This window comes from Neopsephotus bourkii, unplaced genomic scaffold (genome assembly GCF_033783945.1).
Source record: "Neopsephotus bourkii isolate Nb327-2 ecotype Australia unplaced genomic scaffold, CSIRO-AGI_Nbou_v1 NB_1132, whole genome shotgun sequence".
In the NCBI taxonomy this organism is placed as follows: Eukaryota; Metazoa; Chordata; class Aves; order Psittaciformes; family Psittacidae; genus Neopsephotus; species Neopsephotus bourkii.
The window spans coordinates 3783-292140 of record NW_026901618.1 but is presented as its reverse complement, the minus strand read 5'-3'; the positions used below and the strand labels follow the sequence as shown (position 1 = coordinate 292140).

Sequence of the window (288358 nt, the reverse complement as noted above, 5' to 3'; positions counted from 1 at the left end):
ACAAGAAAGTGGAGGTTGAAAATGGGTGGGAGTTCAACAAGAAAGCAGTGGCCAAAAAGAAAGGCTGAAAAGAAAGTGGAGGCCAATAATAAAGTGTGGGATAAAAAGAGAGTGGAGGCTGAAAAGAAAATGAAGGCAAAAAAGAAAGAGGAGGCCAAAAATGGGTAGAAGACCAAGAAGTATGTAGGGGCCCAAAAGAAAGTGGTGACAAAAACCAGGTGGAAGGCCAACAAGAATGTATAGGATAAGAAGAAAGTGGAAGGGCAACAAGAAAGCGGAGGCCAAAAGGAGTGGGAGACCAATAAGAATGAAGAGAACGAGAAGAATGTTGAGGCCAAAACCAAAGTGGAAGCTGAAAATAAATTGGAGGCCCAAAAGAAAGTGAAGATCAAAATGGAAGAGGGTGAAAATGGGTGGGAGGCCAACAAGATATTGGAAGCTGAAAGAAAGTGGAGGTCAACAAGAAAACGGAGGCTGAGAAGACAGTTGAGGCTGAAAATGGGTGGGAGGGCAACAAGAAATTAAGAGGTCAAAAATAATGTACAGGCTGAAAAGAAAGTGAAGGATGAAAAGACATGCCAAAAAGAAAGGTCAACAAGAAAGTAGAGGCTGAAAATGAGTGCAAGTTCAACAAGAAAGTAGTGGCTAAAAAGAGAGGCTGAAAAGAAAGTGGAGGCCAACAAGAATGTGGAGGCTGAAAATGGCTGGAAGACTAAAAAGAAATTGGAGGCAAAAAATAAAGTAGAGGCCAAAAACGAGTGGGAGTATAACAAGAATATAGAGGCCAAGAAGGAAGTTGAGGCCAAAAAGAAAGTGGAGGCCAAGAAGGTGTGGCAATGCAACAAGAATGTAGTAACTGAAAATAAAGTGAAGGCCAACAAGAAAGTAGAAGCCATAAAGAACGTGGAGGCCAAAACTGAAGTGGAAATTAAAAATGGGTGGGAGGCAAACAAGATATTGGAGGCTGAAAGGAAAGTGGAAGCCAAAAATGGGTGGGTTGGCCAACAAGAAAGCACAGGCCAAATAGAAAGTGAAGAGCAAAATTAACTGGGAGGCCAGCAATAAAGTGGAGGTCAAAAAGAAAGTGGGGGTGGACAAAAATGGGTGGCAGACCAACAATAAAGTGGAGGCTGAAAAGAGAGGCCAAAGAAAAAGTAAGGGCTGAACATGGGTGGAAGGCCAAGAAGAAATTAGAGGCCATAAAGAAAGTAGATGCCAAAAACTGGTGCATAGGCCAACATGAAAGTATAGGCTGAAAAGAAATTAGAGGCAAAAAAGGGGTGAGAGGCTGAAAAGTGGTGGGAGGCCACCAAGAAAAGTAGAGACTTAAAAATTTTGGGACACCAAAAAGGTACAGGAAGCCAAAAGGAAACTAGAGCCTGAAAACTGTGGGAGGCACACAAGAAAATAGAGGCTAAAAATGGGTAGGAGTCCAAAAAAGAAATTAGGCGCTGAAAAGTGAAGGGAGGCCAAAAAGAAACTAGAGGCTGAAACTGAGTGGGAGTCCTACAAGAAAAGTAAAGGCAGAAAATGTTTGGGAGGCTGAACAAAAGCAGAAGTTGAAAACTGGTGGGAGGCCAGCAAGAAAGTAGAATCTGAAAAGGCATGCGGAGGCCAACAAAAGTAGAGGCTAAAAAGTGGTGGGAGATTGAAAAGTGAGGATGATCAGGGAGCTGGAACACCTCCCATATGAAGACAGGTTGGGAAAGTTAGGGCTGTTCAGCCTGGCAAAGAGAAACTGCGTGGAGACCTCATAGCAGCCTTTCAGTATCTGAAGGGGGCATATAGGGATGCAGGGGAGGGACTCTTCATTAGGGACTGTAGTGATAGGACAAGGGGTAACGGGTTAAAACTTAAACAGGGGAAGTTCAGGTTAGATATAAGGAAGAAGTTCTTTACTGTGAGGGTGGTGAGGCACTGGAATGGGTTGCCCAGGGAAGTTGTGAATGCTCCATCCCTCGCAGCGTTCAAGGCCAGGTTGGACAGAGCCCTGGGAGACATGGTCTAGTGTGAGGTGTCCCTACCCATAGATAAAGCACAGTTGTTATGAACAAAAATGAGAGGAACTGACAGAATTAGAAGAACTAACTTATGCAAGAGTATTTACCAAGTGACTCAGTAAAACACTGAAAGCAAATGCTCACAACAGTCCTCCAGCTAGCAAAGTTTAAACAATCTGAAGGATGCTCTCCACCTCATGAAACTGATTCACCTCAGCCCAAAGAGGGGGCAGCAGCACACCTGCCTCTGGGGATACCTGACCTAAGAGGATCTCCAGGGTTGTCTTGGGCCAAGACAATGCAGTCCAAACCAGTACTAATACCCCACTCTTCTAAACTGTTATCAACTGCTGCTCCAGTGAGCAGCTAAAATGGAAGTAAAAATAATCCCATTTCTGTAACTTTGTAGTCTTCTACACATTAATAATCACTCTTTCACAGAGACAATAAATATCTAAACTTCTTCACAAAGGTCTAATTATCACATAGGGTTTGACATGTGAGTTCAGTCCATCCTGACCTGAATCACAATCATAGGAAATGCACTTTGAAACTCACTGAATTTGTATTAATTCTGATAAGCACAAAAATAAGCAGGACTACTCACAGGAGGTTCAGAAAGTGTAGAACAGGCTTCATTATCTGTTACAGCTATTGTAAAACATTAAATAAATAAATGCAAACATTCTTCCTAGATAAAAAAGAACTCTAAAATTCATCACTTCCTCTTCTAGTACTGTCATGGCACTGGTGTCACAAATTTGGTTTCTCTGGTCATACAGGATTATCTCCTTGCCAGAGATGAAAGACATATTGATACTGAAACAGCTTTAAAAAAAAAGCTCTATACATGAACTTGCATTTATGAAAACAGCAAAAATACCTAGTTGACATAAATTTTGTGAAATAATAATACATTTTCTGCTTTCAGACTTAAACCTACATTTAACCGCTGCTCACAAGGGCACCTAATGTAAAGAACACATTAGCCTCATTTCTATATAAAGCAGGTGGTTTCTTCCACCTTCCCTCTGAAACATCTGGTGCTGGCTATGTTCAGAGACAAGTTTGTAGTGTAGATTGATATGAAGTCTAATTTGGCATGGCAAATCCTGTAGGCCAAATTCCTCCACAATGTGCAGATGTACCAGGACTCTGAAGTCAACAACACTGCATCATTTACATCATCATTGATTTGTGCCAGATTTGTTGGGTCTGGGTTTTGTGGTTTTGTTGCTGTCCTTTTTCTCCTTTTTAAGTAGAACTTTATTGGATTTTAACAAATAAACATACACAAAATTGTGTCTTCTTTAGCATACTGACTCCTGGATATAGTGATGGATTTTCTGGAAGGCTACTTAATTCAAACAGGCTAAAAATCCCTTATTTCATGAGACAGTCACAAGTCATGTCAAGGAGTATGATGTAGCATGATGGGCAGTAATTTTGTATATGCAGGTGCGTATCCTCTGGATGTAACAGCATGGTTGTTGCTTCTTTGTCAAGCATGCTGCCAGGTCCTACAAAAACTGATAATATTGTCTCCAGCTGTATTACTCAACATAAGGAACACTTCATCAACAGGATTGCTTTTGAGCACCTGCGGCCTGCCCTGGCAGTCAGTTTTTTCCGTTCCTTCATAAATGCATACAGTATTTAATTTAAATCAGAAGCAGTGATTTTTACCTGGATATTATTTGAGAGCTCGTGACCTGTGCATATAGGAAACCCACAGATGGTCCAGTAGGTGCTGGGAATAAAGGGAGAAATGTGAGGAATGAATAGCCTTGTCCTCATCCTTCTGTTCTCTGTCTTTTGGGAAGACACCTGTAGACTATTTGATTTCTTTCTCAATGAGAAGTGATTAATTTTTACTTATTTGCTGCTAGAAAAGATTCAGTTCCTGTTAAAATTAGCAAATACTTTTTACCTCCATGGGCACAACAATACTGCTTCTCACATTGCATTAAATACTCTTTCTTACAGAACTGAACAAAGCACTAAGTCATAAAGCCATTCCCTCTGTAGAGCTTTGATTATATTTACATCAGGCAATGATAACACTACAAAAAGGCTGTTATACAATGGTAAACAATGAGTTTGCATAGTCAAGCTGGTGACAGACCTCTTATACCTCTTAGCAAGTTTCTATGAATATAACTGCAAGCTGTAGATACAATCAACCTACATTTTACTTTATTTCAGGACTTAAAATGGATTCCTTCATGCATCCTGAATACAGCAAACACAAAGTATTCATTACAATCAATAGAGTGTATTATATTGTGACCTCTCAGCTGTAGCAAGATCTTTCACCCAGCAGAAATCATTCTATGTGAAGGGCCCTTGAGCAAAAATTAAATGAAAGTAGACTGCAATCGAAGGAAATTATAGTCATAACTGCCATAAAAATGAAGTCAACTCTTTCTCTGTAAGATCACAGCAAACAGCGCAGATGCTCTCTGTTATCAGCATTGATGCAGGTGCCAAAACTCCTACCTGCTACAAGTTTTATTAAAATGCCTTCATCCTTAAGGGATGTGTCACAGTATTACACAAAAACAAAGACAGAAACAAGCTTTAAAATACAATAGGACCCAAGAACAAATATGATCTACTAGTGCCATTATAACACATAGAATTATAGGATCACAGACTAATTTGGGTTGGAAGGGACCTTCAAAGTTCATCTAGTCCAACCCCCCTGCACCAAACAGAGACATCTTCAACCAGATCAGGTTGCCCAGAACACATCTAGCCTGGCCTTAAATATCTCCAGGGATGGCACACCCACCACCTCTCTGGGCAACCTGTTTACCACCCTCAGTGTAAATAATTTATTCCTCACATCTGGACTGAATCTCCTCTCTTTTAGTTTAAAATCATTACCCTTCATCCTATCACAATAGGCCCTGCTAAAATGTCTTTCTTATAGGCCCCTTTTAAGTACTGAAATGAAAACTACAAATTAATAAATATAAAATAAAAGAAATACAAATTAGTGTCTAATGACAGACACTGCACTTCAGGTATGAGTAAGAATCCATACATTAGCTAACTGAAGTGCATGGAGTGCTATAAAACATACCTAAAGGTCTCCTGCCCCAAGAAGTTTGACAGAATCACACACACACACAAAACATATTTATTTAGAAAATTGAATGTTTTCTTCTTCCTTCCAACTGCTTCTTCAGCATAGATTTTACAGTATATTTACAGTATAGATTGGGGAACGACCTGTTAGAGAGCAGTGTAGGGGAGAGGGACCTGGGGGTCCTGGTGGACGACAGGGTGACCATGAGCTGACACTGTGCCCTTGTGGCCAAGAAGGCCAATGGCATCCTGGGGTGTATTAGAAGGGGGGTGGTTAGTAGGTCGAGAGAGGTCCTCCTTCCCCTCTACTCTGCCCTGGTGAGACCTCATCTGGAATATTGTGTCCAGTTCTGGGCCCCTCAGTTTAAGAAGGACAGGGACCTGCTGGAGAGAGTCCAGCACAGGGCAACTAAGATGATTAAGGGAGTGGAGCATCTCCCTTATGAGGAAAGACTGAGGGAGCTGGGTCTCTATAGTTTGGAGAAGAGGAGATTGAGGGGTGACCTTATTAGTGTATATAAATATATAAAGGGGGAGTGTCAGGAGGATGGAGCCAAGCTCTTCTCAGTGGCAAACAATGAAAGGACAAGGGGAAATGGGTACAAACTGGAACACAAGAGGTTCCACTTAAACTTGAGAAGAAACTTCTTCTCAGTGAAGGTAACGGAACACTGGAACAGGCTGCCCAGGGAGGTTGTGGAGTCTCCTTCTCTGGAGACATTCAAAACCTGCCTGGACACGTTCCTGTGTAACCTTATGTAGGTGTTCCTGCTCCGGCAGGGGGATTGGACTAGATGATCTTTTGAGGTCCCTTCCAATCTCTAACATACTGTGATACTGTGATACTGTGATACTGTGATATAATTTTTTTTCTCTGTAAAGCTTATGAAAGCTAGTGATAGATCCTACAAAGCAGTAAATCACCAGAATCCAAGCTAGTATGACATAGGCAAAAAGCTAAGAACATTTAATGGAATCTGCTTGCCAACAGCCGCCAACTGAAATACAAAATATTACTACTTATGACCATATTTATCAGAGAACTCACTCACTTGTGTAATGTACTACAGTCAATAAAGGATCATAGAAAGGGCAGAGATACCGTTCTTCTGAACAGAGACATGAACTTCAGAGCTATAAGCCTTTGAGCAGAAGATTGGGTTTAGTGAAGGTTTTGAGCTCTCTACAAGAATAACAGGCCTTTCATAAAAGTAGAAATATCTAAGTTTCCTTAAAAAATGAATGCAAAATGCACAATTCTCTTTTAGAACTTGAAAACCTTACATGTGGATTACTGATGGAGCAACAGGCCACTTTATTTCAAAGACACCAGGAAATAAGGAAACAAACAAACAAGAGAAACTTTAGGAAATTATAATCAAAACCTTTTTAAGGATACTTCCTTTTTAAAAATGTGCTTCACAAACGTGAACTAAATGAAACCTTAAAGGCTAACTAACATGCTAAAGATTAATTTACAGTGCTGACTTCTCTAAGAGAAAAATGCAAATAAAACCAAAACTTTTGTCTTCATTGAACTGCTTGCAGGAAACATACCCATTTCCATCAATAGCAGACAGTATGCTCTGGGGACCAGGAGAGATGGCTGACAGGCAAATGAAGTCTGAACTTCAGTAACATCACTTTAGGATTCCTTTGTCTTTCCATTCTGAAACTGTTGGAAGAGAGAAGTGGGGGGAATATCAAAGGAAATATCTCTTTTCTCCATTAAAAAAAACCAATATGCACAAGCATACTATCTTTTTTATTTATGGCCTCAGCTCTTCATTGATACAGAAAATATTTGGTTTGGGTTTTGGTTTTTTTTTTTTTTTTTCCCTCACATTAAACATTTTAGAAAAATGTAAATGTAAAGTCAAATTACTATTTATCATAGTCCTGGCTGAATCCCTTTCATTGGCCATCACTGGTCTGCTGTAACTGGACCCAACAGCTGCATCCCACACATTTCCAAGCCAGCTGGATTTGGCAAGATTCCAGATACAGTCTTTACTCTGTCTCTCTCCAGCAAATTCCTGTATACAGAAATCCTGTATGAAGCCCTCTTCAAGGGATCTGTTAGTCCAGCTGCTTAGGACACAGGACCAGTGGTAAAACGCTGCTGAAATCTGCTGTTAGTCACATTCTCCCACAATTACACCTACCTGTAGCTGTTCTGGCTCATGGTAAAAAAGCCAAACAAAACAGATATTCAAAGGAATCTCCTACACACATGGACTTCAATTTTAGATAGTGTGAGAACATTGCAGTGTTTATAAAAAATAAAATTAACACAAATACTTGAAAAACATCTCCCTTTTGAGCATTTGCATTTGGTCTGCGTCCTTGAGGAAGGACAACACTCCAATTGCTCCCCAGCTACTTCAGCTGTCTTCTTTTCCCAGAAGTAGGTTGGACATACCTACTCTTCTTTCACAGATGCATCTCTTTCACAGTAGTGGAACACTATTCTTTTTCTCTTTCCTCGACTTGAAGTTTTCCCATGTCTGCCCCTTGCCTCCCTTTCTTTGTCAGAAGCTGAGCAGGGAACATGTGCAAATTGGTGATTCTGCTAGTAGAAACCCTTCTATTCTGCCACAATGGAAACATTTGCTGAGACCTTGAATGGCTTCTTTCTGCTTTGCAGATGCATTCAACATTACCATAAAAAGGATATTCTTCTCTACATTGAAGATTACAATCATAAATGATGCTCATAAAACAAAGAAAAAATCTTAATCTGACAGGGGCATATTCCCCACACTGTCACACTATTGCTCCTATCTTTATGTACCAGAGAATCTGTTGAAGGAGAGCTACCGTAGCAGACTATAAACAGCCTCCCCCAGCAGAGTTCAGGCTATGTGTCATACTAACATGGCTAGGCTGCCTCAAATCCCCATCTTAGCTACCTGTGGTACACTTGTGTGATGCTACCCTACTAACTTCTGACCGTCAAACTACTGGTCTTCTTTGCTTTTGCTAACTGGCATTTATGGGAGCAGAAAGAAGCATCCGTACCTATGGACATGCAATTTAAAACAATCATTTTGTGCTAATGTTTTCTTACACAGAGCACTGTCACATATAATAATTTATCAGCACAAAAATATAAACATGAAATTAAGGCATAAAGAGCCTCTCTAATGTAATGGCCCATGAAACAGATAACTTCACAAGATATCATTAAGGGTTTTCAGGCTAGAGAACACAGATACTCTAAAACCAGGAATTCAATACTTACCCCTAGGCTCTTCATTTGTCAGTTTTCCTTCAGAAATCCCTTTGCAGCTACAACTGTGGTCCAGTCTAATTTTGAAACATCATGTAAACCAAACCTTGTCTCAAGCTGAGCTGTCCAAATCAGATAGAGAGGTCAGCTCATTGAACATGCAAGCCCCCAGATACACAATCAATCATGAAGTCAGGATTTCAGGCTGTGTGTATTTTAAAGTGCATTTTAAATAAAATAACACTGAAACTCTCTTAGCCACCTGACCTGTTGGTCCTAATAAATAGGTCTACTTAGCCAAACTTACTGGCACAAAAAGATGCATTTAAATTAAAATAACCCTTTCTTCCTCTTTTCATCAGTTACCACCTAATAGATCAGTTTATAAGACATAAACCAAAGAGAAAATCAGAAACAACTATGGAAGATTGTGTGCATGCTTGGAGGTGGCCACACTTGAGATCCGAGAATAACATTCTGAAAGATTTATTGTGCCACAACTCAGAAAACCTGTAATCTTCACATAATTTCTTTTCCCTCCCTACTAACACATCAATGTCTTAAAATTAGGAATTATATGAGTTTATTATATGTAACTTTATGAGTTACACAGAAGATTTTTGCTCCCTCCATGTGTTATATTCGGAGCCTTAGCTTCTTTCAGATTGCTCAATGTTTGCACTGATTGCCTCCATTCCTTGCCGCTGACTCTCATAACACTTGCCATTAATTTGCTGCCCAAAGAAATCGTTCTGGAAACCTTCTGAAATAACTCGCTTGGTGCATAAAATTAGGTACTTCTACAATAAAGGACGCAGCTTCATCAAACAGCCAAGTTCTAAACAGAATTACTTGAGTCTTGATTTGATGCCTTTAGGCATTACACTGTCATGTAAAGGAATCATTAATAAAGCAAGTATAATTTTTATACCTAGAACAATTCATTCTTCAGTTGGGAAAAAAAGCATACCAAATCATTTGAGCTAAATTCCCAAGAATCCCTGGGAAGAGGGCCAAGTAGCAAAAAAACCATTTCAGCAGAAGACCAAAGAAAGCAAAGTAGAACAGGGTTTTGATGTTATCCTCTAGACAGCTGTTGACCTACAGCAAAGCAAATTATAACCACTTCTAACTATTCAGATTGCTGCCTTTCAGCCTTACTTTTTCTTTATATATGCAGATATAAGGAGTCCATGGAATACTGTATTCTTTACTACGGTGACCTAATCCCACAAGTTCAGAAAGAGTGAGACAGCATTATTTTCATATACAACCAACAAAGCAATATTATCTAGGGATAAACATTCTTCACCTTTGGACAGGAGGAATCTCACACTACCTTCTCCATACCAGAAGTAGTAAATGATTTCATCATCTGAGAAGCTCTGCAGCTGACTGCCAAAGTGCAGTTTGCAATTTGCTTAATCGGTTTCCTTTATTTTATCTATAGTGCTAACAGGCTACCAAGTCAGTGCACTAATATGTCAAGTACTTCAGTCTGGAGTATGTGGTATAGGAGGTATTAGAGAGAGAAATACATAATTTACATATTATTATATTTTCATCTCAAGAAGCTGTTGAAAGATCATGTTACTATGTCAACATTTTGACTTGGAACAAGTCTCTGCCTCATCTCTCTCCTGAAGCACGGGGTTAGTTCTGGGGAATAAGAAGAACAGACCTATAAAATTCTTCCCAGGCTGAGCAGCAAAAACAGCAGCCGGAAGAGGTTTGAGTAGCTTTTTGGCAAAACGGCATCCTGTCATGCATCAGACCCACATTCATTAGTATTACTGAGCATTGCTGCAGTAAGAATTAACTATTATGCACAGGACTCAAGAATAATTTCACCCCAAACAATGAGAAAGCATATGTATTTTAACATTAGAAGCAATGGTGGCATCCACTCAGCTGCACTCTTAATTCCTTTGAAAAGAATGAAAAACTAGCCCCATGCAGAATACCGTCCTGTTAGGCTAATTGAAGACTTCCAAAATATTAAATAGAAAATATAAGACAGTCATGAAATAGAACAAAATAAAAAACTGATGTGGAAAAAAATAAAACTAAATAAAAAGCAGCATTACTTGGACCTACTTTTGCACAGTATGGAGTGCATGCTGAATATTAACCATTAACAATTATTAAGTCTTAAGAGCTTTCATTACTATTCACACAGCATCTAACAGAATCAGCCCTTTTCCAAGGAGAAAGCTACAGAAAGGGTCATAGCAGCATTTTACATCAGTATGTCTCAAAGCACCATATGAAAGAAGCGGGTCTCGTTATGCACATTTTACAGATAAGGAAATTGAGGCAAAAAGCTGTGAAGTACCTTCATCAAGACGTGACAAGCTACTATTAGAGATAAAAATAGAATCCAGTTCTCTTATATCCAGCTTCCCAGGGAAAAAATGGACACAGTTGTTCTTGGACAATGATAAAGACCTGACTTTTCAGAGGTGCAGCCAGCAAGGGAGACAGACACTTGAAGCCTACAGAAAAAAAGCACGTATTTTTTCCCTTCTTATAGCCGGCACAGTCACCAGATCAATAAGCAGTCTGAACTGCTATAACTGTATTCCTTGGCCTGGTTTCAAATGGCCAGAAAGACAAATCCTGCTGCCACCAAAGGGCTGATCTGAACAGAGTGGGATTCCCTTAAGGCAGAAAAGTCGCACGCACAGGACATGTTATAGGATCAAGATATGATACCGTGCTGCATTATTAATTTTAAAATGTTTAAAATTGCAACATCCCTTTAAGTATAAACTATTCCCTACACAATCTTGACAGTACTCTCATTAAATGCTAATAGATGATTCTGTAATAAACAGAAGCTTGAAAATGAGTCACATTTATATACCTTGGGATGTCATGAGTAACAGTGTTTTGCAACTTAGGAGTGCAGATAATAATTTTTTATGATGCACTGACATCTCCTTCTGGGGTTGAACAACACTTCATAATATCTGACATTATAATTTTACTTCTTTTGTACCAAAATTTGTAGTTGTTCTATAAATTTCAAACTTTAATTGTATAATTGTCCTTTATGAGGATACAAGAAAGTCTCCTCAGATACACCTTTTTTTATGCATGCAGAGCAATCGCTCCCTTGTGTGCCGTAACAATGACAAACCAGAAGTATTTTTTCTTCTGAGCTAAAGGTGATATACCACTCCTCTCATTAGAAATGTAAATATTTGGGCTGAAGAACTGTAACCAAGCAGTGTTTTCCGAAGGTCACATTTCTCGTGACCTACTGTCTAATCCTTCTCTAGATGGATTCCAAGCAACGCTGCTAGTAACACTGAGGTAACATTTAATTAAATATGTTGTTCTAAGACACTTTGAAATCCTTCAGTCAAAGGCACCAAGCAATTTCAAATATTAATACATCCAACAATCACTGTTATTAGCTATTGTAACAATATAAATTACGTTAACACAGGCTGCAGGCCCATCAATGGAAGCAAACTTGAATTTCAGGGGAGTCCTAAAATATGATTCTGGTGTTGAGACAAAGGCAGGTGACTCAACCGTTAAAAATGTGGCATTGTCTCGGCTTCTTTTTTTGGAGCCATATATGGGTACATCTCAATTCTGACACACACACACACACACACACACACACACAAAAAAAAAAAAAGCAAAGAAGCCAACAACTGTTTATCACTGCTATTCACATGGTTTCAAGCTCACCAGAGCTACCTGCAAAGGAAACTACATGATGTCTGCATATCTGTGGTATTCAAGCTGGAAATAATAGCAGGGCTAAATAAAAGGTTTTACATTACTTTTATATTTGGAAATGCTAAGGGAAAGAAAACAAAATGAGAATGTAGCTATTTACTTAGGTACAAAGGGATGTCTATAGAGATCCATTTTTAGCAATAAGTTACTAACATTAGTTGTATAAAAAAGCAAGACAAGCTACCATGCAAGCTCTGCAGTTTAGTGGCAATGTTGGTTTTAATAAAACACTTATTAATTACCTGATTTAATTATTAGTAGTTGCCTTGAATACAGGGCTACAGAACAAACATGAACCAGGAGACTTAATTTCCACTTCACATTTACAGGCTCTAATTCTGTCTACTGTGGGGTTTTACAGAATGATGACACAAGCATTATTATTACTAGTCATGCCAATACCAGGATCAAATTACTTTATTTATTTGCTCATGTAGCTTTAAAAAAATGGCAAAGCACAAGTTTAATAGTAACTATCAGACTAGTTACATCGGTACAAACTCCTAGAGGTATGGGCATACACGCAACTTAGTGTGATGTAAAGCAAAGTATAATATACTCATAGATTAAAACATTGTAGCTGAATTTGGATATCTGAATTTTGATAGAAGAAAACAGCTTCTGTTTAATTTAGGCTAACACTTTAAAGGGATTTACTCAGATACACAAAATAAGCTGTGTGGAAATGCTCAGAAATTGCCACACAGACAAATTACAGTAAGGTAACAGTGTGTCAGGTGATCCCTGGCCACAGTCCATGCCAGTTTTCTTAGCCTGTAACAGTGAGGTAACCAAAGTTACCTTAGTCATCTTCCCATAAGACCTCAACTAATTCAAATAATTTCTCATCTGTCTCAGACAGATGCACAGTCACAATTGATCAGCTAATATATGATATCTTGCCAAGGCACTGCATCGGATGAGGAATGCAAGAACAGAGTAAAATAGGTTTGACTTCTGCACCAGAAAAATAACCAAATGACCAAAGAGGGATAAACTGCATTTTGTTCCGTTTGTTGTGTTTTTCAGGGACCTATGTCAGTCTCAACTGGTATCTATGTCAGTTTTCTTTACCTAGATGGAAACCTACAGAGCCGTCTATAAAATACAGCACTAGCTCAACTCAGTGGGCATTTAAAATGACTAAATGTAACTCAGTTTAAACCACTAGGTTTATTTTAATTTGCCTTAAAGTGATCACAAATGGTTTTAAATTAAACTAACGCATTCTTAAATCAGAATGCTTTATAAGAATAACACAACTATACAGACATTTTCACCCATAAAGTTGTTTAAAAATACTCTCTAACCTTCTCAGACAGACAAAAATTAATAGTAGTAAAGGTAGTAGAAGGTCCAATTAAGAACTCCATTTGTTGCCAGGAAGTTCTCAATTGTGGTAGTCTTTTGTATCTGCAAAGGTGGAAATAACTGTGCACACAAGGTTATTATAAATATCTAATTACTCTTGTCTGAAATTCAATCGTACCTGAGGAAATAGTGTCAGGCAACCCAGAAAGAGTTAAGTATTATCCTTGGAAGAAATTATATATTTCTACAGCTTTACCAAACCAAATTAAAAATGTAAAAACTTTTGCTCCTCAGACTCAAAGACTACAGATAATTAGACTGAATTATAATGCTCCTTTAAAACCAATACATATTAAAAGGATAGTATTTAAAAGACTAGAAAAAAAACAACATAAAGAAAAATGAAATTCATAAATTCTTCATGATTCTGAAAATCAGTATCAAAGAGTTTACTGTCATCCTCTTTTAGCATCAAACTGTATAAAAGGTAATTTCTCTATGTGTTTTGAAGCAGGAACATCTCAAAAGAGATTTACCTGGTATATTGCTTTGGTTGAAAGTGTCAAAATATACAGAAAAAATATTAATGTCCAAGATGTCCAAGCTGATTTCTAAATAAAAGAAGTAATAGCCTGAGTTTCATCCATTACAGGAATCCCTATGTTTTGGGAATCACTTGCACTAATACAACAAAGCAAAATATCTCAGCACACACAGGAATAAACAAGGCCTTGATTGACAAAAATTGCTCCTTGCTGACACTATTTGAGATCAATTAGACTCAGGATTGCCATGGGACATGGTTTATTCAGAACATTTTGCAACACTGAGGCCAAAAATCTAAAAAAAGCAGAAATTCCTGTCACTACAACAGAAAGCCCCTTCTGCATTTGTTTTCAGTTTTCCATTTTTGTTGTTCCTTCTATATCTTATTGTAAGATAATATAAATAATACCTTCTAGGAATGAGAATGAGGAACTGCTGGACTTGCTGCTCACAAACCAAGAAAACTTTTGTAGTATCTCTGTTAGCAATAGCATTGGCTGCATTGAGCACAATGTTGTGGAGTTTCAGATCCAGCTGAGCACACTGAAGGTTAATATAAAGACAAAGGTTTTAGAGCAAACATTAACTCGCTCAGAGCTCAGCTGGGAGGGACTCCATGGGAAGCTTCCATAAAGGATAAAGGAGCTAGCACGTGCTGGGTGATGTTTTCAAGACTGTTCTCCTGGGAGCACAAAACCAGTTCATTCCCTTTAAAGGGAAGGGAAAGCAAAACAAGAAACCTCCTTGGTTTAACTGTGAGCTTCTGAGTCTGCTCAAAACCAAAAGAGAAGTGTACCAGCAATGAAAAAGTGGACAAATACCCATTGAGAGCTACAAAGGCATTGCCAGGGTTTGCAGAGACAGAAAAGCAAAAGCTCAATTCAAACTGAAATTGACCAAAGACATCAAAAACTACAAGAAAGGGTTCTGCAGGTGCATAAATAACAAGCAGAAACAGAAGGAAAACATTGGGCTGCTGCTAAGCAGGAGAGGGGAACTGGTCACCAATAACACTAAAAAGACAGAGGTTCTCAACACTTTCTTCACCTCTGTCTTTACCAGCAGTCAAGCCCTTGGCATTCAGGAGCAAAAATCCAGGTTGATGTAAACACAGCCCTGTCACCAGCTAAGGAAGAGTCAGTATGCATTGTTAGTTATCCTCTTTATTGATGTGACAACTTTTGTTCCTCTGTTATGGAGACTCAGTCTCCTGCAGACCTGCGAAGTGGCTCTGGGTGGGGACATTAGAGAAGACCCCTTGCTTTTATTTTCCCTCTTCTTCTCGCTTTTGATTTTTTTCTTGACAAGTTTCCAACCCCCTGGATTAATGCCGTCCCTCTTTTCCATGTGTGTTAGGGGTACGCTCGTGTCTCCTGCACAGTTTGGGCCTGAGGCAAGCAGTCCAGCTCTCTCTTAGCTTCCCAAACATCTTTTAGCTCCCGCAGTGTCCCGCAGCTCAGCCCCTGCTGCAGGAGGACCTCCACCAGGGCGCACCAAGTGCAGCCCTGCCTGTTGTGCACCCTCCCCTCAAGAGACCAGTGCAGGCACTCTCTACAACCCGAGCTCTGCCTGAGTAGCGACACTGACTACCACCACGTTAACCAGCTCAGCGCTCCCAAACTGGACCACAGCAATCACCTTACCTGCCGCATCGCCCCGTGGGCGGTGTTTTACCCACTGAGGCAGTGCCATCCCTCTTGGCACCTCCAGTTAAGAGCCAGCAGCTTGGCCAGCAGAGCTGCAGGCTCCTGGGGCAGGCCTAGCAAGCACCTGGGGCTCCCTTCGTGCAGCACAGGCTTGGGTCCACCCAGCTGGGGAGCTGCTCTGTGGATAAGGGTCCTACAGGACAAGCAGCTCAGTATGAGTGAACAGTGCGCAGCTGCTGCAAAGCAAGCCAACAGAATGCTGGGCTATATCAACACTGGCATCACCAGCAGAGAGAAACAAGCTGTGGTTCCACTTGGCGCTTGTCATGCCATACCTGGAATCCTGTGTTCAGTTTAGGTCCCTGCTCCACAAAAAAAAAAAAAGTGGGCAGGCTGGAGAGGGTTGAGAGAAGGGCACAAAGGTGATCAAAGGACTAGGAAGCCTGCCCTGTGAGGAAAGGCTGAGAGAGCTGGGTTTGTTCAGCCTAGAGTAAGTAAGGCTCCGGGAAGACTGTATCACCATGTGCCAGCCAGTATTTAAAGGGTGGCTACACTGGATATGGAGATTCCCTTTTTACAAGGATTCACATGGAAAATATGAGGAGTACAAGAACAGAGAGATTCTAGTTGGATACAAGAGGAAAATTTTCCACAATGAGAAGAATCAGCCGTTGTAATAGTCTCCCCAGGGAAGTGTGAATTCTACAACATTGGGTACTTTAAAAATTTAACTGGACAGGGTACTGGGACATCTGTCTGGACTATGCTTTTACCAGAAAGGTTGGACCAGATGATCCTTGAGGTTTCTTCCAACCTGGTATTCTATGATTAGAAAGGCCAAGGTTGATTTTATTCTTAACATTTTAATAAGTGAAAAGGGATATTATAATAATAATAAAAAATCCCACAATTTAAATAAATAATTTCACAAGTACTACTAATATTCAGTGATGACCTCATAGGTAGCCAAATCATTTCTAAAGGGCTAAGAAATTTTATGAGGAACCACTCCCCAAAAGCCAGCCCACAGTTTCCTATTCTCTTCTAGAGGGAAACTTCCAGATGTCTTTTATTTTCATTAAAAATTTTCTCAGCTCACCCCTGTGGGTATAGGTGGTGTGAACCAGTGGTTATGGAGTAAGGTCATTCTGAGCTGTTGTAATTCAAGTGCTGGCACTGGTTTAAAACAAAACAACATTCTCAATGCCATGAAAAAGGCTGATCCTCCAACAGTCATGGTTTAGCTGCTAGTGAAACTATTGCTGATGTACAGTGGTATTCTCAGCAATTCATACTAACCTTGGAAAATTTGCAGAGAAAACTGAGAAATGCCACTCTACTTAAAAATGCATGGTGTATATAAAGTTTCAATCATTAGCTTAATAAGACTTCATTTAGTGTTAAAAATAAAAAACCTGATTCACCATAGAGCTTGTATGCTCTTCCTACTTTCACTGCATTAACTAAAATGCAAAAGGCAACACTTATCCCAGGAGGGAATAGCACAAATATTTCTTGGCTTTGTTTCAAATCAAAGGAGACCATCAGATCATCCCATCACTTCAGGTATTTCATAACCTATTATGTTTCATCTAGTCACCGCTGCACCGAGCCTCCTATAAAACTTGTGTTTGTTGAATGCCCGTCAATCAAAGTAGCCACCTGCAGTTTTTGCTTGAGTCGTTAATGGTTAAACTGTGGTCTCTGTGGCCCCTGCTGCAGCTGCAAATTAATCATGAGCAAAAAACCAGCAGAGTTTTGTGTCACTCTCTGCCAGGGCATTTCAAACACACTGCAACTCCTCGTGTTTACATGTGAAGACAAGGCTGACGTAAGGATGCTCAGCTCCTTCACAGTTCATGGCACTTGAGGGCTCTGACAGTAGGAGGGGCAGGTATGTCATAGTGTAATGACAGAATTCGAAAACACAGTTATCCTGATAATGCTGGTGCAGAAGACATTGTGAGTGACCACCAGACCCCTTCCTGAAAGACAGCTGTTGAGGTGTTCCAGGACTATCCAAAATGGCTGGATAGCATATGATCAGGCAGGAATAACTGTAAAACAGTGTTTTTTACAGAAACCAGAGGGTTCCTTCACTTTGTACCTATGTAGATCTTTGAAACTAGGACACTTGTAAAAACATCTATCTGTAACATACTATCTGTGTAACAGTTCCAGTGCAAAGGAGACTAGCAGTTGGCTTCAGGTGAACATAGGAAATACTTTACTATCTCCTGTTCTCCGTCATTTGACCCATAACTTTGATAGTGCATATCCTTCAGTTTGAACTTTCCTGCATCACTGACACAACTGGAGACTGAATTAGGGTGTATAATAACATACTTGAAGACCTTTGGAGACAGCTGCTACCTTTTCGCAATCTGTTTAGTGACTGATGTAATCATGACCAGCATGACAACCCAGATAGGCCCATGCAGAGGAGTATGTTCACCAAAAGTAAGTGAAAATGCATCAATATGATCATATGATTGTATGATTCTATGGCTGTCAAAAAAAAAAAAAAAAGTCATTCAAAGGATTTCTGAAGAATTTGGAAGGAATTTAATAAATGTAGCCACTCCATCTTTATATTCTTGAATGAGAACATGAGGAGGCACAGCAGGGCCATATTTGTCAAGTGTGAAAGAACTGAATCTCCCATAGGGCCCAAGGGATAGAGAAACCCTGATGCTGAATTAAGAAGAGAGGGAAAAGCACAGATGTCTGGATGAAGAGTCCCACATGATTCCTAAGTACAGTCAACTTTTGCTTTGCCACAGAGGAAAAGGAGAACTGTTGTTAAATCTTTCAATAGTGAGACAGAAAAAAAACAGTAAAGAATAACCACCTGTTTCCTTACAGTTTTGCTTTGTAGTTCTGATCTTCAACGCTGTGAATGCATTGCCTGCAAACACAAGGGAACCTCGCTTGCCCTTTTTTTTATCCTGTAGTCAGTCATATCTGCCTTTCCCCAAGGTGCTACTGAATTCTGAAACTCAAGGAAGAATTTAGTCAGTGAGCAGGTAGGTGTGCAAAAAAAAAAGGGGGGGAAGAGAAGGCAAATAAGCAGGTAAATGTCAAAACAAACAAGCAAAAGGAATCTGTAGCACCAATATCAAAGCAGCAAAAGGCACAATGGCTGAGAACCTGAGGCTGACATGACTTACTTTCATGCCTTAGGACATTCAGTTCCATAAAATCCACTGTCAAAGTCAATTATGAATATTATACTATCTGCCACTGGAACTGATCCAATTCATTCAGAAGAAAACATCAAATGCTGCCTGTAAGGTACATGAGCACTTAATGACAAGGATTAATACCAAGATACAATCAAAATGAACAAGCTGTACAAAAGAGTAAACCAAAGCTAGGTTGCTAGTGTCTCTGTTTTTAATATCTGCACTTGATTTCTCAAGGGATTATTTAAAACTAACTTTCTTCAAACATAACAGCATTAGGAAACAAGGGACCAAGGATTTTTTTTTTACACTGTCCCATAAAGTTACTTTCCTAAGTCTCTGCTAATACATAGAAATAGACATAATTATTAGATTTTTAAGGCACCCAGAGCCTCTGCTAAAATCAGTAACACCATGTACCTCTCACTACATGACTTTACCACTACTGAGAGGATGATCCACTCTTGAATGTGATGAGGTAGTACTATCTGAAGAAGGAAACTGCTGGTAGGCATAGGGAGGTGCTTTTAAGAGTCTGAGATCAAAGTACAGTCTCTTTTTACACAGGCAGAACTGTTTATTTAGAACTGGAACTGCTGCTTGGATCTTATCCCAGTTTTAGTGTGGATGGGTGAGATTTTGGCTATTGACTGCTTGGATAAGAAGCACCAGAATATTCTGGCAAAAGAGAACCTCAACCACATTTACACCTGCCTTTGCCCTTTTTTGATTTGTGTACAATAGCCATGTACTTCAACACAGAGTGTCTAACACTTTAGAAATTCCAGCTGGCACACAGCAGAGCTCAGAAACACATGCTGCTGTGAGCGCATCAAATCTATTCTCCTCACTAAAAAGTGGCTTCTCAACAGGCAACAAATGAAGTCCTAGTTCTAACAGATGGCAGGGTGTCCAGAAGATCAACAAAACCTCCAAAATGAACATCATGATCAACCTAATCCCATGGCCCAAGCCTTCACTATGGTAACAATCCAAACCTCACCACACAAGTACAGAACAGAACAGAACGAAACCTCTGAAGTGATATTCCAAGTCACTTTGGATATCCTTTATGGAAGAAAATTGTGCTGCTTCTGTTCCTCTTGAAAGCAGACACAAGATTTGTTTTCAGACCTATTAATTTGACTTATTCCTATATTTCTCACTTTTTTTAAATAGGAAGAACTCCACTGAAAATTGTGGATAGCACTGGAGACTAGCTTTAGTCCACATTTTTAGCATAGTAAAAATCTTTCTACAATATATAATTTCAGTTGCTATAATGAATCATAAAGGCAGCTGAAGTGCAAGACAGATATTTTAAGAACCTTCAAAGAGAAATATATGTAAAGGTATGTACCTAATTGTATATCAAAGAATACTTTAGGAATAAATTGTGTTATCTGCAATGTTAGATTTTTTTTTTAGTGCTTTAATTTAGTAATAATATAAGAACAGTGCTGCTTGAATTAACCATTGTGCATACCTGTGTTCAGGTACTGGGGGGTCCAAATGTACTTTTACATGTCCACTCTATTCTTATCATTAGAGATTCTCATTTCATATTTCTCACAGAAACATCCAGATCTTCCTGTAGAAATACTTCCACTGCGGTCCTTTTTAATAACTTCAGTCTTGTCACAGTTCAGCATAATATTTTATAAAGCTTCTTTTTAGGTTAAAGGGCATGAATTTCCAATAATACCAATAATGTATATTGCATTTGTATTTCAGTTTTCAATTATTTTCACATTTCTATTACCACTTTCTCCACAAAAATGTTTATATGGGGACAATCTCAGTTTACACTCAAGAATTCATCTAATTCTGACATCCATCTGGTAGGCTGTCTGGAAACCTTTTTTTATTATATTTGTCACAGCATATTTAGAGGTAAACTTACTCTGTGACATTTCAAGATATAACAGTATTTTCTCATGCATAATAACAAAAATCCTAAAAATCTCCTATCCTATATAAAAAAATTGCCCCAAGTCATAGACAGGGCAAGGTACTTTGAATCTGCATGTGATTTTATACCTGAAAACACTTAAATCAAAGTTGACTGGAGTTGAGGTTGGAAGTCACCCCTGGAAGTCATCTTGTTCAACCCCCAGCACAAGCCAGATCACCTAGAGCCTGTTGCCCAGGATCATGTCCAGATGGCTTTTAAACATCTCCAAGATGGAAGATTCCACAACCTCCTTGGGCAGCCTGTGCCAGTGCTCTGACTGCTCTGTCACCCTCACACTGAAAAAGTGCTTCCTGATGTTCAGATGGAACCTCCTGTGTTTCAGTTGGTGTCCATTGCCTTTGGTCCTGTCACTGGGCACCACTGAAAAGAGCCTGGATCTGTCATCTTTGCACCCTCCCTTTAGGTATTTACATACATTGGTAAGACCCCGCTCAAACCCTTTTCTTCTCCAGGCTGAACAGTCCCAGCTCTCTCATTCTTTCTTCATAGGAGAGATGCTCCAGTCCCTTAATAGTTTCTCATTGCCCTTCATTGCACTCTCTCCAGTATGTTCATGACTCTCATGCATTGGGGAGCCCATAGCTGAACACATACTCCAGGTGTGGCCCCACCAATGCTGAGAAGGTTCATGTAATGCCTTAGGTTCAACGTAAGTCAGCAATGTGTCCTTGCAGCAAAAAAGGCAAATAGCACCCTGGGCTGAATTAGGAAGAGTGTGGCCAGTAGGTCAAGGGAGATTCATAAATAGCTGAAGAGAGGGTATCAGATCCAGTAATGGTCGCTGGTGTCCATCACTTGTTATTGGCCTCCAACTAAACTTTATGCCACTGACCACAACAGTCCGGGCTCAGCTGTTCACTCAGTCATCAGTCCGCCTCACTGCCAGCTCATCTAGCCCATACTTCAGCTTCTCTGTGAACATCTTTTGGGCAGCAGTGGTGAACGCCTCACTGAAGTGAAAGTACACAATATCAACTGTTCTTAAGTTTACCAGAGCCATTTTTTTTATTGTTCATATATATATATCAATATTCTTGATGTGCAATTGTTAACATTTTAAAAAGAGAGAAGGTGAGATATTCAGCATTTACCAAACGGTTCATTGTTCCTGAAATCAGTGATACAATACTGCTTCTCCATTAGATCAAGAATCAGCCGTTAATACTGGGAAGAGAGAGCAAGAAAAACAGAGGATCAACCAAGTTCATGTTTTCTTCTTCTTTTTTTTAATCATTTTTTCTTTATAAATTCACTTCTTTGGGGAATCCTTGAGGATGTCTGTATGAGGTGTCTGAAAGAATAGAGAATGACGGGCTGGTAATTGGGATGGAAGAATGTCCTATACCTATCAGTCCCTAAAAAAAACAAAAAAAAAACCAAAAACCAACAACAACAACAAAAAAAAAGAAACAGGAAAATGGGACTTGAAAAGCTGGGATCACTGATAGAACAAAAGAAGGAGTGGTGACACAATAAAAGACTGCTCAGAGACAACAGACTCCACTGATCCTCAGCTTTGAATAAACTGCAGATCAGGCTTATCTTGTGTATTGAATGAACCAAGGGGTCCTTTGGAAAAAAGTGGGAAAGCCTTGGTGGCACAGAACTAGTTAAAACCAATGGAAAACATACCCAATGAGAAATTATTAAGAACAACTTAAAGCTATAGATTCCTTACATATTTTACACCAGTGCAGATTTTTTCTTTCCAATAAACGTCATATGCAAATTTGATGTTTCCAAATTGTTCACCTTTTTACATGCAATCAAAGGTCTTTTAAATAATCTTCATTAAAAATAAGAGTAAACCCCTTTTTTTTTTTTAATGTTAACTCTCACAGCAGAGGTGTCATAGGAGACAATTATGAAATTTCAAAGTAAAATCCATCTTTCAAAGGGTAAAAAGTAGTACAGTTACATAGTTAATAACGTAGAGTAATATAAAAATAACATTGGCAAATTCTTTCCAAAAGTCTTGGAAAGCTGTGAAAGTATTGATGTAGATGTAAACATTGTAATTCATCTGGAAATTAAGAAATAGTTTTGGTTTCATTTCAGAGATAAACAAAGGCCCACAAAGGTTAACTAATTAGCTCAGGGTCTCTCATGGAATTAAAAAGGCAGATGCAGAACAGCTGTGCTTAGCCACTGTTTCAAGAATATAACTGAAAACTACTCCAAGTCACATGCCTTCCTAGATTGCATTCCATTCAGGAGTACTATATATCCAGAAAATAGATGACTTTGTGCCTTACATTGGCAAACAAAAGAAGTTACAAATCTGCCAATACAGTACCTCAGTAATGAAACACATATCAACAAACAGTATCAAACAAATGAAAAGCCAAAATTCTGAAGATGTTTTGTCACTTCCTTACATGCTTTTATTACTGCAGATAAATGAGAGCAGGCTTGTATGGACAGACTGAATGATTAGAAGAAATGCAAATAAGATCACACAGATAAAGTATAAAACGTGTGACTAATATAGTATAGGATAAAAATATATTAAAATGTATATATAAATATATATATTACATATATATTATATATATATAAAAATGTGACTAATAATGAAGTGGGAGGAAGAAGGTGTGTGCTTATATGCCCTTATTTTTTGTCAGTGAAGGACTGAATCTATTCTACTGCATTTCCTACCAAATAATCACATTCTATCCCACATCTATTTCCTCTAAAAATGTAACATATACACCGGGCAATACTGCAACACAATCAGCAACATCCTAGACTGGCTTCCCTAAAGGGGACACATAGTAAGTGTAATTCAGTGGCATCATACTCAGATATTTCTAATAGAGACACAAGAGAAATAAAATAGAAAATTAAAAGTGAAACTCTTCCTTGATATGGTATTAGTAACTGTCTTTATCTTTAAAATAAGTGATAAGGGATGAGGCATACCTAATGTTGGTTAATATCGTGGTTGTTACCATTATACCAAATTTAGCAGTCTATTTAATAGTCAAAGATTTTTACTCTCATTTGAATGTGACTCATAAACCTAACATGGCACTTGTATGAGTCAAACCTCTTGTTGAAGAAGCACTGTTTGTTGAGGTAACATTTGTGTGGAAGTAGCTTTAAGTTTACTATTCTGTTATTTCCAACATATCATGTTACTTCTAATGAACAAGAGTAGCAGCTCCACGTGATTGTGCAACTACCCAATTACAAGACCAAAACACAATGGGAAAGATAAAAGATGCTCGGAACAACCTGAACATTGAATAACCCTGGACAATTCAAATCCTTTAATATCAGTGTGTTCTTTCTAGCCTTATATATCAAGCATCCCGGTTGCTATTTTATACTGCAATAGGTCTAGAAAATATCAAAAAGATTCAAGGGAAAATGTTCTTATTTTTTTAATGGCAAAGTAGTTTTGGCAGAACTCATGCACCAAAGGTAAAAGGGTTGGTATTTTTAAAACCTGTATCAAATTTTCACTTGCAGTAGTGTCAGTCTGTTAATAAGCAACACACAAGAAGATTACCACACCCACATACATTCCTTTTCTATCAGTTTAGCCATTCACTTAACCAAAAGACAGATCCTGGAGTGTGCTGTAGCTGGAATCTTATGGATCTTAGCAGATCTAGAAGCACATTTTGATGGCCAGGTAATAAGGATTTAGGAAACAGAGCTATAAAGGCTATCTGTGTAGAAACCGGCAAACGGGGAGGTTCCTATTTCCTCTTTATTCCTCATTTCTTCTTTATTCCCCAGCAGAACACTGTCAAGGCCAATCTTATCAAGGCACCTCCAAAGAAATACTGACCAGGTATATCCAGAATAGGTTAATAAATTGTATCATTTTATTTATATTGGGCAGTGGTGGCTTTTTCATGCTTTGCACATATAATTGCAATTTATTTTAAAAAATCCGACAGCTTTCTCTCTTGTAGCAGCAAAGTTTCTCATCTTTTGAGTAAAACCTTCAAAGGCTATCTCACTGTGTTCCTTTTTATTAGCAGTACATAATGCTAAAACAAGAATATCCTCATTTCATTACAAATGAAAAATAATTTGCATCATCTTGGACAAAAAAAAATCTACTGAAGAAAAGTCACGAGAAAATGGAAAATAGGAAATAATTTGTGATCATACAAGGAGCTAAAATTGGTGATCTTTAGAAACATGAACAAATCAGGTGTTTTACTTAACATCTCATGGAATCAAATTTATTTTCTGAGCAACTTAGAAGATTGTTAATCTACACAATATTCACAAGCCAGAATTCTGAAAGAGAAGAATTCAAGAGCAAGCACCTCCCAGTCATATATTATCCACCATCTCTAAGACTTGTCTGTAAATGGAGAATTGGGAGCAGTACTTCATTGGACCATCTGCAGCTCCAAAACAGAGCTCTCAGTTTTCTGAGTAGGCAGCACAAAGAAACAGGTATGGGAGTCCTGGACAGTGTACACTGAATCTGTCATCATTTTCTCATTGTTAGAGGTCCACAATATCCCTGCAAATCCTTTTTTTTTTTTTTTTTTTGGCACCTAATCAGAATGACTAAGACTGTAACTTTAATAATAGAGTCCAGAGAGTGCTCTTTGGCCTAAGGCCATGTGGCAAATGCACACCACATAGCATTTGACCCTGTGTCTCTCTAGACTCCATGAATTGTCCCTCTGACCACAATACATAATTATTTTTACTGTGTTTTATTTTCAGTTCAACCTGCCTGAAATAACATGAGAGCTATTCATAGAGCTCCTCCAGTTTTTCTTTGTCTGCAGAACTTTAAATCTAAAAATAGGACTTAGATATTCCTTCCATAATGATATGTCACACTGAAACAGCAGGCAAAAAAAATTAGTATTACCATATACTACTGTTGTGGCTGGTAGCTGTGCTGTAATTAAAAATTGTTAATGGTTCTATTCCAAGTGTCTAATTCATAGGTTTTATCATTTCGCCTTAAAAGATAATGGCTTCATTTTACTTCATTTACGTGAGTGAGTAATTCTGACTTGGGAAAGGAGTCTTGTTAATGAGTCACATCAATAAATATGCAGAATTGGACCCAAACTGAAAACAACATTTACAGTAAAAGCCACATTTCTTTCTTTCCACCCCTCTACCTATAAAAGCAAAAGAACAGCTCCATCTGAACCAAAATGAAAACATGTAGACACTCTTAGCTGACACTGGATTTGTTTTCAGACTAACAAGGAAATTCATCAGGTGAGCAGTCATTGCAGGGTTATGATTTCTTTTGGAAAGAAAATCACTGGAATGTAGTTCATGTGTTTATCTTTGCTCGTGTTCAGTGGTCAGTGCTCTTCTAAACCAAAATCCAAAAGATCTTATTGCGAAGTTTACATGTGATGCTGTGTTTAAACTCACTTTATATTTCACAACCCCAAATTCACATCAAATACAGTAGTTACTGGTCAGATCCAACAGAAATGTTTGTTTCTGGATAATGCTACATATCATACATATCATGATTTTTCATTGGCAAATATGAGGCTCTTCCTATGTTAAGGATGTCCATTTGACCATTTAAGGCCCGGTCTTTTTCATGCTTATCAGTCTATCACTGCACAGAACAAATTCAGTCATTTCGGTGGCGATCTTACCTGCATTTTTGTGCAGAGCCTCTACTGTGTGATATCCCAGAGCCCCAAGGTACCCCCTGCACTTCACATTCCACACTCTGTAGCACTGTAACTTTTTCCTGGAACATTGTTATTTTAGACACTACATTAAATGATGTGCCAGTGCATCAACAGAGATCTTGTCTCAGCGTACCAATGCATAGAAGTGCTAAATCACAGTGAAGAATACTGTTTATTTGAGGGACATGAATTCCAGGCTACCGAGGCCAGTAAGACAATCCAGTTTATTCTGCTAAGATGAACAAGGAATGTGAGTGTATATCACAGAAGCTAGGAAGAAGTCTGTGCATTGAAACTGGTGACAGAAGGGTGCAACATTCAGGGCACCAACAGTGCTGGAGAGCTAACGCAAAGAAGGACAGCCAACCCAGTGATGATTCTGAGGATTTACCTTACTTTGGGCTGCTTATTTTAATAGGGATATTGAACTCATAAAACTAGATCAGGGTTTGTAGAGGAAAAGTTTGACCCTGATGAGTTAAAATCCTGGCAAGATAAGCCAGTCCCCCAGCTCAGTCCTTTAAGCAATATAGTAAGTTGCTTTTATCAGCATATCAGTTGCAGACCACAGAGAACTTTCAAGACAGAAACTAAGCATTAAAAAGGCACAACAAACCACAGGTAACACCTCAGCATGGAGGAAAGTTTGACTTAGAGCTCAGAGGAAGCAGCCAAAAGCAGGATGAGCAAAAGTGCTTAGGTGTGCTAACAGCTAAAAACCTAGCTCAAGACAGCAGCCACTGAAAGAAAAGCTAGGATAGGCATGTCTTTGAAAAGCTTACCTACAATTTAAATTCCAGTGATAACAGGTGATAAAGAAAACGATCAGGAGGCCTCAGGCTGAAACTTACTGGAATCAAGGATTTCATTTTATTTACATATGTATAAACATATCTCTGCCCTGAGCACTTAACAGGCTTTGACAAAAAGCTAAAGCAGTGTTGCTAGGATAATTTGAAATTATTGGAATTATAGAATAATTGGAAATTATTTTGGGGGCAAGGATTTTCTTCCAGGTCTTCAGTTACAAAGGAACTGGCTGAAATGCTCTCAGAGCTATGAGATTTTGAGAGCATGCACCAGTGGGGTGGACCCTTTGGAACAATCTCAAAAGTTTCAGCAGTTAGCAGTTCTCCTAATTTGTGTTAAAGTGTGAAAAACAAGATGAATAGGTGACAAATTAAATTAATACTTCATCAAGCTACAGAAAGGGCAATGATTTTGACATGGGGACAAAGAAAAGCTGGACGCTGGGAATAAAAGTGTGAGATGGTGCTGACCACAGAGGAGGTAGAAATAAGACTCAGGAGGCTTCATGAACTATAGGGTATCTGACATTTTCCAAGCTGGTTTTCAAATGATTTAGCACATGCATTCACATGAATATACTTTTGATAATGTCTCAAGCTGTCATATAAATAGATAGCAGCAATTATGGAATTTGTGTTTACATGAAGCAGTGGGGACAGAAAAAATGATTCAGTTACAGCACTATTTGGACCTCAGTGGAACACAGCACTTTCAAACAGATGATGCTGGTAGACAGAAATAAATACAAAATGGATTCAAAGGCAGCTAAGTCCAGACTAAACTTGACAGAGTTCTTTTAAAAAGAAAGCTGGCTTTAAAAGAAAATCTTTAGATGCACTTTGTCCAGACTTCAGTACAATAGCTGACAAGGGCTAGGTGGGAAATTAATAAGTAATGATAGAGAAGAAAGAGATAAAAGAGGAACTCTTAGAGGGGTTGCTAAAGGAAAAATGGAAATAGAGTGTTGGATAGTTGACAGTGTTTAAAGGAGCAGTTTGACACTGGAGGGAACTTAGTGGTAGTTACCTGAGGATCAGTTCTGGGACCAGTTATTTTTAAGTTTCCTTTCATGATCATGGCATAAAAATGAGTAGTATGATGACACAAAGCAACGAAGCATTGCCAATAGAAAACAAAATCAAGTCACTGCAGAGACAAATTGTAATGATCTAAGACAGGACTAATGGAAAAAAGACTGTGGACTGCAATGCTATTTACTTGATGACCTAATTGCAAATCTTTCTGCAGTAAGTGTAGGAAATCCCTAGTGGTAAATGACTGAAGAAAAGAACCTATCTTGGCTATGAGGCACAGATTTACCAGGAAACTAAAATATGCTACTTCTCTTGCACCACCATTTATCTGACAGTGCCTATAGCACACATACTCCCACTGCATGTGAAGCAATTTCAGTTGTTCAGCTACCTAGACCCCCAGTCAGATCACAGATGTAACAAGAATGAAGACAAAACCATGATGTATTATTTTTTGAGGTGTTTTCAGTGGACACAGAGAACCATGTGTTCCGTGATAGAAGGCCCTGGTAATTCCAGTTTCAGCCACCTATTCAAAAACAAGGAAGACACAAACAAGAACAGGTGGGGAAAGGCTATTAGGAAAAGCAGGAGTTATGGCTGATGTAATAGCAGAGCTCTAGAGTTCAAGTTGCAGAAGGTCTTGGCCAGTTCTTTTTTCTTCGGTTGAAATTGGCAGTGTTTGTTAGCCTGCCTCTATTGGAAGTGACAGTCCTGAACTAGAAGTAAAAAATTCTGTTGTTGGTTGTGTGTTGATGTTTGCTTTCTGTTTGTTTGTTTTTTTAATCTCACAACAGCCAGGTATCTTAGCAGGATGTTTTAGCAAAGCTTTACATTTACAGCTTAATGCAGATCCAAAATGACAAAGATAGAAGAGATATTAAAAAAATAACAACCTTGTTTGCATGGTTTATCTTTCATGCCATTGTAGAAGAGTGCATTGTATACTCAACGAAGAGTCAGTAACTCAACCAGAGAGTGATATATTTACTGTGTGCTGCAGGAAGGGCAATTATCATCACATCATAATACAGGAAAAAATATATGCATTTGTGTAACATCGTTTTGTAACCATGATTAGCAAACAGACGGACCAAATAGTAAAGCCTGGGGTTTCATTCGTTCCTCCAAATAGCCTCCAAATAGCTCGCTGTTGCATTTTTACTGGTTTATATCTCTACTTTTGAATTTTTGCAATTAAAGTAATAGTCTTTTCAATCTGTTACCCTGTCTTACACAGTAGCCACAGGCAGGTAATTTATGCAACAGTTAAAACTTTCTTCCTTGATAAGGAACTGTTTGGTATCATATTGATTCATAAAATTCCTTCCTCACCTCTGGCAGGTAGCAGTTAGATTACATCCTGAAAAATTATGTCCCGGATGATAGCCTTTCCTTTGAATATTTCTAATACAAATCAGCATTACTGTTGTGGTCCTGTGAAGTGGGAAGGCCGATCTAGAAACATGGGCCATATATAACTTGTCAAAACAGTTGATCAAGTCTGGCTGCTCTTTTCTCTTACTGTTCCTGAGGCAAGGAGGTAGCTGCCAGTCACCTGAATAGTTCTAAGTCCAGTCTTCTTTTCCAGCAGCCCAGTATGTGGCAGTCACAGAAAAATGGGGAAATGGCAGTGAAGGGCTCTTGTGAAAGAAAGCAGCAGGGATTGGGACAAATCAATGATTCTGGAGGTGGCAGATAAATATGGACAGACAAATGCTGCATCATGCATCAGCAATATTTCCGTTGCTTCAGGGAAGCGTCAGATCTAGCAAGCATACTCAATTTCATTGATTTGGGCATGTTTAGTAAACCCAGTGCCATAAGGATTAATCTCATCTACTGTGCAAGTGCAAATCCTTTGGTCAGTCCATTGCGTGCTGGCCACCTAACCATGGAAGAGCCATGACCCAAATGCTTTTATAAGAAATTGTGTGACCAGCTGTATCAGAAAGACTATGCATTACCAACATAAATAAATAATGGCAAAAAAGATTGTCCACCTATCCACCAATCTACCATTCAGGTCTATAAAAATCAGTTTTGCTCTACAAAAGATACTGTCTGTGGTCCAGGGCAAAGTACCTACTGTTCCCTCAGTGTCAATCCTGTTCACTAGATTATGGGCATTTTCCTGCTTTAGAAGCCTGTTGCAAGCATCAATACATTAAGGATTCTTAAATATGCAGATCATGTGTTATTGGATGATTACCCAAAACAGCAAGAAATGTCAGACCCTTTTATTAATCCCATGTTGTTCACTACCTCAAATCTTGAGGCAGTGGGGCCACATTTACATAAAAAGGACTTCCTGCTGTCATTTTAAAACTGAAAGGCTATGATTTCATTGTGAACCCATTGTTCTTATACTCTGGGACAGTTAAATTGGTGCACCTTCTTGACCTTCTCTAAATCATTACTGATTTATACACCTCTTTTATTTCACCTTTTATTCATCTCTGCTATTACGTAAATACCCTAATCTTTTTAATCTCTGCATATATGGAACTCTTTCCATACCTCTAATCATTCTCATTACTATTCTCTATTTCCTACTTGCTTACACAATTAAGTGACCAAACTGAATGTATATTCAAAATCAAAGGTTACTGTTTCTTTATGCACAATGTTTATATTATATTTGATTTCCTTCTGAACTTCAGGATCCTCTTTTGTTTTGTTGGGCTTTTTTCCTTGTGTGTGTAGATGTTTTCAATTAAGAGGTCCACAGTAACAACATAGTCTTTCCTTTGAATACAGCTGCTGTTCATTTAGGTCTTCTTACAGTGAGCAAACAATTCTAGTAATTTTTTTCAATGTCCATTACTTTTTTCTCAATGTATCAGCTGCTGTTGGAGTACAGACTTCCAAGTAGTAACTCCCTGCATTCTGCATTCTGGTGTTGTCTCTGGTTTGCTCGTAGTTAATTTCTTCTGTCTCTCCTGTGTCAGCACAGCATTGCATACTATCTTCGAATTCATCACCGTTACATGCATAACCTCAGTTAGATGTTTGTCTCCTTTCTTAGAGATCATAGTGATGTCCGTAATTTCAAAACAAGATGTTGTCCATTTCATACCAGCTTCTAAGATTATGACTTAATTCTGTATAAACAAAATGTCTCAACCACACAGCTCACCCCTTATCTCATATAAGAGATAGCTTCATGTGGTACTTAGTCCTCACAATCTCGTCAATGCCAGATTGCAAACTTTTTCACTCTCACTAATCGCTACTTCCAGTACACTGTTGCACTGAGAGAGCACATATGCATCTCAAGAAAGGAAGCAAATATAATACTGTAGTACATTGCTGGAATCCATCTCACATAGATGCATGCACTGTGTTCAGGAAAGCCAGTTCAGTATCTGCTACTAATAGTGACTCCTGCTTCATGCTGTAGTTCTGGAGTCTTCACAACGTTCAGTCATTTGAGTGTACTCAGAATACAGCTTTTGAGACTGCTCACAGCACTGGTACCTAGACATGAGCTGGTAAAAATATTGGTTTGCAAAAAGCTCAGTCTGTGACTCTTTCTAATAGACATTTTTTGTGTCTCTTGATGCTTTCTAACAAATTCTGCAAGATGCTGCCTTAGCAGTCACAACATCCTTGGTTTCCAGCAGGACAAATACTTCAGGCAAATACTTCAGCTATAGTATTTGAAGAATATAGCATTCTTCAAATGCCTGTTCCTGGACTCATGACGTCTTCTTACGCTGTATCACTGTGTTAAAACCTGCTTCAATAGCTATTTGTAAGAGCATGCAGTATCTAGGAAGAGTTGCTCGTCCTTATTGGTTCCCCTCATATACATCAGTCTTACATATTCTTAATAGCATGTCAAGGCCTGATCCTTATTTCCTAGAAGTCTATACAGTTCAGTTCCTCTCTGCTTCTTCTTGCCCATGTTTTCAGTAATAGACTCTTCACAGTACTTGCTTATAAATTGTTGCAACTTCATATTATGGACCTGCATTGCTTGAGTCTTGATGCCTCATTTACCTTCAAGAACATCATCAGTACTCCTCCTAGGACTTCTTTCTAGTGGGTGTTTCAATTAACATTAGAACTCCATTGAAGATGGACAGATACTTAAAGCTACTCATAGCCAGCAGTGCCAGCCCAATAATACAAGTAAATGTAGTTGTACCGCCTTATTATACCAAAACTTATACTTGACTTCATCTAAAAGGGTATTTTTATCCTAAAGCAGATCTCAGTCATCCTCAGACATCCCCAGTCTCTGGATAAGGCTAATGACTTTTTCCAGTGTGACTTCAGTACATGTTCTGATGTTAGCTGAAGAGTCACTCATTTCTTGTGGAGCTAGATTACCTCTGTAGCCTGCTGTAAATTATTACAGTACACAGTATGGCAGTTCATCAGTATGTTTGCCAGTTCCTTTTTTACAGGGAGCTCAGAAACACTTCACTGTCTCACACAGTAAACACGGGAATGTACTTCTAAAATAGCCCAGCGCTGTAGGTGTCTTTTTTTTTTTTTTTTTTAATGTATTATCAGTCTCCAATTTGGATGCTGCTAGACAGTTTTCATTTCTCTTTTCCATGGACTTCATTGCTGTTCAACAGTGGGAGGTACACTTGCATTTGCACTACAGGAAATTCTAACAAATAACATCATTTGGGGAGGAGGAGTTCTTAGGGACAGAATGTACTCACTCCATTGACTTGAAAAGGTTTTACTGTGCTTCAGGACTTGGTAGACACCCTTCTAGATCTAATCATTTATCAGCTGGGATTTAATTGGTTGCCAGTCCAATAACATAGCTTCAAACATTGTTTGACATGAATATACACATATGCTTTTGGGGATCGCTCACACATAACAAACCTCTCCTGTAGGCTTCCTTCATTATCCATACTGGTGCTTACTGCTCCTATGGTAGTTTCAGTTTTGGGATAAGAAGTATCTTTAGTCCTCCTCTCTGCCAACAAACTGGGCTTTTTATTTTTTTCTGCTTTTCATAGTTTTCTGATGTCTGCCCTAGATCACACTATCAGCCGCGATTTCTCCTACTTTCTGTTTCTCTTTAATTTGAGCCACTACATTGGTTTGTTGGGTTTTTTTCCTTGTATCCACTACTGATTTGATAGCTTCCCTGGACAGTGCAACAGTCTTGGTTATTGGAAGCTATGCTGTGTTATTGGAAGCTATGCTGTTGCACTGGATATATGTCTCTTGACAGTCTACCCTGTGAGAAACTTGTCTGGCACATACAAACCTGTCATTAACAAGGAATTTTTAATGTTTCCAGAGTTTCATGAGGATTAAAGAGTTCTCAGCTCTTGGTATAATTATTTCCTCTCCTGCTTGTCTTTAAGTAGAAAAATCCCAAAACATCCCAACAGCCTCTTGTCCGAAAGGGTTGCCCAAGGAAGCTGTGAATGCTCCATCCCTGGCAGTGTTGAAGGCCAGGTTGGACAGAGCCTCGGGTGAGATGGTTTAGTGTGAGGTGGCCCTGCCCATGGCAGGGGATTGGAACTAGATGATCTTAAGGTCCTTTCCAACCCAAACCGTTCTATGATTCTATGATCTCCTCCTGTGGGATCACATGACTTATTAAGTACTTTCATCAGTCTTTCCAGTATTTTAGACACAACAGCATCTTATTTGCTTCTCTACCATCTTTTCCCAAAAAGGACAGTAAAAAAAAAACCTGTCATTTTCTGATCTTTATTCCTTTGTGCATACACTCACTTTTTTACCACTTCCTTTTTTGTGTAGGTTATTTTGCCTAGAAATACACCAGCACCTTTTTTAAAGCCCCTCCAAGACATCTGTTTACTCCTAGCTTTATTTTCTAGTTAATAATATTTGAAACGGAAGGTGTGCCTCTCTGGAATTATTGCTGCTGACATGTTTCTCCGTCAGGTACTGGACAATAACACAAGCAGACTCCATGTTTATGACACTAACATGGCATTTTAATAAACAAACTATTTACACAGATGCTGAGACTGCAATTACACCAAAGCCACATGCATGCAGATTAGCATACATGTGGTCTTCAGATCTCCCTGCAAACTGCGTTCTTCTCCCTGGTTTCACACAGATTGCTGTACTCAGTTGCCTTTATTTATTTTCTCAGCCTAAGGAATCATATGTGATTTAACAGCAGCTAGAAGTCAGATACTGAGAACTTACCAGTAGTGGTGGCAGCTGTTACCCCAAAAAATCTGCCTTTTCCAGCTTAGCTTTATATTTAGGTACTCACTTCAGCAAGACTGAATCTATGTTAAACAGAATTCCCCTCAAAAAAAAAAGTATTTTATAACTTTATGTATTTACTAGGAGAGCAAGTTATCAAAACTTTGTGCTCATGTTGCACATACAATACAGGCATATGAAAATAAAATTACCAATTATGAGAACTGATGAGCTTTTCTTAAATCCATCCACTGGGCTTGTACACCTTATCTCACTTGGACTGTGTCACTCATATAGGATGTGCAAAAATTCTGTGCCTTATAAAGCAGTGTATCATGATGACAGAAAAACATTTAACATACTCAAATTTACTCTTTGATCATAGACCATTAAGGTATTGCCAAGATAAGGATAAAAGGCTCATTTAAAATTACTTTCACTTAAATATTTAAACGTTACTATTTCTAAATTCAAATTTATATAGAGGTCTTCTAAAACATATGACCTACTAAAAATAATCACTAAGCTCTTGCTATAGTCTTTGACTTCAGCAGCTAAACATGGTAAAATGTATCAGAATAATTTGATAGGACATTAAAACATGACCATTAAAATGTAGTATCTACTGTGGGGGGCTCTTCAGTCAATAATTCCTGTGTTTATCTGGAAACAACTGTAGTAATTCAGGCAAATCTGAGAAAGAAATGGCAGTTCAGACATTATGCTTAAAGCATCATGCTCTTTAGTGTAAACCAGCAATCAAAGATTCACTTCACATTTAAAAATTAAACAAACAGCTAGAAATACAAGATTCAGCACCAACTACAAAATGAAGAGTGTATTGCCTTTAAGAAAATCTGGTTAATTTCCATTCATCCAAATTAATACATACTTAGAGGCATATTGCATTTTCCCAGGAAAAGAGAGACATAGTATGTTTTCTTCCTTCACACTGCAGTAAAGCGGCCACATCTGCTCACCTCAGAAAGCAGATGGATGTGCAAACACTGTATCAAAGTTTATTTCAAGGAGAAAATTTAACTGCCTGGGTGTCACAGTTTAATTCAATATAGCTGAAGCAGGAAGATTAGAATTTTAAAAGATTTCCTGAGTTAATTGATTGATGAATAACAGCTTCCAAGAGCAGCCCTTTATTCATCTCATTCCATATACCCCAATCTGAAATTCATGCAGATTACCTCAGGTCATATAAAAATGATAACTAAGGTCACACTGAAGTGTGCACTCCACACTCGCAGTTTCTATTTTCTAGCATTTTTCTGGGGTTTTAATTTACTGGAGATACATGCCCAGAATATCTATTTATATAAAACTACTGTAGAGCTCAAGTCAAGAAATATTAAGAGCAAATATTTCCCCAAAGTATTTCTGTGAAGAGCAATAATGACCTGGTGCCATTTCCCTCTCTGAGGAGAAATTTTTTACAACTCTCGACTCCTAGACAAATGGGAAAGCTTTTCAGCTCCAGTAATAAACATTTTTATAAAGATGGTTATTGATGCAGGTATTTCCATGTTTTCTGCCAGAACAGCTTTCCTGCCCAATAGCTTATACAATTGAAGAGGTGTTTGCTAAAATGATAGCCATAGAGGTACAAACAACTTAACAATGAAAGAACACCAGCACAAAGCCTGGAATGTGAAATCTATACATAAGTTATTATGGATTTATCTCATTTTATCACTGCTGAGTGGTTTTAAAATGTTGGATTCCTTTGACTTGTGCATTCCCAGCAAGCATATAAATGTCAACTCTTTCAATTATAGATACCTAATAGCAGGCAGCCAAATTGTGTAAATAGTAAAAGGGAAATTTAAGAGATTTAGATTTTGAGATAGCAAGAGCCAATTAGAAACATAATAAAAGGCATAGAGCTTTGGAACACATTTCAGATTGTATCTTCTTAAAGAATGACCTACATCGTATTCAGCAGCTCCATAGCTTGCAGTACACCTTGTCTGAACTGGGTACAGCACTGTACAGAACATACATGTTTTTCATAGGGACACACATGTGCCACACTGAATAGGCATGTCACACACAGACTGTATTTAGCCCTCCACTGGACAGTGAATAGAAGATAGGGGAAAATACCTCCTTCGTTACCAAGACTGAGTGAATAAACAAACATTCAATCTGTGAATAACTGAAGGAAAAAATAAAATTCATGGAGAACTTGGAGTTGTTTGTTTAGTATAATTTGAAAATGTGTGCTGTTCACAGAAATTTATATTAAAAAATTAATACTTGTTCTTCAAAATAAGTAAGTGCTTTGCTACAGAACTCTATAATCTCTGATGCTGATCATAGTGGTTTTCTTTTGTCATGAGAGTGATGGAGTATGACCAGTTTTAAGCAGGCCATATAATGTAATTATTATCAACATCCACATATATTCAATTGGACAGGTAATTTTTTTTCCTCACTGATACTGGCTTCCATAAGCTATATGGACAGACATTCTTCTCGTCTTCTGGAATGTTCATAGTACCATTGGGAAATTGATTTCTAAATTATAAATGAAGCACAGTCATTTATAATAAACAGTGGGTTTTAAAAGATCAGGTTTTTGCAAGTCAGTTTCTAACATTAATATGAACTGCCATTGCAAAGTATCTGTTGAGCACAGCTACAGCAAACAGGATGAGCAAAGTACAGAACAACAGCATCATAGAAGAGGACATTATTGAACATAACAGGACAAATAGGATGCCAAAAATATATAGTGTGAGGAAGGTTTAAGAAACTATGAACTTTAAAATTATTGTTTCACTTCTAGCTTGGTGCTGATAATGTTATCAACTAACTGGTATCATCTAAACAAGTAGCTAGCTAAATTTACTACCTGTAGATAGGCAACTGTGTAGAAATAACCTAAAGCCGAGGCTCAAGCTGAAATTTTTCACTTCCCCACAGTGCTTTCCTGCAAAAGCCTATTCAAGGGTCAGCTCTACAGCAACCCAACTAGCACACCTTGTAGAGAAATACCACGTACTTTTGAAAGCACATTAGGTTATGCTTACTTGCTACATGGATGCACTGCAGGATATCGTGATTGATTTGCCCTTAGGATGGCATCATGTCATGGACCAAAATGAGACGGCAGGAAGGTTCCACTGAGTCCTACTGTAAAGCCAAATGGTTTGTGAGGGCTCAAACTCCAGCTGAAGAAAAACTGCTCATAACAGAAATGTACAATTTCAAGGTTTCAAAGAATTGTGGGGCCACAAAGCTCACACACAATGTGTAGGTATGGCTGGAGGCTATTAACAGCTGTGATGTCTTTGTATCTGCCAGAGAAACTATATAAATAACTAGTAGGTTGCACGGCCAAACATCACTCTACATGTTCCCATCACTGTTACCCACATATTTGTCCTTCCTTAGACTGTTGGGTTTCTTCATTTAGGCCCCAGTTCTGCAGAGTTTCAGGGCTTTATCGTAAGAATGCCCAAAACTTTACATTCAAATCTGCTTTGAAAAGAAACTGTCTTGTGATATAGGTCTGTATAATTGTCCTGGGTTTAGCAGTAGCAGTCATTTTTTCTCCTTCTTGGTAGCTGGTGCAGTGCTGTGTTTTGACTTTCAGGCTGGGAACAAAGTTGATAAAAATTATGTTTTGGTTTTGCCAAGGACTTTGTGAGCCTCATGCTCTGCCAGGGAGGAGGGGAAGCTGGGAGGAAGCAGAGACAGGACACCTGACCCAAACTGACCAAAGAGGTATTCCATACCACAGCACGTCATGCCCAGGAGGCAACTGGGAGTTACCCGGAAGGGCTAGAGTGGACTGCAGGGTTGGAGGAGGTATTGGTCGGTGCTTGGTCGGGCTGGGGGGGCGAATTATCGGTCGCCTGGTGATGAGGTGTTGTATTCTCTTCCCTTGTTATTTCCTTTATCATTACTATTATTGGTGGTAGCAGTAGTGATTTGTGTTATACCTTAGTTACTAAACTGTTCTTATATCAACCTGTGAGAGTTGCATTCTTTCTGATTCTCCTCTCCGACCCTCCAGGAGTAGGGGGAGGGCAAGAAGGAAGGGGGAGTAAGTTAACAAGCTGTCTGGTTGGGGTTAAACCACGACAATAATGCTCACAGTTTCAGGGTATTTGAGTTTGCTGTAGTTAAAAAGAAAAACAAAACCTTCACACACCCCACACACAACACAAACTCCCTCAAACACGTAACAAAACAACACAACTAGTAGAACTAGTAGAAGGTTCTATTCTCTACAGATTTCTTCCACACCTTAAACTATTGGTTTACTTGGAATTGGCTGGTCCATAGAAAATAATCCTATGGCCTCATTCTTCTCCTTTTTTCTGTCTTCTTTGGAGTTAGGAAGTTACCCAGAAATGGGCTCTTGCCCACTTTAATTACATCTTCACTTCAGAATCAACCAACAAAGTCACCACTATAGGTAAATAAAAGAATGTAACATTTCAGGAGACAATAGTCTTGGAAATTCTCCATCTCATTTCCATTTCTTGTTTGCATTCTGGAAACAATACTTTAATGTTGGCACTCGATCCTTGCAACAATTATAATCTTCAGGTGTCTATTTTTGTAAACTAATGGATTTTTATTCATAAATAAAAGTGGGATTGAATAAATAATGCTGACAAAACTAGCAAAAGTCTTTGAAGCAAAAGCATTCATTATTGTGAGAGACCATATGAAAGGCTTTCTCCTATATTCATCTTAACACTATAAAAAAAGAGGTAGAACTGCTTCCAGAGAACAGTGGAATGAAGGTGCCACAATATTAGCAGTATCACAGCAAGTTACAGACTCTGATATGACAGAATAATAACAGAAAATAGTAATAGAAAATGTACTGATTTGTAGTCAAGTCCACACAGTGGAGACATACTGAAGAGGGTAGGATATTAGCTGTCTGAGTCTCTTTCCTGAATCAACCAAGTGCATTACAGAAGAACAAGTGCTATCTTTGCGAAAGGGTGGTTAACTATTTCTACTAACTTGGCTTTTCATATAGTTTTCCATCTCACAGTACTTTGTGGAAGTTGTGTTTTATAGTTCCTTTCAGCCTGGGAATAAAAAGCAAAGCATTGTCAAAGTGGGGAGGCCTTTTAGGAAACACCAAGGGAAGGAAAAATAGGGCCAAACCGTTTCTGTGGCTGCCAATAACATTCATCTCCTGTGCCCTCATCCTTGCAAGATCAACCTGGAGGGAGCTTCACAAGAGTTACAGAGGGAAGGTAAAGGTAAGCAAGCTGACTGGAAGGAAGCAGAGAGGGGAAAATAAGGACCAGGAAAACTCTAGAGGAAGTACAGCTGATAAAACAAAATGTGGAAAGCTTACACAGACAGGAGGTCCAAGACCCAGAGGTAGAGATGGTTCATTAATATTTATACAGACAGTCAACCACCTTAGGAACTAGACCACAGATATGAAAACCCTGCACTGACTACAAAGTTAGTTCTAGTGGGGAATATGCCATCTGTTGCACAGTGAGTAACATTTCACCACAATCTAGGGGACAAAACCAAAGCATCTAACTGAAGCTACTAGGAAATTTAGAAGACAGCAGGTAATTCTCCACAGTACAGAGTGGGGTTTGTTTTTCCCACAACTGTTAAATGAGAAAAGGCTCTGCTTAGCTCCCAGCCAGTAGAAGACAACTGAGGTCCACCTGTCTATATTAAGAAGTGTATTTATTTCCCTTATGTCATTATTCTTTTATGGAGGTCAAGGAACACAAGAAAAACTCTCTGCTGTACAATTCACTAGTGGAGAATACAGAGTTCCTCTTTCAGAATCCTTTAAGCAACACTTTTGCTTTGTATCTATTGCTAGTAGAATCTAATTTACCATATGGATCTCACAGTAGACATGGCATTGGCTCCATTCCAGCAATTAGCTGAAAAACACTGCTTCAGCCACTAAATCTACAGTTTTAATCAATTTACAAAACCAAATCATTCTTAGCAGTAAGCCAGTGGACTCCTCACTGTCTAAGCCTCATGGAAACAGTTACTGCATCTGTCACCCCAAATGCAATAACCTCAAAGACCTGCTCTCAGAGAGCTCTTCACCATCCCTAGAGTCAGACTCCACACTTAAAATTAATCCCTCTGAATTTAGGAAAGATTTTAAATATGGAACAGTGCCCCAGTTGTTGCTATTTGGAACAGAATTCCTATGAATCATAAATTACAGGGTTTGAGACAGAACTGTTAATGAATACTTATCTGTATCACCTGATTCCTAGTTTGACCACAGAATTCCATACTGCTATTATGATATGTTTTATGGGAGACCTTCCAATATAACTGAATTTCTTGGCTACCATTTCCTTCACACGAAAAGGCAGGGAGAGAAGGAAAAAGCTGAAAAAAACCCCCGGCAGGGACCTCATTAGTGCAATTTCCAGATAATCCAGCTGTTTAAATGAATAATGCAAAAAAAAATATTTCTAGAATATTTAATTCTAACCATTCTTGAGCCTTGCAAAATCAATTGCACAACAGAAAGCAAAATTCAGTAGATCAGTTCATCTTTCCTATAGTAGGTCTCTATTATGTGCAATGCTCTCACCTGTTTAGTCATGTGGGAACAGCTGCAATTTTCTCTTATATCAATCCCAAGGAACACAAGTCCCTGCTAAGAGATGCAAGTCTCTGGTAAAAAAAAACCTGTAACAAATATGACCTTTAGAGAAAACAGTGTACAAGAGGCTTGAAGTGTTTAGCTATTATCTAGCTGTGTAGAGCACAGCAAATGAAACTGAAGACAAACACCTTTCCACCAGACATTAATTCTATCACTTCATATTAATGCTATCACCAGACATTTAACTGTCTGGCCTGTGTCTTACCCCAGGGTAGTTACTTACACTTATTCTCATTTGAAATAAAGAGTAGGTAAGGTGGCCATCCAGTACTGCCAGGACATACAACATTCTCTTTTTAATAGCACAAGCACAATTTTAAAAAATATCCAGATTCTTAAATATTGATATGCTACCACAAGGACAAATTGCTTAAAAAGTATAGCCAAAAACCTACTTAGAGACAAATATATTTGTCCTAGCAACCTGTAGATTTAATCTGGAAGAAGTCTAAAGCACATTGCTAAAGATAATCTTTCCAGAACAGACTTCAAACATTCAAGTAAATTTCTGTTTATTTTTACTGTTGTTTAATCACTGTTGTCACAGACCATAAAATCACATCACCTTAAGCTGCTGAAAAATTAATATTTACTATGCAATTGAGTTTACTTGTACATTGTTAAAGGTAATTGTCTTCAGTTAAAAGGCTTCAGGGCAGAAAATTGAATACTTGATGTCATCAAAAGTAACATAAATGTCTGGTGTCTGCCCCATCATACAGTGTAAATCACTGTCGTACTTGAGCAGTTAACAATACCATGAAGAAAACTGCATTTGCCATAGAATTTTGCTTTGTATCCCGTATCTTCACTTACTGTCTTGCTTGCACAATTTTGTTGCCTTGTACAAATACATAGTATCTACATCTTCGTTTTTCTAAGGAGAATGCGTGTGGGGTTTCTGCCTTCCCATCAAGTCTGAACTGTCTTTAGTTTGTTAAAGATATATGTGGAGGGGAAAAAAAAAAAAAAGAAAAGAAAGGCTTCTACATTATCCAACAGTGTTTGACATGAATACAGTATTGGGGAAAAAAAATATCTTTGAAGTACATGTGCTATCACACTGTGACATTATATTACCAGGTGGTGATTTAACATGACACTATGTGAAAAGATGATACACCTTTGTTTATAGAGAATGCTAGCTGCTTGGGAAGAGTATCACTTGCTGTTCTGAGAAAGAAAAACTCTAAGTTATCAGGAAACTTACAGGATGGCTGTATCCAACACTAAAGAAAATTACTTGAAAATAGTTTCAACTTCACTGCCCAGAGCATCCATTAAATGCATTATCTGTATTGAGCTCTGCTTTGGCTCTAAATTTAGTGAAATGTGGTTTTCACTGAGGCTAATGAAACTGGTAATCCCTATGGAGAGTGGAATTTCAGTATTTTCTTTATTCAGTGGCTTCTCATTTTCCAATCAGGGTTGAAAAAAAAAAAAAAAAAAAGATGATACAGATAAATATTCATTAAAAATTGGTGTTGACAGAAATGATAATGATATTACTGCACTACTATCTGAACAAGGATATTAGGTACCTAGCCACTGAAATTGCCTTCTTTTGACTGAGATCTAAAATATAATCAGCAGAAACATGTTAAAAGGCCACTACTGGAGTTTGGTGGGGTTTTTTTTTTGTTGTTGTGGGGTTTTGTTTCGTTGGTTGGGATTGGTTTGTTTGTTTCCCCACAAGTGGAAATGTCTGTATTCCTATTTTAGTGGGATATGAGGCTGTAGTTCTTTGAAGAGCCAGGTCATGTCACAGTAAACCATTTTTCTGGCTTAAATGTGGGCACACAACCATAGTTCTGTTGAATTTGCTAGATGATGCAACCTGGAGCTTATATTGGCTTCACGCTTTTGTGATAACTGTATGTCACTACAGTAACACCTGCTTCACCCTAAAACTGGGCTGGCATAAAGTCAAGAAGAGCACATCTAGGCCACCAAAAATTTTCAGAGAAGTCTAACCTAGTCATATGAGTAGGTTTTTGTCCTGTTGCTAGGGTGGTTTCTGTCCAAGACTAAGAGGTTTAACACTGGATCATCATGTTATAGCTTTTACACAAATCCAAAGATCAAAAAACAAAATCGATGCTCAGTAAGAAGCTATGGGAAAGGGACTTACCTCTAAATTAAGACATCTAAACATAGGTTTCTACATGTGAGCTAGATATCCACTAACTACAGTGGATGTGTAGACATCTGATCAATATAGTTGATAGAATTCAGAAGCAATTCAGATCAAAAGTCTGCTCTGATTTTGGCAGCTTGTAAGGCCAGCATGGTTAAGAGCACTGTTTCTGTGGCTAATTTTATACATATGAATGATGCATCTGTCAAGCCACTTCATTACTTTCAGCTCCTGAACCCAAATGACCACAAGGATCCATGCATAACTAGATCAATCATGGAATTTTGTCAAAAGGCTGAAATTCACATCTCTACTACATAAGGGCCACTCTGCTTCCACAGCACCATCACTATCTGTATTTCATCTCTGTGTCTTTACTACAAAGCTCCACTTAAAAGCAAAGAAAACAGAAGCATAATAGTTAACTTTGGGTTAAGACCACAGTTCAAATGGTATAATTTTCAACCAGTATTAAGTCCTCTTGGAGAAATATATATAATGGCATAATCTACACAAAGCACCTAAAATTATCTAAATGCCTGAGGTACTGAGCTGCCTGCTGAAACATATACTGATCCTATACATCCCCTAGGCAGCCTTTGCCGACACCTAAGAAAGCCAGCATGGAATTTAAATCTCCTCCTTCACAGACTTCTCATGCTCTCTGTCCAATAATTACACCTGCGCATTACAGAAAGGTTCAAGCATCCTCTCTCACAAGTCATTTAACTGGAAATGGCTCACCCCTCAAGGAAATTTTATATGAAGATGCTAAAGTTATCTCCTGCAGATCAGCTTAAAATCTTTTCAGCTTTTTAGTTAATAGATGAGAATCTGATTGTATTAGTATCAGCTAATTTATTTGGGATACAAAAACCTACTGCCTTAAGTTTAGCCTGTTTTACAACTGCCCTGTAGTTTGCTGGTAAAGCTAAACATTCAGACAGCAGGTCTTACCAGATGCAGCAGAGACTGGAAATTGGATGTTTTCCAGCACAGTAATTGATATAGACACTATCTGGATTATGCAGTCCCTTATTTAGAAGTGTCAAGGATTAGCCAGAACTAAAAACACTTGTGGGATTAGGGATTTATTTATATGGGGACAATCAGGAAAGTGAATTAACTTAAAATGTTACTTTAAAGAGAAGCTGTAAAACTGCATTAAACTCTAACGTGGATGTTCTCCTTTAGAATTGCATTTGAATGATCTAACTTCACCATAGAAGTAAATTAAATAAGGACCACTTGAATTCTGGATAAGAAGGTCCTTGGGGGTTTTAATGACGTTTAACTGATCTATTTCTAAGTCACATCTTTAGTTGACTCACATTAATTTTCATGAATTGCTCCATGTAGATAAGTCTCAAGTTCTGAAAAGAGGAAATCCCACAAAAAGAAAAGTGACTGCTAAATTAATGGCGACAAAACATTTCTATAAATGGTTGCAACACAGCTATTCATCTGCAAACATGACAGTAAGTAATCACAATGACTGGATCTGTATATGGAAGGACAAGACTTAGTAACAGGCTCTCAGGTTTTCTTGTGACAATGCCCAAGTGATGCTCCTTCTATGCTTCACATATTGAAAACTGCTTGCTCTGTAATTGTTGTTTGGCTAAGTCTTACACCAAGATTTGATATTTTAGGAAACTCTAACCATTTTGGAAGGCACTTAGGCCAACGTAAAGATTTGTAATTAATAATTAAAGAGCTGGATACTACTGAAATGTCAAGAAAGCAGCTATCTTTTCTTTTTTTCATTCCAAGTTCGACTGCTGGAAGCAAACAGACCTCAAAACTCTATTCCCCCCCCATTTCTGTAATCTATGCAATCCATGGTTGACAGCTTCCACCTAATTTATTTCACATATGGTATAAGAAAGCCAGTGGGACAAATGGCATTACTGACCCTTCTGCTTTATGGATGCTCCATATCCTGTTTCCAGGCAGGAAGGAACTACATGGCTTTATTATTATTACTGATATTTGAGTCAAATTATGCACCAGTTAATTTAGTGTAAATTCAGCTAATTTACCATTGTCTCCCTTCTATTGTGCATCCAGTATTCCTTCTGTGCTTTCATTGTCTGTAGAACAAATGTTATTACAGATAGTCACAGTTGGGGTGTTCATAAGACTTCATTCCCTCATACAAGGTTTCCTTTTTCCTTCAGAGGTGTAATATAAGAATATGCATTTAAATTTTAATACCAACCCCATATATAGGTTTCTCCTTGCAAACAGATGGTTTCTCAAGTCCCTCTCATGGCGTGTGCAGTAACAAGCATACCAAATCACTGTAGATGGGTTATAGGTATTGTTGTATGGAGAATATCTCTACTTAAGAGATGAAAAAAAAAAGGCTGGAACCGGGCTAAAAGATGCTGAACCACTGGTTCAATTCCTTTTGTCTTCATCACTGTCACTAGCTAAGGACAAAAGCATCCATATTCTGCCTCAAAAGAAGCAAACTCAAAGATTTTCCTTGTGCACAGGACAACCTGTGGAGGCCTGACCTCTGTTGCTAACAGTAAACATACCTTTAGATCAAAATGCAGGTCTTAAAATATCCTGCTCTTGAACACATGCACCTACATGGATGTTATGTCTAATTTATGCCTTTGGAAGGCTTACTATTTTCATATCACATTTTACTGACAACTCACTACAGTTGCAGAAATAAAGCACTGTATGTTTATTTTATAACAAACATGTTAAAAAAGAAAAAAATCAAGATCGATATGGTGCTTTCTCCTCACTCAAAAGAATAAAAGAAAAAGGTACTTTGTACTAAAAACCAAAGACATTTCATAATTGTCATTAATTATGGGCTGAAAAAACATTCATGCTACCAGAGTTGTTAGAGAAACAGAAAAACTAAAAGGTTGTAGTAGTAGAGCTTAGCATCTTTATCTTTTTTCCATTATGGAATAAAGACTTCAGCATTTTGATTAATAATTCCTGATGTTTTACCCACAGCATCATCATTTTCAACAGAAACGAAACATAACTTGCATATTTCAGAGCACTGAAAAAGTGGGGAGAGAGTTCCATTTATGAACAAGGTAGAGAATGCAAACTGTCTCTGAACTTTCTGGAAAACACAAGGGGCTTAAAACCAGAGAGGTTAAGGGGAGGAAACTCTGCCAGCTTTCAAACTGAGGAGGAAGCCAGTTTAGCCTTGATTTCCTCATCGTTTGTGAAACCTGAGTATCCAAGCAGACCTTTAACTGAAAAAAGGCAACCTTGCCTCTCAATTATTCTGGGGTGACAGGTACCCCAGAACTTCATTGTTCTGCGATTCTGGCATGCTGCTGTCCATCAGAATATCCCAATTTTATTTTCCACTGGAAAACAAAAAAAATATTTGTTTCCTTTTTTGGCCCCGAACTAGTAATGGCTTAAGCACATAAATAAATCCTTCTGATTTCTAAAATACTGTATGTTTTTCAGGACTGTGATTGTCTTATTATGTGTTCGCACATATTCTTCTACAACAAATATAACAAAATTGCAAAAGCCAGCCTGGTTCAGCAAAAAAACGCACCCTGCTTTCTGCTGACTTAGAGCTGCACCAGAGCCAACTTAGTGCTTAGGTGCACTTAGAGCTGACTTAGTGGCTGAACAACTAACAGTGCCTGTAAAAACAAAAGCTGGACATGGGGACCACTGGACAAAAGTGAGGGAGGGCAGAAGTACATGAGGACAGAACAGAACTAAAAATCCTCCTTTCAGCAGTAGCAAACTACTAAATGAGCTCAGACATCTCATCCCTTTTCAGGTCTACAGACCCAAGTACGACATCTGAAGACAAGCCTTTCTGCCTTTTTCTATTCCCTTGCTTCCCAGGGGCACAGTTCTACTAAATGCATAATAAAGGATGTTAAATCTTCCAAAATTTATCAATTTTTTTTTTTAAATCTATGTTAAAATATGACTAGTAACTTTGATGCATTGAACACAGTCTTACAGGGAAAATCTTACCCTTTTAATAATAACCCTTATGCTTTCTCATGCCAGCTGAGTATTAAGTCTCCAGACAAGATACCTTCATTTGGCTTTTCAAAAAGCAGATCTCTTTGTAAAAATGGAAACAATTTATTTTCAGTTTCCATCCTCTCAAAAAAATAGCTCACGCAGTTAAAACTGAGTCCTTTTCAAATACCTTTTTTGACTACAAATCATATTCCAAGATTTAAAAAAAGAAAAGCTTTCCTTTATGAAAGCCAACAACAAAATCTTCTAACAATATTTTAAAACTTGAACTATTAAACTGCTACTGGAAGACTATATTCTCAAGATGCACTGCAAAATATTGGGGGGGACAGGTACAGAAATTGGTATGGAAATTTCTGTAAATATTTTTCAACATTCACTGACAGACTTTGCCGGAATGCACTAAAACACAGTAAAGAAAAAATGTTGCCCTTTTCTATTTATATTTAAATTACACCTTTGCTCAAAAGCCCATTTCAGATGAGATTTTTTTTTTTTTCTTAAACCAACATTGGAAAAGATCTGGGAAAAAAAAATATCCCCCAAATGAAAAAGGATTATCTAATTTTATTTTCTAGCCAGTTTTAATTAAAACTCAGTGATAAAAACCCTCATATGCTATCCTATGTAATAAATGGATATATAAGCAGCATCTGCAGAAATCTTAAAAATAAAAACATCTTTCAATGCATATTAAATATCACACACCAAACCCTTCAGCCTTCCACTGTTAAATAATACAAGTACCACAAGGTCCCACATGACAGTCTTTCATGATGCCTTTTGCTCTTTTCCTGGAACAGAAACACTCTCATGACAGGTTCTTTTACAAAATTTATTATACATAGATAAATTTAATGTCATTTTCATTTTTAATATTACTTCTACACACCCACAAATAGACCAGTCGTTTTATTTAAGCAGCTAAGTCTTACCATTGCTTGTAGAAAGTAAAACATATGCATGTTTGTGGAGGAAGTGTAAAAGTAGAAGGGAAAGAAAACAAAACCAAATGTGAACTCCTGCATACAAAAGATGGTGGTAGCAAGGGGGGCATGTAACATCATTTGCTCTGTCAGAATTTGGTCATTTATGCATCTGTTGGGGAGATAAATCAAATATTATAACTCTCATGACAGTGATGTAACTCCTGTGTCATCGTTTTTTCAGTTTGAAGCCACCAGAGACCTCTCAGACATTGCATATCTCTTTATTGCCTCCACAAATATCTGGACACACCGAGCTTTCTTCACCCTATGCAACTTCAAAAGGAGCAAAGAATATGTTGGTTTGGCACTAGAGAATGTAGCTTGGGTATACATATCCAAGCTGACTTAACTAACCTGTCTGGTGACTAGAAAAGTCCATCCCAAAGCAGGATGAAACTCAGTAAGGACTCTTAAAGCCTAATACATCAAGCAGCCTAAATGGAACTCGAGGCCCCTTGTCTGGCTACCATACGCTTGGTACCCAAGCTAACTGTTTTAAAGCCAGCTCAGGTGTATCACGAGGGGCTATAGCTGCACTGCTAGATTGCAGTGTAGATGATATTAGAGATGACCATAGATATTCATCAGCTTTAAAAATAAAAAAAAAAACATGTTAAGAGCAGGAAAGAGACAAAGACAAATTTTTAAAGGAAATAAGATTTTACTTTCTGGAAATTGCCAACTGCACACAAAGCCTGATCAATGACAATTTAGTGATGGTTTTAGCACCTAATCACAGTTGTTCAGGGTGGTTTTGGCTCCCACCAATGCTGCTTATCCAGTAATTCCTAACCAGTCAAATACATGATTCCTCAGTCATCTGCAGCTCCAGTGGGAAGATTTCTTGCAGGAAACTGATCCCAGTCCAAGAAGTTCTTCTCAGGAATGTCACACAAATTTTGAAGATTTCTATTCTTTGCTTCCTAGGCAACAATCTTGCTTATCCATCTGCTCAGCACTACTTTCTTATGGATTCATTTTACCTACTTCATGTTTTTACTTTCTTGAAGCAAAATATCCCTACAGGCATTTTACAAAAAAAAACCTAAAGTCCTTCAAAAAGAATGTAGACAAATGTCCAATCTAACTTATTTTAAAAGTCCTTAAGTACTTAAAACATTTTAACATAGGTATAAGTCCCATCAATATTTTGGGGAAGCAAGGAAGGAGAGTCTGTTTCTTAAGGTCTTTACCATTATAGAGGGAAAACATCAGAAACTTGCTCTGTGTAATTACGGGATGAAGGCCATAGGAGTTCCAAATCCCTTTTATGGTCATGAACTGATCTACAGCTATGTAGGCAATCACACTATTTCATTCAGATATAGTTCATTAAGGAACTTAAGCCTACCATATTGCAACCATGAATGATTATTATTACCAAAACTAGAAATATTGGAAGACCTTTATGTATTCAAATTCTAGCTATTCAGAAAATGAACAGCTGTTTTATTTAAAACCTTTAAAGATATATATATATAATTTTAAAATGAGAAAATAGTATTTTTAATTTTATATGAACTGCTTTATCAAGCTGTATTTTTGGGCTTATTTACTTAAACTGACCCATTTCAGTTCCATGAATTCTATTAATCATCCTCTCATTGTATACTCTTACATAACAAGTCATTGTTATCATGTCAGTTTTCCCAAAGATGTGACAAATCATTGTATTTTTGGGCAAATAGATGTGCTACAATGATGTTTTAAAGCACCAGAAATTATTTCCATTACACCTCCTAGCAGGAACACTAACAGTTTCATTAAAGGATGAAACAAAATTAAAATGAGTTTTAGCTTTTTGTGCCCCTGTAATGTGCTTATTTATTTGATCTTTAGAGACATTAAAAGAACAAGACCTGTGCAATTTGTTTCAACAACAACATTGTTAGTTCAAAATGAATGCCTATGAAGATCTGCAGTGCCCAGCAGCGAGAATTATTAAGGACAATAGCAAAGACATGTAGTCATAAATTCAAAATAAAGAGATATAACTTAAATTTCTCATTTTCCTCACTCTTTTGTTTACCTTTCACTGCAATTAGAAGTATATTAAATGGCTGTGATAAAAAGTTATGGTAACAGCAGAAGCTTTTTTTTTCTAGTTGTTAGTCCTGATGTATTTGAAAAAATTTATTATTATATCCTCTTTCATTCTTCAGTAAGGGCTCTTACTGCAATAAAATACGAAGGAAAACATAACTGCAAAACCTCATCATTTGCTAACACATTTGGGTATATATATCACTAGAATGGAAAACAGTTTAGTTTTTTTTTTCTCCTTGTCTAGCTTAGTAAGGATCAGATAACAAACTTCTGTCCTTTAAAATATATCTTTATCCACCTACCCATCTATATATTTATGCTAAATATAGAGTAAAATATAATGGAATAGTTTCAAAAAAGTTGCTCAGTACCTTCCCTAGGGAAGCAGTCAAAATCCTGTTATTTGCAGGGATATTTAAAACTGAATTGAATAAAGCACTGGAAAAGTTTATGGTAGAGAACTATTTCGCAGATGCAAGGTGATTAACTACGTAACCCAATAGGTCTTTCCTACCTCTAGATTCCATGATTCATATAGTACATGAAGATGATCTATCACTTTTTTTAAATTAACCAATAAAATTAAAGCCAGCATCTTATGAAAACACTGTCCTTCATTGTTCTGGGAAATAAGAAGGTTGAGAAGTCACACATGCCTACTGATAGTTCAAAAATTGCAACAAAATAAAAATCAATTATTTTAAGTACATTTCACAGGTACTGTATTATGCTTACACTTCTAAAACATTAAACTTTCTGACATGTTTACATTTTATCACGGTCCAATGCAACCTGTTGTGAGCCCAGACCAAAGTGAAATTGCAAACTCATACAAGTAAACAAAGGGTGCACAACAAGTATTTAAGCACTTTTTGAGCTGTAAATTTAGTAGCCAATAGATGATTGACTGAGAGCAATAAATAATTGATCACATCAGTGAGAATTCCAGAAACAACACAGTGGCCTAGAGTCTTCCCAGCCTCCCTTGGGATATGAACATTGTCACCTTGAGCTTCACCTATCGTCACTTAGGAGAAAGATGCTCTGCTTTACCATTCAGGCCACCTACAAACCAGAAGAAGAGACCAAAACAGGGACACTCAGTTACTGATCCCTGCCCCAACAGGCAGCACAGTGTGAGACACTCCTGGGAGCCCAACGAAATCCTTGCTCAGAAATATTAGCAGAAAATGCTCTGCATGACCCCAACTCCTATTACAGCAGAGAGTTACAGCTGACCCCATAGTGATATGCAGCCCCAGCTACTGCTTTCTCCTGTCCACAGGGAATAGAAGGATCATATACTGGAACCACAGAGTTTCCTATATGACAAAAAGTAACTGAGCTGTGCACTGGCTATACCTATCAGTTACTCTTTATTATACTTGTGTGAGCCTTGAGTAACTTTGGATTCTTCGCACGCTCACCCATGCATCTTCCCATCACCAAGAATAAAAATCTGAGATCCACTTCTGTGGGCTGATTCTTCCAAAAGAAATTACAAATAACTCTTACTGACATCAATGGCTTAGTCATGTTTGCAGATGGAGCACAAAGACTAGTATTATACTGGATTGGAGTAGGTGATGTCTTGCACTTCCTCTGTGCTTACGTAACAGTATGGAGCAGCACACAAATCCAGCCCTTAGGCTGTGGAAAACTACCTTATTACTGTCCAGCATTTTATAAATTCTCAGTGAAATAGTAACATCAATATACAGCATGATACACTTGCAAATGCAGCTTTGGGGAAAAGAGGAAAGGAGAAAGGGAGGGAGATTGGGAGGGGAAAGATATTTATGGCATGCTTCTTGCATCTGTGCTGCTGAACAGCAGAATTATATTCAAATTGCATTCAAGGGAAACTTACATTAAGAAGTACATCTAGAAAGCAAAAAAGATTTCCACCAAACCTGGCAACAATGCTCATATTTAGATATATTTTTCTTTGCTCACATTAAATCCTCTAGGCACTCAATTCAGCAAAACACTTCAGCATAAGATTAGCTCTATGCACATTAATTGTGCTATTCACGTGCTTATGGAGAAATACCAGCTTAAGTGCTCAACTTAAAGCTTACACATTTCAACAATTTTTGAATTACTGTCTTCAAATAAAACATGCCAAAATAGATTGCATAAAAATGGATCTTATAAAAATATTCCCAGCTTACAAGCAATTTTTCTCTCATCATCTGGAATCTGCAGGGATAGATATCCTCACCTCATTCACTGCTAGAGAGAATCCTCAAATATGTCCCTTTTGTTATATCCATACAGCGATATACCCATATCCAGTGTTAAACCCAAAGTGATACAACCAAAATACAAATGTCCAAGGCAACCTGATTTCTAAAGGGAGAACAGCAACTTACTTTTTTTAATCACACCTTTTCTAATTCTCCTAAAAATAGAAGATTTGAAGCAATATACAGAGAAAACTGTCAAAGACGTTTTCTTAACCTAATACCTAAGCCAGAGTGTGTCTGCAAGAAGTTATCATTCTGATCCTGATTAATAGTCAGCAGCATCTTCCTGGCTTGTAGGAAGGACATGAGACACAACTCTTAACACATACACATACACCTGGGTCGGAGCAATCCCAGGCACAGCTTCAGGTTGGCAAAGAAGAGATTCAGAGCAGCCCTGTGGAGAAGGATTTAGGAGTGTGGTCGATGAGAAACTTAACATAATCCAGCTTCAGTGTGTGCTTGAAGCCCAGAAAGGCAACTGTATCCTGGGCTGCATCAAAAGGAGCGTGACCAGCAGGTCAAAGGAGGTGATCCTGGCCCTCTACTCTGCTCTCGTGAGACCTCACTTGGAGTATTGTGTACAGTTCTGGTGTCCTCAACATAAAAGGGACATGGATCTGTTGGAACAAGTCCAGAGGAGGGCCATGAGAATGATCAGGGGACTGGAGCACCTCCCACATGAAGATAGGCTGAGAAAGTTGGGGCTGTTCAGCCTGGAGAAGAGAAGGCTGTGTGGAGACCTCATAGCAGCCTTCCAGTATCTGAAGGGGGCATATAAGGATGCTGGGGAGGTACTCTTCATTAGGAACTGTAGTGACAGGACAAGGGGTAATGGGTTAAAACTTAAACAGAGGAAGTTTAGATTGGATATAAGGAGGAAATTGTTTCCTGTTAGGGTGGTGAGGCACTGGAATGGGTTGCCCAAGGAAGCTGTGAATACTCCATCCCTGGCAGTGTTCAAGGCTGGGTTGGACAGTCTTGGGTAACATGGTTTAGTGTGAGGGTTTAGTGTGAGGTGTCCTTGCCCATGCAGGGGGGTTGGAACTAGATGATCTTAAGGTCCTGTCCAATCAAAACCATTCCATGATTCTATGAGTCTACATACCTCACCATATGTGTGCTCTAGCAGCACTTCTCACCTAGATGGAAACCGTCACAAGAAAATATAGATTCTTCTCCTCTCACAGTCTGAATTCTTCTGTCACAGATTTAGCCAAGTCAAAACCCAAGCAACTCCATCTTTAAAAGAATTTGAAAATTCACAGCAAGAAATGCTTAACTCCATTACTGTAGGCAAATTGCTTAGATTAACCAGGTAACTAAGTGCCAAGAATGCTCCTGCTGATTAGGATTTCATATGTGCTCCTTAAGGCACAGGCATTTTTATTTCCTCACAGTCACAGGATAAAAGTTTCAGATTTGGAATACTTTTTACATTTCTCTACAACTGAAGTAAAATCTTCTACAACTATCATCCTACTTTTCTTCCTTTCTGCTTCAGGTATCAGTACCCCTTATAACACATCTGAACTAGAAAATTTAGGACTATTTAGTGTTAGTGGTTTAACGATAGCTCATCTCCCATCAAACCAAGTGTCCTGGGCTCAGCAGTAGCAGTCATTTTTTCTCCTTGGTAGCTGGTGCAGTGCTGTGTTTTGACTTTCAGGCTGGGAACAGGGCTGATAACAGCAATGTTTTTAGTTACTGCTCAAATGTTTAGTCTGACCAAGGACTTTGTGAGCCTCATGGTCAGCCAGGGAGGAGGGAAGCCGGGAGGAAGCAGAGACAGGACACCTGACCCAAACTGACCAAAGAGATGTTCCATACCACAGCACGTCATGCCCAGGGGGTAACTGAGAGTTACCTGGAAGGGCTAGTGGACTGCGGGGTTGGACTAGGTATTGGTCAGTGCTCGGTCGGGTGGGGTGGGGTGAGTTACCAGTCGGCTGGTGCTGAGGTGTTGTATTCTCTTCCCTTGTTATTTCCCTTATCATTATTATTATTGGTGGTAGCAGTAGTGATTTGTGTTATACCTTAGTTACTAAACTGTTCGTATCTCAACCAGTGAGAGTTGCATTCTTTCGATTCTCCTTCCCATGCCTCTAGGAGCAGGGGGAGGACAAGAAGGGTGGGGAGTGAGTGAACAAGCTGTGTGGCTGGGTTTACGCCATGAAACCAAGATATGTGTCTATCTGCAGTACTCCTCTTCAGAAACCTAAAAAATTTTAGGGACAGACATTCAAAACTGAGTCTAAAAAGTAAATATCATATCCTTCCAGTCTTTTTTACTCTATGTGTAAACTCTATATGTCAGCAAACAGGACTGAGGCAGCTCCTTGCTGTAGGATACCCTGCACTTGACCAAAAGTATAAGCATTGTAACAGAACAGATGTTTTAAGTCTTTTTCAGTTTTTATACCACAAAGAGTTGCCCCATGAAGATACATGTCTCAATAATCAATTTAACATCATTAGTATTGGGCTTCCTTTTGCAAACTCCTTATAGGCCACCATGACGTGGATCCACTGACCACACTCTGGAATCTGTAAAAAACATTGTAACCAGAACTGGCCCCTGTTACTCTATTCCTCCAGAGGCAAAAAGCTCTGCCACATATAAGTTACACCTAAGAAATTGTGGTTTTCCAAAAATTCAGAGTTGATTAGATACGTGGCTAAAAACACATGTTGTTTGTTTCTCGTGACATATACACTGATGGGCTTGCTTTGAACACTTAACATCTCAACTCAATTATTTCTAACTCCAGACCATTTCTTAAGCCTTGCAGATGCCCCAAAATAAGGACTACATAAGCTAGGAGAGGAGGCAAAGCCACTAACTGTACTAAGAGGCTCTGAAGAGCCATAATACCATTCTCACCAATTTAAGTACTCATTCTTTCCTCATTAACATAAAGTTTCTCTACATTCAATTTCTCAATTAAACAAGAGGTGAAATGGTTTACATAGCAGTGCTTTAGTGAGATGGAATCTAATTACAGTTAATCTCCCAATACACAAAAGGGTGGCTTCCCAACAGTAATAAAAAGAGATGGTTAGGAATTACGAGAGTACTGCTTTCAAAATGAACGTAAGATAAAGCACAAGAATGTGTAATTACCAGATAAAAAAAACCTGCATTGAATGGTATTCATTTCTCAAGTAAGAATGACTGGAACAAGTTAGGATTATATTCATCCCAGCATAAAGGAAAGCTTACCATGTACATTTCTTACAAACCTACCCTGCACTAGTACTTAGGAATCTGAATGCTTCTCCTTCAGTATCAAGAAACTAGGTGCCATAATATTGGTTGTATGAGTAAAAGTATAATACCATGCAGAGACAGAGGAGCTAAAAGATTTATATTTCATATTTTAGTCCTACTGGGGACCTGTCATTCTTCAGATTGTTCTAATATCCGACACACAAAACTCTTTGCTATAATAAATTAATATGACTCAGGATTGCACCTAAAAGCACTCAGGGTTTGACCTTGCGTTTCCAAATTTTTAGGAGTCTCTAGTGTACTCCAGAACATAATTGTATTAGGCTGACAGACTGTGCTTATAAAACTCTGGAGGATCTGGCTGATCTTCAGAAGCATATCTTTATCTCAACTAAAACAGAGAATTAAGTAAAGGATGGTCAGTTTCCACACTTAATATTAACAGCTTTCCTAGTTTCTAGCTGTGAGACCCAGTACTGACTGTATTAATAAAAATCTTCTATCACATTAGAAGAAAATACATAAAATTTTTACTTCAGGTCAGGACAGGGAACACTAAGCTACAGGCCACAGCAGGGGAGAGGGACTACTATGAAAAAACACTGCATATTCCCAAAGGCTGACAAAATCAACCTAATGCTGTTAAAAGAGCATTTGAACACTGTTTTCTTGTTATGTAACACAAAGAGTTAATGGAGAAAATCAGAAAATCACAGATTAATACAAGTCATGTTTCTCTCCAAAAGAAGCATAATTGTTGCAGAAATAAGGAAAGATTACGATGCCTAATAATTCAAATGCCACTCGTTAACAGCCCAACAAAAACTGCCTAGAATTTCAACACAAATCTTACCATCTGCATGCAATAAAAACCATGGAGTGTATCTGTGCTTCAAGTTGAAGTAACATGAAAGAGATGCAAGTAGAACGAATTCAGCAAATTAAAGAATCTTGCATGTCAAGATAACGAGAGTATGTTCGCTAAAAAATGCAGATTATCTTAAAAATTCCTGAATGTATTATCAATATTAACAAATAACATCCTTTCAAAGGTTGTATGACTCCATAAACATATAGAGCCTCCAAATATAATACTGAATGTGTGACGTTGCACAAACAATAATAGTATGTAATTAGAAGACCTTTGAATAAAGTATTAAATTTTTGGTAACCAGCAAAAATATCCCTTGATTCAGATAACCTGGTCACATTTCCTATCCAGCTTGACTATGTGGACTTGGAAACCTGTATTGGCTAGTATATGGCATTGTATATGTCAAGATATACTATATCGATACTATATTGTGGTAGTGGGAAGACTGCAGGGGCAGGCTCTAGTAAGAGGTCAGAGCCAGACACAAACGTTTATAGATGGCTTTGCAGTGGACCCACTGCAGGTGAAGGCTGAGCCCATCAGCCAAGCTGGTGGAACTTTTATGAAAACATATCTAAGAAAGAGAAGAAAACACCAGCTGGAGAAATGAGAGAACAAAAAGTCAGAAACAACAGAGGGAACACTAAGGTCAAAGGAGGAAGAGGAAAGGGAGGAGGTGCTCCACAAAAGATACTCCCTGCAGTCTGTGAGACACTATCTTTATACCATGCACTTGAAAGACTGCAACTACATTCACAAAATACACCTCTCTCAACTGAATGTTGATAAGCTCCTTATGACATTTTGTGTCTGCTATATGACAGAGGATGAGAGCAGGCATGGAAGCTGCCATACAGTTTGGATCCCAGCGCATACCTCCCCCTTTCCTCCACTGACAATGCCCATCTCCCACAGTAGGTTATGGAACTGAAAAAGCTCTGAGGATATATCTACAATACCACACATAACAGTCCATGCTTCAGGCATCCATACATGAACAGCTGGAAGGTTTGTTCATCTCACCAGTACAATATCAACAAGGTGGAAGAAGGGGCAAGCAGGCTACATGCCTGTGTCAGAGGAGTAGTTATTAAGTCAGCATTTGTAAGACACTGGTATCTTCATGTTAAAGACAATGCGGGGGAATCTGGCCTCTGGTCTCATTTCTGCAGCAGCTCTTCTTACATAATCAAATAAGAAAACGATCATTATTTTTGTATCAGATTTACATGGCTGCTTTCCTTTAGCAATTAGAAATTCTCTTTTAGGAAATTAATTTGAAATACTAACTAGGTTTTTAAGTCTTGGAGCACATATCAGTGACTGGCATAAAGTATCAATAGGGATTTCAGTGTTCTAAGACCTATAAAAGTGGAACAAATATTTAAAGGAGTTATGCATAAAAAGAGAGTTTGGCAGTAATGATTAATGACTGGTGTGGAGGGGGAGTTGCCTTTTATGGTAGGAATAGGCTGGAGTGTATTGAACTCACCTGGGGACAGGTGAGCAGTTAACAGAGAACTTGTGGGTTAGGGTTAAAGGGAAAACAGCGATGGGAGACATTACTGTGGGGATCTGTTATAGACCACCTGATCAAGAGGAATCTGTGGATGAAGCACTCCATAGGCAGATAGGAAAAGCCTCACGCTCACAGGCCCTCATTCTCATGGGTGACTTCAACCACCCTGACATCTGTTGGAATGACGGTACAGCCCGGCACAAGGCAATCCAGGAGGTTCCTCAGTTGTGTGGAAGACAACTTCCTTCTGCAATTAGTAGAGGAACCGACAAGCAGAGGTGCCATGCTTGACCTTGTGCTCACCAACAGGGAAGGGCTCGTTGGAAATGTGGCACTGCAGGGCAGCCTTGGATGCAGCGACCACGAGATGGTTGAATTTGAGATCCTCAGGACAGTGAGAAGAGCGTGCAGCAAGCTCACTGCCCTAGGCTTCAAAAGAGCAGACTTTGGCCTCTTCAGGAACCTGCTTAGTAAGGTTCCATGGGATATAGCCCTAGAGGGCAGGAGGGCTCAAGACTCTTGGTTGGTCTTCAAGGATCACCTACTACAAGCTCAGGAGTGTTGCATCCCAACTAGAAGAAAGTGCAGCAGGAGGGCCAGGAGACCTCCTTGGATGGATAAGGAGCTCCTGAGGAAAATTCAAATGAAAAAGGAGCTTTATAGAAAGTGGAAGCAAGGACAGGCAGCCTGGGAAGAGTACAGGGATGCTGCCCGGGAAGCTAGGGACCAGGTTAGGAAAGCTAAGGCCCAGTTAGAATTAAACCTGGCTAGGGATATTAAGGATAACAGGAAGGGATTCTACAGGTACATAGCAAACAAAAAACAGATTAGGGAGAATGTAGGCCCCCTCAGGAAGCTCTCAGGTGAACTAGCTACACAGGATTTGAAGAAGGCTTAGGTTCTGAATGACTTCTTTGCCTCGGTCTTCTCTAGCAAAGGCTCTGACTGCACCACCCAAGTCTTGGAAGGCAGACGCAGAGACTGTGAGAATGGAGACCGTGGGCCCACTGTAGGAGAGGAATTGGTTCAAGACCATCTTAAAAACCTGAACGTGCACAAGTCCATGGGACCTGATGAAATCCATCCATGGGTCCTGAAGGAGCTGGCAAATGAAGTTGCTAAGCCGCTGGCCATCATATTTGAAAAATCATGGCAGTCAGGTGAAGTTCCCAACAACTGGGAAAAGGGAAATATAACCCCCATTTTCAAGAAGGGTAAAATGGATGACCCAGGCAATTAGAAACCAATCAGTCTCACCTCTGTGCCTGGCAAAATCTTGGAGCAGATTCTCCTGGAAGGCATGCTAAGGCACATGAAAAACAACAAGGTGCTTGGTGACAGCCAGCATGGCTTCACCAAGGGGAAATCCTGCCTGACCAATTTGGTGGCCTTCTATGATGGGGCTACAGAACTGATGGACAGCGGTAGAGCAGTTGTTGTCATCTATCTGGACTTGTGCAAAGCGTTCGACACTGTCCCACACGACATCCTTGTCTCTAAATTGGAGAGACATCAATTTGATGAATGGACCACTTGGTGGATAAAGAACTGGCTGGATGGCCGCACACAAAGAGTTGTGGTCAATGGCTTCATGTCCGGCTGGAGACCAGTAATGAGTGGTGTCCCTCAGGGATCGGTGTTGGGATTGGTCTTGCTTAACATCTTTGTCACTGACATGGACAGTGGGATTGAGTGCGCCCCCAGCAAGTTTGCCGATGACACCAAGCTGTGTGGTTCGGTTGATACACTGGAGGGAAGGAATGCCATCCAGAGGGACCTCAACACGCTTGTGAGGTGGGCTGATGCCAACCTTATGAAGTTTAACCATGCCAAGTGCAAGGTCCTACACCTGGGTCGGAGCAATCCCAGACACAGCTACAGGCTGGGCAGAGAAGAGATTCAGAGCAGCCCTGCGGAGAAAGACTTGGGGGTGCTGGTCGATGAGAAAAAGAACATGAGCCAGCAGTGTGCGCTTGCAGCCCAGAAAGCCAACCGTATCCTGGGCTGCATCAAAAGGAGCGTGACCAGCAGGTCGAAGGAGGTGATCCTGCCCCTTTATTCTGCTCTCGTGAGACCTCACTTGGAGTATTGTGTACAGTTCTGGTGTCCTCAACATAAAAGGGACATGGATCTGTTGGAACAAGTCCAGAGGAGGGCCATGAGAATGATCAGGGGACTGGAGCACCTCCCACATGAAGATAGGCTGAGAAAGTTGGGGCTGTTCAGCCTGGAGAAGAGAAGGCTGTGTGGAGACCTCATAGCAGCCTTCCAGTATCTGAAGGGGGCATATAAGGATGCTGGGGAGGTACTCTTCATTAGGAACTGTAGTGACAGGACAAAGGGTAATGGGTTAAAACTTAAAACAGGGGAAGTTTATATTGGATATAAGGAGGAAATTCTTTCCTGTTAGGGTAGTGAGGCACTGGAATAGGTTGTCCAGGGAGGTTGTGAATGCTTCATCCCTGGCAGTGTTCAAGGCCAGGTTGGACGAGGCCTTGGGTAATATGGTTTAGAGCAAGGTGTCCCTGCCCATGGCAGGGGGGTTGGAACTTGATGATCTTAAGGTCCTTTCCAACCCTAACTATTCTATGATTCTGATTCTATTGTGAGATCAGTTTTCTCAGAATAAGATTTTAACTATTAAGATTCATTGTTCCAGATACATCTGCAATAAAGAAAAAAGAAAATCAAAAACATGCCAAAAATTCAACTCCATAATAATTAATCTGGGATTCAAGTGCTACAGTCATTTAAAAAAAAAAAAAAGATTCCTGTAGTAAGAACCGAAAACATACAGATTAGATAGCACAGAACACAGTGTTTCAGTTCACATGTGGACAGAAGTTGTTAAAAGCCTTTTAGGAACTTCTGATACAGTGGTCTTTCTACTTCTGAAGCCTCTAATCATCTGACGCCAATGCAGCAGCCAGAAAAATTCAAGTAATATAAAAATTACAAAGTAGTAATTGCTGAATTGTCTTCTTGACAATGACGGGAGTCCCCACTTCAGATCTGGGTGTGAGGATGGGTTGAAATTACACTATCCCAAAGCATACATAAGCTCCTGTTTTGTATTCCATCATGCATTTTGGCACAGTTCATTCCACTACAAAAATGACTTGAATTCTTCTACATTTCTGATGCAGTTATTAATGCGGCAGTTGACCAGAAGAATATCTACAAGTAGTCTAGAGAACAGCAAGGAGACAATTAGTCTGACTTGCTAGCAATATAAAAGCACTATACTTTGTAAACTTCTCTTTCCTCAAGGCTATGCACATTCAGACTACAAACCCAATTATGGAACAATACTGCACAATGCTTACAGACAAATTTTCAGGCATGGGGAATTGCTGATATTATACTACATGATCTTCAGATTTATTTTTTTCATACCGAGCTAGTTAATGCACTGAAGTATCTTTGGTATCAAATATACTGTAGAAGAACTTTCCAACTTAACTTGCTCAAATTTATCATCCAAACTAAAAATCAGAAGAGTTAAGCTTTGATGAACTAGTTCAGTGTGTGAACAACACCCTCTTCCCCTACCTTCAAGTGCTACCAGGAACGGTGTGGAATGTTCTGCTGAGGGAGGCAATGAAGAAAAATACAACTCAAGGGTGATCAAAATCCAACTAACAAAAAGGTCCCATGGATTTCAACAGGTTTTAAACAAAAACATAAAAATAATTTTCTTTCCTCTCTGTCCCTGATTTTCTGTTTCCACGTCTTACTCTGATGGCGTAACACACAGCTGGTGCTACAGGCAACAGCGAAACGCCTCTTTCCTGTATTCTGCTCTCCCCTCACTTTAGTGACAAAATTCACCTTAGCTGCAACTGAAGAGCCCATATATTTAAAATTGCTCTCTCTTTCTCCCCTCCCCAGAGGATAGCTAACCCTCCAGCTGGTTCTCTTAGCAGTTTTACTATCCCAACATAACATTTTAATAAGAACCAGTATCTACAGCTTAAGGGAACTCAGCATTTACATGCTCAACATCACTTCTCAGCTATTTGATGGGCCATTTAGCGATGTCCCTGAAGAAACGGGCCTTTTTCTACCTTTCATTTATTTTTTTGCTGATCACCCCCAAGGCAGCATATTCTTTCTTACCAGAAGGAATACAAAGATTACCTGATTGCAGCATTTGCCCAGAGAAACTAAATTTTGGTTAAGGTTCCTGCAAACACTAGAAATGACAAAATGGCACACTTCAAGAAAGGTATTTCAGAGGTCCACAGGTTTTAAATGTTGCACAGCACTTGGGTTACAATATGTAAACATGCATCTACAGTTGTGTATGATTTACCTAGTTATTATTTATTCAATGAAAGACCCAGTGTATATCTTCCTCAATTTTTCTAAAAAGAGATAGAGACTTTGCAGAGATGGTGCCCACCGGCCAGAAAAGCCCCGTTTCTTCACAAGAAGCTAAGACAAGTCTGATACAAAAGCTGCTGGTGGCAGAAGAATATGCCAGGTCTGGTTACAGAGAGCAAAAAGCATTTTGATTCTTGGCAGGCCTGTGTGTGCAAACTGGAGTGATTTTTATGACTGTGCAGGTCATGGAAAAGGGAAATGAAGCAGGATAATTAAGACAGGAGAAGCAGAGGAGGAATATCAACATGTGCTTAAATTATTGGGAATGAAGAAGGGAAATCACTAGTAGAAAGCTGTCAATACTAAGTCAAGTTTCTACTGTTACTGAATTAAATGCTAGATGAAGGCCTTGTCTAAACACAACAGTTGCAGCATTTTAACTGAAATCAATTACAACCTCATTATAGTTATACAGGTGCAAAACTCTTTGAAGACAACCAACCAGATTGGCTCACAATTGGCTTAAATGACTTACACATTCCACAAAGGGCTGCACCTGCTGAATTAAACTAATTTAAAAATTATTTTAAACTCACGTCACTTTCTCTATATGGAGACGATAGTTGGGTTTTTTTTTAATGCAATAAACTGCAGTTTCTCAAGGATAATTATGTGCAATATTATTATCTTTTCTCTCATTTAAACACTGTCATACATTTTTAAACAACAATCATCTGAGAACATAGCTGAAATCAGGCACCTTCCACCACGAGTTATGCCCAACTGTGCTACTTACATTGTTATAGTCTTCAGTTTGGAAAGTACTGTATTGTTAATTTCTAAAGCCACCCTCAAAAAATCTTAAACCAAACTTAACTTGTTCATCTGCAGGACCACACAGTTGGAAGGAGTGTTTAAGAAACTTCTTTACTCACCTTAAACCTCAACTGCCCTTCAAATGGCTTTCTAAACTGCTAACAAACACTGCCGAATTGTTGCCAATAAAGTTTGGAGAAAAGTATGAATTGACCCCTGCAACCATGACTATGTACTTATGATTAGTAATTTATTACCTGGATATGTCCATGTGCAGTTTTTTTCTGCAAAAATTTTGTTTGCATTCTTTCAGTAGCAGACTTAACATCAGTGACACATGGTAGCTGTGTTGAGGAATGAGAAGCTGTCATCTGACATTTTCTTGCATGCAGCTCCACAATTTTCAAGATGCTCTTGTTTGTAGAACCATAACATGAATTTTGCACGTGGCATTATCCCCTGAATTATTCCATTATAAGGAACCTTGGAAATAAGATTTTTTTTGTTTTCCCCTTAAGGCATCTGGCTATGATTTTATATGCTCAGAACAGGAAACTGATTTTCTATATGCAAAATAGTTCATAATCACTACACAACCCCTCAGTTACTAATGAGGATATTTTGGTGGGGTTTTTCCTATTCAAAGAAAACACCACCACACACAGCGCATGGAACAAATCAAAACAAATTACCTTAAAACAAATGACAGAACACAAGAGGATGGTGGAAGATGGGGAGGAAGGAGGGGGAGGAGAGAAGAGACATAAAAACCCTCTTTCCCCATCAAGCTATTAATAGGGGTTGGAGTTTTCAGGAGACATGTTTTGCATTTCCTCTACAGAAATGTGCTTTCCATGGCTGTCCTGGCAGTATAGTATCAAAATCATTGAATCCTTCCATCTTGCATTAACAATAGGAGTCTATGAATTTCCAGTTTTGTGCATTTCATCAATTTTACTGTAAGACCACTAAACCTTATTTCACACAGAATTCAAACAATATATTTACAGAAACATTAATAAAATGTTTTACTAGACCTGTGCTTTCACTGCCACTAAATTCCACTGCCCAGGCTCTAAGGTATTCATAGAATCATAGAAATCATATTCAACAGTACAGACTTTTGAACAGTTTGAAAATGAATAGGCAACAATTTTGTTTGTTACCAACAACAAAGAAACACTTCACCACTAGTCAGCATTAAAATAAATCACACTGTCTGGGCTTGTCTATGCTCAAAAAATTGTGTGATATATCTGTCAGTACAGTCAGAATGGATATTGCCTACCTGTTGTAAAAGTCATAGCACTGAAATGGAAAGTAGACACCATATAACCTTATCCACAATAACAGTGGTAAAATACTGGCACAGGTTGCCAAGCGAGGTGGTGGATGCACCCTCCTGGAGATATTCAAGGCCAGGCTGGATGTGGTTCTGGCCAATCTGATCTAGTTGAAGGTATCCCTGCTCACTGCAGAGGGGTGGGACTAGATGACCTTTGAAGGTCCCTTCCAACCCATACTATTCTGTGATTCTGTGATCTGCAATAATTGTGCAGTAAACCAGATTCCCAATCAAGCAAAGTTAACGATACTAACTTTTACATTAAAGTAAGTTCTGATATATATATTTTTTTTTCCCCAGCTGTTACGCATCATCAGTCCTTCCTAGCTCCTTAACAGCTAGAAAAATGGCAGGTGGGAGTGTGAAGGGAGGAGAGAAGCCAAAGGTATTCCAAGTACAACACTACCACTTAAAGCAGCTCCTCTACTGCATCATTAAGCTTGAACTGCTGATACCAAAAGACATGATCTCAACAGTGGGAATGGAAATACTGCATTGTCGTTTTGGAAAAGCAGACCAGGACAAAGCCTTTCGTAAAATTAGTCGATTCCTGTTAGAAAATCTTTAATAGTTGCAAACTAGTCACGTTTGCTCTTTGCTCGTGATCCAATTAGAAAAAACAAATCCACCCTTGAAATGCCACTTGGTCAGCTCATTAAAAAGGCCTCTCTGACAACACTCAAAAAGGGGCAAATGTCAGACTTAGTCTTGAACACAGTATTGACCTATTTAAACAAGAATAATAAAGAACATAGTATTAAAACCAAACAAACAACAACAAAAAAAGCCATTTAATAGTCAGATTAAGCAAAACCAAACCTCAAAGTCTTCTGGAAGTTTTCCTAACCCTTATTCTAAAAGGATAAGTAAAATGGAGTCCTTTATGAGCAAAGTTTATCTAAGTGCTCATCTTAAAACATACACACACAATGCAATAACTGCTTTCAAGCCGACTGACCAAGTCACAACTGTTGACTGGTGCAAGGACTGAGGAAAAATAGTCACAAATTGTTAAACTGAGCTTTCCACTGAAAGAACAATTTTCATAGAAATGCTTCTACTTTGCTTACAAGGAAGCATACTGTTTTCTTCCCCTGGTAAATAAAATAAAACCACAGACAAAAGCAAGGACTAATTAGAATTATATTAGTCAGCTAAGGCCCAGATTAGTCCCCTTTGGTATTAGTGAAATTGAACTGCAAATCTTCAGGACTTCTGAAGAGCCATGTTTGTACATCACAGGCAATGCCTGGACCTCAGACAACCAAACCCAAGTTATTTAATTTAGAAAATACAGCCCTACGTAAAAGCCACAGAATTAGTTGTTGGTGTCAAACAGTGCAAACAACCATGTATTACTACTTCATTTTGCCTGTGCTTAGTTTCAGCTTCTAAACGCAGGCAGCCTCCTGCATCTAAGGATGGTCAGCACAACCTCTGAAAAAGCACGACTACAAAACCCAAGTAGCTTTCCATTTTCTTCGCATTCTTCTAACTTCAGGTTTCATAAAATACTTGAGGAAGTTACAGGACTCCCAAGCAGCATTTCATTATGAAAGCACTTAAGAGGGAAGTCACCGTTTAAAACAAAACCGCGCCAGGTTTCCATTTGCTGGTCCCCGGCCCAGACTGAAGTGCTTCCAGCAGAGGCAAACGGCTGCACTCAGGGTGAGGGCTACAAGCTCTCCCTGATCTCAAGCCAGGCCTTGCTTCCAGCCTCTCCTCCGACCTGCCCAGGGCCAAGCTCTGGCACAACGCTTACTGCAAGCACGTGGGTAACTGAAAATCTGACCCAAACCCGCGAAAGGTGCTGGAGCCCCGGGAGCCGCAGCATCACAGAGCGACCGCACAGCGTGAATGACAAACAAAAGCAGGCTCCCCATGCCGAGACAAGTGAGCACCGCTTAACGCCAGCCTCAGGAGAGCGAGGCGACCCCGCGGGACTGCCCGGGACCACCACTGCCATACACACACCACGAGCAGCGCCACCGCGAACCCTGCCCGAGCCGTTACAACCACCACCGCAGCGCTCGGCCACGCCCACACCCCACGGAGACTACACCTCCCGGCAGACTCCACTTCGCTGCATGCCGCGTGACTCCGACACCCCCGCACAGAGCACGCCGGGATCGGTGCCGTCCCACAGGCACTGCAGGGGTGACCGCCGCTCCACGTGACTAGCGAGCCTCACTTCGATTGGGACAGCCACCAGTCACTCCTGTCCCTCCGCCACCCCAATGGCTCGGCAATGAGCGCAACCTCCCCTACGCTGCCACGCCTTCACCTCCACCGCTCCGATTGGCCGGCTGGGCTCGCCCTGCCCCTTTAAAATACCTGTCGCTCTGTGACAGGCCATCGCAGAGTTCCTGCGCGGAGGGATGCTGCGGAGGCTGGACCCTCCCCCTCCTGGCTCCTCCCGCGCGGGAGGGCAGCAGTGTCAAACCGCGCGCGAAGACCGGCTCCGCCAGCCCTTCCGCCCGTCCCCTCCCGCATGGATGTGTGCGATTCCCCCTCACCCCCCCCCCCCCGCGCGCGCGACGGGGCTCCCAGCCTCCTTGGCCGCGCGCCCGCGAGCTTCCCGCGCTCTAGTCCCCAGCCTGCCCCGCCCTCGGCTCTTCCCCCCGTCACCGGCCCCGCCCCGCCCCGCGCAGCGCCGCACTGGGATGGTGACGGCGGCGGCGGTGAGAGGCAGAGCTCGGCTGCGCGAGGAGGCGGCGGCGGCAGGGAGCCCGTGAGGAGAGCCGAGGGACCGGGCGGGCTCCGCCCCTGCCCTTCCTCCTGCTCCCTCCCCCCAACCCCTCCTCCGCCTCCTTCCCCCCCTCCCCCCCCCCCCCCCCCCCCCCCGCAAGCGCCAGGCGGAGAGGCTGTGAGCGAGCCGCGGGTACAACATGGCGGAGCACTCGGCCCCCGACAACAAGCACAAACCCGCCGCCAACTCCGTGGCGCTGCTCAACAGCCGCGCCGGGGCGAGTGGCGGCGGCTTGCCGGCGGCGACTGCCGGCGGCCCCCCGGCGGGCGGAGGCGGTCTGTCGGGGGGCCTGTCGCAGCCGGCGGGCTGGCAGTCGCTCCTCTCCTTCACCATCCTCTTCCTGGCCTGGTTGGCCGGCTTCAGCTCCCGGCTCTTCGCCGTCATCCGCTTCGAGAGCATCATCCACGAGTTCGACCCTTGGTGAGTGCCCACCGCTGCCGGACGGGACGGGGCTGGGAGGCGGGAAACCCAAACACTCACGGGCTGCGTCTCAGGTGGCGCCGCGCAATGACCCCCGGTGGTGGGGCGGTGAAGGGGGGAGTTTCCCCCTGCCGGTTTCCTCCGCCTCGGCCGCTGGAGGCCCCCGCCGCCTGCGCCCCGCGCCGCCACTTCGCGATCTTGCGCCCTGCGTATTCCCTCGGCTGCCGGGCGGAGGGAGCCGAGAGCCGCGGCCGCTTTGTGAGGCAGGGAGGGAAACGGGAGAACGGAGGCGGTGCGGAATGAACACGTCGTGGCAGGTCGGAGGGAGCCCAAGGGGTCGCGAGGCACGGGGCCAAGGCATGAGGGCCCGGCGGGAGGAAAGAGCGGCTGTGCCCGGCACTTACGTGTCTCCTTGGGGACGGGGAGGCGGCTGTACTCCGCGATCTGGAGGGCTGGACGCGGTGGAGTTGTGGCAGGAGCCTCCCCCGCCCTGCCGAGGGGGACGGGGAAAGTTACGGGGCTGGCAGAGACCTGGGTGCCGGGCAGGAATCGGGGGCTCCGGCGGGCGCCGTCCTAATGAAACAGTTGTGCCAAACCTGAGCGACGCCTATGTCCTTGTGTCGCGGTGTTAAGTCTCCAGATGTGCGGGGTGGCTTCTCGGAGTGGTCTTTCCTAGAGCCCTTGGCGGCCCGGGGGGGGGAGAAGGGTGAGGTATGCACTGCAGGAAGTAATCTTCAAAAAAGTGACTTGAGGGATTACAGTGAAATGGGTGACATTGATTTACTGCCAGGTGTTTCAAAGCTGCGTTTCTGAGCCCAAGGACTACTGCTGTTTCCCACGCATCCTAATTTTTCTAAAGATTGCTTTCCCTCTTGTATAAGCTGTCGGCTCTTTTCCCTGTTGAAGAGTACTGAAACCATTTTATGTGCAAGATCAAGAAATGCTGTTCCTTGCAGCAGGGCAAAGTCAAAGACGATGGGACTTGTGGGGCAGTTTTTTTTTAATGCGAAAACGTGACAATGAATTTTTATATTAGTGGCTACTTTATCCTAAGGATTCTGTGGGGTTTTTTAAGCCTTTAAGCCTTTTCAAGCGGCACATGACTTTAGAATAATGAATTCTCTGTTTTAATTTAAAATTCTATGTCTCGGGTCTCATTTTTAATTCCATGAAGGAAAGAGATGCTTCGTTTTGAAATGTACGGTAGATACTCTCTGTTAAACTTAATCTAAAATTGTTATTGAAATTGTAGTTACCTGCAAAGCATCCACTCTGCTTTGATAGTTTCAAAAGCACAACTTCCTCTTTTCTGGTTGTTTTTCCCCCTTTTCTGCCCTCTTCCCCCCTCCATGTAAGCCATTCAAATCATGGTTCAGAAGAGTGGATAGAGAACAAGGAATTGCTTTGTTTTTTAAATGCTGTCTGAAGTAGTACACACTTCGCGATACAAAAGCCAAATACCTCAAAATATCTTTAAAACATAAAGCAGTTTCCCATAATATGTGTTTTTCTGCAAACACAAATGAATGCAAGGAATGCAGACTTTCAATTAATAAAGTTAACAACAGGGGAAGCACTCTGAAACGCATCTGCAGTGATACTGTGAACCTCTGGTTGTATCCTGTGGAGTAGTTCTTGGGCTCTTCTAAATCTAAGCAAAAAGACATTCTATCATGGAGGAACCTTGGGGGGGTTAAGCATACAACCTACATCTTTGTACAACTTTATCTGATTTTAATAATCAAGGCTCATCCTTGTTGGTTAAATGGAAATTTTACAGTGTAGAGGTGCACAACTTCTGTTATTAAGCCTTGAAAGACATTAAAAAAGCTGCTGTGGGAGTTAAGTTCATAGCTGTGATACAGTTGTAAAGATAAACTTCTGTTTTAAGTAATGTGTAAGCTGATGCAAAGTCATCTTATGGAATACACAGACAAAAGGCATTGCTGCCTACACTGCTTTGATAATTAGATAATAGGTGAGGTTGACAAAACTCACTGATTTTAATGCAGATCTGTGAGGAGCAGTACAAGTGTCAAGAATCATGCCAGTGTCCTGTTGCTGCATGCCAGAAATAGTACAGGCAAATGCACTTAAGTTAATTAGTAGGAAAGAGGACCTAAAATGATAGAAACTGAGGAAAAACAAAGGGTTTGCTCTATTGCAGCAGCAGTGTTGTTGGAAAGGGTAACGTCATTTTTGATGTTCCTAAATACTGTTGAATCACTAGGTAGGCATGGTTTTACATAGTTGTAAGGGTCTTACAAGTCTGAATCTAATGTGGGAAAAGAGTTTATGAAAGCAGATGAGAAGCAGTGCCCTTTTACTGGCCGTTGTCCCGGCAGGGAGGAGGGATCTTTGCTGATGGAACAGTGCTGTAGTTTTCTCCATTCCTTCGGCTTTTTCTGTGGAGCTTGCACAGCTAGGATACCTTGCAATGTGTTGATAAGTTACCTCTTCTTTAGTATTTGTTTTGTGATCAGGAAAGAAGCCTAAGGTCTATTTCATAAAATGAGGAGTAGAAGGCAAATCAGTTATTCTTTTGAAGGGAAACATTGTTAGGAAGTCAGTTTTCTGGTGTGGAAGTAAGAAACTTAGGAGATCTGGGGTGGGAAGAAAGGGAGATTTGCCACTTTTTTTCCTAGCATCCCTTTCAAGCTGCATTTATGACAGTAAAGTTAGGTTTTTCATTTGGGGAAGGGGAAGTTCGCTTTTTGTAAAACAGGCCTCTGAGACTTGCTCCAGTTGGCATTTCTTCCACATATCATGCAAACGTAATATCGTAGGCCAAAGCAGTAGAGAGAGAACAGCTTTTGATCCCCATTATAATACAATGCCTGTGTGAGGAACAACAAACTGGTATTTTGATTTCACCATATAGTTACTTACAAATTTGTAACCTATGTGTCATTACTTGGGTTACTGTTGTTTTTTCCACACTTTATACCTCTTCTGTATAGCATTGCCACTTTATTTTGATTTATTTCTTATGTCTTGTTTGCTTTCCATACTTGAGCTGGTATGGAGACTTTGAAAAATGTATGTGCTTCTTGGCAGCTCCTAGATCAGGTGAGCTTATACATTAAGTCAGTCAGCATTGACTTTCAGCTGTGCTATTGAAAAGCCTCCAACATTTAACCTCTGGATTTCATTATTGGGCCAAGAAGCTGAAACACGGACAGTGATGGTACATTGGGATAGACAGGTTCTGTGGCTGAAATACAGTTTATCTGGTTTGGCAGCTGGATGGACCAGCAGCATAATTTCTGTGCTACATACACAGGAGTGCACAGTGAAAGCTTTTCATGAAAGTACAACAGCGTGATTAACTCACTTGTCGAGCAAAGTCATTCTTCCTGTCAGATATTGGCTTAAATGCCAGCATGGTTGCTGAACTAAGGCAACCAAAATTACGGAGTTCTTGGACAGAGAATGCTTTCTGTGCACTGCTTTGTCTAAAGTACAGCTCCAGCATGCCGCTGCTTTCTGTGCACTGATTTGTCTAAAGTACAGCTCCAGCATGCCCCTATACTGTTTCATTTGGCCGCTTGTATCATATCTATACAGATAACGATCTACATGTGTGTGTATAGACACATATTCATACATATAAGGTAGCTATATAGCAAGAACATTACATCCTGATACTGCTAACTGAAATTGTAACAACCACTTGTACATAGTAGTCTTCAGGGAGTGCTATCAAAATAGTAACATTCATTTTATTTGCACAGTTTTTACCATTAAAGTCACATGTGTGAGAACTGTATCTGAATCATTAATCATATCCCATGACATTAAATCAAACTTTTGTCTTTCCCTGGGAATTTTAACAATGTGTTAAGCATCAGATTAACACCGGTTACCTTAGGAGTGAAAGCTGGCTTAAGCTGGCATTCATGTCTGAGCATGAGCCCTTCACCGTACCAGTTGGCACATGCAGGATGGAGCACCAGTGCAATCTTTACCAATTGTGTTTGCCTATCTGCAACTGCCAGGAATGTTGTCTGCTACTGTCCTGACAGTTTGTGGTACTGAACAGCACTATTGCAATCTCATATACATCTTTGCCTCTCCCAAACTAACATCGTTGTTCACTCAAACCACCAGCTCGTTAGCTGTCATCAGGGTGACCATTGCTTATCATACCTCACTGAGGTAACATAACTATGCTAGTGAGAAGAATGGTTTATAGGTATGATAGCAGTCCACTTTCTCATCACTGATACCATGATCTACCATTAGTGGACTTAAGTAAATAGGGATGAACTTGTGAAAATAAACATAAGGTTGGTGTCATTGCTTGCATTTCAAAGGCAGACAGGTTACAGACAGGTAACAAAGGAAATTAGGCTTTACCTTGGGCATAGCTGAAAAGACAGGTTTTGGTAAGCTCAAATCACATTTGCTAGGTGGATTCTTGAGCTTTTATGAACTTATTTCATTAATGAAAATTCAAATTAACACCTATATAAATATGGTATGAAAGCTTCATTAAAATACAAAGCGTGACTCAAGTGGTGTTTGGAATTGATCAAACACTGGAGGTTGTGTAAATGTATTGATTTTATTTGGAGAGAGTAAGGGCGTGGGTTTGTGTTGTAGTTAGCTGTGATTCGATGGTTGCCTTTTTGGAGTAGAGTTCTGTCACCCACTGTGCAGTCTTGCTTTTTATTTTGTACTTGCTCTAAAGCAGTCATGGTGAGTTGATTCAATGAGGTGAATTGTAAAAATACCGTAGCATTTTAGTTCCCTGAGCCTGCCCACCATCAGCTAATTATACTGCAGTTTGGCTTCTTATTTGTTAGGAAGAGTATGAATGTTGGGAGGGAATGTAAATAGCAGCTGATTTTAGAGGGTAAACTGGGATTGAGTGATAGGGTGAAGACATGTATATGTGTAAAAACAGAGCCTATTAAGGCACTGGAGCAAGAGGAATGACAAAAAAAAAAAAGGGTATGTAGTAGTGAATGAGAGTACCTGAAGCTGGGAAGGGAAGAAGGAGAGGGGCAGAGGGGAATATCATGTAAAGAGGATGATAGTGTTGATAATCTCAATTAACAATAATCAATCTGTAGGCTATGGTGAGATGTCCAGATAATTCATCTGAACATTGCTTACTTGCCAGTGACTCTTGCTGGGCAGACAGGCAGCAGACTGCATAGTAAATGTGTTTCTCTTGAGGGGTGGCAGCCACTGCCATCTCCAAGCTGCTTGCTGGAGGCTTTCAATTTATCCCATAATATTGTTGAAGGTGAGTGTATGAAAGTGGATCTATTTAGGAAACATTTCCAAACTACTTTAGGATTCTTCTCCCAGACACTTCCTTTTGTTTGTAATCTTTGAAAACTCCAGACCTTGGGAAACCACTTGATTCCAAACCAGTTTGAATAGTCGCTTTAGATTGAATTTGAGATGTTGCAAATATCATGAGATTCATATCGAAAACTTACCGTAGTATCTTCATTCACAAGCTTTTAGACTCAATGAAATGAGAAGTGCTGTATTTCTATTTTATAGGACTGTACCTTAAAAGATTGTGTACTTAGTGAACAGTTGGATTAAGTATTTTGTGACTTTTTCCTGAAGGTAAGATACAGATGTATTACACTTAAATGAGTAAAGTTGTACATAATCTAGTAAAACTAATAATTTTAGTCAAATTTCAAGTAGCTAAAATTCAATTCTGCCATTTTATTGAAGTAGAAAAGATAATCTAGCACAGTCTTCAAATCCAATTTAGCAGGGCCTGGGTGTTCATGAAGGGCAAGTTTAGAGATTTTTTTTATGTTCTTGAAGAATAGTCTGCCAGATACCTTTCCCTTCCCTCTTTTTGATGAGGAAGATCCAGATTAGGCATCTCTTGATCTTTGCTTCTATTGCAATATGGTATGGGTTGAGAAACTCCGTTAGCACAGGTCAGTTTCTGGCTTTTGGGCTTTTCTAGATTATAAATTTAAAGATTTATAATTCCTGTATGTCCAGGGACTTCAACAGCCTTTGTTGTTCAGGTACTTGGAGGGTGCTGTTCTGTAAAGTAAACTTTTCTAGAAGCTTGATAATGGTGTTAACAGTCAAGATGTGCTGTCACTGTACTGAACTTTTCTACTGCTTAGGAAATAGCAGAAATAGGTAAATATTAGAAATTCAGCAGAAGGATGGCAGTTGCACAGAGTTGAAGGCATGGCAGAGACCTGAGTCTCTGCTATGGGGAAGAGTGGGGAAGACCTGAGGCTAGATTTAATCTGTTAGACTGATGCAGCTGAAAAGCAGTTCACCATGTGGCAGCGTAAAATAACATTAGTGTAAGAATCAAATCTGTGCTCCACCTCAGCTGTTGTTTTCTACCGTCTGTACTTAGCAGGTAATGTTTCTTTCCTCCCTTGCACAACTTCTAATTGGGATGAAAACCTCATGTGGGTGCAGTAACAGGGTTATGGATTAGAGGGTAGGAGGGACAGTGTTCATAAAATGTGTGTAGAGTATGGCTGAGAACAGTCCACCCTTACAGTCTTCTTTTGGAAAGCATAAGAGATGATAGTTGCAAAGTGTTGACCTTCTTATTGATTTGTTTATAGCAGAATGAAACTTGAAAATGTATTGGGACGTTTATGTAGGGTGGGTCGAACTGAATCAGCAAGTTTAGCTTTTAATGCCATTATTAGAGAAAAACCCAAACAAAACAGTATGCAGCAAATACAAACACTTGACTAGCTAGAGCAAATACTATGATGAAAATTGCTGAATGGGCTTTTCTTGGCAGGTATCCTATTATTTGAGCAGCTTAATATGTTCTGTTTTTTAAACAGAAACTTGATTTGATTTCATAGGGTTACCTTTTGCTTCCTATCATAATTCTCTCTTAATGGTCTGGTTTTGACAGCCTGTAATACTAATTGTCATGTTTTTAAATCTCTTGTGTTGAACCGGTGGGAAAAGGGAAGAAAAATTTTGCATAGTAAAGCCAGCAGGAAAATTCAAAATCCTATAGGTACTAACAGATTTCAAATGAGTTGGGGGCAGTCTGGGTTTAGGGAGGTGTCTTTGCTTTTCCACAATAGTCTCTTCTGTTTCAGTCAGTCTGTATCCCACTTAATGTCTTGTGTATGTGCTGTAGAGTTTCCGCAATTTTTGTAAAATTCCATTCTTGCAAGCCCCTTGAGGTACATTTGTACTGACATTTAGGGCTAATCTTGAGGGCTTCTTTCTACTTAGCAGAGCCATTAAAGCTGCAGCTTTCGAAGCCTGTGGAGCCTGCACCCTGTAGCAGATCATGTGCAGATGTTTTTACTCTTATTAACTCCCTTAGCAAAACTAACCATCAGTCTTACCACGTGCTTGGAGAACAAAGTGGAATTAAGACAAGTATTAGGACAAGTACTGCTATAGTATTTCTGTTTCACATCGTTAGTAAATGTCCAAAGGATAGACTTTATTTCCGGCACAGTAGCTGAGCAAAGCTTTTTATCTTTATCTGAGCTGTTGCTGAGAGTCAAGCTGAGGTATTTTTAATGTAGGTAGCTGGTAGGTCTGGACTTGAGAGGTACCATGAAATTGACCCTAATGCTTACATAAGTTGAGGCAGCCTGGGGAATGAATTTAAGAACAGATACAAACAAAATAGATGAGCTGCTCTCTTTCCCAACTTACTGCTTCTTTCCCAGGGTAAAAGCTCCTTTGGCATATGGAGAATTAAATATACTTCAGAAGTTCTTGCTATTAAGTGAGGCAATATCCCTGTGCTTTAGGAAAGGAAATGGTCTATTTTAAACAAGGAATAACTGAGTGTGCATTAGTGCTTGGAAGAGCAGGATCAGAATTTAAAATTTTTTTCTGCTGTGGGAGACCCAAGTCCAGTATCATATACTACCATTACATTAGATGGCTAGAGCCCATCTAATATAAATGACAGGAGTATGTGGACTGTATTGATCATTACTTCCAGGTATTTAAATGCTTATATAATTTTCTTTGGCAGTTGTTCTACATGGATTATGTTACTTTGCTAGGTAAAGAGCAAGTTGGAGTTCAGTTGATAATCCATGAAGACAGAATTACAGAACACCTTTTCAAAACTTCCCTCACTTAAGCAAAAAAGTCCTCTTCGGAATTACATTGCAACTGAGGATGCAAATTTGGTTTGATTATTGATATTTGGTGGTGTTCTTAGTGGGGTTGCTATTATCTTCTAGACTGTTCTACACAGTATTGTTTACATATATTTAAAAAGAGTGGCTTATTGTATGCATGGGCAGCATCTATCTTGTTTGTTGAATAGTAAATGGATTTTGCAGAAGGGAAAAATAGCATGTAGTCATGTAGTTTTAAACTGTTCTAGCACATATGGCTGGGCAGGCTACATTCTGTTGGTTCTTTGATTTATTTTTGTCAGTTTCTGTGTTCATTGTTTGCAATTGTTATACTATAAATGGTAGCCAACTTCTGTAAATTCAAAGCGTTTGACTTATTTATTTTGCTCTTCCCAGTAGATAGACATTTTAAAGAAATCTAGGTATGGAAAGTACCTGTTCGAGGATGCAGCTGACTGGGGGGAAGACCACAGGTTGAACAGCATATTTGTGTGCTATAGCCAGAAGATGTGAAAATACAACCATAAATTTTCTTGATGCAGAATCAAAACGTAACAAAACAAGCCTACTTGTACTGAATACTTCCGTTTATCCACGGGGGGGGGGGGGGAGAATGTCGCTTTTGGAGCAGGGATGGCATGTGTTTGTTTTTCTGTAGTCCATTGCTTATGTTGAGTGTGTTTCTTCCCTATTCTAAACTTATCCCAAGCAGCATTTCGAAGTTTAGTTGAAGAATTTAATAAATATTGTTAAGAAAGTGTATCTTGAAAAAGATGGTTTCATCTTCATGGCCAGAATACCTGGAGTTTCTCATTTGGGTACTAAAGGCCTTTAAAATGACTTTAATTCTTTTCTCTGGCAATAGATGAAACACCTTAAAGTTGCAATTCTGCTAATTTAGAAAGCAGAAAAGAATCAGAGCTTTGGCATTATTGTACTCATGTTAACAATGGAAGTAAATGAGCATCTCTTTGGCTCACTTTACTGTAGAAAGAGAGTCATGAAAGCCAATACAGTGTTTGAATTTTCCAAGAAGCTCTGTAATGCTGTGTTTTGACTATTTTATCTTATACATGTGACTAGAATGATTTGTCTGATGTCAAATGTCTGAAATAACATTTGAAAAACTGTTGCATATGTCTCACACTTCTTTTTACTCTGTAACAGTTCTAATCTTTCATTTGCCGAATAGAAAATGGATTTTGATGCTGGAGAAACTGCCTTAAACATGTGCAACAGTACCTTAATTTATGATGTCTTGTGTCAGCTAGTGATGACATGTAATTTTTCTCCTCTGGCTAAATATGTTCAGGAGACAAGGAATTTGAAGTGGTTCAGTTTTGTTATCTACCACTACTTCACCAGTGCTCACTCCACCCTTCCAGTTTTGCTTGAGCAGAGACTAAATGATATGTATTATGTCATGCTTGTAATTATTTGATCACTGAATTTGATTTTCTAGCTTTTAACAAGTTAACTCCAGGGTCCTTTTTTCCTTAGCTTCTGTCATACCCTTGTTTCAACACAACATTGTTACCACACCTCATGCTTTCTGATAGTATGTTCCATACTGTGTGATCTTCAGGAAATAAAAAACCCCACAGGACAGCTTTACATGTTACTTAAATGGTAATTCTACCTGAGATGTTAAGCAATGTTGTCTTATATCTCAGTATCAAATATGCTTTGCTGGAGTACCCAGGGATATCATTTGTGTGTTGGAAAACATGGAAGATGATTCCAAAGGTTTTTTCAAGAACCTCCAAGAAATTGCTGTGGATGATAAGATGGTGGTTCAGAGTGTATTGAGTAAAGTGTCTGTAATACGACACGGTGCTGCTAAGCTTGTCTTCATCAATATATATAAATTGGCATTATTTGCATCTAATCAAATGCAGCAGATCTGAATTTTCCATCACTTGTTGGGCATTTCCTGGGATAGTTTTCTGCTGTGTTAACAAGTTAAGGCAACTGACAGAAATCTTATAAGCACATGTGTCAGGATCTGCCGCTGAATGCAAGGGAGGAAAACTATTGGCACATCCTGTACCCTGGTCTGATCTCAAGTATCCATGAGTTCTCTGATCAACAGGTCATGGGTTATCAATAAGTGAACCTGTCAATGGTTTATGCTAAAGCTCTTCTACTGTACTGTTAACTGTTTACAAGTTCTGCAGAATTAAGCTTGTCATTGCTTAAATGGTTGCATGGGATGTTGGGTATCTAGAGCCAAATCCCTCTTGTAAATCAGGAAGGCTAACTTTAGTTTTGTAATTTAAATGTGTATTTGTGGAAAGAAAGTTGAGAGGGTGTATGGTCTGATGGGGATTGAAGTGTGAAAGGTCCTGGAACAGGCCAATTTAGTTCTTGTCTGGAGAGTGAGGAGGGAGAAGATTTAGGGCTACGTGACCTATGAACTATCCCTTGAGAACTTTTGCTGGGTCTTTCCCAACAGCTTTCATATATCCCCTGCAATAAAACTCTTTCAACTCCACCTGAACTGCAGCTGATCCTCCTGCTTTAGTGTTTTCATTTCCGCATTCCTTTTCATGGGCAACCAGGCATTCATTTTACGTTTCCCATTTCATGTGGCAATGGGGGAGAAGAGGAAAGCATGGTACTTCAGGTCGGTACTTGATATTTAATAAAATGGCGTTAGAAATTAAACTCACTCCATTTACTGTTCATTAATATAAAACAGAAGTCCTGTAGCTACCAAAATGTATACTAATGTAGCCACCTGGTCAAGGAGGAGATGTGTTTGGGAAAGGACATAATCCTGGACATCTGATAGATGAGGCAATGGTGGGTCTAGTCTGTGAGCTTTTACATAATAGTGTTTGTGGCAGAAAGGCATTGGAGCTTCAAAGCATATGTGTATAATATTAAGTCTAGCTCATCTTAACAGTGTTGCCCTACCTCCACATTTTTATTGTATCTACTCTTTTTTAATTTTAAAGCTCCTCTAAGGTCTAACTTTGAACAGAACAGCAGTTTGGTTTTACTAAAATGACAGAGGAGCACAGTGAAATAGTTTGACAGCTACAATATAGTAAGACTAAACAGTACTAGAAACTCCACCGAGTAATGAGAAAACAAACATGTAAATTTCATTTCACATTGTACATGGCAGGAATTTAATATTAATTATAAATACTGTCTTAAATTCTGAGCACTGTGGTCACTGCAGTACACTTAATCTTGTAGGGAAGGTAAAGATCATTTTCTGTTGTTATCTACATTCATGGTCTTTGTTCATTTTATTGGTGGCATCCTATTCCCACAGCAGTTTCCTCCAGTGTGAGAATATGCAGTTGCTCTGCAAACAGCTGGAAGTATTTCTGCCCTCAGGTGGAGGTCACCATCCCTTCTGTTGGGCTGGTATTAATACATCGTTTGGGTACTCCTAATCTGCTTCAGAGAACAATCAGGTGAAATAGTTCAGATCATCTCTAGAGTTGTTTGCTTTTTAGCTGTGATTCAAGCTAATTTGTCTGATTAGTGTAAGGAGGTAGATTAGGAGTGCTTCTGCAATCTCTTTAACCAGCAAAGGTCAGCTAAAGGATAAACTTCCACAGTTAAATTTGGGCGAGAGTATAATACAGCACAAGGCATTCTGTAGTTGTGAATCCTTCCTCCCACCTCTTGCACCCTTACCCTCTCACATGTTGGTCTTTTTCATTTTAGCTTTATTTGATAATTTGATCTGTTTCTATGTTTCTGCAAAGCCTAGGTGTATTGTTCAGTGTGTTCTGTAGGTAGTGTTATATATATATATATACATATCTATATATGTACATTCCTACAGCAGAAAATTACCTCATCCCTGCTACAAGCATGATAAATGCACTATTTATGTCTATTTTTGCCAGCTTAATGAAGGGTTAAGCAGAATTTGAGCAGGCATATTTAAGTTAGATAAAATCAGGTCTTTAACCCAGCCTCAATCACTGGGAAGAAATTGATCAAGTTACAGACTCTAGTTCTGCTCTGATGATGTGTCGTGGTTTAACCCACAGCCAGACAGCTTGTTACCCACTCCCCCCCCTTCTTGCCCTCCCCCTACTCCTGGGGGAACGGAGAGGAGAATCAAAAAGAAATGCAACTCCCACGGGTTGAGATAAGAACAGTTTAGTAACTAAGGTATAACACAAATCACTACTGCTACCACCAATAATAGTAACGATAAAGGAAATAACAAGGGAAGAGAATACAACACCCCATCACCAGGTGACCGATAACTTGCCCCCCCCAGCCCGACCAAGCACCGACTGATACCTCCTCCAACCCTGCAGTCCACTCTCTATCCCCCTTCCGGGTCACTCTCCCAGTTACATCCCGGGCATGACGTGCTGTGGTATGGAATACCTCTTTGGTCAGTTTGGGTCAGGTGTCCTGTCTCTGCTTCCTCCCGGCTTCCCCTCCTCCCTGGCAGAGCATGAGGCCCACAAAGTCCTTGGCCAAACCAAAACATCATTGTTTTTCAGCTCTGTTCCCAGCTGAAAGTCAAAACACAGCACTGCACCAGCTACCAAGGAGAAAAATGACTGCTACTGCTAAACCCAGGACATGATGCTTTGTATTATGTACAGCATATTCTAAAATAGTAGATGCATTCTCCGTCAGATATAGCAAGCCAAATTTTTATTTTTTCAGCATTAATTGTAGTGAAAGGTCAGTAAGTCAATACTGCAATAGATGGAGCTGAACAGGTATGCTATGAGAGGTCCAACTTCTTGGAATAAACATAATCTACATACAAAAGGGACAATCGAAAGAAAGCATAGTCGGAGAATTGAGGTAACAGAGCTAATGGCAGGAGGAAGAATAGCAGGTGCAGTAAGAGGTGTACTTGAAGAGCAAGGAAATATTTAAGGAATATTGAATGAAACATTACCTTAACTTGCCAGACTGATTTAGACTGCTGACATGCAACAACAACACTGTAGATTCTTTTAATTCCTGTGAGCTATCAAAAACTGACATCTGTACAGTGTTTTAATATCTCATGTCCAATTCTGGCTGGACCTACTCTTTGTTGTGTTACACGGAAGGTAAGCAACAGGCTGTTGGTTATTAAGGGGTAAACACAACAGTTTCTGCTAAAGCTCTTCTGTGGTGCTATAGCTCTTAAAATGTTCTACCAGAAATAAGGTTGTCATTACCTAACTATCATATGGAATGTTGGCGACCTAGAGCCTTTCTGAGGGCCCTGTTTACTTTTTACCATGTCTTGCATTTTACAGGGTAGAAACATCTGCCAAACCACCTTGCATCCAGATACCCCAAATTTCACTTAGTGGAAAGTGATTATGAAGTTGGTTCAACTGCATTTTGATGTGCTTCCACAGTTGCCACTGCATTGTAGCATACTCATGACTTTATGTAATAATTTATGTCATAGTTAATACTTAATAAAAAAAAACCCCACAATAAGTAAGAAATATCCTTTATTTTACTCTGTATTTCAGACTATTGCAAAAATTTGTATTTCTTTCTGGTTACGTGCTAGATATTGATATAGGATATCAGGCAGTATGTTTGAGATCGTTTGAATAAGAATCATCTTATAGTTGATTAGGTGATGCAGGTTGCTTCGTTCCATAGGAGGACCATGAAAAAAGTGGCTTAGGAGCTAGCTAGTGACAAGCTAGAAGTCACTTCTTGTAAAGCAGTCATGTTCAGCCCACTGATTTCTAGTACCACGTTTTTCACACAGAAAACAGTATTTTGCTTCTTGAAGTATATTATTCAGCTAATTGCCTTTTGAATTCCTTTCTGCCAACTAGATCCTCATGTACCACCAGCCTTTAACTTTGAAGATCCTGAAGTTAAGCTGCATCCATCACGTTAAAAACAAGTACAGCCTGAATCTGTTTCACCTGGAAAAAGCATCCCTCTTGAACGTATCCTTGAATTTAGTACAAAGCCTTCAGAGTTGCAAGATGCAAGGCTAATATGCCACAGAGTAGCCCAGTAGCACTCGGAAAGAAACAGACACAATACTACAGGGCCTTTTGAGTTTGTGGTAATTAATACTGTATTGAGAAGAGAAGTGATGCCTCTCAAGAAGTTGGTGTTGTCAAAAGATAAGGAACCAATATTGCCAGCAGTATTGATGCCTGTCATAGTGTAGTGCATAGTACAGTGAAGTATGTTCAGTAAAGAAGCAAACAAGCATTCAGGTTTTCCCTGTAGGAATTTCAAATGATTCTGTTTCTGTTTTATCATTGACACTTCTTTGCAATTTTGACTGTCTCAAGGAAAAAAAGTAGTTATCATTTACCTCTTGGGTCTGAAATGTTGATAGAAGTTACGAGTGGTGGGCTTCACTGGTGAAGTATGTCTTTCTGTGTTAATAAAACTAACACTTTTCTTAATAATTTGCCTTGAGACGTGGAATAGTTCAAAAGCAAGGCAGAAAAGTGTCATGAAAAAAAAATTATTAAGCCTAAAGGCCTAGTAGGAATTGCCTGCAACTGTGAGCAGATACATGCCCATTTCAGTGATGACGGGAAGCATATTATGGCTTCATATGAAGTTTATTGTGTGAAAAATATAAGTTGTGGTCATGGAATGCTTTAAACGTCTTGCAGCTCTTTAGCAAGAGATGCCTTGGGCTCTCTGAGGAATTTAAGAGTGACTATGCTCCCTGTAGAATTCCGTATCATTAAGCTAGTGGCAGCATGCAGTTACTGATTTCAGCACTTGCTAAGCGTGACATCTTAGTGCATGCAGTGAGAATGCTATGCTAAGTAGTAGCAGTAGGAATGCTGTAATCCTTCTTAAACACACTGGGGACATTCTGATATTCTTAATGGTTGTTCTTAATGGTTATTCTATAACTGTTCTGGTATTCTTCAGGATTTCCATTGAGCATGGTTGAATGTTGGACCTGAAAAAATACGTGCCCTTCCAGTTGTGACATCCAGCTTCTTTTTCTTTCTTTTTTTTTTCTCTCCTGTCTGGACTTTCTGCTGTTCTTCACCATCAGGGATTATTCTAATGGTATTGCAAGCAAGCGGAGGTTGGCTGTTCAGCCCTATTCCAGGAACAGCAACTTCTTTCTTTGACTCAGAATTTCCATCTTTTCTAAAGTTAGGTGGCTACATCGCTGCAGAGCTTCCTGCAGTTTTATTATGTCAGCATGCTAACTATCTTTCATATAACAGAGGAGGAGTCTTTGCCAAATTTTTCTGAGCGTGTTTGTTCAGAATTAGGAATCTGAAGTCGAAAGCAGGGTCATGACTAATTTTGAGCCTCAGGAAACTCAGAATGATAGTACTGCTGCCAATTCTGTTATCAAATGTTAGACTTCTGGTTGACAGTCAACTTTCAGGATGCGTATTTCTCTTTTCTGATGGCCCTACTTAGAACAGAACCCCTAAAGATCAGTTTGCCCTCTTTAAATATAGGGTACTCTTGGGAGCTTTTAGCAAATACTTGATATTAGGTAGAGGAATATCTCAGGATACAAAGAGTAACTTACATATCCATATATTTTGAGATAAAATCACAAAGACTAAACTGTCAAAAATTCCATATTTAACCCTTAAAACCCATCAGCAATTTAGGAGAATTAGGAGAATATTAAACTCTGCATTAGGCAAAGTTTTTTTTTTCTTTCTGGTAGACTTAATAATCATCCTTTTTTTAAATGGAAATACAGTACCCCATCAATCACATAATGAATTCAATGCACTAGAATTTAAAAACCATATGCAAAACTCGTTGTGGTAATTACTTATTTGTAGATACAAGCTTTAGAATAAGACTTCCAGGATGTTGTGCTGGTCGTAAAATACGTAGGCAAGCAGGTGTTTTAGAATTTAGTATGGAAGACTGCATATACGTTTGTTCAGTGAAAGTTGCTGAACTTTCTCATTAGATTTTCTATAAAAGTGTTGTGCTGAATAAATTGTTTTGGATGCAAAGAATATGTCGGATATGGAGTTAATATGCAACTATCTTTTTCAAGAATCTAGACTTGCCATCTCTAATTAGATGCTGTATGGCAGAATTGATTCTGTAATCTACATTTGCATTAAAAACTGACTCCCAGAATTGCTCAGATAGCTTGTAATGTTCACAGTTTGTATCATGTAATTTTTCTGAGTTGGCAGATGTGAAAATTTTCTGCATCTGCAGCTGAAGACTTTTAGAGCAGAGAAGCCTTTTATAATTGCAGGCTTTGAAAATTTTCAACTGATGCTGTTAGTAAGGAGATTACACATTCTCAGATGGCTATAAAATGCCAGCTAAAAAGTCTAGATGGTGGGGCAATAGTAGCATGAAATTTATAGGGTTTTAGACAGTCAATGTTCTGACCAGAAGCAACACTGATGTTGCGCTTTACTGTGATGGGAGGGTCAAATGGATTCTATCACTCTCAGTGTAATTTGCCTTCAATGTTGTTAAGATCTGGATGAAGTAACTGCATTGCTGCATATGTGCTCTTTTCCTGTGTGTTCTTACTTTCTAGTAGGCTTAATTTTACTTGAATGTTCATCTTAAGTAGGATGTCTCCTTTATAAATACAGCAGTAATTGTTGCTGTGAAGTGCTGGAGAATTCTGTAGCCCCTAGATAGAGTGGGTGATTGCTATGACTAGCATTACCTTGTGCCATCAAAAAATAGTTCATAGAGTTGAATAAAAATCAAACCAAAGTGTGAAAAGATAGTTAAGATTATGTATTAAGAGTACATAACATATAACTGAAAACTTTACAGGCTTCATTTCTCAAGTTGCTTCGTTAAGCTTTCTGAATTGATGTCACTACTAAAAAAAAAAATAAATGCGTCTGCCGAGTTATTATGCTGTTGCTGCTTATGCTCTATGCTGAAATTGAAATATGCTTTGAAAATGAGAACCATGTCTTTATGAAGTCATCTTCAGTTGTCTACTGAACTAGCTATAATATAGGTTATCTCCAGTAGTGCCACAAAATTAATGGTACCGTGCACACAGCACTTTTGTGATCATTCAAGCATCTCCCCAGGGGTTCAAACTACAATATCAGCCTGATTTGGTGGCTGGGACATTGAATTCTGAAATGTGCAAAGACTTAGGATTATTTGATTCCTTTAAAGCTTAGCTTGGAGGAAGAAACAGTTGAAACTACAGACCTGACAGGAAGAGGCAGGGAGAACAGCAGAGCATCACTTTTCCTTCTAGAGCATCAGCTAAAATAGGAAAGGTCAGCACTTACTGGTGTTAGTCAGGTACTTAAGAGCTCTCCTCTGATGAATTTTAGGAAGTCTGTCTTTTTCATAACATGGACTGAGAACTTGAATATTCATCTCAGTCCTTGAAGCTAAGTTCTTAATTGAGCAAGTGCTTCACACAGGGAGAATAAGAGGCAATACTGGGAGATGGGTGAACAGTTCCCATACATACCTCAGGCTCAGATGGGTGGGAGAAAACCCTTTCCTTCACTGTGGTCCTTTCGCATACTGCTGCATTCTATTCAGTCACTGTAACCAGTAGCATACCCCAGTTCCTGTGTCTGCTAGGCCAGTCAGAAGCAGGGTTGGATAAAAAGCCCTAAATACCACCTATGCTTGCTGCCGCTAGAGATGGAAGAAGTGGGGGAAGAAATGGGGAAAGCAGTGACACCCAAACCTGTAAGGCAACCCCTACCCAGCACTCGGTATTCTTGTCTCCATTCTAATTCTTCCCTCAGTTGCAGCCCCTAAATCCCCATGTTGTGGGGATTGGCAAAGGTGTCACTTTCTCTAATATTTCCCAGGGCTGTTTTATGCCCCTGTGAAACCTATAGATTGTTGCAGATGCTGTGACAATACTGCCATAGAAATACCTCTGTGCTGCTCTTCAAACAGTTCAGAAAGTACCATGACAGAAGGTTTTGCGACTATGGTTTGCGATACTGTTCATTAGTGCCTCTCTCCATTCTGGCCTAAAGGGAAACAGTTTTACAAGGCTCAGGCTTGTTCCTAAAGGATTAGAGTGCTGTGAAGTGGGCAAGCAGTACCAGAGCATGATACTGGTATCATAGGATAGCTAGACCATACTGCTCTCTGGTGCAGTGTTGCTGCCACTTTCCTGGTGCATGAAGCTGGTTTCGATATGCAGCATTGCTCATCAGCTTCTCCTTATGTATACATATATTTACATTTTAACATATTTGTGTTTGTAGGTTACCTGCTGAGGGATGAAGTGAGTTGTTTTGGGTTTTTTTCTAAATTCAAAATGAGGTGCTGTAGCTAAGCTTCTGAATACTTTTTTCTTAGGTTTATATGGTCAGAAGGTTGTTTTTATAGCTATCTGTATTATCTATCTCTATTTGTGTCTATATGTATTAGGAGAGATTACATTCTTGCCTATTAAGTGGTAGAAAAAGAATGCTGTTACATTGCATTTCAATTTTCAGTGGGAATTCATTTGTATTAAAGACTTAATGGGATCCTACCAAAGAACAAGACAGTTGTTCACATCCTTCTGAAGTCACTTATGATGCTTTATTAAAAACACAAAGAGAATGTCAATATGTATTCTTGGATATTTCATTTGTTTAACTTTTAATGCTCTAAAAGTAAGCATTAGTCATACTCTTTCTTGTAGCCTCTATGAGTTTGAGTCGTGATTTAAAAAGTTGAAAGTAATACATGTAGGTAAGAATCTTTCTTGTTTCCCTTTTAAAGTTCTAGGATAACAACATTGATTGGGTTTTCAGTGCAGTTTAGGTCTGGTCCATAGCTGGCTGTGTTGTATGTGTCCTGTGCAACATGGAACTCCTCTTTTGTCTCATATCATACTGCAGGCACTTGGCACTGAACAAATTAACACTAGACCTTGCTATATTAAGATAAGAGGCTAATTTTACAGGTACAGCTGTTCATAAATCACATTATAGTTGTCAGTTCAGAACTGGATAATTAATTAATTTTTAGAAATTTAGTCAAATGGGAATAGTTGCAGGCTTATTAGAAACCAGTGTCACATTGCTGCTTGCTACAAAGATTTCTAGGTCAGAATGACTGATGTTTGTATGAATTTTTTACATAAATATGGCTAATTACTATTGAAAGTCCACAATTTTATCAGTTACTGTATCCTACATAACTGCTTATTTAACATGTAAGAGAGTGCTTCTGAAAACTGGATTTTCTTTTTTATTTACTTATTTTTAATGTCAGTTGATTGATGCTGTGATAGTTTAGTCGGTGGAGGCATACAAGTTTGCTGACACCTGGACTTGAATTTCAATTCTTTTTGTTCTTTCACTGAGTAGATGAAGAAAACTGCTCATTACCTCTGTGTGGTTGTACTTAGATACAACACTTGTAATGATTAAACAAGGAACTTGATGTCTCTTAGTCTTGAATTACATTAGCTTTATTCTGTTGAAATAAATTAGTTCAAAGTAAACCTGTGATATTTTGGGTATACAGAAGTAGTTGATGTGCTTTCAAAATCTCTGCTGGAATTGATGCATGTTACTGATATAATTGGATACTTCCATAAAATAGACAAAAAAACACACAATCTTCTTGGGTCTTGAATACTAACTGTATTCAGAAATCTTTCATGGTGGTTTGTTCATCTAATCTGTTGGCTGTTACAGTATTCCATTTAGTCATCTGCACTTCTACTTAACTAATGTATATAATCTTTAATACTTCTTTCATGATTTGCACATTGTTACCTACATTCAAATTAGAATATCTATTAGGACGGTTGGGTTTGTGGATCCTGCTTCGTTCAGAAGTGGTATCTAACCAAACTTTTTTAAACCTAAACTTTCTTCACAGAACTTTACAGTATCGTACCTGTAGTCTTTTTAGTTTGGGTTTTAAATGATCATGAAAGAGTTGTAGTTTGACGTAGCATATACTGCAGTTCTTACAGCAGTCTCATACCTAATCTGAAGAATGGACTTTGTAATAATTAGGTTCTGCTGTCTGAAGTTTGAGAAGTTGGAAAAACTTCATGCCATGAAAGTGGAAGATTGATGCCTTGATGGCAATCCATCCATATTTTTTAATGGTATATGGACAATGTGGAAGACTGAACTGAAGTTATGCATGGGAGGGCTTTTTTTTTCTACAAGGAATTTTCTGCAGCAGAGTATGTACAAACTTTGAAGATGAACACGTAGATTTTGCATTGTGAAGAGTATTGTTGATTGAAAGAAGGGAGTATGTAATGGCCACTGGCTGTAGAAATGAAGAAGGTATAGTGGTTAGTAACTGAAAGCTTAGTAATTTATTTTAAAACTCTGTAGAGATGACTTTTGTACTTATATACTAAATGAGATGCTGAAGTTTTATTCTTTTTCTGATTTAAGTTACACTTAATCTCCCCACACACACACACCTTTTCTCATTTCTTTCTAGGTTTAACTATAGATCAACACATCATCTTGCATCCCATGGGTTTTATGAATTTTTAAATTGGTTTGATGAAAGAGCATGGTATCCATTGGGAAGAATAGTAGGTGGAACTGTAAGTATTGTAATAATAACCATAATAACTTAAAGATGACTTTGCACTTAGTTTTGGGAACTTCCAGTACAGATTTGACATTGATAAAGGAAGAATCTTAATAAAATATGCTTTTCATTTTCAAATTGCTTATTAACATTAATAACACAGCTACCTGTTACTTAATTTGTGAATGTGCATTAAAACTTCTTAATTATAGTACATACCATTTAAATGCATATAAGAAGTTTTTGTGACAATTTAGGTCACTGTTTTGGGTATCTTAGAGATACTCAACTCTTTCTGTGTAACATATATATGTTTTTTTCCATACTTGTCTTTTATGAAGTAAAAACCCGTAGGAAATAGAATTGAAATGTTGATTGCATGAATTACTTTGCAAATCACATGGAGTATTATGTTTTAATAGTTTATGTTGAAAAGCAGCTCTCAAGGATACACGCAGGAGAACATTCTGTCTGTTAATTTAATTTAGTACAACTCCCTTCTTAGCTTTTGAAAAAACTGAGGCAGATATATGCAGGGGAATATTCTGTCATCTGTTAATTTAATTCAGTACAACACCCTTCCTAGCTTTTGAAAGAAACTAAGGCAGGTGAAGTACATACTGACTTTTCTAGTACACATTGATTTTTCTAATGTTGATAACTGTGGGAGGGTAGAGTTTCTGTTAAGAATATTTTTAAGTTCTCTGGTATTCTATGATGGGTTCACTACATTTAAGTCTACACTACCTTTCTTGGAGAACATCTTAATTCAGTTTTACGAGACTCTATTATAATCCTTCATATCCAAAGATGTCTATTAATGTATTGCAAATATGTAATACTCAACTGACTGTCAGCTTTTCAGCTTGTTGATAATAAATTCTGTTGATGCACATCATCTTTCTCCATTGATAACAAGAGGTAAAAGAGTGGCATGGTATATTTATGAGGAAAACAGATAAGGCTGGAAAACATTGAGTTTCTTCTTGTTGTCTTAGTCTTTTGGGGTTTGTTTTTTACTTAAAGCCTTTTAGCTGGCTTGAAATTCTCCTTCAGACTTTAGCTTCTTCTTCCACACCTTAACAACAAATTCTTCTCATTATATGATAATATCCTCTCTTGCCTGGCATTTATCTGTATGTTGCTTATTCATTTGCAAATTTGATTATATGTAATCGTTAGCATTTGGATAAAATTTAAAGAACCTCTGGTATTCAGCAGTGTTGTCAAAACATGATTACTATTAAAATAATTCCATTAGCTTTACCTGGTCACTGTTTATATCACCTTAAGAAATGTCTATTTCATTGCAAATCATACACAAATAAACCTACCATGATAGTTTTCCACAATAACCTAGTGGGTTTTGATGTTTTGTTTTTGTTTTTTTTTCTCCTCCATTTAGGTATACCCAGGACTGATGGTGACAGCTGGCCTTATACATTGGATTTTAAATATGCTTAATGTGACAGTCCATATAAGAGATGTGTGTGTATTCTTAGCACCAGTTTTTAGCGGCCTTACAGCTATTTCTACTTTCCTGCTCACCAGAGAACTGTGGAACCAGGGAGCAGGGCTTTTAGCTGCCTGTTTTATTGCCATAGTTCCAGGTTACATATCCCGATCAGTAGCAGGATCATTTGACAATGAAGGCATAGCTATTTTTGCATTGCAGTTCACGTACTATTTATGGGTAAGTAATTGCTGACTCTTTTGCTTTGGAAAGGATTTTTGGTTCCTCCTCCAACCAAATGACTGATTTTACTTAGAATCCATGGAATTATTTTCCTCCTTCTCATCCCTCTTCCCCTTAGCTCCTTATCAGGCAAGTACTGAGAAGTCACATGATCTGAACCACTCCATAATCATGCTCTTTAGTTTGCTATGTAAAAGTACTGTTCAACTGAAGTATGTGTGTCCTATAGTAGTAGTAATCATAATAATGATGATAAGTATAAATCTAAAGCAAACAGAACGGTTGCTTCTGTTTTTCAGTTCAGAGGTACTAGCATTGCATGAGCATCAGACTTCACCTCCTTATTTAGCTGGTGAAAAGTTGTAGACTCTGAATATGAAGCACTTTGAATTGTCTTCTGAAGAAGCTTTTGACTATATAGAGAGTCTGGGCTTTGACTTAAGCATCAAAGTTAAATATCCCAAGCTGTCCAGAGCAAGATACTAATATTGCTTGCATGCTTAAAAAAGAAATAATTAAAATTGTCTGATGTCTTTTTATTAGCCTGCTTGCTAGTGCAACTTGCCGGTCACTCCTTAGTCTGTATGTAGAATTGCATCTGTAATGCAGTTTTGTATGGAGGAGTTCAGGCAAGCTGTAGCTTTTCTGGACTCTTGCATCTATTTTGGAAAAACCACAAATAATATAACTATATTGTTAACTCAGCATAGACACTGTATGGTACTTGTGCATTCCTTGAATGCCTGTACTTTTCTTTGAGTGTCTCCATATATGTGCATGGTCATTACAGCTTTTCCCATGATTTTCTCAAGAGTTCCACTTTTCATAAGTGGATGCATACTCAGCAGTTTTATTTTAGCTTTAGAATATTCAAACTTGGGGTATTGTTGGTAGGAATATAATGGAAGGGAATTCAAGTTTTTAATGATTGTTGTTGCTTAATGCAGGATTTTAAAATCTGGATTTAGAATAAACTGCAGCTGCAAAGTTGTATTGTGTTTGATAACAATAATAGAATCAGTCTTTGTTGTTGCTTTATAACAACTGAGACATCGTAGAGGTTATCTGTTCTTATGGAACTTGTTTAACTAAACTGCATAATGCAGTAATGTTTGCATGATCTCTTGTAGCATTTTGTGTGAATCAAATATAGATTAATTTTTTACAGTGAGGGTGGTAAAATATTGGAACAGGTTGTCCAGAGAGGTGGTGGATGTGCCATTCCTGGAGACATTCAAGGCCAGGCTGGATGTGGTTCTGGGCAACCTGATCTAGTTGAAGATGTCTGTGCTCATTGCAGGGGGGTAGACTAACTGACCTTTGAAGGTCCCAAACTATTCTATGATTACTTCCTAGCTTTATTTAATGTTGAGTTTTAATTCCTATTTTCCTACACCACAGTCACCACAATCAGTTTTGGACAAAATCATATCCCTGGGCCAATTCATTGGTCCTGCTAAACCTTTAATAGTGTCTGAATGCTCTCATTAACCTTGTGTGAGTTTTTCAAAATTCCAGAATAGCTCTTCTGTCTATAATTACAGAGGTGGGTCTGATACAGTTAAAGTAAGGCATGCATAGTCTACACTGACGAAGTGGTATGAAGTTTCAGAGAAAGTAGCACTGAGGTGTTGCAACTACTTTTCTACCTCAGATTATGGACTAGAGCATTGTTGCATTACATCCTGCCTGTGCTTTAACTAGAGAGATAGGTATAAGCTGTTCTGGTTGTGAATGAATTGCTCTTGTGGTTTGGTTCAGTTCAGAAGCATACAAATATGACTTCATATGTGCTAAAGTTCTCTTGACTTTTTTTTAATGATTTTTTTTTTAATATTGTCCACTATTTGATTATCATTCATAAATATTTGGTTATTTTTAAAGGTGAAGTCTGTGAAAACTGGGTCAGTCTTTTGGACTATCTGCTGCTGTCTATCCTACTTTTACATGGTAAGCCTTTTTTATATATATGTAACAGCTAAACTGTTTGAGTAGGGCTTACATAATGCATCTGTTAATGAAGAACAGGAGAAGGAGATTTTAGTCTCTGTTGGAGCCATGACAGAAAGTTGTTGGTTCATATATATAAATATATGAGTAGCCTCCGTGATTAGATGATAGAACTTTATTGCTTACCTGCGTCATTCCTGGTGGTAGCTTTCCATATATTGTATTTCCCTTTGGGAAAGAGTTTTGTTAAGATGCCATTCCAGGCATTCTGCTTAGGTAAATTTTTAGGACAAAGCATAATTGTGGTTCGTTAGATAGTATTCACTTGTGTTTTTCTGATGGAATTAGTTATGTTTTCAGTTTAAGTTGAAAATTAAATCACAATTTTGAGATAGTAAGAGTCCGTCCTTACGTGGGGGGTTTTGGGAACATCTCCTTGAAAGAGGAATGGATATTGCATGGACTGGCAGAAGTTTTTCTTGATAACTAAATCTGCTTAAATATATATATGTAAGTCATTGTGGTAATTTGACTCACAGCACTGTATTACATTTCATAAGGAGAAGGCTTTTATCCCTTGCATTTTTATTTTTAGCATTTCTTTGACTTCAGCAGCTTCTGCTTCAGATAGCTTTTTATGATGAGGAGGTAAAATAAAACAAAGCTTTACAGTGAAGCAATCCTTGTAGCAGTAATAGCATGTTTCCACTTTTTTGCCAATCTATGAAGAGATCTCAGTTTTTAAAAAAAAAAAAAGTTCCAAAGTGTATTTTCAATTCAGTATAATCTTCAGTGCTTAGATTTGGTTTAATATTTTGATAATTAGAGGTGCATTGTCTCTGGTCCGTAAGAACTGCATGCTGTCTGCTTCATTCAGGCCTTCCTCTAAATAGGACACTGTCCTCATTGGACTTTTGTTCTTACTCTAGTCTTTCTTACCTGTCTTCATTTAATATTTTCTCCCATTAAATTTGCCTGTGTAAACCATGATACTTCATGCTAGTAACACAGCAATGTATGTCATGATAATCTGAAACGAGTTTCTAGAAAATTTAAACAAATTCTATTCTGTTTGCTTCACATTGTCTGATCAGGTTACCCCAAATTTTGAAACACTGGGTTTTATGGTATTAGAATCAAAAAGAAAAAAAAAAACAACCAGTTGTAATTGGCCTCATCTTTACTTTAGAAACTGTTCTATGGAACAGAGTAATTGGATTTCTTTTTGGATTCTGGGGCTTTAAAAATATCTACATGAATCTAAACCCTGAAATACAATTGAAGTGAAAACCACATTAGCTACTGCATTCTAAGAATGGAGACCTATGGTAAGCATGATGCATACTGGAGAAGTCTATAAACTGTAGTTTGACAAGAGGATGTGTTAAAATGGTGATTGCCCTGTCAACATTAGCCCTTTTAAATACATTAGAAATTTAGATAACACATGGTAATAGTAGCTCATTAAATCTGTATCTAAACCAGCAATCAGTGATATATTATTAACTTTGTAGTATTTCAGTTCTAAGTACATCATACTAGCACTTCTTAAGTGCTGCTGTTGCTACAGGTTCACAGTATTCATCATACTGTTGTACCCCATTCCACAGTACTCAGCCCTGATTCCTTATGCATCTACCCTTTCCTTTTCTTTCCTTACACTTCCACATGCATTGACTCCTTTGCTCCAGTTGGTCTGCTCCCAGAGGTGCACCTTGCTCTCTTTCTTCTCTGTGGCTGCAGATACTGTTCCCTGTCGCCAGCAAAAAGTGCGGAGCATGGTGCTAACTTTGTATGTGAAAGGAAAATCTTGGATCCTCCGTGGGAGTCATACCACTGTCTTGTGTTGCAGACTTCACCATGGGGAAAACCCCCAGCATCACATTCTTGTTTGCTAGCATGACCAGATTAGCCTGGGAGGAGGAGGAGTAGGTACAGGAAGGATAGCCTTGAAAATCCACCAGCCCATTTCAAAAGTCTTTGCTATGTGGAGTGTTTGTTTGTGGATGGGGGGTGGGGGGGAAGGGGTAGTTTGTTGGTTTGTTTGCTGGGTTTTGGTTGTGGTTTTTTTTTTTCTTTCTTAATACATATTAAGAATGATCCCGGAGTTATTACTGGTAGTTCTGACTGGTTGTCTAGATGGGGTTTGTGTTTTCTTGTTAGACCATTAAGGTGTATAAATTCAACATTGGCTACACTAAGAATATGCAGATATTTTCAGACCTAATTTCCTGTTCCATTTCTTGTAGGTCTCTGCATGGGGTGGTTATGTTTTCATCATTAACCTTATTCCACTGCATGTATTTGTTCTGTTGCTGATGCAGAGGTACAGCAGGAGGGTCTACATCGGTAAGTTTTGTTCATTGGACTGTCCTCAGGTACTTATGAGATATGAAATTAATTATACTGATGTGTTTTGTGTCAAGTGGGAATTAAGTAATTGCACATCAGGTTGCATTTTATTAATTTGATTACTGGTTACAGACAGTTATTCTCTACAATATGGAAACAAGGAGTTAAGAAATATACTTCCAAAATTTCATATGTGTAGCTGCTAATTGATTTTTCTGCTTTGTAGTGCACTGAAAACAAAGTTAATTGGATAGCTTGGTATTTGTAGAATCCTTCTAATGTATATCATACTTATTATGCATGTGTCCATAACAGTGTTTCATATTTCTGCCTTTTCCCAGTATGTTAAACTGTCGTTACTTTTAACAAGCTGTGCAGCAGAAATGATGCAAACATATAGTATATTGTGACATATATGAGAAAAGACACAGGGAAATTTAAGCAGCCATGTATGTTTTATGTAACCTTAGTACTGTAAGAGTATCCACTCCATGTGAATCCTCAAGATTTTATTGGTAAAGGGTCAGCTTGGGGTTTCTTAGGAGACTAACTTTTTAATTGATATGCCTGACATTTAAAAGTCTGTTTTTACAGAGCCAATCAGTTGGGCATAGGGTAGTTGTGTGAATGAAATAAATAATAAGCAATTCAGGTGTTCAAAGGTTTATAAGTTAGCTAGAACATTTTTGGTTATCTAATGTGAAATCTTTCCAATAGATACTTTGTGAACGTAGTATGAATTCAGGTGTACTCTCACAGAGCATTTCATATTTGTAAATATGTTTTTATTGCCCATTTTAATGCTGTTTTATCTTTGTATTTTTAATGATGTTAATGCTTTTTTTAATGCTTGCGAGAGAAATGACTATGTTTACATATATATTGAACCAATATACTATAATAATTACTCAATTTACTCAACTTCAGTTTTATATTTTTGTTACCTAAACTATAGATATTTATTTCATGTTTCTTTGTTAAGCTATTTATGTAATTCAGAAATGGAAATTGTTAAAAAAAAAGGGGGGGGTGCACAAGCTCTAATCCATCTTTAATTTTTTATGTTAGTATTCTTCATTGACCACTTCTTCATAGCTTAAGGTGAAAATGATCTATCTTGCTTTTAAAATCATTAAATATTTTCATTGTCCAGTATCTATGATTTAGGCAAGAGAAAATGAAATATATTAATTATAAATTCCTGAAGCAAAGTGTTAAGCAAACAATAAAGAATAAGTACTCTTGCTTTCTCAGCTTTTAATGAACTAGTCTTTGAACTCATCTGGGGAAAACAGTACTGTAGGTTCATAAGAATTAAAGGTTTGGGCAGAGGTTTGTTTTGCAAATAGCTACAGTGTTTTGAGATGTTACTGCCATTCAGCTGTGAGGCAGATGTACTTCAGCAGAGTTGTCAGAATGAAAATGTGGTTGCTGCTCTGCTGTTTCATTGCAACTGCTGGCATAACTTAAGCTTTCATGAGAAGCCTTACACAGAGACCTCTGTACATCTCACGTTTGTATGTAGTTTCTAGATTTAACAGGATATTTTTGTAGAACAGGCAAGAATGTTCAGTCATTTCTGAGACATTCAAGTGTGCTTGACTTCCAAACTATTCAAACAGAGAGAATAGTTTACAAAAGCTCATAGAAATAGGGAGAATAAAGATATTTTTGGAGTTCCTATGATAACGCAATTTCAAATGTGCCTGCAGCAGTCTTATAATTATTAAACTACCAATGTGCAGCTTAAAATTCTGTAAACTACTGTCAGCTGACAGCAGCTAGTAAAATCTGCATCCGTGTTATTATCACCAAGAATTTGGGGGGTTTTAATGTCTATCAGTGCTCAATTTTACTTTAAGCTAGCATGAGCCTAGAGTTTGTTACAGATGAATGTTTAATCTAACATAATAATGTAAATGTAGAGAATAATATTTTGCAGCACCAAGTTTTTAAAAATAGTGATGGTTTCCTGGACTATTTTTCACATGGGTGTTCACACACCAAAAGGGAAGGTTGATGTGACGTGATCAGTGTAATTCACAATCATTTAATGTGTAAAAAATTACAAGAACGTAAAGTTTTTCCCAATTTAAAAATATTTTATGACTTGCAGGCAGGTTAATTTATCAGCCAGGTAGCTTCAGGCTCACTTGGCATCAAAGGTGATCATGCCACCTACATTTGAAAGCTTAAGCTGTGCTTTTTGTTTGCTTGTCTGTCTTGACAGTGGTCAGTATCTTTCATTCAGATATTACTAGTATAATAGTTCAGAACAAATCCTTGTAATTCCAGTGTATTAGCAGCACTTATATAGGAGAATAACCTCTTTATTCAGATATAGGAACCATCAATACTGTTTTCTATTATTGTATTTAGAGTTTCTCATGCAGTTTATCATATGTTTAAAAAAATAAATGGTTTTACATTTGGAAAGGTACTGATACAGATTTCAGTCATGCTTGAACGCTTGAGAAATTTGGTAGTTTCACTTCAACTTGATTTTTTTTTCCTCTACATTTAAGTTCTGTGTACTTTCTGAACATTTAATAGCAAAACACTTAGGGATCTTCCAGAATTAAAAACTTAATTTCTGTAATTCCTAGTTCTGTGTCTTGGATTTAATCATTTAAATAATGAGCATAATAATATAAAATAATATTTATATCAGCTACTTCAGCTGTAAAACTTAAGATGGTGTTTATTTCTGATGATTGCAATGCATTAATTGAAAGTATGCAGTTAAATATTTGATCGTACTCTCTGGAGAAGTTTTTCAGTTGGTTCTTCCTGTATTTGTGCAGTGTACAGCAACTAAAATTGTTTGTGAAATGAGTTTATCCACAGAAGGTCAGAATATTTTTGTTCCTGACCTAGTGCAAGTTATATCCATAGGAGAAGCTTGCAGAAATCAAAACTAACTTCTTGGTTTTGCAAAGACTGTACAACCAGTAGAACATGAAGAAACATGGAAAGTTTATGATAATGTATCACCTTGATGTATCAAAGTTCCTAGAAAAAAATTGTTACTGTGTAAATTGCCACTTTTTTCAACACCAGGCAGACAGATGTGATAGCTGTTTGAAGGAAGTGGGAGTAAGGGAAGAGGGGACACAGGGAAAGTGGTCATAGAAAATATAACAGTTGCAGGACCAGGCTTAAAAATGGTGATTTACTAGCAAATGTGAAATGTAATGATTTATGCCAATCATTGAACTTCCACAGGATGGCAGTGTTGTAACATTTTCATCGTAGAGTAAATTATTTATGTTGTAATTAATTCTTCAAAAACTGAGCTTCCTACAGTAAAAATGTATTTCAGTGACATAAGGGAGCATGTATCAGTAGGTAGGCCAAGTAATGCAATAGAGATGCTTGAAAAAATACACCAGAGAAGACAAGAAGTGGTTGGAAGTATCATCACAGTCACTTCTATGACTTTTGGAAATACAGTACCCTGGGAGCATAATCCCCCAGAGACACCACACAGGTGGTACGGAAACAATACCACTGGTAAATGGTGCACTCCCCAAACCTGTTCTCATGGAGGTTAGCAAAGGATTGTATGAGAACAGGAATCTCTTAATAGGATCAAGGCCATAACAAAGACAATGGTTTACAATTTGTAGGAGCATTTCAAAATCTGGGAGGTGGATTTTTACCATTTGCCACTGAAAGAACAAAAACTTCATTTGGACTTTTAAGGTGGCTTGTTACTTTAAATGTAATCGGACTCATGGCTGTTCAGAACTGGTATTTCTCTCTTCTTCCTCCTGGAATACTGAGAACCAAAACCCTGTCAAAAGAAAGTATATGAATCTTAGTGCATGGATAATAATAATTCATGATATTAATATTAATAGTGTTCTTCTCTACGTTTTGGAGGGTTATGCATCTCCATGGTTGATACAAATCAATTAATAAGTATGCTTAAAATTAATTTTTAATTCTAGTGCTTTTCAGTTTCTTGGCATGCATTTGCTTTCATATTAAATAAAGAAGTATACTTTCTTGCATTTTCTAAATAGGTATGGACTCTCAAGAGGTTTTGCTTCTTTGAGTTCTCCTCATATAAAATATTTCTTTAGTTACTTATTATCCGAGACCTCTTTCCCATCCATGATCCTCGAAATACGATGGGAAGAGAAAACTACTTCCAAGCTTGAACATCTTAGGTAGATGGTTTGTTTCCCTTGGAGGAGACAAAACAGTGGAATTAGGAGCAATATTTTACTGCTTCCTCTAAAATTGTGTGCAGTAGACAGGTTTCTTCTAGTCAAAGGAGGAAAAAAGGAATTAGCGTGGCTGACATATTTAGAATTATACAATTCTGTTTCAGCGTCACTGAAGTTGGTGGGAGGATGGACTGTACTATGAAACCAATGCATTTCAAAATACATGGATTCATTTTCTTCCCACTTTTGTCTTCCTCCCCTCACTGTTTTTTTTTTCCTAGCATATAGCACTTTCTACATTGTGGGGTTAATATTATCGATGCAGATACCTTTTGTGGGATTCCAGCCAATTAGAACAAGTGAACACATGGCAGCTGCAGGTAAGAAAATTCAATGCCTGCTTCCAAACAGCCTGTTGTGTGCTGTCATGCTAAGGCACAAGAAAACCTCAAGCCCACGCGGCTTTGTTTCTTTGTATTAGAAAGAACACATACTAGCAAATCAAACTGTTAAAAAGAGGTACAGTTTAGTGTCTGCAAGGAAGTTTTCTTTCCAATTCTCACATTATCCTTCTTTGTGTGAGTTAATGGAAGTAAAATGCCTCTATAATGCAGGATCAGTTACACATCCTGACAAGCACTTACTTTACACATTGGTAATCTCTGCTGTTTTGCAATATAATGTTGCCTTCAAGCACTGGAAAGCATTCCTCATTGGTAAACACAGCTTTTACTGAGCAATTTGGTTTTAGAGTTGATAGGGTTTGTATTTTTTCAAAGTAGGTTAAATATGAATGACTTCAGTTACTAATCAGGAGACTGATTTTTAAATAACTAATTTCAAACTTGATTTTTTTTTTCTTTCTTTAAGGTGATTTCTCAATAGTTGTTAATAGACATCCTGAGTTCTTGACAGCAGTAATCTCTGCTGAGACTGATAGTTTTATGTTTAACTGCATACATTGTGTGTTATAGTTGAGTTTGTTAGATTCTTCAGGTTTTTTATGTGTAGTCACTTACCAAAATGTATTTGGGACAGTAACTGGAAAATCATTAAAATTTAGCAGAAACTATTTGTAAAAATGGAGATTCCCCCTGCCCCCCCTCACCCCCCCCCCGGAATCTGAATATAATAGAAAAAGTAAAGCTTATCAAACTATTTTTTGCGTCTGAATGATTTTACATTTATTTAGTGAATAGAGTTGGTGTTTTTCTCTAGGAGTTCAGAACTAGTGAATTTCAACATTGCATACCTCAAATTTGTTGTCAAAATGAAGAAACACCGTACACTTGAGTTCTATTTTCTTTCTTCTGTCACCTACCCCTATTTAATTTGGGAACAAAGAGGTGGTGGGTATTGGAGCTCTTGATATAACAAGCAAAGTATGTTTCGGAGAGTATTTTCTCTCATTGCAAGTTTCTGTCATTGCAAGAAAGTTGGGGTTTTTTTTCAGAAAGTGATTTTATACTAGTTTTTAGATTTGAGGATGTACCTTAAGTTTAAACAAAAACTTTCCTCTCTCTTTAGGTGTTTTTGCACTGCTGCAGGCCTATGCATTTTTGCAGTATCTGAGAGACAGATTAACAAAGCAGGAATTTCAGACATTGTTCTTCTTGGGTGTCTCATTAGCTGCTGGTATTGTATTCCTGAGTGTCATCTATTTGACATACACAGGTAAATAAAACAGGTAAAAACCCCACCCAACCAACAAACAACCAACTGAAAAACACTTTGTAACATCATTCCAATATTTTGGGTTTATCAACAATCCATGTAATGATGTAAGAAGTCAGAGTAGGGGAGGAGCTATAGCCAAAGTGTATTATGAAGATACCTATAGTTAATCTATTCTGAATAATGTTGATGGTCAGAGTCAGTTTGCTTACTGAATACTTGAGTCTGATGCCTGTAGGACTACAATTAATCTGTAAAATCTACTTAATTTCTCTGGGTCATCCTCCAGTCTTTAAGCCAGTTCTACCCAATCTCAGAAGAAAAAGCTTGTCTTTGTATGGCTGCCATTCCCAAGTGACTCATTCCCACCTTCTGATTCTGTGATATGCTTCCTTGGTGGTCAAACACCATACTTCCTTCCCCTGATGGGGAAAAATAAAAAAGCAGTCTTATTTTTCTAGCTATGTGATACCCTTCTAAAATTGACTTCTCTTTGATTTAAATTGAATTATCTTAGTATTATCACAGTATCACAGTATGTTAGAGATTGGAAGGGACCTCAAAAGATCATCTAGTCCAATCCCCCTGCCGGAGCAGGAACACCTACATAAGGTTACACAGGAACGTGTCCAGGCGGGTTTTGAATGTCTCCAAAGAAGGAGATTCCACAACCTCCCTGGGCACCCTGTTCCAGTGTTCCGTCACCCTCACTGAGAAGAAGCTTCTTCTCAGGTTTAAGTGGAACCTCTTGTGTTCCAATTTGTACCCATTTCCCCTTGTCCTTTCATTGTTTGCCACTGAGAAGAGCCTGGCTCCATCCTCCTGACACTCCCCCTTTATATATTTATATACACTAATAAGGTCACCCCTCAATCTCCTCTTCTCCAAACTATAGAGACCCAGCTCCCTCAGTCTTTCCTCATAAGGGAGATGCTCCACTCCCTTAATCATCTTAGTTGCCCTGCGCTGGACTCTCTCCAGCAGGTCCCTGTCCTTCTTAAACTGGGGCCCAGAACTGGACACAATATTCCAGATGAGGTCTCACCAGGGCTGAGTAGAGGGGAAGGAGAACCTCTCTCGACCTACTAACCACCCCCCTTCTAATACACCCCAGGATGCCATTGGCCTTCTTGGCCACAAGGGCACAGTGTCGGCTCATGGTCACCCTGTCGTCCACCAGGACCCCCAGGTCCCTCTCCCCTACACTGCTCTCTAACAGGTCGTTCCCCAATCTATACTGGAACCTGGGGTTGTTCCTGCCCAGATGCAGGACTCTACACTTTCCCTTGTTATATTTCATCAAGTTATTCCCCGCCCAACTCTCCAGCCTGTCCAGGTCTCGCTGAATGGCAGCACAGCCTTCTGGCGTGTCGGCCACTCCTCCCAGCTTAGTGTCATCAGCAAACTTGCTGATAGTACACTCAATTCCCTCATCTAAATCATTGATGAATATATTAAATAATACTGGTCCCAGTACCGACCCTTGAGGCACTCCACTAGATACAGGCCTCCAACTAGACTCCGCCCCATAGACTATACCCAAATACTGTTCAGTTTTCTGAGTTTTATTTAGGAAAAAAGAATTCTTGAGGCATACTTGTTTTTATTTTAACTGACTTTTTTCTTGTACTTCTTTTTACCAGTGTTTCTGGTCTAAATTTTTTTTGTGTTAGTTGTTTTAACATTTTGGACTGTTTAATAGCAGTTTCATTTTTGTTGGTTGTGATACTATTGTTCCGAAAGTACTTAACAGATCCCATTTGTTTGCACGTTTTGCAAAGCCTGATGGTTTATGATTTGCTTTTCAATACATATGAGCAAGTCCTACTATACCTAGTAAAAGTTTTCAGACTGGCATAGCAAAACAAAATTCGGCTTCTAATCTCAGTGTGCAGCAGTGTGTTGTAGTTCTTAGGAAGTGTTGATTTCAACTTCTGAAATTCACTGAACAGTATCACTGCTTCACCAGATGGAACAAATCTTGTTAGCTTCTGGTATGTGTGTGATTTGAGATTGTGACCATATCTAATACTAAAACTTAAACAGGTGAAGTTTAGATTGGATATAAGGAGGAAATTCTTTTCTGTTAGGGTGGTGAGGCACTGGAATGGGTTGCCCCGGGAGGTTGTGAATGCTCCATCCCTGGCAGTGTTCAAGGCCAGGTTGGATGAGGCCTTGGGTGATACAGTTTAGAGCGAGGTGTCCCTGCCCATGGCAGGGGGGTTGGAACTTGATGATCTTAAGGTCTTTTCCAACCCTAACTCTTCTATGATTCAATTTTCTTAATAGAGAAGGGTGCCCACATCCAGACTCTGTATCCCAGGTGCAACACCTGGAATGAGGGTTTGAGGTTCTGGATCAAAGTCCTGTCTGCCATGAGGCATGTCAGACATTCTTTTCAATTGAGTATGTTTTACTGTTTGGGATGTTTTTACTAGCTACCAGCTGGACTCTCCTGATCCACTGAGTATTACTCTGAGGTTGTCAGGACATTCAGTATTCAGCATATCAAATGGTCTGCCTGTCCAGCCCATGCTTCTTCAACTTATAATTCAGAACTGGGGAAAAATGGTTCAAAAAGCATTTAATACTGTATTTCAGGAGGCTGTGCTCCATGATCTTTTTAGGGACTCAAGTTACTGGCCTGCTGTTTCATGTTCCTCCTTGCCTATCCTAGAGGTGTAGCATTTGTCATTTTCCAGGCCCCAGGGGCCTCCCTTATCACCCTGGTAAAGATGGTTGGTAGCTGTCCTATTGGCAAACTCTTTCAGTACTCTCAGATGAATGCTATTTAATCTCATGGTTTGGATACCTCCAGAGAAGACCGTAACTTGTAGTTCCCCATCAGCTGGCAGCTTTTTGTGCATGCTGTGGTTTGGGAGCAAGCTTCACTTCCAGAAGACTGAAGGGAAAAGTAATGTCTTGCTGTGAACATAAACCATAATATTTAAATGTCTAAACTAGATACTAAACTAAAACCTTCAGTTGGATTATACTAATTTTAAATACCAGATAGGGGGAAGACTTGCTGTGTCATGAACAAAGGTTTGCATAATCAGTAAAAGGTTTTAACTTTTTTTATTTCCACTTGTGTGTATGTCTTCAGAGGGAGCTGAAACAGCTGCAAGGGAAGTGGAAGTAAAATTTAAGATTAATCTTATTAATAACTTTTAATAGTAATTTTTATTTTCCTCCTGATAACGATACTGTTTATTTTCATCTTACGATACTCAAGTATCTGGAAGTCTTGTTTTTTTAAATAAATATGTAAATCTTACCAGCACGCCTAGTAGCAGTTTTGTATTTCATATCGCATGTATATCCACTAGTAGAAAAACAATAGGAAACCAATGTTTCATTGAGTATTAGTGTTTTGGCTATAGATCGTTCCCAGTTTCCTGCTCAGGCATTTCAGAAAAGTTAAATACTTTCTCACTGATGATGTTTTCTTATACTTCTTTACATAGTATAGGTTGCTATCTGTCATATTTCTTGAGAAGTATTTTATTTATTATTGTATTGCATTGATTTTTGAGGTGTGCGTATCTTCGTACTCAACGTGTAGAATGTAAGAGTGTGTTCCAAAACTAGCTTTGCAGTTGGTCGACTTTATAGCCTCCCTAATGCAGTAGGTCTGGTTCACATATGTTACAAGGTCAGTGAAATTTCTTTGGGTTTGTGCTGTAATTTGAGGTAGTAGTAAAAATTACTGCATTTAAGTACCTAGGCAGCAAGAGGGTTTCTTTCTCTTCTCTTTTTCAGGTTATATTGCTCCCTGGAGTGGCAGATTTTATTCACTGTGGGACACTGGGTAAGTAAGCATAAAGGATATAAGGATTTAGATATCAATAGAATTCTACTGAAAATTAGTGATATTTTGCTTTCCTCATCCTCAAATCAATTTAGTATTTCAGTCAAGGAGACTATAGCGGTCTTTAGTCAGTTATCTAAAGGGTATTTGTAGTACCTGTTTCATGATCTTTGCCACCACTTCACTAATTTGTTAGGGTTCTTGCTTCTTCGGCAGTCTTTGAATATGTACTGTATGTTTTTCTATAGAGAATTGTAGTGCTTCTCAGCATAAAATAACCAGAAGCTTTACCAGCACTTGAGGACACATTTAAAATCTATTAAGAGCCTTAAACTGAAACTATTTTCATTGCACAGCATTGCACAAAATCACAATGATGTTGCACATACCTTGCATGTTGCCTGGTTATTATGTTCAGACATTTGGTTTGTGTATACAGATGTCTACTCTGACCAATTCTGGTTTATTTATGTGGTTTCATAGGTAAAAACCCATGTTAGTTAATCTTTTGATTTAGTTAACCTTTAAAAGTCCAATGTTGGATTCTTTAGCCAGCCAGGTGATAAAACTGAATAAAACTGAAGATGTTTTTCTCAGATAAGTATATTTAAGGTGAAATTCAATGGCTAGACTTAATAATTAAAAGAAGGGATACAAACTTCTGCAGTTTTGATTTTTTTCAAAGAAAAGTCCAGCTCATGTAGGATTCTGTACCAAGTCTGTAATACATGTAGTAGAATAGATATCAGTAAAGAAGTGTCTATATATATATGCATATATATATATATATATATATAAAAGCATTAAACTTTTGAGGGCTTGTCTACATTAGAAAACCAGATTGTGTTAAAACTTACAATGCAGTTTTGAATGAGAACTAGATCTCAGTGAAGACAAGGATATATGCTCGATACCTCACCATTCCATCATGTAGCACCTCAGAATAGGTCTATATGTATGTCTTTAATATAGAACACAGTTTTGTCCTTGTCTGCACTGAGTATTTGACGTGTTGTTTAGCTGATACATGTTTGCAAGTGTAGACAAGGCCTGATTATTATTTTTTTTTTCCCAGCATCTGAAAGAATGTGGGGCTTCACACACTGTAGCTGGTCTGGTATTAAATACTGAACTTTCTGTACTAATAATATAAAGGTATTCTGTGTAGAGGAGAATTTTTGAAATACAGTATTGAAAATCTGGGATACTTCCTGGCATGGATGATTATCTCTTCAAAATGTAATGATGCAACCTCCCTACTTGCCTGTTATCATTCTGGTGAATTTGGCTTCATATTTAGCTGTAATAAACAGCCATATTTTTCACTGTCTTAAGTAGTATGGAAATAATCTTTTATATTGGTGTTTAAATAACCCTGTACACCAAATACTTCCTAAATAGAGTAAGACCTGGGGAAGTTTTATCAGATTTCTGCTGAATAGAGCACTTGCCATTTTAACTTGAAATGCTTCCTTTGGAATGATTTTCAGAATTCCTAATGTTTACAAGTTTTAATAATTTTATCTTTTCAAAATAATTTGAACTGAATTTTTTTTAAAAAAGGTATGCGAAAATTCACATCCCGATCATTGCCTCTGTGTCTGAGCATCAGCCTACAACATGGGTTTCCTTCTTTTTTGATCTGCATATTCTCGTGTGTACTTTCCCAGCAGGGCTGTGGTTCTGTATCAAAAACATCAATGATGAAAGAGTCTTTGGTAAGAGAAAATGTTTTAAAAATTGCTTTGAAAAAATCTTGCCTTCAGCTTGATTCTGTGTTGTATTTGTGCAGAGCTGGTACATGGCTTGTTCTAAGTGGTGTGCTTAAAGATGATGATTGAAAGTTATCTGCACCCAATAGTATTTAAAACCATTTATAAAAATGCTGAGATGGGTGAAATGGATGGGTGAAATGGATGAAGTGTCATCCCAGGAGGTGGGATCAAGGTATTTGTTGGTATGGTTCTGTTCTGCAGCTGGAGCTGCATGCTCTTCCACATGCTGTTCTTCAAAACGTGCATCTGGCTATGGTGCCACAGCACAGTTCAGCCAGATGAACACCTCAGTGCAAAGGGAAGGTCCCTATCCTACACAGGCTGCAAGGCAGCCAGCCCTTCCATGGGTGTCTGGCACGCATCCCTGTACAGATAATAATTCCAAATGCCTTTTCTTTCCAGATTTTTTGCTATCTTAAAGAATGGAATCACTTGCTGTGGAACAAGTGCTAGATAGGGCACAAGCCTAAGCAAGAGGTGTGGGGTCTCCCTTTGTCACTGACAGCAAATTCCTTGTTTCTACAAAGCTGTACTGTAAAACCAGACTTTTTAAGATTATGAATGAGGCTTGTAGGGATGTGATTTGGATTTGTAGCCCGTATGGAGCAGTGAAGAACACACAGGCCTTGGGCTTTTACAGGGCCAGGAGGCTCCAGACTAATACAGCTGCCTCTTAAGATTACCTAAGAGGTATGTGGGCAGTGGGAATGTTTACAGAGTTAAATCCAGTGACTGGAGCATTCTGCACTCTGTGGCTTACAATGTCTCCTTGTCAAGACTAGTGCTGGGCGACTCACTGCCAGCCTCCTACTGCTGCATCGTCCATTTAAGTCAGCATAAAGAGATCTATGAATGAGAATGGAGAGCCATACTACTTCACTATAAAGTAAAAAATATTTATGTAATGTAATCTAGTAAAAAGCAGTGTCCTTTGGTTTCCATGCCAAGTCTTTCACAAAAGTGTATTGTTAAACTGTATCAGACAAGGAATAACCACTACTATTTGAATGATACATATTCCTGACCAGTGTATACAGGTTTGCTTGTTTATTTTTTTGGGGGGGGCTTTTTTTTTCCTTCTTAAGAAAAGTGTTCTGAATGTTCTCTATTACTCTGAAAATCTTATTTGGAGGGTGAAGGGGAGCCACAGAGCAGAGATAGTATCATTCAGAATAGGGCTCACAATATTGTATTCTTTGTCTGTATGGAATTATAATGTAGACAAGCCCCCAATTTGTCCACCAATATATCTGACTTAAATTAGTATTTGATATTTACAAGAAATTCTAACACTTTCTTTTGTTTTTTGAGTTCCAATAACTTGCTTCGTCTAGAGCTACTTGACATTTTTAATCAAATGAAGCTACCTGTTCTTCCAGTAGTAATTTTGGTGTGTGCTATTAAATTTCACTAATAATGTATCTTCTGACACATTGTTAATGAATATGGAAATGGGGTTGTGTATTGTTAACAGTTCTCAAGATGAACTTCAAGAAGGATTTGAGGTTTAAAAGGGATAAACGTAAATTGAACTCTATCTGTACATTTAAAAAGCCATGAAATGCAAGATGTGTACTCAAGTCTGTACACACAGATGCTCAGCCCACTCCAGAAGTAGTTTTATGGAGAGCATGTGCGTGTGCATTGAGAGTGTTATTTTCTAAATGTCATCAGTAGATTTGTTTCTTCACAGTTGCTCTGTATGCAATCAGCGCTGTTTACTTTGCTGGTGTGATGGTTCGGCTGATGCTCACTTTGACTCCAGTGGTCTGTATGCTGTCTGCAATTGCTTTCTCCAATGTCTTTGAGAGATATTTGGGTGATGATATGAAGAGGGAAAATCCACCAATAGAGGACAGCAGTGATGAGGATGACAAAAGGAATCCTGGCAACTTGTATGATAAGGTGAGTGGATGGAACAAAAGTTAGAAGTCAGAAAACAGCTTGCTTTTTACTACTTCCCCCCCCTCCCCCCCCCCCCCGGTCTTTGGTCAGAATATTTTAAATGCCACTAAAGGTTTGAAGCACTAGCATTCAAATTCAGAGCAAGTACTGATGTTATTAAATAAGGTGTAACTAATGTCCTGAAAAAACATCTGTGTCAGTGTAGAAGTGGCTCCTCCCAGCTTGATCAGTGATGAGCTTAAAGGCGTTGTACAAGGTTGACCCAACTTCCTATAGGAGCAACGACAAGACAGTTACTCACTCTCCTTAACTAGATATAGCAGTTCTTACTCACTGAATATTTCCCTCTTGTATTTCACAGTATCACAGTATGTTAGAGATTGGAAGGGACCTCAAAAGATCATCTAGTCCAATCCCCCTGCCGGAGCAGGAACACCTACATAAGGTTACACAGGAACGTGTCCACGTGGGCTTTGAATGTCTCCAAAGAAGGAGATTCTGCAACCTCCCTGGGCACCCTGTTCCAGTGTTCCGTCACCCTCACTGAGAAGAAGCTTCTTCTCAGGTTTAAGTGGAACCTCTTGTGTTCCAATTTATACCCATTTCCCCTTGTCCTTTCATTGTTTGCCACTGAGAAGAGCCTGGCTCCATCCTCCTGACACTCCCCCTTTATATATTTATATACACTAATAAGGTCACCCCTCAATCTCCTCTTCTCCAAACTATAGAGACCCAGCTCCCTCAGTCTTTCCTCATAAGGGAGATGCTCCACTCCCTTAATCATCTTAGTTGCCCTCTGCTGGACTCTCTCCAGCAGGTCCCTGTCCTTCTTAAACTGGGGCCCAGAACTGGACACAATATTCCAGATGAGGTCTCACCAGGGCTGAGTAGAGGGGAAGGAGAACCTCTCTCGACCTACTAACCACCCCCCTTCTAATACACCCCAGGATGCCATTGGCCTTCTTGGCCACAAGGGCACAGTGTCGGCTCATGGTCATCCTGTCGTCCACCAGGACCCCCAGGTCCCTCTCCCCTACACTGCTCTCTAAGAGGTCGTTCCCCAATCTATACTGGAACCTGGGGTTGTTCCTGCCCAGATGCAGGACTCTACACTTTCCCTTGTTATATTTCATCAAGTTATTCCCCGCCCAACTCTCCAGCCTGTCCAGGTCTTGCTGGATGGCAGCACAGCCTTCTGGCGTGTCGGCCACCCCTCCCAGCTTAGTGTCATCAGCAAACTTGCTGATAGTACACTCAATTCCCTCATCTAAATCGTTGATGAATATATTAAATAATACTGGTCCCAGTACCGACCCTTGAGGCACTCCACTAGATACAGGCCTCCAACTAGACTCCGCCCCATAGACTACAACTCTCTGGCTTCTCTCCTTCAGCCAGTTCACAGTCCACCTCACTACCCGATCATCCAGACCACACTTCCTCAATTTAGCCGCAAGGATGCTGTGGGAGACCGTGTCAAACGCTTTGCTGAAGTCAAGGTAGTCCACATCCACCGCTCTGCCATCATCCATCCACCGTGTTATTTCCTCATGAAAGGCTACGAGATTGGTCAAGCATGACTTCCCCTTGGTGAAGCCATGTTGACTGCCCCTCATAACCCTCTTATCCTTGATATGCCTTAAGATGGCACCAAGGATAAGGTGTTCCATCACTTTCCCAGGAATGGAGGTGAGGCTAACCGGTCTATAGTTACCCGGGTCCTCCTTCTTGCCCTTTTTGAAGACAGGAGTGACATTTGCTTTCCTCCAGTCCTCAGGCACCTCTCCCGTTTCCCAAGACTTGGTAAAGATGATGGAGAGCGGTCTAGCAATGACCTCAGCCAGTTCCCTCAGCACCCGCGGGTGCATCCCATCTGGACCCATGGGTTTATGGATGTCCAGATTGCTCAACTGGTCGTTAACCCATTCCTCATCGACTAAGGCAGACCGCTCCGTTGACCTATCTTCATCAGAGGTCTCAGCGGTACAGGGCTCTTCAGGACTGCCTCCGGCAGAGTAGACAGAGACAAAGAAGGCATTCAGTAACTCTGCCATCTCTGTATCTTCTGTCACCAGGGCACCCGCCCCGTTCATCAGCGGGCCTACATTGCCTCTGGTGTTAGTTTTATCTGCCATGTATTTGAAAAAGCTCTTTCTGCTGTCCTTGACCCCTCTCGCCAGCTTTAATTCCAAGGAGGCCTTAGTCATCCTAGCAGCTTTCCTACATCCTCTAGCAGCAGCCTTATATTCTTCCCAAGTGGCCAGCCTTTCCTTCCATGACCTGTAAACTCTCCTCTTCCACTTGAGCATACCGAGCAATTCCCTATTTAGCCACGCAGGTCTCCTGACCCTCTTCCTTGACTTCCTACGTGTCGGGATGCTCCGATCTTGAGCTCAGAAAAAGCAGTCCTTGAACGTCAACCAACTATCTTGGGCCCCTTTACCTTCAAGCAGCCTAGCCCATGGGATTTCCCCTAGCAATCGCTTGAAGAGGCCAAAGTTTGCCCTGCTAAAGTCCAGGGTTGCGATTCTACTTGCTATTCTACTGACCCTACCACACAAGATCCTGAATTCTACCATCTCGTGGTCGCTGCAACCAAGGCAGCCCTCAACCTTCAGTCCTTCAACCAGACCCTCCTTGTTAGTGAGGATGAGATCCAGCAGCGCACCTCTCCTGGTTGGCTCATCCACCATTTGCATGAGGAAGTTATCATCCATACACTGGAGGAACCTCCTGGACTGCGGCTGGGTTGCCGAGTAGTCCTTCCAGCAAACATCAGGGAAGTTAAAATCCCCCACGACGACCACGGCCTGTGACTGTGAGGCCGTTCTCAGCTGCCTATAGAAGGCCTCGTCAACTTCCTCACCCTGATCCGGTGGCCTGTAACAGACCCCCACAACAGTATCGCCCCTGCCAGCCTGCCCCTTAATTCTCACCCACAGATTTTCTCTTAAGACATGGTGAAGTTGAAGAGTGCTGTATTTTATGAAAAAGTGTTTCTATTCATAAACTTGCATACTCTCTTCATCATGAAGAAACTGCTGTTAGCTACTGATTATTTTACCTCTTAGGCTTTGTTATACTGAGCCTGACCATGCATGAGCTTTGGGTTTCTCCTTTTTCCTCACAGTACATATCTGTGCGTTTCTGTTTTCCACCCTGCCCTGTAAAAGGGCATCAGCATACAGCCAAACCAAGGAAGTAATGCATTGACCTTCACATAATAGAGCTTTTTTCTTCTGAAAGAAGCTTTCAAGGAATTACCCATTTCTACAAGTTGCTAGCTTTCTAGTATCCTGTAGCATTTATGGGGTGCATGTGGTGAAGAAAAAGGCATAGGTTCCCCTGTCAGGGGTGATGCCAGTTACCATAACAGATGTATTTGTGTTTCTTTAGGCAGGCAAAGTGAGAAAACATGTATCTGAACAGGAAAAAACAGAAGAAGGACTGGGTCCCAATATCAAAAACATTGTTACTATGCTGATGCTGATGTTGTTGATGATGTTTGCTGTTCACTGTACCTGGGTAACTAGCAATGCATATTCCAGCCCCAGCGTTGTTCTCGCTTCCTATAACCATGATGGGTAAGTAAGGTCTACAGGTCTGCAAATAATCCTTTGCGTTAGCAATTTGCTGTGCCTTCTTCCTATTATATCATGGCAGAGTTGTCACCTGAATAAAAAATTAATACTCTAATTTTAAAAAAGATACATCTTCTGGAATATTTAATGTAAATCATAGAATTGTAGAACACTTAGGGCTGGAAAGGACCTTTTAATACATAAAAATAATCCTATCCAAAGCCAATAGAGATGATGGTTAAAAAAAGCTCAAGTCAACTGGGAAAATGTTTTTATGGCAGTAAATACATTTAGTCACATCTTCAAAAGTAGTTTAGCTTCTGGCTGCTCAGCTGTCAGTGGGTTCAAGCTTACGACTGCATGTGACTTAATTGCTCAGAAGGAGCCAGATGCATAAGAAAACCTTATTTGTGAGCCCGTATTTGTCATAGTGCAGTTAGTTTGTTGCTAGTATTTGTACTGATGTGAATAAAATTAACTGTTTTCCAGCACTCGGAATATCCTAGATGACTTCAGAGAAGCATACTACTGGTTGAGACAAAACACAGACGAGCACGCCAGAGTGATGTCATGGTGGGACTATGGCTATCAGATAGCAGGAATGGCTAACCGGACAACCTTGGTTGATAACAACACTTGGAACAACAGCCACATAGCCCTGGTAAGGGTGGCAGTTTTCTATGGAGTGAAAATACCAAACTGTTTAAATTGCAGTCAAGTATGAAATTGTAAATGTTTCTTGATAAACAGTATTACATTAAGGAAAAATTCCATAGAGTGGGAAACACAGAGGTGGAAGGAACTCTAATTTTTTTTTACATTTACTAGAACTCGAGTATAAATTTTTTCGGGGCTGGAAGGGATTGATTTTGCTTTTGGAGTTTCCATTTTGTCTACTTGTAAAGTTTTCAAGACTTCCACTTTGGTTTCTCTTCTTTCGTTGTGGGAGGATAGACAAAAGCTAATGTAACCATTCTCCTTGTGATTAGTGCTACGACAGCTTATTTGTACCACTACTTTACTGGCACTATTCAAATAGGGATCATTTCTGTTCAATAAGGTCTTTGCTGGCTGCATTTTGGAATAGTATGTGAAAGCTGGCCACGTGAAATAGAAAATTTTCAGGCATCTTGGAAGTGTTGCAGATTTGATGCCATTCTGTCTTCTCAAATTTGCAGTTAGACCCAACATCTAATTTCTTTCTCTTCTGAACAGGAAGTTTAAGCTTTGTGCATGTGCTTAAAGCAGGGTATGAGTACTGCCTATGGTTACAGGGGCACCACCTTCGGTAACTTAAACTTTTTCCAGAAACAAAAAAATGCTCTATTATTGTAGTTGGGCTGCAGTCTTTCTAGGTGGTGTGTCACTGTGACATCAGTCATCAGTGGCTGTTTCTTCCCGGTAGATTAATGGGATGCATGGGCAGAATGGTGGAAGGGCTTGAGGAATGTAGTAGGGTTGGTTTGTCTTGTGTCAGCAGCTAGTACAATAGTTAGACTGACTTGGTCTGCAGACAAGCAGCATTCCAAATCAACAAATTAATCAATCTGTGCTTGAAGAATACAAAGTCCTGGAAAAAATGTGTTGTGGAAGGGGGGATCACGTTTACATGCTTTTGTAGGGGCAGAAAACTCACATCAGCTGAAAGCAAGCTTGGTAAATTGTACTGCTGATGCTAATATTGTTAAACAAGCCTTCCTGTGTAAGGCACTTTTTTCTTATTTTGGTTGTTGACCTGACAGCATTAAGTATGTTTCGATGGAGATCCAACTCTGATAGTTCTATCTGCCTTCCTCTTCTACACATGGTAGAATTCCACATACTATATTTAAACCTACAATCTGTGGGTGTCCCTGCAGGACAAGGTGTGTGAACAGAGAAACTGGGGGAGTCATCTCTATTGCTTAGGCACAGTAACCATGCACATTGCAGCAATTAGCAGGCTTTAAAGAATTCTCTCCAGCTGGTGCTGTCAGGTTCCATTTCAGAATGAATGCTCCATAAAGCAGGGCCCAAGCAACAAACGTGTATTGTGGCAAATACGTGAACTTTTATGCTCTAAACGAGGCGTGCCCCAGAGACGTGTCCAGATAACTTCTTCCTGCACAGAAATGGAAATCTGCCAAGTAACTTCACATTGATTAGGATAATGGCCAACAACCTGAGGTTCTCACTGGCTTTGGCAGATTGCAGCCTAAATTTAGTGTTTCCTAATTATACTCATAACTAAATGTTACCAATTTGGATGGAATATTATTTATACTGTAGTTACTTCCTTTTACTACATCAGTATATTATAACACCTTAAGTACAAGAGCTTCAGTAGCAAACAGAACTACTGAACTGGAAGCCAGTTACTTATCTAAGTGAACTTTTAAGTGTGCCAAGTGACCAGTGTGGAAGAGATTCTGGATACAGCTTTGGAAAGTGTTTCAAGACTAAAACGGTATTATGCTTTTAACTTAAGGATGTCTCTATTCTGACATTTTCTGTGTGTAAATTTACCTTGAATTCAGTGCTACCATGTACCATGCTGCATGGCTGAGTTGTTAGTGAAGGATGGAGCTCAGGAAAAAATAAACAAAACAAGAAGTTACTAACATTTCACGTTTGGCTGTGTTTACAGCTTTGAAAATAATTTTTAGTTAGTTATTTTCTGCCACATTTAAGTTTGTGGCAATACAGTCATGGCTTGAAAAAGCTTGCCACAAAAGGAAAAGCCTTATTACACTTTCGACTCAAAACACTCAACAGGCAGCACTCCTCTTGCAGAGGAGAAAATATTTTCAGTTCAGGTTGGGCTTTTGAGTTTCTAAATATTCGCACTGAGTTTTCTTTCTCTAGAATGGAGATGTTGGCAAGTATGTATCCTTGGGCTGTGGTCTGTCAGGTACTGACCTGTGGATCTGTTTCATAGGCAGCTGTGCAGGTATTTAAGATATTTTTTCTGTGGTACAGGTGGGAAAGGCAATGTCGTCAAATGAGTCAGCAGCATATGAGATCATGAGGAGCCTGGATGTGGATTATGTTTTGATTATTTTTGGTGGTGTCATTGGCTACTCTGGCGATGATATTAATAAGTTCTTGTGGATGGTGAGAATAGCAGAGGGGGAACATCCCAAAGATATTCGGGTAAGTGGAGGGCAATCTCTACTACTTACTGCAGTTTTATTTGAAAAAACGTGTTATGGGTTGTTTCCCTAGAACAGTAGGAGTGCAGAGGCCTGTAGCCCAGTTTCTTTCAATATTTATGCTTTTGAAAGGTCGGTAACTTCAAAAGCATTTCACTTGGTTGTTTTTGTTGTTTTGGTTTTTTTTTTCATGTTACTAAAAAGCACAGGGTATCTTGTAATTCTTGCATGTGTGTGCCTCACTGCACCATTATACCTTAAAAAAGCAGGAGTGTTCACTGTTTACATAGTTGGCATTACAAATGTCTTCAAACTCTGTAATAGTTGACGAAGTATTAATACTGACTTAGGTAGAGTTTAAGTTATTCAGACATCTGGGAGATTGCAGAAGTCTGTGGTAATATTTTCTTAAGCCTAACAAAAACGCCTAGATATTGAGCACAGGCTTAAGGGAGTAGCCTGTGTGCACAGTTTCATCTTGTACTGAGGATAAAAATGGCAGAATTTTTGTATTTAAACACAGTGCACATACATTGCAGGCCTCCTATATTAACAATACAGTGGTTTTCACCTTTCTGAAAAATAATTGTGATTGATCAGTTTTCCAGTAACTTCTTACTGTGTAGTATTATTGTGCTGGTACCCATTTTGTCATGGATTTAGGAAGAATGGTCCATTGGGGTCTGGGTTTACAAGCAGGTAGTTTGTAACTGTTTTACTTTTAATGACCACCATCATTTTCTGTTTTAAGACCTAGCTTAAATCAGCTTTAAAACTGTAAAAGTCAGTTTAGATTCTTTATGAAGTTTTGGTTTTTTGTTGGTATGGTTGGGTTTTTTTCAGAGAAGAGAATGAAGAATGACTTTAATAGTTCAGTTTATATTGACTCTTTGTATTTTCTTTTTAAAGGAAAGCGATTACTTTACCCCTCAGGGAGAATTCCGGGTAGACAAGGCAGGTTCTCCAACCTTGCTGAACTGCCTCATGTATAAAATGTCTTATTACAGATTTGGAGAGATGCAGGTCAGTGCTACAACTTCTATTGGCTCTTAATTGAAATGTGAGAAATGTTACTTTGATATATTTTCAGTTTTCTAGATTGAGTGTTGCTTGTAGTATCAGAATCAGAGGCAAGAGTCAGCTCATCAAATTAAAACACATCTAGGCATGGTCTACTGTGTATAATGTTAAAAACGCATTTCTGCTCTTAACCTACTCGTACTTGATTTTTTGCTGTCATTGACACTGCCCCAGATGAGCATCTTAATTCTGCCATGCAGTGTGTTTCCTAAAGCATCAACTAACTGTTATGTTTTAGAGAGCTTTAGATTTGGGGTTTTGTAATAGTAGCACAGAACTGCTAATTGACTATTTAATACCTGTCAGAAACTACTGACAAGCAGTTTCTCTACATGTATTTCTGTACAAGTCATATCAGTGTATTAAACAACACTACGCTTACTTACTTAAGGGCATAATTCTCAGAGTTTTCATTCCCCTTTAGGATCATCAAGCCCATGTATAGCTAAGTCCACCATGTTTGCTTTTTTCCCCAAGTGCCCTTCATTCTGATGAGCACAAGAATCCTTTATTCAGCTAAAACTGAGGCCAGTGGATCTGATTTGTAACGTGGGGTAGAGAGTTGGGGTGTGTGTCAGATCTAACTCATAAATACGAGCTATTTCTACCTTGTATGGAAAACCATTAAAGTACAAATTATTGCACTGTCAAAGAAAGAGCAAAAAGGAGCAGGTATGCTAAAAAAGGCACTACAGGCTGCTGCATCTCAGACTTCCACCGAGTAGTTCCATCTCTGAACGCAAACATGATATTTCTTTTGACACATTAAGGACGTGTGTAGGAGTGAAAAAGAATTGGTCTCTTTCTCAGCTGTGAAAAGGAACTGACAGGTTTTATTCTGTGTAGTAATAATCAATGCAAGAGAAGGTGTTCTTTGACTAGACCAGCTGAAAGCACTCCCTTGTGGTATGACATATGGTTTGCAGGGATGGGTGGTTTAGGTTTTGTCTCATTTGAACTAATATGCAACTTTCATTTTTATAGCTGGATTTTCGGACACCCCCAGGATTTGATCGTACACGCAATGCCGAGATAGGCAACAAAGACATTAAATTTAAACATCTGGAGGAAGCCTTTACCTCAGAGCACTGGCTTGTTCGAATATACAAGGTGAAACAACTAGACAACAGAGAGACATTGGATCATAAACCTAGGGTAACCAGCATTGTACCGAAACAGAAGTATTTGTCAAAGAAGGTGGGTTCCTAGTGAAGTAACTGAAAGGGGTCAGGAGGCAGCAGTTTAACAGTGAATCACATAGCTGGTGAATTATATATTTCCACTAGCCAGAATGTTACAGATACTGTTCATGTTAGTGTCCAATATCAGACCTGCCTGCTGGTAACAGTTGTTAATTTACTGTCTGCTTAACTTGAAAGCATGTGAAGACACAAGGCTAGATTTTTTTTAGGCAGAATGCTAACTGGAAGTAGAGTGTGTCACTGGCTGTTACAACTCTTAAGTCTTCATGTAACCGGAAGTATAATCTCTGAAGTACATCAGTTCATGTTTCAGTAACTATGGCTCACTAAGTAAATAATGTGGAAGTTGCTTTCTGACTTTGTTTGAAAGTAGTGATGCCTAGAAGTTTAAAAATGGCAATTTTGTATGAAATAAATTAAATATGAAACTTTTGTTGATGGAATTTTAGTGTCTGGCTGCTTACTCTTTGAAATCATCTTCATGGTGTTTTAAAACGGTGCTAGCTGTGGTCTGCTACCTTAGCCTATTAAGATGTGTTACCAGTGGAGCTGGGAAGACTCCTAGGAGGCCAGCCCTCTCCTCCACAACATCTTTATATACTCAAATACATGTTGCAAAAGGAATTCCAGAATCTTGTCAGAACCAAATGTGTAACAAACTAAGTTAGTGCAGGCTGTAAACTTACACTGTCTTGGAAATACAGGTAAAGAATGTTAGAGGGTAAAGGTGTGTGGTTCTGTAATTTTTAGTGGAAGGTCATACAATAAGGTGTTTGGGAGTTGCCTCTGAAGCTAGGCTTGCCGTGAAAGGGAATTACAAGCTTTACTGTGCCTGTCATACACTTACCATGTAAATTTTGATCTTAAGTGACAAGCAAGGCTATATTTACTCATGACAGACACATTGACCCCACTTATGTACATGTTGGTTCTCTGTCTAAAGCCAGGATACAAGATGGTGCAAATTCTGATCTGTCACCAAGTCTTGCAGTACAAACTGGCTCTACTTCCCACTAAGAAAACTGAGAACCACCAAAGAACGGGGGGCGAATGTTTAAACTGCGACTTACATGCGTTGAGGACTCTGTAGTAGCCACAGGTTTTCAGCAATTGCTTCTTTACTGGAAATTCAGTACTGGGAATCTCCTCTCTTCCATGTTAGGAATAACAGTGTTCAAGCTCAGAGATAACTCTCATGCAATATCAGACATGTTGTATCTGTCTCACTTTATAGTAATAGTGCTGCTGTTGTTATTAAAAATAAAAGTTTTAATGAATTGACATAATAGAGCCTACTGGTAAGCACAGCCAAGTGCAGCAAGTGTGGGAGCTGCCTACCTGTCTAATGTGCACAAGGCATGTTGAATGTACAATTCCACCTGCCACAAACTAACTCTATTTATAGAACTTAGAAGTGTTACCTAACACTGACATTAATGCTTCCCCCCATTACTACCTTAATAAAATATCTAAAATATGCTGATAAAGACACATGAAAGCACTAAGTAGCCTACAGACCAGTGGCAGAGGATTAGAAACTAAAATGTCATTATTCAGTTTTCTCTTACTTTTGAAAAATGCTGCTTTGCGTAAGTATTTCTGCCTGTAATCGTGTTAAGTTCTAAGAGAATCAAATACTACAAAAGATGCAAGAAGGTTTTTCCAAACACAACTAACACTCTGCTTTTTGGGTGTATTAGAGCTTTATCGTGTTGGCTAATTATTAATTTCTGTCTCAGCACAAGCTTTGAAAACACTTCTATAGATCTGGTACACAGGGCTTGCAAAAAGCTAAGGCCGGGCATGAATTAACAATCCCCATTTTAAAAATAACAACAGGATAATATACCTAATTGAGGGTTTACCATCCAAGCTCTTTAAAATCAGTCTAAAGATCAGGCACTGAAATGCACAGCATTAAACCGTGGTCAAAACTAAATCATTAACTAATACATTTTATTCTGTTTTCTTTTTAGACCTCCAAAAGGAAGCGTGGCTACATTAAGAATAAACTAATTTTAAAGAAAGGCAAGAGACCCAACAGGAAGACAGTTTAAATACACTGTTCTGATTGCTAATACGAAGCAGTTGTCCTTGAGATAACCAGTCTTTGCCTTTAGCTCAAGTCATGTTTCACAGCAACATGAGGGTACAGAACCATCATTGGTCCAGATTATTGTACAAAATTTTCAGGCAATGTCTGATTAAAAATATTGGCTTATTGAGAACAGCTGTTTTAGATTTGTAATGTGAAGCAGACAGAGCTGCTATCCAAGGCTAGCAGCAGTTTCTTTATTGGTACATATTACCCTTCAGATCTATTGAGAATTTGGACTGACTTTACCAAAGAACCCTGTAATTTGGTCCTTGGCACATGCATACTTGTCAATCTTTTTTGGAAAACACTGTTCAGCTGAGTAGCAGCAGTACGTGAACCGGAATGGTGAAATCTAAAACTTTTCAACAATTAAGAGGAAGCAGAGCTCTCCAAAATCAGACTTTCAAAACTAGTTGCTCCGATGATTACTTTTCACTGGTTTCTTTCAATATCCTTTTACTGTTACTGCAGGCTGGGTTTGAGCTGGAGCGTGAGCAGCAAAGCTGCAGTTTTCACCAGAGCTGACAGTTGGATGCTAGTTTCAATTGGCCAGGCTGCTTTTGTTTAACGTGGGATTGCAGTATCACTGCCTTACACCATCACTTCTTAAGGTAGACAAGGCAAATCTCACACACTGTAGCTACAAGGGCTAAATTTGTATCCTTCCGAAAAATCTGAAACGACAGTAATGAATGCGATAGTGACACGCAGCTCACTGAGCACCATGTCATGGCTGGTGCTTCACAACAGAAATTAAACCTGGTCTAGGAAAATGTTTACATTGGTAAAACAAGCATAGTCTGTGTAATGGGGAAGGGAAAAGAAAGGTTGACAGGTATACAACCCCTTTTCTGTGGCATATGAGGATCTGCAGACCTCTTCCCCCTTCATTGCCTCAAGTTTTTCTGGAGATCTGTTTGAATTTTTATTTAGAGTGCTTAAATCAATTGAAGAAATTCCTGCTATAGTGCTATTTGCTTTGTCTGTCTTTTATACTGTATTTTTTTGGTTGGGGTTTTGTTTTTGTTTGTTTTTTTTAATTGGTGAAAACTGTCAGATGAAATGCACTAAATATAAATGGAGACTGAACGTGTTCACTTTCCAGCTACAGGAAAACTTTATAGAGACTTGAAATTTTTCTTTAATTAAAATGAAAGGGTTTTGCTGTTTGTTTTCCTGCCACAGATTGTAACTTTTTATAGAAACAAAACTTGCATCAGTCACTTGATGTAAAATGCAGAATAGTATGTACCTTTCATGAAGAAAATATAAATTTACAGTGTTCTGTGAGAATGTTACTGCTGACTTCTTTACCAAGGTGTAGAATATTTTTTTGATTTATGAACTCATTTTTTACTCCAGTGGTTTATACAGACCAATTCTACAGCTGGAACATTTTCACAAAGGTAATTAAATCTGGATTTCTGGCCCCCTGGCGTTTGGAGATTTCATTTTATTTTGTTGCTTTAAAGCTCAGTGCAGACCAGTTGTTGACTATAGGGGAAAATAAAGTTAATTCAAGTTTTGTGTTAAGGGTGTTGTGTCAGTTTTGTTGATTAACTTGGTAACATGTTGCTTATAGTCCTAGTTTTGAATTCAGTTGTGCAAACTCCAGAATGCAAATCTGCTGACCTCATGAAGGTGCTGTAATGCAGCCACAGCAGCTACTTAACATCCTTCCAGCTTAAATCTATTAAGCCACATATATACGGCCTCTGCTGTACAGTGGCTGTACTCCTGTGAAGAGCAGCAACCATCTCTCCCAAAAACACAGTGCTGCAGTGACTCCTTCCAGCCACCTGGAGCAGCTCAAGCTGTCTCAGTTGCTTACCCACATGAAGAAGGGAGAGGTGATGATGGGGTGCACTATTTGTCATATCTTGCCTCTTCCACACAGATCTGCATCCTGCCCTCTCACCACTGGTAAAAAATTAAGTGATCTAACATTTGGAAGAACAGCTGAAAGGCAACAGAACAGATGCTGCTGGTCAGTCTCTGGTTTGGCAGTAACTCAGCCTTGGTTTAAAAAAGGTTTAAAAATGAGGTTGCTCTCTCTCCAGTTACAAAGATGTAAAGGTATCTTTACAGTTGTGTCACATTGGTTTCCATCTTAGCTGACAGTTCTCTTTAACAGAGCAGAATTAAGTGAATCCTGTCAACTTTTATAGTGTTTTAAAACTATATGAAAGAAAAATAAGCTTAACTTAAACTAGAGGAATCTGAGCCAGCCTGGGCCTAAAGTTGCCTACCACTTACCTGAGCTTACTTAACTTCAGGACTTAGCTGACTTCTACCTCTTCTCTCCAAGAACTGGACCACACTTATTTTTCCAGCCAAGAAATCTAGCATCTTGCATTATTGGCAAACATACGGTCTGTACCAGTTCGTTTCTTTTAAGTACAGCCATCCTTTCTTTGTTTTGCTAGGTTGAATTCTGAAGATCTTGAGGCATAACTGCCACAAAACAGTAAAATTCAAAGTAAAAAAAAACAAACAAAAAAAAAATGCTTAAGCAAGGCTCTGGTCTCCAGTTGCTAAGGGACTAAAAACTGCAAGTGTCCAGAAGCCAGGATTGCATAAAGTCTGTATCAATTAATCATTACTGTTGAAAGCCATGAGGGTAGAAAGCACTATTGATAATCCCAGGGGAAACTGAATTGTGGAAGTAATTGCATAATGGAGGGGGAGAAAAGTCATTAATTATCATGACAGATACTCTTGGAAAAACAGCTGAATGCTTGACTCAGCCTTCTACACACATCAATCCTACTGTGAGTAAAAACTGAAAATAAGTTGTATTTGGCCATGACTAAAACTTAATTTAACCCAAAACATACAACCTGTTCCAAGACATGGCCTTGCAGCAAATGCAGCAAAAAACAAGGAACATGACTGGGTTGTGTTTCCTGTCCTATTTTTCAGCCAGTGGTTTGCATTAAAACAAAGTGTCCCGGCACAGTTGTTTCCAACACTGTGGATGAATGTTTAAACCAGAACTGCATTAGTTAGCACTTGAAAAATGGTGACCAGGATCCATGAAGCCTCTAAGCACATTCTTCCTCCCTGTGCAAGTGTACAATGCTGCAATTATTTAGAGTTGCATTTTAAGTAGTATCTCATCAAGACTCTTCAGGACAAAGATTAAATTAAATACAGTTTTCAGAAACAAGGGAATACCTTCATTTACTTCTTTTTTATTTGTCAAACAAAGCATATGTTGCCTAGCCTCTCCTAGAGCTGTGATGGTACCCAGCCCTGTTCTCCCTGAGCAGTGCTGTCCAATATAAACAGGAACTTACCTCTGTGGTGTCAGGTAGTATGAGCAGGGCAGAAAACCCCAACAACAAACCCAGATTCAGCTGAAACATCACTTCCACCAGAGCCACATGAACTGCTCCTGAGGCACCTGTACCACCTCACTAAGGCTTCAGTGGAAAGAGAAAGGGCATCCCACTACTAAATGAAACAAATCTTTTATTCATGAGCATTGTCACCTTAAAGTCACAAATTATGAAAGGAAGGCAAATCAGAAGAGACTTCCGGAGCATCTTGGAAATCATAAAGTTAAAAATTTTCTTTTTGAACATTCTTACTTGAGAAAGAAAAAGGTTGCATAGGCTTTCCACAGCGTGCACACACAAAACTGAAAGTACATGGAGGTTTCATTACAATTTAGAGTGTACGCTGGCTACTTGGAAAACGTTCACTTGCAAGTCCAAGACAGCTACTGGAACAACCTACGGAGTAAGGCTTATGAATATTTAATTTCAATCTCATAAAAATATACTGAACACAGAACTACCAAAAAATGACACTTGTGAACCTTGTTCTGGAATCTCTCGCTGATGGGATCTTTTCAGAGAAAAGGGCTATTTTCGTGTCTGCCTCTCCCAAGTTACTTTGGAAAAGGAACAGCAGAAACCCCAGCAGGTTCTTCAGAGCATCGGAACCAAACAAAACATTTATCAGAATGCAAGTGGAATGTTCTGAGCATGCAGAAAGAGCCAACCATGCAGACAGAAAAACTCTTCAATAGATTACAAGCATAAAATTACTCCAATTTCTCCTTTTAAAAGAACGGCTACAGTACCCTTGTAGCCTCGACAGTCCTACCACCAAATCTGAAAGAGGTTTACTCTTTCAGGAGAGCAGGCCTGCATGCCTGGTGGAGAGAGGTTTTCCATGGCTCTTTATAGTGAGTCTGTGGCTTGTTTGGTGTGCGAAAGCCAAAAGTTCTGGGAGGATGTTCCACATATTCAGTTCTGCATTTTCGATTGTTCTTTGTGATATTACAAACCATATGAATACTTCTGGTTACTTATCAGACTGACCTCTAGAGCAGGAGAGGATCCATTAGAAAGCTAATTCTTGCAGGTGATGAAGTACATGTTTTCCTGACAATACTTGTGGCAGTTCAGTGATTACTATGATGGCATCATTTTGCTTTGTTACAAAAAAAATCAACTATTCCTAAAAATATTTTTTTCCCCTTAAAAATGTTGGTTACAAAACGAAGCTCATACTGTCCACATTTCTTTTAAAAATAGGATTTACATCATTCATAACATGGATTTTCTTAATGTGCAAAAACAAGGACATACAAGCAGACAAAATAGCATTTAGGAGGAAAAAGCAGCCACAGCTGCATTAAAAGGGGATCTGAAGTTTGAACATAAAGATCTATTAACAACTGTTACGTCCAAATGAACAACTACTGGTGTGTTTCCTTGTGTATACACCTCTGAGCAGCCTCTTGAGTTGCTGAAGGGATTGTCACATCTACCAGGCAGATAATGAGGAAATGCAGGACACACAAGAACAGATCTAAGCAGTGCTTTGACTTAAAAGATATTTGTGTCACATATATAAAGCATAAGTTACTGTGTTAAGACAAAAGGCACAAAATTAATCAGTACTACGGAAAGGCCCACCACATTACTTTGCATTAGAAAACAGAGTGGTTTCTTGACAGGGCACAGCAGAAGTTAGCACATTTACATTTGCCTTTTGTTGCTGCTCCTCTCAAAAACATCTTCACTGTCAACAAACACCAACTAAAAAGCAATGAAGCCTTAACACACTTTCAGAATCCACTTCCTCAGTGTCACAGTGGTCACCTTACAAAACCAGATCAAGCTACAGGACTGTTTACTTTTTTACTTTACAAAACTATATCCCATTTTGTTTGCTTCATTAATAAAGCTTTTGTTGCTGTAACAATTAACTAGCCTGTTACTTTCGCATCAGAAAAATCATTCATCTAAGAAGGCTAGTTCTACCATTCACCCAAGTACGTCATTCAGAATCAACCAGGTCAAAAGCAGAAGCAATCCGCACGTGGTCTGCCCGGAGCCTTCGCATGAAATGAGGGGCTCTGAGCCCACCATCTCCGGTCTGACTGCCCCGAGCAATGCACTGCTCAGCTGGTGGGGAAGGCCCTCACTGATCCCAGCAGCCCAGCAGGACAGGACTCCAGCCCAGCATCATCCACCTCAGCACACAGCCGCACCTTTGAGCAGTGGTTTAACTTCAAAGGCAAGGCAGGGAATGCTCAGGTGCAGCGCCTCTTACATGGGGGCAAAAAGCTGCAGTAAGGCTGAGCTGGACACCACAGCTACAGCTGCCAGAAGGGATTTAGTGGAACGTGTAACCCCAAGCATTGGTGCAACAGTACCCAGAACACTGCACAACAAGATGAGAATCACCCAAGCAGCTGGCTCACTGGTGACCATATCTGTTCAACAGCTGGAAGTATGAACAAAGGAAAAAGAGGGGGCTCAGTGGGTTAGTGTGAACAATGCTCTTGAGAAGGTATTGCTACTTCTTACACGATGGCTGAAAATTTACACTCCTAAGTGACCAGAAACGTGCTCTTGAATCAGCATCCCAAATAGGAAGGATGCCATCAGTGTATCATTCTTAATGTCAAAGTGAGTCACTCAATGCCTGTTCAGACAGAATGACGGCCATTAAGTGACACATCACATTTTAAGTGCAAAACATTTTTGGCATAAGTGAAAAATAGAAAAACCTTAACTAATAAAAAAGTATTTTCTTATATACTAGGATAGGCCTGATCCTGCAAGCACAAAACTCAGGGAGCCCCAGCTAGGTCCAGCTGGAGGCTTGTGCCCTAACACAGGAAAAGGTCTTCAATTCACTGTTAGTGTTTAAACTTGTTTACATGTAGTGTAAATAATACACATGCAAGCACATACACACTGTGTGTATAATGTGTACATACGGACGTGTGTGCATGTGTTCGTGTACCCATACACACAACATGGCTCCTGAATAAATTGCGAATGTCGTTATTTTGAGATGCACCATTCACAATACAGTTTCTTGTTGGTATCTTCCAATAACAGGACCTACTCAATGATATCTTCAGGTTATACACTGTATCATTTTAATGCCTTAAAGGTAAAATTACGAGGCAACTGCTCTACCGCATCATTGGGTCTTCCAGAGAGGATTCAAGTATAGCCAACCATCGCCCTGCAAGAAAATTAGGGAGAGTTTGCTAACGAGATTTATACATACAGGATTGTGTAAGTTCACATAAAGCTAAAATAATTCTCATCAACACAACACTCATCAACACAAGAAACCAGCCCCTGTCATCTGAAAATTCTGTGGTTAATCAATTTACAGATAATTTGGGCAGGAGGAAAAAAATTACAAGGGGGAAGAGAAGCAATGAGAAGATGGCAACAGATGAACTGCTGGTTTAAACTTCTGGTCATAGTGGCTAATGTGACAACAGAGTCACATAGTAATTCTCTCAGTCAGTCTTAGTTCTGGTCCCCTTTCCTCTAGGAAAGGGCAAAGACAAACTTTAAAATCTGTTTCATTACAAGCAGATTAAACCCAAGACTTTCAGATGTCCATGCTTAATTGCACTGGACAAATATCTAGACCATATTCACTTTACTATGCTGAGATCAAGATTAGCAGGGGTTATGAGTACACAGCACTTGCAAATTAGGATGTGGATTTTAAGGTAAAAAACAGCTTTAAGTGCCTAACATTAGGTACCAAAAATTCAGGTTCAAATCTAACCGAATGAAAGTAAACTAGTTTACAATATGGACATGGAAAAACCCATTGCTCTTCTTTAAGGGCCAGACTCTGGTGAAAATAGAATTTACAACACTCAGTGGTAAAAACCACAGGCGAATTCGCCTGTCCCTAACATCCTCCTGTACACACAGAAACATGCTCCAGGGTCTTTGAAATAAGGTAATAGAAATACCTCTTTGGCAAAGTATTTTGGTTTCCACTGTGCTGCAAGAGCCACACGTTGCCTCTCCTCTGCTCGCTGTCTCTCTTCAAGGTGGTGCTTGTGCTCTGTGGCTGCATCAATATTGCCTTCTTTCAGAGAGTTGGTGACGTGCTGCCAGAGGTGCCTGTGTGGTGGAGAAGGAGCAAGTGACAGTGTGAGAGCACTTCTCAGTGGCCACAGTATGGTGAAAGGTGGCCTGACACAGTTCTCCATGCTGCTTCTGCAATCATATAGCTTGTGAACCATCACACTCCTGGGATGGTCGCTGCATTTGTGGAGCAGATTCTCTAATTTCCTCAACTCCCAGTGTTTTGCAAGTTAATCTTCTAATCACTTTTGTTCATGTTCCTGACTCTTCACAACCTAAGCTTTCTTCTCACAGCAGAGGGATTCATGTTTACCATTTCCTGTTTACATTCCTTACTGACGATCCACCCCCAAATGACATGTCTTTATTCTCCATTTATTTGCAGTGATATTTGTGAATTGTAAGAGAATGTCAGCCAAAAGCCAAGAGTACATTAAACTGGGACACTGACTGCTCCCACCAGGTTACTAACAGAGGAGTTGGTGCACTGATTCTAGGGAGCCTTATAGGTCTGTGCTCTCAAATCCCAGTTAATAATAATTCCCAGTACACAACCAAACTTGTTTTTCACACAACTCACAGCATTCAGGTTCAAAGCCTTCTCACACTACATCAGCCCAGAAAAATACTGAGAAGAAACCAACTGCAGCTTTCACATGCTTCCAGGGATGTTTAAATAAATGAGTTTCTATTTACAATCTGATAAACTGTATAACCTGCAGAAACACCAGGTAAGTTGTAATTTGCTTACTAGTATCCAAAAAAAACCCCAATAAATACACTGTGGAACTACTGTCTTCCTTATTTACTCCAACCTTTCTGTTCCAAAGCTACAGGGAAAGATGAGTTTGTGATAGGAAGCATGTCTAGAAAGTAGCAAAATTTTATTTGACCCTGCACACCGATTTGAGACACACCTTTGTACAATAAAGAGAATATATCTACAGGTAACAAAATGAAGCTTAACTCATGTTTTTAAATTCTCAAAAAAATATTCTGAAATGCAATAAAAATACTGATTTTTCTAAAGATAGGCATCAACAGTTACTGACAGTGATAGTAACAGTGCAAGTTTTGTTCTAATGTACCTAATCAGAGTTAGGCACATGATGTGGGTGCTGAGAGCCTTAATACACACGTGTGTGTATCTCATACTGCATCACACTTTGCATATTTTTATACATATATATAATTTAAAAGATATAAACCATGTATTTCCAGTGTAGATTATAAGATGTAACATTACTTGCATCAGACTAACTTGGCTACCATGTTGCCATCACTCAAAGCAGCAGCTGAAAACACTGCATTGCCATTTTCCAAGCGCTCATTAAAACACATACAAGCATTTTTCCCCTCCACAGAACTGATGTACATGTCACTATAATGTAACTTACGTTCCACAGAACCAGTACACAGCTTCAGCTGTTTGTGCCTAGACTAACGTGCTGCAGCAAGTGAGGTGTTTTTGAACCACACCATTTACAACTGCACTTTGCCTCCCTGTTCGCCTCCCATTGGAAGTCCAGAAGCAGAACACTAACACCTCTGGCCTTACCTGGATTCCAGTGGGCCTTGCTTTGCTATCGGCCTAATCTTTTTCCTGATAATGGGCAGTTTGTTGGTGTCGATCACTTTGGTTTCTCCGTTGCTGTAAGTAAATTCCAGCATCCCATTCCATTCTCCCTGTGCCTTGCATACAATGGTGTTAGTGGGACTGTGTTTCACTTCAGCTGTTACCCTAATTCAAGAGGGAAGAAGAAAAAAAAACCACAGAAATAACTGGTACCACTTATTATTAGCATACAAAAGCACTACCACAGCTAAGGCTACAGGCAGCTTTCTACATCTACACAGCAATTTTTCAAGCACAGTAGTGACACTGTCTCCAAAAGGAAAGACTCAACCCAAGGAAGCTTTGCTAACACAGCGCTAGACAACATTCCCCCAAAACACAGCCATAATGCAGCTTCAAACTCTGACACAGCTCTAACCCAGAGCTGTTCACCTCATCAGCCTGATAAACAACTCCTGACATTCATGTGACTTTCCCAGTCCACATGGTGTTTTAGCACCTGAGTGTAATGATGTCAGATACCAATGTCAAAGACTTCAGATACTTCTGCTTTCTTTTTTAGCTGTGCAAATTTACTTTTTAGCTGCTGAGAGGCAATGATTAAAGCCACTTCAGTGGTTCAAGAACTGGTCTGAGAGTGAGCAAAGTAGACAGGCAGGACTGGAAACCCAAAATGCAGGGAGAAGCTTCATGCGTGTATCTTATGAACATGCATATATGCTTCAGCAAGCCATGTCAAGCAATCTGTAAACTCAGTTAAGTTGTTAAATTATCACATTAATACAGCACAACATTCCCCAGTTTTCCCTCACCCTGATGGCACCAATTAGTAATATACAACTTTCAGAAAAGCCCCTGCCAAAACAGCCCATGTGGTACTTGCCTGAGCAGAGTACTAAAATTAATATATATACATATGGGGGAATAATTAGATCAACTGAAGAAAAGCAGAGGTACCCATGCAGAAGTGCAGGTTCTCATGGATACTGCTACAGCCTACAAGACAGCAAGGTCCTTTAATGACTGTACCATCAAGTTGAGCATGGAATTAAGACAGGAACTGTCTTGCACAGTGCCTCTCTGCACCCTTAATAAAGGGGAACCAAAGACATGTAAATAATATTTTCATCATCTGGAGTTTTGGTGCAGAACTAGGAATCTCCAGCAGGGAGCTACCGTTATGGGCAGCGCCACTTTTGCTTCTCTCCTCCTTAGAGGAGCTCCCTCCACATGGAACACCAGTTCATCTGCAAGAACCACACAGAAGCAGCAGCTGGTGCAGCAGAAACACTGCCTGTTCTGGTCCTGCACTTACAGCGATTTTTACAAGCAACAAAGTCTGGAAGAATACATTCACCTTGGTTTAATGAGAGAAATACAGGTAATTCAGCGAAATGATATAAAACATAACTACCATAACCTGTGCTCCAAATCTGTAAGTCATCCCAAACACTAATATGAAAAGAAATTCAGATATCTGTCTATAAAATACCCCAAGAGAAGAACTGAACAGATGCCCAAGCCTCTTGGCATTAAAATCCAGTAGCAGGTAAACATGAATAAGACAGTAATTCCAGTACCTGTGGACCTTCCCTCCATAGAACGGCTTGGTGTGGAATGTGACAGTAGCAGAATAGCCTGTTCTGGCACAAGTAATGTTGACTTTCCCTCCAAGCTCCACCCAGGGGATCGTAAGTATCGAGCGAGCATAGGCACTAGGTAGGGTGAAAACATACTCTTCTTCATGTTCCATTAAGTGAAGAACACCTATTTAGGAAGAAGGTTGAAACTGAAATTATGAGAGTTCACTGGTAAGACCTGATAGTCACTGACCAAACAATGCCATCAAAATGTACTTCCATAAAGCGCACAACATGCAAATCCCCTTTGCTGCTGAGGGAAAGTCTGTCCTCTGGAACAAACTTCTTCAAACATTTTCAGCAGCACACGGTCTGAATGTGAACCCTGCCAACTTTTGTGGTACCAAAGGGCTTAGCAGAAAATCTGTGTTAGTTATTTTGTGTTACTGACAACCGTTAAGGCTGGGAAAAAGTAACACTTGCTTACAAACCACCACAGTGAATACTCAGATGCCCACTCAGCATCATCTCATAATCTCTCTCCAGAAAAAATATGAGCACAGCTGAAGGACTCTTCAGTTCTCCATTCAATCAGACATGACCAGGTTCACTTCTTACTGGGGGGGTGTAAGAGGCTCTCCCAAGGCCTAGCCCACATAAAACTAGGAAACAAGCTTTAGGAAGCCACCTAGAAATTGCTTCTAAGTTTGCCCCTTCATTCCCAAATGCCTGGTTTCCCACACGACCTTCGCAAAAGTCTAGCATCATCAAAGTAAGGGCCACCAGGGCCCCTGCTCTGTTACCACCACGGCCACTGCTCTGTTACCACCACCACTACTGTCTCATCCAGGCAGAGAAAATGACTGGTATTTCCATTTCATTCTGCAAAGGTTCCTCCACCCTCAACATTATGGGGTCGTAACTAAAAACAACAACATGCAGCAGCAATAGCAATTTGTCAAGATTGCGCATCTGATCAGATCTTAGTGTCTCCTGGGGTTAAGGATTCAGCTCCATCCCCACCACAGCTGTAGTTTGGGCTTCAGGATAACAAAGAGCAGGACATAATACCAGGTAAAGAGCACCTTAAACCTTACACACAGAATTAAATAATGCCAAGTATCTATAGTATATTTTTGATTAGAGATTTACATTCTTTTGTGCCCCATTTAATAACTGCCTAAAGGCAAAAATTACAGCTTTGAATTTTTCATAACAGGGATTTAAAATAACCCATCACAGGAAGCACTCAGAACCCAGAACTATTTGGAAAACACCCAGACCTTGGCAAGTAATAGTATCTGTTTAGAAACAAGATGAGCTTGAGCCAATTTGCCTTCACCCTGGGGCAGGCAGGGGAAGAACACGTTAGTAGCAGTATCGACTAGTTTTTCTATGTGTTCAAGGGAATGACAACACTACTTTTGCGAAGTGATCTAGCATGCAATGATGAAGAAGCACTAAATAGGAACAAGGCACTGCTATTGCCAACATGAAAATATGCCCTTAATGCTGTATGAAAACACAAACCTAGAAAACAGTCAAAATCTTAGAGCACAGAGCTCTGAGCAGAATCATCATCTTAAATATTGGCTCCAATTAACAGCACTCAGCACAGGCACAGGAAGCTCTGCAACTCATAACTTCTGACATCTGAAACTGCGCCACAGGAAAACATCTTTTGCAAACCAGAACAGTTCTATGCAGTTATTCTCAGGACTCCCGCAACGTCAGCCTGCCAGCAACAACACAGCCAGAAAATCTACAGCAGCAAGTTTGGCACAATCAAGCCAGAGGCTGCACAAGCACAGACACAGAAGAGCAATGTCTTAAAAGGACCTGCAATCATTCTACCTCAGCAGGTTTGTTGTGTCACTTGTGCTGACCCCTCACTAGCAGGAACATCCAGGACACAGCTGGAATACACACCTTTTGCCTCCAGGCTCCTTGGCTCCATACTTGCAGGTAAAACCAAGCTGAACACACTGCAGGGAGGCTGAACTACCCAACTCACCCAGGATATGCAGCCAGGAAGAACTTTTACTTGGAAAGACAACTCCACTTAGTGAACTCATTAAATGGATAGTGCAGTAACAGTAACTTAATAAACAACAATCAAGAAGCCTTTTAACCTGGGGATGATACTTAAAAAGGATCAAAGAAAGCTCATGGGTACTGATCAAATGCAGAAAGGAAGCCTGGCAATCTGCAGGTGGGCGTTTCCTACACAGAATCACAGAATCACCTAGGTTGGAAAAGACCTTTAAGCTCATTAAGTCCAACCATTACTCCAGGACTGCCAAGTCCACCACTAAACCATGTCACTGCAGGCCACATCTACAGTTTCTGAACACTTCCAGGGACAGTGATTCCACCACTGCCCTGGGTAGCCTGTTCCAATGCCTGAGCACCCTCTCTGTGAAGAAATTTTAGACTCAATCCTGTCAGTTTCCTTTTCTCCTCCTCTTCTCATTTATTGTCCACCTTCTTCATGCCTGTCATGATCAACAGACATGCAGTAGCAACCAGCTGTAGGAAATGGTACCCACAAGGTCACATTTCCCCAGTCTTAATGGTCTAAGCACAGACACAACCCTCACACAGTCAAAAAGCATCAGCTTCCAACATGGCAGTTTTTGGAGGCTTTCATGACTGGTGATAGGTTTTTCTGTTAGACAAAAGGTCTAACCCATGCCTGGTGGGCAGGGGTGGTGCTCACTACTGGGGGGAGAACCTGACTGAAATACAGTCCACACCTTCACATGAGCTTCTCCAGAGCCTCCGACTTCCCCAGGTCCAGCCATCTGACCATCACTGTGTGTCAATGCATAAGAGGAAACTGCCACAGTAAACATAATTCCCTCTGTGTTAGTGTAGCTTTGCTTTTGTCTCTCTGATGGGATGGTCTCTGATGGGATCAATAGCTTTTTCCCCGCCATGCTCAAGTGGGAGGGACGCCAAGCTCTAATGAACACTGCCAAGCACATGGAAAAGTGAGCAGCAAATAACAGCAGTGACCTTCAATGTAAATATTTAACTACCACAGCAGGTTAGATATTAAACACTGAACCCAGCTCTTGGCAGTATTTTTAGCACCTGGGAGCATACTTTTTGAATCCTTTAAATACCTGAATAAATACATTTTTAATGAAGTGCTATTTCACTTGAAACATGATTCCAGCTCAATAATTGCAATCTAAACAAGAACAAAGGGAGTATTTTAAATATCCACAATTGATGCTATGTTTAGTATTAACCAAACTGTTAGCTTTGCATTCCATCAGTTGCACTGTCCACATGCAAAACCTCATTTAACCGAAGCACCATGAAGACTGCTGCTGCAGCACCATAACTGTGAGGCCCATGCTCTCTTAGGGAAGAGGAAGCCAGAACGACACTGAGCCATTTGTAACTGCTACCACAATTTAATTTCAAGCCCTACCCTGAAGAGGGGAGAAATTAAAGGCAGAACAAGTAAAATCTAACAGTTACTTTTAACATTTTAAGATCTGCTTTTACATATCATCACATTGGGACTGATCTTTAAAAATACACCATCTATTTTTCTTCTCTTGCTTCCCCACTGGATTTTTACCTTAAAAGTGGCTGTACGTAAATACACATGAAAAGAAGACTCTCCCATTTTCAGTCACATTCCCCCTCTCACATCAAAGAATTATTTTGGAAACTGCAAATTCCCTTAAAGAAAAAAAATCTGAAGTATTTATAGGCAGTTATTATGCATGGAAGAACGCACCAGATTAAGTACCCAGGGAGGAACAGTGGATTTTGCAATCTAGTTTAAGAGACAAAAATCCCACATAGAAGGGAGAATATTTTATAAACGTGTAGAATTTTGAAAGTCCCCCTTGAAACGTCCTCCACACCATTTGCTCCTGCTTTTAACTAAGGCAACATATTCACAGTCATGCTCCTTCCAGTGGCTCCTCAGCCTGCATTAAAAGAAGTGATGCTTGTGACATATGTTTTCCCCTATTTGATTTTTACATGTCCCTCACTAATGTTGCAGTTTTGTGCATTTATTTTCCAGTAATGCACACTGACAAAATACCCAGAGGAAGCTCTGGATCAATGAGATGCAGAAGAGGCATGTGAAATTTAATGCTTCCCACTGACTGTATGGAGATCAATCCGAACAACAAATGGCATGCGGGACACAAACAGCCTTGGGCAGTTCCCTAATTTGACAGGCTCTCCACTCCTTCTGCACTGTTCTTAACAGGGCACAAACAGGAGTAAGTTACACAGGGCATGAACCCCACACAGGTGTAAAGCATCATGTTCCAATAAGAAAACATGAGATGCCAGAACCAGGCTCTTATCATCTCACAGATATTCCAGTGAGCCGCGCTGCACTGGTCATTTTCCAAAGACTGGAGCCATTTGCCAAATTAAGTAATGAGTGTCACGCCATATGGAAACTGTTCTGAAACCAATGGGCTAAAAAATATCAGTACAAAAATTAGTGCTGGGAAAATATTTAGGTAGCTCTAGTGGCACAGAGAAGTAAATCTTTGGGACTGGTAAACTGAAAAGTCACTAATGACTCAGGAATAGAAATTAGAGACCTGTATATCTGTAAACACATATAGATACCTGAACAGAAAAACCCAAATAAAACAACATTATTGCTCTCATTTAGACCTATCCTGGGAAGAACATCCTATCAAATCTTTTCAAGGTTGATTTCAATTTAAAAGGTAATTTCTGGATGCCTACACCTCACTAGTTTTTAAAACACTTAAGACAGCAGGAGTGAAAACCCAAGACATAACCAGCCACCTGATAATACAGAGTAACTCACCTAAACCTACTCGATGTTTTCTGCAAAATTAACCCGTGAGTCAAAGGTGACACTTTCTGCTGGATTTTGTAGCTTTGGAACAAAATCCAAGAGCAGAAAAGGAACAAGCACCACCCACACTGAGGTGTGCTCACCACAGCCTTTTCCACTTACCCACTTTCCATCCTTATCCTACAATCAGGGTCTGTTTTATTCTACAACCAGTATCTAAAGATTCTTTGGACCATGTAAAAAAAACCATCAAATATTTACACTGACTTTCTCATCCCTGACTATTTTAAATCTTAATGAGATCCTATTCATTACATTGTCTTCTCCCTCACTCTCTCATTAGTACATAATTAACCAGAATTAGGGACTGTGCATGCAACATGAATTCTTTTATGCAAAATACCCTCACTTCTATTCAGGGTAGCTTTCTCACGAGGAAACTCAGTGCTGACTACTCTGAAGAACGGGAAGTTCATATACAGTGAAGAAAAAATTGAGATATTTCATTAGCAAGCCAGATTCAGACCCCTCATAACCACAGATGGAGGGCTAGCATACCAAACAGCATCCCACATGGATTTCCAGTCATGCTTTCCTACTTGTTCTGCATCTCTGCAACTGATACTTTGAATCAACAAACAAACATCAGAGATAAAGAAAAAAAACCCTAGTCACTCTGAGGTGCAACACACTGAAAATTGTACAATTGAGATACTGAGCTATATCTGTATGACAGGACCACACTGTCCTCATATCTTCATATGCTTTCAATTCTTGTAGAAGCCTTTCTACTTCTACAACATCCTACTTCAGTACAACCACTGCTGCCTCTACCAACAGTGCTATTCTAACAATGTTTTTATGCATAAAAAGCAACACGCTGTATACATCTAAGGACAGTGTGACCAGTTAAAAAAAAATACCTTTCAAAAACCACCACAGAGACATGACCAGCGTGTTCCTCACACAATACAGGTTCCAAAATTCAGTACGACTACTTTCTTGTAAAAGCCAACTGTGGTAGAAAAAGCTTCATTGAATTCCGTGAAGGGCACACACAAAACTATTCCATAGAGAGCAAAGTTTTAAACCACATCCCAGTTGTTTGTATTCAACACCAAGGCCACAACAAAATTACAGGTCAAACAAAAGTGTTCTGATCAGTATCAGAATTAGTACAAGGTGATCACTTCCTCCCACTGAATTATCCAAAGCAGTAACTGCAGCTCCCTAATCCTGTTTTTTTCACTCCATACATCAGGTAGTACTATGAATGCTCAGTATAATGAAACTCCTCTACCAACACCAGAATGATTTAAATGAAGTCTCAGAATGGACAGAGATATTTTAAAGATATCAAGGAAACTGCCTTTCAATTCATGCACAATCTAAAATCCTTATTCTAACAGAAAGCCAAAGGCACTGACGTGCATAAGTAAACTTCAGCAACAGCTGAAAAAGGGCTGAATGCTCATAATGTGGAAAAAGAAAACAGAAAGAAAGAAAATAAAGAGGGGGAAAGAACAAAAAATAATAATAACACATGATGAGTTTGGTCATGCAACCTGGAGTAGCAAATACAATCAACTCCCAGGGATTTCTATGATTCACAAACTGTCACTTTGTCTCTTACAAAAGCAGGATCAGTCATTCCTGAGAAACTTGTTTACTCCAGTTTTTAGTTTAAAATAAGATTCTACAACCTCAGCAGGCAACCTTGTTGTCAGAAACCTTCTTCTAGTAGGTAACTTTGTTTTCTACCTATCTCAACTACTTTCACATACCTTCTGACTAACAGCATAGCTTGTCTTTCCACCATCTGTGCTTTGCTAGACTAACTCACCCCATTTGAAATTCTGCAGTGCATAAAATGTCCCTAAAGAAAATTCTTCAAATTATATTTCACATTAAAAAAATATTAGGCCTGCATTATCAGATGTTGTAAATACAGACACAGGTTTTGCACACTGTAAGCCCAGTGGCTTTGGTTCACCAACCTGTTCCCCAGTGCTCATGCTGACTTCAGTCTACTACAGAATTTATACTTACGCAGCACATGAGAAAGAAATGTCTGCAGTAGATTCTGATTTCTGGACAGCTTCACAAAGCTTCACCAGCTTAATTCTGAAGACTTCCGTAAGACTTTATGTTTTCAAAACTGAAGAAAGCATCATTTTGAGTGAAGAAACCACACTGCAAAGCAAGCATTTTAAAACTGAGGCTGCCCGTTTCAGGCTGCCTGTTTCCAGATGATAGAAAAGCTTCAGCAGTACAACTTCTTCCTGCCCATTGCCAGTCCTCAACATGCAAGAGAAATGCATGGGCTGCAGTGGAGTTTCTCCATCACTTCCCAAAAACGCTGTCATCATAGAATCAACTGGGTTGGATAAGATCCTTAAGATCACCAAGTCCAGCCATTACCCCAGCACTGCCAAGGCCACCACTAAACCATGTCATGAGGGACTTATCTACATGGGTTTTGAACACTTTCAGGGACGGTGATTCCACCACTGCCATGGGCAACCATGAGGCTGCATGTCCGGCAGCACTTATATGGACAAAAAAAGACAAATGATAACTATAAATTGGTAAACACAAACTTCCTCCCAAAATTACCATCATAAAGACTGCAGTAAAGCCTGCAGCAGAAGAGTTGACCATTGCAGATGTTCCCCAAAGCCTGCCTCTACTCCTGGGATATCTCCAGGATCATGAAAAAAAAAAAGTCAGGGGAGAACTTAGTCTCAGAAACACACATTAAACTATCCTTGAGGTAGGGAAGTGCTTCATTTCTAGACTCTTTGTCTCTCAAAACTGGGACACATCAGGACTTTGAAGTCTCAAGTAATCCCCACAACAGACACCCTCAATCCCAGGGAACTGCGCTAGCAACAACGAAAATAAATTTCCCTACTCCTACATAACCATAAGTGACTTTGCATTTAATTTTATTCACATTAAATAGCTCCCTTCGCTGAGAACAACAGTAGTAGAAATTTATATATACCTGAAAAATGCAGCAAGTTAAACAGTGAGTCAGGCTGGCAGCAGTACAGTCAGAAGACAGAAAGACCAATTTCCCTTCTGACGCTCCTTTCCCAACTTCCCTAACTCCATATTAAAATCAAACCTAAGTCACAGGAAGAAGGAAACAGCCATGCTGTTATAGACTTTAGCTATCACAATACTATCAAATGCAGTAGTTAAGGAAGTTACAGGACTCTTCTGTAAAAAAGGGAATACATTGCCATCAGAAAAGAAGCTCCTGTAGCCTTTTCTACTGTTTGAATTTGTTATTTAGTTCTAGCTAGTAGAAACAGCAGAACAGATCTGTATGTTTTTACCATAATCATTTTGTTGTTATTAATGAGCAAAACCTAATCGCTCATTTCCCACTCTACTTCTTTAGTACCTTTAATATCATAGTGTTTAACACAACGATGACAAAAAGAAGCATTTACCATAAGTTGTCCTGGTCCTTCTGAGACTACAGTCTAAAAACTAGTTAAGACAAAACACCGAAAGCCACACGCAGGGAATTACCCTCAAATGGCAAAAGGGACTAAATTGCTTAGAAACATGAAGTCAATACATTAGCAGTCAGTAATGACACTGGTACAGGTGTGTTTATCAGCTAACATCACTCATGAAGAATTTGTTACAATTCCCTGTATTTCTGAATTCATGTTCAGCAATGACTTACCATAAAGCAGTCTATGCATGTATGATATAGCAAATCATGACTTATACCTTGACTGCATGACTTTCTATAAAGCATGAGATAAAACACTAACTTTGTGAACACCACAGAAACCATGATTCTTTGCAGAAACTATGAAAAAAAAAGAACATTCAGCTTGAGTAAAAATGTGGAGTTTTCCTATCTCTTTGTTCCACTTATGCAACCATCGCATACCAAACTGCAGATCATTTTAAAAGTGAGCAAGACAAATGAAACTGTTCTTACAGAATATGATGTTAGTAGCCATTTGCTACTGCAACTTAATTCTGTCTGCAGTACAGCCACATTAACAGAATCACAAAAATATAAGTACACATATGTACTGTACACATTCTGTCTGGACACAAAAGAAGTTGTATGAACCCTGCAATTTTACTTCCAAACTTCACAAAACAAATAGCCACAAAGGTCAAAGGAAGGGTGAGAGGGAGAGAAAGCAGGAAAGTATCTGGATTTCTGTTGTGTTGACACCCATGACATTAGCTCAAAAAAATGAAGTAAAAGCACATTTCTTACCTTCACCTACCATAGAAACACCTATTGACATGCCCATGAACTTGCTTTTGGTCCATACGTGAGCGTTCACACACATTTTCTTCTCTTTGCACTCACAGTAAAAGCAAGATATTGGTGGATGGTGGGACACTTGTTCAGCTACAAACCTCAGCTTGTAGCATGTGGACTGGTTCTGGCCAAACTCCTTGGTTGGTTCCTTAGAAACTGTGGAGGCACCGTTAGTTCTCAATGCTTTCACTTTATCTTTAGGCACATCCCAGGAGCAATGAAACGTTTCACCAATTATAGGGTTATAGGGCTTCTTGGCAACCGCTCCCTTTCGGCCTTCATGAAAAGCTGTTAGATAATACTCCACAAAGCTGATAATTCTTTCCTCAGGAGTGGCTCCAGCTGCAATTGACAAAAACAGGTCTGGATGGGCCATGAAATTTGCATACATCTCCAGCAGGGATCTTTTCTCCAAAATAAATGTTGGAAGCACTACCTGTATGCAAAGCAGACAAAGGCAGATATGATTTCCCCATGATCATACTACCACAGGGGAAGAGTGGGGGGAGAACAGTTAAGACAGCTGCAATTGTGGCCCTGTCAAGTTTTGGGAGAGTGTATTTTTCCTCCCCTGTACCAGCAATTTCATTTTCTTTGCAGGGTAAATAAAGAATGAAAAAAAAAGCCTTGAGAGCCATGCAGGCTGCTTTCTATTTCATTAGGATTCTCAACAGCAGCTCACACAACAGGGATGGGCTGTTCTGCTCACATGGAAAACTGCCTCTTCCTCTCCTTTCAGTTAACAAACCAACCATTGTTCTCCCTGTTTACAGGACATAAAAACCATACTTGATGTAAATTCATTTACAGCAAACATCAACAAACCCAATTCACCATAATCCTCAAGAAAGGGAGGGCACACTCCCTGAAACCACTGGGCGACAATTGTTTTATGTAAACATACACATCACCAATCTATAAGTGGTAGAGAGTACATCTGCCCATTCTGTCAAACATCTAGCTCTCAATTTCACTCTTGGGCCTTTGACCACCCACTGCATATGTATTATGTCCTTTCCAGTCTCTAACAAACCAAGCCAACTGGATCCAACCAAAACCAAGTCTCAGGTGTGTTTCCAAGGATAAAATGATGCCAAGGACCCTTCCCAAGAGGCTAGAGGCAAGCAAACTCTCCCCGCTTGACTCCCTCCACTGTACATTGTCACTATATGTGTGATGCCCTCTCCTACCTCTCTGGTCAAACCCCTTGTCACCCAGTCACCCCAGGCACATGGCACATCCCCTCAGTTATACTATACCATACTAGTGTGATGGGTCCCAGCATGACTTCACCTTATTTCAGACAAGCTGAGACAAACAAGTGCTGCAGAAGCTGTTACATAAATGTCCTGGGACTGGAGAGGCTCAAGGGGGAGCAGGAGGGGCAGAAAAAATCTGTGACTGAGCACTACGCAGTTTGCAGTGATTTGGATGCAGCCTCAAGCAGCTCACCTGGCAACGCAGATGCTGCCAAAGTCATCCACTCAGGAGTAACAGAGTTTTTCGTAAGACATCCTGGAGCGCACAGCAAGGCAGATAAGGGCCAGGGGACCGAAAATAATTTCTTTCCTTCTCCCCCATGCTCCACACCTTGTGCAGGGCTGTTCCTGGGGAGCTCAGGGGTTGCTTCTGCATGACCAACAAGGACCCTGTGGCACACACCTATCTGTTTAGAATCAAAGTGGCTCAACACTGGCAGATGCAGACCAACAGCTGTCCTCTATTAAAGCAATTCTGCTTTCCTCTTTAATTCTTCATTGCACTTATTTTCTCCCCTCAAAGATCAGGTTATCAAAGGGGCAACAGACAGCCAAACAGAAAAAACCTCCATCACTTCTGTCTAGAAATACTGATAGTGACTATCATGAGCTCACTGCAGAGACATGAAAGGGCAGAAAAATTAATCTGAATAAACAGCACTCTGCATCTTGTCATGTCCAAGTGACTCTAAGAAGTGACCTTTATTACACAAATGGAGGAGAAAACTACAGACAATAGCTATGATGGTGCTAATTTTATGCTTCAACATTAAGCCTGCTGTGGTTTCATTCTGTTGACTTGATCATATAGTCTGCATTGCTACTCGCTCAAGTACCAGCTGTGTGCTTTGCTGCTTTCATACTTAACACAGCCACAAAATGAGATGTTACAAACCACTGGACTCTTAACATTCAGTTTCAAGAATCAATTCAAAATCCAAATAACTTGAACTCCAGCTCTAATGATCTTGCTTTAAAAGCCCTACTAAAATGGAAACTACACCCTTAATTGCAGCAGGAAAGGAAGGATCACTGCAAAGGGCAGAATAATTGAGCTGTTTCCACAAAAGAAGGCAGAACTGCATGTGAGAAGAACTGAGTTTTAAAGTTTGCACAACTCCAGTATTATAAAATATTTATTGAAAATGTTGCTTTTTACTAAATAATCTCATACCCTCGAAGTCTCAAAATGCAATGCCAGCATGCACTAACATAAAAACCCCCACACCAGTTAGGGTGGTTTTTTTATTGGCCCTATCTTGATTTCTGCAGAAACAAGCAAAATACAAATAAACAAATTTGGAAGCACAACCACATTCTTCTTGCCAGCACTGGACTGTTATGCACTTGTGCTGGTACTCCAGCTCCCAAGGGAATGAGTTTTTCAGCTCTTCTGCATCCAAACAAAATACACTGTCCAGAAAAATACACTTTGAACCTATGTTCTTTATATTGGTTTTGGTCTGGATTACTAGTAGGATTTTATTTTTTTATTGCATAAGAAGTCAAAACTGCTTAATTTTTTCCCCTAAGAAAAAGCTACCATGACAACCAAGTGGACAAAAGAGTCCCCCTAGAATAAATACCAACTTACTGACATCTGAAGCAAAGAAATCTCCTGACTGCATTCTAAAATGTTAGAATAATCTGTTCTCTCTCAGGCTTCAGGTGAAAAGGAAGCAGTTTACCAGTTTCCATTTTCACTGAGGTTAAACAAAGAATACTGGTTCAAAGCTTGATCATAATCTCCTACATTTTAATTCTGCTATACTTAATTAAATCTGAATGCAACTGAGAAAAGTAAGAGCATGGGTTCTTAAGAGCAGAGATACTCATCCCTGCTACTATTTACTGTGAGGCAAAACATGTCAACACCGTTATCTGACCAAGGTACCCCATGTGTGATGTCATTCTTTCAGAGGTACAGAAGTTTTCCTACTGTCATCTGAGTCACAGCGGAAATAAATTTCATGCCACTTATATTTTAAAATTTCAATGCAAAAGTATATTGAGAGACAAATCACAAACATCATCAACACCATATTACAATGTTAATTTACAACAGGTTGATATTCTGCAATATTACTGGCAGTCCTTTTACACAGAATGGCAGCCCTTTATTTTTAGCACACATCAACTGCATAGGGAAAGTGAGGGAATGCAGGGGAGTGATCACCCATCTGTAAAACTGTTAGAATTAATTGCAATCCATTAGACGCCATTGCCAACAAATTCATGGCTCTGTCAGTAGGTTTTGGCACTATTTTTCAAAAGTCCAAAGAAAAAACAATTTAGAAACTTATTTTTTCCCCAGCAATTCTGATTTTAAATGAGGTTTAAAGTCCTAGCCCAGTCTGACTTATGACTTTTGTATTATGTCCTGCTGCTGTGAACTGCTCCCCCACCCAACTCTCTTCAGCTACTGAAGTCTATTTGGCCACCACAGAGTTCAGCCTGTTCTAGCAAATCCCCATGCAGATTTAATACTTCATTGCAAGTGTTTTCCTTCACAGTAGATTTTTACCATTTAACTCCTCATTAAAAGGCAGAGCAGCATGACACGCCTCAGAAATGAAGCACCTCTGCAACATTAAATGTGACTATCATCACTGTGGGAGATTGATGTCAGCAGGCAAGGCCAAAACTAGCATAAGCAATCACTCTGCAGGAAAAGGAAAGAATGCTGCTTCCTCTGATATGGTACATGAAGGTAATGATTATGCATCCAGAACTCAAAGCCACCAGGGGCTCAGAAAAGCTGTTTGTTCATGCATGTGTCATGTTACAATCCATAGCTCACAAAATGAACCAAAGAAACAACCTTAGCGAAGGCAGCACAGGAAAACGGGAACATGTAAAACATCCTCTGATATTAGCAACTACTGTGCCACAGCCACTTGCAGTAGAGGATGACCAGCATCAAGGCTATCTGAAATCTCACTTGCAGAGGAATCATGAATGATGAGAAGAGAGACAGCCAACAAACCAAACTGTAGTGTCACACATCTCTAGCCCCAAGGGCTTCATGTCAGTAAGAAAAAAAGTTAATGAAAAGAAGCAGCCAGCTGTCTTGTAATTTATGTTTTGTTTAATCCTCAAAACGGTCAGAAAAGTGATGTGCACATGTGGCATGTCTAGTTAATACTCATCATATGTGTATTCGTGCATCACACAGAGTAGGGATGGATCTGACTGCCATATGCCTGTTCCTCTTTTCAGACTGTGGGTATTACATACATACATTCATGCATGCCAGTATTCTGCCGTACCACAGATCTGATAAAATTCATCGCTATCCTGAAAAACTGTGCTCTTAGAACACTATGTAAGAAAGAGGTTATCATACATATTGACATTCCTATTTTTTTTTGTGTCTACACTTATTTACAGGAATTTCTCTTATTTACATTAACCCTGTGTCTTTGGGATTTTGCCTCCTCTGCCACGACAAAAAGATGACACAAGGAAGAAAAATCTTGTTCATTACCAAAGACAAAATGCTTTGAAGACAAAAGAACAACAGGTAATGAATCTTGATCTAGTTTAAACATTATGGACTCCCGCAACCTTAGCAAACCCACACAGAAAAGAGGAAGAGCTATGAAAAAAAAGGAACGTAAGAAAAACAAAAACAAAAATTAACTGTAACCCCAGACATACTAACGAGTGACAGGTATAAACTATCCACAAATAAAATGATGAAACTTCTGTTCTATTTAGAACAAAACATTAATTTCTGTGCAGTTTCAATAGCTATACATAGCAACAGATCACAGGATTGCTCAGTCTTAAAAATGTATTTAAATACTGTCAGTTGTTCCAGAGGAAGGAGAAAAGACTACATTGAGAAAGCCTTATTTAGTAAGAAAGTGATGGTAAAAATAGATTCTGATTAATATGTAAGATCAAAAGGAAAGCAGATGAACTCCTCAGAAAAGCAAAATGCCCCTGAGAAGAATCTCCTGCAAAGCTACTACATGCACAGGGGAAATTCCCTGGAGATTCCAGAATTTTTTATTTGTGGAAGGTGCATCAGAAGGAGCTCTTCTTATCTGTGGGAAGGGGATTAAAGGGGGCTTACTGGGGAGGGGTGGTAGGGGAAAGGGAGGGGGTTATGTAGAAAACTTGTGTGGAAGGAAAGGGAATTCTGTATTCCCTTTGATTCTGTATTCTCCATTTGATTACTTATTAAGCCCATGGGAAGGTATCACTGGAATACAGGATTATTCAGAAAGAGGAATTCCCTGCTTCCAGAACCTCTACCTCATTTCCAAAACTCTAAGGACTTATGAGGAATTTCTCAGACACCATAATTTCTTTGATCACATCAGTATAGAGAAGTTCTTAACAATGCTGGTTACAGGATCAGATGGATGCACAGAAGGTTAAACTGGTGAGCAGTTTAACACAGACAAAAACAGTGATACATTGAAGACTATGATTTCTTTATCATCATGTGTTTTTTTAAGCTGCCAAATAATTAAATAGGATCCTCTCCACAAAACAGTAACTTGAGCATGCACCTCCACGCATACCATTGCATTATTCTTCCTCAAACACTCAATGCACCTGGACTTATTATACATGTGAGATACGTACACGACATACGGTTGCTTTGAAAGACTTACAATAAAATCAAGGAAGAGGTTCAGGGGATTTTATTTCTTTTTTTTCTTTCTCTTCCCCCAACCCTATAAAATCTGATGTGGTCACTTTCTGTGAAACCCTGCAGGAGACAGCCCTCTATACCTGCTTGGAACCAAACCGTTATAAAAGAGGCAAACTTCCTTGTCCACAGGGGCAAAACATGGTTGCAGGAATCACGCACGTGCACACATACACAAAAACAGAAGGATGAGAGGAAAAAGAAATAATGAACAATTGTAAGAGAGAAGCAGTATCCATACCCTGGTAAGGTCCATGCCAAGTTTGAGTTGGGAGATGAGATGAAGAATTACACTACGTTGATCATCCATGACTCCTAAATCCTCCTCTTCATTGTCTTCAGTATCTGTCATTTCATCTTCAACTACGATCAACTCACAAGCTGAATGCTGAAATTAAGAGGAACATCACCATCTGGACAAAAAGATACAGTATGGTTTTCTTCCTATTATATATGTTTAAAAACAGAGCTGTCTCAAAGGAACCAAAGACAGCTTCTGTTACACCAAGAAAAGGTATAAATTCAAAAATAAAAAAATCCAGTGATGGATTCATAGAGCTTTTTGATCCCATCCGAAAAATGCGAGTGGTTAGGTATCAGATGCTGATACCTAACATTATCTTCTCACATTATATTGCAGTGATGCCAAACAAAAACCACAGCATTTTAAAGTAACAGGTCTTCTATTTATTAAACAGAAATACAGTTGTAAATGAGTCTTCAAGACATTGTTTCACAAATCTCTCCAGCAGCTATTCATACCTAAATGTTGCATGACCTGATTTCACACTATTTTTCCCCCCTTTCTTCTACTCAATATTGAAGTTAGGTATCTAAGAAAGCTAAGACTATTCTTGAAGGAGATTAAGAGGAATACTATCATTGGGAAAAAAAACCCAACAAACCCAAAGACATTAGATTTTGGGGGGGTAAAGCAATACTGTGAGTCTTTATGACATTTGTCATTTGTAACACTAGGCCGCTTCACTGCACCATAACGCCAGTAACAACCCAGTTTTCAGACACAAGCTGCAGATTAGGACATCCTCCTTTACAAGGAGACATCATGTCGTCCTCCTTTACAAGGAACTTTACAGCAGAAAGCAATAACAATTTGTGATATTTTATTTCATTTCTCCTCAGGGTTTACAATATATTATTAACAGTAATCCAACAGGTGGCAGTTATTTTGTTCAATCCATTGAAACCATTCTGCAAACCTTCCAGGTATGTATCCAGGTAATCTTTTTGTAGTATAAAAAGTTGGGTTATGTAGCTGAAAAATTTACAGCCCAGCATTTCGTTACTGCCCCAGGATTCCATGCAGTGAGACACCACTACCTGCAGAAGTTAGCATTCCTTCACGCTGAACAGCACTTCTGCAGAACCAGCTATTTCATTACATGAAATAAGAAATTTTTCATCTCACTGTGAAAGTCTTTGCAACTGAAAAGTTTCACTCAAACCAGCTTATACTCAGAATCGGGTTTCAAAGAAATATTTCTGAATAATCACATCAGAGACCCCTCAGGTGAACAGCAGCTTGTGCAAGGACAGTGTCTCTGAAATGTAGTTACTACAGATGACTCCAAGATTTCAATGAAGTATTTCCTCTTTCTCCCTTTATTTTTTGTAATTAAATAAATGTTTAGGTAGCTATTCTTTTGAGAATAGCTATTTGGTAGAAGCAAAGAACATTTGAAAGACATTTTGTATTACTTTATTTAGAAAGTAGAACACGTAGATTACATAAAACAAAATCTGGTGAGCTGCTGTCACCTCAACAGCTTGGAGCTCTTCAAAAGGACAAAAGCACACTTTCTTCCTCCCATCCCTCAGAAAATAACAGGATAGAACAATAAGCCTTTTCCTCCCAAAATGCACAGTATTATTATCCAACAGGCACCTTACTGACAAGTTCAATTAACATGAAACCTGACAACCTCATACAAAATTATCAGCCAGGGAGACATAAAGCACTGAAGCCTGGCTCAACTGTACAGGCTACAATTCATTTGGGGGGAGTGTGGAAAAAGCAGTAGCAGAACTTACAGTAGATGCTTCCACAGGAGGCTTCCCTTTGATCCAGCTTGACCTCATTGAGAGCAGTGAGCTGGTGGATAAGCACTGCTGCTTCTGTTACTGCCATGAACTGAGCTGGAGGCAAACAGGCTCCAGCAGGAATTAACAGTGCTAGGAAAAAAGCCAGGGAACCTCCCCTCCTCACTCCCACCCCCTTTTTTTTTTTTTTTTTTTGGCTATCGAGTTGGAGAGTGTGCACCAGATGTCAATCTGTTCCCTGCTTTTCCAGTCGCATGGCACCGAGATCAGTGAGCTTCACTGCACACAGCTCCAACTGGGAAATGATGCTGCTGTTTCTCCAAGGATATCCTGGTGGATCCAGGACGGGAGCAGGAGGGAGGGGGCACACGAGTGAGAGAGAGGTAGGATGCTTTCAAGTGAACATGTAACAGCTGCTAACCTCAGCTGCTCACAGCATCAGAAAATAAACAAATTGCGCATTAACAAGTTTGCAGCCTAAATCACATATTAAGAATTTTCTTTCCCCATGACAGCACATTCAGTCAGGGACAGAAATCCTTCTTTCTTTCCTGCTGTATAAGCTTTTTTCATGCCTTTCAAAGAGTTACTAACAAAACAGCAATTGCCTCTCACTGCTGCTCTACAAAACACGCAGCGGGGACAAGCAACCCTATAAACCATTTACATGCTCAGGAAAGTAGAGTTTGCATTTTTTTCAATGGAAGTGACATGGTTTAGTGGTGGCCTTGGCAGTCCTGGGGTAACGGTTGGACTTGATGACCTTAAAGGTCTTTTCCAACCTGGTTCATTCTATGATTCTATGAAAGACTTTCTGCTCATCAGGGAGGATGAGTACAATATAACATTAGGCCAGTGTTTAATGACCATCTGCAATAAGGACCGTAATTTTAATTAACTATAACCTATTTTAAGAACATGTGCTAGGGCACCAAAATTCCACAACTTCACTATTAAAGCTAGTGACATACAAGTGACCTTCAGTGCACGTAGAATGATATCAACTATCTGCATCTTCTCACATTTGCAGAAACTAAGAACTTCAGTAGAGGTTTACAATTTATGTCACAGGAACTGATCAGCAGCCCTCTTCAGTAAACAATATCCTTTCTGAACTTCCCTGTCTCATTGGCTGTTCTAAGGAATTACTGAATTGCTTTTTAAAGCAGAGAAAATAGACATTTTCAACTAACACATACTTGCTTTAAAAAACCCCAACCAGGTAAGTACAACAACAGGAGTGTGGGCAAACAGCCCTAAAAGGTGAAGCTACTGTATTTAAAAAAAAAAAAAAAAATCTTAAAGGCCCAATCAGGTTTGTAATTCTTTTTTCCTTTTTTCCTCCACAGAAATAGCATGCAGTTTAGTAGTAACCAGCGTGTAAGTATTCAGTAGAATGCAAAAGATTATGTGGAGTGATTATCCTTTAATGGCAGCTTTTCTGAATTATCAGACACAGGCATACTCTCCACCTCCCCCCAGTATAATTGCAAAGCTGAACCAGGAAAGCAGCGATTTGCTCCATTCCTGGGTGGTCAGAGCATAACGGAAAAGCTATCGAGCTGTGTGCAGCTCAGCTTTGGAATGAATAGCACAGCTAGGCTGGGGTGCTAACCCTGAGAATCAAATACTGAACCAAGTACAAATAAGCACCATAAAGAGACTTATATTTAAAATCATTTTAATCAAAATGAGTTTCCAACACTGGGCTGAAGCACCAGCATTTTTCATAAAAATCTGACTGGAAAACCACATGAACGGATTCACTTCAAAGTTTAAAACACTGAAGAGATGAAAACATATACTAGCAGAGATCTATTTTAAACAGGTCACTTCATTAGAACTGGGATTGATAAATTTAGAGAGGTCATCCGCTGGGATATGAAGCGGATGTTCTAGTCAGCAGCCTGCATCAGAAAACATGCTGATTCTAACAGATGAAACCTGTAAGGGAAAGAAATAGTTTCTGAATGGAATATTCTGCATTTAAAAGAACTGTCTTCAGGAAAAAGATGCTTTGACAAGCCTTGGATAGAACCACAGAGTTAGAAGGTATGCTCCTGTAAAAGGACAGTTTTCTATGATGGCATGGAGGATGGATCAATAAGGGGAGAGCAGTGGATGTTATCTGCCTTGACTTCAGCAAGGCTTCATCCACCTTCCAAGGGACTGAGGTGAGGCTGATCAAACTACAGTTCCCCACATGCTCCTTGCCCGTCTTGAACATAGGAGAGACATCTGCTTTCTTCTAGCCTTTGTGAACCTCTCCCAAACATCATGAATCAAGACAGTATCAAGACAGTAGACGATGGCCCTGCAATAACACTGGCCTCTTAGGTGCATCCCATCAGGCCCCATGGAGTTATGTATGGGCAGCTTTAGCTCTGCCTAACCTGTTTCTCCTCCACCAAAGCCTTCCTCCAGACTTCCCCTCTAATCTCAAAAGCCTAGGATTCCTGAAGGAGGCAACAGAAACACTAGAGTAAAGATGGCACTCTCCACTACAATAATAAGCAGAGACCATATTTATCCTGACAGGGGCACACTGAGGGCTCGAATAGGCCTCACAAAGCAATTCTTCATATAATTATACCAAAAATATTCTAAGAATTTTCATTAAAGCATTACAAAGTTTTTATGCAGTATGAAAAGAACTGTAGTCAGAAGCAAGAGGATGAATCTTAGGAACTTAAAAAACCTAGATAAAAAGACATAATTTAATAATATTCCAAGAGAAGTAGTCCACAAGTGTTTCTAGATTAAAAGAAAAAAAAAAACAAACTGAAAGAGATACTAAAAAAGGTAATACTATATGAACCATTTCTGCATTGAGAGAAAGATGGAATAAATTACTTGCAGGGCTTGTTCAGAAGCAACATTAAACAGAATTAGCATTTAAGACTAGGCAAAGATTGCCATATTTTCCACAGTCATGTAATTACAATTAGTTCTACCAGTGCACATAAAAGTCAAAGGTCTCATTTTTGATTTTCAGATTCCCTTCATTAATGATACAGGTTTGCAAGCATTATTTACAGTTGCACTTGTGAAACTTCAGCGATTGCAAACAGGTTTTCTGTGGGTGTAAGATTAAATATAATTCTGTAAGGCCAGAGAGCTTTAGCATATTTACACAATTGTGACAAATTGGCTCCACAAACTTTTTGCCAGCCTCAGTACCAAAGTTAAGAGTTCTCTTTGTAAAGCAGATACAGTAAGAATACCCCAAAAGTAGTACTATATAATGAACTGTCAGCTTCTTACACAACTTGTCACTGTATCAGAATCAACAAAACTGCACAAACTTGTGTCACTTGCCTTCTCTCTGGCAGCTATGTCATGCATGACAGAAAAACATGCAAGCCTTCAGCACCCATCCCTCATCAGCAGAGATGTAACTCTCAAATGTAGCTTGTCCAGTAAGTTGTACTTATTAAATTATTTTATATACAGACTAGCATATTAGCATGCTATTGTGGTTGCTTGTCCCTGCCTGGATGCCAGTTGTCCACCAAAGGCAATTCCCTGCTCAGCTGGACAGGAGAGAGAAAATATAATGAGAGGCTGGTGGGCTGAGCTAAGGACAAGGAGATCACTTGCCCAGTACTGTCATGGGCAAAACAGACTCAACTTGGGGAAATTTAATTTATTACCAATCAACTCAGGATAGGACAATCAGAAATTAAACCAACTTTTAAAAACACCTTTCCCCCATCCCTCCCTTCTTCCTGGGCTTAATATCATTCATGATTTCTCTACCTTCCCCCCTTCTCCCAGCAGCACAGGGAGATGAGGAATCAGGGTTGTGGTCAGTTCATCACATTGTTCCTGCCGCTCCTTCCGCCTGTCTTCCCCCTTCTCCAGGTGTTGGGTCCCTCCCACAGGAAACAGCCCACGAAGTTCTCCAGCTTGGGTCCCTTCCATGGGATGCAGCCCTCCAGGAACAGGCTGCTCCAGTGTGGGTCCCCCGTGGGGTCACAAGTCCTGCAGCAAACCTGCTCCTGTGTGGGCTCCTCTCTCCACGGGGCCATGGGTCCTGCCAGGAGCCTGCTCCAGCACAGGCTTCTCATGGGATCACAGCCTCCTTTGGGCAACCCCCTGGTCCAGTGTGGGGTACTCCATGGGCTGAGGATGGAGATCTGCTCCACTGTAGACCTCCATGAGCTGCAAGGGAACAGTCTGCCTCACCATGGGCTGCACCATGGGCTGCAGGGGCATCTCTGCTCCAGTGCCTGGAGCATCTCCCCTCCTTCTGCACTGACACTGATGTCTGCAGGGCTGTTTCTCTCACATATCCTCCTTTCCTCCAGCACTGCAGCACTGTCTCTCCCCTTCTTAAGTAAGAGGTACTACCACCATCACTGGTGGGCTCAGACTTGGCCAGCAGCTGATCCATCTTGGAGCTGGCTGCCATCTGGGCTTGGAGTGCAAGAGAGAGGGCCAAAGTTTTAATGTAATCCTGGATACATCATTCATCACAGACTGGTCAAACTATAGAAGCCATTGGTAGAAAATGAAAAACTGTCTACAAAGTGACCAGAAATTAACTTCTTACTAATTATTTGTGTTTGGTAATTCAGGTCTCCAGAAAAAATAAAATTCTTCAAACTAGGATTATCAATGATTAAAACATCTCTATTTTTTTGTGTGTGTGGATAATTTTTATATATATAAATATATATATAGTGGTTTGTTGTTTTGTTTGAGGTTTGGGGTTTTTTCATTGAATATGCTAAGCACACTGGATGTTCAGAAAATGTTTCTAGCTAGGGACAACAGCAAGGATTAAAGTGTGGCAATGTGAGCAGTCTGTCTATCACACATGATTAATTGGATGCAAGTAACAGCAGCTACCTACTGAATCAAACAATATCTAGCTCTTTTCAGGTGACCCTTTCTTCACTGTGAAGCAAGCAAAATAAAAATGTATCTTGATACCAATACTTCATATAGATGGCTGACATACAGATGATGCAAGCAAAGAAAATAATTACAAAACTTCTATCATAGGTGACAAATAGGACTATGGTCTTTTTCTTTCCCAACAAAACCAATCTGACAAGCATCTGGAGGCCAGCACATTATCCAGGTATTCACCATTCTGAGAGTTTTACTAATGCTTTTTTGTTAATGTTCTGCAGAAGTATCTCTGGGAACAGAATTCTTTTCATCCTTGAAGATACAGGTCAAAAAGGTTCCTTTTCCTACACTGCAGCTGTGTTTCACTCTGACCTGTGACCATACTTAGGGGTAAACATAATATAGCAATAATGAGAACCAGGTAACATAAGAGATTTAAGAAGAAATAGGGTTGATTTCTTGTTTAACGAAGAGGAAAAACATGTAACATGAAACAAAGGGCATCTATGTTTATGCTGCAGTATAGCCTGCATAAGCCTTCAGAAAAAATATTAGAAACTAACCATCAAAATGATTATGTTAAGAATAAAGAATCAATCAGTGACTTAACATCCTTTTAGAGGTCCTCATTTGGGTTACCCACAGCATTGTAATCCTGTAATGCACCAAATACTGTTTGTTGGACAACTTTTCCCCTACATGTTCATACCTTCTTCCTAAGACAATTCCTCTTGCAAATTTTGATTTTCATAAACCTCATGCAGTCAGTCCTGAAAAGCAGCTGAAAAGCAGCTAATTCCCAAGCACAGACTCAACAGGAAGAGACTAAGTACCAGCACCAGTCCAGACATCTTGTGAGCATCTTTCATGAAATGAGAGCTACTGAAGCACAGCACTGTTTAATCTGAATCCTGAAACACAGGAAGACTTTGCAATATTGCATAAATTCAATCAGAACTGAGAATAAAGATTTTTCATCACTGGTATCATCAGAAAGAAAAAGCAACATGAAACTACAAGAAATGCTCATGGAAAAACCCCACGGACTTGTCCTAAATTGAAGCAAAAAACCTTGAAGGCTAGCATAAATCACAACAGTAAATTTTATGCTAACCTAAACCCACAAGAAATACAGTATCACATAATAAACAATTTTAACAAAACCTAATGCAATAAAGATACTAGTGAAGGATAATTTCCTGAAAGATACTCAGTTTTGTTACATGCTTATAACTTGGAGAGCTAAAGACAAAAGACTGCACTGAGCTGCAGGTTGGTAAGGAAGACTAACATGGAGGAAAGTACAGCATAAGGCTATACTCTCTAGAGCCTTTATTAAAAGGAGTCATCTCTAGAATGAGATCCTTGCAGAACCGAAAACTAGGAACAACTTCCCCCATACTCCTGAAAAGAAGGGAAAGTCAAACACTTTTTGGTAAGGGATCTAGTAGGCAATTTTAGTTACCCACCTGACAGTACAGCACACTGATAAGGTAAGGAATCATAAACAAACATTTGCTCCCACAGATAAATTCCTTAAGAGAAACTGCAATAGTTTGTGCAGAAAGGCTGTCAGACCTCCACTGTTGGAGGTGTTCAAGACTTGACTGGACATGACCTGAGCAGCTCTGCTTTGAGCAGAGTGTTGAGCTGTAGGACCTCCAAAGGTCCCTTCCAATTGGCGTGGAGTACTCTGTGATTCCATAATGATTCTGCTTGCAAAGCCCCATAACTGAAAAGTTAGGAAGTCACAGAACTGGAATCGTTCAGACAGCTGTAATTCTCTTTTATGCCACTTAGTATGCTAGCTAAGCAAATTTGTGGTAGAAACATGCTATGATGCTAGTCAATAACATACCATTCACATACACAAACAGGGCACAAAATGATGGACAACTACAAACTCAACCTTTACAATCATCTGGTCTTGCAATACTAATCTATATGTAAATCGAGTTCTTGCAGTGCCATTTCTTGTATGCAGCATCATATGCCAGCATATTTGTAAGAGGAAAGAAATGGTAAAGACAAGTAATTAAATGCAAGTAATATCAACAATCTTTCCCCAAGACAACATGCTTATTGAACCATTCTGACTCTTCCTGCCACTGACGCATCCACTATACACAGTTACTGCTGCCACAAACACACACACATTCAATGTATGTATGAAACTAGAAGATTGTTATCTTTTATACTGATAACTTCTTGAGGCCAGTGGAATTTTCTGCTTGAAAAGCTTGTAAGATTTGTTTTCAGCCTGATGATTCACTTGGTGCATCTCAGACTGTGAAGACAACTGTCCTGTCTCTACACTACAACATAAAAAAGTCCTGTCTCTCTCTTTCCAGCTCCTCCTCTGAGACAAAGTTTTATAATGGAACACTTTCATCCCAGCTGTTTCCATATCCAGGGCTTTTCAAACAAGGAATCACTGGAATTCATCACCACAAGCAGAAAACCCTATCTTTTTCTAGCAAGAGCAGATGGAACAGCTGAAGACAGGTTGGGTACTGCCTCGCTAAGATAGATAAAGCAATTTCAACCTGAGACAAACACTCATTTTAGAAGAGTTCAGCCCAACATACTAAAATCTAGCTAAGATATTCACAGTCTTAATGAGATGGGTAAGTTTACTAATGGGCAGTACTGTCAAACCCATACATAAACATACTAAGAAATAAAACTTACAGCACAAAGCAAATCAACTGGCATACAACTAATCAAATAGTGCAGAATCCTGAAATAAAATTAACATTGGCTTAAGAGTTCATTTTCCAGAGGGCACAGGTTTTATAATGAACAGAGTAAGAAATTGATCCATTTTAACTCAATTTTTAAGCCTTACTGCACAGGAATCTGAGTTCTTTATATCTCAATGATTAGTTTTCACCAATTTTCACTAGTAATTATGGAATGCCACATGAACCAGAGCCTCATGTTTATCAAAACTGGATGTAAATTTTGTATCAAAGCTTCATATTTTTATGTTAAGGGAAATATTATTCTCATACATTATACAGATAGCAGCTGGAACACACGCATTTTGGAAATGGGAGTGAATCAGCAAAATGCAATGGCTTTGGCTGGAGCTAAATGGTTACTAATTATTTGCATAAACAGTTTCACTGGACATCATTTGCTGACACAGTAACAGGTCCAGAATGCTAGCAAAAATTAAAATCAAACTTAGCTAGATTATCTTAGTCATCGTCAGTCCTGCTGCAGCAGGCTTAGGCTCATTTCATTTTACTTTTAGTGTAATTGTCCATTTAATCCTTAAATATACCTTTCCTTGGTTACCCTTAAATATAATTTAAATTGATTACCTCATATTTCATTTTTTAGATGGCCTGCTAGTGAATGGATTAACTGGTACCACCTTTGACTAGAGATTAATTCATCTATCCAAGTCATTACAGGGCATTTACTGTGCTCTTCGGCCCAAAAAGTACTTAATCATGCAGAAGGCAAAAAGCAGAGCACATTCAGAGATCCTGGAATGTCTATGCTAAACAGTGAAAAAGGACTCTGTAACACAGCAAATGTTAACTTTCCCACCCTGATCTGTTCTCTTTCCATTACTGCACCTGCAGCTAGCACTGTATATTTATGGCTAAACTGATCTTCCAACATCAATTACACAGATTTATGTCGAGTACAAAAAAGAACTAGGAAACACTAGGAACAATTTACATTATGAAACAACCCACAGTCCTGGGCAAGTCTGCTGAGACACAGATAAATAAAGAAAAGGTAATACTGTATCTAATTTTAGTTTCTAAAATTGCAGGAGCACATATAAAATTATTTCTTAGCATCACTAACACATTCTGTGACAACTCTAAAGGCTATTACATCTTCTGCAAAGGATGAAGTATCATCATATTAGGATGTATACTAACTTACAGATAGAAAACAACTTCAGCTTGAAAGTGACTAGCACCTGAAGAGACTGGACAAAAAAAAATAATCTTTTAAAATCAAGAACTAAACAATTCAGTACTTCCTGCAAATAGTGCAATTCCTTCTTACAGTTGAAAACATCAAGGTTTCAGATCATCTTGGGTCAGATTATCTAGGAGACTGAAATACCTCCAATAACCTGGACTCAACTGCCCTTGCAGTCACCATCACAATTAAAAACTGGTTTAGCAGTTAGATAATCAGAGCTAAAACCTCAATCCTACAGAGCTAAAACTTCAATCCTATTAAAAAGACACTTCAATATGGAGCAAGTGTACAGGGAAAGCTAGAGACAGGAAAGCAGAAAGACTGCATAGATACCAGATCCACAGGATGGAAAGAATCAGCTGTCATCGCATTTTAAGGAATAAAATTTACATGAAAAGAGCTAAATCACAGATGTACCTCTAACATAATTTCTGTAATAAATCTTAACTAAATTGTTAGATCAGAAGAAAAATGATTCCTTCATTCTCAGGTCCCACATAAGAACAGCCTGTTACCCATTTATATTTAGCTGCCAGGGGAAGCATTTGGCCTGCAGTTATATTTTGTCAGCCCAGAAGGGGAATTCTGATACACAGAAAGACCATCAGTTGAACTAGAACAGTAACTCACACATGGAAATGACACACGCCTTTATTCTACTTTGGTGCCAAGTTTATTATACCTGAATTCACAACGAGACTCAGTATCTTAAAACTAATCAATTCCAGCATTTTCTGAAGATGATTTCCTTAAATGAAGGAAGCAGGGTCCTGTTGACTGCAGACTGAGCAAGTTCATGTCACAGCTCTGAAGAGGGTAACTCTGGCAAATTCAGTACCAGGTTTGTCATGTTCTGCTTAAAGGCAAAAGCACTAAGAAGTACCTTAAAATTATAACTTAGCTTATGCCAAAGAGTCCAAAGTATTTCACCAGGGGATGCGCAAAAAATAGTATTTTACATCAACTCACACTAGGTGAATAGTTTTTTTTAACTCAGCCCTTATCCCTGCTTCCACCTGATGTTTCCAGTGGACAGATCAAAAAAATCCAAAAATGGAAACTAAAACCTAGAAAGCATGAAAAATAGAAGTGCTTGATCCAGCCTTTCGTTGTCAGGGGTTACTTCTTTCAGTGATGGTAACAGGGCTTTAACTTCATACTGTCCTGTGTCACAACCCGAATAAAGAAACACAGCTGGGAAGACAAAACAGCAATATCAAAAAAGGACAATCTAAAATACGTAAAGAACACACAAGAAAATAATCTCTGCCACAAAATCTTGTACTAACTGGACAATTTTAAGCAATACCTCAAAAAAAAATTAAATCCCTGTATTTGGAAGCAAGGAACACCCTAACTAACAAAAGCAAGTAAACACCAACACATTATCCAAAGAGAAGAATCTTTAGCTGCTGTATTATTTCACCCAGGGAGAATCTCTGCATTCCTGAAACCCTGACTGTGACAGACCAAAAAGAAAAGTTTTACTTCAGTTATCGACAGCGTCAAAGCTCAACTTCTAACTCATTATATCTCTCAAGAATGCTAAAGTTTTCAAAGAAAAGGGTATCAGATGAACCTTGTTATTCCAGAGGAGAATTATAAAGATCCATGCCTCTTCATAAACGTATACAAAAAAAAAAACATGCCAAAGTCCCTGTTTTGTTAATTATGTTTGTTAATGCACTGCTGCAAAGTGTCTGCATGGTGTGCCGATAATTAACACAGTTATCATGAAAAACATTCAGCCACTTGGTCGCGTTGCCAGGAAACCACTGCCTGCCAGCCTGCTATATAGGAAAGAATCCTCAGCACTCATCTTTCCCCCTCACCAAAAATCTCCACTTTCTTTTTAAAATCACTGCTGACCTGTGTACCTAAAATTACCTTTTCCTTATAAGCCAATTCTATAATATAAGAAGCTGAGTTAGTTGTTCCTCAATAGTAGTAATTTAATAGCTTTTTCTATTTCAGATTAGAGGTCAATTCACAGTTTGGTCAGTACATCTACTGTATTATGCCAAGCATTAGCCAAAAAGCTCTCTCCTATTCCTCTGGGGTATAGCTTCTGTCCAAGAGATAGAGGTTATATCATGAAAAAGTACAGATTTTAAGAATAAAAATCTAGGCCCAGTCAAAGAAGAAACTGGAATTAATGTTGACAGCACAGAGGAAACAGCACCCTCTTCTCATAGTGTCTGTAAAAAGCAAGATTCACTTCTTTTGGCAGGAATATTTTGAAAGCTGAGCCCCATTAATATACTATCAACTTCTTCAAAAAAGAGGATCATGCAGTGCCTAGTTTGGGGTTTTTAAGAAGAAAATCATTACGAGAAATAAGCTTCAGTTGAATGACATTTGTGGATTGCACTTTTCTACATTTAAAAGGAGCTACCAGATAAATAAAAAAAATCAGGGCCTTCAATGTCAAAAAAAATTATCAAGCAATGACATCTAGATGTGTTTTCTCATTCTCTGCTGTTGCCATCACAATTATTATCAACAATGTATCTGGACCACAAGACAAGTGGTATGAAAGGATTTGCAGTTGCTTTTATATGTAATTAGACATACTGAGTAAATGAACTTGGACACAAAACAGGCCAGAATACATTTAATAATATGCTTAAAAACTGCACACAGAATTGTTAAAAGTGTAAAAGTGTGAAGTCAAACACCTTTGATAACTTTGGAGGGTGTCCAGCATCATCTCCTGGGTAGCTACCTGGCTCATCCTTAGCAGCATAACAGTTCTGTTGCTTAGAAGATTGTTCTCTTATTCAAAGCCTGCTCTCTCACCCTCCTTTCTCTAGAAACAACAAGCAGCTCCAGCTTCCTGTTCAACACTTTGCTCAGCTTTGGAGAGATGGGCAGGACCTGCAGCACACAAGAGAAACTTCAACTCCTCTCCCAGAAAAGGATCTGATAGCAGCTGAGAGGTGCAGCCTCTGTAACAGGTCATGACAACTTGTTTGATATGAAGATGAGTATCCAACAAAAGCATCAACATACGTTAGATGCAACAGTTCACCTCTTACATAATTCAGATTTTGTGCTTGAGCCTTCCAGTGGGGCACTGGCATATTGATCAAAATGATCAAATCTGAAAAATACATCAGTTACATTGAAAAGAATGCTTCAAATTGCAAGCCAAGAGACAACAATAAGCACACAGGGACTGAGTGGAAATGAAGACACAGGTTTGGAAGTAGCTTGAGGGAATGAATCCTGATTCAGGCCATTTTCCTGGGACAAAACTGATTTTCTGCGTAATAAACTGTACTATCATAAGAAATATCATACACATGAATCCAGCTGCTTCTTGTTGCTCCACCAATCCACAAACTTCCATTTACTGCTTCTGTCAAAACCACCATCTTCAGCTGATCTTTTCATAACTTAATCTTATTTATTCTCTTCCCTCATCCCCCCCCCTTAAGGATTAGTGCCTCAGGGCCTTCTTACAGTTGAAAACATCAAGGTTTCAGATCATCTTGGGTCAGACCACATGATTTCAGGAAGACTGTCCACAAAGCACTGAGGATTCTGTACTACAAACAGTGATATGCTCCCTTGATTATATCCTTCTCTTCAAGAGTACTCCTCTCTCAATAAATCATGAGTTCCACAGGCAAAGCAGTGCCTCAAGCTGTAACAGCAACTCAGTATCGCTCATCAACAAACAACGGGAAGAGACTGGACCTTAGACAAAAAATTCTCATTTAAAACAAGACGTAAATAGCTCCACTCAACTGCAAAATGATACCCTGAGATGAGTTAAATCAGTGGCTGCTCTTCATGTTCTTGCTGCAACAATCCATTTGGCTTTACCAGGCGGTTAAGAATACAAACATCTAAAAAAAACCAATGAAACTGCAGTGTATCACTGAGTAAGGTGGTAACTCCACAGACAATATTCTTAAATACCTATTTGTCTTTAAAAAGCACTATCAGAACTGCAGTTGGCTTATGCGAAAAACAAATTACACAACTCCTTAATAAAAAGCAATTACAGGTAATTTAAATCCTGTGATTAATGTGCACTAGGAATTTGAAATTATTAAGGACAGATCTGGAAGAGGACCAAAGTAACACGCAACTAAAAAAAGGTCAATCTGGTTTATCCTTGGATTTGTGGAACTATACTGAATTCAAGATACTACAAACAAACTGGAAAAACAAACAGCTTTATTAATGTCCCCAGCCATTACACATTTTGTTAAAGGCAATATAATTTAATTTAAGCCATTCCAACTGCCAAAGAGCATTCACTAGTAGCAGAAAAGTATTTCTTCAGCTCTCTCAAAAACTTCTTCCCAGTTCTCCAGGTCTCACATGCTTCAGGTGCCCTACAATCTGTGGTGTCTCAGAGTGAAGTGTTTTCCTGATGGACAGCACTGGTAATCGAAGCAGACAGTAGAAGCTGGAGAAGTTTGTCATGGTGAGAGACTTTCAGTGCATGAGATGCCTGATACGCAGCTGTGAGCTTCCTCAGAGAGTCGATGCTTCAGAACTGCCCTTTACCAAGTAAATGCCACAAAAGCATAAATCAACAGGCTGGTGCAAGATGATGTGGACAAGTTCTGCCCACAATCACTTAACAGGAAAAGGGGTCAGAAAACAATACGGTTTTACAACTCAAAGTATAGTCAACGATGCTCAAGAGACACCCAAGAGCAAACAGCAACATGGAAGAACAAGTAGCAAGCAGATGTTGTGGTCCTAATTTCTCCTCTCTTTCTCAAACCAGTATAAAAAGCTTTTTCTATCAGCAGAAGATAGAAATGTGTACTGACAGTCTGTTAACTGCTTTTACGACTAGAGACTGCATGCTTGCCACAGTCCACTGTCCAAAGTACCTCAGAGAAGCAAAGGCACACCACTATACCATCAATGTATGTTTCTAGTTTTTAAACTGCACTTTTGCATGAAACTCGGCATTTTCACAACTAATTTCTAACAAAGAGGACACTATAAAGAAAAAAAAAGTATGATAAGTAATTACTAAAAGCATCTACAATCGTACATAGAATCATAGAATCAACTAGGTTGGAAAAGACCTTTAAGATCATCAAGTCCAACATTTACGACAGGACTGCCACGTCCACCACTAAACCATGATGCATCTAACCAAAGTCAAGTCTCAGATACAACAGAAATGGCCTAGAGACCTACTGTGCTTACCTCTGTATTTGGCTGTAGTGCCGGTCCATCCTGGGCTGCAGATGGAACTATTGCCCATGTAATGCTGGCACTAGCGGTCGATAAGGAGCTGAGAGCACCATTTTTCAGTTGCTCTGTGGACTGTGACTTGGGCCCAGACCATCCCAGGATACCTTCTAAAGCAGAAAATAATCCATATCAGTTTATAACAGATAGATTACAGATCTCTTCCATTCATCTGATCATTCTACTAACATAAATCAACTGCCATCTCTTCTCTGCTTCCACACAGTTTTACTTTGGTAACAAAAATACTCCAGCATCTTCTATGCAAATTTATCTGTGATAAATATTTTAAAAATTCAATGAAAGAAGATTTTTAAGTGTTACTCTTACCAGCAGACAGGATTACACATAAAGATTATACAATCTGACACACACCATGGTAAGTAAAGCATGTATTCTCTATCACTATTTTAATAGTTATGAATTTATCCAAGTAAACCCTACATTTCTTCTGCCTGAAATCAGAGCTTTAAGTTTAGTAGCTGTATTTTATTTCTCTCTGTACTATTAAAAGCCCTTTCCAGATTAAGTGTTAAAATGCTCTCTCTGCTGGTCCCAAGACCACAGTTTAGAAGAGATCTCATAACAAAGACACACATTAAGTATGAATCAAACAAAACCAGACATCAGAACAACCCTTATTCCTGGGGACACCCAATTTCCAGGATGGGTCAGTATTTAAGGATGCCAAGACAGAAAGAATGATCAGCTAACACACAGATATTCCTCCCTTACTGCTCTAAAACATACTGTCCACATTCAAATCAGTAGCCCTGAGCATGGGGCTTAAATTTCAGCTATTAATTACAGGCTGCTATAAAATGCAGAGATATGGAAAAGAAAATCACAGCTCTTTAGTCATTACCATAATTTGTAGGCAAAAATACAATTGGTGCCAGAGGGAGGATTTCCTTCTTTTATCACTGACAACTTTTTAAGATAGTGCAATTCAAAGTACAAAAGTACATTAAAGAACATGCAGCTTCTCCTCTCCGTATCACCAGGGTTATCTGAGGTTGCCTCCTAATTAAAATAAATGGTTCGATCTGGTGAGGTATAATATATTAACACTACATTATTAAAAAATGGGCCAAAAATCCTATAGCTAACCTCTTACCAAATTCTGAAGATAATTACAGAAAACTCCTCTCATCTAAAATGGCACTAAGTTATGATGACATGACAAAACTTCAGGTCTACTTAGTGTGATTTTTGTGGCACCACCCTTTGCTGAAGAAAGCATCAGCAAATAGTTAAGTATAAAATGAAAGATCTGAGTAATCAACAGGGGAAAAAAATCCAGCTGCTTTTTTATTTTTTTTTTAATTTATATGTGTATTTCACACAATAACCCAAATTTCCCCTTGCCAAACGCAGAACATCTCTGTGGCTCTGCTGTCAGGCCTGAAACTGTAAATCTTCTAGGGTTCTAATGACTTTGAGGACTATGCCAGTAGATGTTTTAAATCCTAGTTGTTACATGAACGATGACAAAGAAACTGCAACAAAAGATCATTTTCTGGGACTGGCTTTACACATTGGTCCTACACATCAGGAAGCTAACTGCCCTCATTCCAAAGATGGAGTTATATCCACACACGGTGTTGGTATACATGGTAAGGAATGAAGAGCACAGTGACTGTAGTATTAGTGTTTTGCTTTCTCCTCAGGTCAGTAATTTGCTGCTAGAAAACAAAGGGTACCCCTAGATCCCTCAAAACAAGCTTTGATTCAGAGGATAATCTGAAGATTGTTTTGGCAGATCCAAAATGGACTCTCACTGCATGGAACAAAGGAATCATAGCCATGAGCATGAACAATAAACTAACCTGGAAATTCTCAAATATTGGCTCCTTGGAGGGAATTCACATGTCTATATACCATTTAAAAAATACATTCTTTTTGATCTTAACTAGTACAGATTTCAAAGAAAGAAAAAAAACAACCAAACAAAATGTTTAAATAAACTTGTTTTACTTTTAAACAGCCACAGAGTTTTATGGAGCACACTTATGCTCCTCACCCCTTGTGACCCTGCAGCAGCAAATCTCAATCTATTTTTCTGTTTCTCCCTGTCAAACAGCAGAATATTGTGTTACTGCTATTTTTCTATTACAGAGAGACTGAAAAAAAAATACTAAACTGACTTATCTTTATGCCAATCTTTGAAAACAAGTAATTTGATCTTTTCCTTGGGCTATCCATTTTCTCTCTGCACACACAGCCTATTTGGCCTTCACTGTAAACAACTTTTTGTTTAATCTAACTTCTGTAAATAAGCACAAGAAAAATATCCCACTTAAATAAATACCTTGCTCCAGGGGAAATTCTTAAGTGGGAACATTTACTTCACCATCACTTACATATTTTAAAACCACTATACTAGTTTTCCACTTCAATACAAACACACTGTAAAAGACTATTCCATCTTTCTCCACACATTTTAGAGACTCTGTTATAGAAATAGAAACTGTTAGAACAAGCATGTGTTTCCACCTGTCCCAAGGGCAATGGCACCCTCACAAACCAACAAATCTTGTCAGCTTGATCAATTTTTAAACAGATCTTAACAACATATTATGACCTAGCCCATACCAACAGGATGCTCAGAGTTCAGATCCAAAGGATAAAGCACATCTGTTTCCTCAACACCTCTGCATATCATAAAAACTGTTTTGTTAAATTCTGTCTGGAACTTGGCTCGTTTGCAAGACACACATACAGTAAAAGGTATTAGTCATATACCACAGAAGCCTAAACAAGCAAAAAGTCAGTTGAAAAAAAATGCCTAGCTGCAAAGTGTCACCAGGGAACCTTTGATGATCTTTAATCTACAAATCTGAGATGTCAGCATTCTCGAACCATCCCAATATAGCACCCCATCCCAATACAGCAGCCTACTTTTCAGGCAAAAGCAGAGTATGAAGACAGAACTCAACAGAAATAACCTTAAAAATCAACTGAGATCAGAAGACAATCTCTATATAAAAAGTGAAAGGTCACAACAATGTGGCTCCTTCTTTACACACATTATCAGTTGTGCATCCAAAATATTCTCATCTGCACTAGCAGAAATTACTCTTACCACAAAATAGTACAGGTAGTTGTTATCTGTCCCATATTAAATTATTTTATTGGAGTTTACTCTCCACAGACTAAGCGCCATCTATAATCGATTTGATCCACACTAATGGAGTTGCCATCTTTGCCACTTTATGGCACTCAGAATTTTCTATCACTAGATCAATTCCTGTTTTTTTAAAGACTTCAAGAAGAAAAAGAAAAAAAACTGAAAACACAAAACCTAAACATGTATCTTCAGAGTTGGACAAGAACAGGAAGAAACTGCTGTCACTATTTTGTTTCTAAATCAGTTTTTGCTCTGTTCTCAGTCATAGCCAAAGACAGCTGACAAAGGTAAATTCAATTCTTACTTTGATACATTTCATAGTTCTAAAGAAATGCTCCATAAAGGCAGTCACAAATGACAAAAAGATTCATAGTTACACAGCTACTTTACTGTTTGCTTTAAGCACAAAGCACTATAGAAAATACCCAAAATAAAGCTTCTTTCCTGTTTCATCTCAACATCGATTTCCACAGTGATGAACACAAAGCAAACAAATCCACCAAGGCACAGCAGAATGCTTCTACATAAGAAAAGTACAGCATCCAGACACAACCTATGCTCCTTTCCCTATAGCAATGCTTTAGTCCATAAAATCTCATCTATTTCAGATGGCACAACAGGCTGTTCTCCACACAAATGCTCTCAGAAGAAACGTGTCTTCCTTTCACAGGTGCACGCAGCAGAAGGGAAATTCTCCTCAAAGACAGGGTTTACAAAATATTTTTCACTTAAGCTTTGTTGATAATTTTCTTTTGTTGGTTCTCATTTCCTAGGTACCTGATGTACCTTTAAACCACATTTTTGTATAATCATTGATGCACGAAATATGTTTAACACCTACCTCAATTCTATACAAAAACGTTTCTATTTTTAAGTCCTCTGGTGTTGGTTTATAGACTAAAAAATAAACCTTATGTTTTTTCCTGGCACAGTTGTAAGCTAACATCTATTGATAAAACTCTTACAATATATACTCTATATGCTAACCCACTAACAATGCAACAGTTGACCTCAAGGAGACACCAAGATTAGATCTAGATTCCTTCTGCTGCCTGGGATAGATGAAACAGTTTAGTTTCTCTGCTGAATCCTAAAGCAGGCTGAATCAGCAACAGCAAGTGGCAGCTGCACATCTGCTTTTGGGATTAGAAAGACAATGATTTATCTGCTAATGCTATATTGGGACTAGACAATAGTATTTATCTTTAAAAGCAAAAGGAACATGTAAGGAATAATGTATTAGCGTTTAGATAGAACAGCAAATTGTTTTGGCTATTCTTGACAGAATCAAGTCTAGTGATGTGCATTTAAGGGAGACCTGACTCACCACACTGAATTTAGCAAATTACATCAGTAACAAAGAATATGTTCTCTCTCTTTTTTCCTCACTCTTCCCTGCCCAGAAGCATTTGGGGTGGAAAGAGGAAAGCAAGAAAGAAGACTCCTCTGCTCAATTTTCTCTCTTCCTGCCATCTCAGCTGCAGGAGAATCCCTAGTTGTCATTTGTCACCAAACTGAAAGCATCTAGATTTTGTCTTTCCTGTCCATTTATTTTCTCTAAAAAGGAGGCAACAGAGAATCTGCTAAAATAAAGTTCAAGTGTATCCCCCCCCAACTCCAAAATATCTTCAATCCATTTGCTGTCACGGCAGCCAAAACAAGCAGCACTTGCACATTCAAATATGCTTCAGAATATCCATAGTAAGAATGGGTTTGGGTTTTGTTTTTAAAAAAATCTTCAGGAAAAAAAAAACAAAACAGACCAAACCATTTTATTTTACAGTTTGGAAAAGTGAGCAAGTGAGAAACAGAAAAGCATAGGAGAGAATTTCTATCAAGGAGATGCTTTAAGCAGTAAATGAATGGCTAATGTTGAAACACAGACTCAAAGAACAGATTTATGTGTGCAGGCTGCTGCTACAAGATTCTTTCTGCCAAAATACTAGAAGAAAACAAAACAAAACGAAACAAAACAAAACAAAACAAAACAACCCACCCCATACTTAAAACACAATATAAGCTGGTAAAGCTACTTTAAAACACTGATGTTTGCTTTGCTCACAGTTTGGGAAAGATATTAGCCATAGCAGTCAATAGGCTCTCATACTCTTCTGCCAAAGGCCATAGAGGCAGAAAAAATAACACTAAAAGTTTCAAAGTTTTAAGTGAAGACAAAAGCTTCTTCTCCACATTTTTATTTTAAAAGGTCTGCATGCTAAAAGAACTCAAGCTTCGCACAAGGAACTTAATGCTGATTAGCAAGTGCTTTACATGCATCTAAATGGTGATATTCTTGGGCAGTAAGAAAATCTTTGACATTTTTCTCCCTTCTACAAAAAGAGCAAAATTCCTAAACTGTAAGAAGCTTGTATAGATGCAATTCCTTATCCTCAACTCAAACTACACTTAAACAATACTTTCAGCTAGTAATATCCTTCTCTGGCATATTTTTCAATGAAAGAAAAAAAGCCTAAAAATAATTTTGCCAGTGATCAATGCACATACCTTTAACAACAGCTAGAAATTGTTATTTTGACTCAACAGTAGAAACACAGACAGGATTTTGCTCCACTGACTGTTCTTGTTGATATACTTCCAAAATCAAAAATTAACAAAAAAGACAATCTCAAAAACATTTCCCTCAAGCTTTAGAATGGAAATAAAACATGTATTGACTACCCTTCAAGACACGATTGAAGATTTCGGTTTCATGTCTGCTTGTAGGCGTCAGGTCTAAGACTGTCAACTCATGAAAAACATGAAAATGAAGAGGAAAAATCATGTCATCCTTAAACTATTCCATGGCAAAGGATGCCATAAAAATATGTGAAGTCAAGAGCTACACCGTCCTAGATTCTAGATAAGATTCCACTAAACTGAATGCCAAGCTTCTTTCTTTCTGCTCACATTACTGGAAAACAAAACAATAAAAATATTTACATCAAAAGAAGCCATTTTCTCGTTCAAAGCAATAAAGGCCTGTAAATCTATTTAAAACAGCTGCTATTTACCTATAATCTTCATGAGTGCATTCCATAGGTACTAGGTCAGAAATTCACCTACTGTAAGTCTTTGCATTAGGAGCGGTAAGACTACAAAGCCTACAATGCACAAGGTCATCAGTAAACCTTGCATAATTGGCCATAAAGACTTCAAGAACACAAGCAGAGCAAAGGTAAAGAGAAAGCAAAGAAAGATCTGCATCTACTTTCCAGGCAATTCTCTCTTTATGGCATAATAGTGAGAGCTTTTGACCCTGAAGGATGGTAAACCGGAGGGTAAGTTCAAACCACCAAAGCTAAGCTGTTGATTATTTCTCACACTGCACATGAGCAGGACTGTGCTGCTTTGCTGGACTGGACTGCTTTCATGAACTGTAGGCTAGAAGCAGGAATTTGGTAACTTATTTTCTTATCTTGTCTCTTTCTACAAAATTCTGTGGATCCTACTCCATAGTTCCCCTAGCATCTTGGATACTATGCAGCAGGTAATAAGCCTAGGATGGAAACATTTAACAATTGTACAGGGCCACTGCATCTCATGGGAAATGCATTTAAGACTTCCTATCAGAGGAACATACAGCTTTTAAACTAGTAAGAGTCACTTTCACCTGACAATATTGACAGGTGACAGTAAAGGTCATCTTTTGGTTGTGCCTTCTGAGTATGAAATTAAAAAAATTCACCTGGAGGACACAGAATCCAAACTAAGTATGTCTCAAAATGAGAGTCTGCTAGAGGATTACTTAAATGCATTAGTCTGAGTAGGTATAAGTTTATGCAGCTTTGATGACTGACACGCTACCAACTCAACAGAAATGCTAAGCCTATCAAAGTATGCCTGCATAAGATTAAGTGTGTAGGAAAATCAGTAATCAAGACTTGTAGGCCAGGTTCTGTCAGGCAACTGTGTTGCATAATAAAGCCTGGGGAAAAGAAAAGGAAACAAAAAATATTATTTTCCTGCAGTCAGGGAGAAGAGCTGAAGTATTTCAGCAGCTTTTAGCTCCTTGTGTTATTCTTTCATCTTTTCATTTTTTCTTTTTTAATTATATACCAAAGAATAGGCACACACACACACACTGAAGAGATAACTGTGTGCATTCAGGTTCTCACAGTTATACCAAAGATGTGCATGTGAACCAGTACTACAGAATTTTGATTCTTAAAAGGACTGTTGTACAAGTTGTCCTCCTAGGAGGAACAAAAACACTGACTAAAGTTTATTTACAGCCATGGCTTTCCACATTATTTTTTTTTCTCCCCAAAAATATGGAATTCTCTTTCAGCAATTACTAATGCTATGCTTGCTCTTCCCTGTTCTTGTGCACAAATCCTCAAAAATCACTTTCAAATCAAGACACTGATCTAACAGAAAATTATTTTGACACAGATCCAAGGACATGTACAACTCAAGTCATTTATCTAACAGTTCACTTAGATCATATGGACATGAAAAACAAATTTCAAGGACTTAGTTTCTGAAACTAAGTTATTTTTCAGCTTTGTTCCAAACCATTCTCTTCTGAAATGAAATTATATGAAACAATTCAATTACATGCACTTCATAATTGCTATTTAGGAAAGTACAGGGGCTTTTTTGCATTTTCTGTAAGACAGAATGTAGAGAATAAAATTCATTGATTTTTTTTATATAATCCTGTATGAAATATATCAGAATCTGGATGTGGGAAAGCCACAAAATACTCCAAGTTTTTACACTTTTTCCCCAAGAACACTTGTTACATTATTTGCCTACTCCTCAGCTGACCGTCTCACATTTCTATTCTCCCCACAACAGGAATTCTTCAGCGGGCTTCCTACCTAGCTGCCTCAGCAGTCCTGAGGGCATATCCTACCAGTAGTAAACTTACTGTAAGAGGGATGTTGTTGAAGCACTTGAAGAAAACATAAAAAGCCAACCCATATTGAGAGTCCTGCTCCTGCTCTTAGACAAGGTAGTGCAGTTTGCATATGGAAACAAACTGACCCCCTTTTTAGATATTATGGACAGAGATATAATGCTGGGTGAACCAAAAAAATTGAGCTACATGGGGACAATGAGACTCATGATTGCAGAGCTCAGTGCAGAATCACACTGATATTTTAGGCTCATAAAAGTTTGCCATAGTTTTTTTTATTTTATTTTTAATGGCAGCATGGAGAACTCTTTCCAGTTTTAAAGAAAACAGCAGATTGGAATAGATCTGTCTCAGCAGCATCCTTCCATGTGGTTAAAACTAGAAATACGGTTTTTCACTTTTGCTGCATAATATTATATATCATCAAGCAAATCTGCATTGTGATTTCAATCTAAAAAGAAAAGAAAAAGATAATAAGGTGGCAAAACAAACTAACCCAGCAGGGTCATTAAAAATACAATGCTTATCTACCTGTTCCCCATGTCTCTCTTCCCCCTCCCCCATCCCCTTTTTTTTGTCTTGCTGTTTTCAGAACGTGATTTCCCTGAGAAGACTTAGGATAACCTCTTTTCCTCCTCTCTTCTGATTTCAATAAATTTTGCATCTTCTTCTATGCAAAGACAAAGATTTGTGATACTTGAGGCTGTAGAAACTTACAAGCTGCTGACCCCAACCTGCCCCTCTGAGGAATCTGTAATTTTGCCTGCTTCAGTATCATAATAAAAGAACCCAAGGCACACAGATAATACCTAAGAGAGCTTGTGCTTACCTGATGACAGTGGCCTGTTATGATTCTGGCCCACTTGATGCATGCTTTGCTGTAACAGAGTCAGGCATTCTCCAAGGCAGCTCAGGGTGGCAGCAGAGGTAGCTTTTAAAAGCAGCAAGTCCTGATCCAAGGCAGAAAGGGGCCCAGAACTTGGCAGAGCTTCAATGGCTTGTACAAGATTCTTCTGTCGTCCTTCAACTTGGCTCATGACCTGTAAAGGTTCAAAAACATCTGTGTCATATAGGTCATATCACTACTGTAGCTATTAAATTCTCATGAGTTGATGTAGTGACTAAATGTGAAGAACTACCACAAATTGATGTTAATGTTCTGATCCAAACATACCATATACTTACCTACAAAAATGAAGGGCTTGAGACTGCCAAAGGTCTGTAAAAATGTCAAGACCATGTTAGAGAAAAATCACCTCTTAAAACAGGAGATTCATAGTAGGTTTAATAGTGTGGCTGATACTTTCTGACAGTCTTTGTAAGGAAGAAGTATGAAAATGCTATTTCTTTCTCCATTATTAATTTAGGCTTAGATTTTTCTCAATAGATGTTACCTGAGGCACCCAAAGATGTTACTGTCCCTCCTTTTCCCTTCCTACATAAATTATCTAATCACAGTTTAAGAACAGATATTTTTCATTTCTCAAGCATCACTAAGGAATTGTTTTTACAAAATAAGGTAACTTGTGCGTACTTAGAGTACTTATTTACTATCGATATGAATACCACCTGCCAGAGAAAAAGTTAATTCTAGATTTGGACCATCCAGATGACAATGAAATGTGTGGTTGTATCACAGATAAAAACAACATTGTTTGAGCAGACTGTTCTTTGAAAAAAATGGCAATCATCCAAAATCCCTCCTAAAGCTGAAAGAAAAGGAAGATGTTTAAAACTTCTCACTTCATTTATACAGCCTGTAGGAAATAATACAGGCATAGGACAAGCCTCTTTTCCTACACTTTGTCATGGTTTAACCTCAGCCAGCAACTAAGTACTACACAGTCACTTACTCACCCCCTCCAGTGGGATGGGGAGAAGAGGAAAAAAGGTAAGAACCCATGGGTCATGATAAGAACAGTTTAATGACTGATACAAAGTAAAAGACAATTATAATAATCATAACAACAATAACAACAGGAAATAAAGACAGAAAAAGGAATAAACCCCAATAAATACAAGTGATGCACAGTGCAATTGCTCAGCACCTGCCGACCAATACCCAGGCCTGAACTGAGCAGTAGTAGATCCCTTCCAGGTACCTCCTCCCAGTTTATATACTGGGCATGACATGCTGTGGTATGGAATACCTCTTCGGCTACTTCACGTCAAGTGCCCTGGCTGTGTTCCCTCCTGGCTTCTTGTGCCCCTCCTCACTGGCAGAGCATGAGACTGGAAAGTCCTTGACCAGGGTAAGTGCTACTGAGTAACAACTAAAAGATCCATGTGTTATCAGCTGTTGTTCTCAGACTAAAGTCGAAAACAGGGTACTGCACCAGCCACGAGGAAGAAAACTATCCCAGACAAGACCAGGACACACCCACCTTGCCAAAAACTTACTGCAAAAAAATAGAGGTTTATACTTAAAGTACCCAAAGCTTTCAGAAAAAATATCGGAAGACTTTACAAGAAACAAAGATTCAAGCTCCATTTGTCCAAGTTACTACGCAAAAAAAAATAAATAAAAAAAAAATTAACTTAATGACTTTTTTATTATTATTAATACATTTTCAACGTATGATGTGCTTCCTAAAGGAACAGCTAGAAGAAAAGATTATCATTGCCCTGGAAGAATGCACAATATGGAAAACTGCTTCCCTGAATAAGAGTGTTAAGCTGAAAAAATGACATTCTCATGCTTCCCAGCTACAGACATGGTCTTATTTTCATTTCTGAGTGACTGGTTTTCCTACCTTCCTTCCTTTTTTTTTTTTTTTTTTTTTTTTTGTGAGAAACAGCTTACATTTCCAAAGATTTACTTGCACAGGAAATAAAATCCAAACTAACACTCTGAAAACTTCAAGCATTTCCAGTTTTCTCTCCCCTTTAATAAAGGACAACTATGTTCTTCTGCAGGTAAGAGAGGAATGTAAGATGAACTGACATGGGAGCTTACAAAACATTTCAAAAATTAACTGAATGTCTGCAGTTATCATCTAGCTCAAAGGTTACAGGCTTTCATCAAATATATTCTCCTTAGGTTAGGAGAAGTTTAAATAAAATTAATGGTAAAATTTATTCTCATTTTATCCAAAACGAGGTATTGCTCCAAAGTCCTACTATTCTCTAGCTGACCTAAAATAGTTTTAAAGAAGCCTTTCTGAGGCATCATTTCTATGCTACTCAGCTTCACATTACAATTGTGATACCAGCAACTGTTCTACACACAACACAGCAGAAGACAAGAAGAACAGCAACTTCTGCATAGGATTCAAAGTATTAGAAGTTGCTGAACAGTTACTGTTTGAGCACTGATCAAAAATACTCTGTTTAAGGTGCTGAATAAACAGATCAAAAAGGAAGAGCATCCTCTATGCCAGAGAGTCAGAGAACAACTCTGGCAAAAAAGACAGAAAATAACATATACTATTGAAATAACTTTTTTTACATGCTTGCCATTTAGTGGGGATTTTTTTTACAGTCTTCTCTCAGTGACTTAAAAGAGTTGAAATGTGGTTGCTCCGAAAACAGTATATCAAAGAGGGGCTAATACAAATACACCAAACTATGCTAGATGAAACTCATTAAACACGCTACCCTTTAACAGAACAGACATTAGGCCATGCAGCTATATCATTACCCTCTGTTTTATGTATGCGCCTGCTTTTTGCTGTCTCACAGGGAGAAGCAGCAGGATTTATCAGCACCCTAAGCTGGTTTTAAAACCAGCATGAAAAGCTTCGATTTTGAGAAAGTTAAAGTGTAGCTTTAGTTTCACAGAGTGAAATAACTTGCTTAACTTAAAATTATTTGCTCTTAATAGTAACAGGGTTATTTTAGTACCTTACAGCTCTCCATCCTCCCTATTTGCAAATACACACAGCCCAAAGGAGTAGCTCAGTAGGACATCCAAATCAGCCAATTCACAGCTTCTGTTGCTGCATGCTTCCTCTCGTCCTGGTCTGATCCTAAAATCCCATGTGATTGCTTTTTCCTACTTACCCTCACCACAGCAACCGCTAACCACTCCTTAACACCTGGAATTGCACATCCTGGATCTTCTGGTTGTGACACAGTGCCAGTCATGATGTATGGAACCAAATAGTTTCATTACAAGATCCCAAACAAATAGGGTAAGTAGAAATTACTCTATTCTCAGTGTCATCCCCCACAGTATATATGAAAAATAGGCACAAAAAGCTATGAAATACCCTAGCATTACAAGGAAATATATTTCAGGCATACTAAGAAAGAACATTCTTTCATACAGTAAATAAGCTAAAATTAGATGTTAAAAATTAATTTATGAAATAACAATGAAAAATTGAGGTGCTATTTTCTGTATAAAAGTCATAGTAATTCAATATTTTGTTAAAATACCGGATGGTATAATTAATCTTTCCCATACAGAGAAATCATCTTATGAAGCCTGAATGTCTTTTCTTCAATTTGTTTCTGAAACTACAAAGAGAGATTCCAATTATTAAGTAAAAAATAATCTCTCTGTTGAAAGGTTTTTCCTCCTATCCTAAAATAAAGATATATAGAAATTCACAGGAATAAAATTGAATAGCCACACCTGAATGGAAGAGCATATGACTGCTTTCAAAATGATTTTATTTACAGTCGAAATGCTCTTAGTGTTCAGACTTCAAGACTGCCCAGCCCAGATGTGCATTATGATAATCAGAACATCTTTCTTTCTAGAATTACTTACTAACTTTGGTGTTTCTCTCACATATTCTCACTCTTCTCTTCCAGCTGCTGTTGCATAGCTGCTTTTACCCCTTCAGAAGAAAGGGGAAACCTACTTACTTTCTAGAAATCCTACAGGATTTCACCCAACTAACACAGAGCCTCACATCAATCTAAAGCAAACATCAGATTTAAGCAATCTACAAAACTACCCAATCCAGAGCTGTCTCTGGGGCACCTACCAAGACACTGTGATTTCAAGCTCCCTGCAGCAAAGGAAGAATGACATCAGCCGTATTACCTCAAAGAGCAAAGAGACACTCTCCCTGTCATTCAGGCCATGTGGTGCTGGCCAAGAAAATTAGTAGCATCACTGATCCTGTCTTCCCAATATAATGATTTAAATACTTCAGATCATTCTACCATTCTTTTGGAAAACAAAACTCGATGAAGATTCTTCAGACCTCCCCAGCCACAATGTGATACATAAGCAATTTAAATTTTAATAGCATTTTCCTTTTTTTGGTATTTACGTTCACACATACTGAACCTTTTTATAGTAGGTATTAACATAGAGGTACCCATGCGTATGAAAGAAATCATACAAATCATTGGTTGGTTTGTTTGTGTTTTGTTGAGGGTTTTTTAGTTAAATGTTATATGAAAACACTGTATCTCTCTCTCTCTGTATCACATGCACATACATACTTCCTGGAAATATTAGTTTCTTGCTTTTAGACAAGAGGACCAAAAGAAGAATGTTTCAGACACTCAGGGAAAGGACACAAGGAGAAAACAGCTTTTCAAACCACTCTAAAATAAGTCGTGACACAAGTCAGGACCTTGGTTCTCTTTGTTAAACAAGCATAAACAACAGGGGTTTGGAGGTTTTTTATTTATTTTCTTTAATATAAAGCACTGCTTTTTTAAAATCAAAAGCAGATGAGTGACAATAAAGTCCACACACAAAAAAAGCAAAAGCTTCTAAGCCATTGTAAACCAAACGCATTGGGTTGCTATGTAAACCTAATGCAGTCATCAATTCTGACCTTGAACAACGACTCCTCTTGCAATCTTGACCTGTATTTCATCAACACCACAAACTGTCATACTGTAATAATTAAAAGTGAAAACAGACTTCCAATATATGTAAAATACACACACAGGTACCAAGCATATACAAAAATCTAAGATACAGACACCCGAAACTCCAATGTCACGAACGAAATCATACAAGTCATTAATCTTCAGCTACCAATTCAGCAAAATTAGCAATTTCCACTTAGTATTTCCATGAAACTTCCCCACTTTCAACTATTTATTCTGAAAAAGGAAACAGCATAAGCACACATGCAATAAGACTACTGTAAATATGGTTAATCACCAACCTAAAAGGTATACCTCTCCAACTGCAGTCTGACAAATGAAGGTAACTTCTAGAACTGTGGTAAAAATTATTTTTTTCCCAATTTAATGAATTTTTTGTCTGAATTAACCATCTATACCATACCTAACCACTTTAGAACAAGAGAACTTCTGCCTCGTTCTGAAAAGCGCTCTCAAACTACTCAAGGTCATTTGCTATGATTTTACTATTACTTTTGCTATCATTTTACTACTTGATGAAACAGACTTTCTGTTAAGGATTTATAGACTTCTCTCTTTTCTTCAGTAAAGTCAAGTCCATAGATCTTTTAATGGGAGTCCATTGACAGCATTCAAGCTACGAAGGTAAAATTACAGCTTAATATATAACTGAAGTGAAACAGCTATATACAGAGGTTTCGGCTAGAAGTACTCCAATATGTAACAAATCTCTTGTAACACGTACAAGACCAGATGACCACAAACATGCTCAAGTTCCACAGTAACATATATGTAGACTCTGCTTACAAGAAAACCTAAGCTTTTTGCCAAAAATAACCTCCTGGAGGTGCAAACTGAAGGGAATTCTATCCACAAAGCTTCAGTCTGGACCCATAGTAGTCTCTGTGAACATTACTATGCTAATAAGAAAAAATATTGTAAGAAAGGATCCTAGAACACCACGAGAGATATTCGAAAAGCACCCTGGAAAGATGGAATCAGATAATGACATCCATATCAACTGGCCTTTCTTGATTACTGCTTCCCTTCCATTAGAGAGACTAAGCAAGTAATTCTTCATTCTAGTCACCTCAGGATAGCAGCCACCTTGACCTCAATTATTTTAAAGAAGCAAACAATGACCAGTAAAATTGGAATGACTTGTTATATAATAGTTAGGAAGGCTTAGACATATACATCCTATCAATGAAGCTTCAAAGGAGTAAGTTAAATTTTATTTGGCATGTAATTTGCAGACAGAGATACAAAAAGTGACGGAACAAACAGAACAATGCCTCTGACAATCAGGTCAGCAGCTAATCACTAGGGCACGTTTCTTTTCAGTCCTTGCCTCAACTTTCACAATCCTATTTCTTCTCTAGAGCAGAATAAAAACAAGCTTCCCTCACCCCAATCTGCTAGTTTATTCTCTTTTCCCTAGCCAGGAATCCACACAATCTCTATTAATGGAAGAGGTGAAAAGCCAGTTGCTACATATCTTCATTGTCTCAGCTAACAATACATTATTTCCTTTGGGGTTTTGTTTGGGGATTTTTATTCAGCCTTCTGATCGCCCATTTTGCAGGGTGGTTCTTTGTAAGGAAAACCTTACAGAACAGACAGCAAATGTTATTAAGACTTGGATTTTAGAATCAGTCCAAGACAATCAGGAGAAAACAAGATCTAGAAGTGACAATCTGGCTCAACTGTTTCCTGTTTCTAATTACTTTCCAATCTGGTGCTTCCGTTAATGCTCCTGCTGTTCCACTGGTCCCCATCAGCACATCCAGGGGCTATGAGGTCTCCAGGGACCTCAGCACTGGATTTTCACTCCAGGGATCAGCAGATATTTACTGACTCCTATCATACAATTTTTTAATTCACTAGTTTGTTTATTTATATACTAGACATGATCCTATGTTCCATTCTTTACACATTCAGTTCCTATTTTATATCTTTATATGAATCAACCTTTTTTGCTGGATGAAATGTTGCTAGCCATCACATTATTAGACATATTTTAAAAGCATATTGTCAGAAATCAGAGCTGCAACCAAGAAGGAGGTAAGCAGCTGCTTAAAAACATCTGTGTAACAGACACAAAGTGTCTAACGTACTCAAAACCTGCAAGCAAAGCAGAGATGGAGATCACAGTAAGAACATGTAGCAAAAGCTGCTAGAGACAGGTCTTTGTTGAATAACTGATGAGAGCTGTGGTGTTAAGTATTCCCTTGTGTTGTAAAATCGAAATGTTTCCTGTATTTCTTAGTACAGCATGCAGCACTTTGGGTGCTATATACAAGAGTTGAAGATTATAGTAAGCCCCTCGACAAACATGAATAATAATGTAAACTGAATGGTCTGCTTAAAATATATGAGCCATTTCTACACTTACTTTCTCCTGGAGGCCATTTACACAAGTATTTTCCATACTTAATATCTGAAACTTGAATAGCCACCTAATACTACATTGTCAACTAAAGCCATTGAGAACACTCAAGAATATCTTCTACTTAATTTAATAAAATAGCATTTAAGGGTGGGCTAACAAAATAGCCCATGTCGCTTGGAAGCAGTATTTGCATTATAAACAGAGTTGCAGAAGGTTAACTGCACCTTGTCTTGCTCAGAGTTTGCTCTAAAGATCAGTGCCAGTCATGCAGAAACCCTCACTGAAAGCAGAGCCACTATACAAGCAGCTCTGAGATGCAATACTCTAATCTGAGAAGATTTATTGAAGCATGTTTTCTTTAAAGCTTGCTTTTCAAACTGCCAACTCCCAACTGAAACTACTGCAGTATGTGTGCTTTAACTGTGAGAGAAAAAAGCCTTGGAGCTTTCAAAAACATAGCTAAGTGTATGATGTGTTATGCTGGATTGTATAGACATACAAAACAGAAGAGCTGAATTCCGGCTTTTGTACAAAATTAAGTGACAAAAAAGCTGGGTACTCAATTCCCTTCAAATCTGAGTTTTCTCAAGCTCCTCTGGGAACCTACCATTTACTTAAAATTTAATGAAATATTTTAGTAACTGTAACGAGTACTCATAGCTTCTCCACATCTGCTGAAGAAAATGAATGCTGCAGCAGTCTCTGAATGTAGCTATCATACACACTATTATCCCTAATTTATAAATTACCATTTATTAAATGATTGAAAATTACCATCTTTGCACATGCTCAACTGCTACTAAACCACAGACTGAAAAAAAAAAAAAAGGTAAAATAAGCCATGTTTGCATTATTTATATTTTTTTTCAGATTTGGAGGAGGAGAAAGAATCAGAAATAGCGAACCAGGTTCAATTCACTCTTGACATAACGCACATGGACAAACAGTGTAATTCTAGTAGAACATTTGCCCTGTGATTCTCATAGCAACCTGAATTCTCCCTGCCTGGGTATCTGGAATTCAGGATGACTCAATCTTTGCATGAAGACAAGATCAAACGCACAGACCAAGGTGGAGTTTAGGAAGGTGTAACTGACAGTTAGCTCTAGCAACCTCAAAGATACTGGCAAAGGCAAGGTAGAGATTCAGAGAACACAGAGTATTCAGCTCATGTTTATGTGATTTAATAACTACTGGTTTATAGTATTAGAATAATTTCAATCTCCTCATCCCCACAGTGAGACAATTAATGCTACTTGCTGAATTATTTTTATAAGCACGTGCACATTTGCTGCTTTGTAAGGTAAATGAAATCCCAGGGATTTGAGCTTCTCATTTATGCCATGAGGAAATGTTTTTATTGATTTTTGCAGTACTAACCTGAGGTAAAATAAATAGATGTCACCTCATCACCTACAAGTCAAATTGTCTTCAAAAAAAACTGCCAGAGGAGATACCAAATAATTTAATCTGTTCAATATGCGCTCAATTCACTTTTTGTCATTGCTGAGCAGCCAGAACATTTCCGCATGCTTACACTGGTATCTTCATACTGTACAGGGAACACACGTTACTAGAATTGGTGGCAATACAATTCAGAAGAAAGTGCAATGATAACACCTGCAGCTGCCCCTTTTAGCCAGTGTTAGATTTGAAGCTGGTTTATATTGTTAAAGGTCTAATGACCCTAAACAAATTATAATGTTAAAACACAGCTGGGAGCAACACTCAGTATCAGCCAGCTCAGCTGCAACTAAGCTGGTAAATGCACCCATAATATAAAATTGTATTGCAATACTACTTAATTCAAAAAGTGCTTCTAAGCATGGTTAAATAGTAGTAGCTGTAGATTAACTTACACTAGCATCTTCTATACCAGATAAATACCAACAGCTGAATTAAGACTCATGGCTGCATTCACTTTCTATTGACTTCAGTAGACACAAAACAGACCCAAAGGTTTTCTGCTGTCTTTTCTTCACTACCACTAGCCAAGAAGAAATTGCTGCTTACTGAGAAACAACTACGGTTTTGGTTTGGGGTTTTTGCAAGCACTTTTTATTCTCTCTTTCAGAGTGCAGACATCTGTCCCTGTTTTCCACACCCTGCTAATTAAATGAAAAATTTGTGACAATGAGTTTGCAGACAAATGAAAGTGTAATACATACAATACATAAAAAGCACAGATGTAGTGGTATTAAGATGTAACCCACTGTCGTGGTTTAAACTCAGTCAGCCACACAGTCTCTCTCTCTCTCCCTCCCTTCCCCCCCCCCCCCTCTCCCCGAGGGACAGGGAGGGGAATCAAAAGAATGCAACTCCCACAGGTTGAGATAGGAACAGCCCAGTAACTAAGGTATAACACCAACCACTGCTGCTGCCACCAATAATAATAATGATAAGGGAAATAACAAGGGGAGAGAATACAACACCTCACCACCTGCCAACCGATACCCAGCCCCACAGAGCAGTGACCTAACCCTTCCGGGTAACTGCCCCCAGTTTATATAGTGGGCATGACGTGCTGTGGTATGGAATACCCCTTTGGCTAGTTTAGGTCAGGTGTCCTGTTTCTGCTTCCTCCTGGCTTCCCCTCCTCCCTGGCAGAGCATGAGACTCACAAAGTCCTTGGTCACAGTAAACATTACTGAGCAGCAACTAAAAACATTGGTGTTATCAGCACTGTTCCCACAGCACTGCACCAGCTACTAAGAAGGAGAAAAATGACTGCTGAACCCAGGACGCCAATTAAGTAACATACCCCATTTTCCAACCAGTATCCATCTATGGTTACAGATTACCTGCTTTGTACATGACTGCAATAACTGTTTGAAGATAATACTGATTAATCAAAAGGATGACCCTTTATTATGCATAGTGGAGGGTGGAAGGAAGATATTTTAAATACAAGCCCAGTTAAAAGTGAAGATCTTAAACTAACAGAAATTCCTCCTCTGTGTCCTTTCCAAAATTGCCATTCACAGTAACACCATATTGTTTCTCCAAATTAACAGAAAACAGGATACTTTGATTTGAAAAGTTAAACACTAGAAACATATCTGGTATCCATACTTCACACTGTTTATGCACAATGTCCTGTACAAGAATCCAAGCCAATTTTTTACACACGCCCTCATCACACTTCATGTCACCTCAGTGCTATGCCGAACATCAAGAGCTACAGCATTCTTTTTGCTAAAATTGGCATTGAATTGGTCTTATCCATTGATTATGTACTTCCAGAGAAACAAAAGGAGGATAAAAAAATTAAATAAAAAGCAAAACTTCACTTTTTCAAAGTTGAAAACTAAAATCTGGCATGGAACAAAAATGATCAGGTTTTCCCCTACTACCAGCTTAAACATTGATTACAAAGTTTCACCATAACCATACTCACAGCTTAGTCTGCCTTTGTGCTTTCACATACATGAAAGTCCTGCAAGTCTGAATCCTTCCCAGAGTGAATTAAGTACTGCATCTGCTTTTTTACCTACAGAACTGCTTGTGCAGTGCTATAATTCTGCAACAGGACAAACAGTTCTTCATGGACAACAGCATTCTTTTTCACTAACAGTCACAGTTCCTGATTTTGCTATCCCAATATTACAGTGACCTAAAGATGTTCACTTCTTGTTTGAAAATCCCCGAAGTGTTTTAGAATCACCTCGTTCTCTTAGTTGACCAACTGTAGACCAACAAAATTGCAGGTAAACCTCACTCCATGAAGCCCTAGGTCTATGTTTTCCTATATTGTAAGGGAGGAAGCAAAGAACTGTCATCTAGTTTCATAATTCCTGCAGGAATGAAAGAGTAATAATGTTCAGATACAGGAAAGGACATGAAAGAAGCAGTAGGACTGTCATCTTACCAAAAGCAGTCCTTTCCAAATTCTGGAACTGCCCACTGGCACATAAAACAGATGTCTTACACTGGTGGAGGCCCCATGGTATCTGGATACCACTGTTCCAGATGTTCAGAAATACATGCTCATGACTATCCCACTGCAGAGTATTCAAAGTTGTAACAAACAGCCCGTTTCAAAGGGATCAGGAATTTCTCTACCAACTTTTAAAATTGTAGGGAAAAAAAAATAAAAATCTCTAGACTTCCTTTGGTTAATAAAATTTCATTTCTCTAAACTTTGGTAAATAATTAATATAAGTTACTAAAAAATGGTCATATACTGCAATTCTTGGTTCTTTAACAACAATGGTAACTCTGGCAGAGGTTGTACAATGGTCAGATGTTCTCAGCCAAAATAAATATGATTCCAAGACGAAGTGTGCTACTATTATTTAGTTCAGTGACAGTTAGGATTTATATGAAGTGTGATAGGGTCACTTGGCTTTATGTTCCAGTTAATTTTAACTGCCTGCATTAAAGAATTCTTCAAGCATAACTCTTATCAGAAATTGCTAAGAGAACAATAATAGGCACAGTTTAAAAAACAGAATTCCATTTTAAAACCACACACACTTAGGTTACCATAAAATTACTTATTGAAAAATCAGTTGAAAGCACCGTTTTAATGATAAGTTATGGCCCAAATAAAGAGGTAGGATCTCAAATAATTCCACATAAAATGCAATACATAGTAAATCAGCTCTCCCAAATTGATGCATAGGGAGTTTTAATTTTGTTGTAACATTCCATAAACCAGTATGGACTGGACTATTAACATCAAGTTAATATCAGCAAAGAAATTATTTAAGACAACAATATTATTTTAAACAAAAAATTACACTATGATGAGAATGCTCCTGAGCTCCTTTTCAATTCAGAGCTATACAAAAGTAGCTTGCGTATTAAAAGTAAAGTTTTATAGCAGTCAAAAGCTCAATATTCATCTTCAATTTCAGCTTACCAAAATTTTGAAGAAAGGAAAAGTTGTTTCACAACACTTAAGAAACACTTAATACATGTATCATTTTGGAGACTTACACAGTTACTTTTATTACTTTTATAGAACGTTGCATGTCAGTTTGGTGCTAAATAGGTCTGTGTAAAATAAATTAATAACTCTATCAGCCAGAACAAACACCGCAAGGAAACAATGTGTTGTTTATTCTTACTACAAAAGGAAAAAAGGAGAAAAAGTACAACTCAGTATCACTAAATATCACTGCATTATGTTAAATATTGGAATACATTTTGTCCTGTTTGCAACACAGAGATACACTTCACTGTTTCTAAATAACATGGCCAAATCAAGAAAAACTGGTATAGAACTGAGCAGCTATTTCAAATTCAGCACTTCCCAGAGGCATTGTCCAAGCTAGTGAAGACCCTGTGTCCCAAGTGAAGAATGCCTCTTTTGTAGCATTGCTGTTTTTCACAGATCTCATATATAATATTGTAGTATTACCATGACATTGTTTTAAAAATTTAAAAAAACACAGGCTTCTTTTCACTTTCCAAAGGTGTATCAACTCTTTCCATTGATTCAACTGCTGTATTTTACAAGATGTAAAATTAATGTAGTCCTTCTTGTAGCACAATAAAAAAAGCTTATTTGCACATCAAAGCTTCAGTGACTTCATTCTATAAGGGGAATACTAACACAGATCTATAATCCTTTTGCTGTCTTTTCCCTTCATCCAAATCATACCAAACACTTCCAAATAAAAGGCAAAGATTTGGGTGTTGAGTACAGGATTAACTCTCTTATTGTACTTTTAGTACTTCGGATTAAAAAAAAAAAAGAAAAAAAAAGGACTATAACAGATTTAAGTGCACTTTTGAGAAGAACTCTGGACCCATCTCTTTATTCATAAATTTAACATGAGAAGCTAGATGTAACAGTCACCACTGACCTGGGGAACAATAAAATCCCCTGAAAAAAAACAGGCAGCATATAGCCAGGTCTATCACATTCACTCTTGAAAAGAAGGGAGAATGAAATGCATAGAGCATGCCATTGAAATGAAATCTGTCTGCTTCCTTAATCTGGAAAAACGGACTTATCTTCTCACAAGATGGGAACAAGATCAGTGAAGCAGGCTCCTTTTACATGAGGCTGGGAAAGAGGGAGGAGGACTGATTTTTCCACTGATAAGTTCTTATTTAAGCAGCAGCACGCCAAAAAAAGAAAAAAAAAAAAAAAAAAAGCACTACCAGAAAGGTAACATTCACATGCCTCCATATAAAACTTTCCTATGCATTGTTTATCTTAGTACCATCTTCCCTCCCTGAAAAACACTCATTTCTTTTAACCTTCTATTATTATCATATGTTCAGTGTCTAAGGTTTTTTTACTGCAGCCCTCTAAATTGCTCCCACAGGATTTGGTGCTGCAGCTGAGTTAATACTCTTCACATCAAGCACAGCAAAATAATTATCTTCTATGATTACAGATTAAAGTCCTGTAATATTTACCTTTTCGGAATCACATACATTGCAATGCAGTGTAAACAAATGAGTCTCCACCACTCAGGCATTTCTGCAGAGATGATAGGTAGCCACTCATTCTGTTTGACTAAAGGCTAGCATTATTTCCTCCTTCCCAAGTGTAGTTCTTTGCATCTGCTGACTTTTTCCCTTTCCAGCTTATTATGATCAGCCCATATACTAATTCTCTGTTTTAAATTCCTTTCAGCCCTACAGATCTTAATTTGACAAAGTTGCAACAGCTCCCACTGTTTATTTTCTCACTACTTTTAACGTGCACTCTGAATTCAAGCTACAAGAACAAATACATTTAATAAGGTAGAAACAACCTGGGGGAGATGATTGGTAGGCAAAGACAAGATATTCTAATGAAAAACAACCAGACATGTGTTTTCTATAATCTAAAGAAAACATGGGTGACATTCAGACAGCATGCTCTTCAGAGCAAGGATTGACTATAGTTAATACAATAGAGGATACAAAGGAAGTTTTCACTTTTAATGTTACTAGAATAAAATCAAGCCTTCACCATCAGGATGTGTAATTTGAGTAACCACTGTGAGCACACACTAAGAATTTATTAAAATTCTTAATATCAAAGGTGTCCATTTATAAAGCATTTAGGGAAAGTAAACTTAAAAGCAGACTGTTAAGATTGTAACTTGAGAGACTGGGGTAGATATTTTAAACCCATGTCATAAAAGAATGCTTTAAAGCAGCTAGGCTGCCAAAAGTTTCTTTGGTAGAATGGTGGGAGAGATACCTACAAAGCCACTATTAAAGAATAGCAAGAAATTCCGACAAAGTTAAAATATGGAAGAAAAGCAAGTTCTATGCAAGTCTGCCGTACTATTTAATATTAAAACTCTGTACTCTTTTTGCTCTCTGGAAGGCAGACTTAAATTGTTACACGAGTTATGCTTCTTAAATCCTGGCAAACTTGCTCTGAAAGAAACATGTTTTCTCATTTGCTTTTTATGGGTTTAATATGGACAAAGTATTCTTCCATCGCAAGGTGAACAGGAGAAACTTGACAACAAAGTTAAAACTACTGCCACACAGAAAGAAACTGCTAAGTGTGGGGAGCTGTGCCTTCTTTCACATTAATTTGTCAGACTTAATCAAAGGGGTGAGGGGTTTAGCTATATGCCAGAAAGCTAAATGCTTCAGGGCCTGCTTTCCAATCTGAAAGGTTTTGCTGCATGCAGCTTAAGAGATGTTCCCCCTACACTGCAGCATCACTGCAAAGTCTGGGAGCTGTGGTCAATCTAGTTCCTCTTTAAAGCATGTGCACACACTAATTTTATCATTGGCATAAAAAAACCTGTACAGACCAGGCTTCTAAGCTTTACCAGAATTCAAGACTGCCTTTTGCTCTGTGAGGGATCAATACAAAGCAGTCAAACGAAGTAGAAAACAAAAAACTGTTTTAACTTGTCAGACTTGACTGCTTATCCTAAAGCAAAATAAGCTGTTCAATGTTATAGCAAACCAGCACATTTTTGTCTCTTACCTCTCTAACTTCATGGAGTTGACCAGAACGTTGGCTCTTTGCTCTTCGAGCAGCTGCGGGTGATTTGTGATGTGTGATGGTTACAACAGTTGGCCCACTTTGATTCATATGTCGCTGGCCACTAGGAGATGCAGCATTAACTGTCCCAGATGGCAGCAGAGATGAGCTTCTACTTCGTGAGGATGAAATGTTCTACAACAAGCAATGGGATGCTGATATTAGCAACCTTCACACAAGTAAATAATTTACAATTCACCCTACAGATTGTGCTGTTCTACTTTACTCAAAAACCTAAATCTGGAGGTGTAACTCACAGCTGATTTAGTCCTTCTGATACATCTGCATTGCTCAGCAGGGATCTTCTTGGAAACACTGTTGCTGTCACCTTTGTTTCTTGGATTGTCTGAAACTGACCTTCACAAAAATCTTCACAAACTCTTACATATTAACATGCTGCTAAATTCTTGCAACCATGCTTTTTAGGAAAGGTTAGGAAGGATTTTGCAAACAGAGTAATAACAATACCAACACAAATACCTTTTATGAAGACACTGATCTGTAATTCACCAAACTGCTGTGAACAGCAAGAAAATGATTCTTAATGGTTTCACCTGATGAACTTCTGAAACCGTGCAGTGCTGTTTTCAGCACAACAGAAGCTGTAATTTTGGCAAGGCAAATCCACACATCACTTAAACATTAACATTTAAAATTAAATATGGCTTAAAGAGCCACAATATTTTGCAGTAAGCTTGGGATAAACCCCAGATGCAAAAAAGGACAGAAATAAATCTCCAACAGTATCCACAGCATAAATAATCTTTAACAGACAACCTATAAAATCAGACTGAAAATTCAAGAACTTTCTCTGTTCCAACTGTGTCAGTGTTGCCATCTTGGTTTGTTTGCTGCAGCCCTCAAACACAAGTTTTTTAGGACAACAATTCTCATTCAAGCTCAGCTGTGCACTAGAGCACCATGGGACATGATATACAGAAGTGCAATACAAAAGGGCTTTTCCCTTCTATTTAAACTGTTGACTGCACCTGCAAGGTTAAAACAAAACAGAAAAACTGTTGCTTCATGAAATACACACCATTTCGGAGGGTGAAGTGCTACAATTAGTAGCCCATGGGTGAAATAGCAGATCACCTCTGCTACAAGCCCTACACAAGTAATACTGGCAGGCTTCAGCATTGCTAAGACAGTTACCATCAAAGTGGGGTACTGCTCTTGAGTCTGCTGGTACGTGCAATAAAAATACTACTTGGGCACAATCTCTCCCCTTCTCTCTCACAGGTCAAACTTTGCAATTCTGTGGTTATTTCACATAAAAGACTTCCCATGCAAGGTGGACAAGTTCCAGCTAGCACTAGAATAAGTCAGACATCCTGCTACCACTATACTGCCTGTGAAAGGCAGATTATCTGGCACTGCCAAGAAGGAAGAGTGAAGTTACAAGATCCCTCTGTCACCCCCACACAAAACTAGACTTCAGACTTCCTGAGGCATTTAAAGGTTTAAAAAACAGGTATCATATTCCCAGTGTTCAAAGGGCTGCAGCACACACAGAAAGAAGCATTACTCCACTGGTCTGAACTACATTTACAAACGCTTCCAAAAATGATGGTCTGACTCTGGTATTGCAACCAATATATTCTTCACTACCATGATTAAGAAGATTATAATAATAAACATCTGTGGATTCAGACATTCAAAAATTAACCATCTTGGCTGATCATTCACAATTGCATTCAAATTCAATTTGACTCTAAGGCGAAAAAAAAGGGGGTGGAATTTGTCAGAAGGGCACAGAAAGTTGCCAGGTTTTTAATTTATCTTCCATGTGAAAGAGCATTGCTTAGACATAACTGCAATTAAAATAAGAGGCAGAGAAAAATGTATTCAGGAGAAAAAGGGGGATGACGGAGACTGAGTGTGACTGAATATCCTTTTTTAAACAGAAGTTTCACAGAAAAAAAGCTATGCATAGTATATAATAGCAGAATATACTAACTGATGTTTGGTTTTTAAACTGATTATAGCATTAGAATACTTCTAAACTAAATTTAGGCTGCAGAGGAAGAACAGGATCATTCCCCTTTTTCCAACGTAAGATCAAATTATCTTCCAGTTTAATAAAAATTATTTTGGTTTTAGAATGAAACCTGAGTATCACTGACATTCTAGTATCATGTGACCACAATATTAAAAATACACAACTGCTACCTTTATATAGCTAAACTGATCCTAAAACTCAGACAAACAGCAGCCATGTAAAACAGTGAGTTTTTCTTAAAGGAAAAAAAGCAATATTGTATGAAAAGTGCAGTTATGTTTTGATTTTCTTGGGGACGGAGTGTGGAGTTACAGATCTGCAAATAATAAAAGTAACCTAAAATACAAATAAATATGAAATATAAAAAAATCTATGTACTGTTTCTGTTTAAATACAGAATCAGAAGGAATGTCAAAAGCAAGTTAGTTTTCACAAAGAACAGCTGCCAAAATAATCTCATTTAACCTGCACATGTCAAGAGGTATGTTCACGAGTTGAAATGCACATATATTCCAAGTTAACATCGATACAATTCTTCTTATTTGGCAATTCGATGCTATTTTTCCCTAAGACAGTGTTAAAAAACTGCAGTATACTATCTGCAGCTGACCTGCAGATTACATCAGACATGTTGACTGCAGCTCACACCTCATTTTGTTATCTAACACAATGTGCCTTTCACCAAACCCCATTTACGTCATAAATTTCATAGTGAACTACTAGTACAAAAGCTGCTAGCTAGCTGCCATTTTTAAACTGGCTTTGTATCACAAGTCAGTCATGAACACATTTCCAAGAACCTGATATGTCCATTATTTTAGGAGTCGTCTTCATCCAAATTAGATTTTTTTTCCTGCAAGATTTGCTCTAGTTCACTTCATATCACAACTCACTGGGCTACATCAACTGTATTCCTAAACTGTGACTTAAGGCAAAATAAACAGTGTATGGGACCATAGTGCATTTAAGACAGGTTTTCATTAAACTTTGCGAAGGCACGTGGCAGCTTACAGCAACTGTTGGTGAACAGACATTTTTAGGGCAGTTTTTAGGGCATTTTAGGGAGTTTGTGACTCTGTGGGGGAGGAGGGAAAAATCAGGAATAACTAACTATACTTGCAGTAGCAGGTAGGGCTCAAGACAGCTGTCCTGCTGCAAGGACACTAGGTAAGCTGAAATCTGTTATGTACACAAGCACATAGCCTAGTGTGCCTGACATTCAGCTGCATGCCTTGCCCAACAACAGTGCTATGAGATCTCCAGGGAGAGACCACCTCCGCAAGTGAGCCCCTCTCCTAGAATCCTCTCCTTCTCCTCTCAGAACAAGACAGTTATGAATACTATGCAGCAGGAAGATTAGCAATCTTGAAGTAGCACATACAGCCATAGTCTATGCCAGATATCAGAGCCAAATACATTGGTTTGAACATCTTTTATAAGTCCATAAGCAAGTTTTCCTTACCTCTTTGTTTTCTGTCCCTTTACACCCTTCAACCATCTTGCGATCCAACACTTACCACTAATGTGCCAGACAACTCCACTAGCTCACGACACAAATCTATGGCAGGGTGGTTGGAACTAGATGATCTTAAGGTCCTTTCCAACCCTAACTGTTCTATGATTCTAGCATCTAGCTTGGAATTACTCTTTAGAGTATGTTTGTAACACACAAACCCTGAATGAGCCCAGCACCAGGCCCTCCAGCAACCCATGAAGCTATCCCTTAGGCAAAGCCCCATAAATATAAAAGATTACAACTTAAACTTGCAAAAGCAGTCACACACAAAGCTTGGGTGAATGTGTGCAGGAAGCAGTTTATACAATCACCGAAAACCTTTTGAAGTGGGGCTCCACACCTCAATGCCATAAAGAACAGCAGCAGTACACTGTGCCTGCTCTGCCCAAGGAGTCAAGGCGGCAGCTAATTGCTTCTGACAGCTTCTTCCTGCCACTGCCAGGAGAGGCCTCTCCAGGAACCACACACTCTGCCCCTTCAGCACATTTGAATTTTACAACACATTGTCAACAACTACATCCCAGCCAAATAATTGACCCTTCTTTTGCAGAACTTCCTCAGACTAAACACAGGGAATGACAAGCACATCTTTCACATTGGCACACAGCTGTGCAAAAACTAGTTTTCTATTTTTGTTAAAATGTTAAAGTCTATGTGATGTTTTCCACAGTCAAAAACATTCTAATCACACATCACACCATAAAAGACATTTAAGACACTCTCACAGGAAATAAAAGCAATTACAGTTATCGCTGGATCTTTATTCCTAATCCCCTGCTCCTCACCCTAGCACTGCTGGTATGACTGTCCCTCTAACTGTTAGCATATCTTGTTTTCTTTGGTCCTACTGCTCTCCGGTTTGCAAATAAATAAATACTGAAAAGTCTGATGAGAGGAAGACATTATCTCTCCAACAATTAGTAATGCATGGTGCAAATGAGTCAATAAATACACAGGCTGAAGCACTCCGAAAGGACTACAAATATTCTTTCCTGAGGCTATACTTTACCATTGCTCCAACTGTTTGCCTACTAATAAAATGAAACTAATAGAAGAATAATACAGAAGCTAATAAAAGGTTAATCTGTTACTTGCCTTCATCTTAGGTTTATGACCTAAAACCAGCCAAAATACACTTAGCTAACATAGATTATAGTTAAGATTTTTATTTTAGTAGACTGTTCACCTCCAAGATGAAAAAAGCAGTATAATGAATGCTTCCATTTAGATATCAAAAATCCTAACAACTAAAATAATGTAATTTTAGAACAGTAAGTTCCACCTCTATTAATGTTTTCATGACTCATTCTCCCTGGAGATTGCCCTTCCTGCTCACAAAGAAGCTGAAATGTTTTCCACCATTTACCAGAAGCAAGCAGATTTGTTTACCTTGGAAAGTAAATGCAATGCTGCAGAGATCAATAAACTCATTTCTGAAGCGAACTGCCATATCTGTTTATGGCTGATAATCGTATTTTCACAGGCATTGTGCCACAGATGTTTTCTACAGCATAATACATACTGAAATGATATTCCGTTACTGTGCACATATATAGCACAGAACCAATGCCAGCGTGCAGCTTTAGAGCTATGAGAAGTCATATGATTTCAGAAAGTAATTACAATTTTGAGACATCCCCATTAAGTATTTGAATTCCCATCTACTTCTTTTCCAATGCATCTTAAGTAAACAAACACTAATAAAAGAAAAATATGGACAGAGATATGTTTAATTTACACTATAATTTGCAAATATTAAAATGCAAATGACTGAATCTACATAACATCCAAATTTCAGCACTGAAAATGGATCGGCTTATGGTATACTTTGCACATTTGTGTAAAGCACCATCTACGGTACTAACTTTCCTGATAGGATATTACAGTGCTTCATCATTCTCAGTAAGGCAATACACATGTATGCTTTTAAGCAAGAGACTATGATAATCATTCCATCCTAAAAACTTTTCTTCATCAAGAATCATTTGAGCAAGCTCATGTTTTGTCCTAAATCATTTTTTTCCATTTCTATAGAAGGATTTTGAAACAGAGAACTCTTACCTTCATGCAGCTTCCAAATGGAGGAAAAAGGTATCAAACATTCATGTATCTACAGCCAGGCACTGTTTCATTCTCAGTCTCACGACTGCAAGAATTTCCAAAGCATGCTTTCATTAGAAGTACTATTCTTTAGTTAACTTCATAGGTCACGGTTGAGAAGAAGAAGCAAACAAGCGTACCAGAGGAGGAATGAGTGAACTTGCTCAGAAGGAAAAAAGGTTTCATGTGAATAAAAGAATCACGAGAACATTCACAAAGACTTGAAACTTTCACTAAGTGAATCTGCCTTTATGGAAAGAATTATCATGCAGATGTTAAAAATGCCAGTGAATAATTCATTTTAAAATGTACAATAATATTCACTTAGAATTGTCAAAAAAAACCTGCAGTCCTATCCAGACACGGATTTCTTCCAATACAGTGCAAATTTGCACTTGTGGAGGTTGAGCAATGTGCAATTAAGCAAAATGAAACTTGCATGGGAATACCAAGAACATTAAGACTATCTTACAGCATGGGAATTATTTGATAGAGAACATTATCCTTTACTGGTTTTTTATCATTAAGATGTAAAACTTAATTAAAACAACATGACAGGCGTAGCTTATGTTACATCCACTTGTTAGCTATATAGCTCACCTCCTGACCATTCATTAGGATGCAACTAAATTTAAATCACTGCTCTGCTTAATTTACTCCACTAATTCAATCCCAGCTGAAGCTTTAAAGACAGCAAGTCACACAGTAGCATTCTGAAGCAGTCAGTAACTGAAAAAGGAAGGAAACCAGTGCTGATCTGGATCCAGAGTAGGAAGGAGGAACATTCTCCTACTAGTGTTTCACAGGAATAGTGACACAAATTCAGCTTTGAAAATATTCTCCAAATCCTCATGTTTTCTCTTGAATCTCCTTCCAATAATATCTATTCAAGGTTTCAAAACCATGTTATCTCTCCAATATGAAAGACCAGTAGCTAAAAAGTGCTTCGCTGTTATTCTTGAGAATGTTCCCATTGCTTGCCTTGTCATCCTATTTTTCCCTTGTTAATCTATACCCCACTTGCATAAGATAAATCATACCCCTCACTGCGTATTTTACACTTCCCATCCCACATCATTCTCAAGTGTATGACTCCTAAAAAAACAGCTACAAATTTCTGCCTCTCATTCTTTCTGTGAAAAGGTGTAGCTTATAGGAGAAGGCGGGAGCAAGCACTCAGCCTCCAACTTTCCAGATGCCTGTTCTTAGAGCTTGGATGCTGTCCAAACTCTAGAAGCCCAAAACACATGAGTACCCATCTGCCTGTTTGTGACAGCAACTATGAGAGACAGACAAGATGTGATTATCAGTTACTACACCCATCAAAGAATGGGAAAGGAGGAGAAAAAGAGCAATCCCATCCTGCTGCCAGTAAAATAAGAAATCACATCATGACATTTCTATCACAGGTAGGGCTATTTTAACAAAATCCAGACGTACGTATTTTTGTCAAGTCCTCAACCATTCAAAAGGAAGCCAAACATGTACTTATCTCCATGTCATTACAAACCTTTCTATCTGACTCCAGTCCCTAACCCCAACACAAAAGAAACAGCAAGGCAGCTAAAATAGCAGTGTGCTATTTTATGTAAATTTAAAATACTTTTAACAGCCTGTTTCCACTTCCATGCTAATAATATTAATGTACCTTCTTCATCTACAAGAGAAAGGAAAAAACACAATCACAAAGAAATGCAGCATTTTTTGCTTCCCTTAACTCCTACCAGGCAGTGGTTTTGAAGTAAGGAACTGAGGAAAACAAAGATGTTATACAAATGCATTTCTTCCATAGCTTCTGGAATCTCTGAAGCATCGTTCCCTTGTAACCAGTATATGATACCCAAAGAGAAGCTTTAAAACTTACTTGTAGATGAATCTAAGCCCTATATGCAATGCTAAAGTCACAGAAAATCTGTCTCTTAGATAATACTCTTTGGGAAGACAGGAGGGAAAAAGGGAAAAAGATACTGAAATACAGGAGACCAATCTGATCAAAAGAAAGGTTCCCAGGAACAGGTAAGCATGACATTGTTTCAAGTACAGTACACTTCTGGTACAAGAAGCAGAGTCAAAATACAGAAGATGTAAATTCTCTATTTGCTTTGTGGCTTACAAAGCTGGAGAAGTAAAGAGTGCTTCAGTAACAAACATATCAAGTGAAAAGTGGCCCACTCTGATTTTAGATATATACTTGTAATACGGAACAAAAAAAAAAAAAAAATTTCCTTCAGCATTTTTGTTTGCTAATAAATTGATCCAAGCTAATTGAAATGTGTGACCGGCTGTAAAATGCTTCTATACTCCAGAATCCTATTCAAAGTTTCTGTAATTCATCGGTCTAAGAAAAATGCAAGAACCCTCCTCCTGCTGTTTGAAACAACCTTGCATTTGGTTCCTCAGTTATGTATGCCTATCACCCCCCTCAGTCAAGGAAATCTTTTTATTTTCTTGCACAATGAGCCTATGAAGTAGAAAAAAGCCACAGCAGTGGCAGGTCACTATGTGAGACTACAAGAAAAAGCCTGGAGAGATGCCCCCCATTCTAAGCCCTTCCTGTTTCCAAAAGTTGTGTGTTCAATCTTCTACGATAGATACTGTCTTTGTATTTAATAGCCTCCTACTCAATCAAGATTTTCTAATAACATTATTCCTTTCAAGTGTTTTTCATATCTATGTATGCTTTTGGCATCCAGAGCATCCCATAATAATCTCCAGTTTTCAATAATCTCTGTTCGTTTTTCAGTTTCTTTTCTCTGAGGATCCCCCATACTGCTATTACTATTAACAGCTAGCAAATAATTTCTATTCAGCCACTCCAGAGCACTTTTTAACACTATACTTCCCTCATTCACACTTTCCCCTCTCATCATCAATAAAGTATAGTCAATTCTACAGAATTAGTTACCAGTAGCAGGCAAAAGGAAAAAAAGATTCCAGTATTAAGAAATATAAGCAAATTAATAGAGAGTGTAAGAATAATTATGCCACTGCACCAGCCACTGACACCACCTATACTGAACAACAGTACTACTGACTGATCACAGTACACTGTAGATGCTAAACACTCACATGGGTTCAAGAAGTTATCAGAAAATCTATTGAGGAGTAAGTCATTGATGGCAGCTGAGCATAGAAAGTTACTATCTCTAGCACAGAAAGTCCCTGAGTTGCCAATCAACAGCAACTGTAAGAGTATTCTGATCAAGCAGATTTGCACCTTTCCGAATGGTACTGAGCCACAGCTATATAGAAGCCATATTTAATTGCCACACATAAGAATTGAAAAAGTACCAAAATACTGAAGTTACATATTCTCCTTCAAAAAGTGTTTTAATTATATCACAATTCCTTCCTGACATGTCCACATCATTTAAAAAGAGCAACAAAGACTGGGTTTTCTTTTACATGACACACTTCAATAAATGCCAGTCCCTCAAAACACCATTCATCTTTTCTAAGCCCAACTTCCAAAGATACTCAGGATGAACAACTCTGACTGCAGTTAACAGAAGACTGACATCCTCAGCATCCTGGGCAGGGAGGAATCCTTTCTCCTTGCAGTTACATCCATTTTATTTTTTTTTTAGTACAGCAAACCATTACTCATGAGGAAAGCAATCTTTTTCATTCTTGTAAAGGTATCAACAGAAGTGCTTAAAGAATTGAAAATAAGAGCAAGACTTTTTTTTACTGACTCAATATTAACACCAAAACCATACATAAATACAATAATAATTTATTTCTAATGGGGCTTTTTTTTTTTTTTAATAAATCCCGCTTTCAAGGTGCATTCTAAAGAGATTGATATAATTTCTGCTTGGAGACAGAAGACACCATCAACCCATCCTTTTTTTAAGTACAAACATTATTTTTTTTACCAGTCCAAATTTTTTATTTCTTTGAGGACAAAAATTCAGACATCACTTCCAAAGAGAAATAAATAATATAAACCTTCATATGACGACCTCTTCCAGACTTGGTAAAGAAGTTAAAGGCTCCTGCTAACATCTACCTAAAACTTCTACAGTAAAAGCCATTAAATTAAATTAAAATGAAATTATTTCTCATAAATAGAACAATGTTTATTAAGATTCCAATTGATTTAAACCTGCTCCAGTTAGGGAGGAATGACAACCTGCTGCTTTGATTCATAAACCTCTAAACATCAATCCACTAACTATAGCAGCCAGCCTATCATGCAAATCATGCTGTTCTTCACCTACCCACTTAAAATAGTTACTTCTCCCTTTAAATTATTTACCTTAGAATTACCTTCCTTGTGATGTTTGGCACAGGACCGAAGCTGAGTTATCCAGTATTGTTTCTCCTTTGCATCAGCAGCTACAACAGAAACAAAAAAATGTAGGGAATCACACTTAAACTGATACTGAAGAGAAGATGATGGGGGTGGGGAAGATCATTTACTGTTTAGGATGCGCTATAAATTCTAATTTACACTATTCTATGTGTAAGTTTTTAAAAACAACACACCTAAACCTCGACTTAATATGATGTGGCCAGTTGGAAGAGATAAGCTTATGAGTTTTCTTCATAGTTATCTCCTCCAAGTATTATTAAAAGCAGAATTACCTCAAGATGACCTTTTTTTATTAAACAAATGAATAAAAACCAAACAAAACCCACAACGCTTTTGTTTTACCTGTGTTCCTCTGTGAAGTGCCACACCACAGCATTTAAATCAGTAAAAGCTCTACACTAAGGTTGTCATTCAGTTATCAGGCAAGCTACTAAAGTACTTCTGTTTTAATGTAGTTTAACTAAATCTCTCTTTAAATCTGTGTTATTTGCATGCAATTTAAAGACACAATAATGAAAACCAGAATTTCCCCCATCTTTAAAAACAGCTTTAAAAAATATTGGAAAGATTGTCTGCAGCCTGTATCAGATGGCTCCTGTGTAATATTACTAAACCTACTTGGGAGAGAGGTTTCGTTTTAAACAACCACTACTACAGTAATCCTAATTAAGAACACCAATACAGAGTGGATAATTTCAGTAAATATTTTCTCTTACATCCTTTGCTATTAAGTATCTCAACGGTTATTGACTCAGCATAAAAAATATTTACTGACTTGAATAAAACTTATAGATTTCACTAAATTAAAAGCAGCATATTTTAAGTCATTTATAATCTCAAGTGCTTGGAAAAGCATCACAATGAAACCACAAGTGTTCATGATTTCTAGTTGTGCAAATGCCAAAAAAACTTTAACAAAAAATCTCCCTGGTTGTTCCTGTGTTTCAGTTCTAGGTATAAAACAGCAACACACTGTACCACATAGGAGGCGTGCATATTCTGTCCTGATAGACAGCTAATAAACTGTAGTCAGAATAGAACTAACAATTTTAAACATTTGCTACACTACATCTTTTATATATACATATATACATATATATCTGTTGGGGGTTTTTTGTAAAGTAGTTCAATACAAAAGTGTCCTGGTTAATCAATCAGACTGAAAATACCTTAAAATAAAGTTATTTCCTTGATAAAAAAAAAGAAAAAAATCATTCCAAAGTAACTCTTCCTTACATTTGGAAGCAAGGGAAGGCAAAATTTTATGTTAATGCTGCATTCAATAATTCCAAGACTCACAAGAACACAGGTTCTTAAAAAGCTTCCGAGTTGCCATTTTTACCTTGTCTGACCCATCAGCAGGTTCATTCCTGCACATTATCTGCAGCATGGTGGCAGGGGAGATGAATAACAGAAACTAAATGCTATGCAGTGGACAACAATGAAAGCAGCTTTTCCTCCCTTCAGAATGCCACAATAATAGCTCTTGATGTATCTTCCAGCCCTGAAAGTTCATATATTGTAAATTCATACGTATTTAACTCCAGACTAGTGTTCCACTGTGTTTTATAATATACTGTGTAACACTGTAGCTGTATAACCACTACTTTCTGAAAGTACAGGGAAGAAAAATGAGACATGAATGAAGAGATGCAGAAGCGGGAATAGGAGAGAAGAATGATTCTGAATCATGAAGAATGAAGCTCCCATTCAAGCAGCACTGTACCTCTTAACTTATACATCTCTCCATTAGCAGAGTAGACCACCAACATGTGTGGCACTTCATCACCATGCAGTATTATAGCTCCAGCTAAAGACAAGGTTCCTCGTGGCTTCTGGTTTTTACTTTGTTCATTCACAAAATACTGCAGAATCCCCGTCTCAAAGTCCAGCACAAAGTACCTGTTCAGAGAAATTGCAAAGGTATGGTATTTCTATTAAAGAGTCTTTTATGTATTCACTCAGAGAAGAACACAGACTGGTCTTAAATCAGGATCATAAACAAAAAAATGAGGTCAAAGTATTTTTTGTAATTACTCAATTTTATAAGATATTGTTCTTTTGATCATTAGGTTTAGTTTTTCAAGGGCATGTGTGCGCTGCTCCTTTACTCATGTTTCTTTCAGATTAATGGGATGTTCACATACAAGACAAGAAAGTAAGGAAGGGAGCTTTTAATTAGAAAGCTTCCACTGAAGAAGCACAAGACCACCTCTTTTGGGGTGGATTTGGCCCCTCCCCTTTTATTTCCATTTATAACCTTGAAAGACATGCTAATTCCCCACTACTAGTCTTTTGAAAAGTGACACTTTTTGCAGAGGGATGAACACAATTAAAGATATCATGGTGTTTTAATTTGTGATAATATTTCACATATATTTGAAAGCTGGCCAAGGGAATTGAACATTCAGTTCCCAGTAAGTACTAGGTTGGAAGTATGGACATCCACATATAAGAAAATAAATAAGAGGAGAGAGAAGTCTAAATTCCATTTGGTCATTCTGCTAACAAATTCTAACACTGCCCAGGTCAGTAAGTGTTAGAATCAATAAATAGTCAGTGAAAATCCAGTAACCACAAAGATCTAAAAAGCAGTTTTAACAAACACAAGCCATTCATAATACACCAACTGCTAGGATATGAAGTTCACACAGGCAAAAATAAACTAATTACATTATCCAAGTGCATTAAATGAAAGTGAAGATGTTTCAAACTCAGGGTCTCAGTCTCGAGAGTCAGAAACCTCCTCCGCCCCCCCCAACCCTAACTTTCATCACAGCACAGATCCAAATTTATATTTCCTTGTGGAAATCATATATGCTATTACACAGAACAATGCTTTGCCAAGAAGGGATGGACAACAACCTCCTGGCTCACATAAAGACCAGAATAACAATGCCTGTCCCAAATAATGTTAAGCCAAGGATTCGCTATACCCCTCCACTCCTGCCCTGACTCCATCTCCCACATAACCCACAAATGAAAAATGGCAAGCTGAATGCCAACTACCATAATATTTCAATAGTAGTGTTAAAAATAAGGAGGCCCTAAATGGAAATTGCCAGAATTTCAGATTACCTTACTGACTTATATTACAACAGCCCATAACCTTCCTGTTTGACTTTTAAATGGTTTTACAATACTGCTCTCCCACTTACTAAGCATTTTTTCTCTTCAGGGAAAGATGATGCAATTAACTGCAGGTGAAAACAGCACAACTGAATGCCCACAAAAAAAGAAGAAAGACTTGCACATTTCATAGTAAATTGTAATTTCACTCAGTTTTCTTTGTCCATTCTAGCAACCTCTCTTACATATTTATGAGGAAAAGCAGAGCATTACACAGAAAATATTATATAACACCTTGACCCTAGAGTTAGTGCTTCTCTCCATCTGACAAGTTTTCAGCAATCTTTAGGTTTAGCAAACATGGCTAGGTTTTATATGCTGTGATGTCCATTCTCAGCCCCTACCATACTCATTGTAATTTCACTGTCCTTGAAATCAATGAAATGATTTTTCAGGTACAAATCATTTCAGCCTTTGTTATCAGGCCATCTTTTATCGATTGCTACCTCATAAGTCATCACTGTGGGTAGCGCAGTACTGTTCTACAACTAACAAGAGGAACAGTTAAAATAAAAGGGGAGGAAGGGGACAAGAAAATCATCGTTTCTTCTCCTATCCAGAGCAAAGGATCTGGGGGGAAAAAGTTCCTCTGAGTCTATTAGAATAGAATCTATTAAGTTATATAAACACTATGAATGCTTCAACTCAGAAACCTCTGCATGCTAGACCAGCAAAGCACTCCCAGAACAACTGTAAGCTCCAGAAAGACAAGCTTTGCATTGCCATAAAGCTACCCACAGAAGCATACCAGCCATTAGAGTACAGAATACACCTTTACCAGCATAATGGCATCCAAGAGCAGTGACTTCTGTAAATCCACATATGCAGAAACAGCATCCTTCCACATCCTTGTAGTTGCAGCTATAGTAGTGTTAACTTGACCTCCTGGCCAACCATAACTATTTCACATACAGTCTCAGAAAAACAGAACATTGGCATTCACCTTGTACCTTCACAGTTTTCAGTACTTGGGATGACAGCTCAGTTGCCTGTAAAAGCACGCAACTTTATGGAGGCTGGAACTAGATGATACTTTAAGGTCCCTTCTAACCCAAACCATTCTATGTTTCCAGCACAACTCAAGCAATAAACTTGAAAAAGAAAAATATAACCTGTTCTCATACACCTCCAACATGGCCCTCTTCAAGCATCCTGCCTTCTTTCTTGTCCCCAGTGAACCGTTTCTATGTCTGCCAACTTTTAAAGTCATAAAAGAGAATTACCTACAGAAACATAAGTATCAACTACCCAACAAAAACTGGTCATGTCAACACAACAGGTTTTTGTTAACTCTGGAGATGTCATTAACTTTCAACAGGGATCTTGACCATGACACTGTTCGTATCACATGGAATCAAGTATTTGGTTTTCAAGAGTTATAGTGCAACTCCCCTCTTCACCTTTCACACAGTAGTATCACAGAAAAAGGCAGACAGGAGTAAGCTGCACAAGCAACTACACCCTCACAGAGCAGCAGGGAAATAACGCACTTTGAAACGGCTAAAATAATAAGAAAAGCCAGGAGAAGGAATAAGGAATTACATGTCAAACAAAGAAATCAAGCAGCACTTCATACAAAAGGAGACGAGGGGAGGAACAGAAAGAAGAAACAGAAGCAGCTCTCAAAAACATTTTCTTGTATCACAGACCAAGTAACGACCTAATTCAGACCATCACAAAAATGCAGAAAAAATGAAGACCAGATTTTTTCATTAACTGGGAATGGAAAAGCATTACATATACAAAGCAGAACAGAAGAGAATGATACATATTTATCCCATTTTAGAAGGCCCATGTAGCTCTATCGGAAGGGCAGGGATATCTTTTAACTTGAATTCCAAAAGCCATTTGTCCTGCACACCAGGGAAATAACAGCACTAACCTCTAGAATTGATTAATCTTGCCATCTTATCCTGTATTTCTCTACTGGCCTTGCTCACAGAGCATACATTTGCCAATGATGCTGGATTTCTGTAATTAATTTAGAGATTAACAATGAAACCTAACATACTCTTTAGAGAACATTCAGGTAGGAGGTTGCAGAATCAACCTATGTCGTACTAGACATACAAACAATTAGTGCTATACAGAAATGATGAAATGCTACTGACACAATTCTAATGACAGCTAAATCTTCTTGCTATTCCAAAATTGGAAAAAATAATCAGTTTGTGTTTTGGTTTGTTTGGTTGGGTTTTTTTTAATTAAAAGAGTCCATCTAATGGTAAGCTAGAAAAATCACTGCTTTAACACATTTCAAGCAGTTTTAACTGCTTAAGCGCTGTTCAAAGTAGACACATAACATTACAGGCAAGAAAAAGTAGGCCATTGCACAAAAGAAAAGCCCTTGCCAACGGATTTCTCTTCAAACGCAAATCTGTTTAGAGACTACAGGCTTCCTGCTCCTCTGGCCCAGGCTCCCTCAAATTCCTGAAATTCACTGGGATACTTCCTTTTGCCATTCAAACCAAACGCATTACCAACTGATAGATATTACAAGATAAAGCATTCAGCCCCACTCAGCAAACTAGAATTTTACTGCTGTTCTATCAAATTAAAAAGTCTGACATTACCAGAATTTCTTTATGCTACTGATGCATTTGTCAACATGGGCATGACATATTAGGAAGCATAAGTATGTTGCCTTCTGAATTCTTGGAGGGGAAGAGAGAGACTGAAATACTATACCAATAAACCACTTCAACTGCATTTTGCTTTCACTGTTACGATAATTTATTATAGTAATAATTATATTAACATCATAATTCTATAGTATTATAATAATTATTAGGTCCCCAAGAAGAATTTAAGAAAAAGCAATGGCTATGGTTTAAAAGTGATAAATGCTGGTAGTATAGTAGATGAAAATGGCCTGCCATCAGACCCTGTCAAAGACAACAGCAGATACACAGCTTCCAGTTTGCATTCGTTGTATGATTGACCTTTTTTATATAAAAACTTTTGCACCTGGACAATTGCAACCCTAGTCAAATCTTCAATCACAGACTTGATCTGCTATAAAACTCACCCCTTTTGGAAAGTAGTTAATAAAATATTATAGTATTAATTACTTAATTTTATTAATTACTTCCTTGGGTTCATAAACTGCATTGGAATACATGCTTCATACTTCGACCGTGTCTAATCCCAGAACCCATCTGTTTGAAACTGGCATGGATGACTAAATGCTGCACAGTAGCATTAGACAAATCTTTTGACTAAAAACAAAATCTTCCATAATCTACAAACAAGAAAACAGTTTTGGTAAGATGATGACCAGCAACTACTGGATGAAGAGGCATGCTGGGTTTCTACAGAAGGCTAGCCCTGGTTTCAGCTTTTGTAGCTTTTCCCCAGTTACTTTCTCACTACTGGACAGAAGAACTTCACTCTCTAAATATTTTAGATCTTCTACAGACACCTGTCTCCTAGACAGTCTCACAATACGTACTTCATGATCTACTTTTTATTTTGCTTTAACCATAAAAATGCAAATTGTTCAGATAAAATACATTGATTTGAAACACCACAAAGTCTTCACCCCGATTTCAAACCTTGATAGACATCACCCTCCCTATCAGAAAAGTAACAATTAATGTATTTTCCCTTCTCAGACTGATGAATTTATTATTCCAGACAATGTGTCAAAAACTCCAGCACCATATTAGCTCAAGAACAGCAGCAGCTCACCAACCTTTTCCTTGTATCACTTTGTTCTCAACATTTCTGAGTTTCTAAACATGTTTTCCTTTTTTCCCCACTCCAGTTCTCCTCCAGTGACTGCTAGGGCATGTTCTTCAGTGATTCCATAATCCTCAAAAAGAGGACACTTTGAGAATAAGGAACCAAACTATTTTATAATTCTTTTTTTAAAAAATTATTTAAAAAAAAAAAGCTAGGTGCAAATTATAGGATAGAAAGTAAATGACTGTGTCAAAGAAAAGCAAAGTTTATGGTTCCAGTAACTGAATGAGATGTCACACACAGGTATTTCATTTTTTACAAAACTGTATCTTACTAGACTGTCCTGGAGATTACATTTATGCAACTGCCTTTTTTTTTTTCCTTTTATCTTGAGCCATAAGATTAATGGAATTATTCACGCCAGTAAAGATAAAGCATGGCACACACATTTGACAGCCAAGGATTTATTATTAAAAATAATCTCTGAAGTTGTCACTTAAAGACAGTGGTTGGGAGAACATGCTTACATTACAGTAACTGTTTAACATCCTTTATGAATTGAGGTTCCCCAATTTATCATTTTCTAATATCAGAAAATGGAAGAACCACAGTATTCATTAAAAGCTTTACTGACTTTGAGTATCTCTGAACGAAAACTTGATTTATTAAACAATAATTTCTCTGCATTATTTTAATTGCTTACCAGTCAAGCTGAACTATAATTTGCTGGATGCTTTTAGAAGTGCTCCACATCTAAAATGAAGGTAAGAAATAAAGTCTTATCCACAGCTACTAGATGGACTGCCTGTTTCTGATCTTATGCCATTCGTGATTTTAACATCCACAGACCTCTCACATAAATGTTAAGAGAAATCTCCTTTCCTGTTTTGTCAGTCTCCAAGTTTACAAGCAAGCCTTTCTTATAAACCAAAACATCATTTCTTTCCCAGCATCAGCAGAAGCTACAGTTGCTGTTGACCAGCTCATCACTTCGTCGACTTCCGTTGCCACATCAATTACTTTCAACGGTCTGAAATTCTATACAGTCAGCAATAGACATAACGCTGAAATTTAAGTACAAAAAGACTATGTTAAGGAAAATATTAACATGCTTTTTAGGATTGAGGATGGAAAAACAGGCCTTGAAATAATGCAACCATCATGCTTTGAAGTCATACAGAAAAGTACATTTATCATAATATCTATGCTTTAGCACAACATGGTCACATTGAGGGGCAACAACTACAATTTAGGGGCAAGCACATAAACAAAAGGTAGGTTGAGGTAGGTACCATAAACAGCACTTACTGCTCACAACCCACTGAGATGGCTGGCTGCCTAATGCTACTTTGCGTCATTTACTGGTCCTTGCCAACTTCCTTTTCACTTGCTCTAAATTCACTAGTACTCAATAATTAAGCAGACTCAAATTTTCATATTGCAGATCAGAGGGAAGAGGCTAGCAGTGACATAACTGGGGGAATAAATGTGCTGGTGCAACCCTAATTCTGGCAAAGTCATTATGCAGCTCAACTCAGGTGACAGGTTAACAACAGAGCTTCCCGAGAGGAAAGTACATTTTCCTTCGTGAGAAAATTAAGATCTAAACCAAAACAACAGAGTGATTCCATATCATGTCTAATGAACAGCATGTAATGAAAGGAGGACATTAAACTTTAGAAGAAACACTTCTGTGTGATTCTAAAAGAAGATACAGGAGACAACTAGTTAACATGCAGTAACTCCATTTCCCATTTGATGCAAAGACAGTGCTCTGTATGACACAAGACTGCTGCTAAATTGGTTCTTGCTGAAGCCAGGCCCACAGTATAGTCATTTGGGCACCAAAATGAAGAAAGCTAGCTGGTTTATCCCCTCTCAATCCCACCTTTCCACCTTATGGAGGAGCAAGACTTTGCTCCTTTGAGAAAGTAAAATTACAGAAACCTACTTTGGAGCCTGTATGGACAACTGCTTCTCTGCAGTCTTTAAACACTTATTGGTCTGTCCCAACCAGAAAATACAAAAATAAGACCACCAATAATCAAGGCAGCTATCAAAAAAATCAGGATCTTAATTTCCTTCTGTTTTCCCGAAATCTAGCTAAAATGGGTTTACATTAAGATGTTTAGATTTCATGTGGCATCCCAAGAGAATGCAAAGGAGTAGAATGAATGTTCTTTGTTTAGCCAAGGAATATTCTAGTTGGAAGTAATTTAGGTCTATCTTAGAGAAACAACTGTTAGGATGACCTATGAGAAAAACTGACTCCTTGTTTTTCTTAGCAAACCACCTACAAAAGAGAACTAAACATGGGTGGGGGGGAATAACTAAACATTGGAAAACATCTGAGTTTCTTCCCCCAAACAAAGTGTATATATACATACATATACATATATATAAATGAGGCATTCAATTACATCTAGCTTGATATTTGAAATTCTCTCTGCTCACATTAGCAGCTGTCAAAAATGCTGCTGAGTAAACAGGTGCATCACCACAAAGTTTTAAACATCTCCCAAAACTACGCCAGCCATGCCAGGAATCTTATTGCCTATTCTTTTCTGTAACAAAAAACACACCAAATTCTAAGTGACACAGCAATATCTAACCCTCTATAAAAATATGTCACTTTTCTGCTTGATGCTTTCTGCAATGACTTCTGTAAGATCTGAGAGGTTTGGCAAGTGCACTTCACATCAGAAATTGCCTACTGCCTGGCATCAACTCATCTTCCACAAAGTACTTACAAAATATAGTGTGAAATAAATAGTTTAGAAGGTGGCCTAACATACCAAAAATACACCTCTCCAACAAACTGAGTAACAAATTCAGGAAGCCTAAAATGCTGAACCAACAGCTGTATGTCCATTAAACACACTAAGAAAATTGAAGCATCCCACAGACCTATTCTGAAGGAAAGTAATAAAGAAGGCGGTAGCACTGAAGGCAGCCACTGTGAACACAGCTGCTCAGAGTGCTAAGGAGTCAACAGTGACTGACACTATTATATACTATTCTTTCAACAGTTTACACTTTAATAAGGAAGGTGTCACTGCCCACAGCAGGAGAGTTGGAACTTGATGATCTTTAAGGTCCTTTTCAACCCAAGCCATCCTATGATTTTCAGGCAGGTCATATATGAAGACAGATCAATAATGAAGTGAGATTTGACCAAGGGCAGTGTTTTGCACAGATTTCTGTCTGCTAGTTGCCACATTCTGCAAGAAACTTCACAGACTGAAAAGGTATGACCTTAGCCTGGTCTTTCTGGTACTTGCTATTACAACATCCATAAATGAATCAAATACACCCATTTGACAGCCTGGTTCTCATACAACATAATGAGTACCAGCAAATTCAGCCACCTAACCTAATGTAACACACTCATAAGAAGCCTGGAATTGCTGAGGTTTTATCAGCACTAACATGCAACAGGTTAAAGAAAACCATATCCTACTCAATTTGTGAGAGTCAGATCTAAATCACAATTTTATCTCAAAATACTATCATCCATAATCCAAATTCTCTACAATTTGCAGTTACTGTATTTTGTCAATCCCAAACATACACACCTCTGAAAAAGGCTGCTGAACAAAACCATTTGATTGAAATACCCCCAGACCTCTCTCTACCTTCAGCAATTAGTCTTCCCTTTGAACTACATTAATAGAGGTGGATACTACTACTCGATGGACAGAATATGTAAGAAGGAAACGGTAAACCCTCACACACAATGTCTACTACACAGTATCTTCCACTGGCCCCATCCTAAACTACTGTCTCACTTCCCTCTTCTTGTGTACCAATGATGAATCAAACCATCTTTTGCAGAGTTCAAGTCGATTTGTTTCTCTGACTTGTGCCTCTCAACTCTTCCTCTATTCTCAAACAGCTTGTATTTCTCACAGGTAAAAATTAACCCTAACTCAACCCAGCACTACTGTTCTTGGATATTATGTCCTGTCTAGGGGAGACACCTTCATACATCAAACAGCTGCAGATTTTTAAAGCTCTCTTGCTGCAAAGAATTACAGACTGTATATAGAAAAGCACTCAGCTGCGAGACAAACAGGTACGACCCTGGGTTTTATGACAGACCTGATATTAGTTAGGATATCACCTGAAGATAAAATATTTTCAGGGACTGAAACATTAATGAAACAAACAACAAAGACACAGAGCGACCCTGGACAACAGCACAAACACTGATGCTGAGAAGAGACAACTGCTGGATGACAAACCAAGGGATGGCCCAAACATCTCCAAATGGGAATATCAGGAAAATAATTCAGGTAATCGGACTACAACACAGACTGCAAATAGTAGTTCAAATTACAAGACTACTGTAGCTTCAATTAGAGTAACTGTAGAGCAGTTCAGACACTTTAAGTGCTGCTTTTGGCTCAAGTTAACAATGAGAGAACGGAAATTACAAATATCATTCAAGTCATACCTTGAGCCAGTTATAGAGACAAAAGGAGTCTGTTAGTCTGAAGTATTTGAGCTGTGTTTCTCTAAGTTAAAATCCAGGGAAATTATCCATGTAGGTGAACCCTAATGAGTCTGCTCCTCACAAGTGAACACATCCCCATGCACAACAGCAACAGCCTGTAGTGGTAAATTAGGGAACTTCAGGGAGTTGACCTCCATATAAATAAAAAGGAATCAGTGTCAATGCAAGAACACTGGAGTTCTTTCCAATTCACTTATACTACTACTAGAAACCAAGACTGCTTTAAGAAAGACTGTAAAAACCCCAAAGTCAAAGGAAAGGTATTTTATGTCATGCAACCTAACTGTAAATTCTATGCTATAAAATCTGCACTATTTGGTATATAGTAATAATTGAACAAAATAGCTAAATCACTGAACCATCTTCTTTCAGTAACACTTTGCTCCTCCCTCATTTTTAATTGTAAAACATGAAATATAAAAGGTTACACAGGATTCATAAAATTTCTTAATAAAAAAGTCACCAACCTAAAAGTTTTCAATAGAAAGATGTTGCTGAAAATTAACTGGAAGTCAAATGTCATGGTTTATGGAGACAGTACCTCCATTTTATTATGACCACCCTGCTGCCAACAAGCAACGGACAAATTATAGTGGAAATGAAATGGAGGGATGAAGGAGTAGACGGAGAAGTAGGAGAAGAACAGTTTGGCAACAGCAGATGCCAAAAGGTTTTCAGTAGTAAAGGTTTTCTGAGGAAGCAGAAGTCTGAAGAATCATTTGACATTACAGTCCAAAATAAAGCACTCTACTAACTAGACTTGCAACCACCATCCAGAGCAAAACACTCTGCTGCACTGGGCTATAGGTACCATAGGTTAATTACTAGGCTAGTGAAGATTGAGTTTTTTCTTACTTCACACCACAACTAGTTCATCAACAACTTGAACATATCTTTAAAAAAGAAAATTAGTTGGGTACTCCTTCCAAGGCTTATTAAACCATATCTTATTCCAAACCTCATTACACAATACCCTCTGAGTGCTATTTTAATGACATAGCACTACACTGTATTTATTTATCAGTAGGGATTAAACTGTAAAGAATGATTCTGATGTTTCTGTTACTCTCATTATGGTCTGAGATTTGGGGGGTAATTTTTCAATTACAGAGGGATAACCATAGCACTGTTTTTTCTCATTCCTCTCATACGTATTCTTGACTTCTGTCATACCACATGCTAATATGAAAATCTATGTATATGGAAAAAGTAAACCTACAAATGAAAACACAAATCTATTATATTCTGTATGTTCAACACTCTCGGGTACGCTGTATAGAGACGGAGTTATGCTACTCCTGCTATGCTTAAACATGACCAGCAGGCAGGAAAAGCACCCTTTTTTTGTTCCTTTGTGATGTATGAGACACATCTGGGACACATCCTAGAAGAGAAAGGTACCAGAAGCATTATCACAGGATTAAAAAAAATAAAGAAAAACAAAAATTCCACCATGCAGATCAAGCAGTGAAATATTCAATAGGAATCTAAAGGAGTCTGTCAAGGCATTCCACTTTCTGTGCATGCTCTCTCAGAATATGTTGTTGCATTCATACCTTGAAAAACTTCCAACAGGTACCACTTAAAAACATTAATTTTTATTACTGGATTTATTAGTGGATAATAAATTTATTATATATGGATTTATTACTAGATACTCGCAGACTCCAAATCACACGTACCACTAACACATGTGGCAGGAGAAGCTGTTATGTCTTCCCGTCTTCTGGCCCCCTCCACTTCATTGCCAGAGGTCATCTCCCCTGCAGAGCAACAACCAACCAACCCTATGTAAGTCCTGTGCTCCGTGAAACAAACTGTTGGACTGATAGCAGATGATAGTGTCCTGCCACATTAGGAACTGATGCACTGACTCACAACCTCTACTACAAGGTTAAATGAGTGAGGAAGAAGCATAAGTTGTAAAAGAGTGATCAGAAACAGGTGTCAGTTAAGTATTAACTGGCAGACATTATCTCTTCCCCCTCCCTCAGAAACTGTGCTAGGCTTAGTGCCAAGGGTAGGTTACATTTACATATCTCACATTTTCTTCACAGGACACAGCACAGTTAAGACTGCTTTATCTCTAGAGCTCAGCTGGTTGTAAAACCTCACCCAAACTTAACGCTCACCACTGCTCCTCTTTCCTCCTTCCTACCCTGCTGCATGGTCACAACCCACCCCTTCTCTCTCTCTAGTGTTTACTAAACTCAGCAGGAACTAATTCAATTTTCTAAACCACAGAAGGAACAGACAGTTGGGAGAGGGTCTCTGCCCTTCAGGAGTAAGAAGGTGAAAAAGCAGCTCATCTTCTGGTCTTATGAAAGCAGTTGATAGACACAAGCTAACACAAAAGCAAAGCAGGTTGTTTCAGACACCATCTACCAGCTTGACTCAAACCGCAAAATGCATTCACGTTAATTCTATCAGCAAAAACTGGAATAGGCAAAATAATTTTTATCTACTAAATCATTATAAAAGCCTACAAAGAGACATAAGTCATGTTCTTTTTTTCCTCTTAACTATGCAGTAAAGCTTTTGCATTTTCTTCTCCTAATCTGCTTTTCCAACATTGTTATTTGGAAGAAAGTCAGAGGTATATAATTCCATGCAAGCTACTAATATGAGACTTTAAGAATACGGCATTCCTCTGAAACCCTTTCAAAAATTATACTTAACCTGATTTACATTTGATGTATTTCCAGGGAAGAAGCCTTAGAAAATCAGCATAGGCATTCCCTTATAATTGTTTGCATTCTATGTGAATAATTCCATTCCAGAACTACTTACTGGAGAAAATGCATAAAGTAGCCTGTTATGACTCAATACATACAATTTGTTTATGATTAATAAATTAAAAAAGAGGTTCAACATCAGGTGTAAATCAAAAGACTTTAGAGATTAAAAAAATCTCTAAATCACTTTTAGATAGAAATACAATGTCTTGCACATTTACACCACAGTCCATAGCAGTGGTGCAAAACAAAAACAGCTATTTTTCTCCAGAAATCTCAGTAATTTGTAATATCAACACAATTTGCCTAAGTGAAAAAAGCTGCCCTTAGAAAGCACATGTGAAAACCACTTGTCATTTTTCACTCTTCCTCAAGAAAGAATTGGTATTTGCACTTTAAAACCTACTTCAGCTGAACTAGCCGTCACCTATTTGGTGTCATGTCAGTACTGCTCTGTCACCTTCATTTCTTTGTGCCCAACACTGGCCAGTAGCAGTACTCAGGACTACATCCCAGAATAGCCTACGGGATAACAGGGGTTGTAGTTGGGTAAAGAATAATGCAGCCGGGGCAGTCTTGGGTAGAAGAGGAACTTTGCAGGATCATCCATTCAGCAGGAAAATGCTAACTCAATTTTCCTCTGTACATTTGTTCCACGCAGTTAACTAATAAGGTGCATCTTGCCATTAAACATAGGATCTTGTTAAACCACTGTTAAACTCTGTTAAATTCCATCAACTTATTGAACTCTATCAAATCCTTATTTTACCTCAGTAGAACATACTTCACCTTGTTCAAGAGAAGCAGCACTCCACTCATCCGCGATAAGGTCACACATGTTAGTCATCACAGATACCAGTCCTGACTTGGCAGCTTGTCCAGCACATAGAAGCTCATTTGCTGTCCCATCATCAACTTTCAACTACTCCAAAGTCCTGGAACATAAGCTTTTATGCAATGGCATGCAACAGTCTTCTCCCAGGCTCAAAACACAGCGCCTCCCATGCTAACAGCTTCTTTAATAATACAAATCTTGGACAGACAAAGAAAACAGGTAGTAAGAACAATTTGCACTACCCAGCAGAAGCAGTTCTGCCAAATTAGTTCCCACTGTACTCAGTACTTTCAGCAACTTCCATTTTAAAATATAAAAAACGGTATTTTTCAGGAGCCTCCTATATTACATATGTTTCTGTCAAATGCCTTGTTATATCTTGGTGAATTACTGAGAATAATCATACTGGCTGATCAGCTGGCAAGTAGGTACATGTAAATAAAATTTGGCATCATGCTTAATATGAAAGCAATCAGTCTGCTTTACAAAAAGGCACCTGGTAGACTGGTAACTTCTTAAAAGCTGCATTTCTATTGTCATTCCTTTTGTTACAATCATGCTAGTTGTAAAAGGAATTCAGAAATTGTTGATCTAATCCACTCTCCCACACAAATAAAAAGAGCTCCTTTTCCATAACTAACATTGTGAACTTCTGAGTTTTGAAAAACTAAGAACCAACAGCTTTGAAAGAGAAGTTTAAAATCTTCATTTTTGCAACAAACTAGTGCACAGGCATTAAAGAAATAATGCCAATAATGAAAATATAAGAACAAATTTATTTTAAACATGCTGAAATCTCGTTATCAACTGCATAAAAACCCACCACCTGTCTGCAGATGATCAAACCATGGAACAATGAATTAACTTATTCAGAAATAAAACATCTTTTGGAGTCTGCTTCCAGTTCAATTTCAGATTTTACATATTGTCTCAGGCTAGGTTTATGCTCTCCTCTTTTTGGTAAAACCAGTATTAAACATATTACAGCAAAACAGGAGGTTTATTTCCATCTGATGGGAATCAACATGAAGTTGTGAAATTTCTAGCACTATCTAGAACCCCAAATATTATTTTTAGTGCCTGAACACTTAGACTACATTACAAACATCCTCATGAACCTCCATAATCATAATAATGAAATGCTAGAGGAAGATTTGGAAGAAGAAAAGTTGCTACAGCTTCACCACTTGCTCAACTAGCAGTTATAAGCAACATATTTTCCTTCAGTTACCAGAAATATTCACTTTAAAAATCACAAGAAAGCAAAACTACTCCACTACCTTCTCTTCAGTAGTAACTTCGAATTTAACATTTTTCCTTCAAGTGCAGCTCAAAAAGCTCTTCCTTCTAGCTTTTTGCCTTGTCCCTAATTATGGTAAAAACCAGTGCTGCGTTAAGCATTTTTCTATTTAACCGCTTGTTTGTAGTTTTCTTTTAGTTTATTACCAAATGTTATCAACTGTTTGCAGAGTCCAAATAAATGCTGCTCTTTAGCTGTTAGTTTCTCTTATCTGGCACCTCAGACAACATGCCATTTGACGGCTTCAGAATATGTACCATTACTTCCCCCTTCCGCGACAAAATAACTCTTCTTATTCATTGTATCCACGACACACAAATTACAATCAGAAACACACTAGCAAAACAAGGAGGAGTACGAAGAGGGGGAGGAACCCCAAAAGAAATGTTGGTGTCACCTGAAAACTGGAACTACACAGAGCGGCATTTTTTTTAACAGCCATTTCTAAAAACCTACTATTTCTCAGACAAAAACATTGCACTTCTTCGCTTTAGGGAGCACAAACTGTAAGTCCTGTTTTCCAACAGAGATTTGACATTTGAAGGTCACTCCTGTTCTTTGGTACCCTGCTATCTACCTTCATACACTCTTCCATACTCACACTGGTCCCACACTGCAGCATTTGACAAAGCACCCTCTCTACTTTTTATTTCATTCCAAGCATCGACCAGCAGACAGTAGCATAAAATTGCGGGGGGGGGGGGGGGGGAAACAAACAAACAAAACACAAAAACCAAACAAGCACACTTGGAGGGAAAAGTCCTTACTAACAGAGTAATACCAGCAATAATAATCCCACGCTTGCTGTAAGAACTGCAATAGCCAGCTTGCCTACTCTGCAGTCCCTGAAGCAATGACAGAGCAGGAAACAATGCAGAAAAGGAATTTTAAGAAGAAATTCAGTAGCAGGGATCTCAAGAAACAGAACTTGTTACCCCTGAGGAGAAAGAGACAAGGTGGTCTTTTTTGCATTCAGCAGTATAAACATGCCACAACTTAACTGAACAACTGGACCCAGTGTTGGCAAACACATACAGAAAGGGACCAGAATAAACCAACTCGTAAGTAAAATAACTCTTTAAAACGGAGGAGACCCATCCAATTAGTCCAAGCACCTAACTGATGACAATGCTATTAGGAAAAAAGAAAAAGGAAACAAAAACTAAAAAAAATAATAAAAATAAATAAACAGTACACAGAACAAGTAGAGATAATGCATAAATAAACTGCCAGGAGAGATCCACTAGTTTTCACATTTCCAGAGCTAAGTTTCACATTTCAGAACTAAGTTTCCACATTTCCAGTTTTGTAATTCTGTTCTTTTCCTTTTAAGAAATCATGCAATTCAGCATTCTAATAATTAAATCTGGTTGAGGGAATTATTTCATGGAAGTTAAAACTCCATATGAGTGAAGTAGGTATTTTCAGTCCCTCAGGCATCTGTTCCTGATGTCCTGACACCATCCCAAATAGGCAATCTGTGAGAAACTGCACTGCATTTTTTCCTATACTGCTGCTTTCTCTGTATTGACAGTTCCATTAAGCTTTCCAGCTCCCTCAGTTGAAATACCTATTCTACACCTCTTGTGTTCAATCTGTTCAAATGTCATTTCTGAAAAATCTATTTTTAAGCTCAAGGGGAGCAAAACCCAAAAAGGCTTCATGTCATCAGCCTCCTCTCTGGAACCTGGGGTCACAGCTCATCCATCTCTGATTTTTAGTGCATGTAACATTTTCATACCAAATCTCCTTACTTTCAAATGTTTTCTTCTCTTCTTCCTTTCACACCCCTACACTTGCTGTCACAGTATCAAAACCCAAAGAAAATAAATGGGAAAGGAGAAAGATCCTTAGAACACGGAAACGAGGACAGGTGGATTCATAGCATTTATCTGATACTACAGAAAAGCTTCGTATTCAACTGCCAACCTGTTCGTTCAGCACCTGGAGGAGGAAGACTACTGCATCTGGCATCTTTTCAGCCCTTTTCCTCAAGATTTTAATTCTTTCATTTTAAAAACCAGCACAGAGAAGAGGTAAGAACCTAAGTTATAAAGCTAACAGTTTTATGCTCCTGTAACCTGCTTAGAAGGTCCAGCTATTTCCCACAACTCGTGGGACCCCTATCAGAGCCTCTGTGCCTAAAGAGCATCCATTTAAGCCTCCTATGGGTTTTCAGAGTCATCTGATGCTTCTCCAAAGGCCAATCACAAGGGAACTCTTCCGGTATTTTTCCCATATCGAAAGGTACACAGTGTGCTACAGGGGGTCCTGAGCTCTGCCTAGTTTTGAATGACCCGCCAGCATTCAGTCCAAAGTACAGCAAAAATGCAGTATGTATTAAAGGATTTATTTTGGCCAACATTTAAACCACCACACTGAATGAAATAAGGTATGCCATACGTGCAACCTATCTTCCAGCAATGGGCCCAGGGCCTGAGATCAGTTCAGTTTAGCTCCACAACTAACACCAGTATGACTGGTTTACAGTCACAGTCACTGCAGGCATCAGAAACCACCACAACAAAACACCCTGGAGTGTCCCAAAATGCAGGTATCACCCGCCTGTGCCCTGTAAGCAGCATGAAGCATGGAAGGCTGGAAAAGCACCAGAATATTGGAAAGCAGCAGAATGAAACTTGCAATTTGAACCTCTGACCACCTGGGAAAGACAGAACAGCTGAACAAGGCTGTCGTAACAGACAGATTATCAACTGCTTATTGTCCACAACCAATTCTCACCTTTATACTCACATCTGAGAGCTTTGCCTGAAGGCACTGGCTGTTCTCATAGCTCCTTATGACTATAAAATTTAAATTAGTATATTAATTAAAAAATAAGGGTAAGACTATGAGTGAAGTAATTATTTTCCCAGCATAATTACATTTTCACTAGGGTTTTTATAATCAAAATGTTAACAACTAGGGGGAAAATGAGAAGTCCTGTTAGCAACTTATTTAATGACAGAAGAAAACCAACAAATTAAAAGTTCCTGGTATTCCAGTCTCCGGCTGTCTTTTTCTCATCCAGGAGCAAAGAGATACAGCTACACAGAACCACCCCAAGATCAGGAGGGGAAAACTACCAACCCTCCCCACGCCAGTGCAACCTGGGACTTCAGAGAAGAGGATATTCTGCAATAAACTTCAAAGGCATGTTCAGATCAAAAAGCCCTCCCAGAAACAAAGCTAGAAGACAAAAAACATGGGCCACACATTTTAGCAGCAACCTCCAGATCCCTTGCACTCACTGTCTCTCCAATGATGAATTTACGTCGCACACTAAACGCATTTACAGGGTGTGGAACAATTGCAGACATACTGTATGAAGACTTGTAAGCATTAAATAAAATGCATACATAGACTGAACTGGACAGGACTTGCCTCAATTATAGCTGTAGTTTACAAACAGAATACTGAATTACAAAAATGCCTTAGGATGACCAAAAAATCTTGAACCAAACAGAATAGAGGCACTGGCAATAGAAGGGTGGACACGGAAGGGAAGTATATCATGACTGCATAGTCAGTTTAAAATAAATCCATGGAATTCTTACAGAGATCTTCTACAACAGGAAGTAACTGTATTAATAAATATTACTGTACTATGTAATTTATTTTCTCAGTAAGCATTATGTTAAGGACTGGCAAGTATTACATAGTTCATACTGTATCTTTAAAAAAATGGCAGAAAAAGTTTCAAGTATATCCAAAACTAGTCCTGGTCTATTTTTACATCAACTAGATTTCAAGTTGACATCTTTTCAATATTCAGAAGCTATTTTGATGAAGCCAATCTTTTCAGAACAAGAACGTACCAAGAGAAGGATACTGACTGTACTGCATTACAATAATGCAATCCAGTGAGGTTCAAAGCACAACCACATTCCATCAATGGATATTACAGCATAAATTTTCAATTAGCTGCCTTGAGTCAGCAATGTTTTATAGAGCTTGCATCACAGTTCACTGACTTTTTTGCCAGACCTTCATAGTTCATCCTTGTTTTGCAAGGTCTTGTCCTCAGCAAGAATCATTGCTAGAAGCCAGCAACTCTTCAGTGTTATTTTCTAGTCCACAGCTAAAAACATCAAGGAATAAGAGATCTCAAGATACAATAACCTCCCTGTAAACTGAAAGATTGATGTTTAGATTTGAAAACTACCTTGTAATCAATGAAAATCACTTGTGGATCTCAGTTTTATACCAAGAGAAGGAAAACGAAAGGCCAACACATTGCCATTATACCTGGCAGTGATTTAATAAAGCACCTCTTTCTCTAACCTCAGTAGTGTAAGCATCACGGCTGAGGTTTTTTCAAATTTTGTGAAGTACCTATGGTATTCTCAGACAAAAAATAAAACTTGGGGCTTTTTTAAACATGTTAAAAGTCTAAAAGAAAAAAAAAGAGAACAGTGGGGCTACAACTTAGTTTTAGAAAGTGTTGTACTTTTTGCTGAATAACATATTGTGATACTGATAAGGAGAAGGATATTCTTAAATATAATATAGTGTATTCAAAGTACTATTAGTATTTCTAACAAAACAGACCAGTAAAAGTCTGAAACACCTTAAACATTTGAAGTGCGCTTGTCTTCATCAGTCTAGGTCATCAGAGTTATAATGCTTCTGGACTCAAGAACCTGGCTTCTCAATTTTTTTCCCATATCTACCTCACCTACATCTATTTTTGGCTTGTGGATGTATGTACTTTATTCATATAACTTAAGTGGAAGAAGCATGTAATAACAGAACTGATCACCACCTGTGAAAGCAACACAAAAATTTTAAAGGTAATTTGAAGGTAGAGAAAGACATAGAAGGCAGCAGTCCTCAAACCAGTTCTTCATTCTCCCTTCACTCCAATCTAGTTGTTACATATTTCACTGAAGGGATGATCCCTATAGCTGTTTCAGACACAAATTATGGTGATATGTTCTAAATGAATATATGAACTACCTGATAATTTCTAGGACACAAATGCTTTCTGAACACATCTGTTTGGACAGTAATTCTTGTGCAAGTTGATTGAATAAAGCATTTGGTTTAAAATTTGTTCTGTGTTTTACTGTTTACAGCAGCTGTTATTTTCAATTTCAAAATGCAGATAATTTATCATATAGGTTCTCAAAATTGAACCACACGAATGCTGGTATTTCTTCCAGCCGCAAGTTTCATTTAAAATATTATTTCACCGACAGAACCTTTTCAACAAGTAATAGTCATTCCACTCTCACATACCAGGGGCTGTGAACCATGTTACACTAATGACATTTTTTGTGGGCAGCACAGATTTTTAATATATATTCACACAGAATAAAAACAAATGCAAGAGGCAAGTTAAAGTCTTGCTTTGAGAAGTTTTGAAGTTCTCAATTTTATGTTTTCCTTTATGCTTGTTCTTCCTAACTTGTGAATTTGTAAATTTTGGTTTTCAGTCCATATTCTAAAAGTTCCTGCTTGGAAAGAATGAACATATCCAAGACAGTGAAGGATTTTCTTTATGCATCATATGCAAAACCAAATATGATACACAAAGTACGGGTCAATAGATCAGATTGTTGCCTCATTTCCATCTCTCCACCTCAAATAGTTCACACAAAGCTTTGCAGAAACCAGATTTCTCTTACATGCTGCACCATCTTATGACAGTTGCAACTTTTCAGCTCTCTGTGCCAATATTTTGCAGTCCAATAGGGTCTGACTTGCCTTTACTCCTCAGACTATCAAGTCATTGACTGAAATGATAAGTTTAAGTTTCTGTTTGGTCTTTACCCTGACAGTTGATACGCACCCATCTTCACAACAAAGCTTCTTGTCAACACTGTTTCTCAGAAACATACGTTGAGACTCCACAGAATCTATGAGAGGGTGGTTTCACCAGTATGTTTTGAGATATGCAGTATATTAGCCATAATCCTTCTGAAGAAAGTGTATTTACATTTGCAAGCAACTTCCAAAGGTCTTTATACATTAAGCTGCAGCTTTGTAAGTATACATATTTCTAAAAACGCTGTTCTACAAAAATCCAGGTCCTCATTGTTCTGATCAAAAGTAAAGAAACGATACGTAAAACCTTTAACAGGAAGGCAGTTCCATCATCACATATGCTTGAATATGCTTGAATTCCCACATAAAGGTAAGTCTAGCATATAGCATATATAGTATATATCCAGGCAGACACTGTCAGTAGCTTGCTCAGGCTGCTATTCACATCAGTCATCCACTAGTCTGAAATGAGCTCTGCTACAGAAGGTGGATCAGGGAAGAAAGGAAAACCAGAAAAATCCTCACTGCACTATGCATTCTGCAATTTAGGAAGTACTCATTTCCTAATTCTCATGTGCCATTCTTAATGACAATATTAAAAATAATATCAGCAAAATTATCTCACTTGGGTAGCTAAGACTTCATTCTGAATTCATGTTATAAGACTTCCTGTTTTATCTTTCTAAAAAGTAACATAGGTCTACCCTGTCTTCAGTATCATACTTCTCTCCTCTGTTTCTTCCCTTTCCATCCACCAGTCCTGCAGAGGATTTAATTCCTTTTCTAAACCTCTCCCACAATTCTACATCTCTTCCTTGTTCTTCTCCTTTTTTCTATTGCAAAACGACCTTTCCTTGCACTTGCATAATACAAATAAGATAAAATTTGGCACATGAGCCCAGCAGTCACAAAATCAAAGCCTAATAACCAGGTAAGATAAAACACAGGCAATAAGAAAAAAAGGACAAAACCTACACTACACCTTACGGTGTGGAAGGCAAACCTTCCAGGTGAGAGAGAAAAAGAGAGGGAGCTTTACTCTGTTTTCAAGAGCAGCAGCTGAAGCACAAAATCAGACTCTACAACTCAAGAGAGAGTTGTAAGGCAGGTATGTTTATTACAGCTCCGGGTGCAAGGAGGATTGCTCCTCCTAACTTGCATACTGAGGGGTTAAGCAAGCAGATATTTATTACACACAAACATGCATAATCATTAGGTTCCCGAGAAAGCAGGCAGGGATATTACAATTAGTTTAGGTACTCATTATCATAAGTCTCCTCCCTGTTGGCGCTTGCACACTGCCCTCCGATGGTCATGGGCAGGGGTTTTCAAGATGAAGTAAGTAGTCTTCCTCATGTGGGCAGGGGTCTTCAAGATGAAGTAAGCAGTCTTCCTCACGGTGCACTTTTCACCTTTGTCACAGTTGGATGCCCCAGTAATCACGCTAGATGAAACCAGCCATACCTGCAAGTTTCTGATAGCTGGCAAAGATTTAGAACAGTGTGACCTTCATACAGAATTTACTGCAAGCAGAACAGGATGGGCAGACAAGGAGTATCATAAGCTAGCAGATGTTTGGGAGCCACTCTCTCCAAACTGATAATTAGAAGGATGGTAAGAAATAATTCACTCATTAGAAGGATGGAAAGAAGTAATTCACTCTTGTTAGTAAAACTAGTAAATTCTGTTATCACACCAGTCTGACTTACAACACAAATGTTGTTCTCTATCTTAGACCTAAGTTAAGTTAAAAGTATTTTAATCTTATGTTTTCCAGGCACTTGCTTTCCTTATATCAGAGCTTCTATAAAAACCCTACTGCAATAAGGCACAAAAAAAAAACATTCAAGAGAGGTTTCTGTGCCAGTGCAAAACGCCAAATGCTTGCAGCAACGAATAACACATTTTTCTCCTCCATCTTGCCTACACATCAGTACCTTTTTCATGATCAATGTCATTATCTTCCTCCTATCAACATGAGTAACCTCACACAAGTCTTCTTCAATTCCTGCCACCTCAGGAAAAAGGCAAGAAATTGGCTGTTTTCACTCTTCCCCCCACTTTTTTTATTTTATAAACTCAAGGAGCATAATAGCAGAATGCCTCATCTTGCCTGCAGTAGCTTAAACTGTTCTCCTTTTACTAGGAAGGGTTTCTCCATATTCCAGACCTAGAAAAACAAACATATCCCTCTCCTGGTGAGGGTTAAGCATACTAGTCTGACTCCAGTGTGAAGATTTTCCCACAGTGTGCATGTGTCCCTTACATAAAAGCATGACCCTATTTCAGTGAAAGATGTAGCCACCAATATAGCTCTAAGTGGCAGTGTGGTTCACAATCCTGTATATAAGGTAAACACAGAAGCTTTATCAATACAGTGCCCCTTATATTTATGCACTACTTTTAAATATCCTGTTGAATGACCTAGACAGGTTGTACCATCACAATTCTTAACTGTGCTCCAAGCCCATTCTCAAGCAAACCAAATAATGATCACTGACCTATCTTGCAAAAAATCCTGGGAACCTGACAATGCTCAACTCTTCACACTGCAACAGGTAATCTGCACAAGGCTGGGTAGCTGAAGAAAAGCCCTTTCCTAGGTCAATAAGAAATATGTACTTAATCTATGAACTTGTAGTAGTAACTTGTTCAAAATTACAAAAACTCTTAATTTAGGGATTTCAGCTTACAACCATCCAACTAATAGCCTAAGGCCTTTCCAGTCAAATACCTTAAGGCACCTGTACAGGTACACCTGGACAGTGCTCTTAAGTGGTCTAAGAGATACACAATAGCTACTTCATTTAGCCTGTAGAAGGCTCCTGAAACAAGCAGCAAGCAACTAATACTACGTATCAACATAAACCTGCCTCTTACTTTGCAGATTAGCCCTTCAAATTTTACACTGTAATTTCATCAGAAAACTACTATCAGCAGAACTGTTAGGTTTCAACAAACACACAATGAGTGATTCAAAACGCTACAGTTCATCAATACTTGGTGCATCTAGCTCCTTTCCACCAAAAACAATGGGAAAGTTCCCAAACTGAAGGAAACTACACTGTGCAAGTATTTAAGTATAAATTCAAGAGTCTAGTTAATTACATAGGCATCTCAGCCTACCCAATGCTCAATAAAATAACAGGATGGCTGATACAGTACCTTTTTTAAACAGAAGATATCTGAAGCAAGATAATTAACTAAAACGAAACTTCCTCCAGAAAAGCTGCTGGGCTTCTGATACCACAAATTTGCTTCAGAATATTAACAGCATTGAAGCAATGTCTAGTGCAGGCAGCACTGAGTTTTAGGCATAATTAAAAAAATGAACAAGACAGATTAACTGCATTGAAAAACAGAAGATGAAGCCAGCCTCAAATGAGGATCTTTGAGTGAATGTGTTTCTAATAGGGCTTTTTGGCAACCAGTTCTTGGCTTTGGAATGCTCAGCAATGACCTAAATAGGGAAAAAAATTCCACAAATATTGCTGATGACATGAAAATCAGCTATCATCAGCAAACAACATGCATTCCAATACCATCAAAATAAAATCATGCATCTAGAGACAAAAATCTCATAATTGCAAGGTAGAGGATTTACCTGGAAAAAGACTGACTCACAAAAATTTAGGGTAAGGAAAATCTACTGATTATTTTGTCCAAGTAATGCTTCCACCTAATAATCAGTTTCCACAACTACATTTTAAAAATGTGTTCTGCAAACAAATATTTAACTACTATTTCTAGCCTCTCAAGAAAGGGAATTCACATACTATAAGAAAGACCAAGAAATATCACTGGGGATACGCAAGAACATGCTGCCTGTGGAGAGAGTGCACTGCAGGGTGGCAGCTCCCACAGCACTCCTTTTTATCACCTTCCCGTCCAAAAAAAGGATAGTAAAGTGCTACTCTTAATTTTGACACTTCTGGCACTCATTTTGGCAGTACTATGTCATATGTTACTAGATATCATAGAAAACAGCATAACAAGCACCAGGGCATTGCACCACTGATGGCTTAAGCAAAGCAAGTAAGAAATAACAAAGAGTGTTGCTACAAAGATACCTATCTGGAGAACACAAGAGGCACACGGAGCAGGAGGTCCCAGTGTTGTGTGTTATCAGACTAACAGATAAACTTACGAGGCAAAATTAGCAACCTATTTTCCAAAAAAAAATAATGATGAATGCCTAACAAACTAGTATGCTTTGAACTTTCTAAGTAGGGAATACTATGTTAGAGGAAATGGGAAGTTAACACTGGGTATTTGATACCCAGTGCAAGCACAACTGAAAGCGTACACAGTTCTGGTGTCCACATGTGAAGAAAAAAACTGAAAAAACAAGTAATAATAATCAGAACTATGAGAAAATTTTTAAACAGATCTGACTTGCAGCAAGAATACTGCATGGGTCTAAATACTTCAAATACAGGCAAACTTTAACTAGCCAGCCCAAAAAGACCACACACAGAGAGGTTATCTTCAGACTATATACAACCAGCATAATGAGATTCAATGAAAAGTCAAAGTCTGACATGTATTAAGAACAACAGGCAATTTTTTTAAGTAGTGATTAAAGTCTGACAAATTTATAGAGCAGAAACCTCTGTCACTATAAGAAAAAATCTCAGATAACCAATGAGAAACACAAGTCTAGGTGGAACAGAAACCGTGACAAATTCTATGGCACATGCTACAGAACTGAGTAGTTATGGACCTATATTCTTCAAATTACCTAGTAATTGCTGTCTTGGAAAAGAGAAATGCAGTAGCATTTAGACAGTGTTTACTGATAAATTTTTAAATTAAATTAAATACTAAGCAAACTTGCCTCTCTGGATTAGGTTCCAAACAGTAACCAACCATCTCAGTAAGATATCCACAAGACTACAAGATCTAAAGCTCAATGCCAAGATAACTGAAAACAAAATTGCAGAAGTGTATTAGGACCAAAGAAACTCAGGCATTTTTAGTCGAACCAAATTCAATACTTTTTATTTCAGCATTCATAATACATATTTAACAAATATAATTTTACATTATAAATGAACAGTTACAGCATTTTTAGCATCCTTTTCACTCAGAAGGTCAGCCTTTTAGATACGTCATGAAAAAACAAAGTAAGAATATTAGGAAAAGCTAAAGCCCAAATACATTCTTCTTATTACACAGTTGTTTTTAAATATAAAATGACTCGGAAATCTTCTGAATACTTTTCTTACATACTCATTAAAAGACTCCAGCCACATTACTTAGCTTAACAACTTACTGTCACTTCTTCTACTTTAACAAAATCCATGTTCATAAACTGGTGGGTTTTTTTAAATGAGCCAGCAAGTGCACATGCGCTTCCTCTAACAGCATTTATCACCATGTTACTAAGCACAGAAATCACCATTCAAAAAGCTAGCAGCAAAATGAGCTAGTAATAACAAAACCTAGATAAGTGCCTCGGTGTTGGTGCCAACTGCCACTTCTTTTCACTGTCTGAAAGCTAAGTGTGACATCTGGGTGAAAGGAAGACCACACTATTTCGTCTGTCACTTCATTCCCTCTGGTACAAGACTGCCTCTGAGCTCTGAAGTGCACTTGCAAATTCCAAATATACTCCCTGAGTGAAAATGTCCAAGTGTCACTTGTTTTAAACAGATTTTTCCTACATTATCATAAAGAATCTTATGCATTAGATTATTAGATTATCCTCTGTATAGGCATAAGCAGCCCTGACATCATGTGACACAAGCAGCTGAGTAACAAAGAACTTTCATTACCTGCCTGGGGACAAGAGAAATGTCCATGGCAGCTCCCCAACCAGAATCCACATCTCCAGAGTGCAAACCAATTCCTTAGGCCTTTTCAATTTCAGCCTGAGATTCAAAGTTGCCTTCTTCCAAATGTTTCTTGAAAGCATCACTGAAGGGTAAGGAATGATGGATTTCTCAACCTCTCTCATCACCTTGTTACAATTCCTTCTTTGACTTCGCTGTTTGAACAGCCTTCTCCACTCTCCCAACAGAGCTGGTTTAGAGGCAACAGCAAGTGCTGTTCAAACTAAATCAACCAGTTTGTGATTAAACCAGTTAGGTTTAATCAACCACTAACTAAACAAAGGCAAAGTGCATCTTAACTGAAAGTTCTAATTTTCCTGCAAAGAAAGTAGTGATATTCACTTAAGGAGATTTCTTTTTAAAATTTGTTTTCTTTTTGTAAGTGATCATTAATGGCACTTACAGAGAGAAAGTTTCAACAGCAAAATGTAAAGGAAATCCTAGAGGGTATCACAACGCTACACAAAGCACCATGTAGATGTGCCAGAAACACACCAAGACAAAAAGATGATGTAGTGGAGGGGTTGGTGTTAATCTGATTCTAGTAAGAACAAAAAAAAAATCCTATTTCAGCAAACTTCACAAATATTGAATAAGCACCTGGTTAATTTCTCCTTCTAAAGATGCTGTCTACTGTTAGCATCCTGACAGTATGATTAATTCTATGTTAAGAAACAGTTTATTTCTCTTGGACAGACTTCTCCCCAGCATTTATATTGGTATACCTATACAACTACAGTCCAAAAGGAGCTTGGTGGTGGCCAGCCATCAGGCACAACTCATGCAGGCTGGTAACACAATACATGTCTCACCTGAAAGAGGACTATGGCAAAGTAATGCTTTAGAAAACACCTGGGCTACAAAACAACTTACAGCAGTTCAACTCAGAAAAGAATCACCACTACCATCAGCTGTTACAAAGCCAAATTTAAGCCCCAGCCCAAAGCAGATGATTCAGGGCTCATACACACTTGCAGGACAAAACTCCAGAAGTGCTAAAAACATTTTCAAGGAAAAGGGGGAGGCAGACCACAAGTGAAATTCACATTACTTTGGTCAAATGGAATTTTAAGACTTTAGAGCGCTTTACGGATCTATTAAAAAACAGTAATAATGCCATAGGCAGTAAGCTTTTCCTTAATATCAAATTAATTCATGCCAAATAGGTTTTGCGTGAGATTTTTCTACAGACATACCTGTCCATCCAACCACGCAACTCCCACTTATAATACAAGCTATTACCCTCCCACACACACAGAACAAGTAAATCCCAGCAGAAATGCTTCCTTGCAGTACTTCAATTCTGAGAACATAATTACTTGTAATTTTGTATGTGAAGACAGTCAGGTGCCCCAGTGTCTGTGACCAGACACAAGTGTTCTTATGTCAAAGGATCTGTGTTTTAGATTAAGTTCCACTCTCTGCACTCATGCCTTCGTAAATCCACAGAAAGTTACAGACTTTGGTGGGAAACTGTCTAGACGCCCAGGCCCCTCAACTCCTTTATCACCCAACAAACTGCCCCAAAATAACCAAACAAAAACCCAGCATTTCCTTCTGCTAGTTATAATGATGAAGAAACACCTCACTCATTTCCAGATCAGATTGTTCCTGACCTGCTAGAGCAGAGCAAACAGATTTCTTTAGTAACCAACAAGAAACCCTCAGAAATTCTGAAAATAGGAAGCAATAGAGCTCTCCAGATTGACTGAATTTGAGGCCTTCCAATTACTTCAGTTAATGGTTTTAAATGCAGTATTATGCTTCAGTATTCACACTCAATTGCCTCATCTAAACTATCTTTCATATACCTGTTAAAGAACAATTGATAAAAAAGTGAAATTATTATAATTCAAATAACAGTAATTTCCTTAGACTTGTGGAGCCTACTCTGCACAGTAAGTCCTGGGTAACCTAGGAAAGCCCTTCAACTTCAATACCACATAGCATAAGCTAACATTAAGTACATTTAAATTGCTCAGGTTAATGGATAAGGAACTTTAAAGAAGCACATACCAAATCCATGATTGCTTAACTCTTGTCAGTTTTTACTTTATTCTTCCATTTTACTTATATTCACACCATCTGCAAGTATTGATCATGTGGTTAAACAATCTTGTGTTTGTTCAGACGAAGTAAACTCAGAACCAGTTTGTATGATCATTCAGTAACACATACACTCTGGGTTGATTTGCAGGTGCCAGCTATGAAGTCACTCAGCAACTCTTACAGACTGAGCTCCAAATCACAGAAAACACACTCCATAACAGATACTCAGATGGTCAAGCAGACAACCACACTCAACCTACAAGATCACTACTCATTTATTGGATCTTACATAGTAAGAGCAACTTTTGTAAACCTTGTTTCAGCTGTTCTGTTTAGAACTTTTATCAGATTCCCTATCCCAAACAACAGATAAAGACATCAACAGAGCCGAGTAAATAAATAAACAAGTTAGAACTGTAGAATCATAGAATAGTTAGGGTTGGAAAGGACCTTAAATCATCAAGTTCCACCCCCCGTGCCATGGGCAGGGACACCTTGCTCTAAACCATATTACCCAAGGCTCTGTCCAACCTGGCCTTGAACACTGCCAGGGATGGAGCATTCACAACCTCCCTGGGCAACCTATTCCAGTGCCTCACCACCCTAACAGGAAACAATTTCCTCCTTATAGCAATCCAAACTTCCCCTGTTTAAGTCTGAACCCATTACCCCTTGTCCTGTCACTACAGTCCCTAATGAAGAGTCCCTCCCCATTATCCCTATATGCCCCTTCAGATACTGGAAGGCTACTATGAGGTCTCCATGCAGCCTTCTCTTCTCCAGGCTGAACAGACCCAACTTTCTCAGCCTGTCTTCATATGGGAGGTGCTCCAGTCCCCTGATCATCCTTGTGGCCCTCCTCTGGACTTGCTCCAACAGTTCCATGTCCTTTTCATGTTGAGGACACCAGAATTGCACACAATACTCCAGGTGAGGTCTTACAAGAGCAGAGCAGAGGGGCAGGATCACCTCCTTCGACCTGCTAGTCATGCTCCTCTTGATGCAGCCCGGGATACGGTTGGCTTTCTGGGCTGCAAGCACACACTGAAGCTGGCTCATGTTCATTTTCTTATCAACCAACACCCCCAAGTCCTTCTCCGCAGGGCTGCTCTGAATCTCTTCTCTGCCCAGCCTGTAGCTGTGCCTGGGATTGCTCTGACCCAGGTGTAGGATCTTGCACTTGGCATGATTAAACTTCATGAGGATGGCATCAGCCCACCTCACAAGCGTGTCAAGGTCCCTCTGGATGGCATTCCTTCCCTCCAGTGTATCAACCCAACCACACAGCTTGGTGTCATTGGCAAACTTGCTGAGGGCGCACTCAATCCCACTGTCCATGTCACCGACAAAGATGTTAAACAAGACCAGTCCCAACACTGATCCTTGAGGGACACCACTCATTACTGGTCTCCAGACGGCCATTGCGCCATTGATCCCAACTCTTTGCATGCGGCCATCCAGCCAGTTCTTATCCCCTGCGTGGTCCATCCATCAAATTGATGTCTCTCCAATTTAGAGACAAGGATGTCATGTGGGACAGTGTTGAACACTTTGCACAAGTCCAGGTAGATGACATCAACTGCTCTAAGTCATTTAGCATAAAAGCTCTGTGTCATCATAAACCACTTGCTCAGACAGATTAGCAGAAAGTAAAATTGGCAACTGACAAAGTACAATAAAGTAGCATTAGAAAAAGACTGCTAAAAATAAACAGACACAACTAAGTGACTTTTCCCTGAAAACGTAATGGAAAAAAGCTAAGTTTCTTGGACATACAGATTATACATGCTATATGTCAGCCTTATTAAATATTTAACCTGCTCCCAAATACAACTAACAGGTAATTCTAGATTCAAAGATTCACAAGCAATGACTTATTTGTAATTTCATCAGATTACATGAAAGCAACCCTTAAAATCACTCACAGTAAAGAGTCACCATTTCTACAAAAAGAGATGTAGGGTTTTTTTAATTTTTAGTCATGCATTTTAGTCCTACATTTTAGGTGTTAAGACATGTTTATTTGGTTTTTTAAGAAAACTACAGGAAGACCACATAAATCAACAGACAGGTGTAATGTGAATCTAGCACAGAACTGCAGTAACTGAATGTCAGTAAAGGGCCTTCTCTGCATCTACACTGAAGCAGTCTACTTCTATGGAGGTAAGCATGTGTCCAAACCATACCAAACATATTCATTATCACTCACAACTGGCACACCTCCAGCATATGGAGTAAGACCAGCTCCTTAAACTTTCCAGGAAGTACTGCTGTAGTACTCCTACCACTGATTTAGCCCCACACGAGTCAGCACCATAGCATCACTGGCATTTGTACAATTTAACTCTGTCACTTACAAATTCTTTACTCTCACGACACCAAGATCCCAGCCAGGCCCGTGTTCTTACTGCTTGGGATCACTTAATATAAGCAACAGCAGGTTTTGGCAGGCTTGTGTGTGTGTGTGTTTGTTTTTTAAAGGTTTGTGCAGAGGGGGTTGTAACTAGTCCTGTAAATGGTCTCTCTATAGCACTTGCTTCTCTTTCAATTTCAATAGATCTCAATACAGCATTTTTAACTGCAGAGTCTGGGCTTCAACTCCATGAACAATTTTACACCAAGATGCTAGATTCAAAACCAGGGACTTCCACAGATGCATGTCAGCATATCCACACCCAACAAATGGCAGGACCAAGGCCTGTCACCATTCTCAACATAAATTAAGACTTGTTAAACAGGTAGGATATAGCAACAGAAGGGATCTTAAGGAACACACAGGTAACTGCAATAATAATTCAGACCGTATCATTTTTTTCCCCATTTATTTTGGGAGACTCTCACCCAGTTTTTCATTCTTTAGTTATCCAAGATAACTTCACAGAAAACTAACGTGATAGAAAAGGAGCTTAAAAACGGGACGCAGCGGGGAGACTATCATATACGTCGTTAACTCTCCCCTGCCCCCGCCAGCACCGGGCTGCCCCCGCCCGGTCCTTACGCTCCTTCGGCTGGGAAGACAAACACCACAGAAGGAAGGGAAGCGGAACGGAAAGGCGCCTGGGCTCAGGCAGAGATGGCGACAAAGCCCGGCCTACCTGCCCGCGGTGGCTGGGGAAGGGGCGGCGGCTGCCCGGACACCATCTTGTGGCGGGGGGCGACTGGGGGTGAGGACCCTGGGCCCAGCGGTTTACCTGCTCTGCCAGCCCTGCAGGAGGTTGGTGTATTTGCTGAGCGTCCCTTCCAGCACCGGCTCCCGCCGCCGGGCGCCGCCGGGCGCCTGCGCGCACCCTGGACTGACCGCCGCCGAGCCGGGGCTGCTGCCGCCGCCGCCACACCCGCCGCCTCCATCCAGCCTCGCCGCCGCACGGCCCGGCAGCCCGCGGCTGGCGGAGGAGGACGAGGGGGACGAGCCCGCCGATGTGGGGCGGCTGCTGCTGCGGCTGCTGCTGTTGCTGCCGCCCTCGCTCACCGCAGCCGCCTTCTCCATGGAGCCCCGCAGCACACGCTAGAAGCCTGCCGCCCGTGCCCGGCAAAGCCCTGATTCACAGGCGGCGCGGAGAGGGGCGGTGCCCGAGGGAGAAGGGGCCGGGCCGCGGCAGGCGAGGGAAGCGCCGCGCTGCTTCCTCGCGAGTTGCTGGGGCGAGTGGGACGGCAGCCGGAGTCCTCCCGCCAGCCCGAGCCGAGGCGGGCCAGGCCGCTGCCCTAGTGGCGGCAGCCGGGCGGCACGCAGCAAAGGGGACTGCCCAGTCTGTGTAGGCGAAGGGCCAGCGGACACGGAAGGTGAGCCCGCCAGAGCGCAGAGCGTGGCACCGGAACGGGATGGGGTGCATCGCTGTCCTGGCGTTACCTCGGAGCGTGACACCAAGGCCTGGATTGCCCACGCAGCAGTGCACTGGCACTGGGCAGTGTCCGCACCGGGGACAAACCAAGAGGCCGGTGGTGTGCCCAGCAGTCAGGAGCATGGCAGTTGTGCCCAATGCACAACATATGCTGCTGCCCATAATGTATATCGACATACCATACCGTACAATCATGGGAAGAGTTGGAAAGGACTTAAAGACCAGATAGTTCCAACCTCCTGCCATGGGCAAGGAAACCTTCCACTTACAGCAGTTTCCTCTAAACCCTGTCCAACCTGGCCTTGAGCCCTGCCAGGGATAGGGCAGCCACAGATCCTGAGCAATCTGTGTCAGTCTCTGAACACTCTCACAGTAAAGAATTTCTATCTTATATCTAACCTAAATCTTCCCTGTTCCAAGTTTGAACTCATTACCCTTTGTCATGTCATTACAGTCTTTGATAAATTGTCCCTCTCCAGCATCCTTGTAGTCCTCTTCAGACAATGGAAGCTACTCTGAGGTCTCTATGCAGATCCAGGCTGAAAAGCCCAAATTTTCTCAGCCTGTCTTCATACAGGAGGTGCTCCAGTCCCCTGATTATCCTCGTGGCCCTCCTCTGGATTTGTTCCAGTAGCTCCATGTCCTTTTTATGTTGAGGACACCAGAACTGTACACAATGCTTCAAGTGAGGTCTCACGGGAGCAGAGTAGACAGGCAGAATCACCTCCTTTGACCTGCTGGTCATGCTCCTTCTGATGCAGCCCAGGATATGGTTGGCTTCCTCGGCTGCGAGTGCTTACTGCTGGCTCATGTTAGTTTCTCACTGACCAACAATCCCTATCATCAGTCCTGTCATTTACCCAGACTTTGGAAAAAACACCATTGTGGGTTAAGTCACAACTGAGAACAAGATATGCAACTTCCACATAACTGTAAAAAGCTAAGCAGGTCGTTGTAGTCAGCTCTTTACAAAGCTGTGTGCTTCAATATCCAAAAATCACTTCTAATGGCGATCCTTGCTTCATTAGCCAAGTGCCTCAGTTCTGTTACAATATGCTTCTTCACAGCATGCTAGAGATGTGTTTATTCTTGTTGTCATTTAATAATTGGAGACCTGAAATACAGAGGAGCTCAGAGAGTCTATGGCAAAATATCAGCTGCCATAAAGAAAAAGAAAAGAGACAACCAGTGTACAAAACAATGTTTCTCATGAAACAAGAACCATGGGGCAGCTGGCTTAGAACAATCACAAGAAAGTATCTCTCATGCTTTAAACCCACTGAAACTGGAAAGTTTTACAGTCTGTGTACAGTCTGTATCTTGTGTTCCCTGTGTTCTACACCTCAGAAGATACTCAAACTGTCCTAATCCACATACAGCTAGAGGTCTGTATTCCCCATATAAATCAGAATAGAGAGGAGGGCTCCTAACTTCACTTCTTCCAGTTTTCTCTCTGGAAAATCATACCATATGCGTTGTGGTTGGGTAGCTGAAATGTTGGGCAACCTGATCCTGGATTTTGATGGTTAAACTTCTCACTTTTTAGCTAATACTGAGGCAGTGCAGTCTGGAAACTTGAATTTTAATGTAGTATTTCATTGGTGGAACATTTAATGCATGTCTCTTGCAGTACAGGCAAAGATTATTAACTCGGTTATTTTTTAGAACAAAATAACTTAGAGTAACTACTTTTCCAAGTCAGAGCTGTTACTTGAGATATTCAATGGAACAGTGTTCCACTGTTAACTATGGGAAGAAACTCCATGACCACGATCTGAAAATCTTCATACTCAGGCTCAACTACACCACTTCTCATTACCACAGTTTTCAGAAGACATTGGGACAAACAAAACATAATCCTTCAGAAAGCTCAGATCCTGCTCACTAGAGATAAGGATGAGATCACTTCTCTTCGTAATCAGTTAACAATGATAGCACAGAACAGTGGGACAAAATGATTTAATGGAATAACAGTGTCATCACCCTAGCCACTGCAACACATTACCTATATACTTTCTACATTATAGGTAGTGAATGTAATTTTTTTCTGTCTTCTACAGAATTTACTGGGAGATTATTATGTCAGGAAAAGAAAGCATCTTACACAGGTATAGAGATGCCTTTCTGCATCTTCGTATACAATAAAACTCAAGTGACAGTGAGGCACTCATCAGGGAGTTTCTGAAATGAGAGGGACAATGGGCTGTAGGTATACCATGTCCCCAAAATCCCAAAACATTTTTAACTGCTGCTAGAAGGATTACTGTGGTAGGATAATATAGGAAGTCCCCTTACAGGTTATAAGCTAGTTAACAGATGGGGTAGAAAACACAGGAATAAATAGCCACCACTTCTCTGAGTTGGGATCTGTGTGACTGGGTATCTTCTTAAATCAGAATCCCTTCTCATTCACTCATAGTTAAAACTAGAATCAAGTGCAAAAAACAGCAGAAGGATCTCACAGTAGTGATTAAATCACTGATAAAATGGAAGTTGAAATTTAATGTTGCTAAAAAAATAAAGCACATGGGGAGAAAATAGCTACTACTTTGTATCCATAATGATGATCCATAAATTAGCTATAGTCTCTCAGAAAAGAAACCTTGGAGTCATTTTAAATAGTCCTCTGAAAACCCCATCTCACTGTTTAAGGGTAATCAAGCAAATAGCTGTGATGAGCTCATTAGGAAAACAGAAACAACAGCATGGTGCTGTATAAATCTATAGTACAGCCAGAGCCTGTTTATTCCGCATTTATAATATTCCTTCTTTAAGAATAGAGTAAAAAGAGAAAAGGTATGAACGCCAGCTTTTCGATGTGGAGAGAGCTAACTGAACAGGGTTTCCAGGTGGAAGAGACAACTAGTGTACAAAATGTGTTTCTCATGAAAAAAGAACCATGGGGCAGCTGGCTTACAACAAGCACAAGAAAGTACTTTTTCACACAATTTGTACTTGTAAAACTCCTTGTTGTGAGATGGTTTGGGATGCCAAACAAAGCAATTGTTTTTGAAGAATCTTTAAACAACATTGACCAAAGTGTTTTGGATATATTTGGATAAGTTCAGAAAGACCCCAAACTTCTGATTTCCGGAAGACTGTTTATTGATGAAATAATCCCTGCCCTGTTCTTGAGTCTTTCTCTGAGTACCTGTTAGTGGAAGGAATAAGTACTGGACTAGCAGACCTTTTGTTTAACCTATAGTGCAGCTTTTCACATACTAAGGATTCTTTCCCCTTGGTTAACCAGAGGTCCTTTAGAGCTAGATACTGGCACTCTATGCAGTTTTTACATGGTATTTAAGCAAAAGAGTATGTAATTCTTGTCATCCCTTTTCCCTTCCCATTATGTACATACTGTTGCAATCTGACAGAGATGGGCAACCTTTCATAGCAATCTTGCTATCAGTGAGCCCCTACCCTCATTTATTTTTAATACTTTTTTTTTTTTTTACTATTTATTTTTAATACGAGACCTGTAATTTTTTTTAGACTACCTAATGGTCTGTCCCAGTAGACCTAGACTTCAGTGTAATACACAAGAATTAATACTGCATGATTTATGCTTGGTTACAAGTATCCTCATTTAGATATTTATTAACAGCAACCTGCCTAATGAAGATTCTCACTGTTTCCAGGGTAACACAGCTGCTCCATTACAGTGATCCTTTAAAATGTTACTTTCACTCTCTGACAAAACCAGAGTTTTGCCTCTTTCATTAAGTACTCCAAAGACTCAAAATAACTTATTATTTATCTCACCTTTTAGAAAGCAAAACATCTGCTAAGATAACAAATTCAGTACTGTTTGCCCTTATTGGGAAACAGAGATGGTTCTCCATCCTTTGCTAAGCTACACAGTTTTAGCTTCTAGAACAAGGTCTGCTCATAATCATAATGCATTTGTTAATTTCTGTTTCCTGGTCATCTTGCTCTGGGTTTCTATACCTTTTTAATGCTCCCCTAACAAACAGTTTTCTCAAATTACTTTCCAATCTCTTGTTTGCACCTCCTTCTGCCACCAGATCTCCACATAACTTCTTAACATCATAATCATATGAAGGAATTTAATTATATGGTGTACACAAACAACTTCTGCGCAGTCTACATTCAAACATTGAACATACTCCATGAAAATGCCCCAAGGCTTACTCAGTTTTACTGTCTCCTTCTTCTTGCCCTACAGAATCATTCTGAGACACTGTTTAATTTCACATGAGCTTTGGAGGCTAAAGCCATTTGTCACTAAACTTCAAGCAATGCTCAGGGTAAAAACATACCACTGTGCACCTCTATCACAATGATCTATAGATGTCAGCACTGGAATGGCGCAGACATGATCCCTAAAGTTCAGTTCATGCCACAATCTCACCTGCTGTCACTAATGCTTCCCCAGCTGTAGACAACTGGGGAATGAATGCAGCATGTGGAACAGTGCACAGCAGCAGTATGTCCTCCAATCCTTCCTCAGATCCAGTTCTATAGATTCCTGGACTTGAAGGTCAGAAAGAAGCAGTGACACCTCTAATCTGGCCATTTCATAGCACAGTACAAGAATTCTAACACTGTGTTCTCTCATATAATGGTTTCACTTAGATTTAACCAGCATGTCATCCATAAGTAAAACATTTCTGACCTAAGGATTTCAAGAACATAGAGAGGCTGTCATTTAACTTTGTAGTCTGCCTGGCAACTTTAGCATTAGCTTTGCTGAATCACTGTGCATCTTTCTCTCCCTGGTGCCTGTAAGCCCACAACGTATGCTAAATACGCTTCTTTGCCACACTTCATCCTGTTGTCAGCAGCTTCTGATCCAGGCTTCTCATCCACCAGCATAACCTAAACCTCACTTAGCTTAAAGCTGGTGACAGGGAAACAGTCAAAAGAGAGACAGCATATGACAAAAGTCCCTCTGCTTCCAGAAGTAGTCAAGGCCAGGAAACAGAGACTTGCTTGCAGGATAATTTACTCTACCATGAGGCATTGCAAGTTCATTTGGACTGAGGTTTGTGCTGCCACAGCTTGACTCTCATAGCGTTTCTATTCAGCTACAGTGCACTGCTCTGTAATTTGCAGGTTAGACCAGCGAAAAAAAAAAATTGGCAAAAATGTCTGACCCTCTGCAATACAAACTTTGGAATGGTTAGCTGAAGAGAATACTAGTTTATAGAATGCATATGATGTATATTTGCATTGGATGTCATTAAGTGTGCATGAGGGAGTGATGTACAACCACCATGACAAAAGGTATTTTCTGCATAGTTAGAATCAACCCTTTGAACTACAACTGGAAACAAACAAGAAGCCAGTACAAAGAAATGAAGTGAGCATGAGCGAGTATAAGAAACTAAGTGAGCATAAATATCACTAGCACTATATATTGTCTATTTTAGCCAGTGGGAACAGCCTTATTCTGTGACAGGTAATATTTGAACAGTTGTTACAAGTAGTCACAAATACAGTTCTTTACAATAGATTCATTTATACACTGGGGTCAGAAGAAAACACTGAGATTATCTAGTATTACCTGCTAGATACAGAAACCCTTTTTGGTTTGATGTGGAATTACAGGTAAATATACACCAGCCCACTAAGTGTCAAATTCATATTCAAGATCAGGCTGAGTTTACTCAGTCAGTCATTTATCTTACCTCAAAACAATGCTCAACCTGTCATTTATACTCCCTTTTTTGAGAGCTCAGTGTTTCCAGTGGAATCTGTCACATACAACATTTATTACTCATAAGGTGTGAGGTGTATATCACTGTAAAAACAGCCACCTTAGTGTCCTTAGTTGTAAATGAAGTATCTATGCACCTGTAATCTTATGCTGAATTTGCAAGACCATTTTCACATCCTACAAGTATTGCTACAGAGCACTTACAGTGCATAGTGTATATTTATTGACAATATAATGCTAGCTTATGTCATTTGGGCTTTGATCTCATACTCCACCAACAGCAATTTGTACAGTTGTTTGATAATAGCATTCAGTATTTTACAGCTTAAGAACCAGTCTCATTCAAATATTCAAATTTGACCAGTCTCTTTATTCACCCACAGCAGAGCTGTATTTTAGTCATGTCATCTTTAAAAATCTTTTTAGGTAGTGTTAGAATCCACCACACAATGGGATGACAGTTTAAAAAAGGAAAGAACTACGCACTGGTAATTTAAAACAAAGCACAAGTATTTAAATCATTTGTCACTGAAAAAAGGAGGAAAAAAACCAGTTAATAAAACTTTCTAACAACTACTTATGCAGGAAGTACTTTAAATTACTAATTTTAGACTCCATTCTGTGAGCACTTTCATCTACAGAACCTAATTGAAATAAATGCAAGTTTCTAATGCAACAGGACTGATTTCTTTGTTTTACCTAAATATCTGCATAAAAAAATGCTGGTAGGTATTTCGATATATGTAAGTTGAAATACATAGCCATGACAAAAGACAGAGTGTGTTTGAAACACTTTCTGAAACTGTGAAACCTTGCATTAAAACAACCACAATGTTCACTCCTTTTTTCATTACAATGTTTTAGAAGCTTGGCAGATAATAGACATTTCCTAATTTTGGAGAGTGATATTAACACAAAAAGCAAGAACCTTAGAGAAAATCTTGATACCTATACTTTAACTGCTTTTTACTATCTAAAGAAATCTCTCTTAAATTCAATAGACTACTGAACTGTTTTGCCATTCAGTTCTAAATTTCAGCTCTCACCAATAAAAGCAATCAATAAGCACATAAAGGACAGTAAAAGACAGTGAAACTTTGTGGCTTATTTACAGTTTGGGGATTTACAGTTTTAGGGCTTATACTTTGATTAACTCTAGAATGTGCAATGTGTGCAATTAGCCCAAAGGATGACATTTTGTTTGTCAGGGTTCACCACTGAGTGATTTTAATTTGGCTGATAACAGATAAATTACAATAGCTCATGAAAAACACCTGAACCAAACATTTCTTACGTATCACAATAAGTAAGATTAGTTAAAAAATGAAAGGAGTGTGCTGCAGATTACCAATTCATGCAAATGCTGGCCTAAATCTTTTGTGGTCTGCAGGTTTCATGCTGATGTAACTGATCGGCAATGTTAAGTTCAGCAGGACCTCACAGCACAGAATTTGCCATTATCTTCGCTGATTCTGAAGAACAGTAGAAGCTGAGGTTTATAAAGGCCTGACAAGGTCATTTATCTAATCCCTTTATGGTTGCTGGACAGAAAAAGACAGCCATATTTTTTCCCCCCTTTTCTCCAGTGAATTTACTTGTAATGCTTGCTGTCTCGTATCACACACAGCCTTGACAGGAGTATCCAGTGGAGATAACCTCCAATATTCAAAGAGCTGAATTATGATTCTGTCTCTATGGTTTCTAAATCTCAGCTGTCAGCTTTTATCTTTGACTTTTAAGAGCCTACTCTGCAAAACTGAATGTGCATTCATATATGGCTTGACATGAGTGTATTTGCTGTGATTTCAAAGGCAAAAACAAATGTTAATTTTCTAGGGTAATCAAACTACAAGCTCAGGAAGCTGCCATTTTTCAGTGTAACTTTTCCTGACCTTGGTCTTTTTCATAGAGGATGCCTGGAACAGGCACTCCTTAACTGCAGTTTCACAAATCCAGACATTCTAAAATCTGAGCTCTGCCAGCTTCAATCAACCTTAAATTTCCCCTTACTATGGTGATACTGTGTTACAGCCTAAAAATGGAGCTATGCTTACAGACAATGAGATAGTATTAAAGTTATAAAAGTTGATAAAAGAGCTTCCAGACACTAATAATCTGAAATGACAATAAGTGGAAGAATTCAGGAGTTTGCACACAATGATTATTTTCTTCCTTCTTTATAAGATAGACAGGAGATTGGAGAAATCTGTGTTATTTTTTGCTGACATCTTGTTTGTGTGAAATGAAGAAGAAATATCTAATCTTACTATCCTATGGGGAAAAATAGGGACTAATTATGGAGGACCTTGAAATTCTGATCGGGAGAAGCCAACTCCTACCTGACAAGACAGGCACTGGATCTCTAAAACCCCAAATTTTCTCACAAACGTTTGAAAATGTCATCAGAAATAACACTTTAAACAAACATAACAAAGCCTTGAAGGGTCTCAGCAAGGACTTTCCCCATCCAAATTAGGCTTCACTTAATCTGATGTCAAATTTAAAGATTTTGTACATTCTGCACATAATTTACAAAACACTTCATGGAAAACAAATAGAAAGGACCAGAGGTTTTAGCATAAATATCAAATGAAATAGGAAAGGACTTCAAAAGGTCATGCACCTCCTTTTTTTAGAAGACTGCTTGAACAAAATAATTATCTTAAAAGCTACAAATAAATTCACACACAGCATGTGCTTCATAAACTGGAATAGGGTATTATTATGGGAAAACACAACCCATATACTAATTTAATCTGATCCCAGATTCCTTCATGTCAGAAATCAAATTCATATTGCTTTTAGTAGAGAAGGGCATAGGATTCTCTTGCTGACAGGGGAAAATGGGGGTTATAGGCAGAAACAAAGACAAACATCAGTCAGTTTGAAACAGTTTTAGGGTTTTTTTCTTCACCACCACCAATGAGGACTGTCACACTACATTTGGAGAACCAGCAAGGTTTTTGGCAGTTGCTATCCTCTTATTTTCCCAGTGAGATCTGTTCTAACCAAGTATAGACAACACTTTGATAGCAGCACAAACGGCTGGTCTACTTTAGAATTCCCAGTGGAGGTGGAGCTGCTCCAGTGTCAGCCTGGCAGTGTAATGGGGAGTTTGCCAAAAAAGGCTAGGTTAAGATGCAGTCCTTGGAGTCTGCACATAAATCACATGTGTCAAAATCCTGGCAGTTAGCTGCCAGAAAGTTTATAACCCAGGAGGAAATAGAAGACAAGTCTCCTGACATAACCACAAGATTTTCTCACTCTCATAGGGCTTCAGAAGTAAAACTGATGTTTTATTATGCAGTGCACCAGAAACAAGTCAGAGGTTGTCAGCCACAGACAGAGACAACCATGCGTTTCAGGGCAATTTGAATCTTAGGCAAACATTGCAAAAAGCTGTAAGCAAGCCAACCCAAGCCATTGCACATGAGAAGAGTTTAAGGGAACAAAAGCTTTCTCTCTATGAAAGTCAACTGATACTCTGATGCCATGTTTTTAAGATTATTTTTCTCTAGATCTGTGGTTTTGAGGGAAAATACTGCTTCTAGCTATACAACTTGCATGCATAACATTTCTGACACATCCCTTGCACTCAAGTAATTTTCTTCACAGAGGATAGGAGCTGTATTTACATATTCAGAGGTACTAATGGCCTTATTAATTTATTAATAGGGGAAGAAATATATGAAGCCATTTCTTTCCACTTTGTTTTTTCCTAATACCTCCCTAGTGTAAAATTAGCACAGCTCTCAAACGTGGAAATTCTATGAAGTTGTTCGAATGCAGTACAGGTCCTCAGGCTTAACTCTTGCTAAAAAAAAAGAATTGAATTGAGAGAAAGGTAGAAAAATATTCTTGCATCAGCCCCTTTCTCAGGAAATTTCTCCACTTTTGTTCAAGTCAAAAGAGAGCAAAGTTTACCAACTTCTTTTTCTTTGGCAAGAGCAGTTCACTTCAACCTGGACTGGGGAGGTAGAAATAAATGGCAAGCAATATACAGTCTCAGTTTACAAAAGAAGGGATGAATATCTATCTCTAACAGAAAACCAAGGCAGTACATTTTTCATTTCGAATATGTAGCACAATGCAATTGATGTTTCTTTCTTGGAGAATAAAGTTATTTTCTTCTTATTAAGGCTGCTTTTAACTACCCAGGAACACCCAGGAATACACACATGGAAGGACTGAGCAGGAAGCATGTACCTCTGGCTTCTGAACTTCTCTGACATTCTCTGTAGTGTTAGTGGCACCCTTTGTGAACAGCTGAGCCTCTGATAAATGTGTGCCACAGAGAAGATAAGAGAGAAGATCAAGAAATACAAGCCCAACTGCCATCACAGCACTTAATGTAGTTGGTCTCTGCTATGCTTCCTGTGTCCCAGAGTCTACCAAATTAAAATACATATCCTAAAGGCTCAGTCATAGCACTAACTCTCTAGAAATACAGCAGCCAATTAAGTAAGTTCAAACACTGTTATACTGCGTATACAAAAGAAATAGGTATCAGTAAAAAAAAAAAAACCTGACATTGAGAAGGTCACCTTTTTATGGTGGCTGGTGCTGAAATGCACATCTCCTGTTAGTATAGGTCAAGGGAGGCAGTGAAATTGCAGCATAAAAATGTAAGAACTACAATAGCTGTGCCATAAAAAGAAACACAAAAATGTGGTTTTATCTAGGGTACAAGATTACACCTGTGGTGAATGAAAACTGAAGAACCAAATTTGTTTTCCCGTGAAGGAAAAGACCACTGAAATCTAAGACATGATTACAAAGCTTCAGAAAACACTTAGAAGACTGGCAGATTTAGAATTAAATCTGGGCATATTGTTTACAGTTAGCTTGAGTTCTACTCAGTCCAGAACAAGGCTTCAAGCAGATGGATAGCAGTCTAATTCAGCAGGCATGACTGAAAATTCAAAATGTCAGTAAAAAGGACAACTTGGGTATGAAACTCACATCTGCAGAGTAATAAGGAATATGCATACAGAGCTGTCCGTGTACAGAGCAAAATAACACAAGAAGCCTTACATTCTGTGACAGACAGCACAATCCAGGAAAACATGTAACAAAACATAAGTGGAGAGAGAAGCAAAAAACTTAATAAATTATGTCACTTTGCAAGGGTGCCCCAGCAGAGCGCAACAACATCAAGGAGATGGTGAGGGACTCGTTAAGTATGATTAATTCTTCACAGGCGTTGTACCAGGAGATAAGTGGACTGTCTGCTAGAAAGCAAATGGGAAATGTGTTGTGCTCCAGAGTCCAGCTTAAAACTAATGTACTGACAGAACTGCAGTTTCTAATAAAATGCCACTAATAAGAGAAGATAAGCAATAGGACCTAGATCTCATAGTGGTCAGCTTTTCACACAGACATAATATATTAATTAGGCTATATTTCTATAAATTATAACAGTGTCAAAGGAAAAAAAGTCCCAACTATTGGATTTAAAGTAACTAATGTCCTTGGTCTCACTAAGGAGGCCACACTCAGAGGCAAAGGGAAAGCAAAATTATTCACGTTATTATGAAGACATCTTCCTAGAGAATATAGAAGCCCTTGCAGAGTATAGAAAAGAACTGGAGAAGTTCAAGCACTTACATTTCATGCCTTCAAGAAAGTTCCCCTTGGCCTAACACAGCATAAGAAAACCTGAATGCATTATTTTGGGAATCACAGAGCAAACAGAGGAACCAAAAGAGCAAATACATTCAAACATCTGTTGTGGTTTAAGCCCATAAGTCAGCCATGCAGCCCTCACTTTCTCCCCCCTATTCCCCCCCCCCCCCCCAGCTTCTGGAGGGATGGGAAGTAAAATCGAAAGAATGTAACTCCCACAGGTAGAGATAAGAGCAGTCCAGTAACTAAGGTATAACACAAATCACTACTGCTACCACCAATAATAATAATGATAAGGGAAATAACAAGGGAAGAGAATACAACCGCTCACCACCCGTCAATACCCAACCCGACCGAGCAGTGAACCCGCCCTTCCGGGTAAATCTCAGTTACATCCTGGGCATGACGTGCTGTGATATGGAATACCTCTTTGGTCAGTTCGGGTCAGGTGTCCTGTCTCTGCTTCCTCCCGGCTTCCCCTCCTCCCTGGCAGAGCATGAGGCTCAGAAAGTCCTTGGTCAGACTAAACATTTGAACAGTAACTAAAAACATCAGTGTTATCAGCGCTGTTCCCAGGCTGAAAGTCAAAACCACAGCACTGCACCAGCTACTAAGAAGGAGAAAAAATGACTGCTACTGCTGAACCCAGGACAACATCATGTAAAAAATACTGCACTTAGGCATGGATTCCAAAGAATTCTGCAAATATTTAAAAAGGGAACATGTTCCATTTCCTTAAAGGCAAGGAACACCCAGGGACCATGGCTGATGCCAATTTTTCTTCACTGAATGCATCCTTAGAATCCTCCAGGTGCATCTTCAATGGCCTACCCTGAAAAGCTCATTGATTTCACTTTTTCCTCTGAGAAAAGACTAACTCGGATTTTTATTTAATCCAATATTCTAACAAAAGCTCCATGGTTTGAAGATGCAAGAAAGTGCCCACTTAATGTGCTCATTAATGACTGCAAAGTCATTTTTCCATCTTATTATGATTTGGACAGCTCATACTTCAGAAGGCTTCTAACTGCAATACTGATGATGAATTTTGAATGGTCAAAGCCTGCGTGTGTTGTGCACATTCTAGTGCCTTCAAGGCCAACACGCTAAACAGTTAAAAGCTCTCAAATAAATTCTCTTGCAAATTTGAAAGCTAAGCCATAATCTACATTACTACATTCACTGTTACTACAGTAGATTAGTCATACAGTAGAGCTTATAGGTGCACAAAGAAAAACAATGCATCATCCCTACTAGCAACAAATAAGATCTAATCTCTGAGAGAATTGGTAATATTTCTTCTAAAAGATGCAGCAAGTGTTTTGGCACTTGAGAAAATAAATACAAATGAGAAGAGGCTTCATTACCCACTATGTTAACTGATTCTTTAATCCAAATGGTTTCTACACCATACTAGTATCCATTCTTACATGTTAGGTATAAACTAGAATATCAGCACAGAGGAGACATGTTTGCAGAGATGAAGATAACTACAGGGAAGATAGGGTCTTTGTGCTAAAAATTGTAAAGAATTTTCCTCTCTAACCAAATTAATTCAATTTAGAACAGTGCTAGAGCCTCTCTTCTATATAAAAAGAAAACTTTCGGGTTGTTTTTTTTTTTTTTTTGAGACAATAGTTTGTGGCATGCTGTTTGCTCACTTTCAAAATGGATTTATGTTAATAAAAGTGGATTCATCCCTTGTGCAATTCAAAATTAAAACTCTTCTACTGAGAGATATCAGCTGATATTTACTGATATCTGGTGATATCTATTGGTATCTATCTACTGATATTTACTGGGTTTGATTCTACTATCAGTAGTGACCAAAACTCAATGCTTCTTCACTCTGTTTCTTAATCAACATGATTGCATCTTATACTCCCATCATTTATGCCTGCACAACCCTATCCGTGGCAACCAAGCTGGATGAGCTTCAGGCTCTAGAACATTATTTTAGGTCTGAATGCCACATTAATACACATAAGCATTGCAAACAAGATTTTATACGCAGAAATAGAGAAAATCAAAACTGGTGATGAAATTATAACATCACCATAGTTCACCACTATTTTTCTAAACACTTGCAGGGAGTTTTGTTTTTCCTGTTGCTTCCCCACGTCCAAATAACCAACTGAAGTATCACTCAGGAATTCAGAACTCAGAGGTCTCTTGGAAATGCCTCTGCTGAGCAGGGCCCAAAGCTAGCTGCTAAAACCAGTGAAGCTATCCATAAACTACAGATTTTTAGCATTGCTGTGAAGTACATCACAGGCTTTCTTAAACATAAAGGGTAGAGATTCAAATTAAGTCCAAAATGGGAGATTAATTAAAATAATTTACTAATTTTAAGAATTGCAATAAAAATGTACATCTTAAGTGGCTGTAAACTTTCTTTTGTGCCACATCTTGTTCAGAAATGTTCCATCAAATGCCTCCTTTGTCTCCATCTTGATCTTCTGCTCAGTCAGTTTGCATACGAACTCTATAAACCAATGAAGTCCCCATACGTTTGAACTTCAGCTGCATGAGACAGGATTTATTGTTGGGAAACAGCAACTCCCCCTAGTGCCAAAGGAACTTCCTCCTTCGCAGCACACTAAATTAATCTCCAGTTAAAGTCATTCTTTGCTGATTAACATTTGTGTTCTTGTTATGAAGTTACATTCATATACCTTTTCTTCTCTTACTGGTCTTTGTTGTATCTGCTAACACAAGTGTTAACAGGTACTAAAACTTAACAGAGAAAAAAACCTTTCTGTGCTTGCAAATAAGGACACTGCTGGCATTGATATTTTTCTTTGAAGCAAATTATGTTAAGCACACTGAAAAGCTTTGGTTTACATATTCAGACCCTCTGACTGGCACTAAAACTGTCTAGCTCTTTTACATCTTTGAAAGCTGTTTCAGAACCTCCTGGTCTTCCACAGTTTATGGCAAGTATATCATTTGCAACTAAACAAAACCATTGGAATCAATCACAGTTATTCTGGATGCAAAACTTGTTCTAGGTGTCAATACTTGGGAGTTTAATATGTATAGATGCTACCAAGGAATAACAAAACAGAAAGTTGAAACACCCTCGTGGGAGTTTCTGTCCCCTGCAGATAAGAAAAATAAAGCCCTATGCCCTTGAGTTACAAATTAGCTGCAGCAGATCAGGTCCATGGAGGGCATTCCATGCCCACTTGGTAGCTGATAACAGGGTTTGAATGCTGCTTAGTACTTACCAGACTGCACATATTGTACACAAAAGTTACTGAGATTGTCACACTCGACCAGAGAGGCTTTGCACACATTAGGATTGCACAGCTTGCATTGTTTTCTGATGCATAGCAATGGAACAGAATAAATGTTAAGCGGTAAAGACAAAATCACTGGTGGTGAGACATGAGATTGCATCTCATTAAAGGTGATCAGAGGTAGATGGGAGGCTGTCCATCACAAAGTGGTGACTAGCCTGCAAGGCTAGATCTACCCTCCATTCTGAAGGTATGCTAAGTACTATGGGTGGAAAAGAACATGAAATTGGGTTTATAGAAAAGATCTCCCTAGAAACTCCTGTTACAGTGCTCTAAAACTTAGATAATGATCCGATGTCAAAAAAATATGAGGTTTTGAAGCTTTATAGGATGACTCATTTTGATCTGCTATCTAGAAAAAGGATGAATACAGGAAACAACAAGCTGCTTTGGTGTCTTGAGATCAGAAGCTGAGGCACAAACTGCCCCTCCTGTAGTGTATGCGGTGGCCACTTAAAAAGCAGACAAGCACAGGGCAATACGCATGCCAAGTGCAGATTCACAGCAGCAAAGTACGGATCTCTGTATGATGCAACATGGCAGAGTTCTTTACAGTGCGCAAGCTGAAACAGCACAAAGTCAGCATATACAGAGAATTAGGGTGTCAACACTGCGGATAGAAGGGGTGGATGACATCTCTATCCCATCACAACTACTAAGTACAGTTTGGCTTTTTGACTCCTGTAGTCGATACTTTTTCCCAACCCCTACACTCCTGCAGATAATATGGGTTTACACAAATGACACCCCACAACCTGGTCTTCATCAACAACCAGCCTGGCTGGGTACCCAGCTCAAAGTTACACAAACTTCCTTCCTATTATAAAGAACAACTTATTATGAGAACGTCACCTGTGATTTAAAAAGTAACCAGCCTGACTGCCCAGGTGGAGCCATGAGGTAAAGTTATTTTTTTAAGTCACCCAACAACTTCTTAAGGCAGTATTTCTGTCTGCTACGTGTTTTGTGGCTAATGAAACATTGGCTGCCGTAGTTGCTGGAGTTATTACATTTTGCATGAAAAGTTAGTAAACTGCTTTTACTAAATACCATATTATATTCTCGCAGCCCAGAAAGACAACTGTATCTTGAGCTGTATCAAAAGCAGTGTGACCAGTAAGTCAAAGGAGGAGATCCTGCCCCTCTACTCTGCTCTTGTGAGACCTCACTTGGAGTATTGTGTGCAGTTCAGGTGTCCTCAACATAAAAAGGACATGGAACTGTTGGAACAAGTCCAGAGGAGGGCCACGAGGATGATCAGGGGACTGGAGCACCTCCCATATGAAGGTTGGCTGAGAAAGTTGGGGCTGTTCAGCCTGGAGAAGAGAAGGCTGTGTGGAGACCTCATAGCAGCCTTCCAGTATCTGAAGGGGGGCTATAGGGATGCTGGGGAGGGACTCTTCATTAGGGACTGTAGTGATAGGACAAGGGGTAATGGGTTAAAACTTAAACAGGGGAAGTTTAGATTGATACAAGGAGGAAGTTCTTTACTGTGTGGTGGGGCACTGGGAAGGGTTGCCCAGGGAAGTTGTGAATGCTCCATCCCTGGCAGTGTTCAATGCCAGGTTGGACAGAGCCTTGGGTGAGATGGTTTAGTGTGAGGTGTCCCTGCCCATGGCAGGGGGGTTGGAAGCAGATGATCTTAAGGTTCTTTCCAACCCTAACTATTCTATGATATTAGTTTTGCTTGGCATGTAGAGTGTATTTTTATGATACATGTTAGAGATTCAGATTTTGTTTACCCTACCTGATTTATTTTTAATATGATCTCACATAATAGAGTGATTTGCTCCAATTCTACCACAAAGGAGTAAGATGGTTTAACTGCCAATCTTAAACAGTTTTGTAATCTGGAATAATTTGACCTTTGTATATACCTTGCTTGTATGAGTGAGTCATGTATTAATTGCTACTTTTCTGGTCTTAGTCCCTAATTCTACATAACTGTACTGGAATAAACTGGCTCTGCAGCTCAAATAAGTGAACTCAGATAGGCACACTGCTGGTTTTGGCTGAGATAGAGTTAATATTCTTCCTAGTAGATGGGATGGGTATGATGGCATGATGTTTTGGATCTGTGCTGCAAACAATGTTGATAGCACAGGGATTCTTTCATTGCTGCTAAGCAGTGCTTGCACAGAGTCAAGGCCTTTTCAGTTTAGCACCTCACCCCACCAGTGAGTAGGCTGGGGGTGCACAAGCAGTTGGGAGAGGACATGGCTGGGACATCTGCTCCCAGCTGACCAAAGGGATGTTCTGTATCATCTGGTGTCATGCTCAGTAACATAATCTGGGGGAACAAAAAAGCAGGGGAGATGTTGGGAGGACGATTCAACTGACATGCTCAGGGAATTTTTTACTCCTAGGTGGAGCTTGAGTGACTCTGGTCATACATTCTTTTCTTATTAATTGGTGTAAAATCCTCCCACTTCTCATTTAAAGATACAGCAAACAAAAAAGTATAAAGAACATGCTTGGTGAGGGGTGGTCGTGCCTTGGAGGCAGGAACTTTGGGATGGAAGTGTGCATTAGTATTATAATGAGATTATAATAAGCAAGGTTCACCTAAGGAAACTTTTTGCCACAGTTGTTGGCTCAACAATGGGTATCTCTTATATTTTCCATTTGACACTGCTATGTGGCTTTCAGCTTTATGGTACCAGCAAGTTCCCAATCCTACAGGGTGTACAGCAGACCATGGCTGAAGTGTCTCCACTCCATGCTCCATCGCTCCTCTGGCATAGCAGGTTGTGCTGCCTAGGGAACTATAGTGGAGTGGATTCCTTGCATACCAACTATCTGGAAAGTGGCAACTGCATTTTACCCTAAAAGGGTTTCTGTAATACTACAGCTTTTGTTATACCCCAGTTTTCTCTAATTTGCCCCCAGCAGTGATTTTCCCACACTAGGCAAGATACAAGGCCAGGCAACGCGTATGTGCAACATAGTTCAGCCAGGAAGCTGCATCAAGGCCTAAGCTGAAGTGCATCTCCCGGGCCAATAGGTGGAGCGTGCATGGATAGAAATGTGCATCCTGTCCCATCTGAGACTCCTCACAGCTCTCTTTCATTAACAGAGGGGTCTGATCGATGTTACACAGTTGCACCGCACCTTAATTGCCTGTGAACAGAGGCAGCCAATGCCTGAGAGATAGGGAAGGGTTTCCAGAGAAGGCTTACAGAAAAAGGTGGCTACAGGTTGGTCAAAGCAACTAGAGCTCACTGAGGGATGTCACAGTAGCTTAGTTAAAATGTTTTGTAAAAACCTTTTTGTTATTTATTTCCATTTTCCTTCTTCTATTTTTTACACTCCTTGCTACATCAAATGTTCATGAGCCATACACACCAAGGCTCTTATCTTGCTTAAGATGAACCAAGAGTTACTTTCTGATTTTAGTAGTTTACACTGTTTCACAATGTTTACATGATGAGAAACTTGTTCCATGGTTCTCAGTGAAGTTTCTCTTGATAGGCAAAACAAGTCACTAATTTGTTCCAAAAAAACGGCAATGACATATAATCAAATTTAAATGCAACAAACAATCAATTATGGAACTGCACACAATTTCACATAGTCTGTGCCAATAAAAGCTATTAAAAGTAACAAACTGATTTTCAGACACAACTCCTGAAAGCACCAACTAAGCATATCATTGATTTAACAGGAATTGCTGGCACAATGATTGTAAAAATATCAGTCAATACATCTTTCTGCAATAACTTTATCTGAACATTTTCTTCATACTGTGTAAGACAATATCTGAGATACAGAGAGAAATGAACATATACAAGTCTAGGTCAACATTCACTATGTTAATGGAACTGCCTTCACTGTCTCAACTCTTATTTTGGAAATCCCAAACTTCACATCTTGTTGATTCAGAGAAATCTCCAGGAACTCACCAATGAAGTTTTAAGTTGACAAGCAGGTATTCTTTATTGCGGTGCTGGGAGACATGGTGGATTGCTCCTCCAAGGGTGTCTCCCAGCACTGCAATAAAGAATACCTGCTTGTAAACTTAAAACTTCATTGGTGAGTTCCTGGAGATTTCTCTGAATCAATTTGGCACCCCAGATGGGACACACTCTGCTCAGCTGCAGGACCTGCTGAGGCCAGGGCTCCCTAGGGCCCCTGGGACAAATTTCCCCGGAGGGACCCCTGGACTCACTCGGATCGCTGTGGGAGCAGACAAACACCAGCACCGTCACTGTAAAGGTATTCTTTTGATTATTTTACTTTATGGCATTCCGTAAGGCATAGGAGACATTCTATGCAGGAATGCTGATTAACACTCCATAAGGTGTAGGAGACATCCAAAACAGGAATGTGGTTAATATTCTGTAAGGCGTATGCAGAAAGAAGAAAGCCTTCTGTAAATCATGACAGGAAAATCTCATAGGTAAAGGTGTATACCGGACTGCTAGCATCCATTTGGTATACAGGTATACATTCTGAATTGTTCCGTAAGGCATAGGAGATGTCATATGTGGGAACACAGTTGTACTTTTCTGGTGTCTAACCCAATTTCTGAAAACTGGTATTTGATGCTGTGCTTGAGTAACTAATGAATGGCAAACCTTTTTTATTTTTGCCATGCTGCTAATTAGTATTTGTGTACTTGTGTATGTTTTTGTCTTTGTTTACAGAATTGTGAGCAAGTGACTGGAATTTTTGGGATCCCGTGTGAATGTGTGTGTGTGTATAGCATGTATAAGGAAATAACAGAAAAGAGCCCTTTGGGATGTATTCTAGCTCATTGGAAAGGATTAGAAGGATTGCCCAGGGGCTTCGTAAATAAAAAAAAATCTTTAATGAAATATTGTAACCAATGGTGGCCATTATATACCTTGAAGGATCAGGAAAAATCCCCCCAAAATGGGACTTTGAATTGGAATACGTTGTTTCAATTAATGTTATTTTTAAGACAACAAGGAAAATGGGATGAAGTGATGTATGCAAATACGGTTTTCACTTTAAGAAACCACCTGGGAGTGGCAGATGGAATGTGAAATTAATATAGCTCTGACAGATCCCTAATTTTGGCTCTGGAAAAGGATGGGGAAAAACAGAGACATTGTTCAGACTTTGATATTGGGGGAATGAAGTTTAAAGTATATATTAAAAAAAAAAAAGTAATCAGAAAGATAGGTTGGGGGATTATGTATCACAGGTACCTCCGAGAGGAGCACACTCGGCATCTGCCCCATCTGTTATTGATACGAAGGAAGAGGTTGCTGTCACTGGCAACAGAGCAGAAGGACTTGAGAATGTTCAAAGAAGTGTGGAGAGTGTATAGGGATCAGGAACAGGTAGAGAAGAAAAAGCTGAGTCGTGCTATAGGCACGGCTACTGTGGCTGTTTTGGGACAAGTAGAAACTGGTGGAGGGACTAATGTGAGAGGACGAGGCAGAGGTAGAGGAGGAATGTCAGGCAGAGGTGAGAGATTGAGTTTTCCTGTGGGACGGAATCAGTGTGCATACTGTAAGGAGTTTGGACACTGGAAGTGAGACTGCCCTGGGGGGAGTGCCACGAGGTGGCTCCAGTGACTGAATTGTAACTAGACTGACAGGGGACCTAGGGAATCTACCCTAGTGGATCCAATGATTAAATTAAAACTAGGGACTAGAGGAAATAAAGTGGAACTTTTAAGTGGATACAGGAGCAACTTATTCAGCATTAAATGAGAGGGAAAAGAATTTGTTACAGACGTGGGAGCTACTGGCCACCAAGAAAAGGAAAAAAACCCAAACAAAACATTCTTTCTGAAACCTTTAGAGTATAAATTGGGAAAACAAATAGGAATGCATAAATTTTTATACATGCCAAATTCTCCAAAATCTTTATTAGGGTGAGAAGCAACATCTAAAGAAGGCAAAATGGAATTAAGAGTAAAAAATGGTCGATTATTTGCAGTTTTGAGTTTATCTTTAGTTCAACAGAAAAGCAAACAGAAGGCCCTCCCTGAAACAGAAGAAATCCTTTATCAGGTATATCTGGGAGTATGGGCATCTGAAGTTCCAGGTAACGCAAAAAAATGCTTTACCTGTTAAAGTAGAAACAAAAGGGGGGCCTGCCCAATTAGAACAGAACAATATCCCTTAAAATTGGAGGACTGAAAGGGAATCAAAGAATTTTTTTTTAAATATGGATTAATAATTGAATGTGAATCAGAATATAATACTCCTATCTTACCATTAAAGAAGTCTGATGGGAAAAGTTACAGATTAGTTCATGATCTCAGAGCAGTCAACAAAATTGTGGAGGATATTTATCCAGTAGTAGCTAATCTGTATACCTTATTGACTAACTGAATACTAATCAGAAGTGTTTTACCGTTCTGGACTTACAGGATGCATTTTTCTGTCTGCCCCTGGCCAAAAAAAGTCAAAATTTATTTGCTTTTGAATGGGAAAACCCTGAAACAGGAAGAAGGACACAGCTCACTCGGAGGGTGTTACCTCAGGAATTTAAAAACAGTCCGACTACTTTTAGACATCAATTGGCACAAGAATTAGAATCCTGGGAAGCACCTACCCAGACAGGAACTTTACTACAGTATGCTGATGACTTGTTAATTGCTACCAAAAACTGAGAAATGGACAGTTAATGGACTGTAGAATCGTTAAACTTTCTGGGGCTAAATAGATACCAGGTATCAAAACTGAAGGCTCAACTAATTTGAACTCAAGTATCTTATTTAGGATGCAAAATAACAGGAGGACAAACAGAACCTGAAGCATCTCAGAAGGAAGCAACCTGTCAAACACCATGACCATCTATGGTTAAAGATCTCTGGACGTTTCTGGGAATGACAGAATGGTGTTGACTCTGGATCCATGATTATGGTGTTCTGGTAAGACCTTTACATGAGCTGCTAAAAGAAAATCAAACCTTTCTAAAATGGACAGATCAAGCTGAAGAAGCGTTTAGAAGTTGAAAGACAGAACTCATGAGAGCTCCAGCTCTGGGGCTCCCGGACATAGCTAAACACTTTTGGCCATATTCCTATGAGAAACAGGGAATAGCCTTGGGGGTTTTGGCTCAAAGATTGGGACCTTATAAAAGAGCAGTGGCCTATTTTTCAAAACAACTGGTGGTCGTTAGGGGGTCGTGAGGATGAAGGCCTGTAGTTCCTCTTCATCACCTCAAGTAACCTCTTGCTTTCACGCAGACTCGATAGGGTTTCAGTTCCTATCCAAACCTCAGGTTCGGTACAAGCTGGTTTTATGTATCTTAAAGCAGAAACTTCTCAAGTTTTCAAATTTCATTACTCTGGCTATCTTTTGTTCCTTTTCTTTCTAAAGATACTATTTAAACAAGAATGTCTTAAATATTAAGCTATGAATCTTATCTACTATAATTCTGCCTAGCAGCTGTAACTCCTACAATTCTGCTTCACCATTCTGGTAACTTTGACTCCTACGGTTCTGCTTCACCAAGCACAGCAACTGCTTAAGCAAGCAGGCACAATGTTAACCCTTTATTTCCTGGTATCATTAGAAGCTGTACAATTACCTAATGAATTGGCTATCATATATTGTAAAGGACATCAAAAAGGTAACTCTGATCAAGAGATTGGGAATAATTTGGCTGATCGTGAGGCTAAACGGGTGGCAGAAACAAAAAGAGCTGAGGTTATGTCCTTAATTCCTGACGGTAAACTGGTAATTGAGCAAAATCAACCTAGGTACTCTAAAGAAGGTATGAAACTAATTGAAGACTTGGAGGGACAGGAAAATTAAAACAGTCAGATAAAAATACCTGATGGGTGAGTAGTGATCCCCTATAATCAATTATTGAAGCTGGTACAAGAAAAACTTAACAAAACTCATTGAGGAAATAATGCCTTGTATAAACATTTAAACAAACAGATCATAGGAAGAAATTTATATACCATAGCGCAATTCGTGACAAAACAATGTCAACTATGTCTGAAAAATAACCCTAAGACTGAAAACAGGAATCATGTAGGGACAATTGGAAAAGGGAATTATCCAGGACAGCAGTGGCAAATAGATTTTTCTGAATTACCTAGAAAAGGAGGTTATTGATATTTGTTGGTATTGACAGATACTTTTTCAGGGTGGTCAGAAGCATTCCCTTGCAGGGCAAATTATGAAAATCAAGCGATTAAGGTGCTATTAAATTAAATAATACCTCATTTTAGGGTACCAGCAACTATCTCCTCTGACTGTGATACACATTTCAGTGCAAAACTATTACAAGAAATCAGCATAAAATTGGAAATAGATTGACAATTACATATTCCATATAGGCCTCAGGCGAGTGGGCAAGTGGAAAAAATGAATCACTTAATTAAACAACAGCTTGGGAAGATTTGTCAAGAGACAAAGTTATATTCGTATCGAGCACTGCCATTGGCCTTATTGAGAATCAGAACAAAATCTCAGTCAAAAGAAGGAATTAGCCCATTTGAGATTCTATATGGAAGGCCATATCAATCTTAGTTTAAAGGAGAGAGCCTATAAGAAGTAGGAGAAGGATACTTTCAACAGTTCTTGGTAAACTTTGGAAAACAGAAGAAATAAATATCAGAGTGTTAGGGACCAGGGCCAGAGATTTAGATTATCCTGTTCATCCTTTTAAGCCTGGAGATTTGGTTTTTATTAAGAATTTTTTAGGTGATCCCCTAGAAGAGAAGTGGAGTAGACCATACCAGGTATTACTGACTACCTTTACAGCAGTGAAGATAAAGGAACAGCCTTCTTCGATACATTACTCAAGAAGGCACCAGAAAAAACACCAGAACTGAGAAAAAAGTATGGCGCATTGAGTTGTCAGGACCCACACATATGAGTGACTACATCGATCATAATTTGGACTTCTATAATAATAGGTGTAGAAGCCTGGAATCAAAATCTATATCTGAGATTGATACAAAATATTACTAATGTCTGAAACAAAAGTGATTGTTGGACCTGTACTCAGCTACCTAATTCAGGAGAAAGACTGGTTATTCCTTTAACTGGCTTCCCTATCCCATTTAAGACAAACTGGAATAGATTAGATGTGAAAATATTTCAAGAGGTGGCACAGGAAAGTGCCACCATTTCAAGTGAAATTGGAATAGATTAGATGTGAAAATATTTCAAGAGGTGGCACAGGAAAGTGCCACCATTTCAAGTGAAAATATTTCATGAGGTGGCACAGGACAACACCTCATGGGGAGCTGAGGAGATCGGGAAATTAACATCACGGGTACCCAATCTCTCCTGGTTGAGACAGTTGTTTTTTACTGTATTAGTAATAATAGGAATGGTTTTGATTATATGTATAACAGTCCAATGCTCCTTTTGGTTTTGCAATCCATGATGAACTATGATGAATGGAAGAGAAACAAAATGAAGCATCAAGTAGAAACAGGGAAATACTTGAGGAAACTTTAAGAGAGAGATTTCTCTGAATCATTGTGTTGTGGAAGCGTGGTTAGCAGACAAGTGTCACATTCCCATGGCTGAACTTGGCCAGGGACCAGTTTTGTAAAATTCAGCAAGAAACCCAGCTCAGTAAAACACCAGCTGTGCAAAAGGATAAGCTGACCTTGTAGTTAACGAGTTTCTTGAAGGGAGGAACAAGGATGTTAGAAAAAGGGATGTAACCACAGGAGTTTCCCAAGAATGTGTGTGTGTAGCAATCTAGCACTATATATACCCTAGGCTTAAGCAGAATAAACGGATCACTTTTATCAATCATATGGATTGTGCTGTGCTCCCTCCGCATTGCGATGACATACAGTATCCGACATTGTGTTACTAAAATCTCACAGTGAGAGCGTTGGGACTGTTTCCAGAAACTTTCAGTCTGGAAGTGTATCTGTGTGCCAGTTAAAATTTGCCGTAAGTGTAGTAAAAGTCACCACAGTACAGTAGAGAGAGACTGCAAGTGATCTATCCTGATTCCTTGAGCAGCACCTCAGATTCCATTATGGATGAGGAACTATTGTGGTGTATGCTGGATCTCTGCCCTGATGGCCTTAAGGGTCATGGGCCCAGCAGGCTCAAAATAATTCACCCTCCCCTTCAGCAGTCTCTGCAGCTTGTAGCTGGGGACTCCATACAGCTGCCTTCCATCTCCAATGCTTCCAAAGCACTGGAGGGGCCCAGTGGACTAGATATTTGCCCATACTGTCCCACACACCCTGCCACTCATGGCTGTCCAGCCTTGGGGGAAACCTCTTGGTCCTCCCATATCGTCGTCTAACCCCAGACAAGACCCAAACCCGACTCTGCTTAACTTTTGAGATCAGACAAAGTGGTGGTGGGTAAAACACAGTCTATGTGTGTGCCAACATGCTGATCCCCATCACAGTCAGCAGGCAGGTCCCAAGGGTACCCAAAGGCCATCCAAAACCTTCAGAACTCTCAAGTGATGCTGCTGTACTTGTCACTGGGGCTGGTGTAGCTGCTGTGCTTGCCGGCTCTCCCACCACCAGCTTCTCTTTTCCTGAGTCCAGATCTTCCTCCTCTGCCTTGCTGGGAAATGCTGCGGGGTCTCCTGCGTCCTCCTGGGGCTCGGCGGGCGGCTTCCGGGGAATGCTCTCGGCCGTCGCGGGGCTGAGCTCGGCCGCGGGGCTCGGCTCCTCTGCCGCCTTCTCCCGCTGCTCGGCAGCCGCCTCCTCCCGCTCCTCAACCACCTCGACCTCCTCCACCGGCAGCCGCTCCCTGCCTGTCTCCGGTCCCGCTCTCGCTTGGTCCCCGGGACCGCTCTCCCGGGTCGCTTCAGCAGCTGCCGTCTCCCGGGGCCACTCCCCCTCGGCTTCCCAGAGCCTCATGCAGACAGAGGAAAGCGAGGGCCAGGATGGTGAGAAGCAGCTGGACGGCCAGGTACCAGTCCATGGCCACGTCCGTCCCGCCCTGCTGCTGGAGCCTGCCCATATTACAAGTCATTGCCATAAAGTACATTGAGACAGGAACCTTAGCCCAAGCCCCACATTTGATAAACACTAACACAGCAAATACCAGCTCTAAGTAAGTTACAACATTCTGAAGCTGTGAGATCAAGAGGAACAACTCTGAGAGCCAATAAATCAGCATTGTGACGAGTGACTGTTAATCCAGTCAGATCTGTCGTTATCTCAACACCTTCGTGCCCCATGTTGGGCGCCAAAAAGAACTGTCGTGGTTTAACCCCAACCAGACAGCTTTCACTCACTCACTCCCCCCCTTTCTTGCCCTCCCCTATTCTCGGAGGGACGGAGAGGAGAATCAAAAAGAATGCAACTCTCACAGGTTGAGATAAGAACAGTTTAGTAACTAAGGTATAACACAGGTCACTACTGCTACCACCAATAATAGTAATGATAAAGGAAATAACAAGGGAAGAGAATACAACACCTCATCACCAGCCGACCGATAACTCGCCCCCCAGCCCGACCAAGCACCAACCGATACCTCCTCCAACCCTGCAGGTTCCCTAGCCCTTCCGGGTAACTCCTGGTTACATCCTGGGCATGACGTGCTGTGGTATGGAATACCTCTTTGGTCACTTTGGGTCAGGTGTCCTGTCTCTGCTTCCTCCCGCCTTCCCCTCCTCCCTGGCAGAGCATGAGGCTCACAAAGTCCTTGGTCAAACCAAAACATCGTTTTTATCAGCTCTGTTCCCAGCCTGAAAGTCAAAACACAGCACTGCACCAGCTACCAAGAAGGAGAAAAATGACTGCTGCTGCTAAACCCAGGACACAAATGAAAAAACAGTACCAGAAGGATCTGTAAGATACAGAGAGAAACTCTTCAGGAAGCTAAAATGAGACATTTATTTTCGAGATTTCATCTATTAAGCTTTACAATTTGTGCTTGACCTAGTTTCCCAGCTACGTCAAAATTGTATTTATCTTGTAAAGCCTACCAAAATGCAATATAACCTCCAAGCAAAGCTGCAAACATTCTTTCTTCTTTGAGAATGGAGAGGTGATATATTTGGAAGACTGACTTATTTTTGAAGGTGCCTGTCAACTCGCACAAGGCAGGTAGTTCTCTAAAACTAAAGTGAGTACATTTGCCTCAACATAAGAAAAAGTAAAATGGCTTTTAATGCTCAAAATACCTTCTTTTCCTTGGTAACTTTCTATCCTCAAAAATGCAGAATAGTCAGCCAAATTAGGGTGGAGTATGGAGACATGACAAAATAAGCACAGATAAGAGGTGGAAAAGCAGGTTACGTGAAGAAAGGATGAGGAGGAATAGGAAGTGGAGTTGAAGGGGAAGAAATCTGAGTGGGAGGGAAGTTAAAATGTTTGCCTCTTAACATTTCCTGGTCTTCATGTGAATTCCTGTTTTGAGGACTTTAAAGCTACCCAGCAGGCACTGGGAATAAAATAAAGCAAACCGAACAAAACACACACAAAACCCCCTAAAATCCATACCTAACTTCTTCCCATTCTGTACACCTCCAGAAAAGTCAAAGACTGTGGGACATGAAGAGCTCTTTTTACTATTCAGTTACATCTATACTTAATTTAGGCAAGACCTCATTCTCATATATGTATTTAAGATGCTTTAGAAACTCAGACGTCTTATGAAAATATTAATTGTTCTATCTTCTTCCCTTTGAGGTCATCTACTCAGAAGGGCTGAGATGTGCTACCTAATCCATATCCATAGTTAGGCTAAAGAGTTTAGACTACTAAAGAAGTCACAGTTTTGCCAGTCCCACGCTCACACAACATGATAAAAGAAATTTTTACAAAACCATCAGAATTTATTATAACTTGGGATGTGCTTCAAGCTAAACATTTTGGAATACTGTAGTTCTCCCGTATTTCCTAGTTGCTGGATGTTTCTGCTTCGTACGAGACTTCTTGCAATTGTAGATTAGCATTGACATGTCTTATTTTTTCTGGGTACTGAATTTTGAAAGGAGCTTGAAAGATTTTGATAAATGCTTGGACATCAGATAAATAGAGAACTTCTCAGAAAAAGAGGAACTAACATCCCAGCAATATCTTAACAACAGTTAAAATAGATCAACAGATTAAGCTGTAAGTGCAGTGACTGCATATATGTGGTCTAGAAGGTGCAACTAGAAAATCTGAGAACTTTGTACTGCCCTTATACATTGGTTTTGTTCTTCAGAGATGATTAATCCATGCTTTTTCATCAGCATGTGCAAAGTCAAATGAAGCACTTAATACCATGTTTAAACTTGGCTAACAGCCCTCAACTGGTCATGCAGTTTGAACTAGATGACTGCTGTAGGTGTCTTCCAGCTGAAATAATCTGTTCAAATAGGCAAGTCTGTAATTGGAATAGTATGAGTAGGCCTTCGCAATGTACTTCTGCAATGCATCCAAGGATTCTTCAAGATGAATATGTGTTTACATTATATACTGGCTGTTAACAGAGCTTGTATAAACTTGAACTGTTTAACTAGGCTGCAGTTTTTGTCTCCGTGAAGATATATATTAAAGTTCAGGTTGCAGGCTGCCAGTAAGTCAACGACAATTCTGTGTGAACACAGAAGTACACATACAACCTCATAAAATACTGCAGACTGATGAGCCATAGTCTTCTAGACGGTTGAAGAACTGCCGGTTTTATGAAAAAGCCTTTAGAAATTTTTTTTCCTGTATTTTTTTTATTTCACATTTAGCTTAATAAAGACTAGCCTTTTCAATCAGATCACAAAAATGATCCTGAAGTGCTTATGTTAAGTATGTACTTTTTGCCTCATTTTCATTCCCCTATTTCATTAAGCACTTAGATAACCCCTTTTCCAATCCTTCAAAAGCTAGGTTGGATATTATCAACCCTGGTCTCCGCATGCTTAAGGCAAGCGCAAGAAAATAGTCCCTCACAGGACCTAATAATTACGAAATGCTACAGTGGAAATGAAGGTACTGCAAGCAGACTGTATTTAAGCATGTTTTGTTTTATTTCTTTTTTCCCCCACCAACTGGTTTAGTTTAATGTGGTAGCAAACCAGCAGTGGGGTAAATGAAACTTTCACTTTTAAACAGCAAGGAGAACACCAGGTAGCAGTTCACACTGCATCAATTATGATGACCCAAAAGGCAGCCAAGCTGGTCAAACTTTTCTTCTCATTTAGCCTCTAATTGAAGCAGTACTTCAGGGAAATCTAATACCATCAGGCTCCTCGAAAGTCACTTGGAAAAGATGCAAGAGAAGTCTGACACATCTTCCTGGGTTGAAAAGCTCAGTAGGGTATTGTCTTGAGAGATGGTATATTTCAGTGAAGAGAGGCCACGATCTTTGTACAGAGACCTGTATTTGAGTGCTTCTAGGCTATTATTTAATACAGCCAAAGGCGTCAGTAGAGTCATAGAATACTAGCTTAGAAGAAACCTCAAGGATCCAACCTTTAAAAACACTTTTGATGAAAAAGGTAATCACGGATGATTCAAAACCACCTTCCACCACTAAACCAACAGCAAATCCATGTCTTCCCCTGGAGAAACATGGGGACAGAGAACATGATTTTGGCTAAAGGCTGAGAGGAAAGGAGTATTTGAAAACACTTCTATTTCTCTCCCTGCGTTATTACCTAATATGCTTGTTCCTCCACACTTCGGTGCTTCACAGACTTACTCCGAAGCTATGCACCACTGCTCCAGCACTAGATGAGAACAAAAGAGTTTTGTCATGATATACCTGAATGAAATGTGTGGTATTAGTTGAGTTGAAAACGGTGCAAATAAGGATGTGGCAGAGTGCCTGAAAGACTAGCAGTTTTCAGTGTCACGGCGAGTCATGCGCTTTTCCACAGGGCCATAGCAAGAGGGCGGGAGCTACGAGGGCGGAACTACACTTCCCGGCAGGCCGCAGGGGCGGAGAGAGGTGAGGGTGATCTGTTGACGGCGGAGGTGGGGTAGCGTGAAGGCGGTCGCTTCCCGGAGCCCGGCGCCGCGGCCATTGGCAAGGCGTGGGCGGTGCTGCCATGGCGCTGTCGGCGGCGCCCCTTAAGGTCTGCATCGTGGGCTCGGGGAACTGGTGAGTGCTGAGAGGGCTGACACCTCAGCGGCGGCCCCAGCCCACCCTTCCCCAACGCTGTGCCCGCCCGGGCCTTGCTGTCGCTTCCCGCCCCGTGCCGTCGTGCCCCTGCCCGCAGCTCGAGGATTTCGCGTCGTGGCCGCGCTCTACTCGGGGGTGGAGGTGGCCCCGGGTGCTGGTGGTGAAACGTGGTGTCTCCGGTATCTGCCAGTGGGGCTGGGTCTGTGGCTGTGACATACGGGGTGGCTTCTCCAGCCCTGGGTATCCCTCAGAGGCAGTGGAATTGCCCTGAAGTAAACGAAAGAAGAAGCGGCAGAATCGAGCGCCCTGTTTTGGCGTGCTTGTAGGCACTTGTCTGCTCATTGAAGAAGTTAGGTTGGGTTGTTTCTAGCCTGGTGTTTGTTGTGTGGTTTATGCGGTGTTAGGTGATGTAAACATTAAAGATGCTGAATGTGTTTTTAATGTCCATTTCAGCAGCTTAGTACTGTCTGTAGGGCTCTGTAGCACGTCTACTTAGCTCCAGAAGTGGTTTTCCCATCTTAGTGTTTCCCAGGGTAGCTCAAAGAAGGGTTGTAAAACTATTAAGTTATTTGAGGTATGTTTTCCTTTTCAAGTTGATTGTGCTGAGGCGCAGTGAAGGCTTTAGACATGCCTTTACTGCTGCACCCATCACTAATTTATAATTAGACTTAAATAAACTCAGTCTTGTGTTCACTGAAAGTGATGGGTTTACTAATAATCTCAGAAGTTCACACATTAACCATCATTTGTCTTGTCTTCAATTTTTATACAATTCATCGCCACTGTTTTTACCCTGCATCCCTATTTACAATGTATAAGGCAACTGCAATCTATTACATAAATGTATATTCACAGTTGGTCACTTCAAGCACTAAGCATGTGTTATTTCTGATAACGTTGTTTTTTAAGACATTAAATCTAAACTGGGGGGAATTTGGTGTAGAGCAAGGTATTGTGTTTTATTAAACCAGACTTACTAGTGTTCTGTGAGGGTGACCATGGACTTGTTGCTCACTCTCTGCTCCCTCCATCCAGTTAGCTTTTGGTGCTGTTTTGCAATTACAGCCTGGCAGCTGCTGCTATTTTTGTTTTGTGAGGGCTTGCTGAGGGAATGGCTGATGTTTTAGCGCAGCATCTCCTGCTTGCTTTGCACTAGTTTGTAAAACAAACGGGGAGATACTGTGCATTGCAGTGTGTGTCAGAAGGAAAGTACGCAATTAACCCTGTCTGGTTTTTGGGAGTAGTGTTGCTGTTCTTTCATACTCGAGATCTAGCAAAGAATTTTTACGAGAAGTTTGACTGCATTTATATTTGTTTCATTGCGAAACACACTTGCATAAGCAGAAGGATTTGTAGATATTACCTAGTAGCGATAACCACGTGCATATATATTTTGTTTTCAGCTTATTGGATCAGTTTAACTGATCCAAGAAAAGTTCAGGCCTAATGGGATGGATGTTTGGGTGGCAAAATGCCTGTATCTATGATGCTGAGAGAAAGAGATAATGCCATTATGGGGCATCATCTTTTTTCTTCTTAGGGGGATGAATGTATTCAAATAACTTATAGCTTATTTCATATGTGATAGCATTGTGGCAGGAAAGCAGAAACCAAAATAATTTGAAAAACCCTAAATTGCAAATTATTTGATGTGCAACAGCTTTCTCATCTCCTGCTCTTCCTCCCTCAAAAAATAAGTTTCTGAAAACAGTAATTATTGGAGAGGTAGGTGATTTCTTCCTCAAAGTCCAAGGGATGACAGACGCCAAACCCTGACTGCGAAGAGCACTGTGATTCGATAATACATGCAACCGTTGAACTAAATCTGTGTTGTATACCTGTGTGCATGTAAGTGCCTTTTCGAACTGGGGCCTGTGGTCTTAAAATGAAAGCATTTAAAGCTCAAAAACAGGTAAATGGAAAGAAACTGAAGCATTCATATACATCTGATCATTGATATTTTGGAGTTATGTATTTTCGAAGATTGAATTACAGAAGTGTGTGCCAGGTGCTAAATTGTGAGCATGTAAGTAGTTGAACTGGGTGGGGTTTGGCATCTTGTAGCAGTTTGGAGACCGTGGGGTTCTGTGTGAGTCCCACAAGTGCCAGTAGCTGTAGGTCTTTGCCTTCTCACAGCACTTTAACCTCTACCTGGGATGAAAAAAAACGTGAAAGGAGCTTGGCAGGATGGAAACCATTTAGAAGGGTTGAGCCAATCACCTTGGATGATAAACTCCTTCCAGTCAGACTGGTTTCGTAGGTTCGCTAGAGGGAAGGTCACCTTAACAATGAAGTTGACTTGGCAGGGGTCACTCAGCACCTGTTGGAAAATTGTGATCATGGGACAGGGATAAGACAGGTTGCTTGCAAGGCAGGGAAGAGCAGGAGCTATGCTATTTGCTGGCCTTGCCCACTTAGGGTTACTCAGCTGCTGGGTAAGTAATTGTATTGGGATTGTTAAGATAGGGGATAAAATAAGCTTTCATGAACGTGAAGAGAGCACGCCTTGGGAATATGCCTTGGAGACTCAGGATTTAGGGCAGTGCCCAGATTCAGCAAAAGCTGCCTCAGACATGTACTATAGCCCACTTTTCTGATAACTCTTCCAGGGCAAGTAAACAAAGTGTGCACAGCAGGAATTTATCCCTGTCTTTTGCTGGAACCAGTTGTTAATTAATCTGATTGCCTAACTTGAACAGAAAGAGTTTGGAATGAGAAGGGAAGCTACTGGGACACGAGTCCCTACAGCTAGAAACTTGCTGTAGAAAAATTGGAGGTAAAACTTTTACAGGGGGGAGTGGTGTAGAGCTAGAACTAATGATATTGTTTGCACTTTTATATTGTAACCTCCACTGATTCTGGTATCAGGGCAAGTTTAGGAGTTCCTGGATTCTGGGCTTTACTTTTAAAGTGATGAGGAGAAAGCAGACCAACTGAGATACACTGAAACAGTGAAGGGTGGGAGACAAAGTGAGTGGCCTTCCTCAGCGAGCATCAGATACAGTTCTTCGGAGGTGTTAAATAAATGTATGTGATTGTATTTGGGCATAGGAAAAGAACTGCTGTTGAATAGCATTAACCATCCTTCAGAGCATGTCAGGGTTAAGACTGGTGAGGGAATCTTCCACTATGGTTTTTCTTGTGTAACTGCACTGTTGCAGGCACCAGGTCTCATAGCCTAGCTCACACCTGTTCCTTTGGCTCGTGTCAGGAGTATACAAGATAGGCCATATATTCCAGTATGTTATTTCAGAGTGAACACTGAGTATTTGTGGCACTGAAGAGAATACAGGCTTGCTTGTTGAATTAACAGGTGTGGGAAGCTGGTATTTCACCTTACACAGAGCTATTTTGCACTTGGTGACAGTTGTTTCACCTTGCTTAATTCAGTTCTACAGCAGTTGTTGCAACATAACATGAAATGAAGAGCCAGATAAGCCAGTCAGGAGAATCTTCTTGAATTCAGGAACTGAAAGTAAATCTTTGCTACAATACTATGTTCACAGGCTGAAAAAAAGACAGCTTGAGGCATTCAAGTGTTAAATAGTAATGGAATTAATGTCCCTTTCAAGTAGTACACACTGCCAAACTTTATGCTGGCAAGCAGTTTCAAAATCCCAGTTGGACAGTTGCTGAATCAGTCCTATCTATCAACATTAAGCACATGGAATGTGAAGTTCAAAACTGAAGACAGTGATTTGCCAGGATCCAGACTTTGTATATAAATATGCAGTAGTAAACATGCTTTTTGTTCAAGGAACTCAAACAGCTTTCTGAGGAGCAAGTACCTGTGTTGTGTTGAATGAGATTCATACTGTTTGTGTGGATCTGAAATTTGGGGATGAGCTGGTGAGTTGTCTATCATTGCAGCGGAAACCACTCTGTGTGCATGCAGACCTAGAATAAGAGCTTGATAAGAGATGGTTGACAACTGTGGCTTCTGTATCACTTCAGAACCCAGGGGAATTTGTAGTGTGTGAAGCACTGTTAGAGAAACAAACTCCAGTCTCTTAAGACATACGGTTTTCTGGTTTAACTGAAGGTCTGCTTAAGATACATACTGTAATCATTTTCTGCCATGACTTAGAAAGTGACCTTAGGCCTGCAATAGCACACATTTTGAATACAGCACAATGAGTTGTGCCATACTAAAAGCTCCTGGAGCGGAATGAATCTGGTTGGTTTAGTTGCCAGCTACGAGTTTATTACAAGCAATATCCATAATAAATTTAGGGGAGTATGTAAGTATCACTAGATTGGAAAAGTTCAAGTGTCCTTACCTCCTAATAAAGTATGCATTTCCACAAACATACATATAAGACTTAGATTGGTGACTCTGTATTTTTATTGCATCTTTCTAAATTATTTTTGTCTGTTTAGTAGGTTATTAGTAATTATAGAGCCACCTTTTTGTCCCAGGAAAGGAAGTTAGGTTAAGAGGTTTGCTAAATGTCATCTTTTTCTTTCACACAACATTCAGGCTAGAAAGGGGATTGCTTTAGGTGCTCTGCATGTATGTAGCTTCAGTAATTCTGATTGATATCATCATTGTTTAGAAATTTGAGCAATGGAATTGATCCTTGTCCTACAGGTTTCACTGTGTGCTGTTCCTGGGGAGGAAATGGGGCTAACTTAACAGTAATGGAATTGCCTGCAAATTCAGAGGATGCTGTTGCAACAGTTAAATTCTGTGAGGCTGGCAGGATAACCATAAAGCTTATAAGTTATGCAGGATAGAAAAGCTTCTTGGCTTTTAAATGCATGTCAGTATTGCACAGCAACTGCTGAGTCAGTCACCTTAGCAAAGAAAGCTTCCAGTTCCTTAAAGGTAAAAATTAACTTCTTTTTTTTTTTTTTTTTTTTTCCCAATTACGTATGTCACTTTTACCACTGCTTTGAAGATATAATCCATTTGATTTGTGGAAACACAGGAACCCAAACTCTGACTGGATAGCCAGTAAGCAGGCAAAATAAGTAAGGATATTTTCAATAAATGTTTCAGTCCAACCTGCACTAGGTAGACTTGAGAGGGAGCAGCACATGTGAATGACTAGTGTACTTTTCCACTTGTTTTACTAGGTCAAAGTGCTGTGAGTTTCTGTTAATTTTAAAGACAATCTCTTTCTTTTAGAGCAAAATCATAACTTTATTAGAATATTTTTGTTTCCTGCAGGGGTTCTGCAGTTGCCAAAATCATAGGCAATAATGTAAAAAAACTGCAGAAGTTTGCTTCCACGGTGAAGATGTGGGTCTTCGAGGAGACTATTAATGGGAGAAAACTGACAGAGATCATAAATAATGACCATGAAAATGTAAAATACCTCCCTGGATACAAGCTTCCAGATAATGTGGTAAGGCTCAGAAGCTAAATTCTAGTTATGGAGCAGAGGGGATATTGCTCTTGCTGTGAATGGAGGTAGAAAGTTGTTTTGCTAACACCTTTAGGGATTATAATACTTGAGACTGCATGCTATTTTACTGATGAGATCAAAGATTTGAACAAGTAAAATTCTGCAATTGTGCAGGTAGGCAAATCCAATGCACTGTACTCTATATTATTATTATTATTATTTCTTATTTTTTCCCAGTATCACTATTTCATTTATTTACTTCAGCTTCTGTACAGGAAAGCAAAAGAAGCACAATAACAAGCTCTGATCGTACCTAGTACAAAAAATAAATTGGCCTTGGCACTGGAAGGGTGCTGGCTGGTCAGTGATAATTGAAGAGGATTTAAAACACTCTACAATCATTAGGGAGTATTACAGAAGGAGAACTACGAGTATTGCTCAAGCAGACTGCAAAGCATTTGCAGTTTATCTGGTTCTCAGTTGAGCTTCAGCTATGCGCAGCCATATCAGAGTGTTAGATGTGGCATTGCTGGGGCAGGACACTGGGTCTCTGCATCTATTCTTTGTTGGTGTAGCATGATGGTCAGTGGGCAGTTGGTGACTCTTGGTGTTACTGAATTGTCAGCTGCTACAGCCTTTTCCTATAGAGATTTTGGGCAGGAAAAATGCGAATTGCTGTGCACTGCAGATTTCACTTTAACAATAATGCTGAAATGCCATTTCCCAGAAGCGGTGTTTCTGCTGCCCACTTTCTGCTCATTCAGGTTTAATCTCTTTTATCAGTTTGTAGAGCTTATTGATGAATTTTAAACCTGTTATTTTAAAGTGGTCATCAAGTATTAGGAAGAGTGGAGTCTGGCAAGTGATTTCAAAGTAGGTCACCTTCTTAAAGGGTAAACAGAATCTGTGAGTGCAGAGAAAGAATATAAACTAATAGGTGTAAGAGGCCTGGAAAAGAAAGTAGAGTGTATAAGGAACTAAGTAAAGAAACTACTTTTCTGCATGCAATACTTTATTTAAAAAAAAAAAAACATGTCAAAGAGATGGCAGCTTCTTATTAATATTTTCTTACTCAAAGTATTGTTTTAAGTGTTAAGGAACATTTTGAATTTTCATGGCACTAACCATGTTGGTGGCTGTAAAGATGCTCCTTTTAAGACATAAAATAGCTTCTTTGAAAGTTTGAATTCTTTTGATTTTCTGGGAAGTTTATGTTACTGCTCATTTTCAGTGATGAAGCACAATAGTTTGTAGCATTCGGTATAAGACAAAAATGTGATTTATGTATCGGATAATACTTGTATGTAGTGTTAATTTCAAGAAGTTATGTGGCCTTTCTCTTCCATAATTACACAGGTTGCTGTCCCAAACCTTAACGAAGCTGTACAGGATGCAGACTTGCTGGTTTTTGTCATTCCTCATCAGTTCATTCATAAAGTCTGCGATGAAATCACAGGACGAGTACCCAAGAAAGCGCTTGGTATAACTCTCATAAAGGTATAATAAATACTATTTATTAATAACTGAGACCAAGTAATGGAATCTTCTAACCCAAGATGGCATGGTATTTTGAGCTGGAAAGTCCCGTTACATTATTCACGCAGTTGTTCCATTGAGCATTTCTATATGTAAGATCTGCCATTAGTGGCTTGGTTGCAGTGCTTTGTTTTTGGCTAGGCTTGCAGGAGGAGGAGAATGAGGCTGTTCGCAAGGCTTGTAAAAAGAGAGTGTATGGTTTTTTTTTTGCACGACCAAGCTTTCCAATCTTCTATTGATTGTTTCCAAATGCATCATTAGATGAAGAACAGAGCACAGGCATAATTCTTCAATTGTTAACGCACATCCCACACACTGAGTTGATCATTTTAGAATGGCTGAGAGAGTTTCAGGTGATTAAGAGGACAGTGCTTTTGCTCATGTCGAATACTATGTTGCAACAAGAGAGTCTGGTCAGCATTGCCAAAAAAGACAACTGGAGCATAGGAAATAGGAGGGGGCATAGGTGCAGGAAGTGTTTCACTGTAGTGTTTGTAGTTTTGGTGGCAGGAGAATTTTTAAATGTGGATGAGCTGCAAAGAACAAGCTATTCCCATAAGATTTGGAAAATTCTGTTTTGTTGTTGCTTTGTACTTATTTGAGAGTAGGCTGTTTTTGGAGTACACATTCCCTTGTTTACAGTCATGTCTGAAAAATTACATCAAGCTGTGCTCAAAAAGAACAAAACCCTGTATTGCTACTTACTGCAAGCTTGTCTTTTGGTTTGGTTAACTAAACCCATCAAATCCATATTGTTTGGCCACTGCTGACCTGATACATTGTTGAGATGTAGGAAAAAGTAATGCTTCCGAAGTGTGCATTTTGCAGAAAAAGCTTTTTGTATTGTAGAATAAAACAAGGAGATATTAAAAATGGAATGCATAGCATCAAACCCATACAACTGTCCTAGATGCCCTTAAGTTTCAAGTTGTTCATTTATGCTTATTTCTTTTGCAAACTCAAGGTAAACTTTCCTTAGTTTGTGAAACATGATTTATGTTCTCGTGCCCTCAGTGACAGAAATAACTGATGAATTCAGTGAAGCAAATGGGAATTTATGTCAGCATATCTGAAATCAGAGTCTGGGCCTGAATTCCTGTAGCATTACTGCTTGGGGTTTTGATTACCAGTGCAGTGTTGATAAGTGCCCATGTTTAAAAAAGGAGGGGGGGAGTGTACTTATGTTGGAAAATAAAAAAAATCCAAACCTCAAACAAACAAAAACTCCCCAACATAACAGGAAGCCCATACTTAGTTTATTGTGTGTAAAATAGCAGCACCTGCCATGCAAAGCTGAGTTGAATACCAGGCAGCTTCCCACTGGCACGTTGTGACACTGCATCAGTAAGTGGTCTTTTAAAAGAAATGATGTGAGGCCACTGCATTTTTTTTCACAGGTGAATGCAAAGTACATGTTAGCCTTTATGAAAAGGCATAACTGGGCATCATTAAAGATGTCATTTAAGAAGAAGGGGCAGAGATTTAACGCAGCAGTGAAACTAGGTAGTAGAGGCAGAAATGCATTCTTTCTTTTACTTTTGCAGGTTCTTTATACATGCTGTTTTCATCGAAGTCATATTTTAGTGGTCTCATTATGCTCAACACTAATGCTATTAAAGTGGCTTATATTAACTTTGGCAGTTAAATTGCAGTTCTGCTCTTAAAAACATCATTAGTGGGAGATCTTGTTTCTGTGCTTTCTAAATTGCTTGGCAAGTTGGTAGCGTGGCATCTCAGTCCTTTTAGTCTTTTTTTTTTTCTTTCCCCTTTTTCTGACCGTCTAATCCTCAAGCAGAGCCTAATACTTAATAATAAAACAAAGCCTTTGGGAAATAAGTTAATCTGTGTTCCTGTTGAAACTTCTGCAGCTGTGTTGCTTTACATAAGTTCTTATAATGGGTGTCTAAATAAAACAAGCTAATCATTGAGTAGATACGCGGGAATAATTGTATACAGCTTGTGGTGCAGTACATCAGTGAGCACAGGAAGCAGATTAGATGGTCATTCAAAACATTCTTCAGGCAGCCTCCACATCAGTCTCATTTTCATTTACATATACATGGGCCCCAGGGATTGCTCTCAGGCATATTAGGACGCAAGCAGTAAGATCACAGATTTGGACTGCCTGCCTTGCCTGGGGATCATTGCTGCCTAGTGGAAATTCCCAACTTGGAGCCTTATTTTTGGGGAAGGGCTCGGTGTTTGTTTTTTCTCCTGTCACTGTCATTCAGTATTGGATTTAACTCTGCAAGAAACAGGTGCAGCTCTCTGACTTTGTCAGAAATTTCATCTGTTTCATAGGGGAGCAGAATTTGGCACCTAAATCTCTGATCTCCTTTCACTTGGGTGAATAATTGTTGTGTACATAGTCACATTTTTTTTGGAGTTATTCCCAATGTATGCATGCTTTCCTGTTTATTAATTGTCTGCTTAGGAGTAGGGGCCTTGCTCCGTTTTGTGGAGATATTTTTGGCACTTCGAGGGAAAAATACAACATGTATATGTGTGCTTGTTTTCACATCCTTTCTGTATGGCTCATTACAGGTGAGAAGGCAGAGCTGTGCATTAAGTGGTACATATTGAAAAATAAGGCAGAAATGCAAGCATTAGAAATGCAGGCATTAGCCTAATTGTCTGGTTTTATACTGGCATTTCTTCATGCCTCTTGATCACTATTGTCAACATACAAATGTCTGTGGATGTGTATCTGGAAGCAGTAGAGGACCACTCTGCCTTTTTGCTTTCAAGTCACAATTTAAAATTACCAATCCTTAAAAGTACTGACTTCCCAGCATTAAAAAATAGCACTGGATAAAGGGTGGAAAAGACAGACCATTTCAGTAGCTTGTCTGGTTCTGAAAACGCAAAAGGAGCCTGCATTTAGCAAGCTAGGAGAAAAAGATTTTGTGAGAAGAAGGTGGTCTCATTTGGAATTCTTGGTGCAGCAATTCAGGGTACCAGACTTTTCATTGCAGCATTAATCTTTGGGGTGATCCTTTTCTGTTCAGGGTCCTGTTTCTGCCCCTGCTTTCGTGCTTTGCAGATTGTCCATAGATGTTGTTCTCAGCTGTTCAGCTTTCTGTGTGTCTTGTAAATAGCTGTTCCATTTGTAATAGTATTCAAAACAATTAAACTGGGTTTCTACTTGTAAACTGTTGTTGGCATTACATACAAGGGAATTCCCCTGATATTTCAATTCAGATAACTCTTCCCAAAACAAGTTATTGGGATGCCATTTTGTGAGTTCTGGTGCAGTTTCAAATCCACGTGCAGGCCTGATTCACAACTGATGGATTGGTGATGCTTCACTGGTTTTATTAAAGATACACTGATAATAAACAACTGGGATTCCGAACTAAGAAAGACGAAAATTCAGCACCTCTTAAGATGAGGTTTTAGCTATTACCATTATCTAGAGTTTAGTCCCAATTCTTAATGAAGACTGCTTGAAGGAGTCACAACAACAGCAGTTTCACTAGTAGCAAGTATGTTATCTTTAGTCTCTATCTTAGGCCTTGTACTTCTCACCCATGGACAAGACTAATTGTGATGTGCTTTCTTCTCTACTGTGTCTAATGAATGACTTCTTAGTAATTCCATTTAATCTTGGCTGCAGGGTATAGATGAAGGCCCGGAGGGACTCAAACTGATCTCTGACATTATTCGAGAGAAGATGGGAATAGACATCAGTGTGTTGATGGGAGCTAACATTGCTAATGAGGTGGCAGCAGAGAAATTCTGTGAAACCACAATAGGTACTGTTCCAAGTAATAAAAATGTTTAAAATATACTCCTGTCCTCACAGCTGCACAGCAGGTAGCTCACATGTTACTGTTTTCAACATGAGCTGGCTGTTATCAGAAACTGTTGAGTTCTTCTTATTTTAATACTGAATTTCCTGAAATGTTAACACTTCCAAAAGTACTAGTACAATACCGAAATAGAAGGAGAGAGAGGGGTGCAGTTTTACCTAGTCTCACTAGGGTTGTGACCTTAGCAAGCGAAACACTTAAGCATTCTTTTTATCACCCTCCACATAACAAACTACTTTATTTTATTACTGTGCTTAAGATTTTTCTTCTGTCTGCATGGCTTTATATGAATAAATAATTATATGTTCTGTGCTCAGGTGTTACGATCACAGATCATATAATAATAGAATAGTTACGGTTGGAAAGGATTTTAAGATCATCTAGTTCCAACCCCCTTGCCATGGGCAGGGACACCTCACACTAAACCATCTCACACAAGGCTCTGTCCAACCTGGCCTTGAACACCAGAGGGAGCATTCGCAGCTTCCTTGGGCAACCCATTCCAGTGCCTCACCACCCTTACAGTAAAGAACTGCCTCCTTATATCCAATCTAAACTTTGCCTGTTTAAGTTTTAACTCGTTACCCCTTGTCTATGAAGAATCCCTCCCCAGCATCCCTATAGCCCCCCTTCAGATGCTGGAAGTCTGTCATGAGGTCTTCACGCAGGCTTCTCTTCTCCAGGCTGAACAGCCCCAACTTTCTCAGCCTATACAGCAGGTGCTTCAGTCCCCTGATCATCCTTGTGGCCCTTCTCTGGACTTGTTCCAACAGTTCCATGTCCTTTTTATGTTGAGAACACCAGAATTGTACACAGTACTCTTAAGTGAGGTCTCACAAGAGCAGAGTAGAGGGGCAAGGTGTTTGGATTGTTTTTTTGGTTTGGTGTTTTTTGTTGTTTTTTTTTAAGGTATTTCTCAGAATAATCAGTTTCCCCAAAAGCTAGACATTGTCATAGTTCTGTATGGATGCATACTTTTGCAGCACAAGGATGTGCCTAGTCTTGGCTTTCACAGTATATAGACAGGCATATGTGTGTGTTGTGTGTATATGCTTACAGATAGTCGTACATAATAGCAAGGAGCTCATGTTATTTTTTTTAGTGTTAATTTTTACAGTTTTGTGCATTTTTAGCTTTATGACCTTTCATTAACAGCTTTTGTAGTGAACTTATTTTTGAAAGGTTGAATTATCTCTTATTGCTTAGAGACTTTTTCCAGTGATAACATGCTTAATTAATAAAACAGTCTTGACATGCCTTCATCAGCAGGTTTTTCTCTGGAATTCAGGCCTTGAAGTAATGGCTAGAATTGCATTTGCTGTATTTTTAATTCAGCTTTTCTTTGTTATTAACTGGGTTTTTTAAGGGACTGATCAAAAAAAAAAGAGTACAGATAATTAATGGAATTGTTTTTGAGAATCTGTTGCTGAGCAGACAATGAATTACAAAGTAGTCCAGAGTAACTCAGTGCAGAGCTTTGAAGTGCAATGTAAATGTATCATTAGTCACTTAAAGCAGGACTCTGTTTAGGATGAAGGTAGAAAAATCTTGTCTCTGTTTTTAAATATTTTGGCTTGCACAGGAAATGCTAAGTAGTACCCAAATAAATAATTCATTTCTTAGCCTTCTTTTCTCTCTCTCAACAGGCAGCAAAATCTTGGAAAATGGCCTTCTCTTCAAAGAACTCCTGCAGACTCCGAACTTCCGAATAACCGTAGTAGATGATGCAGATACAGTTGAGCTTTGTGGTGCTCTAAAGGTAAGATTAACAAGCTGCAGTTTGTACACAAAGGGAATGGTGATCCTTATAGAAAAGAGGGTATTTTCATTTAAAGAATTCAGTTTATTGTGCTTTATATATTACATAAAAATACTCCATAACATTTCTGGAATAACCATATGGGAAATTGGGGAGCAGCATGTTCTAAGAGTTGGCTTTTAGATGCTTGTCTTATCATCTCCCAGGTTCTCTTTCTACATCTTTTGCTTAGCTCACAGAGAGTCTTGAAACCAGTGTTGGTTTCATCAAATTAGTCAATATATTTCTGAATCCATTTTCGTTCCCTTTTTCTTTTTGCAAGTGTATTCACAAAACGAAAGGGGGAAAAAATATGTTGGTGTCCTGGGTTCAGCAGTAGCAGTCATTTTTCTCCTTCTTAGTAGCTGGTGCAATGCTGTGTTTTCGACTTTCAGCCTGGGAACAGTGCTGGTAACACTGGTGTTTTTAGTTGCTGGTCAGAATGTTTATTCTGACCAAGGACTTCGCGAGTCTCATGCTCTGCCAGGGAGGAGGGGAAGCTGGGAGGAAGCAGAGACAGGACACCTGACCCAAACTAGCCAAAGAGGTATTCCATACCACAGCACGTCATGCCCACTATATAAACTGGGGGCAGTTACCTGGAAGGGCTAGATCACTGCTCAGTGGGGCTGGGTAGCGGTCAACGGGTGGTGAGCGGTTGTATTCTCTTCCATTGTTATTTCCCTTATCGTTATTATTATTGGTGGTAGCAGCAGTGATTTGTGTTATACCTTAGTTACTGGACTGCTCTTACCTCAACCTGTGGGAGTTGCATTCTTTTGATTCCCCTCCCTGGCCCTCCGGGAGCAGAGGTGGGGGGGGGGGGGGAAGGGAGGAAGTGAGAGGGGACTGCGTGGTCTGATTTACGGCTAGGTTTAAACCACAACAGTTGGCATTAATCCTTTGTGTCCAGTGATAAACCTATTCCCTTCTTCATTGACTTACACAACGTAAGCACTCTTATGGTTTATATTTTGTGGATGTGCACTGCATAAAGTTCTTGTGGATAACCACATACAGAGATGAACTGTATGGGAAAAAAGTTATTTTGGACAGTTAGTTACTGAGGTTTTTTTGTTAACATAATTGATGCTGACAGGAAGCAGAGCTTAAACATAGTCTTCTTGCTATTTCTTCCATGTGATTTTGCAGGCCATTTGTGAAAGGAAGTCATTAGCTGCCTGGCACCCTTGCTAACAGGACTGTAGTTCACTATCTGATATCTATCATGGAAGTATTTCTGATAGGTGTAGTGGTTTAGTAGATAATTTGATTTAGTGGGGGTTATCTAAATTTTTTTTTTTTGTAATTCTTTTATATTGCTTTGTTTCTTCTTCCGTTAAAATTATGTGCAATCTACACTATTCACTTGCAAAGCTACCACAGCAATGGATAATGTCTTTAAGCTAAGGAGTTCTGATTTCTACTTAACAGGAAGTAGACTGATAGATATAATAATAACATAATTTTTGGCATACTGTTTTTCTTGGTAATTTTTTTCTTAAGCTGTCATACTGGAAGTCCTGAGGAGATCATGACTCTATGCACTGGGCTAATGTGCTACGCTTTGGTATAACATGCATACTTTAGACTTACTGTATTTATAGAAATTTCTCAGTATTGCAAAATGTGTAATTTGTCTCCAAAGCCATTACTTTAAAACAGTGATGTGGTGATTTGGGAGGTTAGCAGAAAAGAAATCCCTGTGTATAGACCCATGGAACTAGTCAGAATGTTTTACAGTTTTATTTTTCCTTGAAATCTGCTCAGCCTGATGTTACCTGGCTAGCTTCAGTTCTTGCTGGATAAAAGAGTTCTGTCCCAGGTCATTCTTTTTCCAGACAAATCTTGTGAAAGGATGCTAGAAATGAGTGTGCCCATCAAACTGGGCAGCTAGTCAGCAGACATTGAAAATTCACTGTAAAGGCTAGGCAAGATACCAGTATCTTTGAAAGTGCAGAAGAACTTGAATAAATTGTTGGGTTTGACCTGGAAAGAAACTGAGATTAAATTTGTGTGTTTTCTTTATAGTCTTGTTTAGTTCCTCCCTTCTGCTTCATTATTCATCATGCATCCTGCAGACTGAACTCTCCAGTTTCATTTCTAAAAAGCTGTGTATATTCTGTATGCTCTGGTAATTTGGCTTTGTTGCAGTATATTTTGTTCACTGAGTTGAGACTTCCAGAGAAATGGGTGATTTGAGCTCTGAACAAACAGCGAATTCAGGATAGATTAGCTTGTTTAAAAAGACTTTCTTGCCTGATTAAAAGTCAGGAATTGGCATAAAGTGGCATATATCAGCCATGCAAGCATGGGTGATGCTTTTTAAACATACAGTCCTTCCTTAATCTCAAACCCATTTTTATTAAAATTATGGTTTTAAAAGTAATTTTTTCATTTAAAACCCTTTCTAGTGTGATCCTAACCCTTGTGCTGACAGCCTGTAAATCATTTCCTGAGCTGGTCTGAACTCAAACATTGAAAATTTTATTAATGCATTGGGAGCATGTTTATGCCTTTGAAAGAAAATGTAGAAACTAAAATTGAGCAGATGGGTGTGTTTTTATTGCCTGTGCAAAGCAAAATGCAAAGCTCAGATGTGAATAATGAAATGTAAACTTGAGCTTTTGTTCTTAGTTGTTGTACATTCTTTTTCTTAAGACAATTGCTTGCTAAGGGTAGCAACAAGCACTTGGTTTTTTTGTGATTAATCTGATCATCTTTATAAAAAAAGTGAAAAATAAGCATCTTTTAATGTGATTGGTTTTAGGGGAGAATCTAAAGTGTAGCTTCTGTCAGCTAACAGTTGCTTTATTAAACTTGGAAAGTTACTTCATGAAAAAGTACTAAATATTAGCATTATTTAACTTGTTGGAAGGAGGAAATTCCTGTTTCAGAACATGACAGTGCTCTTTCTCTGGCAGTGCCAATTCAAAATGTCGCCAGCATCTCTGCAAACTACAGCTTAGAGGACAGAAGTAAGAAGCACACATGCCAGGCCAAACTGTATTTTTGGCAGTGGAAATAGTAAAAGCAATTCCTGTATTGATATTTAAAGGGTGAGAAATAGTACACTATGTGAAATAGTATATTCTCCCAGCTTGTGTTTTTTTTCTATAAATACCAGCTTGGGAAAAGCAAACTTTTGTGGTATTTCTGGCATAATACACTAGATCTTGTTAAAAGCCTACACTTGCCTTGTTCTCTATTTCTGCAAGCCTTTCTAAGCTGAGATTTTCAATGTGGATGCTTAACTAAAGGTTGGGAACAAATGTAGAAGGGTAACAGAATGTCCTCTGAGCACAGCTTTCCCTTACAATAATGATAATTTAGGTTTGAAATTTGGTTTTTGAAACATTCAAATTCCAACTGTAATAATAGGTATTGCAGGTGAGTGATCATGTAAGAACATGTACTCATTTGCTATTTATATACATATATATATTAAATATCCACTTCATTTACTGCATTTATGTTTTGTGACAATGGGCTAATGGAAATATACTTAAGTATAGAAACTGCAGTCTTGTGTCATCTTGGAGACTGGCTGAACAGGCAATGGTAGTCACTTTACAAAGCAGTGATCCTGATAATGCTGAGGAGGGAGACCTACTGTCTAAAAGAACTTGTTGGCATTCTTGGCATGTTCTTCTCTATGATGATTTTTTTTTTTCTTTTGAGGACCTGAGCACGTTTCCCATTTATTTGTTGACCTTTTCTAAGGGTTGAGGTCAGAAATTAACAAACTTCAAATTTGGATAGTTCAGTTTCAGCGTATCCAGTTGACTTCACAGGCAGTGTGATCTAAGACCACCTACAGGTTCCAGCTGTTATTTGCCATATGATGGAGTCTTCCTAGGAAGTGTTTAAAGATTATGACAGCACTGTAAGAGTAGTATGAGTAGCTGTGCATATGTACAGATATACTCCTGGGTGCTTATGGATGTGATACTGATCTCTGGATATGGCAGAATGGCCATGCTTCCACTGCCTTGTGTATGTGTTCAGATATCTGGAGAGTTAAAAACCCTCAAGTGGCAGCAACCAAGGACCAAGACAGATAACAACAGTTACTTCAGAAAGGAGAAGGAGCAGTTGATGTGGTTGCCTTTCAGGTTGCTTCAGGATCATCTCTAAATCTTATGGTTCCAGCTTAACCTTAAGCAAAGAAGTAAGAAGTAGAATGATGATTTATTATTTACCAGGTTATGTGCATTATTAGTTACAAAGATGGTCTTGCAAGGTGGTCTACGTCTGTCACTGTTGGATAGTCAGTCTAGGTACTACAGAAGCTGATTGTGGCAATTACTCTTTCCTGACATTAAGTGGAAATGAAATCCATTATTTACTTTCAAGTTTGCTGGAAGCAAGTAAGCAGTTTATGCTTAACCTCCCTGACAGTCCTGCTGATACTGTCTTTTATTTGTTGAGTCTTCATCTGACCTCTCTTAGCCATGATGTGAAGCAAATTGCTTCTCCAAGTTCATGTGTAAGCAGGCTGTGCTGAGCTGACACTACCTCAAGGAAGTCTGGACATCCCAGGTGAATTAGTATTTCTGTTACTAAAATGCTACTAATGCTATTGCATTAGAGAACTACTCTAATGATCCATTTAATTATGGAGAGGTAATGATTGCCTCAGAAATGGCCTCGGATGCTGTCTTCATGAGCACTCCACAAACCTGTAAACAGAGTAGGACTGGAAATTGGGTATTTCTGAGTATTGGCTGACTGTGTAAGAGAACATCTGTCAGCAAAATCTGCAGGTTTGTTAGCCTTGATTTCATGGTCATCTCTTGACCTTGCATTTGTGACTTCTCTCACAAATGGCATGTTTGCGTCAAGTCATGTGCAAGTGAAAGATGTTTCTCTCATTTGTTCTGACACATACTGTGAGAACTGCCTGGCATTACCATTTCTCTTCTGGAGCATAACTTCACTGTAAAATAACTGAATCAGGTCTCCCTTATATTCTAGAATAACTAGGGCTAATGCCAGCTTCTGGATACCAGATCAGCTAAAAGCTTGCCTGTTAGTGCAGAGTGTTTTAGTAGTTTAAAACCATACGGAATGTAAAATCATCCTGTGTATCTTGCCTGCTGGGTGCTCTAATATAAAAAAAAAAAAAAGCTGTTAATGCTGAGATGGAGGAAATCTGCTTGCTCAAGGGTGAGGTGGCTTTGAGAGCTCTGAATCCCTCAGGCCAAGACAAATGTTGTGTTGCAGTTCATCTTGGTGGTGTTGTGACAGTATTTTTTAGCCTTTGGAACAACCAACTTGTATGTAAGCTGAAGTTTACTTGCCTATTGGGCTCTCAGAATCCCCATGTTACACATGCAAATACAGTCAGTCTTTGAGCTCACAGAAGTGTACACAAATGTATATTTGCAGGAGCTGTTGTAACTTCAGGTATAGGCTTTGGCAGTGGCAGTGTTCAGGATCAACTGTGTCGGATACAGAACAATGTTTTCACCAGATAGATACAGATTCTCCCCCAGAGTCTGCTTCTCAGAAGATCACTACAGTGCTAGTGCCATTAGGCTCCTGTGTGTTAATTTGCTTATGTTCTAAAATGACTAGGACTAATGCCAGCTTCCGGGTACCAGATCATTATGCATCTTCCTGAAACAAACTCAACTTAGTGCCTGCAGCCAGAAATGTCAAGGACCAAGCTGCCTGGTTTGGTCTTGTTTTGGACTGAATGATGACTCAGTCTCAAGTTCTGTGAGATTTTGTGTTGGTTTATTTCTAAAAGGAGTGGCTTGTCTTTCAGTGAGGTGTAACTTTCAATGTGGTGTAGTTCAGTTCTCTGGAGCGTATTAGACACAGGAGAGTTGTCACAGATTCTTAAAGGATTTGAGTAAAACCAGGTGGTAGACCCTGTAAAATAATAGTTGTGGCCCGAGGGTTATGTAGACCACGTAAAGCAGTCTCCTAGGAGTGGGTGGGTATTCCAGAGTATAACCAGTTGTCTTTTTTTCCTCATTATTTGCAAACTAATTTTAAGACTGTACAATGGGGACATTGTACAAACAAGGAGTTTGGTGTTTCAGGGTTAGACTCGCAGCTTGTCTTTTCCCCACCCCATTTCCTCAGAAGTAACTAGTCTTGATGTGACTTGCTTAAAACAATATTCCTGTTGCTCCAAACACAAACATCGCAAAAGGTGGAAGTAGACAACAAAATACCATAGGCCAAATCATCCTGTAAAGTTATGGCCAGATAGGCTGCTTCAAAGTGGAAAGCAAAGTCAAAGCAGGCAAAATTGGAGGGAAGGGAAAGCTTTAGTATTGGAGTGTTCAAGAAGTACATGTAAAAAGTCTAGAGGTTGTTCAAAAATTGTTGGGTTTAGCTGAGCACTAAACACTCGCAGACTTTGTGTATGTGTACATTCCATTTAAATGGGTTATCCCATCTGAAAACTTCTTAAATACCTGTTTGACTTCTTCTTGCTTTGCTACCAAATGAAAATATATTGGAGGTTGCTCTGGGAGAGGCATTTGATGAAAGCATGCCCTGACTGAATCACCACAAGCAGCATTTAAGCCAGGATGATCTGAAGCACCAGCTTTAAAAGTCTTGATTTGCTGCTACATGTCTGATGTTGGGGTATCTGTCTGCAATTTTTATGGTCACCTTCAGAGCTCAGCTGGCTGCTCAAAAAGCAGTGACTTGTCCTCTGACATCATTTGATTCAGATCCATCTAGTCATGACTGGCCACACTGCAGCTACCTGCAGGTTTTGGTTCTTGCAGTCCAAAAAACAAACAAAACCGGTTGAAAGTCAGCTTGTTACTTTCATTATCAATTTCTGAGTTGCTGTTTCTTCAGGAGTAGTTACAGATGGTTTTGTTGATTGGGTTGGTGGTTTTTTTCCCTGCACTCAGTGCTGTATTAGGTGCCATAATGTTAGTTCTCCTTGAAGGTTACTGCTGCTATTGTCACATGCTGAAAGGTATTACTATATGTTTTGGTAGGGGTTGTTGGGCTTTGGGTTTGTTTTGTGGATTTGTTTTTTTGTAGGAGCAAACTAATCTTGGCTAGTCTCTCTTTTCCAGGCCAGAAAATAGCTTTTATAATCACTGAAACATATCTCAACTAATCTCTATGTTCATAAACTGAAGAAGGGTCTGCATAGCTCGTTGTTCATGAAGAAACGGCACATGCTTTGTAGAAGCTGTCACCAGGTCTGAAGAGGGGGGGAAAACCCTACATTTTTTCTTCAGAATCCTGTGTCATGAACCTTCTGAGAATCCTTGATTAACTATTGCTGATACAGGAACTCTGTATACTTAAAAGGACTGAATTCTGTTAGCTTGGCTGAATTTGGGCTCTTAGCATATCACCATAGAAATTGACAAATGATTCTGTGCTTCAGTATTACTTTAATCATAAAGAAAATATGGATGACTATGGGATGTCGGTCTAACTTTATCCCTACCTCAGGGCAGGAACAGCTCAATCTAGATAAAACTTTGTTTGGGTGTGGTAATACCTGTTTGTTCATAAAGATAGTCAATAATAATAGCTCCACAGCCTCTAGGGCAGCTTGTTCCAGAGCTTTTATTCTGCTTTTGTCCTTGAAAAACCTAGTAATATAAGACTTGCCATCTTTGTTTGTTTGTTTTTTCTTTTGTAGAGATTATCCTATAGCTATCTAAATCCCAAACCAAAACAATAAAACCAAACCCAAACCCCAATAAAACAAGGATGGAGTCTTAGAATAGTAAAGTATTTGCATTTCTTAAGGACATCTGCACTGTGTGTTTTGGTGTCTCATACAATTCTGCAAGCAATAATTAACTCATTGCCATTTGGTTTGTCTCTTCTCATTAGAATATAGTAGCGGTAGGAGCTGGGTTCTGTGATGGCCTTTGCTGCGGTGACAATACCAAAGCTGCTGTTATTCGCCTTGGCCTGATGGAGATGATTGCCTTTGCCAGAGTGTTTTGCAAAGGGCGGGTGTCTACTGCCACTTTTCTGGAGAGCTGTGGGGTTGCTGATCTCATCACAACATGTTATGGTGGCCGGAACAGACGTGTGGCAGAAGCCTTCGTTAAAACAGGAAAGGTACCTCATTCACTGTGTGAAATCCACTGTTGCAAGTACTAACACTCCTTGTTTGTTGGAGTAACAGTACAATTATCTGAGGCATGCTAGCTGTGCTGAGTGAGAACCCTTCTCTGTCCTCATGTTTTTGAGTGTAGCAAGGCTAGAATGGAAGTAAAGGTGTTAAAAAAGAGGGAAATGCAGATTTAAGGAGAATTTCTACAAACAATAACATAGGAGAATATTTTATATGCTCACTTAAGATCGTTTTTGAGAAAGGAAAAACTCAGTTTTTTTTTTTTTTTTGTCATTCAGATGATGCTGTCAGGCTTATGAAAACTTTTATCATAAATCTCCTTCTCCTCCTGTTGTTTCTTTTTCCCACTTCATGGTTTAGTCTATTGAACAATTGGAGCAAGAAATGTTAAATGGTCAGAAACTGCAAGGACCACAGACTTCTGCAGAAGTGTACCGTATCCTCAAGCAGAAAGAAATGCTGGAAAAGTAAGTAAGAACAGATAAAGCCAGTTCCACATGCCCCTTTTTTATGTCCATAATTGTTTCTGCATATTTGATATCTTCTTGAAGGTAACAGCCAAGAAGAAAATCGTTGTAGTAAGAGTAGCTTAATCCCCAGTTAAAATCACAGAGAGAAGTGAATAGATCCACAAAATAATACTACTGTAGATCAAGCTAGTTGGGTGACATTAAATTTCTGCAGAATGTATTGTTGCCTTCTGCTATCACAGAAAAGCAGAGCAAGTGTGTCTTAATATTTGAAAAGAATAAAATACATGGAAATGGAAGCTGGGCTTCCTAAAGAGACTTATGAAAACGCTCTACAGCTAATTTCATTGTAGTAAATTCATTACTTGTCTCCAAGGAGAGGCGCTTTTTTATGAAGGTTCTGTATAGGTGATCATCTGAACAGAGTGGCTGCTTCTTTCCACGTGAATTCTAGCTCAGAGAGCACAGTTCTCTTTCCTAATACGGTTTCCAGTTTGCTGTAGGATAAAACTTACCATCTGCTTGTACAGGTCGGGGGTTATTTTCTCGTATGAAATGAAGCAGGTTTTCCTGGCTTGTTCATTTGGGTTCAAGTCAGAGCATGTATGATTCCTAGAGCCACATGCACACAGTTGTCTCCATGTGAGATTAAGGGATGCGTGTATCCCTTCCTGTTTGAAGAGGATGCAAATCAGAAAATAAATGCCTGCCAGTGAGACCAAGCCTTGCTACTTTCTCTTTTCCCAAAGGAGTTTTTAAAGTATAGTTTTAATGGCTCAGCTACATTAAGTTACTTATTTTTTTACGTTTTCCTTTGGATGTAAGGTACTGAAGTCTGCCTCTGCAATGCATGAAGCTAACTGCAGAAAAAAAACCTAGTTAAACATTGGCTTCATTCTTTGCTGATAATGATGCCCTAAATGAGACAGGATGTCATGTTTGGGTTGTTTTGGGGGGGATTAGTTTAGTTGATTATTTTTTCCCTATCTTACAACAAATAGAGTGTATTATGGAAGACTTCAGGTTTTGCTTTTTCTTAATGAAAGTTATGAAAACCATTGGTATACCAATGTATATGCATCAGTTCTTTCTAAAAGGTCCTATTCAACAACACTTTCAAAAGCAACTTTCAGCGTGGTTTTCCCAGACTTTCTTGTTACTGCTTTAAAACACAAAGCACAATAAACCAGCTGTGTTTTTAAACTGCAGAGTTAAGTGTCTAGGAAGAATAAAATTTCGCACTCTCATCCTCCAGAAAGAATCTCAATGCTACACAGAAATAGGCAAAAGTCAAAGTTCAGCAGAAGAGCCTCGGTAGCAGGGTTGATGCCTGTTGGTATTTACAGTGCAATTAGTTTTTTCATTTCAACATTGTAGAACTAGCCCTCTTAATGTACTCAGACATAAGATGCATTTGGAGTTTGCTGAGCCTGCAGTCAACCTTGATTCTGAAGAATCTGACATTTCAAAATCCATGTTGTATTTTGGACCATCAAAAACTTGACCTTCAATTTCTTCTTGGGTTTCTTTATGTCATATTCTGCATTGTGTTTTCGAATTATTGCTCAGAAATAATGCACAACTGCTGTGCCAGTCATCCTTTTCAACCATGGATGAGTATTACTGTAAGATTATCAAGGAAAGATGCAAGTAGTTTTAGTTTGTTTTTAACTTTCTGGATGACTTAGTGGTTGGGCCATGCATAATGAATGCTGCAGGCCCCATTAGAGCTAGCTAGGCTTCTCAGAGTGACTGTGCATTTTAGAGATGCCTTATTGTCATTTTAGAGATGCTTGGAGGTTCTGTATTTAGCAGGTACTTTTCAACCCAGCATTAACACTCGGCAAATACTAAAAGAAACTGATCTTTCCTAACCCCACTTTATAGCTTTCATTTAAGAAAATATTACAGAATAAACTTCACTGCGTTTGCTTTCTCTACCCTGTTTCCTCAGGTTTCCATTATTCACTGCTGTGTATCAAATCTGCTATGAAGGGAAGCCTGTCAGAGAGATGATATCCTGCCTTCAGAGTCATCCAGAGCACATATAAAATCAATCAGGCATCATCCTAATGCAGGTTTCTGCCTTTCAAGTTCATATCTGAGTTCAAGTGGATGTCTCATTAACATTTGTTCAAAGCTGTTCACCAGGCAACAGTAACAATGTGAATGTCTCTGAATGGGTATTGCTTTTTGTTATACAGCCTAGTTTGACACAGCATGCCATGTTGGCTTGGTGATAGTTGTTTTACTGGCTAAAATACAACTGATTTAAGGTAGACAATGCAAAAGTTACACTACATATCCAGTGTATAAACACAAGTGTACTTTTGTGTGTGTTCCTACGCCTTAAGCAACAGTGTTTTGTTGTCTCTCATTAAGGCCTAGTCCAAAATCCACTGGACACTGAGAAGAATCCCACTGGTTTTGGTGGAGACTGAATCAAGCCTGTAACCTTGAAATGTTAGGAGTCTTTCTATTGGAACTTGTCATTGTCTATACAGAGGAAAACCAATTTAATATTTGGCATGGATATGATTGTATTAATTTAAGCAATATTAATGCAAAATAAGCAGTTGCTTGGGGGCTACAGGGGTATTTTAATGAACTCTGGTGAAGAACATTATGATTTTTGAAAGTCTAAAACTCTCAGACTATTTTGAAACCAATTTCTAAGTGAATTTAAAGATTTTAATTACACTATTTTAAAGGGAATATGCTAGAGGGGGATCGCTACCTTCCCTCCTGGTTTTAATCCTCACATTTTTGTATTTCTCTGTTTCTCCCTTGACATTCCCAGGTGTTAGGCTCTTCTAGAACTGCATTCCCAAAAACAAGTGGGAGATCCTGACTTGGGGATTCTAAACCCTGGATCCTAGGGGTCATTTCAGAGTTGCCTGTGGTCATTCTCACTGGTATTGTTTGGTGGGTGGGGAAGGATACTGTTAGGTATCCACCACCCAAAGCTGTCATGCTGTGTTTGTAGCTTAACCATCAGCTGGAAGGTGTTGCACTCCACACAGCACTCCAAGGAATGTTTGGGAAATTCCCTGGTTAGATATGCTTGAGTTGTCAATAGAGTTACTATGTGCCAGTACAATGACCATTCATTTCAGTGCCTGCCAGTGACTGACATGTCAACTGGACTGTAGTCCTGAACCAGAAACCCAGAGATGTTAAATTCTGAAGTTATTTTTTCACTGGATAAACTTTAATGGGTACCTTGATCAAGTACTTTATTGACCAGTCTCCCAGGAAGCTTCTCAAAGCCATCTCTTTTATTTCCTATCTCAACTAGGTTTTCTCAGGCACCTTTGCTTTATCAGGAAGGTTCATTTTACTATTGGAAAAGTTGTGATTTCATGGAGTTTTAGGGGTAGTGTTGGCTTGGTTATTTTTTGTTGTAAGAAGGTTTGTGCAGGATAGGTATATGAAATCTGTTTTGCTTTTCTTGTGTACTAAGGTGTGATTTTGGGGTAAAATATATCTAGGTACATAAAGAGTGGACTCATTCTTGCAGCTGGGATACAAGGATTAGCATCAGGATTTAGAGAGCTCAGAATGAATGCCCGTCACTCTGAATATCCACTCCAAACTTCTGAGCAGTATCAGAAGTGTTGGTCAGTGTTCTCAGTGATGTTTTTAAGGCCAGAAATCGTGAGCACAAACCCATAGTGAAGCTTCCAAGTTTTCATTCAAAGCTAGCTAAAACAAAGAAGGATGCCTGGGAGTAATTGTCACACTTCCTTAAGTAGCCTGGATTGCAGTGAAAGAGGTGAGGATGAAGACAGCTTTGTATAGACAGGAAGATGCTTCAGCTTAGTGCTAGCATTTCTTGTCTGGCATTCATTTTTGGAAGATCGTGTGAATGTCCTCAGATATTCAGGGGTGTAAGAAGGTATCTTGCCTTATTTCTGTAGTGCTAAATACAACAGATGGTCAGAAGTTAAGTAACATCAGATGCTTGTGGTAATGGAGGAAATAGCTGGTAGAGCTGACTTTGAATAAGCACTCTGCTTTAGCAATTAAAAGGCTGGTTTGAGACTGTAAGCACTGTGACATGCACACATGGAGCATACACTCCTCATTACTGCATAGCTTTCAGTGTGTATTCTGATGGATTCTGCTGGCTTTTTAATACCTTGCTGATTTGCTTTGGTCTGTGTGTATATATGCATAAATATGTAAACTTTTTTTTTTACATGCAGTATGTAGAACAGTAGCATTTTGTAAGATACATAAAGGGCTATATAAGCTAAATGTGGTAAATTAATATATATATTAAGTGACTTCTTTATTATTCCAATACTACTACCACTGAAACCCCAAAATCTTAATTATTCTTGTTTTGTACAGAAGCCTATTCCAAGGCAAATCCAGAGGAAAGGGTTTTATGAAATTCTTTCCTCCAGTGTGTACTTTCTTGTTCTTTTCAGACAAAAAGTGAGGTTTCAGTAACTAAAATAATTTATTTAAATTTCTATAAATACTTCACCTTTGTATTTGCTTTTCAGTGCTTGAGAACTATCAACTTGTCACTAGATACTTTCCTCCCACTAATAGTTACTGCTTACTAAAAGATTGTGATATGATCCTGGAACTGATTGGAATCGTGTTCTACAAACACTGTTTTGCCTGGTACTAGGATAGTCTTACTGACAGCGTTCACTCCTGTGTTAAGGGATCCTAAATGTGTAACTAATAATGCTTGGTTTATAAATTCTGATTACTAAGGAAGGCGTTATCTTCTAATGGTACCTACTCAGTGTGCCCTAGACGTGTATTGATTTTGTTTAAAGATTGTGACTATATACTCATTTAAACAGTTAGTACGAATAAACATTTTTGTCTTTAGAATCATTTTGGTCTCTGTCTCATTTTACATGGCTCATGGGCATTTTATTCACTTGATAGAATGTAGGTTTTTATGGATATGGTATATAATGATAGCAGATATGAGATTGCCATGCAAGAACTTGGATTTTAAAAAGAGGTATTTGACATCTAGATGTTAGCATTTTCATTTCTGTCCATTAGTGAAAATGATGGGGTCTTTGAGCTCTGGAATGGATTCTTGGCTTCAGTATTTTGAGCTGCTGCGTGAGCCACTGGAGGGCACTGGTGGGTAAGTGACCAATTCTGCGGGCTCCGCAGTTCCTTTTCAGAATTTCCTTCGGTTCCTGTATGACTGCCCCTGGCTTTCACTGTGTTCCTTGTACTTGGAGATGGTTTTAGTTCAGCACCATATGCATGTGTTGTAGATCCACTGGAAGTGATCTTTTTATAGGTTGGGTATAAAACACCCAACAACTTACTACCTTTGCTCAAGGCCCTGCCTTGCCTTTGTGTCTGTCTTAACACTACTACCTCAGCTCTGGGACAGTATGGTCTGTGAGATCTTCCAGCATCACTTGGATTCCAGTAGTGTACATCCAGAAATGCTTATTTCTGTTGCATCTTGAAAGTTGGTGGAGCCTGGAAGATGATGGGAACACATTGTGTCAGTGTTTATAACAGCAAAAGGAGTGGGAGACATCAAGTGTTTTACTAGGGAAAGGAGGATCCACTATGTAGTCATGGGGCACCATACTGTAAAAGAAGTGTGGAGTGTTTTGGTGAACAGAATAATGCACTGTCTACCTCAAAGCATTTCATAAAATGAGGGCAGTGTCTTAATTCCTCCATTTACACATAGGGGATACTGGCAGGTAAAGGCAGTTGCACAGCAAACCTGTGGCTGGATGCATTTTATTCCTAATTTTAAGCCAGGGTTTCAGCTATCAGGTCATTTCTCCTTGTACCTTTCAGCTCAAAATTGTTTTTATTTTAAGGGTGTATGAAATCAACTAGTAAAATAAATATGTAGGTATCTAAAACATACCATCATACCATTCTAGTAAGTCTGAGTCTGCAGGAAAGCAAAAATCACAAGAGAATTAGGATGGTTTCTTTCAAATGGGCATTATCTTCTGAAGGGATGATCCTTTCTCACCAGATCAGTGCTTACAGGCTGGGTGTCTCTGATTGACTGTAAATAACACTGAGACAAGGGGGGGCACGAAATTACAAAATGGGATATAGAAATCTTTAGAAGTAGCTTTAAGTAGTGTTAAGTTTGATGACTTTGTAACAGTAGCAATGGAAAATTACTGAGGTGCAGGGTACCTAGAGAAAAATATATAAAGAGAGTGCAGCTAGAGAACATCCTGAGAATTCTCACACGATAAATCGTTTTAGTTGACATAGCTTTAAGAAGAAACAGCCTAGAAAAACAGGACACAGGGATAAGGGGTATCCGGGAACTGCAGGTGTCCAGGATGGGCTACAGTTAAACTAACTGATAAGTAGGAGGATGGGAGGATTATTATGTCTCTGGTGCTAACAAACCAATTAAACTGGTATGAGCATCTACTGCGCGTGCTTCAAAGGCTGCCAGAAGTGATGAAGATTGTTGGAAAAAGTAGACGACCCTCAGAGACCACCACCACAATTCTGTACGCATGCGGGGAACTCTCTGGAAAGTGATGTAATCCATATGTAGCCTCATGAATATGTATGTATGCCCAGGGGCTATAAAAGGACGGCTTGTGGGGCAATTAGGGAGATACACGCTAGGTCCGCTGAGGACAGGGCTCCCTAGGGCCCTCGGGAATTTTTCCCGGAGGAACCCCTCAGCTCATTCGGATTGCTGCGGGAGCAGACAAGGACCATCTCCTAAAAGGTATTCTTTTCTTTTATATAGTCTGTAAGGTGCAGGGGGCACCTCGATTTGGTAAATTGGTTTGGTAAACTGGTTTGGTAAATTGGTTTGGTAAGCGTACGCATGGTTTGGAAGCCTTCCATAAATCGAGATAAGAAATCTCGTAGGTAAAGGCGTATACCCGGCTGCTAGCGTCCGTTCGGTATACACCCACAAGAAGCAGGGGGCTTCTTGTGGTTTGGGTCCTGCAAGATACAGGTGGTGTCTTGCAGAAAAGGTTTTGGATTTTACTGGAATATACCCAAAGGAAGTAGGCGGCTTCTGTGGTTTGGGTCCTGCAAGACACAGGGGGTGTCTTTCAGAAAAGGTTAAAAGGTGTTTGGTATTCAGTTTGCTTTGTGGCCTGTTATAGTGCTGATATTAGTCTTGTGATTTTGGGTATCAGTGAACTGTATTTAATTGTGGCCTGTTTGATAGAATTTTAGTCTCTGTATCTGTTTCAAGTGTTGTAACTGTGTGAGTGTGTCTGTGGGGTCCCGTGCGTGTGTGAGAGTGAGAGATTAATAATGGGAAATCAGCAGAGTGAGGAGATTATGAAAAAGAGTCCTTTAGGGTGCATTTTGGCACATTGGAAAGAACTGGGAGGGTCTCCTGGGGGCTCAGCAAATAAGAAAGCATTGATAAAATACTGTAACCAATGGTGGCCTTTGTATATTTTGGAAGATCAGGAAAAATGGCCTAAAAATGGAACTCTGAACTATAATACATTGTTACAATTAATGTTGTTTTTGAGGTGGTAGGGAAAATGTATGCAGATATGTTTTTCACGTTGTGAAATCACCCAGAATGGCAAAAAGAATGTGGAATTAATATAGCACCTTCAGATCCTTTAGTTTTAGCATTAGAAAGAGAAAGGAAGCAAGCAGGGAATAGATTGGAAAGATGTTGTTCTGGTTGTGATATTGAGGAAATTTGTTTGAAACTTAAGAAGCGAACTGAGGATAACAGGGTTGAGGATAGAATAGAGGATTACGTTTCCCCAAAAGTACCGGAGCAGAGACCACCTCGGATTGAGGAGGAATCCTCTGATTCAGATGAGGAGCAGGAACAAAGTGTAAAACCAGAACGAAGTGTAAAACCAGAACGAAGTGTAAAATCAGAACAAAGTGTAAAACCAGAACAAAGTGTAAAACCAGAACAAAGTGTAAAACCAGAACAAAGTGTAAAACCAGAACAAAGTGTAAAACCAGAACAAAGTGTAAAACCAGAACAAAGTGTAAAACCAGAACAAAGTGTAAAACCAGAACAAAGTGTAAAACCAGAACAAAGTGTAAAACCAGAACAAAGTGTAAAGCAAATTTCCTCCTCTCCTGTTGCTTCCCGGGTTCGTAGTAAAGCTAAGACTGTTCTGCAAGCTCCTCTGAGGGAAGCAATGGGACCGGGGGGGGGCATACCAAAATAAAAGTGAATTTTTCTCTAGGGGATTTGGATAATTGGAAGCAGATTGCAAAAGAGTATCGAAATGACCCTATAGGGGTAGCAAAGAAATTTGAGATACTGGTAAAAAGCCAGGATCCTGACTGGAAAGATATAGATGTAATCCTGGATGCATTAACAGAGACAGAAAAACAACTGGTTATAAAAACTGCTTGTACTCAGGTAAATGCTCAGATTACTGCAGGGGCGATAGAGGGGAGGGCTGAAGATCATATTCCCCTCTCAGCTCCAAATTGGGACTACGATGATGATAAAGATTATGCATCTTTGAAAAGATATCAGAATTGGATTAAATATGGGCTTGAAAATGCTATACCTAAAACGGTAAATTGGTCAGTGCTGTTTGAAATAAGACAGGGGCCGAAGGAGTCACCGACAGAGTTTCTGGATAAATTCAGAGGAGCTATGCAAAAATGCACCACACCGAATCCTTCCTCAGAGAAAGGAAAATTACAGCTTGCAAATTCCTTTGTGGGGCAGTCATCGGAGGGTATCAGGCGAAAGCTTCAAAAGTTATCTGTGACTGAAATAAAGGATATGGAAAAGTTGCTGGAAGTGGCTTGGAAAGTATACAGGAATAGAGAACAAGTTAAAGATATTAGGAAAGGTTGTAACAACAGCTGCGATTGCAGCACTGGGGCAAGTGAATGAGGGATATAGTGGAATGAGAGGTCGTGGCCAAGGAATGGGAATGAGAGGCAGAGGTCGTGGCCGAGGCAGAGAGGGGGGTTATAAAAGAACTCCCCTCAGTCAGAATCAATGTGCAAACTGCAGAGGGTTTGGACACTGGAAATGGGAATGTCCGCAGGGAAAACAGACTCAATTGACCACTGAATTGGAATTAGGTTGACGGGGACCTGGGGAATCTACCCTAGCGGATCCACTGGTTAAAATCAGGCTAGGGGCCACAGAGAAAGAAGTGGAATTTCTTATAGATACTGGGGCAACTTATTCTGTTTTGAACCAAGATTTGACATTAAAAGGAAAAGAGTCTGTAATGGTTGTGGGAGCTACTGGCCGTCAGGAAAAAGCATTCTTTCTAAAACCTTTAAAATACAAGATAGGAAAACAAATTGGGGTACATAAATTTCTATATATGCCAAATTCACCCAAATCATTATTGGGAAGAGATTTATTAGAACATTTGGAGGCAATTATAACATTTAAAAGAGGCGAAATAGAACTAAAAGTAAAAGAGGACCAATTAATTGAAGCTATGAGTGTGTCATTAATTCAACAGGAAATCGAGAAGTCCAGTTCACCCGAAGTAGAAGAAACCCTCAATCAGGTATATCCAGGAGTTTGGGCATCAGAAATTCCAGGTAAGGCAAAGAATGCTTTGCCT

At 39.2% G+C, this 288358-nt stretch overlaps 3 protein-coding genes across 6 annotated transcripts; 2 read left to right on the top strand and 1 right to left on the bottom strand.

Moving 5' to 3' along the window:
- The first annotated feature begins 67259 nt into the window (after positions 1 to 67259).
- On the top strand, positions 67260 to 120275 carry STT3B (STT3 oligosaccharyltransferase complex catalytic subunit B). Its single transcript, XM_061362629.1, has 16 exons — positions 67260 to 67769; positions 88217 to 88325; positions 89718 to 90005; positions 91893 to 91958; positions 94208 to 94307; positions 98767 to 98865; positions 100013 to 100159; positions 103922 to 103970; positions 105534 to 105688; positions 107439 to 107650; positions 111047 to 111234; positions 111721 to 111892; positions 114190 to 114363; positions 115272 to 115385; positions 116427 to 116639; positions 118621 to 120275. Exons 1-16 carry the CDS (start codon positions 67489 to 67491, stop codon positions 118699 to 118701), a joined length of 2448 nt encoding a protein of 815 aa, XP_061218613.1. The 5' UTR covers positions 67260 to 67488; the 3' UTR covers positions 118702 to 120275.
- Positions 120276 to 122199: 1924 nt separating this feature from the next.
- On the bottom strand, positions 122200 to 257490 carry OSBPL10 (oxysterol binding protein like 10). Of its 3 annotated transcripts, none has more exons than XM_061362632.1 (12): positions 257297 to 257490; positions 196206 to 196381; positions 194423 to 194502; positions 184487 to 184678; positions 169243 to 169453; positions 160378 to 160532; positions 144560 to 144706; positions 138346 to 138829; positions 129272 to 129458; positions 127674 to 127856; positions 125998 to 126151; positions 122200 to 125240 (listed from the first exon to the last, which is right to left on the bottom strand). In XM_061362632.1, the coding sequence occupies exons 2-12, from the start codon at positions 196249 to 196251 to the stop codon at positions 125196 to 125198; spliced, it is 1884 nt and encodes a 627-aa protein (XP_061218616.1). In that variant the 5' UTR covers positions 196252 to 196381; positions 257297 to 257490; the 3' UTR covers positions 122200 to 125195. The 3 variants fall into 3 exon arrangements, with proteins under 3 accessions (XP_061218616.1, XP_061218615.1, XP_061218617.1); XM_061362631.1 differs by lacking the exon at positions 257297 to 257490 and adding an exon at positions 227522 to 227897; XM_061362633.1 differs by lacking the exon at positions 257297 to 257490 and adding an exon at positions 227426 to 227498.
- Positions 257491 to 257595: 105 nt separating this feature from the next.
- On the top strand, positions 257596 to 283676 carry GPD1L (glycerol-3-phosphate dehydrogenase 1 like). 2 transcript variants are annotated; one of them, XR_009726848.1, is made up of 9 exons: positions 257596 to 257742; positions 262937 to 263114; positions 264471 to 264611; positions 268267 to 268405; positions 270109 to 270221; positions 278097 to 278330; positions 278707 to 278813; positions 280771 to 280927; positions 283331 to 283676. XR_009726848.1 is itself a non-coding variant. In XM_061362628.1 (8 exons), exons 1-8 carry the CDS (start codon positions 257690 to 257692, stop codon positions 280865 to 280867), a joined length of 1062 nt encoding a protein of 353 aa, XP_061218612.1. In that variant the 5' UTR covers positions 257596 to 257689; the 3' UTR covers positions 280868 to 283676. The 2 variants fall into 2 exon arrangements, 1 of the variants encoding a protein (XP_061218612.1); XM_061362628.1 differs by having other exon boundaries at positions 280771 to 283676.
- The last annotated feature ends 4682 nt before the right edge of the window (positions 283677 to 288358 follow it).

Coding starts and splice junctions, on each gene's coding strand:
- STT3B (XM_061362629.1), top strand. CDS start 67,489: ATGGCGGAGCACTCGGCCCCCGACAACAAGCACAAACCCGCCGCCAAC. Junction 103,971..105,533: donor TATTCACTGTGGGACACTGG/GTAAGTAAGCAT, acceptor TTTTTAAAAAAG/GTATGCGAAAATTCACATCC. Junction 105,689..107,438: donor CAATGATGAAAGAGTCTTTG/GTAAGAGAAAAT, acceptor GTTTCTTCACAG/TTGCTCTGTATGCAATCAGC.
- OSBPL10 (XM_061362631.1), bottom strand. CDS start 227,817: ATGGAGAAGGCGGCTGCGGTGAGCGAGGGCGGCAGCAACAGCAGCAGC. Junction 169,454..184,486: donor AACTCCATGAAGTTAGAGAG/GTAAGAGACAAA, acceptor GAACCTTTACAG/GTCATGAGCCAAGTTGAAGG. Junction 144,707..160,377: donor CACTACAGCCAAATACAGAG/GTAAGCACAGTA, acceptor TCTTAATTTCAG/CATTCAGCTTGTGAGTTGAT.
- GPD1L (XM_061362628.1), top strand. CDS start 257,690: ATGGCGCTGTCGGCGGCGCCCCTTAAGGTCTGCATCGTGGGCTCGGGG. Junction 264,612..268,266: donor TTGGTATAACTCTCATAAAG/GTATAATAAATA, acceptor TCTTGGCTGCAG/GGTATAGATGAAGGCCCGGA. Junction 278,814..280,770: donor CAGAAAGAAATGCTGGAAAA/GTAAGTAAGAAC, acceptor CTGTTTCCTCAG/GTTTCCATTATTCACTGCTG.